The following is a 288,358-nucleotide window of genomic DNA, read 5'->3' on the forward strand; positions in this document are numbered from 1 at the left end:
TAAAACGTAACAGTGGCGGCATGTCTCAAAAGCTGCGAGGCAGGGATGGACGGTTTTATGTATGATCACTGTGTAAAAATATAAGTAAAATGTTATTTACGGTCAAACAAAATTGAACGACAGAAATCTCTTCGCAGAAAAGATATTTTCTACTATACAGACTCTTGTTTAACTGGATTTGATGGGATCACTTGTTTCTCGGTTAAAAGAAAATTTGGTTAACCCGGAATAAAATCTTTTATGACATAAAGTACTGTATATTTGATATATTTTCAGTGTAAACAGACGTTGTTGGCAAGAAAATGAAATGAAATCTTTGAGTTTTACGTTACACGCTTAAGCCGGTTAGGCTAAAGGAGACGGTGATGGTGAATAATGAATGAAATGGTGGAATGAAGAAAGTGGGAGAACCCCGAGAAAACCCACGCACGCGGTGTTTGTCCACCACAAAGTTCACTTGGCGGGAGCTGGGATCGAACCCGGACCCCAAGCACCAGAGGTGAATGCTCTACCACTGAGCCACCGCGGCCCAGTTTTTGGGAAGATACTGTATAATGCCTTTAACGCACAAACGCCCCTTGTGCCACCAGTGACCCACTTTATTTTTCACTACGTTACATGGGCTTTATCATTCCTTTAGCCAAATCCCCGTTGTTCCACTTCAGGCACACTACCCGTTCTCTTGTTGTACGAATTTCGTTTAGTTTTCTTCTCAAGTTTTCGATGTAACACGGTATTGTTCAATGCAGTTGCTAACGAATAAAACTGGTCTTGGGCGTTTGTGGGTTAAAACTGAACATTTGAACTGAACATTGCTAATCTAAAACCATATAACTAAAACAGTAAAGTTTAATTCAGCTTGTGAAAAAAAAGAAAGAAAGAAACTATATTTTCTTGCATTTTTTAGTAAAGACTGTTTCTTTAGCGATTTGGTTAATCCGGAAATTCTTTTAATTGGGATTCGCTTAATCGGGATTGTAGTGTACTATCTGTTTGAATATGATTAGATTTCTGGACTATGCTATGTATTAGTATTGAAAATCTTGTAGGGGGGATAATGGCTCAGCAGTAGAGCCATTACCTCTAGTGCGTGGGAACCCTGGTCCAATTCCAGTCCAAGTAAGTTTGTGGTGGACAATATCGTGCCCGTGGGTTTTCTCCAAGTACTCCAGTTTCCTCTTATTTTCTCATTCTACCAATTTTTCCATCATCATTCACTTGCTTTAATCATAGTCTCTCTTAGCCTAACGGGAATAATTGTGGGACATTAAACGCAAAGATTTCATTTCAGAGCAAAAACGATAAAATATAACGAGAAAGGGTCTTTTGATATGGATTCTGTGGTTCAAGAATAGGTCTTGTCTCCAGCAGTATGTCTGTAGTAAACTCGAAAGTAGTTGAGTTCACTACCATTTCCGGTTCCGATACTTATCTCCAAGGAGCAAATACGTTAAGACATAGCGAGATATAGATAGGAATGCGCACGAGACAAGATTTGTGGCTGTATCGTCTCGAAAATGTGCTATTAAAGTGGTGCCTCGACTCGAAAAATGTATATATCTCTATTGGAAGAGCCGTGTCTCGACTCGAATTTTGTCAGCAAAATCCTTCTCGACTCGTCTCGTGCGCATCCGCGTATAGATACACGGTCTGAAGAATAAATGTAATCGTAACCTTTATATCTCTCTATTCAAACCGGAAGTAGTGGAAATACATGATTTCCGCTTTTCAATGTCGATCGCCATAGAGAAAAGAGGTAAAATTCATTCTTAAAAATCCAGGTGGTTTCGCAGGTAAATCACCGTAAAGTTTACAGATCTTTGACCAGAACTGATATTTTCAGGTGAAATTTCAGTCCTTTTGAAAAGTGATTCCAGTATTGAGTGAACAATTTTTATTTCAGACATTTAAAATTTTTAACACGTTTCTAATAACTGAATGCGTATAAACTTATACCAAAGAAAATAATCTTTAAAAATATTGTTTTCATTATTTCTTCCGGATTAATCGTGAAACAATTTGATGACTTATTAAATATTTTTAGTCTTACATATAGCGGTTACAGACTCTGTCCAAAGATACTGTTGTAAGACAGAACGGATGAGGCCCGTTTCCTTTGCTGCCGCCTCTGCGCATCTCTTCCTGAATCGCGTGCGCCAGTTACTCAATTGGACAGTGTCTGTTTTTATACAAAGAAATTATTTTACATTTTCCGACTACGGGCCGCAATGGCTTAGTGATTGAGCGTTCACCTCTGGGGCGTAGGATCCCTGGTTCGATCTCAACTCGCGCCAAATGGGCTTTGTGGTGGACAAACACCGTATGCGTGGGTTTTCTCGAAATTCTCCCACTTTCTTCAATCCACTATTTAATTCATTTCTCATCATCACCGTCTCCTTTAGCCCATACGGCATGAACGTGGGACGTGAAACTCAAAAATGTCATTTCATTTTGTCCAATTGAGATATTTCACAGGAAACACTCCGGTATTTTTCAAAGTTCCATCTCAGCTTTTTGTATAGACTATTTCAATTAAAACCGGAAGTAAATAGGAGACGATAAAAGTGTTTTTTCAATGTGAATTTAAAATCTCAAGAATAGATTCTTTCTCAACTTCTTGTCCTCTCTTAAAACCGGAAGTAGTAAAAGTTAGTTAAACCGGGAAGTAGTAAAAGTTAGTAAAACCGGAAGTAGTGAAAATTAGTAAAAATTAGTAATTACTAATTAGTAAAAGGTAGTAAAGTTTAGCAGTAAAAAGCAATTAATATTTAGTAATTAATCAAAAATTAATTAGTAGTAAAAATTAACAATAGTAATTAGTAAAAATTAATAGTAGTAATTAGTAATTTATAATTAGCAATTGGTAGTGAAATAATTAGCAGTAATTAGTAATTAATAATTAAAAATTATTAATTAGTAAAAAGTATGGGTAGTATAAATTAGTAAAACCAAAAATAATGAAAGTTAGTAATTAGTAATTAGCAAAAGGTAGTAAAAATGAGTAATTAATAATTAGTAATGAGTAGTGAAACTTTATCAGCAGTAAAAGTTAGTAATTACTTAAAAGTACTAAAAATTATTAAAACCGGAAGTAATAAAAAGTAATAAAATTGTAAGAGATACTGAGAAATCGTTTTTGGTATGGATTTAGCTTACGAAGAACAGGTTTAATCTCTATTCCTCTATTGTATCCAAAAGTAATTTTATTACTTCCGGTTCTAATATTTAAATCTCGTACTTTGGAAGTCTACATAGTGTTACAATATGAAATGGAACTTACTTGCTATTGGGTGTATCATCATATCCTGCCAGCACTGTCAGGTCACTTGCCCAAATGAAAAAGTTGCACCACAGTCATCAGGTGGTTTCTTGGCTTTGATATATTCTAGTTCTTATGCTTTTTAGTACCTTCCCTCCTAATTGTACCGTCACTTTGAAAGAATCATACTGTTGGTATCAAGCAGAGTAGAAAGAAACAAATCATGACTTTGGTAGCATTACCAGTGAGCATACGAAGTGTAAACGAAGAATCAAAATTATGAATATGATTGGGAAAAGAAGGTGTTCAATTTCTTTAGGAGCAAGATTGCTCAGTGGCAGAGTCCTCACCTCTGGTGCTACGAGTCCTTGGTTCGACTGCAGGCCATGTGAGGTTGCGATGGAGAATTGTGTCCGTGGGGCTTTTGAAGTTGTCCCGTTTCCTCCCAAGTTCTCATTCCACTAATTCTTTCTAAATCACATAATCATTCATTTTTATCAATCATCTGTCTCCTCCTAATTGTGGAACATGAAATTTAAAATTTAACTTCCTTTTCTTTTGTTTTTCTTCTTTCTTGAAGTGGGACTGTTTTTTTTTTTTTTTTTTTTTTTTTTATGAAACATAAGAAGATGAATCATTTCATGTACTATTGAGCAAAAGTTGGAGGCAAAAATTAGAAAATAACTCAGAGAACCTAAATTTGAATTTAGGTAACTGTTAATTTTAAGTGAAACGATCAAACTTTTTCCCCTTGCCCGCCCCTATGTCTATCTATCTATATATCTATCTATCTATCTGGTAGTAAAGTCTCTTGAGAGAAGTCCATCGGTAAATACTTGTTTGCTACAAGTTAAGAGGGAAATAGCTTAACTATCGTACTTGTTGTGTATACCTCTCTGAAGCTATATATGAAACTTTCTTCCCGTATACAGGGTGTTTCAAAAGAACACCGAGAACGTTTGGGAGTTGATTCCGGACACCAAGATAAGACAAAAAGTATAGATCAATTTGGGTGCACAAATGCTTCCTTAGCCTGCCGAAAACATGAAAAAATAAACTTTAAAGGTTCATTGCTCCAACACTATGAGACCTACCGACTACTTCACTTAGGACACTATGACTAGTTCACTTAGGAACTAATATGTGCGCTATCCAAAAATACATGTTTCAGAATCCGAAGATACTCACGCAACAATTTTTATAGAACGGGTGTACAATTTGAAGTACTCAACAGCTACTTCTATAAAAATAGCTGCGAAAGCACCGCAGCGTTCTGGAACATGGATGTGGATGGGGAACATATTAGTTCCTACATAAAGTCTTGACCCGACTACGGTAGGTCCCATAGTATTTCAACTACGGACCTTTAAAATACATTTTTTCATTTTTTCGGCAGCCTATAACTCCGAAAGCCTGACAGAGACTCAGGTTGATCTGTATTTTTTGTCATATCTTGGTGTCAGGAAGCACGTCCCAAACGCTCTCGGTGTTGTTTTGAAACACCCTAGGTCTTCCTAATGGTCGTTTTCCGATTGGTCTTCCAGTCAAGACTTTGAGAGCGTTTCTACTTTCTTCCATTCTAGCTACATGACCCGCCCACCTAAGCCTCCTAGACTTGACGACCCTAACAATGTTGGGTAGACCATATAAATTATGTAGTTCCTCGTTATGAAGTTTCCGCCATTCCCCATTCCCGTTCCTCTTGGGTCCGAATATTCACAAACATAGTCATATTATCGATGTGACTCTTCAAGAGACGTCGCTGCTTTCAGGATATTTCACAAAGGCGACAATGCAACTCTTTTCCCTGTTTTGACTCCTCTGCTATTTAAGATAAATGCATTTCTAAATTATCCATAAGGTAATGACAGAGAGCGTGAACACATGCTAATTTACTATCTTCAATTTATGGAATTCTTATTCTTCAGAAGTAAATGAACTTTGCCACGTGTCCACCACCACTCTACGTAGGACGTAATGGATTCTTTTCAAGGTTTTCGTACCGAAAACATGTCAAGGAACGTTGTCTTTTATGCTTTTTTAAATTTAGTTCTTTTTTTCTTTCTAAAATTTTGCGATGTCATAAAGAGAGAGATGGTGGACACGGATGTTCTCCCATCGTCGCCATCGCTTTGTGAAGTCATCCAAAGAGTTGAGAAGACCCGTCTGCATTTTTCCTTGGCCAACCAAGCAACGCTTTCTATATACTCTCTGCCAGCGCAGTCCGTTCTGGGATGCTGGGGATTGGATATATCTTCGACTCAGCCGAGACAACGTTTTCTTCTTCTTTCCTTAATCTCACACCTTTTTCTTTCTCTTCATTATATGTGTCTTTTGGTAGCAAACAGAATAGTATAGGCATAATTAACTTAGATGGAATTAAGGTGAAACATTGCTAAATTTGCTTTATAATAATAATAATAATAATAATAATAATAATAATAATAATAATAATAATAATAATAATAATAATAATAATAATAATAATAATAATAATAATAATAATAATAATAATAATTGTAGTAGTAGTAGTAGTAGTAGTGGCGTATTTAGGGGGCTATCGGGCTCAAGCCCCCGCGAAATAAATTTGTTAGTTTTTCGCAATCCACGTACAACAATAATCCGTCTTATCCTTTCTGAAAATTTTATTGGCTTTCTAATTTCTTATGCTTTTTGTTCCGAAATAATAATGTATTTGTCAAATTTCAATCCATGTAAGAACTGCATTATTTTTTTTCGTCCATTCTACTCTTCTGTTTCTTTTTCTTAGTTGTTACTTTCTTTTCTTTCTCCTATCATACTTTCGACCGTTGTTAGTTGTGATTCAAGTCGGCCGTCATCAGTAACACCAAAACTAAGAGGAGTTGATAAGCGTAACTGGGATTCCACACCAACTTGCACGGATATCAACATAACGGGACTTAAGTTATTATAGCAAAGAAATATTTACATTGTTTAATCATAAAGAAAGGTAAATGTATTTAATTTTAAACGACAGGGTACTTATTTTTCTAAAATAAGCCGCCACTGAATTTCATATCTCCGTCCCGGGCATTTCCTGTTTAATAATTTAGGTATTATCTTATCTTTCATTTATGTCTGCCCCCTCCTCACTCTCATTCAATGTTTTTCATTCCTCATGCTTGGAAGTGTCATTATACAAATATTAAAGGAAGGAAAATGAACTTCATTAAAATTTGTCGCCACCAAAAGGAAATATATAAGTGCTTTTTCACGTGTTGTTCATAGCCCCGAAACAAAATCCTACATACGCTACTTATTATTATTATTATTATTATTATTATTATTATTATTATTATTATTATTATTATTATTATTATTATTATTATTATTATTATTATTATTATTACAAATTGTCCGATTTAGACAAGCAGCCGTCAGAATTTCAATAAGTATAATTGTGGATTCATCTCTTTTCTCTCAGAATCTTCAAAATAATAGTAAATAACCAATTTTTTTTTTTTTTTTTTTAACAAAGAAAATCTTTAATTTAACAACTTATGGTTTTGTCCTTTATGGGGCGCTCTGATCTTTAAGTGCGAGAGTTCCCTGGGTAGATCTTAAGTTTGTGATAGACAACATTGTGTCCAGATTTCTTTTTCTAAAAAAATGTCGTTGCTGAGGGCAAAATCTAAATGTGAGGGAACTGCACTGGGATGCTTTTACGGTAAAGGACATACCCTGCACAAAAGTGGCATATACTTTATATATGCTCTGGGAAGGTGTCGTCCTAGATGCGACAGTCTTATGTGCGACAGGAACTGCTAACTATCCTATGAGCGACCGATTGGATCTGTTAACTGGCCTATGAGTCACCGATTCGTTCATATTAAAAATGGTGTTGATTAGGAATAGCTAATCAGATGTAATGTATCTCAAAAGCTTTGTTATATTATTGAAATGTATTTCTCATTTTATTCATTGGGTCTTAGGAAGTCTAAAAAGCAGATAGTTTGCGAAACTCTTACACGTTTAACTTTTCCAAAGTGAAATATATTGCTTTGCTTAGTGAGTAATTAGATTTGAATTAAATTAGGTACATAAAGCAGAGCTTTCGAGGAAAGGGGATATTACAATTGGATTTTAATATTTAATTACATAGGAATGCACTTTTCATGGAAGTAACTCTGTTGTCTTGCTAAGTTATTTAATATGTTTTATGTCAAATCTAACTCAAAATTAAGTTAAGTTTTATTTGCACTCACAGTTGAGGGTAAATATATTTGGCGAACAGTATCACTGACACGTACATTTTTTTTTTATAGAAAGGTTGTTCGGACGCTAATAACTCCAGAGGCAAACATATTTTACAAGAGGAATCTTATCATTTTCCATAATCTCATTGTAATGAATCGGTCGCTCATAGGACAGATAACAGTTCCTGTCGCTAATAGGACTGTCGCTTTTAGGACTAATTCTCTGGGAGACAGTTGACCAATTTCAGGAAGAAAACACGCGGAAGGTATCCTTGGAAGAAACAGTGATCGGGTTCGTGGGTATACTCGAAGTTCTTTCGTTTACTCCCACATTCTAATTCCCCAAATTTCTTCATGATAATTCACTTTCAGTAAACATTCGTCCCCTTTAGTCTAAAGTTCATAATCGTGGAATGCTAAATCAAAATGATAAAGGTAAAATGTTATGTTCTTTAGGTTATTAGATGACATTCCAGGATAAGTGTGGGAAAAATTTGGATAAAGATTTATACTATGTATGTCACATGAATATAAGATTTTGTCTGCATGTCTGTAGCCGAAACAACGTCCTCTGTTGCTGGATTTCAGCTATTACTAATCAATTGTGAACCTCCTCTCTTTAACCATTAAATACACACACACACACACACACACACACACACACACACACACACACACACACACACACACACACACACACACACACACACACACAGAGAACGTTTTGAGTGTTCTTTCATATAACAACATTAGTGAAAATAATATAGCTTTGCTTTGCGTTTCGTACACAATTTCTGTTGGTTCCGATTCGATAGCGTTTATTGCGGTAACAAGCCTACAACATGCTTAAGTTTTACGTAGCGGAAAGGCACCTGAGTCTGTCCTATAAAATAGTCTAAAATAAACGGATTATTGAAGTGAAAATGGAAGAAGTGTCTGTACATTAATAAATCATTTAATAATATTTCTTTCCCGGCGTGAATTTCAAATTCTCACGTTCCATGATTCGTTATTCTATTCTGAATTGTTATATGGTTTAAGATCGTTCTTTGTTTAGGATCCTGATATCTGTATCTTTATCCTTGTTTTTTTTTTTTTTTTAAAGCATTTTCATGACAAAGAAAAAAAAAGAAAAGAAAACAAATGAGTTTCTTTCTAAAGTGTGAAATTATTAGGAATTAGTATTTAGGAATTAGTATTTAGAATTAGTATTTAGATTTAGCCCTTGACGATTTGAGGGATGACGTCCCTCGACGAGCACACAATCCGGGGAAAGGGAAGGAAGCGGCCTGGGACCTATAAGTTAGGTACTTTACCACTCCGGCATCTGCCTGGTGTGAAGGAGGAAAACCCAGGAAAACCTCATTCAGGGTGGCTGGCCTAAAAAAGCGTGTTACACTTTTCCGACCGAGTGACCCCCTCCCGGTAATCGAACCCGGGACCGCTTGCACGGAAGGCGAGAGCGTCAACGACTACGCTACGCGGGGCCACAAGTATGAAATTATGGTTGAGAATCAAACTATAGGGGCCCGATACAGGGGCGCACCCACGGGGAAGTCCACTGGGTCCGGACCCCCAAAAATTCGTAACTAAACATACATTTGTACGCTTTCTTAATAAAACTATACTTGTTTAGCAGAGAAATGCTTGATGTAGACGAAAGATCTGACTTTATGCATCATGTATTCTATTACCTTTCTGATAAAAACGATCTAATTTTATCACTTTTCATAAGAATATACGTGTCAGTATTTAAAAATTACTTTCGGCTCTAGAATAACACTCGTTCATACTATATAAACATGCTATCTTTTATTATTGGATCCCCTAAATCTTGAACCCCTCCGCTCCAAAAAATCTGGGTGCGGGCCTGTTCCGATATCAAAACCAGAAGCAGAGGTGCCAACAGTCGGGATTTAGAGTGCAAGCAGAAGCCCAATCTAGGTAGTGATGTCAACCGACTCGGCTCGGTTTAACTGAGCGAACTACTCGAGCCAGCTCGGTGACACGCCATCGACCAGGCTCAATTGAGCCGTTTCGGTTGGGATGAGCCACCGACTTGGTTCATGTGAGCCATCGGCTTGAGCCAGCTGCTCTGTTCAAACGAATCCATCGACACGATTCGACTCAGCTCAACTGAGCCTATGGTTCGAACTGGCTCGGTTGGAGTGAGCAATCAGCTCGGTTCGGTTTGGCTCGGGTGAACCATCGGTTCGAGCCAGCTCGGTTGGGTGAGCTGTTGGCTCGATTCACTTCTCTGTTCGGTTCGATAGTGAATGAGATGTGAGCCGAGCCGCTTGAGCTGTTGACAATCCTAAACCAGGGCCGAACAGTTTTGAACATGTTTGGCTGGCGCACTATAGCTTTTAACAGATTTTGGCTCGAGCCCAAATACTTGCTCCTCCGAAACTCAAACCCAGAACCTCGTGACCGATGTCGTGTCTCCTAAAGACTTCTCGACGACAGTAAACTAGTTTTTAGTATTCAGATAAAAACCGCCCACCTTTCATGGGTATACACGGTGTTGTTATAATAATAATAATAATAATAATAATAATAATAATAATAATAATAATAATAATAATAATAATAATAATAATAATAATAATAATAATAATAATAATAATAATAATAAGTTGTAGTAGTACTACTATCATTGATAATTATATTGTCTATGTAGGATACTTGAAGAAAGTACTTGAAACTACACAAAGGGTTAAGCTCGAATTGGCTCGTTTTGGCTCGACTCGACTCGAAACTCGATTTGAATTCGAGTCGAATTGCAGGAAATTTTTCGAGTCGAGCTCAAGGATGTCTGTTTCGAATCGAGTCGATTTTCAAAGAAAACTCGCTCGAAGTCACTTGTGTCCATCCCTATTTAAAATTGGGGGCTTTAGGACTAAGCACTTGAGGCGATTGAGAGTTACCTCCTGTTTCGCAGAATGTCTTAAATTCGTCCAACGTTGCCAAGTTTGTCCATTCCTGTTTCGCAGAATCGCATGAAAATTTTTGGTAGCACCTCAATATTAGAAGTATTCGGTGAAATGAACAAAATACCAACGCAAATCCAAAGAGATGCGGCTCGCAATAGAGCCTTGTCACACAAGTGCAATCGTGATTTACTACAACAAAAACAAATTACAAACACATAGTCACATAAATGAAAAAAAAAATTCAATGAATGATGATGGTATGATCCTTAACAAATTTAATATACAGGTACGACTCTTAAACTCACCTTGTTTTCATTGGATTGTAATTTCAATTATCCAAATGAATGCAATGAGATACTGCATTAAAGTACGGAATAAGAACAACCTCGCCACACTAAACCTACTCTTAAGAGTCTGAGTACGACTGTCTAAATGTCTCCATAATCTTCTCCGCAATGTTAAATTGCCTGCTTCCAGTAGCCGCATTCTCGGACTACTCTTGCTTCAAAAGTAAAAAGAATCTGTATATAGGGGGATGATTTATGTTTAATTTCTATTATACTTGAAATGATATACCTCGGTATTATTCGTACTTTTTTGCTGTTGTTATCAAATCGGTTTCTTATTGCCATGAAACATTAATAAAAATATAATTAATAAAACGTAAGGAATCAATAACAAACCAATAAAAAAGTAAAATTTCAAATATTACTGTATTAACGGGTGAAAGGTTGCATTCAGTTCGTCAACATAGGCATCCGCCAAGAAGTCTAGGACAGTGGTTCTCAACCTTCTTCCTATCACGACCCTCATTTTATCACATCTTCTTGCCAGCGATCCTCTTATAATTTCTGATTTGTAATAAGCTTGTGGGGTATTTTTAATATACCTATTGCAGATATGATATCCATCTATTTCTATAATAGTAGAATCCATTTCTTGTATTAGTGGATAAAGTAACACTAATATATGTCCTATGATGAAAGTGCTTGGTCAAGATGGATATTAAACCCATTCATTGAAGAGGCCATCAAAGTAACTGATCTAAACCCACAACTTCTTGACCAACTAATCGAATTATGGTGCAATAAGTCGTTGCAATTGATTTTCTGTAACGAAGACTTGGACAAGTTCTGGCTGAAGTGGAGAGAAGAATATCCTTGTCTGGTATCTGCTGCTTTAAAAGTAATAATTCCATTTGCTACATCGTACCTGTGAGAAAGTGGTATTTCTTCTATGTCAAGTATTAAAACAAAGACAAGAAATCGATTATCAGTTGAAAATGACTTGATAATATGCATCACGAAGATTGAACCCGACATTGCCAAATTAGTGAAATCACACCATGCTCAGGTATCTCATTAGCTTTTAATTTTAATTGTATTTCAATATGTAGGTGTTGTTGCATTTGTATTTTTCTGGTATTTCAATATGGAGTCCTCAGTAGTTTCATATCGTACCTCTTTCATTTAAATTGATTTTTAAACAAATCTGCATATGTTGGAAATGTTTAGTAGACCTATTTATTGAGTTGAGTTAATTTTGAGTTTAACGTCCCGTTCAGCAGCGACCTACTGATTAACGTGGAATCCGAACCATATGAGCTCCCGCCGGGAATCGAACCCGGGTTTCAAACGCCAAAGGCGCGTACGCTAACCACTTAGCCACGGAGGAGCTCGACCTATTTTTTGTTGCTCTTAACAGTATGTATAAAAATAAAAATATGCCTATCAGAATAAAATTCAAGATAATATTTAAAAATATTTTCTGGTATTAGATTTTAATTATATTTATCTCTTCTACTTATCTTCGCGACTCCCATGAAACGCTCTTGCGAACCCCATGTTGAGAAACCCTGGTGTAAGAAAACCAGTGCCTCCCGGATGTCAGGTGTATGGCCATGTATACCTGGTATATGGAAATGCATCAGGAATGTCTTCAAAAAGAACAAATAGAAGTGCATCTGCTCTCCTAACCTACTTCCTCATATCATTATCAGTCTTGTAAAGTGGAGTCAGCCCTAAATTTTGTATACCTTTCTCCATATAGATTGGGTAAAATGAAACAAACAAATGCGTAATGTCACTTGCTGGAATGTTTCTCTTGTAGCGTCTGGAATGTTTGCGGCTTGTTCAAAGTCAGTCATAAATTCTTGCACACGAAACTGGAAGAAACAATCTTCAGCGTTTTTCTTGATCTGCTGAAGTATGAGTGTGTACAATGACAGAAGAGGAACTTTTTGCTTTTGAACTTTTTGAGTTTTACGTCCCACGGTTATGCCGGTTAAGCTAAAGGAGACGGTGATGACGAGAGATGAATGAAATGGTGGAATGAAGAAAGTGGGAGGAAACGGGAGAACCCCGAGAAAGCCCACGCACACGGTGTTTGTCCACCACAAAGTTCACTTGGCGGAAGCAGGGTTTGAACCCGAGACCCCAAACACCAAAGGTGAACGCTCTACCACTGAGCCACGGCGACTCAATGAAAGAAGAGGAGTGGAAAAAATGTCCGAAATACTTCCCGTGTAATGTATATATCTATGGAAATAGACGTGGACAAATTTTAAATCTTCTATCAATCACTATCTTTCCGTTCCCTTTACTTTACAGAAATTCCCTTTCATTTTACGGTGTGCTGATATAGAAGACATCTTGACTTTCTCAATAATTTATGAAATTATTTTTTTGTTACAATTTGTGTATATGATTACAATATTACGATGGAATTAATTTCTTAACTTATAATACAAATATCGGCATACTTCTGCTGCAGTAATATGCTTTCCACAATCTTATGTAATAAATAAAATAGGCTATCTCATTCTGCGAAACAGGAACACGCGCATTGCATTATTTTTCTGTTTTTCGAAACATGGCAACGCTGAGCATGAAAAATCAGTTTGAACCCCTTCCTGCGAAACAGGAACACACAGCGATTGGGATCTCTGACCAGATGTAACAAATTTATCAGTTTCAATTTCAGTAAACGGAAAGGGGGGGTGTGTGGAACTAGGTACCATAATGCATTCTACCTTTTCAAATTTATTAGACAGAAAAATGAAATGAAATCTTTAAGTTTTACGTCCCACGGTTATGCCGGTGGGCTAAAGGAGACGGTGATTATGAGAGATGAGTGAAATGGTGGAATGAAGAAAGTGGGAGGAAACGGGAGAAGCCCGAGAAAACCCACGAGCACGGTGTTTGTCCACCACAAAGTTCACTTGGCGGGGGCTGGGATCGAACCCGGGACCCCAAGCACCAGAGGTGAACGCTCTACTACTGAGCCACCGCGCCCCCCATTTATTAGACAGAATACCATCTACGGTACCTTCGCGGTGGCCGTTTCTGACGGCTTTCTGCACTCACAAAAACCCACTCCACTTCACACATGCTGTCGCCTGTTTTGTCGTTTTAATTTTCAATACTTTGTTTGCTACGTAGTCTGCGAGGATAAAACAATAAGAAATATTAGCTAATAGTAGCTACAAGCTATACATGTTCTTGAGTTTGTAGATTTTTAAAAATAAGTCTCGCTTTACCGTTTTTACGCTAATATGAAAATTCAATATAAAAGCACCGATTTCTCAACTTCTGCCTTCAATACAGACATTCAAGCCCAGATTACTACAACTATCCTTGGGAGAGTAAAATCTTCGAAAAAAGAGTGCTACGCTATCGATTGTCATTTTTCTCTGTTGGAAATGGGATCAATATTGAAACCGGAAATGGCATACATTTTTACTATTTCAATTTTCAATAGAGGCATTAGAAATTAGATTGAATCTATTCCTATGACCCTAAATTCATTTATTAAAAAATGCCATTTATGATCGCTTTTGCTCTGTGAGAATCAACATTGAAACCGGAATATGTAATGGATTTCAACCACTTCCGGTTGTATTAGGTAGAATACCAACTACTGCCTACGCGGTGGTGTTTGACGGTTTTCTGCACTCACAAAAACCCACTCCACTTCACACTTGCTGTCGCATATTTTGTCGGTTTCAGTTTTGTTTGCTACATAGTCTGCGAGGGTAAAACAATAATCAATATTAGCTAATAGTAGCTACGCGCTACACATGTTATTTCCTACACTCTCTGTTATTAATATAAACTCTAAAAGTTTAGACTATTGCAATTATATTTGAAACCGGCAATAGTGGCTTTCTACCACTTCCGGTTGGAAGGGGGTAAGAATATATAACATCTTCTTGGAATACTGTATCCATACCAGGAAATCGCTTCTCGTTATTTTTTAATTTATTATTATTATTATTATTATTATTATTATTATTATTATTATTATTATTATTATTATTATTATTATTATTATTATTATTATTATTATTTGCTCTGATACGTATAGACAGACAGACAGACGTACTAGTACTAAAGTCTTCCAATTCTTATCAATAGCATAGTTTGGAAGTCTAAGAAACTGAACTTCCAGACACAAAGCCTGAATTATTTAAACTGAACAACGTCGATTTGAAATTGGTGAATGTACGCTCAGCACCAGGGTTAAGTAATTACACGTAAAAAGTAAACAAATAAATAAATAAATGTAGAACATATGCAAAGTACGTAAGAGAATATAAACAAATCTCCTGATTAAAGTGAAACCTTTTTTGCACTTGTTTCTGTTTGGTTAGGCACAAAGAAAGGAGCTTTAAAAGGACCACTCAAATTTCCATTGGCTCTCATTGGATTCTCCAAGCTCATAAAACTGTCAAATTGGCTTCATAAAGCAGCCTTGCCTGTATATATATACATAACACTAATAAAATTTTTTTAAAAAAAATTACGATTTGAGAGCGTGATTCTGTTTATAAAACATTTAATAATGTTTTACGTCTCAAATCCTCCATGGTCGACAAAATTTTTAAGCCAGAGGAGCCATGGTGAAATAAGGAATAATTGAACAATCCAACAACAAAGCTCGCTTTTGATATCATGCCTTCGCAGTGGCCATGTCTGACGGCTTTCTGCACTCACAAAAACCCACTCCACTTCACACTTGCAGTCAGCTGTTTCGTCGGTTTCAGTTTTCAATGTTTTTTCCGCTCCTGAATCTGCAACGAGCGTAGTACAATAAGAAACATTAATTAGACATGTTTTCCCACAGTCTCTTTTATTAACATAAACTCAAAGTTTAGACTTTGCTCCAGTTGGTGCAATTATCAAATTTGAAGAAATTGTATTTTGTGTTCTGCCTTTGACTGTGTTCTGCTTTTGAATGATTTTAGTTTTTTTTTTTTTAAGAAAAAGATATTTTTTACATCTGCGTAAAAAAAACTGGTCTTCTACATGATGTAAATTACGTAAAAAATATAACGAGTAAATTACCTTGCCAACTCTGATTAACACAACTACATTGCTGCTTTTCTTAAGTAGATTCCGTTACTCAACTGTCCTCATGACGATGGATAAATGCCGCACTGACACCGTCATCTCGATTTCTCAAATAGCCAACAATCCACGTACCGGCCAGACCTAGCACTGATTGACTTCGGTTATCTTACAGGAATCAGTAGACCAGTTCTGGTAGTTTTTTTTTTTTTTTTGTACTGACGACTTGTTTAGTTGATTTGATTAGAGTACAGCGTACCTTTCAGCATCAAGGCAATATGACACGTGGACCTGCACCTTAATATGGGATTCGAACCCTATGAGCTTCCATCGGGAATTTAACCCAGATCTCCATTGCTGAAGGCGCGTACGATAATCATATGGCGAAGAGAAAAGTTTTGACTGTCTAATATACTAAAATATAGCTAAAGAAATAAAATGAAAATTGCGTATGCAGTATCCTTCTAAGAAGTCCCTAGTTCAATTCTTTAGCAAAATCCTTCCAAATTGCTAATCAACTTTTTACAATTTGTTTTCGGATTATATCTGTAATCAAAGTAGTAAGTTGCGTATACTGTACGAACCCTTCGTGTGCTGTAAGATTTTTCACTCAGATTTTTAACGATTTTCTGGCAAATGGACTTCCACCCACGACGTTATAAAACTGCACGCAAGCGTAAACGAGGAATGCCGTTGATTCAAGCATAAACAATGATTGATAAATGTCTTAATATTAATCATTTTTGTTGTAATATCAAGCTAGCCGAGTTATTTTTTTGGTAGGTATTAGGCTGATGTGTGATTTAACAATAATCACAATGTCATGGCAATATATACATATAGTTATCAAAATAATGGAAACACACATGGAGTGCAATACACAATCTTTGTGAAGTAGCCCTAGTAATACTGAAATTGCGTCAGTGGTCTGTTGAGTGGTGGTTGTTGGAATTTTATGTCAGTAAACGAGACGTTGTTAGTGAAAAATAAGAGACCACTCTGACTTTTCCAAAATGGACAGAGCATGGTTAGTTACAACAAGTCTAACCTGAATTATCAGTTTCAAAGTGCAGCTGCACTACGCAAAAAATTGTCCACTTTCTCTTTAAACAATCTACGTGTTACATGCCTCGATTTAACTATGAATACAAGTTGTCCTAGGGGCTAAATATAATGTTACGCCATATTAATAAGATAAATTTCACCTTTGTTAAGGTGTTCCCATTATTTTGATAACTACCGGTGTATGACAAAGATTTTTTTGTTATTATAATTGCTCATGAACCCCGTGCTTACTTTTTCCCCCACTGTATTCAAGATATTGCAAACTTTCAAAGGTTCTCTGGATAATTTTGTTGCAAATACAAAATATTATTCTGTAAATTTGTCAGTATTTGTGATACGATGTTCGTTCTTACTAGCTCTTACCCAGTTTATAGCCCAACCTCATGATGTCATAGCTGATTAACAATATGAACTATTTCACTACAAAGTGACTCCTAATGAGCGGCCAATCATCTAACGATGTGGTTTCTGTGCGAATTGGCCTGTGGTTGATTCCCGAAGAAGGTACTGTATTTGTCTCTCATGTGAATCTGATTTTAAACAGCGAGTTGTGTCTCATATAACTAAGGTGAAGAGAGGCAGGGGCGGATCCAGGGGAGGGCGATCGGGGCGATCGCCCCCCCCCCAGGAGAGGAGACTTTCTTGTTTTATATATATAAATAAAATCCATCCCAGAGTTTGGAGCCCTTAAAAGTATCATTATAATAACCCACCGCCCCCCCAGAAATCAGTCCTGGATCCGCCTCTGAAGAGAGGAAACATTGAACTTCCCTCAATTTAATCCAGTTTCACCCAAAATGTACTTTGAAATATATATACTAAAACCAACCACTGCCATAACAGCCTTTTGTGGGCCTAAGCCGCTTCAACGCCATCTGTTAGTGACCAGCTGAACTACGTCCAGCCTCGCTAGGAATACGTGACATTGTGTCGTTCTATCTCTAACAGACGTATCAAGAGCTTTCCATACCTAGTGGTCGTCACGACTTTCATCCACGTGACTCCCAAGTTGGCCTCACGACACTGGTTGGACGCCGAAAATTGGGAAGCACCAGCCGAGAGTCGAACCCGGGACCATGTAGACATCTAACCACTAGACTACGAAGTCCCCTTGCAAATCTGTAGCAATAAACAAAATTATCTTTGTCTGTGTATTTATCATCAGATTTTCGCATATAAAAAGTAATCTAGACACACCAATTTTGTGTACACATACACTAATTCATCAGATTAATTTCCTTACGGCGATGTTTTTCTTTCTTCCCTTTTCTTTCTTTTTTTTCGATTTTGGACTTGAGAGAGGATTCGGAAAGGGGGATAAAACTTTAGCACATGTAGTGAGAACTACATTGTCTGTGATGTAGATAACACACACTACTCGACAGTATTGCGGATTGCATGGCCCATTAATAGATATATAATTGCTCGTCTTTATATATACACATTTCACGCATTAATGAGTTGAGTTGATTTTGAGTTTAATGTCCCCCCCAGTAGCGAGGCTATATGATACGGGACTCACTGATTAACGTGGAATCCAAACCACATGAGCTCCTGAAGGGAATTGAACCCGGGTCTCCCACGCCAAAGGCGCGTACGCTAACCGCTTAGCCACAAAGCAGCTCTTCTTTACTTTCAGATATTATGTATAAATATTATTTTTCCGTGCGAACAATGGGCACTTCTGCTAGTTCGAAATAATTATGTAGAGAAATTTTAACATTTGTTTTTGATTAGCGCAGTTTGTGAACATTTAGGCGAAATTGTTGGCGGGAGCAATAAACGAAAGAATAATAAATGTAAGGCCACGCATCTCTTTATAATCATACTAAAAATGCGTAAACGTAATTCGACATGAATTTTATGCTACCTTATTGATTAATTATTTTACATTCGTGTTCAGCACCGAGGGAATGTGAAAATAGACCTACTGCTTTTAAAGTGAATTCCAAGACAGGAACTACCACCGGGGCAAGGGTCACCGAACTCATTAGGATGGCGCTCATGAGTTCGGATCTCACGTTCACTCGACCTCATCCTCGTGAAGTGATCGTGAGGTTGAGTGAACACGAGTTCCAAATCATGATGTAAGTATGAGGTCGAGTGAGAGTGATATCAGAATGATATCGTGAGTGTGAGGTCGAGTGAGTTGTGAGCGTGAAGTTGAATGAGCGTGATGTCGAAAAGACGTTGTGAGTGTGAGGTCAAGTGAGCGTGGTGTCAAAAAGATGTGAGAGTGAGGTCAAATGAATGTGATGTCGAAAGGATGTTGTGAGTGTGATGCAGAGTGAACGAGATATCAAAAAGATGTGAGAGTGAGGTCAAGTGAACGTGACGTCGAACATATGTTGTCATCGTTAGGTTGAGTGACCATGATGTCCGAAGGATGTTGTGAGTGTGAGGCCGATTGAGCGTGATGTCCAAAGGATGTTGTGAATGTGAGGCCGAGTGAGCGTGATGTCCAAAGAATGTTGAGAGCGTCAGGCCGAGTGAATATGATATCGAAAAGATGTTGTGAGTATGGGGCCGAGTGAGCGTGATGTTCAAAGGATATTGTGAGTGTGAGGGCGAGTGAGCGTGATGTCCAAAGGATGTTGTGAGTGCGATCTCGAAAAGATGTTGTGATTGTTAGGTCGAGTGACCGTGATGTCCAAAGGATGTTGTGAGCGTGAGGCCGAGTGAGCATGATGTCCAAAGGATGTTGTGAGCATGTGATTAACTGAACATGATGTCGAAAAGATATTGTGAGTATGGGGTCGAGTGAGCTTAACGTCCAAAGGATGTTGTGAGCGTGAGGCCGAGTGAGCGTGATGTCAAAAAGATGTGACCGTTAGATCGAGTGACAGTGATGTCCAAAGGATGTTCTGAGTGTGATGTCCAAAGGATGTTGTGAGCATGTGATTAACTGAACGTGATGTCGAAAAGATGTTGTGAGTATGGGGTCGAGTGAGCTTGATGTCCAAAGGATATTGTGAGTCTGAGGTCTAGTGAGCGTGAGTCCGAATGTGCGTGATGTTGAAATGATGTTGTGAGCGTGAGATTAGGTGAACGTGATGTCGAAAAGATGTTGCGAGCATGTGATTAACTGAACGTGATGTCGAAAAGATGTTGTGAGTATGGGGTCGAGTGAGCTTGATGTCCAAAGGATATTGTGAGTCTGAGGTCTAGTGAGCGTGAGTCCGAATGTGCGTGATGTTGAAATGATGTTGTGAGCGTGAGATTAGGTGAACGTGATGTCGAAAAGATGTAGTGAGTGTGACGTTAACTGAGCGTGATGTCGAAAAGATGTTGTGAGTATGGGATCGAATGAGCATGATGTCGAAAAGACGTGTGTGAGGTCGAGTGAGCGTGATGTCGAAAAGATGTCACAGTGAGGACGAGTGAGTATGATGTCGAAAAGATATGAGCGCGAGGTCAAATTGATGTCTTGAGCGTTTCAGTGAGCACTTTTGCACCAGGGATCGCACGAGAGGAAAAGCACAGGCTTTAGTTACTTCGCCATGAAAAAGCAGCGCAACCTCGTGACCTTCAATGTTAAGCAACTATCAACCTAACTTAACAACTTTCACATTATCTGATCGTTCCTTAACCTCAGACAATGGCTATGAATAGGAGACAGAGCTTGAGATTTATACACCTGCCTAAAAGAATAGATTTTTCTACTAGTTTGACAAAAATTCCCTTTTCCACTCTTCTTTTAACAATATTTCTTTTTATAATATCCCTTCGCCGTGGGAAATTTTTCTCAAACAATCATCACAAGAGATGAAAAGCAAAGAGATGAAGAATAAAGAAAGAAAGAAAGAAGAAGAGAGAGGAGAGCAAAAGAGAGAAAGAATCGAAGAAAAGAACGGTTTCGCATCACTTCCGAAGAATTCCAACACGTGGAGAAGAGGGGGGGAGGGAAACAGAGGTTGAACTCAATTTGTCACAGCATCTCTAACACAAAGGATTGACACAATAAAAGAAGGAGGGGCATAGAAAGGAAATATTCACCACACACACACACACACACACACACATATATATATATATATATATATATATATATATATATATATATATATATATATATATATATATATATATATGTACTATACATCGAACAGAAACGCATGATCATGATTGTATGAAAAATATTGCGGGTAATCCCAAAGATCTAATGAGATGATAATTTGAAGATAATCAACTGTTGTTTATACCTTTTTAACCTTAATAATGAAGTGGATCTAAATTAGATTTTTTTAATCTCTACTAAAAAATATATCATCATTCACATCATCATTATCATCATCATAAGTCGTCGTCTTCTTCTTTTAAGCCTTTTTCCCAGTTAGCTAGTGTCGGCTTCTCAGATTGATGTCTTTCACCTGTTTCTTCGAATTTGAGTTTTACATCCCACGATTATGTCGGCTAGGCTAAAGGAGACGGTGATGATAAGTAATGAAATGATGGAATGTGAGAGGAAACGGGAGAACCCCGAGAAAACCCACGCACCCGGTGTTTGTCCACCACAAAGTTCAACTTGGCGCGAACTGGGTTCGAACCAGGGACCTCATGCACCAGGGGTGAACGCTCTACTACTGAGCCACCGCGGCCCTTCACGTGTTTCTATCTTGTGTCCTATCCACGGTGACAACACACTGCATCATATCGTTTTTAACACAGTCTCCCCACTTCTTTGGCCAGCCTCGGGCTCGTTTCCTACTCATTTCTATTGCATCTACTCAGTAGCCTACGTATTCCAATGCTCTTCTTCTTACATGCCCGAACCACCTCAGTCTCTTTTCTAGCTGTTTTTTTACTACTGGTTTCACCTTTACTGTTCCAAGGATAATTTCATTCTTAATTTTGTCCTTCCGCGTTACTCCACACATCCACCGCAGCATCTTCATATCCGCAACATGCAACTTGTGTTCCATTTTCTTCGTTGTCTACAACACTCCGCTCCGTCTACAATGTATAATAAGTAATCACACTATTTTGTAAACTTTTTCTTTAAGGCATATTGGTATCCTACGATCACACAACACACCTGCCGCTTCTTTCCTCTTCGTCCAACTCTTGCTAATTCTGCTGTTTAGATATCATCAGATTACTTGTTTAACTGGAAAACCAAAGTAAAATACTGGAAGCTCTGTCATACACTATGATCCTCACCAATCTTTTACTTCTAACATAATAATTATCTTTAATGTTATCTCTGTTAATTTCCGGTTTTGATATCGCTATAAGTCTCACAGGAATACACTTAGTTCTCTTATATCTATTAGTAATATCTATTCTGTGAAGGTTCTTGTTAGTTACTTTCTTTAAAAATGTATTGAATAATATTGAGAAAGGCAACACTCCTGACGAACTCTTCTTCCAATTATCATATTTATCTCATACTCTATTTGTAACCCGTCTATTTATTTATTAGGTGTTTGAATTTATTCACGCTATAGACTAATAGAGACCAGTAATTGTGTTAATTTAATATAATGGAAAAAGACACTAAACATTTATAGAAGTACTATGTAGAAGTAAAATGGAAACTTTCAGCTTTACGTCCGACGATTATGCTGGATAGGCTAAAGGAAACGCGAAATCCAAGGGAACCCACGCACACAGTGTTTTTCCACTACAAGGTTTACTTGGCGCGAACTGGGATCGAACCAGGGACCCCATGCACCAGAGGTGAAAGCTCTACCACTGAGCCACCACGGCCTCTATCTACCTATAAGTTTGAATATCAACGTGTATCCTTAGACTTGAGTTGAGTTTAACGTCCCGCTCAGTAGCGAGGTTATATGAGAAGTGGACCTTCAGTTGAAGTGGAAACTGAACCATAAGAGCTACCTACTGGGAATCGAACCCGAGTCTTCAATGTCAAAGGCGCGTATAGTAACTCCTTAACTACGGAGGACCTCTGTGTATCTTTACATTGGAATAAAAAGAACATAATTAAATATTGCCTTGAAAATATCGGGTTTTGTACCAAAAAACGAAATATCTGCGAGACTGCTTTCATCTCAAAAAGTCTGCTGCTGAAAGTCATTATTTGCTAGTGGAAGCGTATTACATGCTCTATTTTGAAATAACTTGTAGGGAGTAGTTTAGACGATGCAAAGACAATGATTTTGACGTGTCAATACCGATCAACATAAGATATTTGCCTGGGATCAAACTAAAGTTCATTGGGATCAGAGCTTTCTACAACTATGTCTCCTATAGAGATGTTCTATATCGTAGTCTAAGTGAATTCATGTTTGTTACAATATAAATTTAATCATTCCGTTCACTAAACTAAAGTAACTGGAAAACAAAAGTCAATACGAAAGTAGGACAAGATATGAACCCAAGCCTTTCATGTACCATGATCGTGCTTGCATCCGCTGAAACCAAACAACACTCTAAAAATATTTTTTCTATAACGCAATCACGGTTATTGATTTCACCTGCAGCTTCTTTCTTTATTCTTCTGCAGTAGGAACGCTACTGCTGAGACTTATTTGCTTCTATCTTGTCATTATAGGAAATGCTTCGAAAGTTGTTCTACAAATAATTGCTTAGTCCCTTTATGACAAGCACTGATCATATTACTTGCTATTTTAATAATTAGTTCCGCTAATTTAACGACTAGAATGCACGTCTATGGTGTACAGTGTTCTGGGTTCGATTCCAGGTAAGCAGGCTCACATTTACACACTGTCCACAGGTGCTCGGGGCTAGGGTGACAAATTTCTAGGAGCGGCATATTAACAAACTGAGATTGAAGTATGATGTGAAAAAGGATTCTAAGTATGAGAAATTTAATAAGGTGTCCACAAAGTTCTCGAACCGTCAGAATGAAACAGTTCGTAAACTATAGCAGATAAAGACATGCGGTTTTTTGCAACGTGCTCTACAACTCTCCAAGTTTTATTCACAATTACAACACTTCCTCTCGCGTCCTATTAGTTGCCCTCAGGACGTCGAGACGATATTCAATCTCCATCCATACACTCCGCAGTGTATCAGCATCGATCTGTTGGATAACGTTGGTAATTCGAGTACGAAGTGTGGCAATATCTGGAACAGGGGTTTCGTAAACACGATCCTTGACGTACCCCCAAAGGAAAAATGCAAGGGGTGATATCAGGGAAGCGTGGTGGCCAGGAGATTGGTCTGTCGTGGCCAATCCATCTCCCAGGAAAATGTCAATCCCAAAGGTCCCTCACATCTAGAGACCAATTAGGAGGCGCTCCATCGTGCTGGAAGATTATGTGTGGCTGCAGATCCAACACTGAGGGAGTAAGTACTCATGAATCATGTCGTAGTAGATATTGCCTCTAACCGTGTCCACAGCAAAGAAAAATGGACCAATTATCCGATCATGCATTAGAGAACACCAAACGTTTAGTTTTGAGCTAGATCGAACATGTTCACGAATTATGTGAGGAAGTTCAGAACTCCATATTTGAATGTTGTGCCGGTTAACATATCCAGACACGTGGAACGTGGCTTCGTCTGAGAATATGGCCAGTTGCAGATACTGATTGTTTTCGTTGATTAAGGCAAGAATGCGGGCAGCAAAGTCAGCCCGCTCAGGAAGATCAGTTGGCTCCAACGTTTGCGTAATTTGCTCTTTGTAGGGATGCAGCTGTAACCGCTTGTGGAGGACGTTATGAATTGTTGATCTCGGGACATGCAATTCGCGTGAAGCACGACGGACCGATTTCTGAGAGATGCGCTGAAATGCCGCTTGCAAGTTTTCTATCACTTCTTGAGGCACACCTATTCGTCCACTCCGCGTCAAGTCCATTACGCTACTTGTCTCTAAAAACTTTGCAGCCCATCTAATTATGGATTGTTCTGATAGCGGATCTCGTACATACTTCCGGTGGAATTGTCGCTGCACAGTTGCTGGTGATTTACCAGACACAGCATACCACCATACACAGTGGACCTTCTCCTGTGTTGTCATCATTGTCACTCACAGCATAATCTGCAATTATACAAAAAAACATGCCAACCATTAATTTTATTACAATGATCAAAATAATAAGAATACTACTCAACTATCACGACTTAATACAACTTGGAGAGTTGTAGAACACGTTGCAAAATACCGCATGTCTTTATCTGGTATACTTTACGAGCTATCTTTCATTCTAATGGTTCGAGGACTTAGTGCACACGATGTATACTGAACCATAGCATGATAGGGGAAGAAGATTGGAAGTCATATTTAAAGCATTTCGTGCTTCGTAGTGCAAGAAGGATTGTCTTCTTCATTCCACCACAGAAGGAAAGGTGGAAGGAAAGCGAGGAATAGGAAGAAGAACAAAACTGATGGATGATTTGAAAAATAGAAGAAGATATTGGAAGTTAAAAGGTGAAGTTAAAGATCGAGAAACGTGGAAGAAATATTTCAAGGCCAAAATCAAAAATAAATAAATAAAAGCACATCATTAGTCCCAGGACCCGCCAAAAAGCAGAGTATTTACTACTACTACTTCTACTACTACTACTACTACTAACTACTATTACTACTACTATTACTACTACTATTACTACTACTATTACTACTACTAGGGCTACATTGGCTCAGTGGTAGAGCGTTCACTTCTGGTGCATGGAGCCTTCACTTCGATCCCAGCTTGCGCCAAGTGAATTTTGTGGTTGACAAACACCGTGTGCGTGGGTTTTCTCGGAGTTTTCCTGTTTCCTCCTAATTTCTTCATTCCACCATTTCATTCATTTCTCATTGTCACCGTCTCCTTTAGCCTAGACGACATAACCATGGGACGTAAAACTTAAAAGATTTCATTTCATTTTTTTACTACTACTACTATTGCTTCTGCTACTACTACTACTACTACTACTACTACTACTACTACTACTACTACTACTACTACTACTACTACTACTAATAATAATAATAATAATAATAATAATAATAATAATAATAATAATAATAATAATAATACCCATGATCAAATTCTATGAATAAATTAAAGATTTAGTTACCTGAAAGTGTTAATACCAAGAAATATCGTTTGCACTCGTTAAAATATGCAGTTTGAAGAAATTGATGATTTTCAACTCAGGATAAATAGACATCGTAGAAAATAAAATAAGAAACACTGCGCGAAGATTGAACAGTAAATGATCCCATGGTTATAAACTAACATTTATTCAATTCATATAATAAACATGAATTGACCTAGGCTATGATGTGTTATTTAAAGATGCTGAGTACACCTTTAAATTGCTTATCCTTTCCAGTTATAATCCTTAGTTAAATAATAAGATATCACGTCCCAGTGACCACTTCCCAAAAGAATTTCATCCTTACTATCCACTAAGGAATGCAATGAATCTTATAAAGCGCTTACCAATAGCTATATACATGTACTTTGAATAAATAGATAATCTAGTTTTAATTGAGAGTGGTGATTATTCACTCTCTTCCAATTGACCCAATGGTTCAACAGTGACAGTGTTTGTAGTTAGAGGGAAATGTCCTAATCTAGGGAAATTTCGTAGGTAAATTTAACAGAAAGGGGAAAAGAGCTTTTTTTTCGATATGACGTAAAAATCCAGGGAAATTCTGGCGCTAAAAATAACGGAAGCAGTAAGGAAATTAACAAAACAAATATAGTTTGCATTTCCTTTAATATAGCTAAATTAATCTTATTACATAACTTCTGTATAGTAATTGGACTATGGAAAAAATGGGAAACAAACTAGGGAAAATTTGATAAGAAAAGGTAGAATTTTGTGTTTGTTGAGGGAAATTTTCTTACGGAAATCTAAGAACACTGAACAGCTCTTTCCTGTCTTACAGCAAAGTCGCTTCAAATCAATCTCAAAGTTTCTCGTGGTTAGCTATTGTTACATGAAAGAGAAGTGAAATAAATTTCTTTTATTTAAGTCATAGCCATATTCCGGAAATTTTTGAGAGGGCGAAGCCAGTATCGTCCACAGAATATTTTCGAAGAAAGCATATCTGAACTTCATCCACTAACTTAGAGAAAACTAAATGTATTCGGATATGAATATCCATGTTCTGTTACTTTGGTTGCATTTCCGAGCTATGTAACTGTTTTCTTTTTTTTTCTTTTTTTTCATTTTTTAAAATGATTGAGTAAGAGCCATGATCCCGTTATGTCCTTTTAGGTACGAAACTGATATTAACGATAGAAAAGTTGTTTTTGAAGAAGAAATAAATAGCATTCGCGTTTTCAATTGCCTGGGATCAAACTAAAGTTTCTTGGCATCAGAGCTAAAGATTCTATCACTGTGTCTCGTATAGAAACTTTCCGTATCATAGCCTAGGTCAATTCATGTTTATTATATGAATTGAATAATTCCGTTCTCTAAACTAAAGTAATTGCAAATCAAAAGTCAACAGGAAAGGAGGGGTCTTGGTGGCTCAAGGGTAGAGCGTTCATCTGTGGTGCGTGGGTTCCTGGTTCGATTCCAGCTCGCGCCAAGTAGACTTAGTAGTGGAGAAACACTGTGTGCGTGGATTTCCTCGGGCTCTCCCATTTCCCCCATTTTATTCTATCCACCGTTGCATCCATTCCTCATCATCACTATCTCTTTTAGCCTAGCCGGCATAATCATGGGACGTAAAACTGAAACATTTCATTTCATTTTTAAATAGGAAAGTAGGATAACACATGAACTCAAGCCACCATGTTAAAGATGGTGAAACACAAAATATAGGTAGCTTTAGTAGTAGAGATAATTAGGGGGAGGGAAGAGGTCTGCACGGGCTCGGACCTACAAAGTATTTATCACTTCGGGCCCGAGCTGGGCTTGGGCAGTAAATTTTTTAATATACATCCATATTTTTCGGGTCTTTTCGGGCCTAACTTTCTAAATATACTGTACAACGATACATCACCGTTCTTTCTGGACTGCTCTTTCTGGACAGAACTTTTAAAGCACAACTACAAATTAAGCTACTATGTGCTGTAAATAAAAATACAATTTTGCGTTAGTTATTAAGTTTCTCTAATTCGGGCATATTCAGGCTCATTTGATTATCACACAAGCTTAGGCTGGGCTCGGGTTTAAATGCTAAAACATATTTCGGTTCTGGGGTCGGGCCTCACATTATAAACTCACGGGTTGGGCCGGGCCCGGGCTAAAAATTCCGGCCCGTGCAGATCTCTAGGGGAGGGGAGGAAAACAATTTTCCCTGATCATCAAGAAACAAGAAATGTCCTAAAATTCACTTTTTTTATAATAAAAAATTACATCTGGAGAAGAATGATGCTCATCAACCCTAAAAACATTCAACTTTCCCATAAAACTGACAATTTTAAGGATTTTTTAAATACAAATGCAAATGGGTTTGCTTTGTCTTTCACTACCATAATAAATTTTTATTATTAAGAAATTTTTATTAAGAAAAAAACAGAAACAATGAGATTGTATTTGTAGTGTTCAAGTCTTTCTGAGTGCGAGTGTTCTTTCCTTCCTTTCGTTGTTCATAATGGGGTAGTATACTGTACTTAAAATCGCAGCTTTTAAGATTTGTTCTTTCTGGAGAAAGGGGACGGCAAATGATACCATTGCACAGGGCGGAAAATTGCCTAGGGCCGGCGCTGGATTCACCTTAAGCTGTAGGGATACGTCTCATATAATCTTGGTGCTGAAAAGAGATGCTAAATTCCAACCAATTGACCCAACGTTAAGTCTACTATTGTGATATTACCAGTGGCGTATTTAGGGGGGCTTCCGGGCTTAAGCCCCCCCCCCCCCGAAATCTTATTTACTAGAGTAAAGTATATGAAATATCTTGCAGAATTTTCACATTTTCAGGCAAAGCCCCCCCGAAAGTTAGCAAAGCCCCCCCCGAAACAAAATCGTAAATACGCCACTGGATATTACTAACATCATAGGTACTCGACCATTATTGGCAGTTCACTTGCTACAAATGAGAAGCTTATATGCTCCACCGTCTTCAGCTAACCTCTTCGTCCTCACGTACGATTTTTCTGATATATTATAAAATATTATAGAGTTCTTTGAACGAAATCTTTCACAAGAATCAAGTCATTGTAATGAAGTAAGAATTAAGGAGAGGACGAAGATGATGCACATCAGGAAGCAATTATTTTCAATTTATTGTTGGCCAATTCTCACGTCAACAATGCAAGAACCGTTGTTTCTTTGTAAACACCAACGGCCGCTTTTCTAAGAATTTCAGTGTTGATTTCACAGCGTGTGCAACACAGCATACGAATGATGTCGCGGTCCTTAGTTCAAATCCTTTTCAGTGAAGCGGAAGAGACAAAGACGGGTTTCCCGCCTTTTTTTGTATTATTTTTTTAACGCCTTTACCCAAACCCCTGAACTGATTTATTTAACGCTTTCTTTTGTTTTCGCATCATCGCTCCCTTAGTTCAAAGTTGGTTGTTTTTTGTAAGATCATTTTGTGTGATTCAACTGGCTCTTCTATTCATGTAATTATTAAACATTTGAATAGCAAGTCATCTTAGATAATCGCATTGAAAATAAAATTTAGTAATTTGTTTTAACGTGTAATAATATTTAAATATATTAAAGTTAAAAGAAAACTAATTTTATTTATTATGCTTTTTAATATACATAAACTTTTAATGCTATCTATAAGACAATGTTTTATTAAATATTTGAAGTTTGTCCAGTCAAAGTTGCCAACTTTCCCCAAACCTGCTCACCCGTACATTCACAGCTTGACTCCTCCAAATTCAGTTTCCTTAAATTAGAACCTTATTTCAGTTAAACACCTCCATGTATGTTTTTTTTTTTTTTTTTTTTTTTCAATCTATGTTTAGCAGTATTTGTTAGAGAAACAAAATAAGGTTGATTTGAAACTGAAATTAACATTTATTTCTGAACAGACTTATACTTGTTTTCATTTTTAGCACTTTTAAATACAGCAGGTTTTTTTTTTTTTTTTTTTTTTTTTTTTTTTTTTTTTTTTTTTTTTTACATAATTGCTGGCTGCACGGGCCCTGAATAATTACTATTGGATTTATACAAAGCTACCACTCTGTTCGTATCTTAGTTTGTGATTCTGATCCTAGTAGTGTAGGCAAATAAGATTATATTTTTATTTTATTTATTTATTATCCTAAATGATGATTGAATTGGTGCTTTTAACCAATAAAAGAAAAACCAGAAAAAAACAGTGTCAAAATTATTAGTTCACCTGTACATTTTGAATAGGAACCTGCATACTCTATCTGAGTTGTTAAACCCGTACAATACGCGTGAAACCCGTAAAGTTGGCAGCCATGTTGTCCATCGCTGTTCCAAACAGTACCGTTTACCTAAGTTATCTGTGTGTCTTTACCCCCAGACACACTATAAGGTATTGCATTTGAAAATGAAATATTTTACTTTAACATCCCACTATTATACCCTTTACGAAAATCGAAAGCCTATTAGTGACTCAATTTTGCCCCTTTTCTTCTTTCTTCTAGATCAAACATCTAAATACACCGAAACACATGTCTAATTTTTCTTAAAATGAAAAGTCCAAATACTAAACTTAATTTCTCTAACTTTAAAACATTCTGGGATGTAAGCATTATTATAATAATTATAATTTCCTCTAGTGTTTCTTTCAACCTCATTTTCTTCCCTTCTAGGTCAATATAACAAATTTCATATTTTTAATCTTAGGAGATTTCTAGGTATAAACATATGCAAACATGTACAATTTCTTCCCTTTTATGTAAAATGAAAAAAAGAAAAGAAAAGAAAAACGGTGAAACACTTATCTAATTATTATAAATAAGCTCATATACTTCTCTAACCTTTAGAGATTCCGAGATATTGATATTTTAAGTTAATAATTGTCTCCCCTGTTCCCCCTTTCAGAATCGAATTTCCAAAAATTCTTCCTTAGTGGGACCTTACATGTCAGAACCTATGGCCTGTACAAATTTCAAGGTGCTTTGGCCTGGGCGTTGATCAATCAGTAAGCCTCCCAGTCACCAAAAATTTACTTTCTCATTACTTCTTCTTTTATACATACAGGTACACTCATGTCCAAAATGATTGTCGCATATCTATAACTGTCTTCTTGTAAGAATATAATTTGATAATGATTTTGTAGGATACTTTTTATACTGATATTATGTGTATTATACGGAAATGTATATTTGTGGTAAATTTCATAGAAAAATAATTATAAATACGAAAATTAGAATTAGTAAAACAAAATACTGCTAAATGGACAAGAAACTTTTATTTTCGTTTTATTGTTCTTATTTACTGCTCATTTGACATGAAATTCGCCACATTCAAGTCTCTGCCGATTATACACATACTAACATTATAAGAAATACCAGGCGAATTCGTTATCAAATTATATTCCTACAACAACATATTTATAGGCATGCGACAATAATTTTGGACATGAGTGTACATAAGTGTTACAGATACAGTATACAAATAAATAATACAGATACCTAAATGTATTCCATTTAATATAAATACAATACTAATTGTTTTCCCTGAGTCTTCAGCCCGGTGTGCACTATAAGTTAAAACTGTGTTTAATAAAATCTCTAATTTTTTATATAAATTCATTTATTTAGATCTGAGTTTGGGCACCAATCACTCACATTTATGCAATTTTTCAAGGACTGACATAAGGCAAATGATAACAAACAGGGTGGCCCAAAAGTAGGTATACACCTATGCATTGATCAAGTATAACATTCTACCTTATCGGTTTATTTGCTTCGGCTGTTCCGGGCTTAAGGTACAAGTAAAAAAGACATTAAGAACAAATAATAAAGAAGCTAGGTCTACCTGTTTGATAACAATAAGAAATAATATGAAATACAGTGAGCTGATCAGTACGTGACAGTATACCTACTTTTGGGCCACACTGTATTTATTACAGTCAGGCAGAGAAGCGATATCGCACTTAGCAAGATAGTGTGACTCATATACTGAGACGTTTGGAGTTTATTATTATTAGAATTAAATAATATACTATGTGAGTGAGTAAATCTAATTATGTTTTAACATTTGTTAAGAACAACTGAACGTCCTTCGAAAATTTAGGGACGAACAATTGCCCTCGCCTATTACCCATCATGCGGATGGCTATGCCTACACTCGCGCTCACTAAGTCCATTTGGGACTCAAGCTTGCTTGGATTTTGGGCTCTGGCCTGTTCGTATTGTTTATGTTCACACGCAGGGTCACACTCACGGGGATCCACCGGGTCCAGACCCCCCCCCCAAAAAAAAACTTTCTAGCTCAACATACATTTTAATAATTTCTGAATAAAACTATACTTGCTTAATAGGGAAATGATTGATATAGCATGAAAATTTGATCTTACACTTCATCTGTACTCTTTCTCTTATAAAAACAATCTAGTTCTACCATTTTTTCCCCTGAAAATATAAGTAGAAGTATCTTACAAGTATCGCCTTTCCGGGCGCAGAATAATATCGTTTCAATATTACAAAGACGTAGTGGCGTGTATTATTGGAACCCATTGCCAAAGTTTGGACCACTTCCAAGAAAAAAAAATTCTGGGTGCGCGCCTGTTTACATGGATCTGCGCTCTATTATTGAGTAATTATAAACGAGTACACAGAGATTGAAAGGTTTCGAAATGTGGATGTGGAGAAGAATGGAGAGAATTAGGTAGTTCAAGAAAAAAACAAATGAGAGTGTGTTAGAAATGGTGAGGGAGAAAAGAATAATTTTAGATATTACTAAGAAGAGGAAGAGAAACTGCTAAGAGAGAACTGTATAATGAGCGACGTGCTAGATGGTATGCTGTCAGGAAAGAGAGGGAGGGAGCGAAAGAGACTACAATTAATGGACGATATAAAAACAGAAAAATTGTATATGAAAACAAAGAGGTTAGCGGAAGACCGTGGAGTTGAAAGCTTCTCAGTTGCGGCAATAATGGCAAAATACCTATGATAATGATGACAACCCTAGTAGCAAGAAAGCTTTCGGCCAGTTGGCGCGTGGTTGGCTTTTCGCTTTTTACGCTTGCACTTGAAACGCGCGCTTTCATACAATCTGCCTTTTGTTGTACTTGCAAGTGATGCTTTAAACCGTTCGCAGAACATCATAGCATCACTGGCCGTTCATTGGCTATTGACTTGACTTGACTTGTAAAACGCTTGCGTCAAACTTGAATGGGACACTGAATGAAAGGTTGACTCCACGTAACTTCGTTACTGGAATCCAGTTGGCGGCATGCTTACACGTTTTCCAATCAAGCTGGATCAAGGTGACCAGATGTCCCGTTTTAGCCGGGACAGTCCCTTATTTTCAACCGTTGTCCCGTTTTTTCCTGATTCTCAAACGGGACGCCTAAATGTCCCGTTTTTAAGCAAACATGACCCAGGTGTTCCGTAATTATTATTCAAAATATAAATGGTCAATGTTAATTCTACACTCTTCCGTACCAACACTCATTGCGAAGGTTCAGCCGTGCCTAGAACTTCTGAATATTCAAATGAGAATTGAGTATTCTATGGTTCAAGTGGGAATTGAGTGGGAATTGAGTGGGAATTCTGAGTGTTGAAGTAGTTAAAAGTATTGTTCGGTAGTACTTAAGTTAGAAACGCTGTGTTATCATTCTTACTTGCGTATTTTGTAAATTGAAAACACTGCTGAGTTCCGAAATGCAATGTGGAAGTCCCCTTCCTCCCCGTCGCCGATTCGTATGCGACCCGTTTTTGAAACTAAAAGTTCTGGTCACCTTTAGCTAGATGCAAGCCTGGCCAATTTACAATTTAAGCTTATAGTAATTGATTTACAAGTTATATCTCTGCTATTAGGGATATTTTCTAACTTTATTTATCCAAACGAACGGGGCGCGGTAATTTTGGCACCGGAAATTTTGACACCAGTAGTTTTGACACGGTAATTTTGACACCGGTAATTTTGGCGCCAAGAAACGAAGCAAACGGAAATTTTGGCACCATTTATAATTGAAGTACAGAAAATGTGAGAAAATACTCTGAATGTAATAGATATTTAAATTCACACGTTATTAACTAGGACTGTTTCAGTGCGACGAATCAAACCAGTGACGAATGTACAGTCAGCGACAAAATTTCTTTCTCTTTTGTAAAATTTATTTGCCTATTACTTTGGAATTGATGGACTGATTTTAGAAGTTTTCTGTAATTTATGGAAAACTGTATCTTCTTTGAGTTGCTGAAGACTGCACAATGTTCACTGTAGGGACGGTATCGAGACGAGACGAGGCGAGACTTTGTACAGTCTCGGTCTCGTCTCGGTTGATAAATAACGGTCTCGGTCTCGGTCTCGGTCTCGTCTCGAGTAAAAAATCGCCGTCTCGGTCTCGGTCTCGTCTCGGTCAACAGATGCTTGTCTCGATCTCGGTCTCGGTCTCGAGTACCAAATCTCGGTCTCGTCTCGAAAGTCTCGAAAGTCTCGAAATAAAATAGTGTGAAATTAAAACAGTGAAAGTATTATTCTCGTACAGTCTGTTGTTTCCGGTTATTTTTTCCTTTCATTTTGACTTAGAATTATGGTATGGTGTACCTCTTCATAGCTAATTTGCTAGTGCTAATGCTTTCCATGCGCGTATTTCAGGTTCAATGATCAGTGGGTATATCACCCTAAAACCCTAATAGAACCCATATTTCACTTTCAGCAATAGACTTTGTCTCATATAGCCTCAGAACTGCCTATACAATTAAACTCTATTAAATTAACTCCTGTACTATACCGTAGTTTATTTCCTTCCTTTGAATCAGAATTGTTCAATACCTCCTAACGGATAACGCAACACATAGCAGCACGAATGTATTTAATTGTACCAAAATTGAAACTTTACAATTTCTCATTATTCAATACATTCTGCTTTGACTGTAATTTTAAAAACAGAATATAACGTTCATTATCTTAACAAATAGGGTAAATTATTACTACAATATACGTATTTTGTTTGAAATTGATGAAATGCTTTATTAGCATTTCACATCTCCGTGTTTAATTGACACTTTATAACACGGACGTCCTGAACCTTGTGGTGGGAGCTACTACACTCATCTTTGCTATGTGAGGTCTCGAGTTGGATCACAAAACAAGTTAGATTCAAAGTCCAATGTTTCGCATAGTTCGCGTCTCATTTTAAGTGCATTCTGTTATAAAAGTTCATAAGATCGTAATGCATTACGTAAGCACATATCCAGTGCCGTAACATAGATTAATCTTATTCTTGAGCTCTCAACGGTGCATGCAATCTTTATTCGAGAAAATTAATCTTGCGTTTATTACGTTGAAATTTTATATTGATTGAAAATTAGTTGCGAAACATGGACATACATATTATATAAGTATATAGGTAATTCGAGTTATCTGTATCTATTTTTTCTCACTCGCCAAAACAAGTGATTCTTAACTTTCTAGTTTTCTTTTGTATTACTCTTCGTAGTTTTGCTGCAACATGATGGATTGAATAGTCAAAAACATTTTTTTCGCTCTATGATTTTCATTAAATTTTGGATCCATTTTTACCCTACCTTACCAAGTAAAAGTTATATATTTAGTCTTAGTTGAGGAACCGGTTTTTCGCTTCTGTAAAATTACGAAATTATGACTTGGTTTAGTTTACCTCCGAGGTCCAGATATAATAAAATCATCACCATCATCATAATCAACCATTATCAATCCATTGCTGGATGAAGGTCTTTCCAATTCTTCTCCACAACTATCTAACTTGGGCAATTCTTTTCCAGGTTACACCTCAGTGGCTCTTGATTTCGTCACACCTTCTTGTATGCGGAGGTTTCCTAGGCTGTTTTTGTCTCGTGGTATCCAGTCTAGAATTGTTTTCGTCCGTCGATCATAATTTCTTCTTGCAATACGTCCAGCACACTTTCCAGCTCATATTAAATTATTTCATTAGCACCATTAGTATTCATTTATATATATTTGGGCTACACATAGTTCGAATTCGCTACTTTCGGAGTACAGACCCGCTACTTTTTAATCATCGGATCTGACAACACTGACTGAATGATTTAAATCAACACAATGTGAGGATCCCCATTTGGTCTAGCGGCTAGAACTCTTGATTTCGATTCGCGTGGTCCCGAGTTCGATTTCCGGTAGGGATAAAGTTGAACGACCGAAGTGGTTCGGATTCCACTATAATCATTAGCTGCACGTCTCCTTTAGCCGCCCTAGCATATCTGTGGGACGTTAAACTAAAACAAAACAAAACAAAAGTGAACACTGTGTATTACTAACTGTAAGTCCTTGAATAATTGCATATAGCTATATGGTATGGATCGAGTTTGAGGTGGTCGGTGGTCAAACTAAAGCAAGTGAAATGTAATTAGGGTGCAATTAGAACTTTTAATTAAGCACGTCTTAATCTAAAGTGTACACCGGGCCTAAGGCTTCGGGGGAACAACTAGTGTTACTGAAAATGTATCAGTTACATTTAATTTCAGTTACAATTTGCATTTACATGTATTTTGGAGCAAAGATTTAAACGTTAACATTATAAGTAGCCCAAACACTATGAAAAACATCGTCTCTTGAAAGCATTCTTGCACCATAAAACAAATTAAGAGTAATTTTAAAATATTTTGCAGTTTATCTACGTTATTTGCACATATTTAGAATAATATTTAGCTATCTATTTAAGTGGCAACACTGCTTAAAATAATGTCTGCGACTTGTTGTAATTAAAACCACCAAAAACTGTTAATGCGTCATTTTAAGCAGTACAACAATCACTACCAATGTGTTTGGTATCTCTGACGGCGTTATAAGCATTTAAGTCTTTTAAAAGCATCTGCATGATGAGACGTGATATGTCAGCGCGTTTTCGAAGTAAAGTCTTTAGAAACATTTAAATTTTCCGTTTCTTGTAACTTTGTTTATATTGCTATATACTAATGCAATGCAATGCTTAATTTATCAGAGTATCAAGAAGAATTTCCCAACTTAGTACAAAATTTCAGCATTTTTAATATATATATATATCGCAGATCCTAGGAGAGGGCTATAGGGACTATAGCCCCCCTTAACGCTCAGGTATGCACTGGATAAAATGGGCTTCAATGCTACTTTCTTTACACTGGATAAAGCGGCAAACCATGGTAAGCCCCTCCCTTGATCATATGCTGTGTCCGCGGCTATATATATATATATATATATATATATATATATATATATATATATATATACAGGATGGTCCATTTTAATCTTTCCACGGAGATATCTGGAAAACGGTTGAACATAATGAACCGAACAAAAACACAAATAGGAAATGCCACGGGGCACACCGAATGGTGTTGTCGCGGCGCCTCCCGGGGCCGCCTTTCATGGGGTACCAGGGCCAAACTTTAAAATTTTAAATTGAAACATGGGGCGAGTCATACCTAGTTCCATAGATCTTTTAAAAGTAAAAAATGTTGTGGCAAAAGATTTTTCACATTAGTCAACGTTTTCAAAATGGCCGCCAAGACATAGTGCCTGTATCAGATAAAACGTCCAGTACCACTAGACCCCTAATATGAAAATAGTTGGAGATAAATGAACAGAATAAAACTCGTATAGGAAAGCACAGAGGGTATTTATCATTCCATGGCTCGAATATAATGCAACGGAAAAAAAAGATTATTAAAGTATAATTGACATGATGCAAAAGAGGAAGTGATATTAAATGATCTTTCTGATAGGTGAAGCGGGAATGAATGGTAAAATCTCAAATGAGAACCTCACTTTTTATTTGCAATAGATATGGTTTATCTGATACACTTGTGTGTACAAATGACTGGTACTATAATGAATAAAAATAAAGTGAAATAAGGTGAATAAAAATAATGTGAAATTAAAGTTTAACAATATTTTACCCGCCCCTTCGCCTCTGATACTTTAACGCATTGCGTGCAAGATTTTTGGGACATATCTGCATCAGTATGTATGATCTGTCAGGAAAGTAAATGTACACCTATTTTTCGAGTCTGGCATTCCTGCGCTCCATCCGTGGAGAGTATGAGAATTAAATCAATCAAAAGTTTACTGAGGGGCAAAAAGAAAAGCTTAATCTGAATAAGACATTGCAGAGGGGCACAAGCTGTGAATACGAATAGTGCATTGTGTAAATAAAGGACGACACCGAAAGAGAAAGCCAGAAACAGCTGTTAAACTTACAAAAAAAGAGTAAAAATTGTCGAAGTGGGAACATAAAACACAAATACAACAAATACGCCGACAACTAAATGATCACCATGCCATGATCTTGGTGTAGTGGTTAAGGTGCTGGCTTACAAATGCAAAGGACGCAAATTCGAATCCTCGACAAGGACATTTTAAAAATTTTTGTTAGTAATACATACAACTCATGAGAGATGGTAAAAGAGGTCGTATTTAGTTTTTCGTAGCAATTATTATTGGTAATGTTTAGTACTGATAATACTTTTTGTCTTTGCGTATTGCTTTTATTCTTTTCTTCATTTCCAAAGAGAAGAATATCCGAACAAATGCCACAAAAATTCTTCATATTTTGAATGTAAACGCCATTTGCAATTAGTGAAGAATAAAAATTGAACGTTCCGATGTAGCTGCAAAAAGTAAAAAGTAAAACATGGAAGTGGACCATACTCATGGTTATTAAAAATACAATTTCTACATGCCTTACACCTCCCGACCACGTTTCTACGTTAGCAAGTAAGAGGTTTGTGTTTAGGTTAGGTTGGTCAATACGCTTTGCAAAGGGGCCCGGTTTAGCTCTGACGCACCACAGGTGCGAGAAGGGAGAAAAACACTTTTTCTCTCTCCCTCTGTGTGTCTACTTATGAATCTATTTGTATATATATAACGCTATTTGTGAATGCCATAACCACCCTAATTTTCAGCGGATTGAGACGAAACTTGGCACAAACATTAATTGTTGAAATATCTTGATGAGTTCGTTAACCAGAATAATCAGATGAAAATGTTCAAAATGGTGGCTCTTCAAACTATTAAAAAGTTCCAAGGGAACCAAATTTCGCCCATAAATAGGTATTCAGAAAGTTTGAATAAATTTTCCTCTTTTACTGAAATATTTGTGTGCAGAAACTTATTGAAATATTGGACCCGATTAATCGCCTAAAGAAGGTTCACGCCCTTTCGCTACGGTCAGTTTTTTTTTTTTTTTTTTTTTTTGCAGGAGGAGGTTATTTTCCTATCGGAACAAGGTGATTGTTAGTGATGATATGAAATTACACATTGAAAGTGAAGTAACTTGTGTAACGTGTTATTTGAAAGAATAATATAATAAATGTGCATTCCTCTAACACAGAGAACTGTAAATCATGTATTTCGAGTTCGGGAGCCTGAATGGCGAGGAGTGTTATTTGATTTGCTTTTTAGTAACACATTGCATTGCAAATAAAGGTAAGCAACATTAGTGGTAAGTAAAATAATAATAATAATAATAATAATAATAATAATAATAATAATAATAATAATAATAATAATAATAATAGGTGTTGTTTGTGGCAAGGTAATATCTTAATCAATTCTTCTTCAAACGTAATGATTATAACGCCATATTTCCCTTACAAACAAAATATTAGCAATTTATATCGAGAGAACGAGAAACTGTAGAGCGATGGGAGCAACGTTGGACAGTATGCACTCATAGTACTCAGAAAAGTAAGCGATTTCAATGCAAAAGGAACGAAGAGTCATTGTCATGGGTACTCATGGGGCCACGGCAGAGCCCTCTTTAGGCAAAGTGTCAATAACTTATATCGAGAGGTGATACTGGGATGGGACCAACTTTGGACACCGTGGATCCATAAAGCGCATCGAAAAAAATAGGGGGGGCGCCAGCCAGCCTTACTTATTTCCACATAATAATATAAAATTATATTGTCGAAATACACACACGAGTTAGCTACTAATATTTCATATTATTATTATTATTATTATCGACAGCGTCTTTTCATTACGTGTGCGTGTTTGACATGAAGCCAAAGAGAATATCCATCATTCGTAGAAAGAATAATAGTCAGTTACTTTAACTGTGAACGACAGCGAAAAATACGAAAAGAGTGGACTACCTGTAGCGTAAAGAAGCAATATTTTCTCTCAAATGGATAAAAAATCAAGCCGAGATTAATTCCAACTCGCATGGACGGCGCGAAAAGCCAGTGCTGTGTCCACTTTTTTTTTTAACTGACTCACTGAACGTGTTTCAGTAACTTACTTATTCCTAATTTTACTTGCTTCACTTGTTTAACTTTCTTTTTCTAATAACTTATAACGACAGAGACACGAACACAGAAACATCGAGAACAGTTAAAAATCATAGATGCTCTCCCGCCGGGAATCGAACCCGGAACTCCATACACCAAAGGCGCACGTGCTAGCGACTAGACCAGCGGGAAGGACACCACTCTCTCCCTGTGTCGCTAGGGATTACGACCACTGTCTTGCCAGCTATCACTTCTGTGGGTTGTATACTATGATCACATGTTTCTTCTCTGCTGGAAGAGTAAAACCTACATTATATGTAATACATGAGGTATTTAGACCTACATGCTCTTCATATAATGTAATAAAAGGGTCATGCTGGGAATAAGAAAAAGAACATTCCTTGGACAAAACGGAAACTATTGGCATCAGAAATATTTATCTACGAGGCATGCGCAGTAGTATATTTCAGAATAGTTACTGTTTTGTTCAGTAAACGAAGAAAGGGGTATAAAAAAGCAAATATGTCGCGTCAACGAGATCGACTAGATTTGACAGGGGCGGAAGCAGATGTATAGTAATACAACAACTTCGCTCAGTTGATACGAGCCGAGCCGATTGATATCACTACCCGAGTTGGTCTTCTGCTTGGGCTCAAGAATTCGACCGTGCAGGTCTCAGCCTTAATTTTAAGAACTACAGTATAATTTTAAGTACTACAAGAAAAATACCTTTGACTCGACTCGGATTGAACTCGAGTCGAGTCGAATTTTGGCTCGACTCCTGCTCATCCCTATTCGTATTTTTATTTTGTTTCCACTTCAACAATTTCTACTCTTTTTTTTCTTCGTTTACCTATTGTTTCTGGATTTCTCTGTGGGTGTCGTCCTTTATTATCACCATGCACTATTCTTATTCCCAGCTTGTGACCCGCTTCAATGTCTTATTCATTTTAAACTTTTCTCCTTACATTGACTTGACATGTGATTGATTTAATTCTCACTTTCCGCGCACTACCGATGAAAATGTTTTATTATTATTATTATTATTATTATTATTATTATTATTATTATTATTATTATTATTATTATTATTATTATTATTATTATTATTATTATTATTATTATTATTATTATTATACTATTGAACTTGCACGGCGAAATTACTGTATAATACGATATCATTTCAGTAATTTTATTCCATTGTATGTTATTTAATTTATTAATGGGCACTAAATTGTCTCCAGATCAACGAATAAATTAACTACGGCATGCACTTTGGTGGAAATATAATTACATGAACATGTTTGGAACGAACCAATAATCTTATTGCAATGATATTTCCACCAAAGTGCATGCCGTAGTTAATTTATTCGTCGATCTGGAGACAATTTAGTGCCCATTAATAAACTAAATAACATACAATGGAGTAAAATTACAGAAATGATATCGTATTATACAGTAATTTTGCCGTGCAAGTTCAATAGTATAATAATAATAATAATAATAATAATAATAATAATAATAATAATAATAATAATAATAATAATAATAATAATAATAATAATAATAATAATAATAATAATAATAAAACATTTTCATCGGTCGTGCGCGGAAAGTGAGAATTAAATCAATCATATGTGAAGTCAAATAATAATAATAAAACATTTTCATCGGTCGTGCGCGGAAAGTGAGAATTAAATCAATCATATGTGAAGTCAATGTAAGAAGAAAAGCCTAAACTGAATAAGACATTGAAGCGGGTCACAAGCTGGGAATAAGAATAGTGCACGGTGTAAATAAAGGACGACACCGAAAGAGAAATCCAGAAACAGCAGGTAAAAGGAGAAAAAAGAGTAGACATTGTTGAAGTGGAAACATAAAATACAAACACGAATAGGGATGAGCACAAGTCGAGCCAAAATTCAATTCAACTCGAGTACAATTTGAGTCGAGTCAAAGGTAATTTTCTTGAATTGAGTTCCGAGCCAAGTCGCTGTTTTCGAGGTCTAGTTTCGAGTTGAGTTGAGTTTGATAATGGCTCTCTCGCTCGTTCAGCTCGTTTTAACTCGTTTTGAAATATTGGCCTGATCAGACTGGAAAGCAAAAGCCATGAGAAATGTAAGCAGTAATGTGGAATACTTTTAGTGTTGATCACGACAGAGGTGCGTCTCATCTCGTAATTTTAGTGCATCTCGTGGGGCAATTTTAGTGTATCTCGTCTCGTCTAGATAACGAGAAGACAAGTATTTATTATTATTATTATTATTATTATTATTATTATTATTACGAGACAGCCTCAAATGTCGTAATCATCAATATAAGTATATACTGTAGTTCTTAAAATCAAGGCTGAGATCTGCACGGTCGAATTCTTGAGCCCAAGCAGAAGACCAACTCGGGTAGTGATATCAACCGGCTCGGCTCGTATCAACTGAGCGAACAGCTCGAGTCGGCTCGGTTGGGATGAGCCGATGACCCGAGCCGGCTTAGTTGGAACAAGCCATCGACTCAGCTCAATTGAGCCGATGGCTCGAGCTTTCTCGGTTGGGATGGGTCACCTACTCGGCTCATGTGAACCGGTTCGAGCCAGCTAAGTTGAAACTAGTTCATCAGCACGTTTCGACTCAGGTCAACTAAGCCGATGGCTCAAATCGGCTTGGTGTGGTGAGCTGTTGGCTCGGCTCACTTCTCGATTCGGTTCGATATTGAATGAGCTGTAAGCCGAGCCGCTCGAGCCGTTGAGAAGCCCAAACCCGGTCCCAGCTGTTTTGAATATGTTTGGATGAAGCCTATAACTTTTAACAATTTTTTGCTCGAGCCCGAATACTTGCCCCTTCGGAACTCAAACCCAGAACGTGACCGATGTCCTTGCCTCCTGAAGACTTCCAGACGACCGAGATCGACAGTCAATTAGCTTTTACTATTCAGATACAAACCGTATATCTTTTAAAGATTATACATGGAGTTGATATAATAATAATAATAATAATAATAATAATAATAATAATAATAATAATAATAATAATAATAATAATAATAGTAGTAGTAGTAGTAGTAGTAGTAGTTTTAAACTTGCCCTGAAATTTGGCAAAACTTACTTAAAAGTAGAGATTTCGGGGAAAGGGTTCCGTACCTTCAAGACACACCTCTGCAACTACCAACATTTTAAACTAGAACCTTTTATTGAAGTTTCATGTAGAAAGTATGTTTTGAGGAAAATAACCGTAATAAATATAACTGAATATCACGCGACAGTAAGGCATATAATAAACTAATTTTTAGAATATGCAGAGGTAAATATAAAAGCTTTGCTACAAAAATACCTACACAGAGCATAATTCAATGAGCTCTGAAATACAATGTAACGAAATAGCCTATAAGATTCAGTCTACAGAGCAATTGTTACTTAAAGAATGGACATACACTATTTCGAGAATCGAGACAAGACGGGAAATGTTTACGATACTTTTCGTCTCGTCTCGATTCTCATCTCCAAAGAGAGACGAAAATTTTGATTTAGCCCTGACCCGTCTCGAATGTAAAATGTTAATTCTCATGTTATTTTATTTGTTTTAGAAACGAGATGAGAAACTCCTCTTCTCGTGAGCAACATTAAACCAAACCGAAATATTCTTTCCAAATGTCACGTTTCTCCTTGTAATGGTATGACCTGAGCGATAATTTAGCTTCTAGCTTTTAATCTTCTACGAGATAATAATAATTATTATTATTACTATTATTATTCCTGAAGATTTGATAGTTCAAGTATTGAAACATCCGAGTATTCAAATATCTGAATATAATAAAACGTATGTTATCGCTGATCAATCGCCATCAAAAATTCTAAAGTAAGAAAAAAAAGTTGCAACGTGCATTCGCAGAAGCACCTTGACCACTGAACCGCGATCGCTACGCGGTAAACGATCCGTCTTTAGTCTGGTTACGTTAGGTTTCTTTGTCTCCGCTTGCAAACTTGTATGTTATATTTTTCGATTCAAAATGTCTTTCGTATTTCTTTTATGAAGTCGGCAAAGTTTATATTAATAACTTGAGTTTTTCTTAAACCACTGGTTCACAAGTTCGTTCTTTCTCCACACGAAACTACAAATATGACAGATTGAATTCTCATACTCCCCATTTCTTTCAAAGCAGTCGCCATTACCTGGTCAAAGACTTATTTCCGCCACGATTCATATTAACCAAAATAAATTCATTTTTCGGAAGCGGAACTTTCACTTTCCGGATTTCGCAAAATTATGGAATTCAGTTATAGTCCGGAATTCAGAAGAATTTCGGAACTCGGAAAGAATTGAGAAAAACTCCGACTTTCGAAAAAATCCGGATTTTCCGAATTCCGGAATGTTAACGAAATCAGAAATTTCTAAATTCCGGATTTTTCCGAATTCCGAAATTATTACAAAATTGGAATTTTCCGAATACCGGAATTTGTCCGGCTTTACTTTCGGGAGTCCGAAAACTAATAATTCCGGAACGGGCTATCCCTAGTTTATACACAACCTTTCAGAACACTAAGCTAGTAGCTGTCTACAAACAAACAAGTAATGCAAAGCATGTTGTATACTGCAATACGTCATGTATTAAAATCCGACACCATGACCCTTTTATTACATTATATGAAGAGCATGTAGGTCTAAATACCTCATGTATTACATATAATGTAGGTTTTACTCTTCCAGCAAAGAAGAAACATGTGATCATAGTATACAACCCACAGAAGTGATAGCTGGCAATACAGTGGTCGTAATCCCTAACGACACAGGAAGTGAGCGTTGCCATCGCCGCTGGTCTAGAGGCTAGCACGTGAGCCTTGGGTATATGGAGTCTCGGGTTCGATTCTCGGCGGGAGAGCATCTATCATTTTTAACTGTTCTCGATGTTTCTGTGTTCGTGTCCCTGTCGTTATAAGTTATTAGAAAAAGCAAGTTAAACGAGTGAAGCAAGTAAAATTAGCAATAAGTAAGTTACTGAAACGCGTTCGGTGAGTTAGTTAAAAAAATAGTGGACAAAGCACTGGCTTTTCGCACCGTCCATGCGAGTTCGAATCAATCTCGGCTTGATATTTTATCCATTTGAGAGAAAGTATTGTCTCTTTTCGCTACAGGATGGATTTTCTCTTTGGTTTCATGTCAAACATGCTCACGTAATGAAAAGACGCTGTAGATGATGATAATAATAATAATAATAATAATAATAATAATAATAATAATAATAATAATAATAATAATAATAATAATAATAATAATAATAATAATATGAATAGCTAACTCGTGTGTGTATTTCGACAATATAATTTTATATTATTATGTGGAAATAAGTAAGGATGGCTGGCGCCCGCCTCCCTAATTTTTTCGATGCGCCTTATGGGTCCACGGTGTCCAACGTTGGTCCCATCCCAGTATCACCTCCTGTTTTCTCGATATAAGCTATCGACATTTTGCCTAAAGAGGGCTCTGCCGTGGCCCCATGAGTACCCATGACAATGACTCTTCGTTCATTTTGCATTGAAATCGCTTACTTTTCTGAGTACTATGAGTGCATACTGTCCAACGTTGGTCCCATCGCTCTACAGTTTCCCGTTCTCTTGATATAAATTGCTAATATTTTGTTTGTAAGGGAAATATGGCGTTATATTCATTACGTTTGAAGAAGAATTGAGAAAGATATTGCCTTGCCACAAACAACACCTATTATTATTATTATTATTATTATTATTATTATTATTATTATTATTATTATTATTATTATTATTATTATTATTATTATTGTTTTACTTACCACTAATGTTGCCTACCTTTATTTGCAATGCAATGTGTTACTAAGAAGCAAATCAAATAACACTCCTCGCCATTCAGGGTCCCGAACTCGAAATACATGAGTTACAGTTCTCTGTGTTAGAGGAATGCACATTTATTATATTATTCTTTCAAATAACACGTTACACAAGTTACTTCACTTTCAATGTGTAATTTCATATCATCACTAACAATCATCTTGTTCCAATAGGAAGATAACACCCTCCTGCAAAAAAAAAAAAAAAAAAAAAAAAAAAAAAAAAACTGACTGTAGCGAAAGGGCGTGAACCTTCTTTAGGCGATTAATCGGGTCCAATATTTCAATAAGTTTCTGCACACAAATATTTCAGTAAAAGAGGAAAATTTATTCAAACTTTCTGAATACCTATTTATGGGCGAAATTTGGTTCCCTTGGAACTTTTTAATAGTTTGAAGAGCCACCATTTTGAACATTTTCATCTGATTATTCTGGTTAACGAACTCATCAAGATATTTCAACAATTAATGTTTGTGCCAAGTTTCGTCTCAATCCGCTGAAAATTAGGGTGGTTATGGCATTCACAAATAGCGTTATATATATACAAATAGATTCATAAGTAGACACACAGAGGGAGAGAGAAAAAGTGTTTTTCTCCCTTCTCGCACCTGTGGTGCGTCAGAGCTAAACCGGGCCCCTTTGCAAAACGTATTGACGAGCCTAACCTAAACACAAGCCTCTTACTTGCTAACGTAGAAACGTGGTCGGGAGGTGTAAGGCATGTAGAAATTGTATTTTTAGTAACCATGAGTATGGTCGACTTCCATGTTTTTCCTTTTACTTTTTGCAGCTACTTCGGAACGTTCAATTTTTATTCTTTACTAATTGCAAATGGCGTTTACATTCAAAATATGAAGAATTTTTGTGGCATTTGTTCGGATATTCTTCTCTTTGGAAATGAAGAAAAGAATAAAAGCAATACGCAAAGACAAAAAGTATTATCAGTACTAAACATTACCAATAATAATTGCTACGAAAAACTAAATACGACCTCTTTTACCATCTCTCATGAGTTGTATGTATTACTAACAAAAATTTTTAAAATGTCCTTGTCGAGGATTCGAATTTGCGTCCTTTGCATTTGTAAGCCAGCACCTTAACCACTACACCAAGATCATGGCATGGTGATCATTTAGTTGTCGGCGTATTTGTTGTATTTGTGTTTTATGTTCCCACTTCGACAATTTTTACTCTTTTTTTGTAAGTTTAACAGCTGTTTCTGGCTTTCTCTTTCGGTGTCGTCCTTTATTTACACAATGCACTATTCGTATTCACAGCTTGTGCCCCTCTGCAATGTCTTATTCAGATTAAGCTTTTCTTTTTGCCCCTCAGTAAACATTTGATTGATTTAATTCTCATACTCTCCACGGATGGAGCGCAGGAATGCCAGACTCGAAAAATAGGTGTACATTTACTTTCCTGACAGATCATACCGTTTCGTTACTAAGGATCACAACTGAAATTACCGTTGAAAGTTATTCGGAATGTAACTGTGGACACCTCAGTGAAACGCATATTCTATCACATGCAAGAAGACATAGAAGGAAAAGAAGCGAACCAATATCATGCAGACGACTGCTGAACAAAACCAACGTTTGTAAACGTTGTTCTAAAATTGCATTGTTCTACAAATTTATTTCGCATTTCAGCTGATTCATTTTTGCATCAAACCATTGCCTGCAATCAAAATGGAAGATACCATTTAACAAGAATTTTGCATACTTTATCCCATTACAGCGACATTTATCTCTTATAAAAACACATTTCAAATTACTGTTTCGTAGATATAATTTGCAAAAACTAAGGCTCTCATTTGCAATTTCACCGATCCTTCGCGCTTAACTCACTTACGGAGTGAGGTTGGAGCGATAATTTTCTAGGAGTTAGATTTCTTTCTTTCCATTATGACACTTTCACTCTAATCATCTTTTCGACTGTTGCAACATTCCCGAGTTATAGAATGATAAATACCCTCTGTGGTTTCCTATTCGAATATTTGTTCTGGTGTTTCCATATTAGTGATACTGGACGTTTTACCTGATGCAGGAACCATGTCTTGGTGCTCATTTTGAAAACGGTGGCCCATATGAACAATCTTTTGCAACAGCACTCTTTAGTTTTTAAAGATATGTCGAACGAGGTATCATTCACCCCATGTTTCCATTTACAATTTTGAAGTTGCGCCCTGGGCCCTGGGAGTCTCCGTGACAATATCAATCGATGTGCCACATGACATTTTCTATTTGAGTTTTTGTTCGGTTCATTTATGTTCAACCGTTTTCATATTAGTGGTACTGCACGTTTTACTGTATCTGATAGAGGCAACATATCTTGGCGGCCATTTTGAATACGGTGCCCGATATGAAAGATCTTTTGCCACAACGCTTTTTAGTTTTTCAAGATCTATCGAACGAGGTAGCACTCACCCCTTGCTTCCATTTAAAATTAAAGTTGGGCCCCGGGAACCCATGCAGGGCGGACCTGGGTGGCACCGCGACCACACACACACACACGCATATATATATATATATATATATATATATATATATATATATATATATAGCGAGAGAGAGAGAGAGAGAGAGAGAGGGAGGGAGAGAATTCTATTTGCATCAGCAGTGGATTTTGTTTCGGGAGAGGCTTGAGGAACGAGTAAGAAACATTTGCGTTATACGTGCAATGCAAAAAATTATCACAAATTTATTTCGGGAGGGGTTTGAGCTCGATAACCACCCCCTAAATACGCCACTGTACATCAGTCAACCGTTCTCATATTATCTAACACAGCAACGAAACAAATTTTGAGTGAAGGTAATTTTATCAATATCAATATTCGAGACGAGACCGAGACTTTCGAGACTGACCTAAGTCTCGTCTCGGTCTCGTCTCGATTTATAGAGGTCTGTTTCGGTCTCGGTCTCGTCTCGGTATTTAAAAGTCCGTCTCGGTCTCGGTGTCGTCTCGGTATATAAAAGTCCGTCTCGGTCTCGGTCTCGGTACCATCCCTAGTTCACTGCACTGGGTTTCAAGTGCAAACAGTAACACCTGATTCGAACCATGGAAATTGAAGTACAGAGAAAAAAAAATTAGAAAATACTGTGGATATAATAGATGTTAATGTACCAATTTATTTTGCAGAGGAGATTACACCGAGATTCTTTCCATCGAAACTTCCGGCTCCCCTCTTACGCATATCCCACAGCCTCATTAAAAGTTTAAGATTGAAATTGAAACAAATCCCTAAACGTGATTGGCTTGTCACACGGCGGTGCTGAAATCCGATTGGCCGGTCAACGGAAAGAATTTCGGTGTAATCTCCTCTGCAAAATAAATTGGTACATTAACATCTATTATATCCAGAGTATTTTCTAATTTTCTTTCTCTGTACTTCAATTTCCATAGTTCCAATTAGCTTTTACTGTTTGCACTTGAAAGTAAAATACTAACCCATTAGAGGGGAATTTTAATTTGCTTTGAATATATAATGAAACTGCCAATAGTATATTTACCGGTGTCTGTGCTGTCAGTAACAAAAGTTCTTTTCCTATGTTAAAATTTCTTCCTTGAATATCTCTCGAATGGACGGACAGATTTGAGTGCAATATTCAGCAACTTAAAGCAGATATAGTTTTCGGTAAATTTCAGAAAACTACTCAAATCAGTCCATCAATTCAAAAGTTATAAGCAAAATAAATTTTACAGAAGAGAAAGAAATTTTGTCGCTGACTGTACATTCGTCACTGGTTTGATTCGTCGCGCTGGAGCAGTTCTAGTTAATAACATGTAAATTTAAGTATCTATTACATTGAGAGTATTTTCTCACATTTTCTGTACTTCTATTATAAATGGTGCCAAAATTTCCGTTTGCTTCGTTTCTTGGTGCCAAAATTACCGGTGCCAAAATTACCGGTGCCAAAATTACCGGTGCCAAAATTACCGTGTCAAAACTACTGGTGCCAAAATTTCCGCCTTTCCCAAACGAACATCGAGCACAAAATTGAATTCAAGAAATAGAAATACTCTTAAGACATAAAAGCAATAACACTGTATTTGTAAAAACAGGCATTTGTATTTGTATGTGGGGGAGAGGTATGTTCCTGGTGCGTTTTATGCAGCTGACTACACACATTCGTATTTTTTCTTAAATTTTATTTCCAACGGTGCTGCAAAATGATATTGCAGGTGTGCTTGTCATAATTGTAATACATTGTTATAAGTTTTAAACTTTTTTTTCGTATTATAATAGTTTACGAATACGCACGCAATGCATAGACACATTTCGTCTAGACTTGAAAAAAAAACGCATCTTTTTACACCTACTTACAGCTGCTTCTTACCATAAGATCGTTTCCACAAGTAAAGCAAGTGATAAGGATGAAACAATCTCTTCTTTCTGCGTCTCGATTTTTTTTCTATTGTGTAATCCCCTCTCCCTCCGTTCTCAGTTCTGGCTGCAATTTTTTTTTTCTCTCTCCCTGCGTCTGAAGTCTGAACGTGAGAGCCTAAAGGCCCCGGGATTCCCCAACCGACTGAGACTCACGCTCCAGCAAATGCGTGGTCATGGACGCTGTACTTCATTACGTCACGTAGAATACAAATGCACAGGCAGTGCAAGAAATAAATGGAGCATTCAACGAGGAAAATAAAAAAAAAAAGGAAAGAAAAATAAGATTTTATTCGCTTCATATGGCCTTCACTTGTTTTGCTTTAAAAAAAAAACTAATAACTGCGTGGCAATTTTTTCAATCCACGTGCGTTGTTATTCTTTTGTCTCTTGGTGCGTGCGTAGGTGCAAGACAACATTGCTAAGTGAAGATTACGTAACTGCGTTATTAAAGTCGTTATAGGAAGGCTAAAGCACAAGATTGGCTTGTTGTATGCATGTCGTAACTGGCAAATTGCAATCTACAATTGAAAGTTAAAAGCAAAATGTTTTAAACAAATTACCCACGTTTTACCTACGTACGTACGTAGAGTAATGGCGGAAACATGCTCTCCTTAACCTAAGATGACTAGAAAGAATATATTGTCGTGAAGCAACAGGAAATGGAAATACTAATATCTTTATAAATTAGAGAGCTTTGATAATTTCAGATTTTCCCCCCGGGATCTTTAAATTCACAGAGGGTGGAAGCATTACAGCCAAAATACTAGTAATCTACGTTGAGCTCGATTACATGTATTTCCTGGGGGAAAATTACACTCCGGGTCACTGTCTAAAATAATAGGGTTGCCAACCGTCCGGTATTTTACCGGACAGTACGGGTTTTGACCTCCCTTGTCCATTATCCGGTACGACTTCAAAAGCGGACTTTAAATGTCCGGTAACTTTTCCTCTTACTAGTAATATTCTCTGTTCTATTCTCATTATTTCAGAGCGACGAAAGAAATCTTTTGTCGATGAACTCAGTTAAGCAGAGTTTAAATTCGCTTTGATATCGACAGTGGCGTATTTAGAGGGGGCGGGCTTCCGGGCTTAAGCCCCCTCGAAATCTTACATACTATAGTAAAGTATATAAAATATCTTGCAGAATTTTCACATTTTCAGGCAAAGCGCTCCCCCCCGAAAGTTAGCAAAGCCCCCCTGGAAACAAAATCGTATATACGCCACTGGATATCGACCTGTCGTGCGCGGAATTTGCTGAAAAGTTGAAAGCAGGAAAATATACTGTCCTGATGAAAACTGCTAAAGGCAGGGGTGCCCACCCCCCCAAAGATGATGGCGCACTCCCCCCCCCAAAACTAATAATCTCTTCCCTCCTCAAAACTCAAGTCCTCTAAATACAATTGCCCAGTGTAGCAGTAGTTTTTATAGTACTAGTAATTGTTATTTTTGTTGTAGTTTTTATTTCCTGTAGTAGTATTATAGAATGCTTGTAGTAGTAGTAGGGGCAGTAGTAATTATAAAAATGGCATTACTTTTATTAGTAGTCTTGGTAGTGTACAATACTAAATATGTTCTATAAGAATATTGAAGGGTATAAAAACTTCTACACACTGTGTATGGCACAGGTATTCTTTTTTTTTTTTTACAATTAGTAGTATTATTTTTTCTTTACAAAATATTGATATAATTCCCTTGTACATGAAAAGTAAGACGCAAGTTACAAGTTATTGAGTTTGATACCAAAAGAAATAGTTATCCTCGAAATTAGCCTACAAAAAGAAGTGATATCCAACAAAAAACATTCCTGTAAAAGAGCCAAGTACGAGTGGCCTTAAAAAGAATTGAAATCACAAAAATAGGCGCCAAGTTCTGGTGGACAACAGTTACAAACTCTCACTGGCTCACTTCAAATTTAGATTTGAAACTTGGCTGTTGTCTGTATGGTTACCACTAGCTCACAATTATGTCAAACTACTTTATAATTTTCAACAGACAACATAGGCAAGTTTAAATTCTAAATTTGAAAGTGATTTCTTGAGTGTTTGTAACTGTTGTTCACCAGAACTTGACGCTCATTTTTGTGATTTCACTTCTTTTTAAGGCCGCTCATACTTTTTTTTTTTTTTTTTTTTTTTTTTTACAGGAATGATTTTGTTGGATTAAATTATTACTGGTCGTGGTGGTGACATTAACCTACCTTTGATGTCCTTTATAGAGTAATATTTTTTTCTTTGCTCACTCGACAAAGTAAATTTGCCTATAATATCGCTGTTGGGAATGCATTCTAAAATGTCTTTTTCGGAAGAAAGGACAAGCATGTCGGAGAGCCATACATCTCCCATGCTGCTTCTTAGTCTATTTTTTTACAATCTTTACTTCACTCATAATCCTCTCTGCTGAGCAACTCATTGCTGGTAATGACAGAAGTATCTGGTATAATATTGTTAGGTATGGAAAACCAGACATATTCAACAAACACCTGTAAGGCCTAATGAATCCTTTCTTCACCCACTGATCCAGACTGATCCAGATATATCCACAAAGCGATAAACCGACCAGACCATCCTTTCATATAGCAACTTGCGCGGTACTTCATTCATAGAGTTTCTAAGCAGGGGGTAGGGGGATTCATTCTCGAGATTAAAAAAAAAAAAATCGCACCGTGTTCCAATGTTATTCTGACGACAGCAAAATTACTTATTCGACATTAGAGTAAAATTCTTCCCCAATTTTTTTATTCCCCCCAATTTCTTTCTATGTGGCACAACTTGCGCCATTCATCCCTCCTGTGGGCGGCCCTTCTCTCTTAAAATGAACCAACCTTTCCTTTCATACGGCTACTTGCTTCATTCATCGAGCATCGAAGCATGGGATACGGGGATTCACACCGGAAAATTTTTGAAAATTAGCTTCTCAAAATCGTGTTTTAATGCTATTCCGACAGTAAAATTGCTAGTTCGAAAGTAGAGTAAAATCCCCCCCCCCAAATTTTTTCTCAATGGCGCAACTTGCGCCATACATCCCCCCTGTGGGCGGCCCTGGCTAAAGGTAGGGTTACCATAATTTTTTGATCCAAAATACGGACAATCCTTAAAATGACGACCCATCAAAGATACTGTGCCCAAACCCAGAACAAATGTTTTAAAATTTCTTACCTAAAAATATCTCTAAATTACATTTTTAGGTTATCACACAATTGTTTACTGTAATACTTAAAACATAGCTGGAAACTAGCATGTTTTATATTTTTTTTTTCATTAACACAAATATAATAAATCATGTCATTAAATTACATATATTAAATATGACCAAAAAAACAACAACACTGGAATGGAAAAATGAGATATGTTTTAAAAACAACCTATTTTATTAATGATAACTAAAATAAGTTATATGATAAAAAAACAATTCTTTTTACTCGAGATTTTAGCGATTCTCGACTCGGAAATTTTTGGGCAACTCCAGAAACTGTCAAATACGGACATTTTTCTATTTCATACTTTGTACGACACGGACACGGACCCCAAAATACAAACAATCCGTACAAAATACGGACATATAGCAAACCTAGCTAAAGGTCAACAAAAGTACATTTTCAAGAGCGCAAGCTAGCTAGCACTGCTTCATTATCACCTACATCCTCCAATTAAATAATGCATCTTCAGTGAAAGAATGTAGGCATTATGAGGCATTATCATCCCCAGTGGACTTATTTTTCAAGTATATTTTGTGCATGCCACAATTATATTCACTGGCGGCGTTTGGACGTTAAAAGGGGGGGAAAGACATTATTTGAATATTTGTATATCAATCTTAGTTTCCCTGATTGTTTCTAACACTTTGTTTGACGAAACGTTGTATAACTAATAGGATACTATATTTTTCAGTTAAAATACCATATATCGTGTTTCATATTTTATTAAGTAAATTGACAAGACCAACGCAAGCAGGTACTAGACCTTTGAACTCTTAAACAACCAAGGTATAAGAAGAGATTTGATTCCTTGCTCAAGAACATCTTAAAATTCTGTCTGGAAAATTGTGTGATCAGATTATTTAATAGAAAGGATACTATTGATTATAATAATGAATAATGAGGCTTGTTTTGTTGAAGTTATATTAAAACTGGAATTACTGAACAACTTATAGTTTTAATTCCACATATACCATTAAATGTATGTTATTACTTTTCGAAAATGAAAGACAGTAAATACCACAAGCATATACTACGACATTTAAAAATAATACTCAACTGCAATATTAATTGCTTTGAATTGCAATTAAAACACAATTCCTGTAGCTTTCTTAACTCCACGGGAAAATAACCAATACGTAAACACGCAACGGCACATATTATATGGCACCATTTTTTCTATGAACCAGTAATACACACAAAAACTTTACATTTCCAAATGAAACTATAGTATATACAGTAAGGGGTCACTACAAAAAAGTGGGGTGGCAACTGCCTCCTCTTGTCCCCCCTAATCGCCGCCCCTGATTATATTGTAAATTACATTTTCTTTTCTGTTTTAAATACGATGTATTATTGATGGTAAACTACAAAAATTGCATGTGTCGACTCAACGAAAACTGGAATAAGTTAGTTTAATAAATGCTTCAAAAGTAACTAAAGTTATTAAGTTCGAACTCCGAATCGCATTTTTTTATGTGAAGTAACCACTTTTAGATTGTTCACATTCTTGACGAATGATGATGTCACAATCTTCCTACTTTAGGAGGGTGTGTGATATTTCTATTTTCAGAAGTTGGTAACCCTATAAAATAACTCCTTTGAGACCTTGTTAAATCAAAGAGAAAAAAACGTTCGAATTTACTACAGACTATGGATAGCCGCATTTTTTCGAAAAATGTCTTTTTCGAAAACGAAAAACGAAAATTTTTTCGAAAAACGAGAAACGAAGAAACGAAAACTGAAATTTCCGAAAATCGAAAAACAGATTTTTCGAAAAAGGCCATCCCTACTACAGACATGTTCAAATTATTAGACTCAACATTCAGTTTCTAAATATTTTACTGTTCTTACAACATTAGGTGAGAAAATAAGTTCGAACTTGGTCCAAATTACTACTTTGTAACTCTGTCCTAATTTTTAGTGGGTGTGGCAAATGCTTTTCAATATCAATAAAACAAATAAGTACGTAAGATTCAAATATAATTACTATAAAGTGGTATATCCAAATTGGAAACAAAACATGAAATGGAATACTTACAAGAAAATTATCTCTTTCACAAAGATTAATATTTCTTATGAAATCCCTTATTCTTTATTAAGTCTTTTATCCTTTGTGGCATCCTATGTACGAGTTTAGCACATTTTGCCTTCAAGTCAGCATCGTGATACCACAAATTGTTGATCTCCTTGATCAATTGAAGTTTGGTTCTAATGTGCTCCTTCTCTAGTTTTTCTTTCATGAAGCTCCAAAAGTTTTCAATCAGGTTCATATCAGGACTAGTGCCTGGCCACGGGAGTACACTAATTTCGTTGTCCTCGAAGAATTTTGTCAGCTTTGGCCCGGTGGCATGAGGATCCATCTTGCCTAAAGATGAACTGTACGTCATCAAACCATACTGTAGTCTGGGAAAGCAGTTCTTCTTGAAGAATTTGTTGGTATTGGTCGTGCTTCATTGTCCTCTTTACTATATACAGTCTTCCAGGCCCGAAGGCAGAGGTCATACCCCAGACATGACTGAAGTAGGATGCTTCAAGGTTTATTAGAGACATTCCAATTTCAGTTCCTCCCAGGTCAACGTCGCACATATTGTGAACATTCATCAGACACAAAGATACATGATTCGTCACTGAAACACACTATTCTCCAATCGTCAGCAGCCCAATATTCTAGGTCTCGTGCCCATTCGAGGCGATTCTTTGCCATGATTGGAGTAGACTAATTTTTGTTTTCTTTCTTGACCGTGTGCTTTAATTCCTTCGGCAGAAAGAATCCTTCGAACACTTTCAGACCAAATGTCTGCACCATACTCAGCCATTTTTATGCTTAAGTCTATTACAAGTTGCACTTTTGTTTCCCATAGCCAATCTTTTCAGTTTTCTGATACCTCTTAACGTTAGCTTTGGTTTTCGCCAACATTTTCCAATCCTATTTTGACTCTTGTTCATTTCAACAGAGATTCTACTCACAGATTTTTGCTCTATCTCAACTCTACTAGCAATGTATTGCCGTGTATATCTTATTTCCAGGTCCTTCCATTTTACGCGGAGAAAGGTCTTTTGCTTTTCCCATTATGCTGCAATTACAGGACTACACAGAATAAAAGACTGATACATGAAACACGTCACGATCATTTTAAACTAGCCCATTCGAACAGTTGAACGCTTTGAATGTCGTTAACTTCTTACGACAGTAACCACAAACTTCAGACTGTAACTTGTTGATAAGAACCATAATAGCTGTCTACAACTGAAACACTACTTTCAGAATCCCCCTCCATCACTAATACCATCTGCTGTTCAACGGTGATATAGTAACTTCAACTATACAGTAAACAAATGAAGGATCCTATATTGGTGGTTTAACCATTAAATTAAATGTTCTAGAACACTGAAATTAGGACTCCTACATCAATTTGGCATTTTTCGAGTGTGAGTCTAATAATTTGAACACGTCTGTACTACCTTATGTGAGTGCAGAGGCAAAAATGAAGTGTTTAAGCCACTGTTTCTATTAGGAGGCTTAATTTAGTCTTATCGCAAAATGTGATTAATAAGAACTTTTTTTTTTTTTTTTTTTTTTTTTTAGTTTTGTAGATTTTATGTCAAATCATCTTGATGTAACACACACGCAAAGAGCGTAAAGCAATAATTTTCACAGCAGAAAAGAATATGAAGTATTTGAATCTCCAAAAGAGCATAATACTCTTAAAAAGAGTATGTGTGGTCACCCTACCATAATCCCCTCCGCCGAGGATGGAACAACATAAAAGGGTTTTGGCTAGATCTCTTGAAGAGTTGAATATTGGATTAATAGACTGTATGATCCGTCCGTAAAGTTCGAGTAGGAAAATTCCTGTCCGCGAGCTTTTACGTCGAGAATGGCCATTATAAACAAGGAGATGTGTTGTTGCCAATATTATTCAACTTTGTTCTGGAGTACGCTATAAGGAAAATTAAAGACAACAACCAGGCCCTAAAGTTGAATGGTATTCATCATATTATGGCGTAATCTGATGATGTAAATTTAATAGGAGATGATAGGAGAACAAAAGAAAAAATGTAGAAGTCTTATTAAACGCTTGGAGGGGCAGAGTTTGGAAGTAAATGCAGAGAAAACTAAATACATGGAAGTTGGGCAGGATCGTAATACAGCAAATTATGGATGCGTTACAATACAGCAATTTGATAAAATGGATACTTTCAAATATCTAGGATCAATGTTAACAGACCAAAACCACGAAGAAATAAATGTTAACTGAAAGCAGGAAATTCGTGTTAGTATTCAGTTCAAAATCTTTTGTAGTCGAAAAATTCTGTTAAGAATTTTGAAGCGTAAAATATATAAAACGATAATCATGTCTGTTGTGCTGTATGGTTGCGAAACATGATCGCATACTCTGAGGGAAGAACGCAGACTAAAAGTAATTCATAACAAAAACCTGAGATCAATATTAGGACCCAAATGATCTACCAGTGAGCCAGCTTATGTCGTAAATAAATATTTCATTAAGAATCCTATAATATGACAAGCCATTTTTCAGGAAAAAAATCTACAACGTGAAATTTACTCTCGGAGTGGGGCCATGAGTACTTTCCAAACAATTTTCAAAAACCATTCAGTTAATTCTGTTATTATTTCGTAAATACATATTTCTTTAACAACCCTAGAATATATCATGGACAATTTACCTTGAAAAAGTCCAGATCGGGTAGCTTGTAGTGGGGAATGAATTTTCTTCGATGCAAAGTTTTCAGAAAACGCATATAATAATTTTATTTATATATCGTAAAGAAATGCTTCCATAGCTGCAGCATGATATGATTCAATTTCAGAAATGAGAGACAGAAAATTTAGTACGGTGGCCCGTACCTTTTGTTACATCTTTAAAAAAACCTCTCTGAATATATTCTCAAGCTCCATATATTTGCAGCTATAACCTAGAAAAACACCATGTGTGTAGGCTTCCTCGCAATTCTCCTATTTTCTCCCACTTTCTTTATTCTACTATTTTATTCAACCTCTCCTTTAGCCTACAGGGCATAAATGTGAAACGGGAACTAAAAGATTTCATTTTTTCACTAGCAGTTATACAACCCAACAACCACAACGTGTTGGTTTGGTTGCATATGTTTCAAATATTCTTTCCTGAGAGTGTTTGCTCATTTGTTTCGAGTTAAGCCTCCTGTTCTTAGAGAATGTATGAGATATGCATCTACTAGTACTGAGTGAAAATCACATGAAATATGCTATTACAAGGAACCTGGATCTCCCGTATTAAAAGTGTGAGCGCTACCGAAAAGTAAGACCATTATTGTTAGCAAAAATTAAGTGCTTTTGTTCGCACGTCGTCCTTCATTTGTTTTTCCTGAAAAATCATGGACAGCATATATCCGTGCGAGTTCAACCTAACTAATCCGATCGGAATCAAACTCGGCATAGTGGAAGACCTTGATCTCCTATACAAGCATGTAAAATATTATGGTATGCACCAGTAGCGTATATAGAATTTTATCAAGAAGGGGATTCAAGCACCCAAGTGCATTTACCGCAGATCCTGTATTGAAGATTATCGACAGGATAACAAGGGACCTCAAGTTTCACACAACGTTCTAGACTTTGAACCGATTGATGTTTCAGTGTTTTCTCGCTCAGCGCGCCCACCTGATCTCTCATTGATTAAACATGTCTCGTTCATAATTGCCCAACCACTCTCCCTATGAGCTTTTGCTATCGTGTCAGAGACACATGGCTAGCCATATTCCCAAGAAGATATACCAATTCTCATTCTTTTTATACCTAAGACTTTCTGGACTGCCACTATCTATCTATGAGCTAATCACTGTTAACTCCTCACTAGGCTTTTACGGTACTATCACAAATCTCACAAAGCGTTAAGGTTACGCACAATCAATTCCCACTCATATCTTCAGCTATGTGTATGTCACACTTGCGGCTGGTATATTTTCTTCTTTTTATTATTGCATTTTAAATGTCAGTGTATTTTGCTCGCATTTGGTGTCATGTTCAACAGTGACGTAACGAGTCAAGGGTCACCGAATCTCTTGGATGTGGGTCATTGTCATCCAGGTCTGGGTCTCACTTTTCACACCTGCTCTGATCGAGTAACCCGAATAGACCCAGCGATCCCGAAAGCAGCCAAAATATAACATTTGCAGGATTACTGCAGAATTCGATATTTGATTAATTATATCCACCTCGTGCTTGAGCAATCGTTTGTTTGGATTCCAATGTGATATTTCTTAATCAAGATAACATGTCCTGAATATTTCAAATATAATTTCGTGTTTATTTCGTTCAAATACCATTTTCCAATACTGAAAAATAATACTGAGGTTTATGAACATATACTATAAAAAAAAAGTTTCAACGAAACCCTGTTTGGGCTCTGCGGCATCTTTTATATTCTAGACGACAACTTTTCAGGTTCACTCGATTAAACTTTGATGATATCTCATAAGAAAACATGTAATTTATTTTCCTGTCATTCTCAAGCGTTTATAGTCTGAAAGACCATGTAGTTACCTTTTAGTGCAATGTTTTGACACACAGACGCAAACAAAAAGCAAGCAAGAAATTAATAGATTTAATGAAAAGACAGAGAAAGAAGCGAAGTATGTTTGTTAGAATTAACTTCACAGTCTCACACATACTCCCTATGTGTAAGACCAGTGGCGGATCCAGAATATGATCAAGGGGGGCACTAAACCATTGTTTGCCGCTTTATCCAGTGTAAAGCAGGATTGAAGCCCATTTTATCCAGTGTATACCTGAGGGACAAGGGGGGAAGCTATAGCCCCTATAGCCCCTTGGATCCGCACCTGTGTAAGACGATGTTTCGTCTCCGAGTCACCGGACTTGGTGGTTCATGGGTCTGAGTGTCTCTGGGTCGTCTGGGTGAAGGGTGACAAACTTCGTGACGCGTTGCATCACTGATGTTCACAAGTGAAATACGCATACTCATAAAAAAAAAATCATTTCATTTACATTCTTTCCTCGACTGACCTATAATTGCTATTTAAGCAGTATGTATTATATGTTTATTATGCTCAATGAATTGACATAGTAGTTGCACGTAACTTAGTTACAAGAAGTATGCACACCAATGGTGTACGTAAGAAGGAATTCCGAGTTTTAATCTTCTCTTAAGGAAGATAATATGCAAAAATAAACATTTACCTCATATCCCTGGGGTTCCAGGTTTGATTCCCCGAGGGTGCATCCCAATTCTTGATAGAAGTTCTTGATACGCATGCTACAAATAGAGTGACGCAACGCACTGACTATTGTTCGTTGCTAGACTGGACGTATTTCAGTCGATCGCTGCTTGATGACGATGGAGCGGACCAAACTAAAACGGGCTGTCACGCCAGTGGTTATATATATATAGCTGGTTCTAAAACTTCATGTATATGCCCTAGGCTCCTCGGAAAACTTTAATGCGTATTAAACGGCGTGAAAAAACATCTTGGCATTTGAAGGCGGCGCTCCAAGTTCCCTTTAAATGCTGCTAACAAATGAGAAGCCAGCAGTATTGCCACATTTATTTTGTACACAACCACGTCTATACCTTGTAACCTGATCGCGCTGTAGTTTGTCTGCTTAGCCATAGCCACACCCCTTTACCACTTGGCAATATTGCGCCAGTGCTTGCATTTTATTCGTTTAGCTGAAATGCCAAGATGTTTGTCACAGGCTTTAGATACGAGCGGGCTCAAATTCAATAACGCTCGGTCCCAGGGCGACTATCTAGCTGTGCGGTAATTGGATAGCCTAAGTCAGCGATTTTACTGGGGACACACTTAGGTTAAGTTGTATCAAATATATCGAACTCAAGGGTCCCAAAATTGATTTCATGGTAAAATAAAATGTATAATTTTAAACCGATTAAAACTACTCGCTAAGCAAAACAATACGATTTTTTGTAAAAAAATAATAACGTGTAACAGTTTCTCCAACTATCCACTTGCCTTCATCAGACACTATAAATACATAGGTAATGACAGATGATTGGCTGAAGTAGCTTGTGGTAGCCAATCAGCATTCAGGAATTGTCTCGTTCTTATATGTATAAACTAGCATTACACATGTATTTATAGTGTCTGATGAAGGCAAGGGAATAGTTGGAGAAACTGTTACACGCTACTCATTTTTACAATAAACTATTGTTTTGCTCAGCAAGTAGTTTTAATCCAATTTAAGTATACTAAAACAAAGCTTGTACAATATAAAATATTCCAAAATGTATTGCTTAAAGCCCAGACTTCAAGGCCTCCGGTACGGCTTAAAATTTAGTTTTGAATTCTAATATTTCATTTCACATTCTACGGAGCTTCCCGACGCGATATATCTATTGGGAACCACTGGTCTAAGACATGCGGCGAAACAGGTATGAACTATACAGAAGATAAACGTATATAGTGAAAAATAGTAATGAATTCAAATGTCATTAGGTGGGAGGGTGTATCGCTATAGAAAGATAAAGACAGAAGGGAATGTTCTGAAAAGGTTCGATTGATCGTATATGTATGAGTAATGTTTGTGATAATATTGAGTAATATACCTATGTAAAGTGGCCCCAAATCGAAAAGGATCTGATGTAAAATCATACATACAGATCTTTTATCGAGTTAGGAGCTTTGGTGCAGTGCGCGAAACAGAAGTTAAGTCATTCTAGACTCTAAAATTTCGTAATAAGATTGTGAAGCAGTTATTTATACGGCAAAGGGACACTACACTTCAACAAAGAAACAATTATATATAAGATGAAGTTAGGATATCCTCAACTGAATCTTGCTGTGTGTCTTTGAGGATAGAAAACCTATGTCTAGCTTTTAGATGAATTAGTGTTTAAACGCAATAATCAACTCACTTGACGAACGGTAGTTTGTACTACATGGAACGGATTATTATTATTATTATTATTATTATTATTATTATTATTATTATTATTAATTTAACAAACATAGGCCTATCTCCTTTGTACATTCGCTGTTTCGTGAGCTATCTAGCAAACAGAACATTTAAAGTAAAAATTGGTCAAATAACCTCTAGTAATGGAAGTACAAAGAATGGCATACCTCAGGGATCTCCTCTGGAACCCCTTCTTTTTTCCCATATTTATTAATGATCTGCCTGAAAAAATTATGTATTCAAATATTTTGTTGTATGCCGATGATTTAAAATTATTTAGAATAGTAAATAGTGAGTATGATAACTACTTACTACAGAAAGATCTAGCTACTGCAAGTACATGGTATAAAAATAATTTATTGAAAATAAATTGTGAGAAAACTAAATATATATCATATACTAACAATACCCTATACTGCGTGATCAAATATGTAGTTAATGAAGTAACATTGCATAAAGCCGAGCAGATTAAAGATTTGGGTATAGTGTTTGACAGAGAAATGAAACTTACATATCATATTAATGTTGTAATCCAAGGGACGAAAATAATAATAAGGTTTATTTTCAGACAATGGTCTGATTTTAACGATGCCAGTTCATATGTATGTTTATACAAGATACTTGCAAGATCAAGATTAAAGTTTGGTGTAGTTATTTGGAATAGCATAGGTATAACATTGGCAAACAAAATTGAGTCAGTACAAAAAGGTTTTATTAGGCTACTATGCCATAAAATGAATAGAGATTACTACTCACGTAGTTATGAATACTGGAGTCAATTTTGGGGATTACAGGCATTGAGCGACAGGAGAAAACTTATTGAAAGAGATTTTATTAAGAAAATACTAGACACTAGATATCACAGTGAATGTTCCTTGCATAATATAAATATAAGGGTACCAATGTATAATATGAGAAATGTATCAACATTAGTTCCCTTGAATCCAAAATCTGTAATTTTTAGATGATTGATCAATTCTTTTAATTTAGTTTAATTTATTTTTATCAGTACAGAACATGAATTTTCGAGTTTGACAAATATTATTTTTAATATTTTTGACGAAGTATCTTTTTTGAGAATAAAAAAAAATTGGCATTAATTTGACAAGGAATTATTAATCCAGTACTATTTTATTTTATCATATGTTTTATTGTTTCAGTAGGTAGGTTACATTATATGCAATATGTGTTTATTTTTGTCTAATGAAGTGCTGTATTTTTGCCGTTAGGCTGTTCATAGCACAGAAATAAACATTATTATTATTTTTATTATTATTATTATTATTATTATTATTATTATTATTATTATTATTATTATTATTATTATTATTATTATTATTAATATTATGTCTAAACGGAATGCAATAGTGCGTAACAGCAAATTCAACATGAAGATCAACAAGAGAAAACGGAAAGTTATGAGATGCATAAGAAGAGAGAGAGAGAAAAGATCAACATAGATCATCTGATGGTTGAGGTACAGGAATTTCTGTTACTTGAGGGAGTAAAATTAAAAGTAACGAGCGAAAATAATGTCAGATACATTCACCGACAAAAGTTCTTTCTGTTGGATGGAATTACTTTTGTACTTTAAAATGGAAGGACAATTTGAGTACCGTTTTCAGTAACTTAGAAAGAATGCAATTTTCTGTACGTTTCAGCCATATTACTGTTATCCCAAAAATAAATTTTATCAAACGGGAAGAACTGTCGCTGACTGTACAAATTAGAACAACTCAGGCGAAAAAGGCATTCGACGAAAAAACAAGCAAAAAAAAAGTCTTCTAACCTGCAACATCGACATAAAACTCAAGAAGAAGCTGATGGAAACATATGTAGAGCAGGGACGCAGATTCTGTGGATTCTCCAGTGCTCGAGTACCCTCCAGAATTGTTGTGGGTTTGCTCAGTAGCCGCACAAAAAGAGAAAAAATTAAAAAAAAAACAGAAAAAACAAAACAAAAAACAAGAAGAAAATTAAAGAAAAAAGGGAAATTTACTCTTTTGATGCATTTCTTAAATCAGTGTTTCTCAACCTTTATCCACCCGTGACATCATACATTATTCATGATTCAGCACCGCATCCAAACGTTATTTCTTTCAAAGCGTAATATATGACACTATTGATATAAACGATTATTGTAATCACCTAATTATTATTATTATTATTATTATTATTATTATTATTATTATTATTATTATTATTATTATTATTATTATTATTATTATTATTATTATTATTATTAATGTTTAAATGTTTATTCGGCAGCAAACAGAATACAGCCACTAGTACGCCAAAAGAAAGAAAAAGAAAAAAAAAACACATGCAATACTAATTACATCAAGAAGTTATACATAGGATTATACATTGTAATATAAGGATACAAATGAAGCACAAATATAAAAAATCGAATAAAGAACAACAATATATAAATAAGAAAGCAGATAATTACTGAATATGAAGTTAGAAGTGAAAAAAATAAAAAAAAGACAAATGATTGTTCCATAACACTCATAAAAAACAAAACTCACATAGTAATACTTTATAAAAATGACCTTCAAAAATACTAAAAAGTAAGAAACAAATTTGTGTATCTGTTCAGAATTAAAAAGGGTTCATACAATTGATGAAAACAATATAATATATAAATAAATTCATAAATTACTTAATAAAAATACAAAACAAACAAACCTAAGACAATCAATTCCAAACATCAAAATACTGAGAAATTTCATACTTTATTTAAAAAATAATAATAATAATTAACGCACCTTCTTGAAACTCTTATGAAACACATCAAGATCAGGTAAAAGTTATTAGCTGTTTCTTTACTTCTATATATTGAAGACCTAATTAAGTATTTACTCATAAACGGAACAAAATTCCTAATATTTCTGTGAGGAATTTTTATAGAGAAAATGTTCTCCAGAACAAAATCTCCATGTGTAATTTACATGGAAAATATTCAAGTCAAAGAGCCGACGCCTGTCAGAGAGGAGGGTAAGATTAAGATCCGCCCTTATGTCTGACAAGCTCGCTCCTCCTATTTCTTTAAACTTCCACTTTAACCAGGCTAGGAATGAATTTTGAATTGATTCAATCGAAGAACTAAAATATTTTGCTTCACTATTCCATATTACCGTACAATATTCAAGATCAAACCTAACATTGCACATATAGAGAATTTTGCAGGTGTTAATATTAGTAAAGTTTCGACATAACCATTTCAGCATTGTTAAATCCTTTCTATCTTTAGAGATTGCAACGTGAAGATTTTTCTGAAAAAGCAATTTTTCACCTAATATTACCCTAAATCTCTAACGTGCTTGACGAAGTGAATATATTGACTTCCTATCCTGTATTTGTACATTAAAGGATTAACTTTCCTCGAAAATGTTATTCCTTGAGTTTTATTAAAGTTCAAGGGTAGGGAATACTCTTCGGACCATTTCACTATGATAACCAAAATTTTTTGCAAAGTATCTTGATTTTGTTTGGGCTTAATTTGACTGAAAATTTTAATATCATCAGGATATAAGAGATACTTACAAGTTAAATCAACACAAATGTCATTAATATATAGAAAAACAATAGAGGACTAAGATTAGAGCCCTAGGATACCCCAGTTAGGCAAGTTATATCTTTTCAATTTGTTTATCAATAAGTGATGTGGTAATTTATCAAATGCTTTAGCAAAGTCCAAGTAAATAGCGTCAACTTGACCACCAGCCCAAATAACTGGAAACATATAATACATAAGACTTGCTAAATTAGTTATTACAGATTTACTAGCCATAAATCCATGTTGATTTATATTAATTTCATCCTTTACTTTATTATAAACATATTCGGAATTACATTCACTACAGAGATTGGTCTAAATTAATAAATAGACTTTCCATTAGTTTTAGATATGGGTGTTATAGAAACAGTTTTCCATACATCAGGATAATTACAAGTGGATAAACTCCAATTAAACAAAGACAATATTGGTGCAATTATTTCACCTATTCCCTTAATAATGAAAGCTGGAATACCATCTATCCCACTTGACGATTTAATCCTTAAAGTTCTGATAGTATCCAATAAATTTTTCAGTAGTAACTTCTGGGGGTTTAACTTGACCAAATTTTACAGATAAAAATTAATTTTTAGTAGCATTAAACGAAAAGGTTTGAAAGACTGATGAAAAATAGTTAGCAAACTTTTCAGCCAACATACTGCCATCCGTCAACAAAACATCGTTGTCAATAACTCCGGATATTACCTTATTGTTTGAACTTACATATTTCCAAAATTTTTCAGGGGCAGTAGTAAGATCATTTTCTATGTTACTAAAATAAATTTGCCTATCCACATTTAATTGAATTTTGAAAGCTCTTCTACAATTAGAAAAGACTATATAATCATTTTCAATTGAGAAGTTTTGTATTTCTTAAGAGCCTGATTTTTTACTTCCCATAAAGAAATCAATTTTTTTTAAATACCATAATAATAAGGGAAATTTATATATTTTAGGCCTAGATTTAGGAATATTGCACTCCATCACAGGTTTAATAACTTCTAGTTTGCAAGCTACTAAATTGAGATCATTATCTAACAATATATTACACCAGTCAGCATTAGCAATTTGAAAATACAATGATAAATAGTCACCTTTAGGATATAAAAATCTATCAGTGGACTCATATACTTTACAAACACTGTATGAAAATACTTTAGTTACAATCAGGGCCGTGCCGTGGAAAATCAACGCCTGGGGTGAGAGTATGCAACGGCGCCCCCATATATATATTTCAAGCGATTTTTTCCTTTCTTCTCCCGAATTTTTCGCCCCACTTACTCCGATACTGCAATTTCAACAAGATTCGTGTTATACAAAAAAAAAAAAAAGTTCACAATAATTGAAACCTGACTTTAGAGTAATAGTGTATTTCTGCTAAGGGCTCTTTATTTAACCAATCTATTTTAGGTATATTAAAATCTTCGAAGATTAATACATCATTTTTTAACAGGTTAAGTTTACTGGAGATACAATTTAGATAGGAAATGTTAGATGAAAATAAAGACAAGAAATCAGAAGATTTTTTAGTTGATTTACACTTAAGTTCAATCCAGACACATTCATTTACACTTTCCATATCATATCTTCGAAACACCTGAAAGTTGTTTCTGACAGCTATTAAAGAACAACCACCTCTATTACCAGTTTCTTCATTATAACACCTCTCCGTTCTGAAGTAGGTATATATGTATATATTTGGGAAATAATCCCGATCATTATGAATTTCAGATAACCAAGTTTCGGTTACAACCACAATATCATAATCGCAACTAGAGATTGAGGAAAATAACTTGTTACTTTTAGTACACAATCCACGAACATTCTAGTACAAAATTTTAAGACTCTTCATGCTTAGCATGAGAATCAATATTCCTAAGAACTTCATCTTGATTCCATAATTTTCCAAAGAAAGGATCAATTAAAGGACATCTAGGACACACTTCACGATCACGTATAATAGAAAAGTCTTGTTCGTTTACCTCAACATGGAAGGAAGAGTAAGAATCATACTTTGTTTCCAATTTGATACAAGTCACTTCAATTACATTAAGTTGTTTACAATACTCTCAACGTCTTTTACCTTAACAGAGGGATTGAACCTAGTTACAAATAATTCTTTTTTTCTTAGATTAGAAACCAAATTGGAATTATTTGGTCCACTGCCATTTTTTTTAGTTTTCTCTGTTCCTTTCTTAAGTTGGATTTATCTTGTACAGTTTTACTTGATTCACTTTGTATACGTTTTTCATTTCTTACAATTACCTGAGTCCAAGTTTGAGAGGACTGAGGGAGATCTTCGTCCTTGTTACCTTCATTACTTATTGCTAAAGCAGAGAATTGATTTTTATAATCTACATCTAATACAGATTCATCATTCGTTTTAGATAATAAAGTTGTTTGGCTTTCAACTTGTTACTTTACTAGGAATTTCCTTAATTCAAAGTTCTCTTTTTCAACAGATCATGCTCCTCCTTTATTATGCCAAATTCATTTTGTAATTCTCGTCTTATTCTGTTTATACCCTGTTCAAACAACTTAGATATTGATTCAAGATCAGTAAATGATCCTTGACATCTAGAACACAAATAATTTTCTTTCGCTTGCACATTTACTGAATCATCAGTTGATTTACCCAGAGTTGAATCTTCGGCCACCCCAGGAGAACGATCTTGGCCAGCTTTCAATTTCAGAACACAAAGTAAGTATATATTGCAAGTAAATAAGTATACATGCAATAATTTATATGAACATTGTTTCCATCATTATATTTTTAAAAACAAGATAATGACTTTTGGTTGAACGTAAAGTACATTTTACTATCTTCTGCCTACCATACACAGCTAAATCACATAATGGACACAGTGTGACCACTAAGCCAAACCTATGCAGAAAAAAATACTAGATCTGGGGGGAAGTACTAAGTGTTTTTCTGCTTCCCTTTCAACCTATTTATGACATTTTACGATACTAATATCTTATTAGAAGGTTTCCGGCAGCTCCCCTCCCCTGTAGGTGGAAAGAGATCCTCATATTCTTGAAAGAACCCCCAACTTTAAATTTTTACAGTCAAAATTCGATACAAACTGTGCAAACCATTTACACCGTCCCAATTTTGTCTTTATACTTCAAAAACTAAAATCCTGACGGAATCCCTGCTTAATCTTTGTATAAGAACTCACTGTAAAACCACTAAAACAACACAACTGTGACATCTGTGAAGTTGTCCCGCCCACCTAACGAATTTTTCTTTTTTTATCTACATCGTTAGTTTATCGTCAGTTTACGTTAGTTTTGCTAAAACTATCGTTAGTTTTGCAAAAATAACGATTTTATTCGAGAAATAAATGGGCAGGCCAACTTCACGGTTCCCCGCCCACAAACGAATTTCAAAAGTTTTTCATATCACATCGTTAGTTTACGTTAGTTTTGATAAAACTATCGTTAGTTTCGCAAAAATAACGATTTTATTCGAGAAATAAAGTTTCCCACCAACTGTGAATTAGCCCGCCCATATTGAATTATCATAAAATTAAAACTCATATCGTTAGTTTACGTTAGTTTTGCTAAAACTATCGTTAGTTTCGCAAAAATAACGATTTTATTCGAGAAATAAAGTTTCCTGTCAAATGTAAATTAGCCCACCCATATTGAATTCTCATAAAATTCCAACTCACATCGTTAGTTTATCGTTAGTTTACGTTAATTTTACTAAAACTATCGTTAGTTTTGCAAAAATAACGATTTTATTCGAAAAATAAATGGGCAGGCCTATTTCACGGTTCCCCACCCACAAACGAATTTCAAAACTTTTTTCTATCACATCGTTAGTTTATCGTTAGTTTACGTTAGTTTTGCTAAAACTATCGTTAGTTTCGCAAAACTAATGATTTTATTCGAGAAATAAAGTTTCCCGTCAACTGTGAATTAGCCAATCCATATTGAATTCCCTTAAACTTAATAACCATATCGTTAGTTTAACGTTAGTTTTGCTAAAATTAACGTTTGTTTTGGAAAAATAACGATTTTATTCGACAAATAAAAGTTCCCGCCAAATGTAAACCCTAACAGCACATTTACATAACAGGCATACGTAAGAAGTATATAAAGCACATACTGGACACATTCTCATGTACTGTACCTGAGGGAACATGATAGATGTATGCCTGCTATGTAATTGTGTTTACATTTGGTGGGAACTTTTTTCTCGAATAAAATCGTTATTTTTGCAAAACAAATGTTAATTTTAGCAAAACTAACGTAAACTAACGATAAACTAACGATATGAATAGGAAGTTTATGAGAATTCAATATGGACGGGCTAATTCACAGTTGGCGGGAAACTATTTCTCGAATAAAATCATTAGTTTTGCGAAATTAACGATAGTTTTAGCAAAACTAACGTAAACTAACGATAAACTAACGATGTGATAGAAAAAAGTTTTGAAATTAATTTGCGGGTGGGAAGCCGTGAAGATGGCCTGCCCAATTATTTTTCGAATAAAATCGTTATTTTTGCCAAACTAACGATAATTTTAGCAAAACTAACGTAAACTAACGATAAACTAACGATGTAGATAAAAAAAAAGAAAAATTCGTTAGGTGGGCGGGACAACTTCACAGACGTACAACAGTGACAAATATAGAGGATGTCGGGAGAAAACAAGAAGTATCATAAAATAAACTAATTGAGAAACTTGAGTTTTAATTCTCTAATAGCCTACTGTTTAAACGGATCACCAAAATGTAATTAATATTGTTTACTGTGTTCTTTATTACGTGGAGGGACGACCGGACGGCACGTATGTTCACTTCTGCTCTTGTAAATACTACTGTTGAAAAAAAAAAAAAACTGAGAAAACTTACCAGGAACAGTGAAATTTTCGTACATGGCCGAATTTTCATGAGATTCGTTTTTCTCTCTCAAATGTATTTATGAGAAAAAAAGAGGAGGAGAAAAATACTAGGTTTGTTGGTGAAAGTACTGAAACACAAAAATATTATAAAATGTACTAGATCTAGTACGAAAGTGCTAGCGGTGGTCACACTGAATGGACAATTATCCGGAGAAGGTGCCATCAAACAAAAACATAAATACTAAAAAAAAAAAAAAGAAAGAAAACGAAAGCAAAGAAAAAATGCACACTCCCTGGCCACAGTGGAGTCAAATTGATGAATTCAAGAAACGCTTCTTGACCTGGCAGAGGATCTAAAAGAAATGAAGACCTCACACCCTTCAATTGTAAGCTGGAGTTGGAAAAGAAAGGAAAGATGTAAAGTTCCCTTTTTAGCCACCGAGAGCCAAGGGCGCAGATTTCTCTGTAACTTTGGGGGAGGGGGCACTCAAATGTGTACTTGGTTCCAGTCAAGGATCTAAGAAGGCATATATGAAGATTCAAATTATGCCAAATATGCATATTCATAAAAAATACAAAACACCGTGTGCGTGGGTTTTCTCGGGGTTCTCCCGTTCCCTCCCACTTTCTTCATTCCATCATTTCATTCATTACTCATCATCACCGTGTCCTTTAGCCTAACCGGCATAACCGTGGGACGTAAAACTCAAAGATTTCATTTCATTTCATTTTCATAAAAAATACATATAACGATACGTACGTACATATAACAATAAAATACGCATAAAATACGTATTCATAAAAATACATGAGTTTTTGGGGGGCCTTGCCGAGAGCCGTACTGCAGCACACAAACACTGTAGCACAACCAAACGACGTAATCACTGTGAATGGCTGACTAACTGCTCACAATAATACACATTTGCTTTTTTCGGTTTATTTTTTTTTCGGAAATAAAAGTGTTTTAAAAGCAACGATTTTTGCTTTTGGATGGCATTTAGAATTTCCTCCGACTCATTTCATGGCTCCAGAACCGAGTACTTCGTTTTTTTGATAAATCGTGATAAAGGTAGAAAACAACGAGACTTGCGCGGTTTCTAACACGATTCGCTCGCTCACCTATATTTTGTGAATTAAGTGACACTAGAGATTCTATACGTACAAGATGGAGGAGAAACTAAAAGCTATCTTTTTTTTTAAGGAATTAGTTTTTTCTTTTGTCCAATCTAATTGTTCTAATTAAGAAACTGCATTATCGTATAACCCGCCTTCATCCCCCTGACTCATTCTTCACATATGTATTGTGTAGGTTTCGAGACACGATGTTTTACAAGCCTTCTTGCACTGTTGGGAGTAAGGGAGGACGGCAAAAAGTTAAAAAAAAAAAAAAAAAAAGTCACTCACATGGAGGTGTAATGTGAGGCTTCTGGTTTTTAAAGAAAGGCTCTGTGTTTAGTACTTTTTAAGCATTCCAGCATTCGCCTGGTGGACTAAGGAAATTCCCTGTAAAACTCTGAGTTAGAATGACCTTGCCGGACCAAATCCGGAAGTGTTTTTTTAATGGACCCCTTTAATTTTTATTGCCCCCCCCCCTTGTACAGACGTCTGAATTCAGCACCGATGGAAGCCTTCGCATTGTGATGGTATAGAAGGATTTGTAAAATGAGATGGGTGGATAAAGTATATGAAAGAGCATTAAAAATGGTATGAGAGAAGAGTAGTTTATTGAAGAAAGAGAGTACGTGGAATAATTGGACACATTATGAGACATAGCCTAAACGAAAGTCGCAATTGAATTATACAGACCAAATAACACAAGTTGTAGGGGAGAAAAAGGATATGAAAATGAAACATTTGGCTCAGGTTATGAAGAGTGAAAAGTTGCGTTAAATCAATCGAAAGGTTGCTGACCTGAGAAAGAATAATTTCACGCTGTTCATAGTTGTATCAGTTTTGTACTCAATTTTGTTCCTTGTCTTGAAAAAAAAAAAAAAAAAAATGAAAAAGTAAAGATTTATCTTTTTCGTACCGCATAAGAAGTGCATCAAATCATGCAACACACTAACACCCTCTATGAGCCTCAACCCAAACTACGCATTGTCACGACATTATTAACTGACCTTGCTCTTTTTTGTTACTTTTTCCACGCTTCAAAATTTGCTGCGTGCATTCCACAGATATTGTGGTTAGATCCGGTCAGGACTCCAGACGGATTTTTTCTTTTTCTTGTTAATATAAAGATTCTCGTTGTAAAATACCTAATGGAGAAACATGCGTAAGACGATGTAATATCTTTATAGTTCCTATGTTGTTAGAAGGCTGTCTTTTTTTTTTTAAGTTAAGCGTTTTTTTGTTTTTTGTTTTTTTTTTTTTTCAGGACAGAGGCTATACGTATAAGACGTGGATTCGAAGGTTTAAAGTGGAATCCGAGTCTCCGTAATGCGTTCAGTAAAATACGTTCAGATAGGAAATATATGGAATCAGTTTTGCCACACTACAAACTGATTAAAGTAAAAACCTGAAATTAGACAGTACATAAAATTTCTGACATAAGCTAGCACTTAGGAAAGATTTGATTTTTTTTTTTTTTTTTTTTTTTTACTTGAAAGGGGAAGAATGGGGATGGTAATTATTATAACAAGATGTTCATATCACGGAATCCCTTACAGTTAAAAAAAAAAAAAAAAGAAAGAAAGAAAAAAAATGGTATTTAGACTTTTCATTTAAACTATGACTGGCCGTTTCTCACTGTTACACAACGTTGTGCTGGCTTCTGCTGCATGCAGTACGCTTTAGAACCGATTTAAACAAATCATCTATGGTTCCCTCTCCTTATACTTTGATCTTCAGTGTCTCGGCAACCACACATCAACAAGTGATGAGACCAACTTTAAAACACTTCTTAGGTTCTACTGATTTGATTGACACCTTAATTGTCTCTGTCAGACAATTTCCGACAAAACCCGCCTGCTATCCATATTTCCCTTTTCTCCCCCCCACCTTTTTCTTTTTCTTTTTTTTTTTTTTTTTTTTTTTTTAGAAATAGTATGAGATTAAGCGAGCTTACATGTCACCATAACAAAAAGACAAAAACAATAGACACAATTTGTTAATGTTAACGCTGTAATTTGCTACATTAATGCATAAATAACAATTTGTTCTAGCAACTGTTAATTTGGCAACGAACGACATATAGTTTAGCGGCATCAAACTTCGTTTTGTTCGATTTTTTTAAAGAAAATTAAGCGAGTGAGTTTACTCATAAGCACACCAATTTGTTCAGTTTGATGTCATATATCTACTGACAAATGCGTTATCTTTGGAGAATATTTTAGTAAAACAGAAATTGAAATTTAAGAGTAATTATACTTTTAGGCAATAGCGTCATTTCGTTTTTTTTTTTTTTTTTTCGAGAAGCACGGTGGCGTTTACCTCTGATGCATGGATTCCTACGAACCCCGCGACATAAGTTTGTGGTGTACAACATCGTGTAAATGGGTTTTCTCGGGTACTCTTCTTTCCTCCCATATCCTCATTCCACCAATTCCTCCATGATAAATCACTTGCCTTAATTATCCGTCTCCTTTAGCCGAAAGGGTATACACGCGGGATGTTAAACTGTAAGATTTCATTTCATTTTCCTATCAAGTTTTTGCCAGAGTGGGGGTGCGTTATGAGGCAAGATTGTCCACTAACAGAAGAGTTTCACGTCTTTTATTAGCCTGATATTTTAACTATTCTATCAGGCATTGTTTCCATTTTGTACTAATACGCAATAACACACTGAGCAAGGCTGTGATAATATGTAAAAAAAAAAAAAAAAAAAAAAAAACTGTATCACGTAACAGTTTCAACACAATAACTGTGTCTTCATCAGACTTCCACTCCTTCTCTGATGAAGACACAGTTATTGTGTTGAAACTGTTACGTGATACTGTTTTTATTATTATTATTATTTTTTTTACATATTATCACATAGCCTTGCTCAGTGTGTTATTGCGTATTAGTACCTAATATTTTAGTATAAAATTTACTAAACAAGCATGCGTTTCTCAAACACAGCGGGGGGCAATTGATCTTCCTGCCCTCTCCAATGACGCCCCTGCTTTTAGGCTATATCTCATTAACAGTATTACACATTCTCGTCTACTAATGTCATAATGAATAGTTTAATGAAGGTGAATTTTTAGTATCAATTTCACCTCAATAAATGGCATAATTTTCGTGCAGCATCAATTTTTAAGTTTACAAAGAGATTCATTTTATTCCTTTTTTCTCGAAAACTACGCATGAGGTCAATAAGTTCTCCCGATTAGTATGTCTCGTCTTTGATCAATTGTTTTCTGTTGAACTCTAATATTATTTTGTAGAATGTCTCTTTTGAACTTAAACTAAATTTGGTTGAAATTATTCCGGTTTAAATTAGATTGATTTTTATTTCACACTAGTAGCAAATATCCCCCACACGTAACAGCGGGCAATAATTTCTCAGACTTTTATATAGAATTTGTCTCAGCTAGAAGTCTTGCATGAAATTCGAATATCTTGTATCGGAATTTTAGGAAACCATCTCCATGCAGTGACGCCGTTTTCTGTTTTAGTATTTGGGGAAAGCATTTAGATATTGTATGTTTCGTTGTCAGACAATAGCGTGATTTTAGATTTTAGTTACAGGGTGGTTGGGGAGAGTCAGGTACACACAGACGAAAGGGGGTCCACCGACTACGAACCCCCCCCCCCAAAAAAAACTTCCTAATTGATCATAGATTTGTACGCTTTCTCAATACAACTACAACAGGGAAATGATTGATGTATCATGAAAATCTTATCTTACACTTCATTTGTACTCTTTCTCTTGTAAAAACAATCTAGTTCTATATTTTTTCCCCTAAAATATACGCGGAAGGAAGTGTTACAATTGCTTATCGTATTTACGGGTGCAGAATAATACCCATTCATTGTTACATAGACATAGTAGTTTGTAGTATAGGACTGTAGTATAGGACCCTCAGAACAAAAATTTCTGGGTTTGGGCTATGGGTTTGCATGGACTTGACCCGAGCCCGCGGACTGGACTCGGACCTACAAAACATACACCATTTGGGGCCCGGGCCGGGATCGGGCCGTAAATTTTTAAATATACATCCATATTTATCGGGCTTTTTCGTGCCTAATATCGTAAATATACAGTACAACGATACTTATAGGACCGTTCTTTCTGGAGAACTTTTAAAGCACAACTGCAAAATTAAACCTCTAATTGCTGTAAATAAAAATACAATTTTGCGTTAATTATTAAATTTCTGTAATTCGGGTTTATTTCGGGCTCACTTGATATCACACGAGCTCAGGCCGGGCTCGGGTCTAAATGCTAAAACACATTTCAGACTCGGGTCGGGATTAACATTATAAATTCACGGGCCGGGCCCAGGCTAAAAGTTCCGGCCCGTGCAGACTTCTAGTGTGCGCCTCGCAAGATTCTTCGATTTAAGCATAATTTTATGATTTTTATTGGTATATTATTATATCATTGATTAAAATGTACACATATCTGCAATTCAGAGAAGCAATCCCCCCCTTGAAAGTCAAAATGACGCCACTGTTTCAAATTTCCAAGTAAAGCTTCAAGTAAGGATAACCTGGGCGCTGATAAGGAATCCAAGCTATTTTGAGTGTGTGGGGGGAACTTGTTGGCCCCTCAAGATCGGAGACCATGCCTCAGCCTTTTTATCTTCCATTCTAGTCAAATCACACAAAAAAAGAAAACAGTTGAAACATGTGTTTAATTATTTTAAAATTAAATGAGAAGTCCAAGTTCCAAGTTTCATGATTCTTCTAATCTTGCGGGATTGAATGAAAATATGAACATCTTTGTCTAATAATTGCAATCCCCATTCTCTCTTCCATGTTGAAATTGCAAAAAGCCTTTCTTAACTCTACGTTACGTCATAAAAAGAGCAGTTCGCGGTGCTTCATCAGTGACAGAGCGCTTACCTCTAGTGCGCGGGGTCCCTGGTTCGATCGCCGGCCAAGTAATTTTGTGGCGGACAATACCATGTTTTCTCGGGGTACTCCCGTTTCCTCCCAGTTTCTCATTCCACTAATTCTTCCATCATCATTCGTTTTCTTCAATCATCGTCTCCCTTAGCTTAAAGGTCATAATAGTTTAACGTTAAACTGAAAGATTTTAATTACGTCATAAATAGTATACACTGTCTAAAGTCCAAGTTCCTGACTTACTGACTTGGTTTAGGTTGAATTCTTTAATTGTTTGATATTTTTATGAGTATTTTTATGTATACCATTCCATATAAACCATTGATGATGGTGGTATGATCCTTTGAACTAGAAGCAAACTATTTGAAGGTCCAAAACAACCTTAAGAGTCTTCATCCCGGCGAAATTAAAATACCCCTAATTTTACAGTAATTATGTGATATCTTCAAATAGATAAAAGACAATCGAAATGTGGAACAAAAGCGCCCTAAACATTATTATTTTACATAAGATACCGTTATCACGACTCACTTATCTGCTTTCGATTCGAGCCATTTTGAAAATCGGCATTTATTTTTGCGTTTCTAAACAGCTGAAAACGGAAAGCCACTAGGTGACTTGTGATAACGGTATCTCACGCAAAATAATATTGTCTAGGGCGCTTTTGTTCCATATTTCAATTATATTTTATCAATTTGAAGATATCACATAATTACTGCAAAATTAGCGGTATTTTAATTTCGCCGGGATGAAGACTCTTAAACAGTTTAGCCTGGGTGTTGATAAACGTCAGTCAGAACTTTCCTTTTATACAAGAGATAAGTCACATATTTTCCCTATTTTGCAAACCTAGCCTAATTTGGTCATACATTATTCCCTATTAATCATATCTATGAATTCAGCTTTAAATTTCTAATTTTTTTTTCTTTTCAGTAAATCAGATTTTTGGAATTCGTTTCTAAGTTAAAACAACTTTTTTCTTCTTTCTTGAATGGTAGTTTTAGTTGTGTTATCACAATTCTACGTAGCAAGAGGCACAGTATTTCTATGGTTGATTGCTTACCTCTGACACGAGGAGTCCCTTGTTCCATTCAAGCTATGTGCGTTTATAATGACCAGCATAGTTTCTATGAGTTTTCTCAGAGTTCTTACTTTTATCCCACATTCTCATGCCACCAATTATATCATAATTAATCCTTTTATAAATCATTTATCTCATTTAACAAAAGGATGGAATCATGGGACGTTAAAGATTTCATTTCATTTCATTTTTTTTTTTTTTTTTTAATTACAGTGGCCAGTTTACATATTTTACCTCTTCATAGTGCTGTTTCTGTTACTTTGAGCTCGATCGTTTGGTTATACAAGACTGGATATCTGTTTTGGCTGATGTTATGAACCCTTCGCAACAAACGCAAGTATGCAAACTACTTGAATATCAAAGTTGTTTTCATAGTTTAGTAACTTCCATGGCCAAACTTCGATGATAAGAAGCACTTAGTATAATATTACTGTTATATTTTGTATTTTCTAAGTAGATCGGTACTCGCCACATTTTAATTACGATTATGACGCGTTGTTGACTTTACACCAAATTACTGTAACCTAACGTTTCTCGAACTGTGGTCTGCGGACCACAAGTGCTCCTCGAAGTCTGTCCTTTTGGTCTTCTCAGACTGAACATTAGAAAAAAAAAATCGAACACTAGGCACGTACGTAGCAACATATTTCGGAAGGGTCCAAATTAATATGAGAATAATTTATACTAAAATTTGTAAAATTAGAATAAATTTGCAGAAAATTCGGGGGTCTCCCTCGTTGCTAAGCGAATAGGCTACGCGTCTTTGGAGTGGAAAACCCAGGTTCAATTCCCTGCGGGAGCACATGTGGTTCGGATCCCACGTTAAGCTTTAGACCCATATCTCATGTAGCCTCGCTGCTTAAAGGAATATTGAACTGAAAATCAAATCAAATTAAACAGAAAAGTCGAGATTTTTTTTTGGGGGGGGGGGCGGGTACGTCCGGATTCCAACTTGAAAAAAAGCTTGATTTAGGATTTAGATTTCTGGGCTTTCGGCACCTATGGCTATGTTAATCCGTCACATATGAGGGATGACGTCCTCGGCGATCACACTATCCGAAGAAAAGGGAAGGAAACGACCTGGGACATATATGTTCGGTATTATCCCGACATTTGCCTGGTGTGAATGAAGAAAACTCAAGAAAATCTCACTCAGGATGGTAACCTAAAAATGCTTTTACACTTTTTCGACCGAGTGACCCCACCGGGAATCGAATTCGGGACCGCTCACTCCAAAGACGAGAGTGTTAGCGACTACGCTACGTGGGGCCACGAAGAAGAGTCGGACAGAGTACCACGCTCAATAAACACAAGAATTCTAATCTTTGTTTACAGCAGCTGCTCTAGAGCTCTAAGATACTTTTTTTAATTTTTTTTTCTGTTCCTAACACCTAATTACTTCCTTTTTCGATCGATATCATCTCGTTAAGTTTGCGTGAACCATTTAGTACACACACGAAACCTCCTTTCCATCAACAAAACGACTCATAAAAGAAGAGATAAACTATTTTCCCTAATGCGAAATCCAGACCAAACACAGAGTTTCTATGCGTAAGTCTAGGAAAAGCTAGGTAATCTTGCTAGCTGAACGGGTCAACCACAGGGGATGAGAGGTCGGAACTTGGAGTTTTCTATTTGGACGCGAGCGCTGTCTAGACATAGTTCGTCTGGAAATCTAGTCGGAATATAATCTGCGCATGCTTCCTGCGAATCCGCTGCTTGTTTCTCCAGACACTAATTATTGATGTCGGTTGTAACAGTTGTTGTCTACTTTTCGTCGTGTTTTACTAATATTCTTTTTTCGCATATGTGTGTATGTATGTGTGTGTGTGTGTGTGTTATACTGTACTAGGATGGGTGTGTGCGCCCGCGCACGTTCATATTTCTACGTGGGAGCGGTTTCAATCGACCCGACTGATCGCACCTAGACATAACAGACAAACGCACCACCTACGCACCCAAAACTATCTGCACGTTTAGTCTACTAGATATTTCAATACTTTCGACGCTTCTGATGCGACTTTTTAACTGATAATTCTGTATGGTAACTTTACGCCTACTTCCTTAAATCTATATCGCTTACCTTAAAAATAAATAAATGAATGAAAATTATATATATATATATATATATATAAGGAGGGTCAAAAAACATATAGGAGAGCTGTAGACCAGGACCTCCAGGTGGGAGGGGGTTCCACTCTGATTATAATCTCAACTGGCTGTCTAAAAAGAAAAATACAAAATACAATTATCATCACAAGATAAAAATATGACCAAAAATATTAAATAAATTTCCTGATTCATATTTTTCTCGTCGAATAGAAGTTCTGTAGTCTCATCTAATATAAATAAAATAAAGAGTTTGTTTGTCTGGCTGTCTGTCTGTGTGCGGCCTAGGGACCAGATGAATTAAGCGAGAGTTACCAAATTTTGGTCACGAGTACTTTGGTTCGGGCCCCAGCCCAAGACGAATCATCATGTAAAAGAAATAGAAAATGACCGATAATTCTATCGGATTCATAATTTTCGCGGTCGCTGAGATCAATGATGAAACTTCGATCGCATTAACTTCCAAATTCATCCCCATTCGGCTGCGGACCGGGGGTCACCGGGGAGAGGAATACCGAGACATGTAAAAATAATCCAAAATGACCGATATCGGTGTCAAAGCCATCGTTTACGCAGTAGCTGAGATGAATGGTGATACCTCCACAGGCGCTGACTTCCAAATGCAGCCCCCACCGGCTGGGGGCCAGAGGCATTTTCTGAGCCATGCGAAGAATGGGGTATTTTAGCTAGTGTAATTATAAAATATCCAGTCCAATTCGGCAGAAAAATTAAGTTACTGTGTTAGATTATGTTCTTTTTAGGTCAACAAGTTCCGTCTGTTTATAAACTCTGTATGCATGGAGTCGGATAGCTGTTTGGACCACAATAATCAGCGGTTTACTTCGAACATATTTGTGCGGTGACTAGTTCTCTTCACTTCCAAAATGTGATAGAGAACTTCGCTAGGACAAAAGCCAAGAAAAGAAATTTTTGAGGTACTCATTTTTTTATTTATTACATTTATATGTGCTTTTATGCATTTGGAAAGTTCCATTAACATCTAATGAATGGCATGGTTAATGTTGTAAAACTACGCGTTTTCCCTTAGATTTCCTACTGTACTTTTACAGAAACGTATTAGGCAAGTCAGCAGGAATCACATATTCTTTCTAGCTCCGGGCCTCCAGATCGGTTATACATACGGTGTGTCTCAAAAGTCTCCCAACACAGGGTAACTGTTATTATCAAAGTTACAACAAAATGTAAGAGGGAAACGTCTACAAATATGATGTTTTCAATCTAAAGTGAAGGAATTTTTTAAATCGGAAGAGCCGTTTGCGCCTAATGTTAAATGAAAATGCAACGTTGCCATTTACCTGGACCCACAACGTAAATAAATGAATTTACTGCTTGAAATGGGGGTAGGCCATCGACACGTTAGAGTAAAAGACAGTAATTTCATTCACTTATGCTGTAGGTCCAGGCAACGTTGCATTGGCAAATGGCAACGTTGCATTTCATTTAACATTGGGCGCATAAAGAGTATACAGCCCAAACGACTCGTCCGATTTAAAAAAAAAATCCTTCACTTTAGATTGAAAACATCATATTTGGAGACGGTTTTCCGTCTTACATTTTATTGTAACTCTGATAATAACAGAAATACTATATGTAAGGGGACTTTTGAGACACTCTGTATATATATATATATATATATATATATATATATATATATATATATATATATATATATATATATATATATATATATACATACCTATATAATTGAATCAGTTTAACGCCCCACGTTATGCGGTTTAGGTTAATGAAGCCGATGATTATGGCAAGTGAGTGATGATGGAAGAATTGACATAATGAAAATCTGGGAAGAAATGGGAGTACCCCAAGAGAAAACCCAAAGACACGATGCTGTCCACCACAATCTTACTTTACCGCATCGATCGAACCAAGTATTATACAGGGCGTTTCAAAACAACACCGACAATGTTTGGGAGATTATTCGTGACAACAAGATAAGACAAAAAGTATAGATCAACCTAGGTGCATAAATGCTTCCTTTCGGAGTTATATGCTGTCGAAAACATGAAAAAAAGGGCCTTAAAGGTCCATAGATCCAAAAGTATGGAACCTACCATAGTCGGGTCAAGACTTCACATAGGAACCAAATCTAAAAATATGTGTTTTGGAATCCTAAGGTACTCACGCAAGGATTTTTATAGAGGGAGTTTGGCTATGAGTAATTTGAAATACTCACCAACTACCTCTGTAAAAGTAGTTGCGGGTGTACCGCAGGACTCTGAAACATGTATATTTGGATAGTGCAGATATTAGTTGCTAAATGAAGTCTTGACCCGACTACGGTAGGTCCCATAGTATTGGACCTTTAAATTTCATTTTCACATGTTTTCGGAAGCCTATAACTCCGAAAGGAAGCATTTGTGCACCCAGGTTGGTGTATACTTTTTGTCTTATCTTAGGGTCAAAAATCACCTCCCAAACGTTGTCAGTGTTGTTTTAAAACACCCTGTATATACGCATTGAATTGAAAGAAGCGTGTTTAGTTGTAAGCGGTTACTTCAATTTTTATTTTTAAATAAAGAGAATAAAGTGGAGAAAATTAGTCTAACTTATGTAGGGATAATATCAGTGAAGAATATGGATGCAAATGAGACAACAGTTGAGACTTGTCTCGTCTCGAAAATATGTTCATCATCGCTCAGGCCACACTACTATAGGTATTAGTGTGAAATTTGAAGAGAATATTCCTTTGTCACGAAAGTAAGGGATAAAGATTTTTTCGAAATATCTATTCTAAGGGGGGCTCAAAGTTTCCCCCCAAGAATCTCATGAATCCCTCGCTTTAGAGATCAAACTTGACACATGATTTTTTTTTTATTAAAAATAAGGAAATATATGTTTCAGCGCTTTCGAAGATCCCATTTCAAAAGAGGAAAAAGGGGTACATTTATAAAATACTTAAATTACCCTTTATTTAATCAGAAAGTGCCGAATAAGAGTTTTCGTTTAAGTTGGAGATCTGAAATTCGGTATAGACCCTGTATAGACTTTTAAGTAAATAATAAGAAAACATGCATTTCAGCGTCTCTGAAAATTTCCCTCCTAAGGGGTCAAAGAGGGCAATTTCAACCATATTGAAATTTCCCTGTATTTATTCATAAAGTGCCGAATGTCGGGATTCGCTTAAATTGGAGATGAGAAATTCGGTATATTAACTTTTATATCGATATACGAGGGTCAGGCTGAAAGTTTTTAGATATTCCTTGAAAAATCCATTTATTTGCATAAAATCTTTTGCAATTCCTTAAAAAGGTCTCCACAAACATTAATACACTTTTGCATTCTTAAAAAGCCACAAGTCATTTTTTTTAAATTCATTTTTTGGAATACCAGAAATTTCATTATTATACGCTGCAATAGCCTCTTCACTTATTTGAAAACGGCGTCCACGTCCTCGAAGCTTTTTCTTGAGTTTTGGGAAAAGGGAAAGTCATACAGAGCTAAATCTGAAGAATAAACCGAGAGCAGTAGAACATGGACTCCACTTTCCTGTAGAAACTCCAAAGTTTTCGCTGCTGTGTGTGGCCGTGCATTATCGTGATGAAGAACAAACTGAGACAGTGGAGACTTTCGGTGGGCAGGTCTCCAAGCTTCAAGGACACTCGAAAGCAGTCGTTCTTTCAGAAAAAGTGTTCCGGGGGGCACACTAAGTATTTCGGGGGCAGTGCTGGTACTATTCTATTTATTAATATATTGTAGACGTATTATTTTGGTCTCCTCCGGCGGGGCACTCTCAGAGCTCCGGGGGCAGTGCCTCCACAAGAACAGGTCTGGAAGAAATACTACTCGGAAGGTAATAATTAATAACGTACCACTCTGTTGTCACTGTACATCGATCATCTAACAGTATAGTTGCTACATGACCGGTCTTAGAGAAAAAAATATACCATTATGACTTTACCCAACCTCCGTGCTTATTTAACTTTCGTAAGTACACATGGAGCCCCTGGTTCGATCCCAGCTCGCGCCAAGTGAACTTTGTAGCGGACAAACACCGTGTGCGTGGGTTTCCTTGGGGTTCTCCCGTTTTCTCTCACTTTCTTCATTCCACCATATCATTCATTTCTCATCATCACTGTCTCCTTTAACCTAGCCGGCATAACCGTGGGAAGTAAAATTCAAAGATTTCATTTCATTTTTTCCGTAACTAGAGTTTCATTTTGAAAACACTATACTTTCGAATTCTACTTTTTTTCGGGACCATAGTTGTAAATCCATGTTTCGTTACCTATATTATGAAGTCTTTACTTTGCCCCTACAAAAATATTTTATGCATTTAGTGGCGTCAGTCCACACGGTCATCTTATTTCCCAGGCTTAAGCACATATGGGGCCCAGCGACTGCAACGCTTAGGGAGGCCAAGATAATCTTTTCTAATGGGCTGGTCTGCAGTTGATCCAATCTTCAAGGTTCACCGAATTTCCTCGTATGTAAATGGCGATTCTCTGTCACGAGATTATTTACTGGTGCGATATATTCATCCGTAATTGCGGTGCTAGGGCGCCAAGAGCGAGGCAGCGTTTAAATTCGTAAACCAATTAAAAACATTTGCGTGAGAAGGGGCAGAGCAGTGTTCGTAGTTTAAGGGAAATTTCGTAGTCAAATTGAGCAAAAAGGGGAAAAGGGAATTTTTTGATAAAACGTGAAAATCCAGGGAAATTCTCGCGCTGACTGATTGACCAACATAAATGCTTCAATCTTTCTTTGTTTTTCAGAATTAGACCAATACAGTAGCAATAGTTTATGTGTGTGTTCAAAGTAGCATTGTTGCCTGGGTGTATTTGTTTTATAAAACAATATGAAGGAAAAAAATAGAAGAAAATAGAAGCAAAAAGCAAATGAACAAAACACACGTGGTTGGAACTTCTTTTAATATAACTAAATTAATTTTATCACAGAACTTCTGTCATATGAATTGGATGCTCGAGAAACTAGGGAAGATTTGATACGAAAAGGGAAAATTTTGAGTAATTTGAGGGAAATTTTCTGACTTAAACCTATGAACACTGGAACAGAGTCCCCGAAACACTTTTCTAAATGTCACTGCTTTTGCGTTAAACTGTACTTAAAATCGTAAAAGATCATTCCACGAAAATCACGTCGCTCGACGTCTATTTTAGTGATGAGCGCAAGAGTCTTGGTCTTGCAGTTTTTAAAAGAGTCTTGCATGCAAGACCAAGACCAAGACCAAGACCAAGACCAAGACCTGGAATCCCGATGCAAGGCCAAGAACAAGACCAAGACTCTTGCGCAAGAGTCTTGCACAAGTGCCGCTACTACTTAATTTTTAAATGTAATATAATGTAAAAAGGGGGAAAATCATGATACCTTTCACTTGAATTTCCTGGCTTCAGTAAAAATGTCGCTGGAGTGAACATGTTCCCAGTATTTTATGCAATTCGCGTGAATGCCCCTGTAGCATACAGCTACAGGGGCATAGCCACTCACGTGGATTGCATACAGATACATGTTTTCTGAATCGGTTATTTGCGTTTTCTGTAGTTATTACTCGTTTTCAAGGCACACAGGTGTCATTCTAATCAGAACATGTTGCATTCAAAGAAATGTGTCACTGGTGCTCGGTCACTATGCATTTGTGCGTTTTTAAACAATGCGGGAAATCAAACACTATTCTACAGGTGCGTGTGTTATCTGGAGTAAATTTAAACCTTTGCCCTTCGAGCTGGTAAAGTTTGTCGGCGCATACTGGGATAAACATAGCAAAAGAGGAATTTGTTTTTCACTCTTCGGTTGCTGTAAGCGTGGTGGGTCAGTGGTAGAGCGTTCACCTTTGGTGCATGAGGTTCCTGGTTCGATCCCAGCTTGCAGCATGTGAGCTTTTCGTGGACAAACACCGTGTGCGTGTTTTTTCTCGGGGTTTTCCCATTTCCTCCTACTTTCTTCATTCTACCATTTCATTAATTTCTCATCACCATCTCCCTTAGCCGCAGTGTATAATCATATGACGTTAAACTAGATATTTCATTTCATTTCAAAAAATATTAGTGGTGTTGTTCTTCCAAAACTACAGAGAAATGTAGTACTGAACATGGGTGATTCCGTGCACCATAGATGCCGATTACATGGGTATGGCCTTGGCTCCGAGGCTCGAGCACCCGTTTTAAATGTTTAATGTATGCTCATAAAATTTATATCGAAATAACATTTTCATGTCATTGAGAGAAACTTAGTGCATGTGACCGCAAATTTGATTTCGTGGGCAGATGCTTGTACGTTGAAAAATTGTTTATCAATATAACTTTTAGCCTCCTTAGGTATACAGCACATCGAGGTTTGAGCGATGTAAATTATACAATAAATGATCCATATTCACAAGAGATGATATATGATAAATTATACAATAAATGATCCATATTTCCAATAACTTGGAGTTTGATGCCATTATTTTGTATTTCTTATATGGGTCAAAAGTATTTATGGAAATAGAGTTTACACAAAAGACATACGTCCAGTCATTTTCAATTTTCACTCAAATTATTCTAAAATATTAAGAGGTTTGCTTATAATCACTATTATTTTAATTTTCTCTCTCTCTCTCTCTCTCTTTTTTTTTTTTTTTGCAAACATTGCTAAACATATAATCATCATAGCTATTCTGCCCTCAGGTCACTTGCTGCTACTAAGATGCTTCGATGTACACTTGCCCTCAGCTAGTCTCTTCGTCTTGACGTCGCAATTTTCTGTTTTAATACCTTCCTTCAACTACAGTCTCCTTCGTCCCCATCTTCTCTTTCCTTCCACCATAGTCTCTAGCTCGTCTCTCATAATACAGTTACTCCTCAGCCAATATCCCCACCAATTCCTCTTCCTCCTCTTAATTACATCTATAAATATTATTTTCTTCCCTACTGCTACCATTTTTAACGCCTAATTTGTTTTCCGTTTAACCGAGCTAATGTTCTCCCTTTTCCCTCCATGCCCACGTTTCGAAAACCTCCATTTTTTTTTCACCGCTTTTGCGTAATGCCCATGTTTCTGTCCCATAGAGTGCATATTAGAATCAGTAAAACAAAATCTCAATATTTAATTGAAAATTTGTTCAATGCAAAGATTAGGTAATGGTGGTTGAAAAGAAAAAGTAATCTGACGCTTTTAATTTTAGAGTGTAAAAGTAATTTTGAAATTTATAATATTTCAGTAATCTGTGCCGTCTTGATTTCCTTTCATGCGTCTCAGGGGTAGCCTCCCTAGTTTGTGTATTGATCTGTTAAATATATATATATATTACGAAACGTTATGATTTATCTTATAAGTAGTGAAGCGTGGGCACAAAGGTGGCCTATGTTGTACATTATCATACTTACTAGAAACATACGTTATATTTCCGTTAGTATTGGCCAATGTAGACTTTATTATCCCTTATATCCAGAGTAAAATTTACCTGTGGAAAGCATAAGATTTCTTAAAAGCAAGACTTGCAAGACTCTTGCAGGCAAGACCAAGACCAAGACCAAGACTGGATGTGCAAGACCAAGACCAAGACCAAGACCACCCGGGTCTTGGTCTTGGTCTTGCATTTGGTCATCACTATCTATTGTTGCCGACTGACAGACTCAAACTAACCTTAATTTTCAGTTTAATTTTCCTCTAATTTTCAAACAAACAAACTTGCAGTCTTGCAGTTATACTTTTCTCCACTAGAGGTTATGTTTCAGAACGGCAACGCTGGAGCGCTTAACGACAGAACAGCGAGTCATAGTGAAAACTTATTACAAATTTGGTGAATGTGAATTCCTACAAGTAGAGAAAACGAATGTGGAATGTGATGATCATCGGCACACCATGATTACTAACCACAAAGACAACACATGAAAATCGTGTAACGTTCAGTGTTACCAACTTGCTAGAAAAGAAATGACGGTCATTTCAAAAGTTGCATTCTTTATGGAACACCCTGTAGCTACTGCACGCTGACCATTTTAGACTGAAATGTGAAGGCAAGAAATAATATAATATAAAAAATATATATATATATAAAAAACACATCATTAACAAACGTTTACACAGCAATATTTACAACTTAATTTTAAACAACTCGAATCGGAACGGAGCAAAAGATACGTACGGTAGATGAAAGTCTGTTGAATTCAGTAATAAGCCTATCAGTGTTGCCACAGTGCTAGCTCTAGAGTGGGCTGAAAAATAGTACCAAATTGAAACAAAAAGGGCTGAATTCATTTTTTTATACCAGTGTAATACATGTCTTTATAACATTAAACTAAAACAGGTAAAGTTCTCGAAAATTAGCTCCTCCCCCCCTCGTCCAAGAGTCCAAATTAAGAAAGTGCTCTATTTAAAAATTATTTTTTAAAAGCATCCAAATAGGAGGACCCCGAACAACCGTGAAAGTAGATGAAACTCTTCTCGCACGTAGGAAATAAATTATAACAGAGGCTGCAAATTAAAAGGGAAAACAGTTATCATCTTCGATACGTATTGTAAGAAAACCAAACGCCCTTCCATTTCAAAATAATCAATAAACCAAAATGGTATTATGGCCATATATGAAAAAATATATATAAAACGAAGAACAAATCAATTATCTCCGAGTTCGTGGGTAAACGGTATGTTATAATAAAATTTTAAAATACAAATTATTGCACCTTATTCTTGCTTATTTCACGACCGAACGAGGATAATAGGCTGCAATGTTTGTTAAATAGTGCTGAATTGGGTAGAATTGTACCAACTTTTTCACAAAAGGGGCTGAAAATGGTACCAACGGGCCCAGCGTGGTACCAACGGGCCGATGAATGACAAGAAGGGCTGAATTTGGTACGATTGTACCAAGTGTGGCAACACTGAAGCCTATACATGAGAACAGTCATACCAACCTCAAACTTTACAAAATCCCATCTAGAAAGGTAGAAATTTCCATTTTCCTCTCGATTTTCCCATATTACAAAATTTATAAAATGTGAGAAGTGAAACTAATGTATGTCATTCACTTTCTTCAATATATAAGTAGACAGATTTTTTACGTTAATCAAATAATTTATAAATAAGTAATTATAAGAAATAATTGGAAATGGTGACGAAAACAAAATACAGTTTGTTGTTAGAACACTCGTTTCTTCCTATTTTTTTTTTTCAACAGCAAAGTTGTTAATAAGTTCTTTGGTGCTTGTTTATGAGATTTTCAAGTCACCGCTTAAATCATTTCCTTGATAACATGCATTTTACAGTTAAAAAAAAAAATCTGATAATTAGCATTGATTTCACATTTAGTAAAGACTCAGTAATCTACTTCCCATCCAGAGAGAATTTCGTTAGCGTTGATGAAGTAACTGTATGAAAAATTCCGTATATACTAACATTTCTACAAAAATTTCCTTTATTCCTATACGAGAAATTGTTAAAAGAAAAAAAACAGGGATTTTGCCAAGAGTTGGCATCACTGCATGAGCGACTTTTGAATTGTTGCATATCTAGCTTTAGTAACATAGTTTTATTCCGAAAGTATGTCGTAGTTGACCCACCTATTGACATCACAAGCATAAGAACTGAGCGTTCTACCACTGAGCCACACACAAGCAGCCTTTCGTCACCTTGTTGCATGGGTGATATTGGCACATAAAAAGAGCTTATTGGAAACAGTGAAGCCATATCTAGCATCTTGGTGCTAGATCTAGCATAATCCACAAGCATTTAGCATCTAGCATCTTGACTTTAGCATCCTGGCCAAATCTAGCATAATTTCATTTTACCCTTTGTTAAAAAGAAAAAACGAAAATTTAGATGGTTTAAAGACCGTCGGGAATTATTCTTTTTAGTTGAAGCGATGGTTGGAGCAATGAAACCAGTCAGTATTTCTGCGGTTGTAATTTTTTGTTGAATTCAGAGCAAACGCAAATGATCAAAAATAGCAAACGTGACTCTGCAAAACATATTTACTTAGCCATAGTTTTATTACTGTAAACTGAAACCTGAATATGTGGTTATCTGGGATGTTTCTGTCCCTTTCAATGTACAACTTGAGAGGGAAGCGATATGAGCATCAGGGCTGTCGGAAGCGGCATGTTGTGTATATATTTCTTAAAAAATGTTATCCATTCATAAAATATAAATTCGACCATCCTCCCCTATAACGTGCCATTTACCATAATTCCTGACAGCGTCATGTTAGCTGTACATGAATACAGTTAATACACTTCATTAAAATAATGAAGATAAATAGGGGCGGGTCTTTAAAATTAGTTAGGAAAGATAATTTGAAAATCTGGCATAATTTACAAAAATCTAGCATAATTCAGACCCGTGTTGGGCATCATCACGAGTCTCGAGTGTGGCAACCCTGATTGGAAATCGAATTGAGAAAGCTCGAGGAAGTGAGGAAAATAAAAACAAAGAAACCGTTAACGACAAATTCATGTAAATGATAGTACAAGAAAGAAGTGTCATCAGCTACTCTTGTTACATACAATATGGGATTATTCTTTGTTTATTGGGAGTTTAATGCACTGGGTAGTCTTTATCAAACGTTAATATATAATTCACCGTGGATTTAAACTTAAGATTCTATTACTGGGGATCAAATTCAGGCTTACTTGCACAGAAATCACGTGGGTTAGAAATTTCGTTGATTGTTTTCTCTTTAGAACAGTGGTCCTCAACCTATTTTGACTGACGTCATACTATACTGACCTTCTAAGACATCTCGATAATTATTTAGTACTTTTATTATAAATAATAATAATAATAATAATAATAATAATAATAATAATAATAATAATAATAATAATAATAATATGTATTATAATAGTGAAAACCAATTAGTTTTTATAATGACTCTATATAGTACTGAGGATTATTGTTACCGCTAGAGGTGTTTCGTGGTACAGTCTGTCTTGATTTTAACTAATTATTATTAAATTCTTCATATTTTTAAGTTCTAAAATTTCGTGACACACCAGCAGTGGCGTAACTACAATGGAGCGGTAGAATAGTTGCTCCAGGGCGCACAGCAAAAGGCGCAAGAGCGTAAAAAAAATTTTTAAAAAATACGGAAAACTGTTCCTTATGCAAAGAACATTTGAAAACATTTCAAAAGATACGTCATGACTATTAGCCGTTAATTGATAACAGCCAATAACGGGAGCGGATCCAGGAATATTTGAGAGGGGGCGCACGCCTGAAAAATAAACTTGAGACATTTTTTGATATTTGATTCGCTAACTAAAAATGTCGAGACCCGGGTTCGATTCCCTACGGGAACTAATGTGGTTCGGATTCCACGTTCATCAGTAGGTCGCGTCTCATATAGCCTCGCTGCTGGGAGGGACGTTAAACTCAAAATCAACTCAACGACTAAAAATGTGGACTGCAGTGCTTCATAATACATATTTATCTCCGCCCTTCTTTAGGCGGCATTGAGGAAAACAATGTTCAACATGAGAGAATCCAGGATTATCATGAACTGGAAACGCATACCTGCAACGAGTGGAGAAAGCACTCAGAATCATTCTTTGGAGAGAAATTTTATTATTATTATTATTTTTTTCTTTTGCACAGCCTTTGCACAAGCACTTCATTAGGGATTAATTTATATATTTTACTTCTTATGGAGGAAGCGCAAGCCTCCCGCCCCCTTTCTAGATCCCCACTTGGCGATACCGTTTTAAAAAAGAAAGACATAGGTATATATAACGCAGCCGCTGAAATGCTTGGGGCAGGGGCGGGTATGAGTAAATCGATGATCGATCGATTCAGGACGCAGTAAAACTAGTTGCGCCACGGAACACCATTGTGTCGCGACACATCGGTGGAGAACCACTGGTTTAACATATAACATCCGGTCTGAGAACTGAAGTTACATGAGATTGGTGTTACCCACGAGATGAGACGAGACGATAAAGGAGGATGTCTTGTCTCGTCTCCTAACATTTTAAGAAGTCCAATCTCGTCTTTATTCTCGAAGATTTTTTTCTCCTCTAATTTTGTGAATTTATATACTTTACTTTTGGAACCAGTCTTGGTAAAATAATACTAATTAAAAAGGAAAACACACATCACCCAAGGTCCTAACTAAAGTTAAATGATTCATTTGTATTTATGTATTCGTTTAAATGATTCATTTTTATTCTTATGTTGGCAGCAAAACTATGCGTTCAATGCTCTCCCACAGGAAATTGAATCCGGGACTACATCTAAAGCTGTAATGCTAAGTCACTTTATTTATTCTAAACAGGACTCTTGTCTCCATGGCCCTCTACGTCCAATCCAATGCCCCAGAAACTGTGCTTCCAACCAGTCCCTAACACATAATGCATAATAAGGAGGTGCTCCATCTTGTTGGAAAAAAGGCAGAGAAGTCAGCATTTAGCTTCAGCAGTGACTGGAACACCTGTTCCTGCAGCATGTCAAGATATCTCTTCCCATTTAGGTTTCCATGGATGAAGAATGGCCCGATGATACGAGTGTTCCATATCCCACACCATATCATCACCTATACGCACCAATTACCCTCGAAGCATCTGTCCATGCTGGGTTTGTGTCTGACCATAACGGTAATTGTTTATTGATCTCACCGTTCACATGGAACTGAGCCTCATCACTAAACAACACACTAAGAGGAAACATGGAATCGTCGTTACACTTAATCACAGTCCATTCTCCAGATTGCAACCTCCTATCTGGATTATTCTTCGTTAGGTATTGCTGCAGTTGGAGTTTCTATAGATGCCACTTGTTTGTGTGCAACACACGGAGTATCGATCTCTGAAACTGCATCTAACGTCTTGTACTGCGTTTCGGGCTTCACCAAAGATACTATAACTGCTGTTGCTATTACCTCATCCGTTGCAGTCCTCGGGGATGCATTGCGTTGTTTGTCGCGATACAGATCCAGAAACTTGAAACTTCTGCAAAATACGCGACACCCTGGTATGTGCAATGTTATTCCTCTTTGGATGCCAGGCATTGAAGTCATCAGCGATGGCTCTGACATTGCCTTCCCCGCTGATGAGAAAAACTTCAATCCTTTCTTTGCGAGTGAGCCAGGTTTCATCACCTGAAAAGACAAATTAAAACCCATTACATGATGTAATATGTAATGTTTACTTCACAAATTTTCATTATTGATTACAGTTAGGCGAAAAATAACTTCAGATTCGTATTTCTGGTGAAATTTTAGCCTAAAATCATGGCCCCTTCACATTTGAAATATTGGACTAGAATGACAAGTGGCAACTTCTAGTGCGCTCCCGTTCCAATTACCCACATTTGTTTGTGTGTTCGTCCAGGGAACAAAAATCTCAAGATCCACCGGAAGTGGTAGAAAACAACAATTTCCGCTTTTCCCATTAATCACTGAACAGCGAAAATGCTAGTATATCGCGAGAAACAGTTTCCTGCAATCTATTTAACTTCCCAATAACACACTTCGTATCCATCTTTAACTTGCTAATAAAACCGGAAGTGATAGTAATTCACTATAACTTCCGGTTTCAATGTTGATCTAAATAGAGAAAAAACAATAACAGATAGAGAGAAGTGCTTTTGGGATCGATTTAGAATAGGTACCATCCCTCTTAAACCTCTATTCAAACCAGAAGTGGCAAAAATAAACCACTTCCGGTTTTAACTTTGATTGCTATAGAATAAAAACGGTAATACATAACGACTGCAATCAATTTAGCGTCCCAAGAATACACTCTAATCTCTCTACTAAATTAGAAGTGGTAGAAATCTATTACTACTTCCGGTTTCAGTATTAATAGAGAAAATATCGCGTCATACAAACCAAACTTCTTTAAGTGGTGTACACGTGACACTATAACTTGATTTGTAGTATAGTTTTTTCTACAAGATTAGTACTTTTCTTTACCAAAATGCTCATTGTAACTTCCTTATCACACTTTATCACCTGGGAACGTAAGATGAAATTTCACTTAATAAATTTTGTCGAAACAAAATACTGTTATTTTCCCCTGGACTTAGGTGGTAAAAAACTGTTATGCGTTGTAAGTGTTATATTTGTACGTATTCAAGCTAGATGTATCGGGTGGTGAACTCGATTTTTTGTTTCTTTTTTTATCAGGTCAACGCAGGTTAAAGCTCGACTAAGCGACCTTGCGTGCGAGAACTTCTTATTTTACCACCGACAGGAATGGAACGCACGGGATGTTGGCGAATTGAGATCACGCGCTGCACGTAAAAAACTAACAAGATAAAAGAAACAGAACAGACGTCCTATCCTCGACCTAGGCGATTTTTTTTTTTAATTCTAGCCACGCACCCATGTATGCAGCTTCCATCTTAACGGTTTAATATTTCACATGAATAGATAACTACGTAAGCCTAATTGCAAACTAGTTATTTCAACTATTATTTTTCAAAATAATTGTGTTGTACTAGAAGTGTTCACGCGTTACCGTGTGGTTAGGTTGCGTACCTTTAATGCGCGTGATTGCGGATTCGATTCCCGTGAGGTGGCCCCGCGTAGCGTAGTCGCTAACTCTCTCCGGTGCGAGCGGTTCCGGGTTCGATTTCCGGCGGGGGCATTCTGCCGAAAAAGTTAAAAGCTTTTTCAGGCCAGCCATCCGGAATGAGGTTTTCCTGGGTTTTCCTCATTCCTATCAGGCAAATGCCGGGATGGTACCTAACATATAAGTCCCAGGCCGCTTCCTTCCTTCCTTTTCCCAGGATAGTGTGATCGCCGAGGGACGTTATCCCTGAAACGTGACGATCTAACATGGCCGTAGATGCCGAAAACCCAGAAATCAAACAATCCTAATCGATTTCCGTGGGTCCCCAGATTTTCTAGTACTGATCCAGTTATTGCAGTTATATAAATCTTGAAAAAAAAAAAAAAAATAGAGCCAAGTTCTCGTACATTAATTACTTCGTTCGGGCAGAAGAACAATTAGGTTCTGAAACGATGCCATTTTATATTGAAATTCGAAAATCGGAATTGAAATTTGCAACTTCATTACTGAGAACAACTTGTCAGGGAAAAGCCTCTGGAGGCGATACTTTTCCCTCCAGAGAGAACAAAAATTGCAAATTCCATTTTCCAAGTTTAGAGTTTCAATAACACTATCCGATCTGAAACTGGAAAATCTGAAAAGATGTCAAGTTTCATTAAAATGGACATGCTCATATTGACTACGACCTAAAAATTCTATATCTCATCTCAATATTGAGAATTTGTGTAATTATTCATAGTTGTAATCTAATGACAGCGGAAATGAACTCTATTTTAATTGTCTTAAATCTTCAATGGCTCCTTAAGTATAATTTACTTTTTTCTATTGTTTTGTTTAATATTTATTATTCACTACATAATTCCATTGCCATATTTGCATTAAAGTGTTACAGATTCAACTGTTTAGTGTTAATGTTATAAACTAATTTTGAAGTTTGCTGTCACGACAATAGCGGTAAATTGGGGTTAAGTTCCAAAGTTGGGCGTCTGTTTCCAGCAAAATTTTAAAAATTTACAGGAAAGATATGAATAATTTGATCGTTTGTGTGCTTGATAATATATAAGAGTCTCGAAAAATCTGTTTATTTGTTATATATAAGCGGTTATAAACACGGGACTATACGGCGAGCGGAGGGAACTACTTGGCGCAAGGTAACCAAACAGTTGCATTGTGGAAAAATAACGAGCATTTATGTTATTAACATGGCGAATGTACAAGGGCAATGAACTAACAGTTTTAACATTTATGAAGCAATCAGGGGCGTCATTTAGGGGGGCAGGGAGGGGCATTTGCCCCCCCTGAGTTTGAGATGTATATAGATTTTATCAATAGAATAGTAGTAAATCAGTGAAAAACGCGAAATTTTACTTATATCAAGGGTCTTGCCCCCCCCCAAACAAAATTTGAAATGGCGCTCCTGAAAGCAATACGTTGATAACAAGCAACATCTTTTAAAAGTTTGTGATGAGTACGGATTAATGAACCTAACAACAAATTGCAGAAAATGTGGAAAGAAGATGACAGCGAAAAAACGTGGCGAAAGCGGACGCCCAACTTCCGAATAAATGCCGTAAATTGTTTTGAATAATTAGTTAACAAGTTACCTAATCAGTTAATAAGTTATGGATAGTTTTACAACTGGGGGGCCAATACAAAGTTAACCTAACCTAATTGAAGGCATTTATTCCGAAGTTGGGCGTCCGCTTTCGTCAAGTTTTTTCGCTGTTATCTCCTTTCCACACTTTCTGCAATTTGTTATTAGGTTTATTAATCCGTGCTCTTCACAAACTTTTAAAAGATTTTGCTCGTTATCAACGTATTGCTTCACAAATGTTAAAATTGCTAGTTCATTGTCCTTGTACATTCGCCATGTTGATAACATAAATGCTCGTTTCTTTCCCACAATGCAACTGTTCGGTTACCTTGCGCCAAGTAGTTCCCTCCGCTCGCCGTATAGTCCCATGTTTACAACCGCTTATATATAACAAATAAACAGATTTTTCGAGACTCTTATATATTATCAAGCACACAAACGATCAAATTATCCATATCTTTCCTGTAAATTTTAAAAATTTCACTGGAAACGGACGCCCAACTTTGGAATTTAACCCGAAATAATTGTTGATATTAAACATGACTACTTCGCTTTTCACTTCTATTTTGTTTACAAAGTTGCCAGATCGTAATTAACTCTTGGTGTTTCCTATGTTTTCTCATACCACTGTTTTCTTACCCTATTAATTACATACGAAATACTTGTTTATTAAATACGAATTATTATAATTACTTCACAAACTTTTGCCAATAGCGTCAACTTTTTTCACTCTCAGTAACTTATTAATGGGGAAATTTTATTTCTTAACATCAATTGAAGGGAAACTCCTCCTCAGCCCCCAGAATTTCGTACTCTTGTCACTGAATCTCAATTCATGTCATATGTTGGCAATCACAGCTATCGAGAGAAATCACACCAATAAAGACTTACATTTTCTTGCTGCAAGCTAAGGAAAGAAATTCAACTAATTTTCTAATGTTTATATACTGCTTTCCGAAGCTTGTTCACTCAGCTTGTAGCAATAACATTTATTATTGTATTGTTATTATCGTTATTATTTACCATTGTGACTTCGCACAAGGGCCTCTATAGTCTTGTTGATTCCTTAATTTCATGCGACATAAAATTCATGCCATCGACGGTTCTTCAACCTCAAATTGACGTACGGTTCGGACTAAGGGTTGAGATTGATGACTGACAAACAAAGTTCTGGATATATAGCCTATGCCATTCATATACATAAATGTGGACCAACAATTTTAGGTAATAGTAGTCATTTTGATTTTGCGTATCACATTCGTACGAAAAATCGTGACTTAGTTTCGTAGTTAACGATAGTTTACGTTAGATGGCAATAAAAGCACCGTATGATTCTGCCATCTATTGTTTATCTTTAAAACTACTTCACTTGATAATTTATGTGCTGTAAGTAAAGTTTTGGAGAAAATTGTCTGTTCATGTTCATTTTGTAATTGATTGGAGAAATGTGACTTAGGCTAGTTTTAGACGGAAAGCATTAATCATAGCATTTCTCGTAGCAGATGCGCTGCCAAAAATCTCGTATAATATTTTATGGTATCGAAAGTATATGGTGCTTTTACACGGTAGCATTTTGATAAGCATCTTGTCTTCGCAAACAAATCACTGGAGAAGAGCGCAATTATGGCTCCGAAACTAAAGCATGAAGTACCGGTAGCTAAAGCTATAGTGGTTGTAGCAACATTCTCCCCGGTTATATTAAAAAAAAAAAAAAAAAAAAACGAAAACCACAAAGAAGTTTGTGGGCAAAGATTTGGTTGTTGCGGACGGATGATAATATTTCAGTTCTTTCTATGGTACAGAAAGAACTGAAGTCTAAGGATCCTATTGCATGCAAGAACTTCCTGCGCAGGGGCGTCATTTAGGGAGGGCTGGGGGAAATTGCCCCCTCCCCGAGTTTGAGATCTATAAAGATTTTATCATTAGAATAGTAGAAAGTCAGTGAAAAACGCGAAATTTTGCTTATATGAAGGGGTTTTGCTCCCCAAACAAAATCTGAAATGACGTTCCTGTTCCTGCGTATGGATAATGAAGCCTTCGAAAAGTTCTTTGTACGTACAAACAAGGATGCTCCTTATATTTTTAAATCAGCATAATAATAGCATTCCAACTTCAACTAAGTTTTCTTTAATACAAAACAATTTCCTACACAAAGCAAGAGCATGGATATTTAGCACAAAATCTTTCGCTTCCTTTTAACACATCACGGCGCTGCAATCGGACCAGAAATGCTGGGGAAAATGCTACGAAATAGAGCAGGTTTTATCGACAAGAAATGCTATAGGATATGCCATGGCATGTGAAATGCTATAGCATTTGCTACTTTACACGGTAGGATATCGATTATACGATTTTTGCTAGGAGAAATGATACGATAATCCTTCCATTTAAAACTAGCCTTACATTTGTATTCAGGGACGCTTGCAGATTTTTTTCCTAAGGGAGAAGACCAACACACAAGCACGATCATGAATATACAGTGGCGTAAATATAAGGTCCCCGCAGATCCCGCATTGCGGGAGGCCCCAAACCATCACGGGCCCCCCAATCGTGATGTAGGACGTAGAGAAGGGGCCCCATTCCACGTCTGCGGGGTGGTCCCCAAGCCCTTAGTTACGCCACTATGAATACACACACATTTTGGTACAAGCGTGTATATAATACATTGTATAAAACAAAATAAAAAACAGTTACCCACATATCCTGATTAACTGCAGTAAATAAATTATTATTATTATTATTATTATTATTATTATTATTATTATTATTATTATTATTATTATTATTATTATTATTATTATTATTATTATTCCAGGTTCTGGGCCTGGAAATGTTTCTGTTGTTTTTTTCAGACCTGGAAATGTTTCTTACACGTTTCTCGATCTTCAGCTTCCTCTTTTAACTTCCAATATTTTCTCTTACTTTTCAAATCATCAATCAGTTGTATTCCTATTCCTCGCTCTCGTTCCATCTTTGTATCTATTGCGATATGGAGAAGACCATTTCTTAGCAAGATTTGTCCAATCCAACTGGCCTTTCTACTGGATACTGGCTAAAAGCGTCTTCTTCTCTCTTACCAGTTTTAAAACATCTTTGTTTGTTATTCTCTCTTCCATTTTATCTTCCTCCAACACCATATTTCGAAGCTTTGTGTGTATTTCTTCTCGAATTTCCGTAATGGAATGAAATCTTTGAGTTTTACGTCCCACAGTTACGCCGACTAGGCTAGAGGAGAGGGTGATGAAGAGAAATGAATGTAATGGTGGAATGAAGAAATTGGGAGGAAACGGGAGAACCCCGAGGAAACCCACGCACACGGTATTGCTGATATTTGAAATGTTTCATTCTCTTCAAGTTCTTTCTGTTCTACTCTGACCCGTAAGAGCGCGTTCCCGCGGGAATATTCTCATGACTTTCGATTTTCCATGTTGATTTCCATTTCCATGTTGTTTCCTAAAGTCAACTTTCCTGTTCATAATCTCCTGTGGTCCTTCTTCGGTTCCAGCTATAATAACCATGTCATCTACATACCTGATCTTGTTAATGATCAGTAGCGGATCTAGAAGGTAAAAACTCAGGGGAGGGGCAGGCAGAACCCATACAATCGTACGTATAACATAAGTGTACTACAAACTTTGAAATATATATATACACACAGTGGCGGATCCATGATATGATCAAGGGAGGGGCTAAACCATAGTTTTCCGCTTTATCCAGTGTAAAGGAGGAGTGAACCCATTTTATCTAGTGTATACGTCCAGCGTTCAGGGGTCTATAGCCCCTATAGCCCCCCGTTGGATCCGCGCCTGTATATATATATATATATATATATATATATATATATATATATATATATATATATATATATATATATATATATATATATATATATATATATATATATATATTAAATTACTTTTGTCAATCAAAAAACTGAGGGGGCCTAGGCGGCTAGATCCGCCACTGTTAATGATCTTCCCTCTAATCTTGAAATCTCCAATTTCCATTAATGCTTCTTTCATTAAACATTCACTGTAAATGCTGAATAATTGCGGTGACATATTACATCCCTGTCTGACTCCTCTTCCAATCTTCACAGTATTGGTTTCTCCTTGATTCAAGCGCAACTTCACTCATAGAAGATAAACACTGTTTCTACTCGTATCTTATTAGTTTACTTTTGCATAATATCTTGTAAAGAAGGGAATTGAAAGCCGATAATCAACGTTTGCGTACTCCACTGCAACTAGTCTTGCCCACGAAACGAACAATAAGGTTTCTCACACATTTGGACATACACACGTTGTCTCGTTTTTCTCTTAATTTCATCTGAGATTCATCAGAATCCTTCTGAGTCACGAGATATTTATGAAGAGTGTGATATAACAACATTTAAATAACTATTTGTTAGTTGAGACCAGTGTGTAATGATTCCTGCATCTTTAAATGTTGATAAATACTTTTCAGTGCACTAGAATAATCACTTTATAAATTTATAGTTTTATACCATGAATCAGAGACGTGCACAGGGGTGAGTTCTGGAAATTCAGATCCCCGAAATCCCGAATTTTCTGTAAATTTAGTCTAATTTTTAGGATGACTACAGGATCCCTCCAAAAGTTTTGAACCCTTCTCTAAATAATTTCTTGTGTGCGTGCCTGCCGTGAATCATGTAACACCATAAAACAGTGTTTTGAGAGCTAAGATTTGAGTGAGTTAGTGTTGCCTACAAGTCTCGTGATTTTTCTCGTCTCGTTTCGTTTCGATTCTCGTCTCGAATTAAAAAAAAGTGTTTTTCTAATCATTTGGGCACTACTAAGTCTACAGCATACACAATGTGGCTTTCCGAAGTAGCGGTCACCAATCAATCAACAGAAGTATAATTTAGAAACCAAATATCAAAATTAAACGTATTTTGTATTCATTTTCCTATGTACCGGCAAATGTAAGTTACATGTTCACTATATGATTAGGTTCATCGTTTCAGAAACAAATGTAGGTCATAGAACCTATAACTTATCCACTTATAATTCATCACTTATTATGTTTTTCTTTCCTTGTATAACACCAGTAACCCGGTTTTGTACATAATATATCTTTCTGAGATATCTTGTAGATAACATTATTATTATTATTATTATTATTATTATTATTATTATTATTATTATTATTATTATTATTATTATTATTATTATTTAGTTTAACGCCCCAAGATTGGCGATCATAGTGAGATGTATGATAATGATAGCTGAAGAAAGCCATACATGCCAGTGAAGATAGTCGGAGGTATCTCGAGAAAACTCACTCAAACGGTGTTTGCTCACCGTAAAACCCATTTGACGGTAGCTGGAATCGAACCAGAGACCCCATGCATCAGAGGTAAGCGCTCTACCACTGAGACCCCTGGAGGCATCAGGTGTGGCGAAGAATAAGAAAGATTTTTTGTGAAAGTAGTTATATACTTGTAACAGAACGCCAAATAGTGTATAGGTCTAATAAAATAACTCGTCATGTCAAGTAGCTGGTTAAACGATTACTATTTTAACACTTTACTGTTGAAATAAAAAAAAATGAAATGAAATCTTTGAGATTTACATCCCACAATTATGCTGGCTAGGCTATGGGGCGTTTACACTTAGTCGATTTGCGTTCGATTCAGTTGAATTGACGCCACTTTCAACTTAATCGACCGTGTAAACGGGACTTCAACTTAATCGCTTGTTGATCGAAGGCGACTGGCAACTGAATTGAAAGACGTTCTATTGGTCGATTCGATCATATTGCCTAGCGAATATGACTAGATTGCCTAATGTAAACACCTGATTCCAAAACATTTTCAGGGGAAAGGAAAAGTGTCCGGCATGCGGTTATGCTTATTTTACATTAAATTACTTTTATAATTATATGAGAAAAATGAATGCTTATGGAATACAAAAAAAAAAAAAAAAAAAAAAATACTCTTTACAGAAATATTGCTACTAGAGGAACAGCACTAGATTTATTCATCAAATGAATTTAAAAATCACAACTGCTGATCTACGTAATAAAATTAAAAATATTAAAATGCTTCGAAAAGGTCAAGTGTGGAAGATATACCCCAACAAAAGCTGACCGGTTCATGAAGCTGACCGCTTTTTATGCTAGATTATATAAGCTCCATTAGAACGTACAGGTCTACTTTTGCCGCACCACTAGAAAGAATTGTTGAAAAATTATAAATCTTTCACTAGTATCCTTCTTATTAAAACCTAAAAAGTTTCCACTGGGCACCATGAAAATACCTCACTTGGCATAGATAAAATCCAAAGGGGCTACAAGAAGTAATTGCTGAAAAATTAGAATTCTTTTACGATTTGCGTATAAATACGATTTCCGGGTACGTAGAATAAAAACCTAGTTAAGAAACGCAAACCAACCTTTGCTAGGTGGCCATTGAAAGAAAAATACTATTTAACGGAGTCAGACAGGACGAAGCTAGTGGGTCCGCGTAGTAGCGCGAGAGGGGTAAGTCCGAAGAGATCAGGAGCGCCAGCAATGGTAGGTGTACGCGCAATCGAAGGTAGTGGAAAAAACTTGATTTTGGCAATGATACGAGCTTCAATAGCACTTGTTATGGTTTCATACTAGTAAGGCTGCACTTGTAAATATAAAATAAAGGTCCTGTACACTGTGCAAAAATATGCCACAGGTGGAAAATAGCATCTAATAGAACCATCTTTCATACGCACTCACTTATTTTATCCATCGTAAAGCACTTGTAATTATTTTACCCTAGTAACCTTACACTTGTAAACCCAAAATATAGGTGTATTACTTTGTATTTAATTCTGATGCCTGCAGAAATTTGCTCCTTATAAACATGTTATATATATATATATATATATATATATATATATATATATATATATATATATATATATATATATATATATATATATATATATATATATATATATATATACACAAAGTATTGAATTTTGTCTGTAAATCTTCCAAAATAGAATGCACCAAAACAAAACCTGCACCGGTTAGTAACGTGGTAAGTGTTATGATTTAACCTGTTAAAAATAATCTATTATTTTGTGCTAAGTAAAGGTTTTGCTGCTCCTAATCTGTGCGCTATAAATACCATTCTTGCTTTACCTTCAGTGTGAGCGGTCCCGGGTTCGATTCCCGGTGGGAGCACTCGATCGAAAAACTATAAAAAGCTTTTTAATGCGAACTATCCTGAATGAGGTTTCCTTATTCACACTAGGCAAACGCCAGGGTGGTACCTAACATAAATCCTAGGCCTCTTCCTTCCTTCCTCAATTCTTTCTTTCTACCCTTTCAGTGTGCTCGCCGAGGGACGTCATCCCTCAAAAACGTGACGGGCTAACATGCCCTTTGATGCCGAAAGCTCAGAAATCTAAATCCTAAATCTAAATTCTCGCTTTTAGTAGCTATCTAACGGAAGTTGGTTAGTGCTTTTTGTAGTTATTTACTGTTAGCTTTTATGGCACTTCTCTATACTTGTACCGATAACAGCTAAGCCTTTTGAAAGTAAATCCTCATCCAGTAATGCAAGTCCGCCCTTCTGCAAGAGTAAAACTGCCGTTGAAAGACATGGATACATTACTAATAAGACTCCAACTGACCAGAACAGTATATATATTTTAAAATTATATGTTTGTGTTATAGTTTCGGCTATGTAACATACCTTCCTCATTATAATGTATACTTTGATAATATAGGTAATGGTTACATTATGATTCTAAGTATTTGTACCTAAACTGGGACTGCACGGTTTCCACTTACTAATGACTATCCAGCTAAAGAACTTGTCAATTTTACGAGATGATGTTAATTAAAAAATCATATATTTTTTTCATTATTTAATGATTTTTTAATACATTGTATAGTGCAAGTTTATAATAGACCGTCATAAAAATGGCAATTTTATGGTAAAAAAGAGTTGGCTATAGATGAAAGTATATTAATATGATATTGATTCCCACTGGTGGAACATTTTTTGCAAAATGAAAGTAATGGGGCGTTTACACTTAGTCGCTTTAGTCGCACGACTAAATCGACTCGCTGCATTTGCCACTAAATCGAAGCAACTAGGCCGAATCAGATTGATGAATGTGTTCAATTATTTCAACCACAGAAAATAGAACGTCTTTTAATTCAGTTGCCAGTCGATTAGTCGCCTTCGATCAACAAGCGATTAAGTTGAAGTCCCGTTTACACGGTCGATTAAGTTGAAAGTGACGTCAATTCAACTGAATCGAACGCAAATCGACTAAAAGTAAACGCCCCATAAGGAGTATTTTATGTTAACAAGTGCGGTTATGATGAGTGACTCCATATGAAAGACGACTGTGTAATATATTAATTTCACCAGCAGAGCCTTTCTCCATAATATAGGAAAGTAAATTTATGTTTACAAGTTTAGAGTTATTACTGTGAAACCATGACAAGTGCTTAAACCTACAGAAAGATTCTCTACTGAAAATTCTTTCATCAAAGTACACGTATACTATGCTTCTAAATACTGTTTTCTTAATATAAATTCCCTTATCCAACACCATTTTCTTTTCTTTTTCCTTGTCACTGCTATTTAATTTCGTCCCTTAATTCTTCTGCTATAACACCACAAATTGTACCAATTACTTTTTGCTTGGACATCTTTAAAATTGCCAGTCGATTTCGAATCGACCAGAGGAGAACAAGTCGACAAGCAACATTCAATTTCGGTTGAAACAATTGAACACATCCATCAAGCTGATTCGGCCTAGTTGCTTCAATTTAGTCGCAAATGCAGCGAGTCGATTTAGCCGTGCGACTAAATCGACCAAGTGTAAATGCCCCAACGGTTTACTGTTGAAGAAGCATCATCAGATATGCGTCGAAATTTAACATAACTTACGTAACACAGACACATTGTATTGAATTGACACAGATTTACTATGTACAGTCATATTATAGATAGAATTACTATATCCTGTCCTGAAAAGGAAATTTTGCTAATATAATTTGTCCTCTTTTGAAAAATTAATTTAGATAATCTAAGTACAAGTTCAGTTATATCTAAGTATATTGATATATTTCGAAACTTGAAAGAGATTTACAGTTAGTAATAAGAATAAAACAGTTTATTAAAAAGGGAAAATTCTTTCTCAGGCTGAGAAGCAGAATTAGATGTAAAGACAAAGGAAAGAAATATCTGGAAAAATGAAAATTACCTATCTCTTTCCTAATAATTAAATTTCATATCTTGTTTGGAGAATTAATTCTAAAGTTGTTTCGTTCGGGATCATCATGCTATTGCGCACAACAATATTCGACAGATTTATATTTATTTGAAAGCATTTTTCATAAAAATTAAATATGTGACAAAGGTGGAAGAAACTATAGAGAAGGGACGCGAAGGAGGGGTAAAGGGCATAAGGTAACCGGAAGTAGTTAAAATCGGAATTGATTGATTTGTTTTGTCAAGATGACTCGATGGATATATAGATTTTCTCCGCCTTATGCAGAGTTGTTTTCAGGTATGATTAGCGTCACACTAAAGGCCTGACTAATGTAGGAAATATTATATTAGTCGAACTCTTTAGTATTTTATCTAATCACGCGTCAGAAAGACTTTGCATAAGGCCCTCTATGTTTTCTATCTGATTATACCCCAACCCCGATAATTAAATTGGGCTCTGTAAACCAGAAGTAGTAAAAATCAGTATCGATCAACTTAATTTGTCAAGCTGAATTGTTCATATATAAATTGTATGGGCCTTATGCAGAGTCGTTTTGACGCGTGATTAGAGTCATACTAAATAGTTTGACTAACACTTGTTTCAGTGCAGTAGACAGCTTGTAGTATGTCGCTAATCATACGCCAAAACGATTCTGCATAAGGCGGTATATAGATTTCGTTGCTGATTATACCCTACTCCCGGTAACTAAGTTACGCTTCGTAGAGTGGCATTGGTTAATCAGAAGTAGTTAAGATCGGCATTGATCGATTTGTTTTATAAAGCTGAATCGATTGATGTATAAATTGTGGGTCTTACGCAGAGTCATTTTGAAGTGTGATTAGAGTCATACTAAAGGCCAGACTATTGCAGGAAACATATTTTGGTCAAATTCTTTAGTAGGACACTAAACAGGTGTCCGAATGTCTCTGCATAAGGCTCTCTAAGTTTTGTTACTCCACTCCCGAAAACTAAATTATTCCCTGATAATTGATTGTAGTAATTATGTAGTATCATTTTAGAGCATTTCCTTCACTTTGGGAAATGTTTAAGCCCTCTTAGGATACGCATTTTAATAAAAATGTATAAAATCTCATAAGATACTCAATTTTTTGGCTTAAATTTTGAACTCTCCTACACCAGTTTGGATATGCCAATTGATCAAAGTGGCAATAATAAAAAATATAAAAAAGAGGTAGACATTGCTACAAAATTCATATCAAACGAGTAAGCAGTAGCCATTTTCGTTCCTCTCCATATTCAAAGTTACACTTTCACTTACTACAATGAATTAAAATGTACGAGATATTTTCCCATTATATTTCATTATCTTCGCTTACTGCCTTACTGGACACAGTCTAAGAAAGTTCATGATTCCAAAAAATCTGTAGAAGTAAGTATACCAAGAAACAAGAATAGAAAATACGAAATAAATGTGATAATCACATAGCGCTACGTAGCGAAGAAATTATAAATTTAAAACTGCTGCATCTCACAGAAGGTACGCCGAGCGTTATTCACTTTTTCGTTATGCCAGCTCAATGAATAGAGGAAGATAATGGAAGTGGATCTTTGTTTATGCGAATTTGTTTTACCAAGGAAATGCATTTAATCACAGGTGAGTTGCCAAAGTAGAATAATTTAATACTGTTTTTACACTGATCAAACAAATTTTTATGTACTCATTATATCAGTGTTTGAGATTTTTACATCGTAGTTGTATACCTAGATCCCTTTCTCGTTGTTTGTATTCGTTGTACCAAGAGGAGTTTCAAAATAAAACACAAGGAAGAGTAGTGAGAAAGGATTCGAAGGCACTATTGCAGATTGGAAGAGTAGTGAGAAAGGATTCGAAGGCACTATTGCAGATTAACGAATAATTCTTTTAATCTATGGAACTATTGGCATACTGTTGAAATATTCTCATTATAGCAGAATAAAACGTTTATGATATTAATTGTACTGTGTTGCAATTCTATTTGTTTTAATTTACTATGGGCAAGTTTACATTAGGTTTACTGAGGGTAATGGATATGAGTGGAGTTTCTTGGAATGAAGAGTCAGTGCTATCCTATTTTATGAGAGCACATTTTTGTAAAATTTATGGTAGGACATGAATTTTGATTTTGAAAGATGGGGGATGGTTTTGGAATTGGGGGCCCAAAATCAGGTTAAAAAAAAGAAACATTTACAGGAGATATGAGTTGATGTTATACAAGGGTAAATAGGCAAGGCTCTAAAACACAGGTCTCTTCCTATTTACCTGTAATAAAGACCGAAAACAATGTGCCCTGGGGGGCTCTAACCCGCCTTGACTCGCTCACGCTTGCTCGGCAATACTATATGAATTAAATATATTTTGATATAGAAAGGAACCAACCTAGCTACTAACCTGTGTTCTAGAACCTTCTCGGTAATTACTAAGTACTATCACAGGCATCTCTGGCAGGTTTAAATTGGGGTTGACGGTGTCCAATAGAATGCTACGAGACTAACTGAATTTACGTCATATTAATAGTAAGTGGTAATTTTCTTGAATTATGAGATAACTGCATCCTTATACTACCTTTACCAATGTAGTATAAATCGATCGGTTAAATTTGACGTATTTCTGCCAGTATTTGTTCATTTCTTTCCGATGAGTTCCAAAGTCCTGAGCTGCATATGGAACTTACAATGATTACATTTTACATTGACATATAAATATTATAATGAAAATTCCTTTTTTTTCTTTTCTTTATTTTTTTTAAGTTTCTGAAAGGGAACTTTGAAGTCGAAATAGATCAAAGATAAGTAAGGGAAGGAAACTTATTTTCATGAAAATAAAGTGGAACATCCACCAGCCTATGTTTTCTGTACATAACCAGATGTATTGTTTGGAACCGAATACGAGTTTTAGATCCTTTCACTTAGGTTTAGTGCAGCAGTGATGTAGTTACTTAACTCACCTATTCCAATCAGCCCAACTAATATTTAACAACCATATAAATTCATTTGTTGTGCCTCTCTGTACTTCTATATAAATCAGCATTGGTCAGTCTTATCTCCTCAGCAAAACATTGTAGTGGGATACGTCCCCCCGCCAGAGATGCCCGTGATTACTAGCATAATAGCATAACCTAACTTAATCGGGTTAACTGCCGCAGATGGCGGCCCCGAAATACAAAATTTACAGAGAAATGAACAGGATTAGACTGAATGCGATAATGAGAGTAACAAACATTAAAAAAGTCATCACTGTAGGATGATTAATAAGGGAGATTGTGGACTGTATGTAGTATGATTAATAAGAGAGATTGCGGATTGATACGATATGAGGTGAGGTGGCAGTAGATCATAATCTGACAGTGTTTCAAACCCACTGTGTTATTAACTAACTTAGGATATGTATGCTTGGAACAAAACGAATCCTGTGGGGCTTCTAACCCCCTTCGCTCGCTCAGCTATGTTTCGTAACATAAGTAAATCACTTTTTTTTTTTTTTAAATCAATAAAGTTGTGTGTGCAAAGTGGACTAAATACCACGTGACATTACATCACGCTCGGGTGATACAACTTAAATTGAATTTAACCTTGCCCTTTGGGAAGACATTTAATCGACCACATTGTTTTAGTCATTAATGAGTAGAGTGTAGTTTGCAACACTTGACAGTTATAAGGTCATACCATACTGAGGTAAGGTAAGGTAATACCATACTGAGGTGTACGGGTGTAGGGAAGAGCAAAAGAAGCATAAAAATAAGAAATATTTGTGATTAATAGTGAATAGTGAAAGCCAGAAATGAAACAGTGGTACTTAATTGTAGGTGAGATATATGAAAGTCAGAACAGGTAAGATGTAGTATAGCATTGAAAACAGATTCATGTGGGTTTTATTCGGGGTCGCCATCTATGACAGTTTAGCCACCGAAAGTATACTAACCTAGCATAAACCATCAACAAAACAGAAAATATAGGAAGAATACTAATGTGAAGTAAAGAATTTTGCCCTCCCCGTCCCCAAATCCAATAATCGTAATCTAATCTAAACCATCAAAAAGTACAGAAAATATAGCAAGAAAGCACGAAATTTAAGCAAAATATTCTGGCCCACCAATCCAAAAATATGCCGAAAGGGGAACATATATGAAATCGGGATATATGTGGATCTTGGTGGCCGTATAACGCGAGAATATCTAATACAAAGTCTGCGCGTATAAGAACATACTGTTAAATATGGAAACGTTAATAGTGCAGTAAGTCGTGATTCTTAAAGATGGAGGGGGCCGCGGTGGCTCAGTGGTAGAGCGTTCACCTCTGGTGCTTGGGGTCTCGGGTTCGATCCGAGCCCCCGCCAAGTGAACTGTGGTGGACAAACACCGTGTGCGTGGGTTTTCTCGGTGTTCTCCCGTTTCCTCCCACTTTCTTCATTCCACCATTTCATTCATTACTCATCATCACCGTCTCCTTTAGCCTAACCGGCATAACCGTGGGACGTAAAACTCAAAAGATTTCATTTTCTTAAAGATGGAATCCGGTGGGGGCACTCGGTCAAAAAGGTGTAAAACGCTTTTTCAGGCCAGCCACCCTGAATGAGGTTTTCCTGGGTTTTCCTCATTCACACCAGGAAAATGCCGGGGTGGTATCTAACATATAGGTCCCAGGCCGCTTCCTTCCTTCCCCAATCCTTTCTTCCTTCCCTTTCCCGGATAGTGTGCTCGCCGAGGGACGTCATCCCTCAAAACGTGACAGGCTAAATGGCCTTAGATGCCGGGAGCCCGGAAACCTAAATCCGAAACCCTAAATCTTAAAGATGGAAGTATCCAAAACCAAAGTTGGCAAATACCGTGGTTTTTATTGGAAAAAAAGTTTTTTTTTTTAAGTTTAAACGAATTTTTTTGGGTTTAAACTAGTTTTTTTTTTTTTTTTTTTTTTTTGTTTGTTTAAATAGTTTGCTCTATGTATTTATATCACATATGGACAGAAATAAGTTTGTTTCGCCTTGGTGTTATTATGCAACAACCGGTTATGCTGGAAGGGGTCACATAAGCTTGAAGCGGAATCCAGACCGCTTCTCGGAGAGAAATTGTACTCCACTTGAACTCAAAACCGGCACTAATTGGCCACAAATGCGATACATCTGCCGACCCACTCACGAAGGACTCCTGATAAAAATACGTTGTACTGATCTTTACAAACTTGTTAATGTAATTGTTAAGAGTCATTTCAGTAGGACAAAAAGATAAACAGTTGCACAAGTGAAACCATTATACAGACTTACATATGGACAATTTCAAAATACTGCAGAGTACAGAAAATCCAAGTTAAAGAAATACAACGACTTAATTTGCATAAACTCGCGGCCACCGATAACCGACCTTTACCCATATCCTTCCTAAGAAACAACCCCTTCCACATACATGACCACAAGTGACCACAAAAGTGTTTTCTGCACGTGCTGAGGGACAGCACAAATTGATTCGTGTTCTATACTCGGCCCTCCCAAAATGAATGTGCACCAAATAATAGAACATCTTCCTTCAGGAACATTATCTAAAGACAGTACGAGTTCATTTCCTGCTTAGAGAGGTTTATATTTCAAGAATATAATTATGACTTCATAAAATATGCTAGCATTGAATCTACTCAATAAACGTAATAACTCAAAAATATAAAAATCAATTATATAGTCGTTTTTATGGACTCTTTGTACGGATTGCAATATGATTGCACAATGTTAATGGCTAGATTTTTTTTGTCTTCAAAGTACAACGCAGTTGTGTATACAGAATTTCACCGAGAAGATTGTAGCACCCAATATCATATCTTTTGAGAATGCTCGCGATTTTTCCATAACACTACTGCAACGACCATTACCATTGGGATGCAGATAAAGTACATATTTCGGAACAGGATAATAATGGCTAGTACAAATATGCTTGCCAACGAAAACATTATGAATACCGCAGTTTTTGAATGAAGCGTTGTTCTGACGTAAGAGGGAGGGGAACAGCAAAACCGCTCGCAAGACGGTGATAGGGATCTCACTCGATTAGTCAGTGTGTTGCTTGTGCTTAGAATGGAAAAGGCCGTAGGTATATGAGAGTGTAAATGCACTCCCACGCGGCGCCCCTGCTGCGATGCGCTCCTGCCCTGACATGATTTATATAATTCTGCCTTTCAGTAGGCACCTAGCACAAGTTGGTTCTTGTTCTTTGGACAGTCGTTTTAATTATCTCTGAACAAGCGTTTATACATATAACTAGTAATCCCTCTGAAGGTAAATCTGCACCCAGTAATACAGTTCTTCCCTTAACAAGCATTTTTTAAGGCACTATGAGTGAATTTCCTGATCAAAGATGCGAGTATATAATCAATTTTAAGTATGCAAACCTAATACAGGACAGCACCTTTTTTTTATTGCTCTAAGCAAACTGCATGTGCGGAACATGTATATCAATACGTAATCAGAGCATCATACTCAGTTCAGGTGTATATACGAGTATGTATTTGCGTATGTTCGAATGTTATAGCATAACTGGAACGTCTGGAGCAAACTTGATACACACATTACCTAGAGTTTGGAGAAGAGTACTGTCGGGGAAAAGGGGAGATTGAAGGGGGTGACATAAAAATGATCAGAAACGACCGATATGTGTGTCGAATCTGTAGTTTTCAAGGTCGCTGAGATTAATAGTGACACTTCTGATGCCGTTTAAATCCAATCCATATTCAGCTCATCTTAGTACTCCTGAGGAGGGGGACGGTGACATGTAAATATAATTTAAAATGACGGATATTAATGTTGAACTCAAAATTTTCGGGATCCCTTCCAAGGTCATCTCACAGTTGGGCTTAAAAAAAAAAAACTATCACTCTAGAGAAAGGGGACACATAAAATGATAGAAAACGACTGTTATTAGTGTCGAACCCGAATTTTCACGATTCCTCAGATAAACAATGACACTTCTGACCGTTTAAATCCGATTTAAGCCCTCATTAGCTCTGGGGGGCGGGTGAAATAGTGATATGTAAAAATTGTCGGCGTCGCCTAGTGCCGTGTGAGTTAAAGTTCAGCCTCCAGTGGGGGCAAGACCCCCTAAGCACTCTTAGGGGGAGTGGAAGGGGCAGACAAAAATAATAGTAAACGGCTGATATTAATGTCGAATGCATGGGTTTTCGGGGTCGCTTAGATAAAGAATGACACTTCAGATGTCATTTAAGGTCAAGTTCAGCTCTCATTAGTACCCTGACGGGGGTGAAATTGTAACATGTAAATATAATTTAAAATGACTGATATCAGACTCGAATCCATAGTTTTCGTAGTAGGGTGGAAGAGGTGAAAAATAAAATGTTAAAAATAAATTGAAATTTGTGTCGAATTCATAGTTTTCCAGGTCGAGAAAACATCTGATCGGTTTCCAGTAACTTTTAGAATATAGATAATACCTACTTCAATCGCATCAAATTGACTCTTTTAATCACATCAATTTGGTTAAAAACTTATTCTTTGGGGGTAGGGCGGGTAGCACTCCAGTGTGTATTGCAGGCCTAAATTCTTTCCTTATCATTATTAAATGTAGAATTGTCTTTCTACTTAGAATTTATATATTTCTATGAAAAAGAACGAAGGAGGGTCTACCAAAAAAAAAAAAAAAAAAAAAAGTAAAGGAAAAATGGTAATGATTTTTGGAATCTGATCTTGGTGCGCTATTGACATAAATTGGTTGGCCTTCAACTTAACTTTGGCTTGCTTACTCGTGATGATCACAACACATAACTAACCAGCATAACGAGTTCCAGTAACTAATAACCATTCTCAGACTAAGTCTCCACTCCCTTTTATTCCGCAAATAATAATAGTATCTTGAGGATGCAGTGACTCAGTGGTAGAATGCTCACTTTTGATGCGTGAAGCCCTTGGTTCGATCCCAGCTCGCGTCGAGTGGGCTTTTTTGTGGACGAATACCATGTATAAGGGATTTCTGGGATTCGTCCGGTTTCTTCTACTTTTTCGTTCCATTACATTCATGACCATCATCTCCATATCCCTAGCCTCGGAGCATAATCGTGGGACGTTAAACTAAAAGAAAAACTCCCACAGAGGCCTCATCTAGCTATACATTCTACTTATAGTGTCGCCATAGTATCTTGTTTCAGAGTTGGTCAAATGCCTTATGATTTCGAAAACATCCATAATGGTGGACCGAGCTTGGTCCAATTGGCCTGTGTCCAAATTCAAACCTAGATTCTTAGTATGAATAAAAACTCATTTCGTAACCAACCTCTCTGTATTATTATTGGATATGTGTACAACTTTTGTATCGTTAATACCATGTGAATTATTATTTTAAATGTAATAATCCAGAAGTCGAATCTTCCTTTGAATTTCTTATATATTCTTTGAATCTAAGTAATATATTTCATTTTCGTGATCCCTATGTACGTTTTCTCACAGAAGCACGAAATGGATAAACAAAACTAGTTTGCAAACTGCCCGTAAAATAACTTTTTTATTACGTTAAATGTTTCTGTAAAATCTTGCCTGGTCTTTTATATCTCCATATCGTACTTAATTTCGTCACATCGCCTTGTGTGAGGATGTTTCCTGGGTCATTTCTTTTCTCTTGGTATCCAGTCAAGGCTTGCTTTTGTTCATCATTTCTTCTTGTACTAAATCCAGCCCTCTGCCACTTCAGTGCCTTTGTAAGAAGAAGAAGAAGAAGAAGAAGAAGAAGAACAAAGTGTGTTGCGATGTCGTGGGCTTCCGGTAACGTATGTCGTCAGTCAAAAAAAGATTGGGAACTGCTGAGTTAATTTATAAGGAAACAGATCTGCGTTCGACAAAATATCGACACTGTTATTGGATAACTTTATTATTAACTAGGTCGGTGCAAATAATCTTTGAGCGACTGTGTAAAATCTTGCTCGTTCAATTTCCTTGCAATTACTGTCCGGTGACTTGAAAAACATGGAGAAGATTTTGGTTATGAGTACATGTCTAAAACTAGGTGCATTATTGCTAATCCTAACAATAGCGTAATATTAATAAAGATTAAGTGTAGTTCAGCAAGTAGCATTATTTGCAACAAATAAGTAACAACATGAGGAGTTAGTGCCAGTAGGAAGCTTAGAGAAGACCTCGGTAGTGGTGGATAAAAAATAACTTCCCTCGCCACCGTTTTTACTCGTCCACAGAAAAAGAAATTATTTCCCACCAAAATATCGGTCCTCTAGCATGACTGGGGATATTTTAGCACATACTGAACGAATAGTAACTAAATAGGTTCGCAACACTGACAAAGAAATGTTTTTTTGGTCAGTTCTTGATAACACAGTATTCAATCAATCTGGAGAACTCCTGTGGAAGTCTACGAATGACTGCCACAAAAGTTCTTCAAAGCAACTTGAAACAAAAATTAGTGTAAAACTGTTATTTGCGACCTCGAGAAGAAGGCGTTCATACAGTGTTTGCAAATACTTGTGTGCAGTTGTAGTCTCCGTGTAGCCGAACGATTAATGTGCGTGATGTTGAATTCAATTCGTAATGGACGCACTGAATTTTTAATGCCGATCCAGCGGTAGGTGCTACTTGAGATAAGTCAGATTTTGGGAGGAAGTTCGACAGTGTGTGTGTGTGTGTGTGTATGTGTGTTCAGAACAGTTATTTCTCTTATGCCAAAAAGAAACAAAGGCAGAACCTTTTTGTTTTTCCAACAGATGGCTTCAGTCGTTTTATTGTACTTAAAACGAAACTTCTCCCATCGGTGACTCTACGACCGGTTTCGTTACATTTCTCACCTCTTCTTCAGCGTATGTAGAAGACACGATGTACAAAATTCTCTTCTTGTCCTCCATTTGTAGTAGAATAACAGTGGCGGAATAAGTATATTTTAAGTACTTTTCCATTATTTCACTTGAATTTCTGATTCCTTGAAACTCCTTACAATTCAGGCTTTCGACTCTCCAGTGGAGCCTTGTTCACGGAGGAAAAAAAAGTAATAGAAATATCGGAGAAACCAAAAGGAAGAGACTTAATGAAAATTTCACTTGAATTTCTGATTCCTTGAAACTCCTTACAATTCAGGCTTTCGACTCTCCAGTGGAGCCTTGTTCACGGAGGAAAAAAAGTAATAGAAATATCGGAGAAATCAAAAGGAAGAGACTTAATGAAATAAAGCGGTGCCACAAACACTGTTGATTGCTGGTGGTCAACATCAAATAGTACCGAAACTAGTTCAGCACTCTGTGAAATAATGGGCTCAAGTTCTGTGTTCCTTTTTGGGGCAGGAAAGTTTGCTAGCTCATGTTAATGCATTTCTTGTGTCAGTACTGGATGTATTTTTCAATTACTGGCTTCCATTTCTTGCTTAACCTATCATTATCTGTGTCAAGTTTTGGATTTTTCGAAGAAGTAAGTAAAGAACTAATCCTCATGCCATGGTAAAAAAGAACCCACGCTTTAATAAATTTCTAATGGCAGTTTTTATACTAATTTGTGCATACTAACTGCAATGGTAATGTGCTACTCAATATTTTTAAACATTATCTTCTGTAAGATCCTGAGAAAAATGATCTTATAGTTAGGGCATTTTAACTACCAGCTACACTAACAGTAACAGTGCTTACGTGCATACATATGTAATAGCGTTTTTTATACTAATTTGAGGATGTTAAATCCACCGAAACTATTTTTAAAAATATCTGTCCATGAGATCATAACATACCATTGAGGAATAATCACCGAAAAACTGGATGCCCATAGACTTAACATTGGAAAAGCATTTGGCGTGCAAATTCTCATTGTAAACAATGGAATATAGAATTTTCAGCATTAGAAATGGGGCGAAGCCCTTTTCGAATTGTTTTGCGAACACAATTTTTCAGTTTTTTTTTTTTTTTTTTTTTTTTTAAAGTTCTGACCACTGTTGTTTGGTATTTTTTGATGGTACCAAAAAGATTCTAAAATACGAAATCTATATTTTTTGGTAGAACGATCGTATCTCACAATTGGTCAAACTTGACGGTAGAACACACAAAAAAGAAACTAATATTGTTCGATTCTATTTTTGTTCCAACACATGCCAAATTCAACTATTTGCATCTCATATTCGTTCACGAAAATAATTTATGTACTAAAAAATTCTATTAATAATCAATAAATGTTGATCGCTTCGCTCCAAATTCGCAATTATTTCATACGTAGTATTTATTTATATTCCAACTTTGAGGTCATTTTTCTCATGAATAGATAAGTTAAAAAAAAATAATTAGATCCAGCATTCTCAAACAAATTCGAATGCAAAGCGCAGTTACAAATTTATCCAAGTGTGGACACTTTTTTGTCAGTGACATAAGCGTTAATTCTTTTCAAAAACAAGTCTCTCTCTTATTCTTGGCATTTATTTGGTTTCATTTATTTGCTGCACTACTATTTACTGTGTGACAGGCTCCACTCGACAGTGGTTTTTATTTTTCTCTATCCCGGTAAGTCGATTCGTGTAAATTTTCTTCATGTTTTTATTATCCTTCGTGAACAAGGCTTCAAGGGAGAGACGAAAGCTTCAAAATGTAAAATATTCTCAGGAATCAGAATTTCAAGTAAATAAAGCGATCCTTAAGATTCTTGAGCGCGTTATCATAATGTTTATTATTTTTTCGTTTGTACGTTAAGTGCAGCACTCAATTAAGAGCCCGATATACTAAAAACTAATATAAAATTTTCCATTTTTCTTTTGCTTATAAGTGAAAGGAGATAATGAAATGTAACTTGTTACAATCATAGATAATTTTATTGTACAGTCCGCAGCAAAAATCCTGCAACATGAGCATATAAGTTTATTGTGATACTACGCCTAACAGCGTAGGGAATCAACATGTTTCACAGTAAACTTACATGCTCATGTTGCAGGCTTTTTGCTGCGGAATGTACAACAGAAAATATGAACGTGAAGAATTTTCAGTGTTGCCATCCATAGAAATTACAGTGTTGCCAGAATAGCATTTCCCCAAAATCTAAGTTAAGGCAGCGACTAGAGAAAGGAACTCAACTGCATTTGATTACGTATTATGCTGTCTTGGAATCCTGTGAACTTGTTCCTAAATAATAGTTGTATTTAGTTTGTAAGAAAATTTTATTTAAAAAGTAGTTCACAGGATTCCAAAACAACATGATACGTAATCAAATGCAGTTGAATTCGTTCTTCTAGTCTCTGCCTTAACTTAGATGTTGGGAAAAATGCTATTCTGGCTACACTGTAATTTCTATGGATAACAACACTGAAAATTCTTCAGGTTCATATTTTCTGTTGTAAAGTAACATTATCTCTGTGAGTGAGTGAGTGAGTAGGGGGTTAATGGGGACGTCATATCTCTGATTGTAGTAAGTTGCATTTCATTATGTCCTTTCACTTATGAAAAACAAGCAAAAGAAAAATTTTGTATTTTTTTAGTATGTCATACTCTTAAGAGGTGATCTTGAAAGCCAAGAATAATTTAGTGGGTAATGCGTTGGTCAATATCACATAGTTAAAAACACCATCTGAACGATTGTAACCCGTTGTAGGTTATACGTCCAGGGTTTTTTTTTTCTTTTTAAAGTAGCCTAGTTATTTTAACAATGTACTTTTTAGTGGATGAGTTCTGGTTGTCTTTTAATAAAATACATTCATATGGTTGATAAGCGAAGTTAATATAAGCTGTGCGTGTTGTGTGCTGACCGAGGAAATAGACGTATTAAAAAAGTAAAACAACTTCAGCATTAGATATGTACTAATTATTTATTGATCTTATTTTTATGTACAAAAATATTCATTTCTTGACAAATATTCGATGACAAATATCAACCAATCGGTTTTGAAATAAGTTACATAGTTTGAAACAATACATATACAGGAAACAAATAACATGACTAGACTTTTCCTTCTAGTCAAATATTTTTAATAATGCGTGATCAGCTTTTAGATTTTGTAGTAGATTCATCTATTTTCCCCCTCAAATAACTGTCAATTTGAAACTATTACAGTTACGCGATTGTTTCGAATAAAGAGGAACGTCATTATAATTTACAAAATACTATGTCCTACACGTTCTAATCGAATAGCGTGCTGAGGATGCTAAATGGAAATCCTTAACCGTGATATACTGTAAGGAATTCGTTTTATATGTACTGAATGTCTTTGTTCTCTTATTCTTTTTTGAAATGTCAGGAATTGTATCCCCTCCCCCTGCTTAAAAAAATTCTTTCGTAATTAATATGAAACTAATTCCTCAAATAAAGAACATCAAAGTAAGAATTTTTTAAAGCGTCTTATTACTTAATGTGGGTAACTTAAAATATCGTACTTTCGCTGCTTTCCACCACGAGTCAATATATTTTGGACATCATGTTCATGTTCATTATCATGTTCACTTTCTACTGAACAAGATAATCATAGTTAGGTTGCAGCCTTTTAAGAGGCCTCATCACAGCGAAATTAAAATACCGCTAATTTTATAGTAATTATGTGATATCTTCAAATAGATAAAAGATAATCGAAAAGTGGAACAAGAGCTCCCTAGACAACATTATTTTACGAGATACCGTTATCACGACTCACTTATCTGCTTTCGATTTCCAGCCATTTAGGAAATCGGCATTTATTTTCGCGTTATAAATGACTGCAAACGGAAAGTTACTAGGTGACTCGTGATAACGGTACCTCATGCAAAATAATATTATCTAGCGCGCTGTTGTTCCACATTTCGATTATCTTTTATTTATTTGAAGATATCACATAATTACTGTAAAATTAGCGGTATTTTAATTTCAAAGTGATTAGGCCTCTTAAGAGTCTTCATCCCGGCGAAATTAAAATACTGCTAATTTTACAGTAATTATGTGATATCTTCAAATAGATAAAAGATAATTAAAACAAGAGCTCCCTAGACAATATCATTTTGCGTGAGGTATCGTTATCACAAGTCACCTAGTAGCTTTCCGTTTTCAGCTGTTTAGAAACGCGAAAATAAATGGCGATTTTCAAAATGGCTAGAAATCGAAAGCAGATAAGTGAGTCGTGATAACGGTTTCTCATGTAAAATGATATTGTCTAGGGCGCTCTTGTTCCACATTTCGATTATATTTTATCTATTTGAAGATATCACATAATTACTGTAAGATTAGCGGTATTTTAATTTCAAAGTGATTAGGCCTCTTAAGTGTGGATACTTATTATTTCGAACTTTCGATCAAACTTTTTGTCATTCTGCTTAATACATCTTAATGTAATTTTTACCTTTGTTTATTAAACTTTTTTTTTTTTCTTGCCTAGGTTGTAAAGATGAACATAAAGTGTTACTCTAAATCTATTAGTTAGTAGTTTTTATTTGTTCTTGGAAAGCAGTCCAAGGACGGTTTATTTCTGATTGATTTATAATTGACTTTTCGTACGCTTGACAAGTAATTATGAAAATAATCAGTTTAGATATGGCCAAAAAGTCTTACTATAGTCTACTATAATACTAGTATACCTTATTATTATTATTATCGAATTGTCAACCTGCACTGATGCATTATCTTTGGTATGTTAAGTATAGTAAGTTTTTTTTGTTTGTTTGTTTAAGTGCAAGTGATCAGATATGCTGATGAATACTTATTGTATCTTCTTTTCTTTTAAATGCTCTGTAGTATCTTTGTTGCTATGCAGTATTCGTGAGAGAGATGTTTGGTACTGATGTCTTATACATGTGGAGCTTATAATGTTAGTAAAAGCTTCATAAATAGATTGCGTTGTTGACCTCTCGTTGCTAATGATACTGAGCAGGATCTGAAATAAATAAAAATAAAAAAAAAAAATAAAATAAAATAAAATCATATTGATAACTTGTTGAAAATGTGTGAATAGAATGGCTACCTAAAGACAAGGACTTTTCTGTAGTATTTATTATTTCTACTCTTCGTAAAGAGACTTCTGTCTCATTTCGTTGGACTTCGACATTCTTCTTCGAAGGAAGGGTAGGTTAAGGAAAATTATTGTTAAAAACGGATATGTAAGTCAGTATAGGGTTTTCCATAAAGGTGTCGTGTAAAATTCAAATATATTGGTGCATCTACTATTTGCAGACATACCATATTGGCCTGACCATGGTACGGCCTCGAATGTACAGTAACACCACTCCATATTTTGTACACATTATGCAGAGTCCAGGAGAGAAACATGACTGTTTTCAAATTGAAATTGTGACCAGACTGATTAGTATGACATACAGGAGATGGACAAAAAAATCTAAAACGTTTGCAAAAGTGTGAAAGTCATAACCTAGTATGGTGTGGGGCCTTCTTTTGCATCCAAAACAGCTTGGATCCGACGTGGAATGGAGGTATATAGCTCCTGAATCGTGGTGTGTGGAATTTTGTACCATTGTTCCTCCAAAACATGCTCCAGTTCCTTAAGGGATGCTGTTGGAGGGTAATGAGACCGAACACACCTTTCTAACTCAGACCACAATGGCTCAATGATGTTCAGATCTGGTAATTGTGGAACCCAGGAGAGGTGCGATAGCTCCTGGCATGCTCCTCAAACCATGATTTCACCATTTTTGCAGCGTGACAGGGTGCCAAATCATCTTGGTAGATGCCATCACCATCAGGGAACAATATTTGGGCCATGGGTAGAACCTTGTCCCCCAAAATGGCCTCATACGCCTTAGCATTCATCATTCCATGCAGGACTATGATGAGACCTGCAGAAAACCACGATATCACTGTCCGTACTTTAACAGAACCACCCCCCTATTTTACAGTTGGGAACAGACAGTCTGTGTCATAGGTCTGCGACGGTGTTCTCCATATATAAACACGACCGGTTGTTGGAAACAAGGTGAAGGTCGATTCATCGGACCACATTACGTGTTTCCATTGCTCATGAGTCCTCGCCTTGTGGTCTCTGCACCACTAGATACGCCTTTTCGCATTTACTGTTGTGACCAGGGGTTTGGCGATAGCGGCCCTGCTATGAATTTTCATTTTATGAAGTTCCTGTCGCACTGTTTTCGATGAAACCGGGTTCTGTAGGCCGGAATTGAGTTCAGACGTAATTTTCATTGCAGTGGTCTTCTTTTTAGCTGCTACAATCCGTTTTAATGCCCTCCGGTCCCTATCTGACAGGATTGTCTTTCGACCACTGTTGTGCTTTGCAGATGTCGTTTGCCCATGAATTGTGTATGCCCTCGTGACATTGGACACAGTGCCTTTCGATCCCCCCCACAATGTTCGCCACTGTTGCCACTGAAGTTGAAACCAGATGGGCACCAACGATCATGCCTCTTTGGAAGTCTGTCAGGTCGCCCATTTTACTGCACCACTTTCACACCACGACACTTACAGGTGAACTGTTACTGCTGACGAAAGAGGAAGGTCCACATGACACATTTGAAAACAAAAAACGATCGGCAACCGCAACACGTGTTGTACAGTGGAGGGCCAAACTTACATGTCCTGTATGAAGTGTTTTTAGTTTCTTTTGTCCACCCCTGTATAGTCTTATTTCCGAACTGAACTATAACTCAAAACATTTTGCTCACAATAAATAATTATGAAATATACCGCATCTATTTTTAGAAAAGCATATTTTTTTACATTTTTTCCGATATATTTCCATCTCTGAAAGCCGTTATTCAGACCGGCGTAATTAAAAGTTTTATTTATTTATTTATTTATTTATTTATTTATTACTTTCTTAGATCAATACACAGACGTAATAGTTAAGGTTGACAGTGACATTGTAGCCTGCTCAAATCGTTTCAGTCGCCATGGAGCGTTGGTCTGCAGACATTCATCTTAAAGACTTTAAGAAAAGTCAGTGATTTTTTCGTCAGCGTACCATTACTTCAGGAATTTAACATTCGTCGAAATCTCAGTTCTAAGGTGCAATACAGTCTTGTTGTGTGTTTGGAATTTTCAGAAACAGCCTGTGCCATAAAGAAGATACCTGTAGAAAAAGCGCGTATCGTTCAACAATCGGGAAGTATGTGTTGACAATGGAGGAAATCATTTGTAAAATGTAATTTTTAAAAAAGTGTGAGGTGTATGACTCATACCTAGTGTTTGTAGGCAAAACAGCTTTGAGTTATATAATTCAATTCGGAAATAAAATGTCATTTGTAAAATAATTAATCTGGCCACCAGTTTGAATGCAAACTGTCAAGTTTTTTCTACCAGACACTGTATAAGTGGGAAGCTTACAAATTTAAGATGTAAATACCAGTCTTTATTGCGCTTTCTTCTTTTGATGGTTATCAGTCTGTATTTAGTACTCTGGTGATATATCCAAATCGATTTGAATACCCAGTAAAAGTGTAGTGTACATTAATAGCAAATGTCAGGTGTCAGCCAAATCGAACCATAACGTGACGCATTACCATACCTATTTCCTATGACGCATTTACGTTTTCCAACGAGTCACACAACAGTATGGCACGGTTGCGGAGGAATAATACAGATGATATAGCCCTGTGTGATATGAAGCAAACTGTTTTTTCATAGGTGTTAAAGAGCTAGGCTGCTATTATAATATGTAACGTTTACGAAACAATTTTTATACTAAAAATATCGTACTATATTCGCACCAATACGGTATCCTTTTAGAAAGCAATAGAGAGGTACTTTCGTTGGCTCTGTGACTATTTTATTCCTAACATGATGTTTAGTATTTATTTTCTATACAATGATGCTACTTCATATTTCATCATTATTAATTCAGTTTCTTATTTGGATTTTTTAAACCACCAAACAGGCTTAAGATTTTTCAGAAATGAAACAATGTGAAAAAACGGGGAAAGTCCCAAAAAATCTGCGGGCATGATGTTGTCTACAAGAAGCTTAATAACTTGGAATTCGAACTAAAGTCCCTTGGCATCAGTGAGGAGCTTTCTTTCACAGACTTTCGATGCTTGATCGAAGTAAACCAACAACCGCTTCCTAGTGATAGAAAAATCTTCAGATACAGTGTATGTTTCAATTCGACATAATGAAAATAATTGTATGTATGAAACTATCTTGGCTGTAAAAAAATATACATGACACAAATATTTATCAGTTATCAGACTGTAGCTATAATAGTCTTTACTAAGTTAACGCAAGTGGGGCTCTACTTGCTTTCACTATCTTCACTATCGCAGTGGCGTGTGCAAATGGGTTTCGAGTACGAAGCCATCACAAGATCATTTTCGAACGTCTCATGGAGTTACCTTTGCAACAAAAGCTATTTCCTACATTTCACTGGTCGCTGATTTCCGAATACAACAACATAGAAAAGTGTACCCCTATTTTATTTTATTGTTGTAGCAGACAGACAAGCAGCATACTTTTACATTAGCACTAGAATAATGTAACACTTATGTATTGTTCTATTTAGAGCAGGGATGCAAATAACCACTCGCCCTTTCGCCCATGGCGAGTGGTTCATAGGTGCGGGCGAGTTTTCAATATCACTGCTAAAATACCGAAGGTAATTAATGATTTCTATGTGGGATGTGGACTAGTAGCTTTTTTTCTGGGCTACTAAAATTTTGTTGCTTACGTGCATCCCTTATTTAGAGTAATGAACTACCAAACGAGACATTCATATATTTTCCCAATCTTCATAAAATATGAGTTCATGGAATAAATACAAGTACTATTGCGTTTTTATAAATACAAGTATCGGCTATCTCTTAAATCCGTAGATAAATTGGTGTTTGACGTCCCTTTTCAGCGCGTTAAATACTTTTTAAATCATTATCGAATATACATCGTATTAATTCAAGTAGCAAGTTGTATCGTAGATAAGGATAAAATAACTGCTAGTAAATTGCAGTCAGCGTGCTCAGTGTTCACAGAATGAGAACTCTTCCCAAAGCTCATGCTTCCTCGTGTAAAAAGATGAGAAATTAATATATTTTTGCGTTAAGTCTGTATGCAATATAAGCTTATATTGCCGAAATACTAGTGCTTCCGATTTACAAACTTTCTCTATGAGACAGAACACTGTAATACATCAGAAATGATGGAGAGTTTAATCTAAAATAAATAAATAAATAAATGTTGTCATACTTACAACTGGAATGACCTGAATAGTGAGGAGTAGGAATGACAAAGCCAGGAGGGAGCCCGTAAATGTAACTGTAACCAATGGGAGGAGCCACAACCACGCGGTGTCCAATGGTAGAGGCAGCAGTGTGACCATAATTAACGCTGGGAGCAGCAGGCAAAGCATGAGGGGCGGCAAAAGCAGGAAGGGTTGCAGGATGAGCGTTGGTGGCCACAGGAGAATTGGCCACCACTGGAGGAGTTGCAGGGAGAGGAGGGTGGGCAATGACAGGAGAAGGAGGCCCAGCGGCTGCCACAGGAACATAGCGGTATTGAGAACGAGGTGGATGCAGGATTTGATTCTGGAAAAGAAAAATACATAATAGAACATTAGTTAACAATGCTATTACAAATTTCATTATCGATATTTATGTTCATGGTATGACGGGCATTCCGATAAAAGGATTAATAATTACTCGTATCGGAATCTTTATATGTGAGAGTGAAATCTTGAATAAAATGATTAGTTGGGGCAGAATTTGAGCTTTCTGATCCAGTAGCTTTTGTTGTAACAGACAGACTTTAGTATATCTTTGATTATTGTTCTGTGATTATGCCGATACTTCCACTTTATTCAGGGTTCACACTGATCTTGAAAGTCAGGAAAATGCTTCAAAATATGCCAAACGTGGGGAAATCTGCTATGTTTTACAAAAGAGACAGGGGTTATTTTTTTTATCTGCCAGTCTGCTTATGGAAAGTATAAATACCTCCAAGAATCAATAGAAAGAAGACAGGAAAAGGGCTGAAAAAAGAAAATAATCTTTATTAGTAAAGAACACTAAAGCCTGAAGAGCGCCGTGTTAAAAATTCATGCTCTGAAAGAAGAAAAAATAAATTAGGTTTATTGGTTCTGGATAGTCAGAGAGATAGGTCAAACTGTGATGTTTAACAAAAAATTGGTTACTTACCAGTATATATCCTTCCGTGGGAAAACTGAATGTTCTCCAAACGTGTCGAAACAACAAGGTTGTTCCGTCTTCAGTGGTAAGGTAAGGTAAGGTAAGGTAAAGTTAAAAAAAAAAAAAAAAAAAAAAAAAAAAAAAAAAAAAAAAAAAAAAAAAGGCATGGAATAAGGAATACATACCACCCAATAAATATAACGTGAGAAATAGGTACTAAAGCAACGAGCAGAGCACAGTGAGTGAAAGAAAGGGTTAACATGAAGAAAGAGCTATTTCTTATGTCGCTGTTGCGAGATCTAAATATACATTAAAGATAGGTAAGCAGATTTTATCAATGTTGCCAAAATTCAGATTTAAAGCGGAATGATTCTTTAATCTTGCAGGTTTTTTTTTTTTTTTTTTTTTAAACCGTATCACATTAACCTGCCTTATATTGTATGTAGTTTTACTTGAATTGACAATCCCGACATGTCCTCCTCTTGTGACTTTTATCATTTTCTAGTTAATATTAGGGTGTTAGGCTGTTAATATTGCGTGTGGTTTGACCTACAGATGGTGATCAGAAAAATGGAAACACCTGAACGAAGCAACAACTTACCAGATTAATATGGTGTCGGGCCACCTTTCGCCTTCAGAACAACCTTGATGCGACGTGGGATGGAGACATAGAAGTCGTGAATGGTAGCAAGTGGAATTTTACACCATTCCTCGTGCAGGGCATCGGCCAGTTCTGTGAGAGAGGATGGAGGTGGAAATCGTCGCCGGAGTCATGTTTCCAAGACGGACCACAGATGTTCAATTATGTTGAGATCTGGGGATTGGGCGGGCCAGGGGAGGTGTTAAACTTCATCCCGATGTTCCTCAAACCACGCTGCAACAACGCCAGCTGTGTGAATGGGTGCATTACCATCCTGGAAGATGGCGTCATTGTCCGGGAACAACATCCGGACCATAGGATGCAAGTGGTCTCCTAAAATTGCGACATATTCGTTGGCAGTGATTCGTCCGCTAAGTGTGACCACAGGACCCAATGAAAACCATGATATGGCGGCCCACAGCATCACCGAGCCGCCGCCGTGTTTCACAGTTGGGCGGAGACACTGCAGATCATAAGCTTCTTTGGGCGTTTTCCACACAAAAACACGGCCCGTGGTTGGGAATAGGGTGAAGGATGACTCATCCGACCATATCACACGTTTCCAGTCCTCAACGGTCCAAGTGGCATGGTCGCGGCACCATTTGCGGCGTGCGAAAGCGTTATGGTCCCTGATGAGCGGTTTGGCCTGTGCAACACGACCCCGTAAGTTCATGTCATGTAATTCGCGGCGGACTGTGATTGTCGAAACAGGGTGGGGGAGGTGCTGATTGAGTTCCTCCGTCACTTGCTCCGCAGTGGCACGACGGTTCTGCGTTACAATGCGCTTTAATACCCGGCGTGACCTGTTACTCATGATTTTCTTCCGCCCACTGTTCCGCTACCCCGATGTGGTTTTCCTGTGTGTTGTGTAGGCCGTCATCACCTTCGACACTGTCCCACGCGACACACCTAACACAGTAGCCACTGCCGTCACACTCACTCCACATAACCGCGCACCAACAATTTGCCCTCTTTGAAAATCTGAGAGGTCTCCCATTTTACACTACCTCCGTCTGCTGCAGCCACTGGACACTGCTGTTCCACTGCGCCTGACGTAGTATGGAGACCGACCTAACACACAACCACCAGTGGTCCGTCGCTGCGGGCGCCACGACACCACTGCCAACCCATACATCTGATGTGTTGCCAACTACAGGTGTTTCCATTTCTCTGATGATCATCAGCTGTATATATAGAGTTACATTCACATTGAGCAGGATAAATACCTGACCTACGTATTTAGTGCATCAACAAAATAACTTTTAAAATCGGTAAGATGGTTACTAAACTTTGCAAGGAAATATTGGACGCAGATATGTTACAGTTTGCAAGAATACGTTGAATTTTTCTCAATAATTGTGGAAAGTAAGGAATTCCTATCCAAGTTTTCACTTCTTTGGGAGTAAGTGTTTTAGGGACTTGCACCAATCTACGTGTTTGATTAAACCATTTTTGTAATATACGCAACTTATAAACTTTTTTTTGGGGGTCTTATTTGATATAAAAAACTGTATTTCATTATTGAGATCATTTAAACGATCAGAAATTAATAATGCTCTATGAAAGAAATTCTTCCTAATATTGGCCTTGTACAGTCGTGGATGGGCTGACTGTAGATGTATGTAAGTATTGCCTACAGTGGATTTTCGCTATACTTTCGTTATAATTTTATTGTGTGATCGGGTAATTAGTAAATCTAGAAAAGGAAGACAGTTATCAGATTCACACTCGAGGGCGAACTTCAGCCAAGGATGCTGATTGTGGACTTGTTCAAATATTTGTAAAAGAGAATTTTCATCACGTACAAGTAGTAAAATGTTATCGGGATAACGGTAATATCTAATATACTTAAATATATCTTGTTTTAAAGTAGAGGTATCTGTCTGATTTAGAACAGTATAACACAGTATCAGAGATAGTGTATTCCGCAATGCTAGGCCATCATTTTGAAAAAAGTAGTTATTTTCAAATTGAAATACATTGGTTATTAAATAGATCTCAAGCAGTTACAGTAGAAAATGAGTTTCATAGGCAGATGGACCATCTTGTAACTTCACCTAAAACAACATACACACAAATTCATAAATATAAATATGGATATCTTTAATATAAATATCTTTATTCATAAATAAAAACGAGCTTTAAATCTGGATTTTGGCAACATTGATGAAATCTTACTACGTACCTTTGATGTATATTTTGGATCTGGCAATAGTGACATAGCATAGACACTACGCTTCTCTCAACTCAGCTTGTTCTTTCTTTCGCCTACTGTGCTTTGCTCATTGTTTTTAGTATTCATAACACTGAAGACGGGAACTAGCTTGTTGTTTCAATACGTTTGGAGAATATTTAGTTTTTCCACGGGAGGTAGGTATTGATAAGTAACCAATTTTTTGTTAGTTAGAGAGATAGGTCAAAGTATGATGTTTATGTTTGTGAATGTGTTAAGAATGCCGCGAAATAATATACAAATCATTAGTGTATCATTATTTTGGTACTGGTGTTGTATTGCATTGTATTGCAAATACAGGAAGTCTAACTCACAATATAGTGAGTTAATAAGCTTAAATGAGAAACAATGAGTTACAGTGAAAAAATAAGCTTAAACTGTATTACAAAAACAAAATGTAGAGCGTTGGGGATGTGGAGCCCAATTAAAAGATTAAATATATATTCTAAATCTAATCATATCTGTCAGGGAAAATTTACATATTCAATCATGTAAATTCAGAGAAATCAACATCAGAATTTCAGCGTGAACTCTGTTATTGTACAAGGAAGTTTTTTTTTTTCTTCTCTTTTTATAGGGTCTGACGCACTACACCATATTGCATTTTGTTTTAAGCAAAACTAAACAGGAAAATAATATTGAATATTAAACTGCTTCATGTACTATTAACGTACGAACCGCTTTCAGAAGTAATAAGTTATTAAATACATTGGTTGTATAAGTTGTTTGACACATGATGATGTCCCGAGTTTGCTTACTAGTGAGTGCACATAGTTTTAGTGTTGACACTGCATCGTGAAACAATTAGGATTTTTTTTTTTTTTTTTGATTAAGAGGTTCAGGGTTCGATTGGCTCGAGTCTGGAAAACTAAATTGGAAACCAGTGCATTGATCATACATTGCAGGGAATTTTAGATAATATATTGCTTCTAGTTTCATGCATTTTGCTTTCTTGGGCTGCATTGCTTAGGAATTTAGTTTTATATCTGTTATTCCGAGTATTCTCCTATACGTTTCGTGTTAAATCTGATGTACAGGAGAGAGAGAGTCTGGCGTGGAAAAACAAAAAATGTGATTTCTCTCTCTCTCTCTTTTTTTTTTTTTTTTTAATGAAGTCTGGCACACTATACCACACATTGTGTATTAAACAAAACTAAATTTAAAATTAGTTAATTTAAATAAATACCAAGCATTTTTTAATATTTTGGTTTAAATCTAAATTTTTGCACATCTGCTATGTTTTCTTCATTTCTGTTGCCACTTTGCCAGACGCACAGTTGTACACATTTGTTGTATTAATACAAAACAAACTAGTTACAAACTACTACTCGGCAAAAATATTAACAAGTATCATACATAAAAGTCTAATAAATCGGCATTGATAGCCATTACTTAGATGTAGTATGTAGCGCTTTATTGAAGAAGTTCTAGGTAAAGTGAATTGCAAAATCAGTAGATCGTACTTTAATAAGTCAGGTATTATAACAGTCTAGAGAATCAGAGAAACAAGTTGTCAATCATAGGAGTTTGCCAAGTAGTTAAACTTAGTAATATATTTCATATTTCAAATATGTACTGGGAACAACTAGATTGCTTCCCCTCTTAAGTTTCATGCATGAGAATATTCAATTCATGATTTGATATTGATAATTGTTTAATAACTAGAACGAAGCGGCAGGATTGTGTGACCGTAGGGTATCAATATGCCTTAAAGAAAAAAAATTACAAATCTGTAATTTTGTAATTTTTACGGTCACACAAAAATTACAAAAGAAATCCGTACTGAGATCTACTGTATTATGCGGAGCGGAATGTTGGATGGCAAAGAACAGAGAGAAACAGAAGTTGCATATTACGGGAATGTAGATGCTGTGGTGGATGTGTGGAGTGACGCGGAAGGACAAAATTAGGAATGAACTAATCCGAGAAGCAGTAAAGAAGACTAATGGTAGAAAAACTGCAAGGAAGTAGACTAAAATGATTTGTGCATGTAAGAAGAAGACGTTTGAAATCATGTATCTCTGAGTATGAGTGGATGCTATAGAATTGAATAGAAAATGAGCGTGAGGTCAACCAAAAAAGAAAAGAACGATATGGTACAGGTGGCGTGGCAGTGGATATGACAGAAGATAGAAGGAGGTGGAGGACAGCAAGCCGGAAAGCCGACCCCAGTTAACTTGGAAAAAGAATTACAAGAATTGTTTAATAAATGCGCTGTTGATTCATCTCTCTTTTTCAAAGATAATATTCTTGCTATCGTAATTAAATGAGGGGGGAACTTGAAATAAAGTTCTCGGATTGTTTGGAAAACAGCCCAATCAATAAAGTACAACTTCTGGATTTTTTCAAAAAAAAGTTACTTATGGTTCTTAATAAAAGTTTCACATATGCAAAACCAACAAAATTGTTAGTTTCGTTTTCGAAAAAATAGTCATTTTCGAGTTTCACTTTCCAGTAGGGTGAAAATTTGAACAAAACGAAGAGGAGAGAGAGAGAGAGAACCTCATAAATATCGTAAGTTTAAAATCTTGTCTCGATACATTGAACAGAGTGACGTCTAGGCCTGTGTATTTACATCTATTTCTCGGCACGTAAAGGCCTTCATACATGTAAATAAGTTAAAAGAAATGATTCGAATTTTTTCACTGTCGTTAGAATTCCTTCATTCCTATTTCGCTCGATAGTAAAAAGTAACTTAATTATTCCAAGTTTTACTTAAGTTATTCAGTTTTACTGACAAATTAAAAAAAAAAAAGTTATGTATGAAGTGTCATTCATGTTTCTACATGATGAAGCATCTTAGAATAGGAACATAGAAACGAAACTATTGTAGAACACATTACCTGGAAAGTGACTGCTTGTACTGGTGATGGATTTCTAGCCTTGACACTAGAATTCGTTTCTTCTCCTTGCTCAGTAAGAGGAGTGGCAATATAAGTGGTTATTATTGTTTTGCTAACAGCTGGATGGTGGTGCGGCGGAAGGACTCCCAAAGGTGCAGAGGTTGTTTTTGTACTTGTTTTACTGGCAGGTGCTGACGGTAGTTGTGCTGAAAGATAAAACAGCACGAAGTTAGGGTATAACTGAGTAGAGTACAATTAATAACACTGAAGATGCTGTACCAGGTGCTATATAAAATAGTCTGGTGTTTTTTAATACAGATGTGCTTACAGGGGATTGACGATAGAAAATTCACCTTTGGTGCGAAAGGGTTTTAATTCTATATGTGGCCATGTGAATGTATTCCACACCATCATTATGTCCGTGGATTTTTTGGAATTTTCCCGTTTCTTGTTATTCATCTTCATCATCAATTCTGTCATAATTCACTTTCGTATTTTATCCTTCCCCAAAGACAGCGGTTCGCAGTTGAGTACGTGACGGGTCATTCATGAATATGTGGAAATGATTAGTAATAGGGGATAAGGCATAGTTGCTATAATTACCCTTTAATTTATAATAGGAAACAAGGTAGTTCAACGCAATTAGAATTGCAACAGTTCACAACTGGAATTTGTTCCGTCCTGACAATCTTCATAAGAGTTCCATACGCCAAACCTTAGTAAAACTTTTCTTTCTTTCTTTCTTTTCTTTTTTCTTTTTTTTTTTTTTAATTATTATTACATATATTGGTAATTGTCAAATCAAAAAGTTTTGCTGAAATTGAGGGTAAATATGTGTAAAAGGTGTAATATTATCTATCCTTAGCCTTAGTAGAACAAGTATTTGAGTATAAAATCCTGGGACGAATATTCAGACCCAAGAGGAACAGGAATGGGGAGTGGCGGAAACTTCATAAGGAGGAATTGGACAATTATACCGTTTATCAAACATTGTCAGGGTCATCAAGTCAAGGAGGCTCAGATGGGCAGCTTTCAATGAGAAAAAGTACAAACGCTTTCAAAGTTTTGACTGGAAATTCAATCGGAAAATGACCATTAGGAAGATCTAGGCGCAGATGGGAGGACAATATTAAGATTGATCTCGCAGAAATAGGAATACAGAGTAGAAACTGGATCCAGTTGGCTAAGGACAGAAGTCAGTGTAGAGCTTTTGTGAATGCAGCATTGGATCTCGTGGTTTCATAGGCCATAGAGTGAGTGATTGAGTTAGCATTACGAGAACTCGGCGTAATTTATTATTGTAAACGGATCAAGCCCGAGTGTAGAGCGGTAATATTATAGCAAATTCACTGAATACTACCAATGAATGTTATTTTCATTTTAAAATAGAATGTTTTAAGATTTATTTGTTGTGTATTACGCATGTCGGTCTTTTTTCTGCTACTTGATGCATACCTTTTAAAAATGCACGAAATCTGACAGGAAGCTAAAATTTACTCTCCCTACGTCCAGGAGCGCAAATACTAAACAAGAAATGCAAAAGATAGAAAAAAGGGGAAACCACTGTGCGCTTCATTGGTGATTGGAACGTTTTTGATATTGTAATGCTTATGTGATAGAGACAATAACAATCCGGGATTCTAGCCCTTCACCTAATTTATTTTATAAAAATATTACAAAATAGTTTTTGCATCTACAAAGCGAATATCTTAAAATCTTCCATATGACCAAAGAGGTGTAGCTTATAGCGGCCTCCAGGGCGTGTTGCAGCGACTTCAGGATACAGTACTTTTTGATAACTTGCTTAGCTCATGGCAGCTTCCAGGGATTTAGGCAAGGTAGTACTCCTTTGTCCAGGGTGACCTCAGGAGCAGGTGTAGGTTAAGTGATCAGTGGTCAAGTGATACTTCTGTCTTCTTTGGGTCCATTTTTACAGGCCATTTCTGGGTGGCTCGTTCCTCTTCGGCTCCCGTCGTGCTGTCTTCGTGTCTTCCTGGTTTATGTCTATCGTCTGCTGTTCTGATACTTGTAAACAATAGCACGTGTTGCATGAATAACATGTGCTTACACTGAAAAGTAAGGATCTTTACAATATTCATCTTACAGGAAATAATGTCAAAAGTTGAAGTGCACTTTTCCTTAGTTTTCTCCACTACAATATTTCAGTAATTCAGTTAGGATTAAGAGATGGATGTTGAAATGTTGCCCAAAAGCAAGTTGAATCAACAACCAGAAAATAATCCATGCATATATATATATATATATATATATATATATATATATATATATATAATCAGGATAATTTATAAACTTTTTAATTAATTTGTTTCCTTTATTGTTGAGAGCATTATATTAAACGCCATAGGAGTAAGCAAACAAAACCTGATGTGTACATGTTATTCTTCTAGTATTCATTAAATTTGTCGTGGAGTATTTACAATGTGCATTTCATGAGAATTTGACCGAATTATATGAATGTCGTCATTTCGTGAAAATTGACATTTGGAAGTCAGAAGAATCCTCTACCATCTGTTGGCCAAAAAAGCACTTTTTACATATACCTTAATGATTTTATTTCATGTTTTCAGTTTAAGGCATTAGGATAGTCAGCACTTCGACGATAGGCAATGACTTCTTCAGTGTCCTCTAGCGATGGTTTATATTGAAAATATCAGTTAGTGCGATGTAGTTTGTAGTAAAATAAAGAACAAGTAATGTTTTGTTTATTTTATGCAGTATATTTTGTAACTAAATTATTCAATTGAAGCATTTGTATTTAATACCAATAGGTATGAAACAATGTTCTGATACATGGATTTGAGCCCAGTATATATTAATCAAATATTGATCTCTGAAAAACGGATCATCATCAAATGTTATTCAGTGAGGGATGTGGGAGATATCCGGGGTATGGTATACCTCCATCTCAGGAGGATTATGATCAGCGTACCTCTACCTTTAATTGTTTTTTTTTTCTTTTTCGCATTTCCCATTACATGATAAATTTTCTGTGACAAGGAGGTATACTTACTCTGAATTGTACTGAAACACACTACGTCCTCAGATCTTGCACTTCAAATACTTATATCACTGGTTTTCTACTTAGAAATGACATTGTCATTTTATTAAACTTGGAAATGAACATTTATGATTAATAATTGTTTAGTTTTTTACTGTCATCGGACTAGTCATCATTTCTACTGCAATTCTATCTTCATGTATACTCGGAACTTCTTGACTGTTGAAAGAATCGGATTTTTCTTGGCGACGTGATTATAGTAAGTGTTCTCGGTCTATCATTCAGGTGAAGATATTAATATTCGATGTTTCAAATGCAGACATTGCATTTATCTTCAGGGATTGTGATGAAGAAACCGGAGATATAAACACCCTGGCCAAATGACTTGTCTCGTATGTTAATACTTAGTACTTCCACCCTTAGCATGGAATACAGCTTTCACACGTCGTGGAAGTGATTCAATGAGGGCATGACATTTGTCGAGGGAGATATTGCTCCATGCTTGATGAAGTGCTGCTTCCAGTTCCGTCAAAATCTTGGGCACCCGGTCAAGAAGGCGTAGCTGGGTTTCCAACTCGTTCCACAAGTTTTCAATCGGGCTTATGTTCGGGCTTTTTGCAGGCCAATCCAGATGTCCAAGCCGCCCACTATTGTCCGTGAACTACTGTTGAACAGCCTTATACCGATGTGGTGTCGCGTTGTTGTCCTGGTAGATCCCATCGCCATCCGGAAACCAGTCTTCCATTAAGGGCTTGACAGCACTCTCCAGATGTTCCAAATACTCCTCGCTAGTTCTGTGCCGTTTTAGAGTAATTAACGGACCCACACCATTCCATCCAAACGCTCCCCAGATAAGCACACCGCCGCCACCAGCTTGCACAGGAAAGATGCAATCTCGATGAAGAGCATCGTGCTGTTTCCGTCGCACTCGTCGTCTCCCATCAGTTGTAAAGAGGGTAAACTGGCTCTCATCACTCCACGCTACTTGTTTCCACATTTCTACGTCCCATTGACGGTAGTTTTTAGCCCAAACATGCCGACGCTCTTTGTTTGTCGTGGTCAAATACGGTTTGTGCGTGGGGCGGCGACTTGCAAGCCCCATAGCTTTTAGTTCCCGTCGCACTGTACGTTCGGAAATTGCTGTATCTCGATTCTCATTAAATGCCTTCGTGATTTGGAACGTTATGATGCGTCTGGTTTCACGATTTGCCTTCACTAGTCTCTTTAGATGACGACGATCACAATCCGACAGGGCTTTGGGTTGATGTGATGTTGAAGCACGTTTTTGTCCCTCAATCAGGTAGGCTTTGTGGCAGTCTTGATACATTTCTCGATGGTATTTTAAACTCACGACTGTCCGACACTTTCTTTCCACATTGTTTCATAGTTACAATCTGGCCCCTGGTGAATTCGTCTATTGCTTTCGTGGACGCCATTCTACCACGGCTCAAACTAGTTTAATTCTACACAACACACAGCGTATGAGCCGAGTAGTACCACAGCACACTACTACTAGCGCCAACTATCGCTACGCAAACAACTGGCCGAATTACTTGCCTTCACACGTTCATTGCAACCGTGCGCTTTGAGACGTCATTTGGCCAGGGAGTTTATATATATATATAGGGTGTTAATAAACTATACCGACAAACTGTAAGAGGTGATTCCCCACATCAAAATAAGAGGAAAAGTTATGGACCTATGGCGAAAGGTGCATAGTTTCAGAGCTAGGACTGTTCAAAATCGCGGAAAAATAAATTTCAATAGGCCCTATTTTGAATTCTAGAAACTGCGGATGGTGCTTCTTATCAGCGTAAAGGAAGCCACGCATACAGAATCCAAAAGTGCATATTTCGTCAATTGTCAATAGGTGTAGAGGGTATTCCCTACAGAGTGTAATTCCCAGATATGTTTTCGATAGAGTTTTCAGATATACTCTGATTTCAAGAATGGCCCAAAGGAGGCAGGAGGTAAACCTTGACAACAATGGACACCCAATGCTTCGGAGGGAAGGCGGAAGTGTCAGGAACCGGCAGTTCCATGTTTCTTTGTGTTCGGAATAATGTGTGACAATATGTACAGTGAAACCTCTGAATAACGGACACCAATGGGACATGCATTTTTGTCCGTTACTGAAAAGTGTCCGTTACAGAGAGGTTACAGGAATTTAATTTCTCACAACGGTAATTGTATGTAGTAATATACAGTAAATACATTATGTATGAGCGTAAATACGTAAAATTCAATATGAAAATACTCTATTTAGTACGTATTTAAATTACTGGGAGAGATGAAGGAGAAATTCATTTCTGTTAAATAATACTAGCTACTGCTTAGGGATGTGTTAATATATTTGTATACTGCAAAAGACAATACATGTATGGTAATTTTCTTAAGCACATATCATTACCCTGTAAAAATATCCATTTATTCACTTGTTATCTATGAAATTGCCGAAAAGATGCAAGACCCAGAGGAAAAAGGGTTAACTTTGTTAGGGCAGAGAAGAACTTTCGCATACAAGTCTTGGCCATACGACTGACCTTGCATGAGTGTTATTGCTTATTGAAGGTTTTCTAGGATTTCCACCAGAAAGCAGTCTATTGTGGGCAGAAAAAAAAGAGGAATTTTAAGTTCAGCTTGAAACTATTCTGTTTGATGGTTCACCAGACTCATGATAGATACACTTGCAGCGAAAACACTTTTTGTCTATTGTAATATATCACTAACTAACTAACTAACTCTATGGCCTATGGAACCCGGAGGTTCAGTGCCGCGTTCACAAAAGCTCTCCACTGACTTCTATTCTTAGCTAATTGGATCCAGTTTCTACTTTGTATTCCTATCTCTGCGAGATCCATCTTAATATTATCCTCCCATCTGCGCCTAGGTCTTCCTAATGGTCGTTTTCCTATGGGTCTACCAGTCAAGACTTTGAAAGCGTTTCTACTTTCTTCCATTCTAGCTACATGACCTGCCCACCTAAGCCTCCTAGACTTGACGACCCTAACAATGTTGGGTAAACCGTATAAACTATGTAGTTCCTCGTTATGGAGCTTCCGCCATTCCCCATTCTCGTTCCTCTTGGGTCCGAATATTCTTCTCAGGATCCTGTTCTCAAATACTTTCAGTCTATGTTCTTCCCTCAGAGTAAGCGACCATGTTTCGCAACCATACAGAACAACAGGCATGATTATCGTTTTATATATTTTAAGCTTCAAATTCCTCGACAGAATTCGCGACAAGAGATTTTGAACCGAATAGTAACACGAATTCCCTGCTTTTAGTCGACATTTAATTTCTTCGTGAATATGATTTTCGTCTGTTAATATTGATCCTAAATATTTGAAAGTACAAGGTCTGTATGATAAGTAATGAGACTCGCCGCGCCGCGGCGCGCGTGTCGCTGGAGCGGGTTTGTCGGTGATGGAGGATGTAGGGGGGGGGGTCCGAGCAAAGCAACGCACCGCGCGTCAGTTGGCTCCGAGCCTTAGTGGAGCGCGGACAAGCCTTGGACAAAGCCCTTGTGAACATTCTTGTCACGGCGGAAAATCAACAAACATGGAGGGTTCCATCGAACAGCGTTATGCGATCAAATTTTGCGTTCGCCTGGGGAAAACGGCTACTCAGACGCTTTCTCTCATCACGGAGGCCTACAAAGAGGAAGCCCTATCCAAAGCCCAGGTGTTTCGTTGGCACAGTGCGTTCCGGAACGGCCGGGAAAGCGTTGAGGATCTGGAGAGGGCTGGACGCCCGACAACAGTGACTACGGACGAAACTGTGGCAAAAGTGAGGGATCTCCTGAACTCAGACCGTCGATTATCGTTGAGATTGATTGCTGATGAACTCGATATGAACCACACAACAGTGCACAAGATTGTGACGGAACAATTGGGAATGAGAAAAATCTGTGCGAAACTGGTGCCGCGAGTGTTGACTGACGAACAAAAGCAACGACGTGTTGATTGTTGTCAGGAACTGTTGAACCTCATGAACAGTGACCCTAACTTTGAAGATGACGTCATAACAGGTGACGAGTCGTGGGTGTTCCAGTACGACCCTGAAACGAAACGTCAAAGCGCGGAGTGGCACACTCCTGCGTCCCCGCGCCCCAAGAAGGCCAGAATGTCGAAGTCAAAGGTGAAAACAATGTTGATTGTTTTTTTTGACAATGTGGGGGTGGTCCACAAGGAGTTTGTATCCCAAGGACAAGCCGTCAACGCCGCCTTCTACAAACAAGTCCTTGAGAGACTGCACAGGAGCGTCAAGCGGAAAAGACCGGCGATCGCTAGCCGGTGGAAGTTGCATCACGACAATGCCCCTGCCCACACCGCCTTCTTAGTGACCTCCTTTTTGACCCGGATTGGGGTGGAAGTCCTTCCACAACCACCCTACAGCCCAGATGTGAGCCCGGCCGACTTCTTCCTCTTCCCGAAGCTGAAGCCACGCTTGAAAGGAACCCGTTTTGCAGACGTCACAGCCATCCAAGCAGCCGTGACCACATTTCTAAAGGACATGCCGGCTGCTGACTTCCAGGGGGCGTTTGCAGCGTGGAAACATCGATTGCAGAAGTGCATCGACGCAAGAGGAGAGTACTTCGAAAGCTTTTAAGTCCCTGTACAGATCAGATCAATAAAACAATGTTTCCAGACCTGGTCTCATTACTTATCATACAAACCCTGTATCCACTTTATCAAAAGTATTATTTAATATTTTAACGCCTCCACAATTTGCCGTATTACGGTCCCGACACACTTCCATGTATTTAGTTTTCTCTGCATTTACTTCTAAACCCATGTCCCTGCAAGCGTTTAATAATATCTCTGCATTTATTTCTACTGTTCTCCTATCATCCCCTATTAAATTTACATCATCAGCATATGCCATAACCTGGTGAATGCCGTTCAACTCTAGGCCCTGGTTGCTATCTTTGATTTTCCTTATGGCGTATTCCAGCACAAAGTTAAATAATAATGGCGACAACGCATCTCCTTGTTTCAGGCCATTTTCCACGTGGAAGCTCGTGGACAAAAATTTTCCTACCCGGACTTTACTTTGGGATTCACTTAAACATATCTTAATTAATCTAATTAGCTTTCTCGGTATTCCAAGCTCTGTAAGAACGTTGTATAATGTTTCTCTCCTAACCGAGTCGTAAGCCTTTCTAAAATCAATAAATAGTTGATGTACCGGGGTATTGTATTCCCACTTCTTTTCGAGTATTTGGCGAATGGTAAATATTTGGTCGATAGTCGATCGATTTCGTCTAAATCCGCACTGATAATCTCCAATAATTTCATCTGCGTATGGGGTCAATCTTGCTAACAGAATATTTGAAAGGATTTTATAGGATGTTGACAGAAGAGAAATGCCTCGATAATTATTACAGTCAGTTTTGTCGCCTTTCTTGTGAATTGGAACAATGATTGACTCTTTCCACTCTTGTGGCAATTCTTCCTTGTTCCAGATAAGGAGAATGAGTTTGTGTATTTTGTTCCACAATTTTTCGCCTCCAGCTAAAATTAACTCAGCCGGAATTTCATCTACACCCGGAGATTTGTGTTTCTTTAATTTCTTTATAGCGGTTTCTACTTCTATTCGATTGGGTTCTGGAATATACGGTTCTGCGGTGTGTATCTCCTTTTCTCCACGCACATTAGTTTTTGGCTGCGTGTTCAACAAATCGTCAAAGAAATCTTTCCATCTATTTAAGAGGCTATCCGTATCAGTGAGAACTGTTCCGTCAGATTTCTTTAATATATAAGCACGAGGTTGATAGCCTTTCTTAAATTCGCTGATCCCCTTATACATGTCCGGAATATTTTTATTTTTACTATTATCTTCAAGTTCCTTAATTTTAGCTTTCAAAAAATCCCGTTTCTTTGTTCTAAAAGTTTTGGAAGTTTCCCGCCTGATATCTGCGAAATTTTGTGTAGTTATTTCATTTGGATTTTGTAGCCACCGTAATTTTGCCTGTTTTCTCTTCTCTACTAGTTTAATGCATTCTTGGTCGAACCATGGTTTGTTCCTACGTATTTCCGCGTGTCCCAATTTTTCTATTGCTGAACTTTTAATGCTATCTCTAATTTCAATCCAAGTATCCTCAACACTAGTGCACTCCGAGTCTTCTAAAACCGAGAATCTATTCGAAACTTCAATCTGGTATTCCTCTCTTACCTGGCTCTCTTCTAATTTCTTTAAGTTAAATCTCTCCGTTTTCGGACATTGAGTATTACATTTATTCAACGATAATCTCTCCCGTATTATCGCTGTTACCAGGTAGTGATCAGTGTCACAATCAGCCCCTCTAAACGACCGGACGTCAATTATGCTAGATTGTCTTCTTCTATCTACTAAAACGTGATCAATTTGATTATGTGTTTTTCCATCTGGTGATGTCCAAGTGTATTTATGAACGTCGCGATGTGGGAATTTTGTACTCTTCACGATTAGGTTTTTGGATGTTGCAAAGTTCACGAGTCTAACACCGTTGTCATTACTTTCCTTATGCAAACTTTCGTTCCCTATAATCGGTTTGAAAATATCCTCTCGTCCTACCTTCGCATTGAAATCCCCTAATAGAATCTTCATATGGTATCGCGGGAGTTGGTCAAATATCCGTTCCACTTCTTCGTAAAAACTATCTTTTATATCGTCACCCTTATCTTCAGTTGGAGCATGTACATTTAAAACAATAATATCACACCACCGTCCCTTAAGAGTAATAAAAGAAAGTCTGTCAGTAACAAATTCAACCCGTTTAATTGCTGGTAATATTCGTTTGTGAACGAAAAACCCTGTTCCTAACTGGTGATTTTTATTTCCTTCCCCGTAAAAGAACGTAAAATTTCCGGAATTCTCAGATCCATTTCCTTCCCACCTAACTTCCTGAACTCCTACTAAGTCCATCCTGTATTTCTCTAACTCACCCGTTACAGATTTGAACGCGCCTGCCCTATAAAGACTTCTAATATTCCATGTTTCAAATCTCATGTCCATTTTCTTTTGCTGATGTCGTGCCAAATTATCAGTCCTTGTCCGAGGCTTTTGTGAATGTTTCTGAACAAGTACCTTTTTTAACAGGATGAGGGTGTTAGCCTTACCCAAACCCCCAAGCTGGAGGACCACTCCTAGTCGTCTGTCCGCGACTGCTTATTCAGTATATTCGCAGCTAACCTCTATATCTAGAGGCCTTCTCCTCGATCCGCAACCTGAGGACGCGCCATGCCGTGGTGACAGGAACCCACGTTACACGGATTGTAATATATCACAGAAGCGAGAATTCCTGTCCGTTATGAAGAGGTTATTGAAACGTTTGGTGGGAAAATGGACTTTCCGCGTCCGTATCTGAGAGTGTCCGTAAAAGGAAGGGTTTTGTTCCGTAAGAAAACATTTATTTTTGCCAGGACAAAAAAATCTGTCCGTATTATAGAGGTGTTCGTTAAGGGAGGTTTCACTGTATTTCGTCGCGGTATATTTCACGATTTCATCACTTATAAGCGTGAAAGAAAACATCGCACCATGCTTTTTCCCGAGTACGAGAAACCGTGCTGCTGACGATCCTTAACACTTCCGACATCGCGCCATTCCCTACCGATCTTGATATGTTTTCAACATAAATGAGGTTCGGGCCTGAGATTGCTTTATCATTTCACTTTGACTGTGCACGTTAGGGGAGGGGGAGGAGGATGGGATATATAAAAATTATCGAAAATGACCGATATTAGCGTAGAATCCATAGTTTCGGAGCTGCTGAGATCAACACTGACGCTTCCGATATCGTTTAAATCCAAATTCACCCCTTTATGTCCAAAGTGAAACGTATTCTCCCCGTGCGAAGAACGATATTCTGCTAGTACTGTATATTTGGCAGTGCAAATAAACTTTCGGGCAAACTGGTCAACCGGTAATCAAATCTGTAGTAGTTCTGCACCAAAACAAATGTTTTTGCCTGAATTATTAGACAAGTTTTTTCTTAGTGATGATAATGAAACAACTTTCCTAAACATGGCTGAAATTAACGATTTTAATCGTGTAGAAGAGATGTCATATTACTATTTAATGCTACTGTACCTGAATTATTTTCCTTGGTTGGTGATTTATGAACTCCTTTTCCCCTGCTTACTCCAGCATCTTTAGCAGCTGCACTCACAGAAGCTGTTAAAAAAGAACAGACAAATTCATGAAGAAAATGATCGCAGATTACACAATGCTTTCGATCCTCATCGTTACATTAATGTGTAAAATAATTAGTTTGGTTGTGAGGCATATTCCAACAAATTTGTCGATATTTTAATCACATTACCTGTAGGACAGTAATTTACCATATGTTCTGTTATTAATTAAGTATACGAAGATGATTAAAAAAGTTATAAACGAATGCTGAAAGAAGCTTTTAGGAAAGAGAAAAGTATTTTGAGTTCTTTTTTTTTTTTTTTTTTTTTTTTAATAAAATCCAATTCACGTGAAATTGTAGTACAGAACAATATGTATTTAAATGTGAATTTTGAGAACACTGGATAAAATTAACTTGGCGAAACAGGAAAACCTGAAGTACTTGTGTTAGTAGAAGTTTAGTGTCCTCTTCTAGTACTGAGACTATAAGGGACGGTTTAATGTGGAATCCAAACCATCGTAAGACGTTGAAATTTACTGGTATCCGCGGAAGTCGAACTCGGGACAACGTGTTAATAAGGCTCACGCACTAGCCAGTAGACCAGCAAGAAGAAAATGAAATGAAATCTTTCAGTTTAATGTCCTCCGATTGTGCCCTTTGGGCCGAGAGACGATGATTAAAGCAAGTGAATAATGATGGAATGAAAAGTGGGAGGAAACAGAAATACCCCGAGAAAACCCACGGGCACGATGTTGCCCACCATAAGCGTACTTGGGCAAGGATCGACCCAAAGACCCCACTCTACTACTGATCCACCGTGCCCCCACCAGCAAGAAAGGTTTTACATGGAGTACTTTTTAAAAAGTTGAAGAGAAAAGAATTCTAATGAGATAGTTTTACTTCTATAACGTCATAGTTTTACTTCTATAACGTCATGATTTTGGTGCATGGCGTCCCGGTGAGAAGAAACGTCTGCTGGGAGGGCATAGAAACTTGAATGCTTACGTTGGTTTGGGTTCCACCTTAAACTGTACGTCCACGCCTTAGGTAGTCTCGGTGCTGAAAGAGACGCTAAACTCCATTTCAACGTACCAGTCAATATCCCGATTTACTTCCATTTTTTTAAAAATAATTTTCACAAAGTTAAAAACTTTGATATAGTAAAACACACAATTCTTTATATGTTTCGATATTATAACAGCTCCTTCCTCGCTCTGTTCTTTTTGAAGGGAGCAGTTTGAGGAACACACTGCTACGGTACCGACACATAAAAAGAATTGCACACTGTATTTTTTTTAAAATGCATTGTCACCGTTCACCCAGTAGAAAGAACTTGGACACAAAAAGAGAAAATACTAGGATATTGTTCAAGAATTTAATGACCTCCAAACTTTAGCAGTTATTTGCGAAAAATGAAGATTTTCAGCACCGTCTTCTGTAGACCACTTCCACACGAGCTACGCAGTGAAATAATGAATGAAAATTGTTGCTAAAATTATTGGAATAATTATTCTGATGCAGGACTTCTATTTTCAGTATGGTTTATGTGCTTGGTTTGGATCTCATATTACCTGTAAGCTGTAAATTCACTTCTCACGTAACCTAGCATTGGTTTCGAAGAGGAATATTATTCTCCAAACAATTTGCAGTATCGCAGTGTCCATCACGTAAGGGAGTTTGGTTTAAAGTTTGGTAAACAAAACTGCTTAAGAAGTTAAGTTTTATCGAACTTAGGCTTAAGTATATCCATTTATCTGTTTAAACAAAGTATATTGATTAAAACTTGTATCAAAAGAAGATCGCAGCCTAAGGCGGCTCTAGAGTTATAGAACAGAGAAGTCACATCGGCAACGGCGGTGAAGCTGGGTTTGTATCCTTTCCCTGTTGCAAAATCGTCCTCTGGCTTTGGAGTCTCCAGTGATGTTCTAATTTGAAAATATTCTTTAAATTCTGATATTGGCTACGAATATTGAAATCTTTCAGTTTTACGTTCCACGGTTATGCTAGCTAGGTTACAGAAGACAGCGATGGTGATAAATGAAGGAAATGATGGAATGAATAAAATGGGAGGAAATGGGATAACTTCGAGAAAACCCACACACACGGTGTTTGTCCACACAAAGTCCATTTGGCGCGAGCTGGAAACGAACCAGGAACCCGAGGCATCAGAGGTGAACGCTCTACCACTGAGCTACCGCGGCTTCGGGTACAAATATTGCAAGAAAAAATTGCTACTATATAATCATACGATGGTTGTTGAATAAGTCCTTAGAAAATCCGGAAGATGACACTCGTAGTATCGAAAAAGGTTTGGTTTTAGTAAGCGTAATTCCTCACTAGAGTGACTAGATTGTTGTTAAAGTTTCAGCCATACCATCACGTTGTTTCATTCTCATAGTCGCTGGAGGAAACGAACTTGTATTTATTTAGAAAAGTAGAAAAAATTTGTTTCGTGCGGTTATTAAACACTTCTATTTAAAAGGTTTAACACCGAAAGAGACCAAAGCCTAGTTGGATGAAGTTCATGGCAGATCTGCTCCTTTGTTTGGGACTGTTTACAATTTCGTAAACGAGTTTAAACGTGGCCGTATATCCAGGAATGATAACGTCGTTCGGGATGTCCAGTGGAAGTGACTTCTTCTGAAATGATTGACAAAATCCATGATATAGGTTTGAGTAATCGACGAATCAAAGTGCGCAAGGTAGTTAACGCTATAGGCATATTACAAGCTACGGCATTTTCAATTCTGCACGAAAACTTGGGTTTGATAAAAACTCTCGGCAAGATGAATGCTGCGTTTGCTCTCAGTGGAGAATAAACGCAATCATGTGATCGATTCGGAGATTGGTTTGACGTTTTTCGTCGCAATCCCGACGAGTTTTTGCGTCGATACGTAACGAACGTCGAATGGACGAGACATGGATACACTGCTACGCTTCAGAAACAAAGGAACAGTCGAAACACTGGGTTTTCAAAGGCGATCAGCTCCGAAGTAGGCGAAGACGTTGAAATTGGCCGACAAGGTGATGGCTGCAGTCTTTTGGGATGCACGGGGAATGATCTACATCAATTACTTGAAAAAAAAAAAAAAAAAAAGCCGAAACGATAAATGAAGAGTATTATGTGTCGTTATTTCACCGGTTGAGAGAAGAAACCAAGGAAAGACATCCTTATTGGCAAGGGAAAAAATCTCTTCCATCAAGACAAGTTTCCATGGCGAAAATTATGGAATTAAAATTCGAATTATTATAATATCCATCGTATTCACCAGATTTGATCCCCCAGTAACTTGCTTTTTTTTTAAATTTCCAAACTTGAAAAAATGGTCAGCGGAAATCGATTCACGTCGAACGAGGAGGTGATCGTCCAAGCATGTGCCTATTTTGAGAATCTTCCGAAATCCTTTTTGGACGGCTTAAAAAAAATGGAGAAACGCTGGGAAAAATGTGTCATTATTCCAAAAGAAAATTATGTTGGAAAATAAAAATAAAAAAACTATCCAAATTGATTTATCTTTCTCTAAGGACCCATCTAATGACCCTCGTATATCCAATATACAGGGTGTTTCAAAACAACATCGACAACGTTTGGGAGGTGATTCCTGGCACCAAGATAAGACGAAAAGTATAGACCAACCTGGTTGCACAAGTGCTTCCTTTCGGAGTTATAGGCTGCGGAAAAAAAAAGAAAGAAAGAAATTTAAAGGTCCATAGCTCCAAAACTATGGGATCTACCGCAGTCGTGTCAAGATTTCACTTATTAACTAGTATGTGCCCTATCCAAATATCCATGTTTCAGAATCCTGCGGTACTTCCGCAACAATTTTTATAGAGATAGTTTGGCTTCGCGCATATAATTTAAAGTATTCTAAAACTACCTCTATAAAAATTGTTGCGTGAGTACCTTAGGATTCTGAAATATGTATTTTTGAATAGTGCACATATCAGTTCCTAAGTGAAGTCTTAACCCGACTACAATAGGTCCGATATTTTTGGAGCTATGGACCTTTAAACTTAATTCTTTCATGTTTTCGGCAGCTTATAACTCCGAAAAGAAGCATTTGTGCGTTCAGGTTGGTCTATATATTACGTCTTATCTTAGTGTCAGGAATCATCTCCCAAACGTTGTCGGTGTTGTTTTGAATCACCCTGTATATGTCTCATACAGAATTACTTAACTTACTTTACAAACTTGGTTCAGCACAAAGAATTCAAGTTATAAAGATAACCAAGAAAGTTATGTCGCTTTTTGTATTCTATTGGCCCTCACACCGTGAGTTTAATGCGAATGAAGATAAAGCGAAGGTCGTTGTTGGTGTGGGTATATCCAATATACTGCCTGCTTGTGGCAGTTCAGTTACACCGTGAACTTGCGTAAGGACAGAGTGAACACAGAGCATCATAAGGGCATGTATACTGTACTGGGGTCAAACGCCGCTGTAGCGGGGTGGAAGATACGACATGTCTTTGGTGAGGACGCGAACGCTGCAGCTTTGGAATAAGGACGATGACGAAACACTTGAAGACGTACCACGTGCGGGAACACCAACACATGTACAAAATGAAGATCAGACAACAATTGAAGCAAACAATGGCCAGACATGTGAGGAACTGGGACTACAATTCAATTTGAGTGGAGAAACCATTCGACAGCACCTCCATTAACTTGGTAAGCACTACAAGTTGGGTCGATGGGTCCCACATGATTTGACTCCGGGCCAGAAGGCAACGCGAGCAGACACCTGTGTTTCTTTGCTGTCTCGTCTGAGGAAGGAGCCTTTTCTGAACAGTGTTGACATGTGATGAGAAATGGGTCCTGTACAAAGCTCCGCGTCGCCGTCATCATTGGTTAGTATCCCATGAACCGTTTCCAAAACAGCCGAAACCAGCACTGCACCAGAAGAAGATCCTCCTATGTGTTTGGTGGACTGCTCGCGGCATTGTGCATCGGAAACTGCTACCAGCTGGTCAGAGCATCAATTCAACTGTGTACTGTTAGCAGTTGAGTCGTGTTCAAGGGAAGTTCAAAACTCAGGAGCCAGTACTTCTGAATCTCAAAGGGATCCTCGTATTACAGGACAACGTCAAACCCCACGTGGCTAGGATGATCCGGAACACCATTCTGCGCCTTGAATGGGAAACACTTGCATCCATCATACTCCCCAATTGCATCATCCGATTATCACTTGTTCCATTCCTTGGACAATCACCTTAGAGGACACCCGTTCAAATCCTAGTAGAAGGGCAAAATTCAGTTGATACCTTCTTTGCTTCACGACCCACCAAGTTCTAGCGTGATGGAATCCATGGCCTTCCAGAACGTTAGCAGTAGGGCGTCGATGTTGTTGGGGTCTATTTTTGATCTTTCAGGTACGTCTTAGGTGACATATTAGTGTTCGAAGGCGATGGGCGAAAAAGCGTCAGAACTTTCTTGGTTACTTTTATATTTAGAAAGTGAAACATAATTGATGTTGCCAACAAAACTCAACCTATTTCTTCAACTGAATTTTCCCATTCGAGTCTGTAAAAGGGAATGAAATTTCTAGTGTTATGTGCTACATCACTGAGGACAAGAGTCGTAAACATAATTAGATTTGAGCATTAAAAAGTTAACAGTTAGAAAATTCAGTTAAGCACGATTTTAATTTATGGTACACAACAAACCGAAGTCTGGCTTGAGCAACTAGTAAGCAAGAAAGAAGAGAAAATCCTATGGCTTAACGTGGCGTTCCAGTGGCGTAGGCTCAGCTTCCCCGTGCCTATGTAACATGGTGTCGTTCGTTATGTAAAAACTAAACTTTGGTTAATGTAAAGGAAGTTCAGATATTTTCCTTCCCCACCAAGGTTAGGTGCTTGCTATTAGCTGCTTAACAGTAGACTATCGGTTATGGTACTCTAGTTGTTTGTCATTGTGTTTTATGTCCTTATGATGGATCAATAGGGGAAGTAAATGCTTATAGTTAAGACAAGCACTTTAACTTTTTTTGTTACAGTATAGTGGATTCTGATAGCACTGCATTTCGTTTTACACTGAATGAATTATTTGAGCTGCCAAACGAAACGGGTTATCATTCCTCTAGACAAGGGAGGACCAGAGGTGACCACTTTGACCTAACCTCACGCTCACAAACTCATTTGGACCTCAGCTCACAAACTCACTTCGACCTCACGCTCACACAACCTCACGCTCACATCACCAGTCTGACCTCACGCTCAAATAACCAGCCTAACCTCGCTCACTCAACCTCACGCTCACATCACCAGTCTGACCTCACGCTCACATCGCCAGCCTGATCTCACGCTCACTTCGTGAGGTTGAGGTCGAGTGAGCGTAAGTTTCGAACTCGTGAGCGCCGACCTCATGACTTTGGACACCTTTGTTGAGCACCACTAGAACGCATCGTTCTTTCCCGAAAGCTCTGCAATTCAGCAATACCTGTGTTGCTAAGTAATTTCAATTTTACCAGCGAAAAGATTAAGCATTAATAATAATAATAATAATAATAATAATAATAATAATAATAATAATAATAATAATAATAATAATAATAGGGGATCTAATAATAATAAAATATCAGCTTCTCATGTATCTCTAAAGAAACAAGAGAATATGTCTGAGGGGGTGGAGGCACCCAGTCGAAAAAGTATAAAATCTTGTTCAAGTCAGCCATTCTGAGTGAGGTTTTACTGGGATTTCCTTATTCACACCAAACAAATGCCGGGATGGTACCTAACATACAGGTCCCAGGCCTCATCCTTCCTTCCTTCCTTCCCTCTCCACGGATAGGGGGATCACCGAGAGACGTCACCCCTCATACGTGACGAGCTAACGTGGCCATAGATGCCAAAAGACCAGAAATCTAAATCCTAATCATAATCTACACGAGGGAAAGGATATGGTGACTCGGAGTTAGAGCGTTCACTTCCAGTTAAAAAAAAGGGGGCACTATGGCTGAGTTGTAGAGCGCTTAGCTCTAGTGTGTGGAGTTCCTAGTTTGATTCCCGGTGGACAACATCGTGTCCGTGAGTTTTCTCAGGATACTCCCGTTTATTCCACATTCTCATTCCAGAAATTCTTCCATTATCATTCACTTGCCTTAATCATGATATCCTTAGCCTCAAGGACATAATCGTGGGACGTTAAAGTGAAATATTTCATTTTTCCAGTTAAAAGGGTGGTGGTTCGATCCTTTGTCATGGAAGTTTATGCCTGGTTGGACTGCGTTATATCAGTGTTTTTTTTTTTAAGATTCTCCCCTTTTCTCTTCTCTTCATCTCATCTACGTTCTTTTGCAAGGATCCTCCTCCTCTTTTAGCCTCAAGATGCATAATCGTGAGCCGTTAAGAGTTTTGAATACCTGCGCCATTTTTTTATTATTTTTTTTTAAATCTATAATTAGCAACACTGTATGGACGGCATTTGCGACTGACAAGACAACGTTGAGAAAACTTTGGTCATTTATTAATAATGAAGCATTGAAATTGTGCGGAGCGTGTGTTCGTTGTGAAAGCATTTGATAAGAACGGTGACATCGTATGGCCTCCGACATTCCCTGAACTCAGTGTGTACTAGGTCTAATTGCCTCTGTGGAGAATCTATCATCTCGAAAGCAAAGAGTATGGTACAGGTCCTGTAAATATCGTTGAACTGAAATTGAGGGTTAATGAGGGACTCACGAATTTCCAAAACATATTATCATAATGTGCACGCCGAGAGGAACACATCTTTCCGATGTCGTCTTCACGGAATAAAATGATATGTAAGTGCCATAACCAATGTAATTTTTTTATCATGTATATTTTCTATGTGCATCTGAATTACTAAATGTATTCTTTCATGTGTTGATTAGTGCATTTTACGTTAATTAATTTTTTCCTGTTTTCCTGCGCCACTCTATATATTGAGATAACCCTTACTTTATGAAAATTACATTTTGTTATGAATATATGGTAATAATAAATAACACACTTCTTAGTATGCGCGTCACGCTAATCCTAATAATAAACAATCACGTTGATAGATATCGCTCCGTACGCTATTGCCTGCCTAACGCTACTAAATCTTGCTATCTGCGTGATCCTCATATAAATTAATGGTCACAAAAACAAATATGGAGTAGGCAGACGTATTCAACTCCGCTAAAGATTTCATTTTGTTTTCCAACCCAACAACAACCTGCTTTCTACCAGTTTCGGTCAGACTCACTTGATCACCACTCACTGAAGCTCAGATTTGTGGTAGCTGTTGGTCGTTCAAATTTCTTAACAGTAATTTATGCGATTTATATTTTGTCCTCAGCCTCAAACTCACTGCGACTTGAGCTGAGGTCAGATCTTATCAGGGTTGCGATCGACTTAGTAAGATAATAATAGCACTAATACATACCAATGAGTAAAAAATACACAAAGATTTTCATTTTTTGAAACGCTCACAATCACAGATTAACGCTCAAACTGTTTTGTAGAAAGGGCGGTTCGTGCTTTATATACAAAGGAAGCTAGTGGACCACTTTCAATGGACAGAGACTGAAAGAAAGGAAGATAGATGCAGCGTGTGGAATGTTTGTAGTCCACTTCACCCAGAATTAGATTGGCGAATTCTCTGCTCACTTTCTTCTCATATCTAGAGGGCTCGCAGGTTCAATGTCGTAATATTTTAAAACTTTCCCTGCTTCAGAAATTGTTTGAGATGTCATTTTATTTGCATTTACATGCATTTGCAATCTGCACTCACACCTTGTCACGGTGTATGTGTATCTTACTGCTATTTTATTTTCGCGCCCTTGATTTATTTAATGTTTTCTTTCTTTGTTCTTTTTTGTCTTGTAGTCGGGTACCTGAAAAAGAAAACATTGCTCGGAACGTTTCGAAATCACACACATACACATAAAGCAATGAAATGAAATGAAATCTTTGAGTTTTACGTGCCACGTTATGCCTTCTAGGCTAAAGGAGACGGTGATTATGAGAAATGGATGAAATGGTGGAATGAAGAAAGTGAGAGGAAACGGAAGAACTCCAAGGAAATCCACGCACACGGTGTTTGTCCACCACAAAGTTTACAGAAAGCAATAATAACGCATAAACGAATGTCATCGTAGTTTAGTGCCCAAAGTAATTTACTGTTGTTAGGACCTTTGGCAGGCTTGCAGTATTAATTAAGATTTCCCGTATTTGCCCTAATTGTACTAAGTCACTACTAAAATTATGCGTTTTAATACATCTCTTAGCCGATTGATGCAACTCTGTTTTTGAAAGAATTCTACCGGAATATCTTATAAATAAGCTATTTTACGTTATTTCTTTTCGTTGTGTGCGTTTTTAAATTTATGTGGAGACGTATTCTTTTTCTGATGTAACAATGTAAGATTTAGTCTGATATATTACCGATATGGTGCCATGCACGTCTTTTAAAGCTAAAGGAGACGGACGTAATGAAAGTATAATCTCTACACGTATAGGCTACGGGGTATACTACTTTCTGCCACAAACTCCTGAGATTACTTCAACTATATTTATATACAGGGTGACCCAAAAGTAGGTATACAGTACCGTACTGCATTTTATATCATTTCTTATTATTATCCATCAGGTAGACTTAGTTTCTTTATTATTTGTTCTTAATATGTTTTTTACTTACATCTTAAGCTCAGAAGAGCCGAAGCAAATAAACTCATAAAGTAGAATGTTATACTTCATCAATGCATGGGTGTATACCTACTTTTGGGCCACCCTGTAGATTCATTCTTATTAATGGGGAGCCACGGTGGCTCAGTGGTAGAGCTCTTACCTCTGGTAGCCTGCGTGGGTTCTCTGGGTCGATCCCCAGCCAAGTAAATTTGTGGGGTACATCATGATGTCAATGGGCCTTCTCGGGGTACTCCCGTTTCCTTCCACATTTTCATTCCACCAATTCTTCCATCATCATTCACTTGCCTTAATCATCCGTCTCCCTTAGCCTAAAGGGTATAATCGTGGGACGTTAAACTGAAAGATTTAATTTCATTTGATTCTTATTAATTCTTGAGAATCAATAGTTTTGATTTTATTTCTACTAATCAGACGTTCAAACTGTAACTAAACTCCGTGTCGCTACGGCTCACAAAAGAGACTACCGTATGGTCAGCTTGGCGGGTTTTTGTTGGGTGATAACTGATATGCGATTAACACATTGGCGCTCATCGCACTTGGATCGGAATTTGTTTAGGATTAGGGATTAGATTTCTGGGTTTTCAGCGTCTATGGGCATATTACACATCCCTGGGTAATCACGCTGCCCGGAGAATTGGAGAAGAAAGGAATGGGAAAGGAAGGAAGCGACCTGGGAGCATTATGTTAGGTACCATCCTGGTGTTTGCCTGGTGCGAATGAGGAAAACCCAGAAAAAATTTCTGAAAAATACTGTTACTTTTTCGACCGAGAGTCCCCATCGGAATTTGCTTACTTTTAATTTAAGGTTAGTTTAAAGGGACAAGTTTTGCCGATAGATGACACTAGAGTCCTCGTATCTCTCATTTATTTTTTACCTCTCACGAAAATTTACAATTTCTCTTACACATTTCAACCTAGAGACTAAAAATTTTTGGAGAAGGAACTTCATAACCAATGGAAGGCAATAATCTGTGCCATTTTTATTTAGAATTTTCTTCGTTGTTGAAACAATTCCATTGTTAAAGATTTGGATATCCATTTCAACAATTAAGCCATTTCAACAATGAAGATAATTCTAAATAAAAAAAATCGGCACGGACTGTTCCCTTTAATAGGTTATGAAGTTCCTCCTCTAAAAATTTGAAGTCTCTAGGTTGAAATTTATAAGAGAAATTGTAAATTTTCGTGAGAGGTAAAAAATACATGAGAGAGATACGAAGACTGTAGTGTCGTCTGTCGTCAAAACTTCTCCGTTTACACCAACCTTAAGGAGTTTCGTGCTTCGCCGCACATTGCTGCTAGTTCAACATCGAAAATGAGTTGTCACACCGGGAATCGAAACCAGGATTAAAAATACGCACGATACATTCACTGGGCCACTTACTGTAGTCGATAGATAGATCGAGCTGTAGAAAGTTATGTGAGTGAGTATATAAATCCTCGTGCTTAGTTTTCGAGAAAATAAAATAACTTTTTCGTAAATGCAAAAATTGATACGGCACGATAACTACGACACCTATTATTATGAAAGAGAAAGTATTGCGGTTATGCTATGAATTATCTTTAAATAGGAACATATACGAAAGGTATTGTAGTCATAGCTAAGGTTGCCAGCTTTTTGAAAATGGAAATAGCGGACACACTCCTGCAGTACATATAACTCTTTAAGATTGTGACATCATCGCTTGTCAAGAATGTGAACAATCTAAAAGTGGTTACTTTACATAAAATTGAACGATTCGGAGTTCGAATTTAATAACTTTAGTTACTTTTGAAGCATTTATTAAACTAACTTAATCTAGTTTTGGCTGAGTCGGCACATGTAGGGTCTAATTTTTGTAGCCTACCTTCGTATTTAAAACAGAAGAACAAATATAATTGGCAATATAATTATGGCATACATACCAGCTTCGATCGAGCTAATGATGTCTCATAATGCCAAGATATCTTTTATTGGATCTGGATGCATTATTTAATTGGAAAATGTAGCTGAGAATGAAGCAGTGGTAGCTGCGATCTTGAAAATGTACTTTTATTGACATTTAGCAGTTTATGTGAGTTCAGTAAATTTTCCTGCCTTCAACTCTTCAGCAAATTCTGCGCACGACAGGTTGATATCAAAGCGAATTAGAAGCTCTGCTTGAACCCTCGACATCGACAAACGATTCCTTTCATCATTCCAGAATAATACGAATAGACCAGAAAATAGGACTAGTAAGAGGAAAAATTACCGGACATTTAACTCCCGGTTTTGAGATCGTACCGGACACCGGACAAGGTCAAAAATCGAACTGACCGTATTATGAGTAGGCCGTACCAGACAATCAAGTATCATAGTTGCCTTATTTTATGTTATAAAATTACAGATGGTCTCGTAGTATGAGTTCCGTTGATGATACACTTTAATGTTAATAAACTATAACTTTAATGATTACTTCGGATCCAAGTTGGATAGGTCTCTTTTTTCCTACTACAGTCTAAAGTTGCATTACCACAACCTAGACTTTTTAAAACTAATGCTGAGGTCAGATATTTACTGTACTTGTGGTGGTGAAATAGTAGATACGTGTACCTACAGGAATATACTTGTATAATAGAGACCTGCACGGGCCGAATTTTTCGGCCCGAGCCCGATCCAGTCCGTATGTACCTAGGCCCGGCCCAGCCCGGGCCCGAAAAGTTTTGGAGATTTTCGGCCCGAGCCCGGCCCGGCCCGATAAGTTTTTTTAAAATTCTTGGCCCAAGCCCGGCCCGGGCCCGATAAATTTTAAGTTTCATTTTGTAGCATTTTTTCACGGGCACACTTCTTCAACGTTTGCCTTTATTCTAATTATCGTTTAACGAAAGTCAATAATTATTAAAGAATTGCAGTTAATCGGTCCCAGCCCGGCCCGATCTGAAGAGAAGTCAGTGTTGGCCCACCCAAGCCCGGCCCGCGGGCCGGGCCGGGCCTCGGGCCTAGCCCTGTCCATGCAGGTCTCTATATAATTACATTTTTCAACGCATGAACTTACACGGACACGATGATATTGTGTAAGGATAGTTGACAATTCGGTACGTGAAAACAGATTTAAAGACAGAAATAGAGCGCATTTTTTTTTTTTTTTTTTTTTTTTTTACAGATAAAGAATGTTCATATTAATCATGAATGAATTTTGTGATATTTAATTTTTTTCAAACAATTTTCTGCAAGACATTTTGAAGAGTAATGAACTAAAAGTATAGGGTGTCCCAAAAAGAACGCAACTTTTGAAATTCCCGCAATTTCTATTGTAGTAAGTTCGCAGCATTGAACGTTACACGATATTCATCTCGGGTCTTTTTTGGTTGGTAGTTACGGAGCTCCGAGTAGCGCATAATCATAATCTGTTTTCTGTAGGGATAGGAACAGCGTATTGTTGTAGTGAAAAATTATTACAAATGTGGTGAATATTCGTGCAGAAACTGTTCGCAAACTCCGTGGAATGTTTGATCAACGTAATGAACTGAATAAGTCGACTGTGATCAGTGTTCGCAGACAAAATTTCCCTCAAGCTAACTCAAAAATTTCCCTTTTCTTATCAAATTTTTTCTAGTTTGTTGAGTATCCAATTCCTATGACAGAAATTATGTAATAAAGTTAATTAAGCTATATTAAAGGAAGTACAAACCATGTTTATTTTATTCATTTCGTTTATGCTTAGTTGTTCTCACTTTTCCTCCACTTTTTTTTTTAAACAAAAAATCCACACAAATACTTTCAACTATCCACACAAATACTTTTCAACTATCAATGTGTGCAAATTGTGCTGCTTTGAACAAACAAACAAACACACACACACACACACGCAAACCTATTGCTATTGTATTGGTTTATTTCTCAAGAACAAAGAGATATTTAAGCATTTATATTGCTCAATCAATCAGCGCGAGAATTTCCTGGATTTTGATGGTTTTATCGGAAAATTCCCTCTTTCCCTTTTTGCTAAATTTAACTCCAAAATTTCCCTAGATCAGGGAAATTTCCCTCAAACTACGAACACTGACTGTAATGAAACTTGATTGTTAAATTTGAGAAAACCGGTTTGGTTGCGGACATTAAACCCTCGGGGCATTCTCGTGGTAGTTGTTCTGCGGGAAGCATCGCCATTGTGAGTGATAATGTTCCTCCGTACAGAAAAAAGATGACGATCATTCGCTATTCGGCGAGGAGTAGCTCAGGAGAGTAATGCTCCCGGAAGTAGGAACGAAAAACACAGTTCTGATTGGTTGGCGTTATATATGTCTTGCCACGTTGCACTTAAATAGCAGAATTCAGACAATTGTTGCTGTCGGTCCTCGTGGGTTAGCGCTATATGCTAGTAACGAAAATCTCTTTTGGCGTGAGTTCAAACCCGGCCCGAGGAGTTTTTTACAATTTTTTTTTACATTTTTATAATACTTTTTAAATTAAAATAATACGAAAATAATACTCAAAAATGTGATTTACTTACTTTTGTGCAGATAAGTAGTAGTAGTAGTAGGAACGGGTTAGAAGCCCCGCAGGGCTCGTTTTGTTGCCCTTGTACTCCATGATATAAGGCTGGTTTTGTTCCCCTTGTACTAAATGATATAGATTTTGTGACCAACTTAAAACAACTGACTAGGATAGCGCGTAAAACAGCTGGCTACAGTAGCGCGCGGAAAAACGTACTTCCGGGAGTATTACTCTCCCGAGCGGGTCGTATTCGGCGCTCTGTGACTACTAACCACAAAGACAATGAAAATCGTGTAACATTCAGTGCTGCCAACTTATTAGAACAGAAATGGCGGGCATTTCAAAAGTGGATTTCTTTATGGGACATCCTATATAATTACGAACAAAAGTTCGACGTAGTCCAAAAAGTATTATCCTCACGGAACCTTTTCATTGTGACACTAGCAACATTGCAGCACATAGCATGGTTAACCCAAATTAGCATTAACTCTTGTACTTTAATTCTTTTTAAAAACTATAATAATTATAACCGAAAGATAAGACAGGGGCGCGGTCACTCAATGGTAGAGCGTTCACCTCTGGTGCTTGCGGTCCCTGGTTCGATCCCAGCTCACGCCAAATGAACCTTGTGGTGGACAAACACCGCGTGCGTGCTTTCCTCGGGGTTCTGCCGTTTCCTCGCACTTTCTTCATTCTACAAATTTCATTCATTTCTCATTATCACCGCCTCCTTTAGCCTAACCGGCATAAGTGTGAGACGTAAAACTCAAGGATTTTATTTTTTCAAGTCCTCGCGTTTTCAAAAGGAATTTGACTTACATACAGTCTTCGACAAGTAATGGTGGGGTTTCGTGGGACTGCAGTACAGAAGTAATGACACTTGGGTAGTTGAATTGGATACTGTTTTGTTTAGCAGTTCAAATAGGTTCAAGTACTGCTAGAATCCAATTTTACTGTGATTTAAAAAAATGTTAAAAATGCATTTGCATGCTGATATGTTCCTGTATGTGCATCATTAACAACATGCCACACGTGTAGGCGATAAATTTCACATCAGAACCTGCCGATTATGTCTATCGTAACAGTATTAATTGCATCGTTGAGCGGGGGCTGCGGCACAGCGTTCACCTCTGGTGCTTGGGATCGCGGGTTCGATTCCAGCCCCCGCCTTGTGGTGGACAAACACCGTGTGTGTGGGTTTCCTCGGGGTTTTCCAGCTTCCTCCACCAACATTTTCTTCATTCCACTATTTCATTCATTACTCATCATCACCGTCCTAGCCTAACCGGCGTAACCGTGAGATGCAAAACTCAAAGATTTCATTTCATTTTTGGGGGGGGGAGGGGGGGCTCGATGAGTATTGCTTTCAGGTAGTACACATTATCAATTTTCACACGGGAACACAATGCCTTAGATAAAACACTTCAGCAAAGATACTGACATTCAAAACCACTTAACATTTCCTTTTCGTAGTAGATTCTGGGTTAAGTTCCCAAATAAGATGACGTTTCATTCAATCATCTGTCATCACTCCACACGAGCACCACGAAACTCCACAACTAAAATTTTTAGCTTTTTCCCAAGAAAGAACAACTCTAAATAAATCGATAGGTTCAACCATTAAGAATACTCTGAAATCAATTGGTGATGCCTTTGTATTTGTAACTGATGATTAAAGACTACATATTATCGTGTCTTTTAACTAAGGATTACAAAATACATTATTTTAAATATCGCTTTTGTGTGTGTGTGTACTGTACATTATCTTAACATACGTCAGAATCTTGGTCCAGTTAAACTGTTTTCTCTGTACAACAAAGAACTTTTTCTTCTTCTGAATATTACGATAAAAGGTATGTCAGTGATTATATTTGGGAGAAAAACTTTTACTTTTATTGTTATTCTTAGTGGGTCTCGTTAACTGTGAAGAAGGGAGCAAAAACCAAAGCAGAGAGCAAAAAAATTGACTTTCAAATTAGACGAATTGACGAGGATTTAAATAGATTTACGATGTACGTCGATGAACCGTGCTATTGTTTGAAGAACCGTTTCTACATAAAATTTGGTTTGGAAAGATCAAAAGCGAATGAAGAGGATGTGACAGTCACTTACAAATGGTGAAAGTAATTTGTGAGCTCCAATTATATTTAGAAAAAAAAAAATGTATAACAAATTAAAACAGTGTATCGGAAGAGGACTTTTTTCTCTCTCTCTCTTAACGTTAAGAAAAAAAAAATAGTCCCTCATGAAAGCTAAGAAAAGGACTTACCATGGACAGAGGAAGCCAATGACCTTCTGTTGTTGTGGAGAAGCAACTGAAAAAGCTATCTTTTACAGACTGAAGTTCAGTGTCCCACTTGGACTGTTTGTTGTCACAGTAACCTAAAAGGAGAGACTTAGCTCAATAGCCTCAAGGAGTAAAACTGGTCTAAAGTAGATGGTGAGCTTAAAACGATAGTCATGGTTTATAAAAACTGAAAGTACTATTCCTTGGAAATATTTATTATTTATTCATCTCTAATTTTCTCTTTCGATATTTGTAATAACACTTCAAAAATGTCCGTATTATTTCTGTTTAGACAGTAATTATGTTCTTCTATTATGTATTCTCTTTTAGTTCTCGGATGATTGCATTTTAAGATACGTATAAGAAACGTTATGTAGTCCATTTGCAATCGAAGATTTTTTTTTAAACAATAAAACTACAAATGCCTTTTTCTCTTTAATTTTTTTGATTGTAAAATGCAGGGTGTTTCAAAATAAATATCAACAGTTTGCTTTCTAGTATTTATTACAATTAACTTACAATTATAATTAATTCATCAAATGAAAGAGCAGGTCAAACAGTTTTAGCTACAATGGGAGCATCATTCGTCACACGTCATACATCGAGTCGATAGGTGAGTTCGTCTCAAATCTTGATCAATGTGTTCGGAGTAATTGTTGCAACAACTGCTTCAATCCTCTTCCTTAAATTCCTCAATCTCCTTAAAATTCTCCACATAGATGCCACTGGAACTGCTAATTCACGACCAGCCTTCCGAATTGATTTCTTGGGGCTATATATGAAATACTCTATCACGCATTCAACACGTTCTTCAGTAATTCATGGTCATCCCGTATTTTTCCCTTTGCACTTACAGTCGGTGTTTTCAAGCTAGGGATGATATCGAGACGAGACGAGACGAGACTTTGTACAGTCTCGGTCTCGTCTCGGTTTAAAAATAGCTGTCTCGGTCTCGTCTCGAGTCAAAAATCGCCGTCTCGGTCTCGTCTCGGTCAACAAATGCTTGTCTCGATCTCGGTCTCGGTCTCGAGGGCCAAATCTCGGTCTCGTCACGAAAGTCTCGAAATAAATAGGTGAAATTAAAATTGTAAAAGTATTATTATTGTAAAGTCTGTCGTTTCTGCTTCTTATTTTTGGCCTTATTCTTGACTTAGAATTATAGTATGGTGTACTTCTTCAGAGCTAATTTGCTAGCGCTGATGCCTTCCATGCGTGTGTTCCAGTTTCAATCATCAGTGGGTATATCATATCTGGGATAAAATTCTAATAGTAACCCATATTTCACTTTCAGCAAAAGACTTTCTCATATGGCCTATACAATTAAACTCTATTTCAGTACTATACAGTAGTTTATTTCCTTCCTTAGAATAAGAATTGTTCAATACATTCTAACTTATAACGCAACACATAGCACCATGAATGTATTTAATCGTACCGAAATTGAAATTTTACAATTTCTCATTTATTATCCAATACATTCTGTTTTGACTGTCATTTTAAAAGCATAATATAACGTACATTATCTGAACAAATAGGGTAAATTATTACTACAATATATTTTGTTTAAAATTGATCAAATGCTTTATTACCGTATCACATCTACGTGTTTAATTGACACCTTATAACACGAAATTCCTGAACTTTGTGATGGGAGCTACGGCACTCATCTTTGCTATGTGTGGCCTACGGTTGCATCACGAAACAAGTTAGATTCAAAGTCAGATGTTTCGCATAGTTCGCGTCTAAATTTAAGTACATTCTGTTTCTTATACAAGTTCCTAAAGTTGTAATGCATTACATACGCATACGTATATCCACTGCCGTAACATAGATTAAGCTTATTCCTGAGCTCTTAGCGGTGCATGTGATCTTTATTCGAGAAAACCAATTGTGCGTTCATTACGTTGAAATTTTATATTGATTGAAAATTACTTGCGAAACATGAACATACATATTATATAAGTATATAGGTAATTCGAGCTAGCTGTATTTATTTTCTCTCTCTCTCGCCAAAACAAGTGATTTTAACTTTCTAGTTTTCTTTTGTATTCATTTTCGTAGTTTTGCAGCAACATGAAGTATTAAATAGTCAAAAATATATTTTTTCGCTGTATGACTTTCGTTTACTTTTGGATCCAATTTTATCCCACCTTACCTAGTAAATTTATACAGTATATATATATATATATATATATATATATATATATATATATATATATATATATATATATATATATATATATATATACAGTGAAACCTCCCTTAACGGACACCTCTATAATACGGACAGATTTTTTTGTCCCAGGAAAAATATATGTTCTCTTACGGAATAAAACCCTCCCCTTTACGGACACTCTTTGATACGGACGCGGACAGTTCTTTTCTCCCCCAAACATTCCAATAACCTCTTCATAACGGACAGGAATTATTCTAGGTTCTGCTATATATTACAGTAGACAGGAATTTTTTCCCCACAAGTGTATATATCATGAGTCTAGACATGGGAACCATCAAACAGAGCAGCTTCAAGCTGAACTTGAATTTTTTTTTCTGCAAGCAATAAACTGGTCTCTGAAAATCCTAGAAAACCTTCAATAACACTCATGCAGGGACAGTTGGGTGGTCAAGAATTCTATGCGAAAAATCTTCCCTTTTCTAACAAATTTAGTTCTTTTTCCTCTGGTCCTTCCACCTTTTCCCGGTAATTTCATAGATAACAAGTAAATTAATGAATTTTTGCAGGGTGAGGACATGTGCGTAAAGAAATTACCATACACACATTATCTTTTGCAGTATATGAATATATTAACACATCTCTGAGTAATAATGTTATTTAATAGAAATGAATTTCTCCTTTATCCCTCCCAGTATTTCAAATACGTATTAAATAGTATTTCCATATTGAATTTTACGTATTTACGCTCATACATATGTATTTACTGTATATTACTACATACAATTACCGTTATGAGAAATTAAATTTCTGTAACCTCTCTGTAACGGACACCTCTCAATAACGGACAAAAATTCATGTCCAATTGGTGTCTGTTATTCAGAGGTTTTACTATATATATATATATATATTAGTGGTAGACTATGTTAAGTCAGTTTTTGGTCAAATTGAGTTAGAATACTTTTTTAATAGACTATGTTCTTTCTAGTGGTGTAATAATGTAAGTCTAAAGTCATCTTACTACTTTGTAACTACTTAGTATAGTTTGAAAAACAGTATTATAGGTCTTAGTTAAGGAACCGGTTTTTCGCTTCTCCTGTAAAATTACGAAATTATGATTTGGTTTAGTTTATCTCTGAGGTCTTGATATAAAATCATCACCATCATCATAATTAAGCATTATCAATCCCCTGCTGGATGAAGTCTTCCCAAATTTTCTCTACAACTATCTATCTTGGGTAATTCTTTTCCATGTTACTCCCCAGTAGTTCCTGATTTTGTCACAATTTCTTGTATGCGGACATTTCCTAGGCTGTTTTTGTCACGTGGTATACAATCTAAAATTGTTTTCGTCTATCGATCATAATTTCGTATTGCAATATGTCCACAACATTTTCCGATCTATTTTAAACATTATTTCATTAGTACCAGTCATTAGTTGCCAAATAATTCATTTCTATATATTTGGGCTACAAATAGTTCATATCCTCTACTTTTGGGAGCACAGACACGCTACTTTTTGATCTTCGGATCTGGCAACACTGACTCAATTATTTAAATCAACACAATGTAAGAATCCCCATTTGCTGTAATGGCTAGTACGCTTGATTTTGGTTCGCATGGTCCCGAGTTCGATTCCCGGTGGCGGTAATGTTCAACGACCGAAGTTTTTCGGATTCCACTATGATCAATAACTCCACGTCTCCTTTAGCCGCCCTAGCATAATCGTGAGACGTTAAACTAAAACAAAACAAACCTAAAATCAACACAATGTGTATTACTAACTGTAAGTCTTTGAATAATTGCATATAAATATATGATATGCATCGAGTTTGAGGTGGTCGGTGGTCAAACTATAACAAATGAAATGCAGTTAGGGTGTAATTAAAATTTTAATAAAGCAGTGTTTTAATCTAAAAAATACACCAGGCCTAAGGCTTAGGGAGAACAACTAGTGCTACTGAAAAGTTGTCAGTTACGCTTAATTTCAGTTACAATTTGCTTTTACATGTATTGCTGGAACGAAAACTTTGACATTAACATTATAAGTAGCCCAAAGACTATGAAAAACATCGTGTTTTGAAAACATTTTTGCACCATAAAACAAATTACGAGTAATTTTAAAATATTTTGCACTTTAGCTACGTTATTTGCACTATATTTATAATAATATTTAGCAATTTATTTAAGTTCGCAACACTGCTTAAAATAATGTAACTGCGACTTGTTGTAATTAAAACTACTGAACATTAATGTGGGGCCGCGGTGGCTCAGTGGTAGAGCGTTCACCTCTGGTGCTTGGGGTCCCGGGTTCGATCCCAGCCCCCGCCAAGTGAACTTTGTGGTGGACAAACACCGTGTGCGTGGGTTTTCTCGGGGTTCTCCCGTTTCCTCCCACTTTCTTCATTCCACCATTTCATTCATTACTCATCATCACCGTCTCCTTTAGCCTAACCGGCATAACCGTGGGACGTAAAACTTAAAGATTTGAACATTAATGTTAGAATGTTCCTGCCATTTGAGTTATTAGAGATCTCCAAAATGTTGATGTTAGTGATATGTATTGTCCTTTGTTACACTGAATAAGATATGTGCTTTTGTGGTTTAATTTAATATCTAAATTAGAAATATGTAGAGCTCTTTCGTGGCTAAGCAGTTAGCCTATAGCGTGAGAGACCAGGGTTAGATTCCCGGCGGGAGCTCATGTGGTTTAGATTCAACATTAATCAATAGGTTCAGTCTCATACAACCTCGCTGCTGAAAGAGGCGTTAAACTCAATTAAAAAATGAAATAAAATTTTTGAGTTTTACGTCCCACGATTATTCCGGTTAGGCTAAAGGAGACTGTGATGACGAGAGATGAATGAAATGGTGGAATGAAGAAAGTGGGAGGGAACGGGAGAACCCCGAAAAAACTCACGCACTAAACTAAATTAACTGAACAGAAATATGTAATATCAAACGTAGTGCAATTTGAGAAATTACAACTTTATGTTGCGTTGGCAACATTGCTTGTTTATCAAGTGGTATTGCAGAGTATCTGGAAGAATTTCCTCTTCCATATTTCACACAGCATGTTAAAAAAATTCAGCATTTTTAATATATATAACTAGATGAAATAACCATTTTTCGCATGGGACCAGTATTTGCAAGTCAAGGCCTGTGGGAGTATCACTATCTCAGCAACCGCGAAAACTACTGTGTGTATTTGACACTAATATCGGTCATTTTGTATTATTTTTACATGTCTGGGTACCCCCTCCCCAGCAGGTGAACCCCTTCCCGCATGCGCTGGTAGCTGAATTTGAAAGTCATCGCTAATGGAAGTATCACTTTCTACCCTTCTGATTTAAAAAAAAAAAAAAAAAAAAGCTTCTTGGTCTGAGGCCTGGGACATGATACTTGTCACCCAAATTGCGCAACTCTTGGACTCTCGTCTGGTCCCCAGCCGCACACAGGCAATCAGAAAGACAGACACGCAGACATACAGACAAACAAACTCTTCCTTTTACTTATATTAGATATGATATACAGGCGAGGATCCAAGGGGAGTGTTAAAGGGGTTATACCTCCCCTTGACGCTCAGCTGTACACTGTATAAAGTGGGCTTCAATCCTACTTCTTTCTTTACACTGGATAAAATGTCAAACTATGGTTTAGCCCCTCCCTCGATCGTATCCTGGATCCGGTAGTATTATATATATATATATATATATATATATATATATATATATATATATATATATATAATGTGTGTGTGTGTGTGTGTTGAGAGAGGGAGAGAGAAACAGAGATGACTATACACATCAGCAGTGGATTTTGTTTCGGGAGAGGCTTGAGAACGAGTAAGAAATATTTGAGTTGTACGTGCAATGCGAAAAAATGATCACAAATCTATTTCGAGAGGGGCTTTAGTCCGACAGCCATCCCCTAAATACGCCACTGAAAATTAGTCAACCGTTCCCATATTACCTAATACAGCAACGAAAGAAATTTTGAGTAAAGGTCAATCTTAATAGTTGTCTATATCAATATTCGAGACGAGACCGAGACTTTCGAGACTGACCTAAGTCTCGTCTCGGTCTCGTCTCGATTTATAGAGGTCCGTCTCGGTCTCGGTCTCGTCTCGGTAGATAAAAGACCGTCTCGGTCTCGGTCTCGTCTCGGTATATAAAAGGCCGTCTCGGTCTCGGTACCATCCCTATTTTAAGCTGATGATGTCATCTACGGATGTTGTTATCACTTGGTGGATTGCACTTGAACTTAATACGGAATACACTTAATACGAAACCATCAATTCGGACCTGTACTGTGCACAACTCGACCGATTGAACGAAGCAATCCAGAAAGAGCGACCAGAATTTGCCAACAGAAAGGGAGTTGTGTTCCATCATAACAATGCGCGGCCACACACATCTTTGGTGACTCGGAATAAATTGACGGAACTTAGTTGGGGAGTTTTGATGCATCCACCGTATAGCCCGGACCGGACCTTGCACCGTCTTATTACCATTTGTTTCAGTCTCTGCAAAACTCTCTTGATGGTTGGGGCCGCGGTGGCTCAGTGCTAGAGCGTTCATCTCTGGTGTTAGGGGTCCCGGGTTCGATCCCAGCCTCCGCCAAGTGAACTTTGTGGTGGACAAACACCGTGTGCGTGGGTTTTCTCGGGGTTCTCCCGTTTCCTCCCACTTTCTTCATTTCACCATTTCATTCATTACTCACCATCACCGTCTCCTCTAGCCTAACCGGCATAACCGTGGGACGTAAAACTCAAAGATTTCATTTCATTTTTTTCTCTTGATGGTTAAAAAAAATGGCCGACCAAAGCTCCGCTGAAAATCACTTGGCCAAGTTTTTCGACGATAAACCACAGAAGTTCTACACCGATGGAATTATGAAGGTACCCGAAAAATGGCAAAAGGTCATAGATAATAATGATCAATATGTATTTGATTAAAATTGATTTTCAATAAATAAATTTTTTGTTTAAAAATGTACCAAAAACCGCGTAGACTTTTTATACAACCCTTTAGTTTAGATTGATCAAGCCCCTTGTGTGATAAGCACAATATTTCATGTTACGCCCCACCCCCAATTACGAAATCCTAGCTAAATGAACCAATATATGTTGCCATAAAATATTAGTTTAAAATTATCGAGCCTCTGTTGTGATAACTACAATATTTCATGTCACGGACCCCTCATTACGAAATCCTGGCTACGTGACTGTGCAGTGTGAAGAGAATGCTGAGAAAACCACCCGAACATAGTACTGTTTTCTACACACACAAAGGTTGAGATACAGTAGAGTTTCGTTAATTCGAACTTGGATAATTCGAAATATTGGATAATTCGAACCGAAGTCCATTCCCCTTGAAAACTGTATTGAAAACAATAGTAAAATATCGTGGATAAATCGAACTTTGAACCTATGTTTTGGATAATTCGAAGTAAATACAGTTGAAAATTTTTAATGTTGGACAGATGTAAAAAGAGAAATACAGTTTTAACGTGTTTTCAGTTATCCAGATGCAGCCATAGGGAAGTGTAATAAAAAGATAAATAGAAAAACTATGTAATGATAAAGATGAAGGTGATTTGGGGAAGAAGTAAAGATAGAGAACGTGTACCAATCTCATCTTGTTTCAGAATTGGTTGAAAATTTAAGATGAATTATTGATAAAGTCAACCAAATGTTATTAATATCGTATTCCACGCAATACATGAAATTCAAAGATTTATTGACCGTACAAAAACAATCAAATTTAAGCAAATGAAGTGAGAACAGAATATTCAAATTGTTACTGGTGTTTAATTGTTTGGGCTATTTAATGTATGTTGTAGTGTTGTACGTAAATATATTTTCCATTGTACACGTAGTTTGAATTATGTGGAGTGAATGTCGTTTGTTAGTTTGCGGTATTCGATCACGGAAATAATAAGCTGCTTTAAAGGTAAAGTCTACACCATATTAATATGCTTTTGATGCACAGCACTTTGGTTTGTTTGTTGTTATATGTGTGGAAATGAATGTTGTTGGTGTAATATACCATTACAGTCTAATGTGAAGATGTTTTTAATAGGAGGGTGCCCGAAATTTTTTGCACCGACTGTACTTGACGTTTAACAAAAAATTTCTGGCTGTTCATATAATTCGTAATTTTGTTTGTTATTCTATTTCAAATTAACATGGAAAACTGTAAAACTTCATTAGGAATTATAGTTTTGGGAATCGATATCTTTATTTATATATTACATTAGTTATAAGTCTTGTATATGGAGATGTAAATGGATTATTACAAGTCTTACGGTGTCAGTGCTATCTGAAAATATAGGTCCACCATTGGACGGAAATTTTCGACTAAATAACCAATCTAAAATTCGGCAGAATTTTCTGGACCCCCCTTCACCTCTCTTTTAGATATCTATGTCCTTCTGATATCTAGTTCAATCCAGATTTTACCAAAATTTATTCGTTTCAAAGCCCCACCGCCAAAAATGCTTTGTTTTGATTGGAGGATTCACCCACGCTATGATGTTAGAGCGCGATTATTCCCATTCCCTGCCTAGAACCTTGCCGAAGACAGCAGACCTAAATCTTCCCAGCTCAGAAAAAGGTAGAAATTACCTAGAAAAACTGCATTAATAAGGTAAATCTAGTCTAATAGTTGAATAAATACCATCCAGGAAGCCATGGAGCCATAATTTACTAAATTTCATAGTAAAAAAAAAACCGGACTGAAGAACTGAAATAGAAAGTGTAATTTAGTGACGCCATGTTTTGCTGATATAATTAGTGATGGACAGGTTCTACCAAGTGAAGTGCATCAGTTTGTTAGGTGTTCTTAAAGATCCATAAACAGTTTCGGAAGAGTAGTGTTTTCTTCCTTAAAATATTTTTATCCTGATAATTATTCCTTTTAGAGTTACGTAAGGCCTGCCCCACTGCCGTTTGTGTTCGTGTATGTAGTGAATGTGATTTCTTTTTTGTACTTATCTAGTAGTAACATGGCGGTATTTAATTTCGTTGTAGTTAGGATAGTGATCATAATGCACGTGTAAAGTTTCAAGAGGGCTCCTGTCTACTCCCAACTTGGGGGTACAGCTTCCAGCAGGGATGGGTTGAACGTATAGTTATCATAAGGTTCTTTTCCCTTCAGGAAAGGAGCCTATATTTTTTCCAATAAATAGTTTGGGTATGAACTAAACAGGTTGAATTAAGAGTGTGATTTAGTGAATACAAGGGCCAATTGGCCCTGTTCCTTTCTTTCCCTTTCCTTGCGTAAACCGATAGAGCCGATTTTAAAGAAAATGGTAAAATCTGAATGTTGTTTATGTGAGTAAATAGTAATGATTAATATGTATTATAACATGTATTAATGTAGTTTGTAGTTATGGATGTGGCATGTATGTGTTTGTAATGTAGTATCAGTAGTAGCAATTGTAGTTAAGTGATGAAAGAGTGTGTGAAATAACGAAGTATGGATAGTGTATCATTCGTATTCGATCAATAGCTAAACGCAAGATATCAATCTATAGTAATATCAGAAAATGAGAGTGTCGTAGTATCAAAATTCCGTGTACAAGGTCACATTCAGTGGTTCAAGGGTTGATCATATCGTCGCTAGCCCCTAGTGTCAAAATTCAGTACTAACCGTCATCCTTATGTCGATGTTCTTAGTGATTTAGTTTCCATGAAATTGACCTTTCTTTTCGAAATAAAACCTAGTAAATATAATTCCCAGCCCAAATGCATATACAGTTAGGTTAAGTGATCCAAAATTAATATTTTCTGAAAATTACAACATTCTACTTAGTCTAGAAATCGAAATATTTAAGTAAATAAACAATACGTAAATTCTTAACAGAAGTCGGGCGATATGATGCTAGTTTTTCGCTTTGAAATTATATTAAATGTTCATTTTTTTCTCTGTGGCTGCAGAATAATTTCATTGTTGTCAGAATTTTATGAAATTGAATAATATCGCGAAGAACTCTACTTTCTGTGAACATACATACATTTTTTTCATGAAGCTACGAAGTATAACATAGTATTGATTGCGTGGTAAGGGAGTCTTGAGTTCGAGGGATGTTTTGTGTGGTGGCCGGAACATGAAACGTTGGCAATGATTTATAGATTTAGAAGTATATGACGAAGTGTGCATATAGTCTGGGTGTAGTTAAAGAAATAGGGTGGTTATGAAATACGACGTCGTAATAAACGAATAAAATGATAGTATGAATATATTGTGAAACGAAATGAATGAGAGGACACCCATATATATATATATATATATATATATATATATATATATATAAGCCCAGTTTATGATTAGTCACGTTTCGGTAAAAGAATATATATATATATATTTAAGGATTATGTATAGCTAGCAACATCTCGGGTTCTGGCCCCTACACCGGAGCATCCTGCGAACATGTGGGTGAGATATTGCAGGACTATGTTAGTGCTGAATAGCTTAATTTGTTATTGCAGTCGTATTCGTTCATAATAATCTCGTTTAATAATATTTGTAGCATCATATAATCGCTAACTGGACATATTTAATAATCAATTATGGAAAGACAATCGTTGTTACACAACAGGGCTGTAATGAATTATATTTTTTATTTTTCTTTTTTCTTTGGGGTCGGTCTTAAAATAGAATATCCTGCTCCGTGAGATTTTTTTTTTCCACGTTACCTACTCGGGCTAGCTTACAATGTTCATGGAGGCGACAGCTCTGATTGGGTTACAGAATTAAAACAATTAGTTATTGAAATTTATTTTCGCGTACCCGGATGTCGACCCCTAGTCCCCTTAAGTATTTTCATTTCTTTTCTTTAGCTTAATTAGATGAGGGAAATTAACGACATCCCAGACTGGCATGTCTGCGCAGGGTAGCTATCGGTGATGTTTTGGTAATTGAAATCACCGATCCAAAATTCAGTTTATTTATTTTTTTTTATTATTTCGGCAAATCATTAGTCAGGGATGTCTTAGCTATTACTCTTACTCTAGTTTCATTACTGTTCTTGAACCTTCTTAGTTGTTCTGAGGGGTCGAATATTTTTCCTTAGAGATTTCAAAATTGGGGACGCAGTTACCTGGTCCCTTCCCCCTCTCCTTTTATCCTGCTGGTTTGGGCCGGATACGGGGCTCGGATTTCAATCTTACAAGCAAACTCTTGTGGGATTGGGATCTGATGGACACAGAACTTGCATCCTTGGCAGCAGGACCTCCCTCCTAGTTTACGTATTTAAGTAAACCACCCTCTTTCGGCATATGCGAATATTTTTGGCTATGAGTTGTTATATATTTAAATTCGATCACTCTTCTGTGTAGTGAATAGCACTTTAATCTTTCTCCTTTCGTTGGCGCCGCTTTCTCTTTCTTGTCTCTTCGTTCTTACTTCGAGATTTTTTTTTAAATTTTCAACCTCCCCCCCCGATTTTGAACTTGTCGCTTACAATTTATTTAACGTACAACTCTGATCTGAAATTACCAGCTGAGATGTTGCAAGACACAATTCATGGATAGAGTAGATAGTGATTGGGTCCTCCATCACATTTTGACCTATTGCCAAAATGAATAACGACTTTATATTTGACGACACTTCAATTACGTTCTTTCACCGTCGTCCCGCTAAGTTTTTTTAATCCATCGGTCACTTTCCTTCCGTTTGGTTTTCGTTTATCTTGTAGTTAACCTGGGCCCAGAAATTGTATTTTGGTTTATCTATTTATATCTTTAGGAATGTTCTGTGTTACGTGCCTGCCTCACAAAGTTTTTTTTTACGATTCATGCACGAATTGACTATATGAAAGTTGAAATTTATAGATGCGCGGTATCAGGTAAAAAAATCAATTCTTTTTTCATATGTAATGTCGGAAGTCATTTGTTTTTCTTGTACAATGTTTGCAACCTTTTCTGAAATTATTGTTGGGGTTATGTAATTAAATGTGTGCGCATTTATTAAATATAAATATATATATAGAGAGATAAATGAATACGTCGAAATGTACATGTGCTTAGTATGTGAATATGATGTTAAAGTAAAAGTATATTAAATGTATTATATGGATATATGTAAGAGCGCTCGTGTCTGTCCCCCCAAACGTGTATTGGTTGCTATAGTTTACAAGTAAGTTTCCGACGAATATAATAATATAGATTTTGTCAAGAATACCGCCGTGCACTCAAATAATTTTCCTTTCTCCTGAATAGATGTAAATCATAACCTATGTAATCATTATTTAATGGCATGTATTAAGAAGTAACGGCGGGTCTAAATGTAACCCACATCATAATGAATATTATTCCTGAGCTACCAACCTAAAACCATTGTGGAAAGTGTACCTTTAATCCCTCTCACCTGCATATGTATCCTATGACTTGACCAGTGTTTTTCCTTAATTTAAATCATTATACTCCTTACACCTGTGGAAGATCATCTCAAATCCGAACTATATATATATACATACACAAAAGTGATCCTGAATAAATGAAAGGTCTCATGACGTGTCCCAGTGATGAACAAGTAACTTAAAATTATCTGATTAAGAAATTTGTAAATGGACTGACTAAGAGGAGAAGCATCCTCTGGCGGAAAGTGATTTTCAAAATCCCTAGATGGGTATAAACGTCGCAGTATGCGAGTGCAGATATAAACTGCTAATAGTCACAAACTAAATATAGTTGATGAATGGTTTTTATAAACCAATAGTTATTTATATATATATATATATATATATATATATATATATATATATAAACACAAACTAAGTTAAATGGAGCGAAATATTTTGGACGCTATGAGTAGTGCGCGATTTGTGATTTGAACGCTAGGAATTATTAATATTTTATTGCTCAATGTGAAGTAGAGACATAAGTTCTATTACACCCAAAAGTTTTTTTCTTTTCTTTTTCTTTATCCATTTTTTTAAAGTAAAATAAGTGTCTTCTTTGCGTATGTCGCAAATCATAATTTCGCTTTAGCATGCCTAAGATATATGTAATTATTTTTTTCTTTCCATTTGTCAATATGATCAAATGTATAAAGACTTACTAAAGTAGAACCCTATGTATTCTATTGATATATAACCAAGAACTTGTGCTTTTAATTTTTTTATAATTAATTTTTTTCTTTTCACTATGAATGTAATAAACTATTTGTACCTTTGTAGTTAGTTGGTTTCCTTTAAACATATATACACTGTCCTGAGTGAGTGAGCGAGTGAATGCATGATAGATTTAATTTAAGTAATTTTAGTAATATCATTTGTCATATTAACGTCTATAATATACGTGTCATGTTGTAATATATGTGTTAAGGTAAATAACCTAGGTCATGAAGGACCGCTACTAACGGTTTAAATCGGATCTAGGAGTGAGACGAAAATAGCAGGATGAGCCTAAATACGACATCTTTCTTCCAGGAAGTTGAAACCCTTATTGATGCGATACATAAATTTATATTGAGTTTATAACTTTGATTTTTTTTGTGGCTAATTCATATGTGTGGTCGATCCTAGAGATACTGGATGGTTATCAATCATCGTTCGGATTAACTTTACGAAGAATAATTTCGATTTTCTCCTTTCCGGGTCTAGGTCTGGGCAACCCCACGAACATGGTGCCTGGAGCTAGGTCGGGGTGGTATGGAGGAACATGTGTTTATTCCGAAGCATTCTAAAATTGATTAGTCATTAATAACGTTTAAAATGATTCATCTTTCAACGCCTTTCCCGACTTCTTACTATATTCCCGGAATTATCCAGTAATCTATTTCTTATTAAAATATTCTATTTGTTTTCTTTCTTTTTCCTCCCTTCTACCTCCTTCTTTTACCCTTCTACTTCTTTCTTTTCTTTGCTATTTCTGAATGAAAGAAAACGGAGTCATGACTGAGAGTAGTCGCTATTGGCACGGTCAATAAGTTGTTTCGATGAGTTTCTTCGGAAGTCCGATATGGGATAATTAACCATGAGATGAGTATGCATTCAGGGACAAACAATAACAAGAAAGCTTATTGAATTTTACTTTATTGGAAAATAATCATGATTTCGATTAGTAGGTGATGTTTCGTAATCGCCCTCGTACAAGTTAATTTTAGCGACTCCTCTACACTACATGCAGTTCTTCTTCGTTAATTACTACTACAGTTTGTATTGTTTGTTTTTTTTCTTTTTTTCCGTTTTCTTTCAATTGGCGACCGTGACAGGACATATATATATATATATATATATATTTATTCTTTTACCGAAACGTGACTAATAAACTGGGCTTATATATATATCTATATATATATATATATATATATATATATGTATATGGGTGTCCTCTCATTCATTTCGTTTCACAATATATACATACTATCACTTTATTCGTTTATTACGACGTCGTATTTCATAACCACCCTATTTCTTTAACTACACCCAGACTATATGCACACTTCGTCATATACTTCTAAATCTATAAATCATTGCCAACGTTTCATGTTCCGGCCACCACACAAAACATCCCTCGAACTCAAGACTCCCTTACCACGCAACCAATACTATGTTATACTTCGTAGCTTCATGAAAAAAATGTATGTATGTTCACAGAAAGTAGAGTTCTTCGCGATATTATTCAATTTCATAAAATTCTGACAACAATGAAATTATTCTGCAGCCACAGAGAAAAAAATGAACATTTAATATAATTTCAAAGCGAAAAACTGGCATCATATCGCCCGACTTCTGTTAAGAATTTACGTATTGTTTATTTACTTAAATATTTCGATTTCTAGACTAAGTAGAATGTTGTAATTTTCAGAAAATATTAATTTTGGATCACTTAACCTAACTGTATATGCATTTGGGCTGGGAATTATATTTACTAGGTTTTATTTCGAAAAGAAAGGTCAATTTCATGAAAACTAAATCACTAAGAACATCGACATAAGGATGACGGTTAGTACTGAATTTTGACACTAGGGGCTAGCGACGATATGATCAACCCTTGAACCACTGAATGTGACCTTGTACACGGAATTTTGATACTACGACACTCTCATTTTCTGATATTACTATAGATTGATATCTTGCGTTTAGCTATTGATCGAATACGAATGATACACTATCCATACTTCATTATTTCACACACTGTTTCATCACTTAACTACAATTGCTACTACTGATACTACATTACAAACACATACATGCCACATCCATAACTACAAACTACATTAATACATGTTATAATACATATTAATCATTACCATTTACTCACATAAACAACATTCAGATTTTACCATTTTCTTTAAAATCGGCTCTATCGGTTTACGCAAGGAAAGGGAAAGAAAGGAACAGGGCCAATTGGCCCTTGTATTCACTAAATCACACTCTTAATTCAACCTGTTTAGTTCATACCCAAACTATTTATTGGAAAAAATATAGGCCCCTTTCCTGAAGGGAAAAGAACCTTATGATAACTATACGTTCAACCCATCCCTGCTGGAAGCTGTACCCCCAAGTTGGGAGTAGACAGGAGCCCTCTTGAAACTTTACACGTGCATTATGATCACTATCCTAACTACAACGAAATTAAATACCGCCATGTTACTACTAGATAAGTATAAAAAAGAAATCACATTCACTACATACACGAACACAAACGGCAGTGGGGCAGGCCTTACGTAACTCTAAAAGGAATAATTATCAGGATAAAAATATTTTAAGGAAGAAAACACTACTCTTCCGAAACTGTTTATGGATCTTTAAGAACACCTAACAAACTGATGCACTTCACTTGGTAGAACCTGTCCATCACTAATTATATCAGCAAAACATGGCGTCACTAAATTACACTTTCTATTTCAGTTCTTCAGTCCGGTTTTTTTTTTTACTATGAAATTTAGTAAATTATGGCTCCATGGCTTCCTGGATGGTATTTATTCAACTATTAGACTAGATTTACCTTATTAATGCAGTTTTTCTAGGTAATTTCTACCTTTTTCTGAGCTGGGAAGATTTAGGTCTGCTGTCTTCGGCAAGATTCTAGGCAGGGAATGGGAATAATCGCGCTCTAACATCATAGCGTGGGTGAATCCTCCAATCAAAACAAAGCATTTTTGGCGGTGGGGCTTTGAAACGAATAAATTTTGGTAAAATCTGGATTGAACTAGATATCAGAAGGACATAGATATCTAAAAGAGAGGTGAAGGGGGGTCCAGAAAATTCTGCCGAATTTTAGATTGGTTATTTAGTCGAAAATTTCCGTCCAATGGTGGACCTATATTTTCAGATAGCACTGACACCGTAAGACTTGTAATAATCCATTTACATCTCCATATGCAAGACTTATAACTAATGTAATATATAAATAAAGATATCGATTCCCAAAACTATAATTCCTAATGAAGTTTTACAGTTTTCCATGTTAATTTGAAATAGAATAACAAACAAAATTACGAATTATATGAACAGCCAGAAATTTTTTGTTAAACGTCAAGTACAGTCGGTGCAAAAAATTTCGGGCACCCTCCTATTAAAAACATCATCACATTAGACTGTAATGGTATATTACATTGGATAATTCGAATTTTTTTCGTGTCCCCTTGGACTTCGAATTAAAACGAGTTCACTGTAATACCAGCAGTGGCAGATCTGAGGGAATAAATTTAAAATTTTATGACAAGCTAAACCTAAACCTTACTTGATATTCTACTGCTCGTATAAATTGTATACAAGAATTAGAACATAGTTTTTTCTTCCTATGTGTTTGTAGCGATACTTTTTTTTTTTTTTTTTTTTTACCAATTGATTTCCCTCAAGACGCTCCACTGAGTACCAGAAATCGTTCGCAACACAAGTAAGAGCTGATATTTTCGTGTGTGTATGACACCGGCAATAAAATTATTGTTATAATAAACTTCGAATTATCAAGTTGACTAAAATCCAGAGATGGAATAGGTCGTGGGTCAACAGGCCGTAATCCACTGCGATCCACCAGACCCACTCTTTTTCTTGCATTGTAGACGGTATCTTCTGAATACTGATGAATTTGTCTACGTTTTACTTTCAAGGCCTCAATTTGTCTCCCTTTTTCATTTGTTTCTATTTACTTACCTGAGATAAGTATATCTAAGTGAAAAAAGGACTTCAGGCATTTTTCGATATTGATATTTGTAATTGTAATAATAGCACTTACTACCTGGCTTTCGAAACAATTGAATTTTTAATATTTTTTTCCCCTTTATCTTGGTCTACTTTACCTTGGGCCAAGAGGATGAAACTTTCATATTTCCTGTTTTTCAGTGAAAAGTATATGTAATTCAATAAGGAAATAATTATATATGATGATTAAATTGAAATTCATCGTGATTTGGCCCATGACAAATACAGGTACTTTACCATTTTATATCGTAAAGATCAGATCCACCGACATTGTAACAGAGCGGTGTTAGAGCGACTGACCGTAGAAATTCAAAGTGATAATTTCACAGCCTTCTTTATTACAATGTAAACTCTTTAGTCAGTGGAGAGGGGTGTGTGTATCATGGGTTAGAGTTGGTGACAATTGGTTTTGGTGGGTGGTAGGTCAGAGTGGGTCATGGTGGGTCAGTGGGTTATAGGTCATGTTTTCATGGATCCACGCTCTCTCTCCAAGAATCCCAACGGCCTGATTGGTAGTGTGAAAAGCAAAATCGAAACTGATTCGTCGTTGTTGTTGAATTGCTCTTTTTACCATCAACGCCGTGAGGATCATGGACCAACATTTTAACGTAGAACCCAAACTTCATGTTTCTTTAGGGGATTCGAATCCGGGGCTTTTGCATTAAAGTCGTACATGACAACCATTAAGCTACGATGGAACTAAATGAAAACCGGTAGTCTCATAGTGTGTGGGAGAGAATTGTGCATATCATATATACAAACAATTCGCATTGAAAGTTTAAATGGCTCTTGCGTTATTGTACTTGCTATATTATAAATAAAAATAACTTTCTCCGTACACTCATGCACAACATCTGTCGTTTGTTCATTGTATAGTTGCATTTTCTTCAATGTACTGCTGAACCTCTGCACTGCATCGGAATAAATCTTTTCTTAGCGACAAAATGTGGCACATTTCCTCGGATAGAAAGTAACCCTTCTCGATTGTTAGTGTCCCAAGGAAAGAATGGGACATTTGATTTACTCGATCCTATCATATGTGTTAGGTTTCTCTTTTCTCTTAACAGCCATCTTGAAAGAAGGCCTACCAGTAGTTGTCATTTCGTCAATCTTAGGTGATCTTTATGTCTGTAACAATGCTTCATATTGAGCGACGCAATCCTCTGGTGGGAAAGATTCATGGATCAATCTCAGGCAATGTGAATTTTTCTGACAAGCACGGCTTTTCCAAGTATCACAGTCCGATTTGCTTAAGTCCTTGAGAGAATAAAGGAATCAAAGTAGAACATATGTGTGTGTGTTTATATCAACCAATGTGGGGGATGAAAGGGTAAACACCCCTCTAAACTGTGAACATAGAGCTATATGACACCTTTTAGCAAGGCGCTAGCGAATCGACAGAGTGTGTTTTGCTCGTTATGGTCTTCCGACAAGGTGTCATGTTGCCCAATGTTTGCAGTTAGGGGTGTGTTTACCTCAGGGATGCAAATAAGGAACAAAATTTTACTAGCCCCCCCCAAAAAAAATGTCACCAGCCCACATCTGTGACATCCCACAATAGAAATCATTTACTTACCTTCGGAATGATATGAAATACTCGCCCGCACCGATGAACCACTCGACCCGGGCGAGCGGGCGAGTGGTTATTTACATCCCTGGTTTACCTCCTCCATCCCCCACGTTGGCCGATATAAAAAGACATGTATGATGTATGTCCTGCTTTTGATTCATCACTGCAGGAATTTCAAGCAAATCCACATTGTGTGTTGCTAGTTATGGCGTTGCTAAAAGGGTTGTATTGCCCTATATTCGTAGTTTAGGCGGATGTTTACCCCCTTCATCCCCCACGTTGACCAATATCAAGTAAACACGTATGTCGTACTTTTGATTCCTTTATTCACTCCAGGAGTTTCAAGCAAATCGGAGTGTGACATGTGGAAAACCTTGCTTGTGAGTATCATACCGTATTTCATTTGTATTTACAGTCACCATATTTAATCTGTAAGGTATAAGCACGGGGCATTAAACTTAAGGTTTAATTTCTAATGTTAGGGTTAGCTAGTGTAGAGATGATTTCAGATTTTCCCTAGGGTCACTTTCAATACACGGGGGTGAAGGTAGTACTGTGAAAATACTAGTAACCCACGTTGATCACGATTGGAAATTTCGTAGCTGCTGGAGGGAGTTCTACCGCCAGGCTGCTCCCTAAAATCATAGTGATCAACGAGATCATCTGAAACAAGGAATATCGACAGAAACAGAGTTGGCTGGTTTAAACCAGCTGTTTTTTTTTTTTTTTAAAGAAAAACAACTGGTTTAAACCAGAAAGTAAAAAATAACGAAAAATGCTTTAAATCGTGTGAACTTCATGGTGACGTTTCCACATATCAAACCATCTGCATTAGTTTTATCTCCTTTTCACCTTTTAACCAAGGTGTCCTACGTTGAATTCTCGGTCGAACCACAATCCTTCTTTTATGTATAAACCAAGTAGCGGTTTGGATGTCACTTTAAAGCGAAAGTCTTCTTTACAACCTCGGTATTACAGAAAGACGTTAGGCCTAAACATACGAAACGAAGCCAAATTGTATGTTTTTGCTTGCCTGAATACTTGTTGTTTTATAAAGAAGCAAAAGTTGCCTAAATGTATTGATAGACATTGGCAAAATTTATCGACTGCCTGCGTAGCTTCCAACATTAGCTTGGATTGGACTTCGTTTTAATTTTATTGAATGATATCTACATACTAAATTTGGAATTTAATACCTCAGTTTCAGCGTACTGATTATGATACGTTGACCTTAGATTTTACATGCAAAGCAATAACAGGATTTGCTTTGCATTTAAAGTAATAACAGGATTTTCCCAATGGCTAACACAGGAGTTTCCCGATTTATATGTAATTCTGTATAATGGTTTCACTTGTGCAACTATTTATCTTTTTGTCCTGATATGACTTTTGACAATTATATTAACAAGTATGTAAAGATCAGTACAGCGTATTTTTATCAGGAGTCCTTCGTGAGTGAGTCGCAGACTCATTGCATTTGTGGCCAATTAGTCCCGGTTTTGAGTCCAAATGGAGGACAATTTCTCTTGGAAATAAGCCGGGAAGCTGTTTGGATCCCGCTTTAAGCTTATGAAACCCCTTCCAGTATAACCCTGTTGTTGCATAATAACAGCAAGGCGAAACAAACTTATTTCTGTCCATATGTAATATAAATACATGGAGCAAATTATTTAAACCAGAAAAACCTGGTTTAAACCCCCCCCCCAAGAAACAGGTTTAAACAAACAAACAAAAAAAAAACGGTCTTTTTGGTTTTTTAATAAAAACCATGGTTTTTGCCAACCCTGGACAGAAGTATGTTGTTATTTTTAATTTTGATTAGTATATTCTACAGTTGTACCGATCATAGTGCAATTATTATCCAGCGAGAACACTCAAAATTGAGGTCACGTGTGGCGTAATTGTATATCTGGTTCTAAGTTTCACTCTCAATGGCAGCAACACTTTTAGGCTCTCTCGTCGTGAGAAATTTCAGAAGCACTGAATTAAGAATTTAGAGGTAGCTTATTCTGTTCAATCTTATATAGAATCGGCTAAGCCCTGACCATGGACTTGTGTGAAACCTCATAGTTCTGTCTTTGCCACGAAGGCGCCATGAGTGGTAGCACAATCCTGCCATCTGTACGTCTGTATGCTAACTAGTCGCGAAATGGCATGTCGTTCAGATCGCCGTATGATTCTGCTGCAATCGATTGAAGTATAAACGAAAAACGAAGTTATTTATGATTTTATAGTTATTAGTATTATAATGCAATACAATAAAGTTCATTGTTTCTATTTAAATAATTGGTTGAGTTGGAAAAATATTAACAGTATTGGTGAATTATTTTTAAACACATTTTATTCAGAAGCTGAGAATTGGTTGTTGGTTTGCATTCATTCAGGTTTTGGATTCTTTAGAGCAGTGGTTCTCAACCTTTTTTGACTGACGACACATTTTACTGAATATCTAGGAAATGCGCGACACATTTGTTTGACATTTTTATTATAAATAACAATAATAATAATAATATCTATTATAATAGTGAAACAAATAGTATTTTTAATGACTCTATATAACACTGAGCATTATGGCTACCGCTGGAGGTGTTGACTGGTAGTGTTGCCACGAGACGAGACGAGACGAGACTTCAGGCTGTCTCGTCTCGTCTCGTGTAAAGCGTGTCTCGTCTCGTGTCTCGTCTCGAAAAAATGCGCTCGTCCCGTCTCGTGTCTCGTCTCGAGAGGTTCTGTCCCGTCTCGTCTCGTCTCGTCTCGTTTGTCTCGTTTTGTCTCGTCTTGTCTCGTAAAAAATATGGCAGCATACCATGGGAACGAAAGTTAAATGTAGCAGGCTGCCCCATGCTAATCAAGATACAACTAAGTTACAAGTATTAACCAGAACACAAAGACAAGAAATGTCACGGTAACTACACCGTGAAGCCTTCACCTCTGGTGTATGTGGTAGTCGGTTCGATCTCGGTTAGTGCCATGTAAGCTTTGTGGTGGACAAACATCGAATGTGTGTGGGGGCCGCGGTAGCTCAGTGGTAGAGCGTTCACCTCTGGCGCTTGGGGTCTCGGGTTCGATCCCAGCCCCTGCCAAGTGAACTTTGTGGTGGACAAACACCGTGTGCGTGGGTTTTCTCGGGGTTCTCCCGTTTCATCCCACTTTCTTCATTCCACTATTTCATTCATTACTCATCAACACCGTTTCCTTTAGCCTAACCGGCATTACCGTGGGACCTAAAACTCAAATATTTCATTTCATTTCATTTCATTTTTCGAATGTGTGTGTTTTCTCGAAGTTGTCTAGTATCCTACCACTTTCTTCATTCCACTAATTTTCCCATCATCATCCATTCGGGGTGGGCCAAAGTTGCCTAAAGGTCTTAAAAATAAATTCAAATAAGCTCACAAGGCAAGGACAAATAGTTTACAAGATAATATATCTCTGCTGTTAGTTGTCTGAGGCTTCTCGACCCTGGCTTTTTTTTTTTTTTTTTTTTTTTTTTTACATTCTGAAACATTGAAAATTGTTTCACCAGTTTCAATACATGAATATACAGTAAATTGCTCATAGGTACGTTGAAGATGAAGACACTAATGTCAAATAATGTTTACACGACAAGCAAAGTTCGATGTAAAGGTGTCACCATCCCCGACACTATCGTGTACTATCAGCCCACTTGCTTTATAGTGTCTGTATACACACACACACACACACACACACACACACATATATATATATATATATATATATATATATATATATATATATATATATATATATATATATATATATATATATATATATATATATTAACTAACTAACTAACTAACTAACTCTATGGCCTATGGAACCCGGAGGTTCAGTGCCGCGTTCACAAAAGCTCTCCACTGACTTCTATCCTTAGCTAATTGGATCCAGTTTCTACTTTGTATTCCTATATATATATATATATATATATATAGAGAGAGAGAGAGAGAGAGAGAGAGAGAGAGAGAGAGAGAGAGGGAGAGAGAGACAGAGACAGACAGACAGACAGACAGACAGACAGAGAGATGGAAAGATATATAGATAAATAGAGAGATAGAGAGATAGATATGTGTGTACACTTTGATTTCATATATTCCAGCCTTTAGGTTTCCATACCAATCCAAAAACTACTTTTCATTTTAGCATGTTTAGATTTGTTGCAATTATTTTTTTTTTTTTAAAAAAAAGCTCGAAACCAAATAATTTTATTGAGTAATGGAAAGTATTTGATTGAAATTTTATATGTTACTGCACAGTAAGCTCTACTTAAAGTGCCATAGTAATGGGAGCTGAACGACACATCGGACCAAAGAATGCTTGGGGCCAGTCTTCACCTCCATGGTACAAATCTGTTCCCATAACCGCAGGGTGTGTGCCACTATATGGTGGTTGCCCCGTTTGTGTAACAAACTCATGACAGTACACCCAGATTAGCTAGTGGTCTAAAAAAAAGTTGATTTTTGGGTGGCCATTTTGGATTAAAGTTTCTTATATTGTCGTGATCTATTCGCAATCATACAACGTCGAAATGTTGACACATTGGGTACGGGGATTCGAACTTGTAACCGCAGATGATTGTATAATTTATCAATGAGGCATGTTGTGTTAATGCACGAATGATATCTTAATCAATCCATCTTAGTTTTTTCTTGCCATTCATTAGCATATTTACTTGGCCCTGTATAAAACTTTTTCGTAATATATCCACCACCGGTTATTAACCACTTTACTGAAACGATCACAATATTATATTTTAGAACTGGCCTTTGAAATTAATTCTTTATTATATTTGCTTTCCAATTCTTTTAACTTCGTTTATAAACATATTATTTTGGCTTTGTACATACTGTTAGACTTCAGTTTTTCGTTCTCTTTACGCAAAAACGAGAGCTCTGCCTTTGGTTTATGCCCCTCACTCTCCACAAAACAAACGAAAAATAACAAACAAAGAGTTATTTTTTATTTCAGTCACAATAGTTATTTCATCTGGCTGCACCCCAATGTCTGATTTTGTTTTTTCTTTAAACACCTAACTTCCGTACATTTAATTCTTTCATTATTTACATCAACACGGTTCCGTATAGTAAAGGTAAGTTTAGTGAAGGCACGTCTTGTTTAAACTTTTTCTTGGGTAGAATATTTAGAAGCTCACATTTTAAATTATGTCCATAAGCTTCGGGAATAAAATGATCGGAATAGACGCTGGCGTTTTCAACTTTAAAGATATCTTTCCGACAGCATTTCTTTCGCCAAACTTTCCGCAAAGGAACCGAGGAAAATATATGATAAATAACTTTGGAACCCGTAGTATTTCTATTATAATTGCGACAAATACTTAGTGTAGAATTCGACATGCTTATAGGCTAACACGAGCACTATAGTAATTAATGTTTTCTTAATACAGGAAAGCAAGAATCACTTACTTTCCTGCAAAAATCAAAGAAACAAACAAGGGTGAATGACAAGGACCTTGGGCGAAAGCTGTTTCTGCTCCCGCCGTGACGTCACAATTTTACTGCATCTTCGGTTTTCAAAGAAGGGTAGTTATGACGCGACCTTAAAAGAGGAAAGGAACAGTAGGGTCGGCGAACCTTGGAAGCAGAGGGCAATTTCGCACACTGGTCAGATCAAACATTTCCGTGTAACAAAACGAAGGTCCCCCTGTAAAACCTCTTCATTTAAAGTGTTATTGTTAGTATCATAAATTTGCTGAAAGCAAACAATTTGAAGGGTTCGTCGATAATATCTGCTTTTTTTGTCCTGCGCCCGCCTTCCAAACGAAGAGGTGAATTTTACAACATGACTGCTGTATAATAAGAGATCGATTGGTAAAATGGTAAAAGTGTATTTTTATGTGTATGTGTGTGTGTGTGAGAGAGAGAGAGAGAGAGAGAGAACGAGAGAGAAGACAAAATATTAGTTGCAAGATGACATACTTCAATTGCCGTTTTCGGTTAATTTCGGTTCATATAGCAAAAAGAATACCGCCACCAGAGAATCCGCCATCTCAACCAGAACTTTCAACTACAGCCTGTAATGAGTGTAGACCTTATCCAGTTTTCAAATTGAATAGATGGGGTGGTAGTTCGGTTTCTTGACCTTGTAAAAATCTTCCCTGCCTTTGATTTTGTTTGTCATCATTCCAGCCAGAAATGAAAAAAAAATTGAGAATTCCTCAGTTTACAGCAAGGGGAATTGGGGACAAGACATTAAGGATGATATTCCTGGAAGCTCATGTATCACGATTGATTCATTCAATAGACAGAGGACACTTTTCTATGAAGGCTTTTCAACATGTTTTCTCACAAAGGGGATTTTCCTTTTGCAATCTATATGATCAGTGGCAATTTCAATCTTGGCCATTCCCGCCAGCGTTTGCATTTTCGAGACACGAGACGGGACGAGACATTTCACGAGACGTCCCGTCTCGTGTCGTGTCTCGTCTCGTTTTCGAGACGGGACAAGTCCGTCCGGTCTCGTGTCTCGTCTCGTTTACGAGACGAGATGAGACGGGACACGAGAAATGTCTCGTCTCGTGGCAACACTATTGACTGGTACAGTCTGTCTCGATTTTAACTAATTATTATTAAATTCTTCATGATTTCTAAATTCTAAAATTTCACGACACACCTTAGGGGACTGCGTGACACACCAGCGTGTCGCGACATATCAGTTGAGAACCACTGTTGTGGAGAATCGGTTGTTAATATAACGCGTCGATAACCCAGATATTGTGCACCGTGTAACCGCAGGGATTTGCCTCGGCTAACACTAGAAGTAGTGGTACTGGAACTAATCTGATGACTACACATTACACAGTAACATCTGGCTGGCTGGCTATATCTCCGTAGGTAGTAACATCAGGGCGTTATATATATTGAAGCTTACCTGAAGAAGGAAAAACAAGAGGAAAGAAAAAAAGATTGTTTGATTAGACAGATTTCGTCTTTCCCTCCAGTAGATAGAATAGAAAATTAAAGTAATTGTTCGTCTGTTGGGAGCCTAAGGGGTGGGATGGAACGTTCAAATAAGGCTCCACGCTCCGTCCGCCAAGTTGTCATTTTAGAGAGACCGGGTGAATTTCTGAGTCAAGGGTAGAACGATGAAACAAAGTTCTTCCATCCACCTGGGATCGAAACCGGGCCGTCTACTTGATAGGCTAACGTCTTACGGACTTCACGACCCCGACCAGAATAGAAGAGGGAAGGAATATCTTGGAGAGATTATTGCAAATGGACTATCAGTATTTTTGTGGAACTTCCGTATCTGAAAATTATCGAAGAGTTAATTTAAGTGGAGGTTGTGCAAGCAGTTTTAAGAGTTTGGTGTTCCTCTCTATTATAATACAGTATGAGACGTAATGCATGTCTTCTATTAGTAGCTATTAGATTCGAAAATCATAATTAAATTGCAGCTGATCCTATTTATTAATTACGACGATATTTCCGATGGTAAACTACTCCATTCCCCCAATCTCTGCCGTACGCGAAAGAGATTAGAACTCTATCACTGAACTACTGTGCCTTTTCCCCCATTTTCTTGGGTTACGACAGGGAAAATTATATCAAATAATTAAAATTCATGCATCACTACGTAAAACAAATCGCACTATTTTTGATTTTGCTAAGAGGGAATCTGCACTTGCTTCGCCCCTCGCCGCGTCTCCAAAATAAGGATACTCGAAAATGTTACTCGTGTTTTAAAGTACTGTGAGGGGGGGGGGTCACGGTGGCTCAGTGGTAGAGCGCTTGCTTATCTCTGGTGCGCGTAGGGCCCATGGTTCGATCCCGGTCAAGTAAGTTTGTAGTAGACAACATCGTATCCATGGGTTTTGTTGAGGGCACTTCCATTTCCTTCCACATTCTTATTCCACTAATTCATTCATCATCATTTCACTTGCCTAAATTATCGTCTCCCTTAGCCTCAAGAGCATAATTGTTGGACGGTGAATTGGAAGATTTCATTGTGTCATTCCAAAGACTCTGAAAATGATTTAAAAAAAAAATAACGTTGCACGGACGTGCTCTTTAGCAAATGTCCGAGGTTCCGGTTCTTTAAGAGAAACCAGAAAAACGTCTCTTTTAAGTTTTTCTTATTCAATTACCTTTTTTTTTTTTTTTTGTTAAGTTTGAAATTCCCGACAGCGAGAAAATAATAACCTTTCTATACATTGAGTAAAGTAAAATAATATGTGAAAATACTTTCTAAATACACTTTGGTGACAAGAATAAAGTTTAATCCATTGATAATACATGAATTAACGACTTCTGAACAATTACTTTTTTTTTTTTGATAAACGCGGAGTTAAGAATACTGCTGACGACCGTTTGGGAGAAAGGGACTCACAGAAGTTTGAAGGGCCCTTGAAAATTGACTGGGAGCCCATGAAATCTATGAGCGGCCTTGCTTCTTAGCTTAAAGGAAAGGAATTAATGGAAGTGAATGATTATGAAATAATTGGTGGAATGAGAGTGTGAGGAGAAATGGGAGAACCAGAGAAACATGTCGCCCGCTACAAGATCACGTGCGTTGAGATCGCACCAGAGGTAAACACACTACTTGGTTTAGCGTACTGTGCTGAGAAGTATTATAAGTCACTAGCCTATGAAATAGCCATGACATGAAATGGAAACCTATTGACCTCACCTATTCAGTAATACTGATTGCGTAACTAAACAGTTACAGAAGATGGAGAGCGTTTGTTAGTTAATTGAAGAGGAAATATGAACATTATTTATACCTGTAAGCCAACCGGCTGTGCTCAGGCATTGACTGCCATCTCGAACAGTTCAATCCCACTATCTTAGAAGATTCACTAATATGAGCATCATTTGTGGAGTTAATTTGGAGATGTTGAAGTGGAATGTGATTAGCTTGTACATTTTAATAGTTGTTTGCTATTCTAAACGGTGAAATTTATGGCATTTCATATTCATCTACTAGTACACGATCTTTCATGATTAGACTTCGGATCGATATGCAGTAAAAAACGGCAAAAATATGCATGCAAATATGCGCTAAAAATCACGAAAATATGCACTGAAAATATGCAAATATGCACTAAAAATTATAATATGCACCAATCAGAAGCTAAAGTTAAATGAGGAATTTTATTACTTTAGGGAAAAAAGTTGTATTACTAGAACTACATATACTTGGTATATAACTATGATGCATTCATGCTACAATACACAACTGTGTAATTTTCACTGTTTTCTGGCAAAAACCGGCATTTATCAATCAAAACATTACTGTACATTGAAAATATTCCTTCCGTGTCACGGGTCGTTAAGAGACAGTATTTCAAAGAAGCAATGTTACTTGCCGATAAATCTGAAATTCGTGCGTCGTTGTTCCCAGGAACACTTTATTTAGACTAGATAAGAATTTTGTGCCAGGATTTTTCGCGTCTATTGATTGGGCGTTTCGAAGAAATGCTTGTCCGATTGGTCTTGGTGGTGTCTGTTTCGTTATTGAATCAAACAGTTCAAATGCACTACAAAGTTCTAATCATCGCTCTTCTAATCTCGTTATGATCTTTGTAATTGAACTGAAATTGATAAATGCAAGGTCGGTTTTAATGTTTTTAGCTCCGCAAGCGTCCAAAGCTTCTTAAATACATTTGGTTTCTTTGAGTTCAAACAGCTCACAGTCAGTATGTGAAAATCAAAATACATCCAGTTAATGTACATAAAGTATATATATGAATTTACAAATAAAAAAGAATACGCCAAGTATCTGTGAATAAAGAATAAATATACTCAGAGAAGCAAATAAACATTTCTGGTATAAGCACATAATAAAACCTGCCTAGTGAAATTGAACAGGACTCGCAAAAATTTCTGTTAAAGGTTTTTAAGTTAAGGAAGATAGATCTATGAGAAAAATAAATAAGATACATACATGTAATGGACGTAGTGAGAAAATAAAATCTTGTACATAGGCCTACCGTATTCAATTACAGTATTTATTTATACTACGAATTAATACACATAAAACTTACAGTGAACAAAAAAAAAAAAAAAAAAAAAAAAAAACCTACATACGGCTTCAAAAGTCAAGACAAAAAGTAGATGATATGCTCTTTTCAGCGCTCCTCCCTCAACTTTAGTCTCCCTTTTGATCTATTGTGTATATTATGCTTCTTGTTCCATGTATCTAGACCATCAATTGCACTACGTTCAAAAACTTGCACGGTATTAAGGGCATTATATGGTGGTAGACTATAGGTTAAATGTGTAGGGTAACAAGTAAACGAAGACCTTTACAGACAACGTAGTCCATATACCTAACTTCTCACAGAAATGTCTAAAATTTTTCTAAACGCTGCATTAGAGAAATTGAAAATTTATGTTAAAAAGTATATTTTAACATCGGTTGTTCGCAACACAGGTTCCATCTAATCAAGATAATATAGCCATTATTTTTTTACCTTTAAATTCATGGGAGCATGAAATATTTCCATTTAAATAAATTTCCATTTAATACGGGGCCTCTTGAAGGCAGTTTTTACTGTATTAAAAGCATGTATTCGAAAACCTTGTTATTGTTTAAAGGAAAATAAATCACTTGAAATTACTTTTTGTAGCCAATTATGTGTAAATCCAATATTGCATCCAATATTTTCTTCTAGCGTAACATTATCCGTTTCAAACAGCAATAATTTACAATGTATAATATTGATACTTTAAATGGAATAAAGTGATTTGAGCGAGGCATGGAACATAAATGTGAAGAAGCTAAAGTTATTGATACGTTTCGAGAGACCGAGGTGTATCAAAGCAACACAAGCTTTTATTTTAATAGTCTCCTAAACTCCTTAAAGGAAAACTTGAGAACTTAGAAAGTAACTGCTGTAACAAGTTTTAGATTTTATAAAGCAAATATTTTAATTAATTGTAGAGCTCATTTTCAAAAGGGTTGTTCATTTCTTCCCAAAATACATTCTTGAACGGTTTGTTTGGAATGAACTCTGCCGAGTATCAAAAAAGCCAAATCTGGGTTGTTTCATAGTTGTATAGACTCCTTATCAGACTTGAAACTGCTATGAGAATATAAGGCGGCCAAAAAATTAAGCGCTTCTGAAGTTTGAGCTTCTGCTGTTGTGAGAAATAGAAATGTCCTTTTCTTTAAACAAGCTTACTTACTTTGAAAATATTACTTGTTAGCATACACTTTGTAAAATACATTTTCTTCTTGAATTGTTAATGTCTCTCAACTTCAATCCATTGTTTCTGAAGATAACTTCTAGAAGATTTTTCGGGCCCATTTAGTTGTAGTGTGACATGTTTGTCCAATTTTTGTCCACCCAAGAAAAAAATATGTACCATTCAAATTAACAAAAGGAGCCACGGTGGCTCAGTGGTAGAGTGTTCACCTCTGGTGCATGGGGTCTCTGGTTTGATCCCAACTCGCGCCAAGTGAGCTTTGTCGCTTCGATCACCTGTAGTGCAACATCTTCAAATTTGAATTTTAACTACAGTAGGTCAGAATTTTGTCCAATTTTTGTCCACCCAAAAAGCTCTGTACCATTCAAATAAACGAGGGAGGACCATTTCAAAATATGCCACCTCGATCATCTGAAGTGTGACGTCTTCAAATCCGAATTTTAACTAGCTCAGCATTTTGTCAATTTTTTGTCCATTTTTGTCCACCCAAGAAAACATTTTGTACCATTCAAATAAACTAGGAAGTGCCATTTTAAAATTTGGCCACCTCGATCACCTGTAGGGCGACATCTTCAAATTCAAATTTTAACTGGCTCAGCATTTTGTCTAATTTTGTCCATTGTTGTTCAGCCAAAAAAAAATGTACCATTCAAATAAACGAGGGAGAGCCATTTCAAAATTTTGGCCACTTCGATCACCTGCTGTGCAACATCTTCAAATTCTAATTTTAACTAGCTCAGAATTTTGTCCATCTTTGTCCAACCAAAAGCAGCTTTTGTGCTATTCAAATAAACGAGGGAGGACCATTTCAAAATTTGGCCAGATCGATCACCTGCAGTGCGACGTCTCTAAATTCGAATTTTAACAAGTTTACAATTTCGTTCAATTTCTGTGCATTAAAGTACTAGCAACAAACATTTTGTACCATTAAAATAAATGAGGGAGAATCATTTCAAAAATTAGCCACTTCGATTACCTGTAATGCGACATCTTCGAATTCGAATTTTAATTAGCTCAGAATTTTGGATTAGAATTGGAATTTTGTCTAATTTCCATACACATTTGTACCATCAAAAAAAATCTGCCATTCAAATCAACAAAGGAGGGTTGTTTCAAAATGTTGGCCTCTTCGATCACCTGTAGTGCGATGATGTAGTGCGACATCTTCATTCGAATTTTAACTTGCTCAAAATTTTGTCCAATTTTTGTCCACCCAAGAAAAAATTTGTACCATTCAAGTAAACGAGGGAGGACCATTTCAAAATTTCGGCTACTTCGATCATCTGTACGGCTCATCTTCAAATTTGAACTTTAATTAGCTCAGAATTGTGACGAATTTTTGAACATTTTTGTACCATCAAGAATAAATTCTGTGGAGGATGAATCACTCACCCTTTTCTTATTTTTCTTTCACGGATTTTGGAAGCTATTCTAAACCGACAACAATGAACCACTTAAAGAACTTGAGTCTATATTAGAAACTTGAAATTCCATTTTTAAGGAAAGTTGTTGGTCGTTAAAAATTATCAATTTGGTCGTTCCTTTAAATATGCATTTATATGCAGGAACGACATAAACATGCACTAACCTCCGAAATATGCAAATATATGCACTATAAAACTCTGCTATTTTACCCCAAAACAGCCCAAATGAATTTCTGTTTAAATATCACATCAGGAATAAAACATGCAAATATGCAAAAATCCGAAGTCTATTCATGATGTATGACGTTTTAGGCCGCGCCTTCATTGCATCCGAATGCGACTGCGAACGCGAATGCGAATGCGAACTGCGAATTCATGTGCCTCTACTACATCCGAAATTTTGTGAATGCGAATCAAGTTGCAATATCTCTTTCAAACCTTCAATGTGAAATATTTTTACTTGAAAATTCATATCTTAAAGTTTTCAGAGCAATAATAATAATAATAATAATAATAATAATAATAATAATAATAATAATAATAATAATAAATTTCCTTTGTGTGCAAAATAGAGTGAATATTGCTCCTGTTATTATTATGCTGCTGTGGTAACCGCTATTTTCACTTTAAAATAAATTAATTAAATAAAATTTGAGATTACAAAATCAACCAACTTTCTAAGAAAATTTTCTTCAGGAGTAAAAAACCCATTTTTGATGTTTCACACATAGTGAATAATTACATGTATTCGTAAAATCATTATTTGAGGAACGAAGAGGAAATATAAATTGAATAAAAAGTTGCGGTTCGTGTATTCATTAAATCTTCATATTTTAAAGAGAAAACAAAGGAAAGTATATATATATATATACCTTCCAAACCAAGTTCTTTACTTACATCTGCCCATAATTTGTTCACGATTTGTCGTTTGTGGTAATCTGGATGAGCTTGGTTCACAATGGAACTTTATCAAATACACAATTTATTAAAGCATCAATATCTATTTCCATTTTTATTTTTATCTCCGCACCTCGCAACGTCGTCTGCTTTCACGCAAAACAAACTTCCTTCTCTCACGTAGCGCTCAATTTCCCTCCAGACGACCCTCCGTTCGCACGAGTTCGGACGAACAATCCCAGCATGTTCGGTTCGTTCGCATTCGCATCTTTTCGTCGGTTTTCGCAATTCGCAGGTCGGAACTAGTCGAGGCACCAGGGGCGGATCCAGGACCGACTTCTGGGGGGAGGGGGGGCGGTGGGTTGTCATACTGCTACTTTTAAAGGCTCCAAACTTTGGGATGGGTTTTATTTATATATAAAAAATAAGAAAGTTTCCTCTTCTGGGGGGGGGGCGATCGCCTCCTCCCCTGGATCCGCCCCTGCGAGGCACTCTTATTTATTTATTTACACGTGCCGGGAAATTCGCATTCGCAATCGCATTCGGAAGCAATGGAGGCCGGCCTTACGTCCATACGTAAAGCTTTTGAGTTGCAGAGACAGACCGACGCAGCGCACTGACCACGTGTTTGTCCTTAAACTGGACGTAGTTCAGCCCGTCGCTAACAGATGGCGTTGGAGCGGTTCAGGCTTAGTAAAAAAAAAAAAGGGCTGTTAGACCAAGTGGTTTTTATTTCACGAATAAAGGTTTCAGTAAGAACTGTGCATAACATGATTTAGTTTAAGAAGTTGAAACGAGAAAGTTTAGTGCCGTGGCCGTATTTTTTTTTTTTTTTATTTAACTACTGTATTGTGCAAAGATAAGATTCGATTCGAGAGATGACATCAATCTCACCAAAATAACATATTAGACGGTGACATTCTCATGAGTAATTTTCGAGAAAATCGGGGAAACTATTTTCTTATGACGATAAATGAGTGTTCTTCGTTACCATTAATGTATTATTGATTATAGTTGGTAGCTTTGACTCTGCTGAAAGAAAACGTTCATTTATTTGTGAACTGTATATATAATGTAGTAACTACCAGTCTTGTATCTGTCTTTGTCTTCTTCTAGCAATGAAGCACACACTACATGTAAAAAAACAAAATTATGTGGATCGAGTCTGGAAGTCCCATTAACTATCTTTAATCTTTATAAAGAAGAGTTTTTGGATTAGGAAACCTTTCAAACATGGAGCGATTTACACACATTTCGATGGGTTTACATAATTTCAAAGTTATTTCTAATCTAGTATTACAGCTCGTAGATAACTGAAAGGACAGAGGAAACAGAAACCATTTGGCTCTGTATTTTATTCTAATATTTAAAAAAAATCCATCATACGTTTTTTCATGAGGGTCTAAGGGTTAAAATAAAATGAAATGAAGTCTTTCAGTTTAACATCTCGCTGTGGGGTTAAGGGAGATGGATGATTTAAGACAAGTGAATGATTATGGAATGAAAATGCGGGAGGAAACGGAAGTCCCGAAAAAGCCCACGGACATGATATCCACCACAAACTTAACTCGGCTGGGGATTGAACCAGGGATCCGTCGAACCAGAGGTAAGTGCTCTACCACTGAGCTACCGCGCTCAAAGGGTTAAAAGCTTCTTTCTACATGCTTAATGTGAATGGTTCATTTTTTTCTTTTTCCTGAAGTTACAGCGTGGAAGTTCGATCTATGTAATATGTAAATATTAATTATGATTATGTTATGTCAACAAATATAGCGTCTGTTTTAACATTGACCTTTCATGATGATTAAGACATTAAAATTAAATTATTATTGTTACTTTTCAGCTATGCAGTGTACCGCCACGTGATTAGCACTGTTCGGAATTACAAATCAAAGGACTATGACTGAGGATGGATGCAGTGCAAGTGGCAAACGTGGAGCTGGAAACTCCAAATCTTCAGCCAATCATATTGGACCCAGTGCAGTTAGCAACAGTAACAGTACAGGCATCACTTGATTTGCAATCCGATATTGTAGTGAAATTTTTCTTCATCCATTGGGAAAACCACTTCCAACATCTAATCAACAAACTCAAAGAATTTTTGCAACGAAATATCTTAACAGACGTAACATTTTTGGGTGAAAATCAGTGCATATCTGTACATAGAAGTATATTTTCGAGTTTCAGCCAATATTTGAATCAGGTCTTCAAGCAGGAAAGTGGTAAAGCGTGTTATATTCTAATCAAAGATGTAAGCCAATCAATTCTGCAAGCAATGATCGATTATATTTATGGTGGGGAAATGTCTATTCCAAGAAATGATATTCAAACAGTGTATAGAACAGCAGAATTTTTGCAAGGGAAGATCTTTCACCAGTCAAAATGTAGGGAGATTGGGGAACAGTCGTATTTTACGTGGGTTCATCACCAAACTGAAATCCTTAACCATCTTTGGTTATCACGAAATGATCCATCACAGTGTGATGTTACTTTTATCACAAGTAATTATTTACTTGTTTACGCACATTCGTGTGTTCTTGGTGCTTGTAGTGAATATTTTCTGAATATTTTCCTCGAAAGTAATGTAAAAACAAGGCCCTTTGTGTTCGCGTTGCAAAATGTGAATAGTCAAGAATTGGAAATGGTTATGGAATTTTGCTATAAAGGAAATGTTTCTGTGTCCAAGGAAGGCTTAAAATCATTTTATGACGCTGCGTTGTTAATGGGTATTACAGAATTATGTGATAGGTTGCTCTGTGTTGATAATTCTATGAAAGAAAATGTTAGTAGCACTAACAGCACCGAGAATTGTGTTACTAGAATCCGAACAATATGTAATGTTGAGCAAACCAAGTTAACAAGTGTGTTCTCTAATTTGCTAGAAGTGGAGAGCTTAGTTGATGTGTTCATTCTAAAAGACAGTCAGTGTTTCAAAGTTCATAGTGCAATTTTATGTGCCTTTAGTCCATACTTCAGGAATTACTGTAAAATTCAGTGCTTTAGAAATGCCTTCTTTATGGTTAAAGACAAAAATGTACAAAATGTTCAAGCTTTTTTGAACTATGTTTACAAAGGAGAAACTGATTTTATGGGGAACACAAAAGATTTTTGTAATATTATGTCAGACTGGATAGATTTTAGTTTACTTCCTATAGCGCATGAAGAATGTACTTCTGTTAATCTTCAGCCAATAAGTGAAACGCCCAGAGAAGAGCATGATTCTAGTAGGACAGTGTTTCCTGCAAGTGAAGTTCTTGGATATACTGATGAACCTACACAAGATAATCGTTTCCTCGTAGCAGACGTGCCTTCAAACCAAGAGCGACCTCAAGATCAAATTCCAGAACCAGTAGCGGAGCAAAGTACTGTGCATAAGATGGATAATAATAATAAGGTAATATATATCTATTTTACTAACTAATAGGCCTATAAACTTAGTTTAAACGGATTTTACTTTTATAATATATGCGCTTGCAAGGATGTGTTTGAAACTTTAGAATTACTTCAGTGTATCTTTGAAATGTCTGGACGTATCCGCAAACCTTTTGTTGGAACAGAAATAATATTGAGAAATCAAGTAATGTGCAGGACTAAATTTATTAATTTTTCTGACTAAAGATGCTATAGATCGCAGCTTGCTTACTACTTCAGTAATATCATAACTGGAACTGGAGTTGTATAACTGGAAATGTTATGTTATTGCTGTTGAGGATACTAACTACTGCACCTTCCATAGGTTTTAACTCTAAGATTGAAACTATTATAAAATATATTATCTTTAAAAACTTCCGCAATATGTCTTGCCCCTTTAACATCGGTTCCTTTGAATACAATCAAATTTGGTATCTGTTTGTCTTGCAATTTCTTAAAATTGTTCCAAAAGTTCAATTTGTTATTATAAATTTATTATAAATTTTATTTTCCAAATGTGCAATGACTTCTCTTTAGTTCATTGTACATCCTTTCCTTATTTTTTCTTAAAGTAGAGAATTTTTCATACTTATGAATAATAATAATAATAATAATAATAATAATAATAATAATAATAATAATAATAATAATATAATGAACTTTATTTTTACGTGCTGAGAACAGCTAAAATAGAGCACTTTGTCTTATTCCATATTATTTTAGCACTATAATATAACACAGATGATAAATTATGGTTACCTCTTGAACATAAATTATTAATAATAAAAACACTGACAGTGTAGTGTATGGTAATTACTTAAAAAATATCAAAAATTAAAAGTAAAAATAAAAACTACTGAGTTAAGGTAAAAGTTCTAAAATAAAGTCATATTTTAGGATATGCATTCATTATAGCTTGTTAAAATCCTAGATTAAAATATATTTTCTATTATGTGGTTCCAGTAAAATTTTTACCCTTGTACCATATGTTGGAAGTTTAAAATCTACAATTTTTAAAATGTAGTCCGAGGTACATTGGTTGTCAGGTATCTTTTTTACAAATACAAAGTCAATCAATTTTCTCCTGTCAGCCAGTCATTCCAATTTAAAGTATGTTATCCAATATTCATACGTGCTAGAGTAATAGTCAATTCCTAACTTAAAACAAAGTATTCTAATAAAACACTTTTGAAGTTAGTGTCTGATGAAGACAACGTTACGTTGTTGAAACTGTTACACTGGAATTTAGTTTTTAATAAACAAGTGTATATACTCTGGTCAGAAGTGTTTATTATTACTTTTGGATCATTTCAAGTTTGTTCACGTGAGTATTTGTTAGGCTGTTCCCAGTTACCGATGCATGTTCTAGTTTCGACCTTACCAGTAATTTTTATAAGAGTACATATGTATCTGTCTGACATATAATAATAATAATAATAATAATAATAATAATAATAATAATAATAATAATAATAATAATAATAATAATAAAAATAAATTCTTAACTCCAATCGTTTATTTCATTTTGTTGATTGTGAGCGGATGTAAATTACTTGAACCTCTAATGAAGACTTAATTTTTAGAATCTTCTGAAAAAAATGTAATGAAGTTTTGTTTGTTTCAGGTGTCGAGTCCACCGCACTGTCCTGAAAGTTCAACAACTGATCAAGTTGTACACGAAACTGAAACAACTGTTACAGTTACAGAGGATACGGATCCATCAACAATAAAGCTAGAGGTAACTGAATTGGTTTTTACATTTTTCACTTCGTATTTGGTTAGTGTATAATGAATTCTATTTCCTCTTCAGTTTCTTTTTACTTCTATTTCTTTTCTTTACGTTGTTATCAGTGGCTGCTAATGTTAGTGTTGCAGCGTTGCGCAACGACCAAAGTATTTCAAGAAAAAATATTATTAGCAATAGTAGTAAAGAACAGAAAAAGATACTTTTTAATACTTGCATATATACACTTTAAATGACATATTTTTTACTTCTGTAACTGTCCGTTCCGTTAATCCGTTTTAAAAAGCGAAAAATAATCCGTCACAGAGTCTCTAATTTACATTGTGTTGCAGCGAGCATACAACGACCAGATTCCTTCAGCGCGGCAATTGGAGCAAATGTTAAGTCTCCTTTTCCCTATTTCGGAAGTTAAAGGGACTGGTCGTTGCAGTGCTTCTGCAACACAGCACGGTTTCCAGTGAACGAGAAGGTTTTTTACGCTAAATAAGATTTCTGAATTTTCTTTCACTAGCAATTAACAAATGGAATTTGTTTTTATGCATTCATATTTTTAAATTACGGGACCATACTGAAGCAAATCAATATAATGACAATTAAGAAAAGTGATTGCAAAATTACAAAATAAGAAAGAAAATATCTAGTAGAGAAGAAAACAAATGAAAGTAGACCTGCATTTACAAGTTAATTCTTAGCTTATATTGATAATGAAGGCTTCTTCTACAGTAATTTGTGAATCAAATATTAATAAGTCTGTATGTAGAATCGCTCCCCTCCCCCCTCTGTGGATAGTATTTTAGTATAGACATATTTCTTTTATAAAATAAGTATGTTTTATACTCTTGATAATTTCCACATAAAACTGTATGATGGGGAACGCCACATTGAATTTGGGACTAGTTAGCAATGCTCAGGGGCGTAGCCACGAGGGGGTCCACCGGGTCTCGACCTCCCAAAAATTTCGAAACTTGACCCACATTTGTAGACTTTCTTAATAAACTATACTTTTTTAACACAGAAACGATTGATGTGTGCTAAATATTTTATTTTACGCCTCATCATGTACTCTTCTTTTCTTATAAAAATAATCGTTCTATCATTTTTTTCTAAAAGTATAGGTGACAGTAAGTAAGAACTACTTATCGTCTTTTCGGGTGCAGTATAAGACAGGTTCCATATTACGTAGACGTATTGGACCTCCCTCAAATACTTTGGACCCCTCCCAGTTAACATTTCTGGGTGTAGAACTGGCAGTGCTGTTTCTTTTGATGTTCTTTGATTTTTTTGGCTTCTGTTCCATGCTGATCCTTCATCTGGCGGGTTACGAGGTTTCCTTTCCAGACCATATCATATTGGTAAGCATTGTTTCGCTTCATGTGGAAGTACGTATATTGTGTTCATCGTGCATTGCGTAACAAGCAAGACAGATGATTTGGAATGTAGTTTTTTCTTTTACGCACATATGTGTGTGTTGATGTATGAATATGTGACATTCGGAATTCATACACCAGTACCTGTTTTGTATCAGCTGGTTTGGTTTTAAATTATTAGGTTTAATTTTATTGTGTGTGCTTTAATTCTGTAAATAACCTATAAATTCTGAATGAATTATATACCATGACTTCTGTAAATAATTTACAAAAAACATTGACCAGCTTTCAACTGAGGAAAAAATTGCAATTAAGGCTTAGACAAAATAAGCAAAGGGCAATTCAGGAGAGTGTTCGAAAAAAAAATCCAATTTAAATTTACAGGATATCTTATGCAGTAGTGTTGTCTGCACCAGATACATTTCCTCAATTTATTTTAAATTTTCCTGGATAAACTGTGAATAAAGTGTGTTCAATGGACCATTTTTTATAACACTAATCTCTGCTACGAACTCCCTTCAGTCAACACTGAAGAGGAATTCGGATCACTGTCAAGGACTGAGTTTGCTAGAATGAATCGTTCGCAATAATCTAGAAAAAATATTTAGTAAATATTTAGTAAGCTTTGAAATTAATATTAACAGTACCTATGGCGTCAGCAAAAGACGAAAAGTTTTTTTTCCACATGAGAAAGAATTGACACCTTCAAGGAATTGAATGTCCCAAGAAAGGTTATCACCATTGGTTATGCTTTCCATCGAAAAAGACCTGACAATAAGAATACCAGAGTTCAACCAGCATGTATTAGACAGATTTGCTCCAATCAAAGAGAGGAGAATGAACTTACTAATTAATTAAGGTGATTAATCGGATAAAATGTTCTGCATTTTTTATTTTTTAAAAACAGAATTTTATTTAATTTAACATGTCACATAGCATTTGCATCCAAAGTTATGCTGATTAGTCAATGAGTCCACTTTATATCTTCTGTCTCTTATCGTTTGTACTGCAACACCCGAAACCACAATCCACCGGCCGCCACTGGTTGTTATTATTACCAACTTCAGCTTGCTAGTGTTATTTTAATTTTGTGAGATTTAAACAGCCAATTTGAACGTTATGAAAGAAGGTAATGAGATGCAATCAATACTCTTAAGACTGTTATTTATAGACACTATATCTCACCGTTCCAAAAGTCAGAAATTAGAAAATCATGCTAGTGGTATGTCAAAACAACGAACAAATAAGATGGTCGATTTTCCATAACATGACGTAAAATTTTCTCTTTGTTCCAGCATAATGACTTAAAAATCTTGTTGTTGAATATGATTCTTATTTTCTTTAATATCTTATATATGTGTATATAGAGGGTGTCCCAAAAGTAATGTCGAAAAATGAAACAACAGATTCCTGGCACCAAAACAAGTAAAAAAAGTTTATATGACATATAGTCCGTAAGTGGATAGGGGTGGAGCTAGACAGCTTCGAAAGTGGGGGAAAGGTACTTTACACTTGCCTACCGGGATAATGATAGGAGCTAGGAAGGCAGGTCAGAAGTACATAATAATCATATTGGCTTGATCTGTTAAACATATGTTCAAATATTTGACATAAATGTGCAATGGATTCCCTATACATCGTCGTTTATTCATGATGGAGTACCAAATCACTTTACTGTACCTGTAAGACGGTATCGTACGCGTCGCTACGACCAACGATGATAGTCCGCAATGGCCCTGTGGCTTGGCCTCCCAAATCACCGGATTTGAATCCTATTAATTTTTGTGTCTGGGGACACTTCAAAACGTTATTTACAGTTCTCCTATTGACACACTGGTCGGCTTACAAAACTACATTGAAGATGCGTGCGAACAGTTATGGAACATACTGGGAGTGATGAAACGCATTCGAAACCCACTGCAGCGACGATTAGCACGTTGCAGGGATGTGGGAGGACAGCACTTCGAACACCTTTTGTAAATACGTTTATTGTTAGTACGTATTACCCAGTAGTTTGTAGTGCTACTCTGAGTTAAATACCACGTTACAAGTACCCTACGTTGTTGTGTATTCTGCCTGTTATTTCATTACATTACGCGACTGGTTACACTTGTTCTTATTTCTGCCCTTTCTCTGCAAGTTTCTATCTGGTATACCACTTTCCATTGCCACCCCTGAGATTATGCAACCATGATCACTTGTTTTTGCTTTGACTCCCATTGTACATGTATGTGCAATCGTGCCATAGATGACAATTTCTTCCTGTATGGTTTCAAACTCACTGTACCGTTTCTTTACCCCTGCCGTGCAGACATTCGGTGAATTCCTACATCACGTATGGAGAATCTCTGGTGCAGTTATGTAATATGCGTTTAACAGATTAAGCCAATATGATTTTTATGTATTTCTGAACTCCTTCCTAACTCCTACCATTATTCCGGTAGGCAAGTGTGAAATTGCTGCTTTCAAAGCTTTATAGCTCCGCCTCTGTCTACTTCCGGGCTATATGCCATATAAACTGTTTTACTTGCTTTGGTGGCAGAAATCTGTGGTTTAATTTTTCGCCATTACTTTAGGGACAACTTGTATATAAACTGCTTTTCACGTTTAGTTAATAAAAGCACTTCGTTACTTATTCCGTGTGTCCTACGTACTCGCAATTATTTTACGGACTTTAGAGACAAACGTTGTCACTCAACAGTACCCAATGTATGTTTATTATCCATATTATGCTGCCTCAAAATAAGGACAACCTGGCTGACGGGCACAGCATGTAAGCGTTGGAATAATAACAATTAAACTTATGTAGACCATTATATATATTAGCCTTTGGCTAGCTGGGGGCTCCGCCTCCAGACCCCCGCGTTTGCTTGGCCCACGGCCTTGCACCTCTTGAACCCACAATTCTGCTGAGTTTCAAGTTTCTTTTCCTATTTCAACTATCTAAAAGATAAGATTTTTGTATCCCAAGAAAAATTCCATTTAAATAACATGGGAATTTCTTCTTCCCCCTTTACATACCTTAAAAACTAAAAATATTCACTTTTGGCAATTTTTCTGTGGATTAGTCCCGGAAGGCTACAATCGTGCCAAATTTCATCATTCTATTCCTGCCGGAAGTGCCTAAACCTTTTGGGGTGTAGAAGATGTCCCATATAAATAACATGGGAAAGATTTTTCATTTTCACATAAAACCACTCTAAAATTGGAATTTTTTATTTTTGGTAATTTGCTTAGGTAACACTAACGAAAATGTACAAGCGCACCGAATTTCAAGTTTTTACTCCAATTCCAAGTATATAAAACATGAGATTATATGTCCAAAAAATGACCATTTAAACAACATGTGGAATTTCTTCATCCCCCTTTAGACTCCCTTAAACTTAAAAATATTCACTTTTGGCAATTTTCTTATGGATTAGTCTTGATAAACGACAATCATGCCAAATTTCAACTTTCCGTATCTGCTCGCGTTGCCTTCTGGTCCGGACTCAAATCATGTGGGACCAATCGACCCAACCTGTTGTGCTTACCAAGTTGATGGAGGTGCTGCCGAATGGTTTCTCCATTCACCCTGAATTGTAGTTCCAGTTCTTACATATCTGGTCACTATTCGCCTCCATTGCTACCTGAAGATCTTCGTTTTTACATGTGTTGATCTTCCAGTACGTGATGCATCTTCGAGTGTTTCGTCACCGTCCTTAAGCTTGTTAAACCACCGCTGCACTGTCCGTGTAGTCACGACACCCTCACTAAAGCCTGGTATATGTTCCGCCCCACTGAAACGGCGTTTGACCCCAGTTTGAACTTGTACAGCATGTACGCCCTTACGACTTTCTTTGGAGATCCCATGTTCACTCTGTCCTTACGCAAGTTCACAGTGTATAACTGAACTGCCACAACCAGGTAGTATGTTGGATATACCAACACCAACAACTGACCTTTGCCTTATCTCCATTCGCATTCAACTCACGGTGTGAGAGCCAATGGAACACAGATCTCCACAAAAAGCAACAGAACTTTCTTGGTTACCTTTGTAGTTGCATAACCAGCTTGAAAATGTAAATTGAACTGCTGGGAAGCTGGAGGAGTAAAGGATAACAACACCTTAATATGCGATATTTTATATTAGCTTTAAAAATTAAAAGGACGTAATGATAAACCAGTCCGTCTTCTAAGGCTTTTACACCCTTTTTCAATAAACAACCCTTGTATGTTATTTCTAGACTTACGTTACAGGCACCTTTCACGTTGTAATTGCACGAATTTTCGGACATTTACTAAGTCTGTTATCAGGATGTTGGATATTGAAAGATAGATTGAAAATTATGTATCTAGAGATCAACGAGTGGGAAAAATAAATGAATCAGCCCAAAGAACTAAATATAAATTTAAAAGTATTTAGACGTTGTTTATGTTGCAAAAGAAAATGGATGTGAATAATTTCTGTTTCATAATTTAGTGGCCTTAAATTTATTAAGAGCTAGAAATAATATGAGAAAATTAATTTTATGTGAAAACCAAATTTTGGTCCAGTATAATGTGAGTGGAACTTGCGAATTATGTTTAGAAATAGTATTGTTAATGTCCGTACAACACGTTTTTCCCTCTCTCTCTCTCTTCTGTCTAAGTACGTATTGTAAAGACTTTGTATTAATGTGAGAACATTCCCCATAATTCTTTTATTTATTTATGAATTAGGTATTGATGTAAAGAGAGGGATCGGTTCCTCCCTCCCCAAGAAGCGACAAATTAATATGATTCTTTAGGATAATTTAACGTTCACTACTCTTCCCTCCCTTCAATAAGATCTTGTAGAGGATATAACTTGTATACAGGGTGTTAAAAAAATGTGTCACATTATTTTGGAAACAGATTCCTAACATCAAAATAAGAAAAAAAGTTCATATGCACCTGTGCTCAAAAGCGGATAGTTTCGGAGTTACAGGGTGCCCAAAACGTGAAATAAGTAAACTTTAAAAATTCATAGCTCCACTACTATGGGACCTATCGTAGTCGGGTCAAGATATCACTGAGGAAGTGGTATGTGAACTATCTAAATATTAATGTTTAAGAATGCTTCAGTACTTGCACACCAATTTTTAGAGAGGTAGGTAGAGAGCGATCCAGTACTCCCAAACAGCCTCCCTAAAAATGATTGTGCAAGTACCGAAGGTTCTGAAAAATGAATATTTGGATAGGACACATACTAGTTCCTCAGTGATGTCTTCAAACACTGTGTGCGTGGGTTTCCTCGGGGTTCTCCCGTTTCCTCCCACTTTCTTTATTCCACCATTTCATTCGTTTCTCATAATCACGTCTCCTTTAGCCTGGCCGGCTTAATCGTGGGACGTAAAACTCAAAGATTTCATTTTATTTTAGTGATGTCTTGACCCGACTACGAACGGTCGTATAGTAGTGGAACTATGGACCTTTGAAGTTCACGTTCTCGGCATCGACTACGAAACTACGCACTTGCAACCAGAGGTCAATATAAACTTATTATTTTTTAAAAAATTTTGATGTGAAAAATCTATTTCCAAAATATTCTGACAAATTTTTGTAACACCTTGTATATTAATAGGAAAATGTGTAAGCCTCATTGCTTGAGTTATATTATCCGTAATCTGTTAGGCAAATCTAGTGTGAATATCTTAAAAAGACATAATGTAGTTTTTTTTCTTTATAAAATAATAACATCCGTTAATTACAAATGAGTCAACAAAACTGTAATAATAGTAATACATTTACTGACTTCGTTGTTTCCAGGTCTCCAATCCAAATCATCCTAAAACTGTTGCTGCTTTGAAAGAAACTTCAACTACTACTCCAGAAGATAATAAATTATCTTTGAAATTAGAGGTACGTATATTATGCTACATTTATTGTTATTATGTTCTTCCTCTTCGTAGACTGATATACAGTTACTACTTAATTTGGTTGCATTGAAAGAAAAACGATATCTTTAATCTAACGCCTCACGATTAATTATATCCGTAAGGCTGAAGAAGATAGATGACTAACCCATATTTTACCGAATTATTTTTTGTTACGAATTTCGTTGATTTTATACGGAGTACCCAGTGAAGAAGTATAATCACAAAATTGTTGAAAGAAATGAGCTGCATCCTACGTGTACACTTTTAGGAGGGTGGGTCGAAAATAACCCATCATAATATCGTGGCTATTCGTAGGGGGTCGTTTTCGACCCATTGGGAACATGAGGTAAAGTTTGTCAATAGGCTGTCTTTCCGAATACATCTGTAAGTCAGTACAAACTGGAATAAATTATTTACACATAATTCAAATTTATTTATTTTACGAGTTATTTTGTTTCGGTAGATCTACAATATTTAAACAGTAATAGAACAAAGTTTGAACAGTTTATGGAATATCGTTAACCTTGTTCTAAATGTTAAAGTCTAATGTTCTCTAGGGAGCCGCGATGGTTCAGTGGTAGAGCGTTCAGCTCTGGTGCTTGGGGTCCCGGGTTTAATCCCAGCTGCCGCCAAGTGAACCTTGTGGTGGACAAACACCGTGTGCGTGGGTTTTCTCGGGTTTCTCCCGTTTCCTCCCACTTTCTTCATTCCACCATTTCATTCATTTCTCATCATCAGGTTAGCCTAGTCGGCATAACCGTTGGACGTAAGACTCATAAAGATTTCATTTTTCTAATGTTCTCTAATTTCTGATCCGAAAGATTTGGACAATAACTATGATTTATATGTCCTTGGTATTACATTGTACAACACTTTGTACCTACATTAGCGCACCGATGATGCATATTTACGCCTGAGTATGAAACGCATCGAAACGTTTGTCTTGCAGAAATATTTTGCATTTAACAAAGTACCTGTTTGTTTTGTTTTTGCATAAACTACATCTGCGTAAACTTGAAACCTTTACTTCGTGACCTATGTTATCGTACTGACAATGGCGAAGATCTTGAAATAGCAACAGAAAGAATGGGTCTTCCTGATCCAGGCTTTAAATTCCCATATTTTCTTAAAAGCACCTTGCAAATGCTTCTGCGGTTTTTAGGTGACCACTATAACCAGCCTTTTTTGCAAGTATCCAGTTGTTTACGGTAACAACCTCTAGCATCAAGACTGTGTGCGGGAAATACCATTTCTTTCCACAAATGGAAGAGCGATAGAGGTGCAGATTTTGATTCAGTCTCTCCACTCCACCCATGTTTGCATTGTTGTTGGAAACCACTGCTGGTATTTGTACCTGGATCCTCTTATCAACCGAAGCAGAACGCCTCGATGTTGTCTTCAGTGGTTGTACACCGCTAGCTGTCGGCAAAAGTGTTACAACGCTGTTATCATTTACTCGCAGTGTTATAATCCCCGTACTTTTCTTTCTCCGATAGTAGCTACAACTTGGTAGTTTGTGCATATTCTTCACGTCTTAGAGTGGACGGTTTCCGTCTATGCTAGTCCCACCGTCCCTGAAGCTCCAATATCTTTCTCTTGAAGTTCTTTCGGTAATTTCAGTGAAGTGAGGGAATTGTCAAAATAGAAAGAAAACGGATAATCGGGAAATTTTTCTTTCAAAATATCAGACAGTTTCAGCACAATTAATCCAGCAATTGCAAATACTTTAACATAACTATGCTGATCCCTCTCTTTACCTTGATAGACATCAAATTGTATGACATAACCAATGCTAGTAGCCATTACCCAAGTTTTGTATCCCCCATCTTATGGGTTTATGGTAAACATGCGTAACCGCTCAATAGAATACAAGACATACTCTCATTAACTCACCTGACATAGTAAAACTATGATCTTACTTTGTCAGTTCGGTATCTTACTCTTTCCTTCACCATATGATTGATAACTTCATCATAAAACTGTTCGAAGTATTGAAACGGTTGCCATAATTTTGATATATTTTGAGCAGGGATTGTTTTAGGTTCAACATAGCGATTTTCCCAAATGTAATCGCAAGTCAACGCTGATGTTCCCCTTTTCCCGCATCCCATGTTTCTCTTTTTTGGTTTCTCCGTAATATCTTTATCGTCATTCTTCTCAAGTTCAGCCAGTACCATGCCATGCTGGTAGTGGTGGGGTGACGGTCCTGGGCGCCGAAGTAAGGGGGCGCAAAATTCAGGAGATAAAAGAAAAAGAGAGGAAAAATTACTTGGAATATATGTATGGGGGTGCCGTCGTATACTCTCGCCCCGGGTGCTGATTTTCCACGGCACGGCACTACATCTGTTCAATCTTTATATCAGCCTTCAAATATAATTAGAAGTATTCAGACACTACCTGCTTTGTTTTCGTAGCTCTGTAATCGGAATTTCTACTTCCTTTGACTTAATAAATTAAATTAATTCGTTTCTTAAAAGATGAAATCTCTGCTTTTATCACACGAACTTCCTCGTGACAGCGTCTTTGGCACGGAAGACCCAAGTTTCCCGGCGGGACCTCATATGGTTCGGATCCCACATTAAGCTGTAGGTCCACGTGCTATATAGCTTTGATGTTGAATGGAACAATAAACTAAAATTTAATCAAGTAAATTGAAGTATTATGCGAGGGCAATTCGGGAAAAGCCGCCCGTTGGTTATCAATGGCATACACTCGCAGATGCAAAATTTTTATTATACACATTAGAAAAGTATAACATTATATTACTTTTCAACATATTCACCATTCAAATTGAGACAATTTTCATAACGTTTTACAAGGTTTCAAATTCCTTCTGAAAGAAAGAAAGAAAGAAAAAAAGAAGCCTATCAATGAAGCCACCTGTTAACAGCATCGTAAAATGCATTATCATTGTTGAAGGAGGCCCCGATGGTTGTTCTGGATGGCTCGTCTGAGTTGTTGTAACGTTACATAGTAGACTTCTGATTTGATGGTATACCGCACGCACTTCACATTTTGTGGGTTTTTCTATTGGTGCATTCATTTTCAGTTATTATATCGGGCAAGTGAACTGCAACGCAACCTTCTCCCTCCACTGCTTACTGCCTACTGAACTACTGCACACAGCGCCACTCGCCACAGGACAGACATCGCTCTTACCGGCCATTTCTCGTACATGCGCAAACGTTTGTTTTCTTCTTTCTTCCTTTCTTGAATTGTCATGTACGAATATTGAAAATAATAAATTATGCTGCCGAAAATAGTCGAGTCACCTATTTCGCATCGTTTAATGTACAAATTTCGTGATACAGAGTGGCAATCAGGTGATACAGATAGATTAGCGTTTTGAGTATCACAAAATATTATCATATTGAAATACACACAAAATATATTATTATCATATAAACCAGACAGCCGTTTTAGCCGGGACAGTCCTTTTTTTCAACCGTTTTCCCGATTTTTTTATTCTCGAACGGGACGCGTAAATGTCCCATTTTAAGCAAAAATGAACAAACTGTCCCTTTATTGTTATTCAAAATATAAATTATTAGAATAAATTCTACACACTTTCGTTAAAATGACTACCTATAGAACTATTTTCTGTACCAGCACTCATTGGGAACTTTTAGGACGTGCCTAGAACTTTTCAATGACTTTGAGTGCTTGGAATTTTTGAATACTCTTAAATGCCTTATCAGTTCTGTTTGTGTATTTTGTAACTTGAAAACACTGTTACTCAAAATGTAAAATGAGAATCAGGAGCATACACCTCTCCCACCAGATTCATATTCGCCCCGTTTGTACAAGTTAAAATTCTGGATACTTTATATTAATAGTAAGTACTAACAAATAACATACTAGAACAAATAAAATAATAGTTTAATGGAACTGGCAAGTAGCGGAGTATTATATGTTATTAATTTGCTTTTCATATTCTGCAATAGTGTTGTCGTTTTGAAAGGGTAGGGAGTCAATAGTCCCCCATCCTGAGTTTTATATATATTAGTATATTAGTATACATTAGTATATTATTATAGTATAGTATAGTATAGTATAGTATAGTATTAGTATATTATATATATATATGGTATACTAATATACTAATAAGAGACTTCAAATGCTTGATAGTAGAAAGTCTTGATCCCCTACTAAAGCAAAATGATGATGCTGTTCTGAGATTATCGCTAATTTCTCTGCAAACTTTATGCACCTAATCTCTTTACCAACTGTCGGAATATCCTATTCATTATGCAAACCTATAGTTATAACGTTGGTGAGAGGCGATGTCGCTGTTGAACTCCTCTTCCGGTTGCACTCTCCTCTGTTATTTCATGTGATACTCTAATACCTTTACACTTGTTGGTATTTAATAAAATCAGAATTTATTGTTCTTCAGATCTTTTAAAAAAGGAATTTTCTCATGAGTGTATGTAGAGGCACGAGTTTTTCGCAATGCGCGATAAAACGAAATGCGTCAGAATAAAGTAATTTTCAGTTTCTAGACGTTTTATGATATTCTGTGTATTTTCAATGTGTATTTTCATTGGTTTTCGTTGCGCGATAAAACGCGAAATTGGCAGTATTGCGCGAAATTTCTAACAATACGCCAAATAACGCGAAATTTTAAAAATATGTTGTCATTAATTTAAAAACGCCAGTTTTTTTGCTGACGGTACGGTAATATGGCATGAACGGTGCATTTCGTGTGATTCGGACGTGGGTATAAAGAGCATGTTGCGTATTACCTATCATCATCTCAGCAGGAGCCTTTTTAATTAGCTAGCCAATGGCATTATAGAAGACACCTTCTGTCTCCTGCTACTAAAGATCAAGGGCATAAAACAGAAAACAGCAAAACTTTCGTACTCGTAGTAAGTTTAGTTTCTGATTTTCCTTCAGTTTGATTTTTAAAAAAACTACATAATTTTCTGTAAGTGAAATTTACAATGTCAAGTGAAATACTCAGTGTATTTTGTTTTTAGGTAATTAATGTTTATTTCTGTAGCAATGTATGAATAAAAGGAACAATTGTAAAAATGTTAGGGAATATCTTTTTTCCACAAGAGCTACAAAATGCAAAACTTAACTTGGAAAATGCGTCAAAACGCGAAATATTAAAAAGAAAACGCGAAATTTTCAAATTCTTAGTGCGAAAAACTCGTGCCCTTAGGTATATGGTTTGTACGCTACTTTGCCACGCAAGATCCAGATTCGGATCCTGGTGATGGTTCTAATCCTCTACGTTCATATCTAATATATCCTTGGTGCTGAAAAGGGCGTTAAATTACTATATGCACACACAATGCACCTCTTTGGGTCTTGGGTTATTTGATTTTAAAATCAAAAGTAATCTATATTTAACCTTTTAAGATATATTTGCATTAAAATGTTAAATCTAGGGAATTTAGTGGTCCTAGAGGACACCTGTGTAAAACTAGGAAGAGTCATTGTGAAATATTTGCATCCCTGAATTTGAAAGTTGAATGTTCTTCAGCGATTTACGAATTATTTGAGAAATTTGGTGATCCTAGAAGCTGAGTATAATAAATAAAACCACTGTATTTGGGTCTCTTGCGCTAACTGAATATGTCTGTTTAAGTGTTCCCAAGTCAGTAATTTTACAAATGGAATTTATTTGAACAATGCATATATAGTATAAACGTATCATTAATTCATTGGAATAACATCAAAACTAATAATTACATACGATTATTTGCATTAAACTAAAATTAAACAAAGATTTAAAACAACAATGAAGGCAAGAATGTTTCTATGAAAATATAGCTTATTATCTTGCATAGACATTTTGTAAGCGCAAGAGCCTGTACCTTTAAACAGCACAACAGGCGATTAAAAATGATAAAACCTTTTGCCAGGAGATACAGAAAGATCTACCATCGCCTTTAGCACAACCTCCATGTAACTTTGCCAATCTTGTCACTGAGCCGAGCGAAATTATTCTCATGAAGACGCCACATCATGAAATGGTTGACACGAAACTGAACCAAAAGATGAGACTCTGAATAATAAGGCGTGTTTGAAAATCAAAAATCATGTGTGAAGGCGTTTTAATGTCACTCGCTCTTCTCGTGATCCAAAGGACACTTAATCCTCTGCACTGAATTGAGAAGGCATCGTTCTATTAAAGTAAAGATGGTTCGAAAGCAAGTAAATGAATCTGCGGACCACAGTTGCAATAGTGTAGAAAAAATGACGACAATGGAAGAATTTATTGGAAATCAACTTTTTTTTCTTAGGTAATGCCTCACCACTTACGGATTAGCTCTCAAATGATTTCCTCTCAGAAACTCTCTACTACCAAAGGATTAGCTCTCAAATGTTCTCTCAGCTAGACAATATTCCACCGTTGGAATGATCCTTTATAGATGCTCAGCTATGATGACAAAACAATCGTTTACATCTACAACAAAATACGACTCTTTTACAGTGCTTTCAGAAGATTGCCCTCCAACGTTGAAACTACTTTAAAAGTAAACCTGTATGGAAATTCTGGTAAGTTGTTTCTGACTTTCACCTTCTTCGTAAAAAACTACCAGACTTGTAAACATCGTCAACTGTAAATAGAATGTATCACCTCTCCTCAACCTTTTGCCATGCTTTATAACACAATTGGATTGTGTTGGGTTCGGTTCCTGTTCAGGGCAGTTATTCTTATAACCGGAAGAGTTTGATTCTTACCTGATCCCATTCGGGATAACCAAGTTTTATAACTCCGCTGGAAACAACTTCTGTTCAATACGGCTTACCTGTGGTGGATTTTAGTAATTGGCGTGAAGAAGACATTCGCAATACAAATAATAATACTACAATAGAGAGTGCGCAAACCTCCAAATTGGATCTCGAACCACAATACTATTTCGTTGAGGTTGCGACTGCGAGTGCCCACCATCCTTACCACGCCTGCTGGTATCAGCGGCATAAGTGCAAGTCATTAGACATAACATCCAGCCACTCTGTAGTGATTGTGCAGAAATGCTGTAAAGGTAATTGCACATAAAGAAATAGATAGTGTGTAAATTTTATTCGCTTAACACAGGTTTATAATACTTACGTTTACAACATTACAACATTTTATTAGTGATTTATTTAACATGTACGAACACACCATAAGCCCAAAACTTTATTAATGTGTAATTTATGCGAAGAAATTATTATATATTTTTATTTTATTCTTTCTTTCTTTAAGGAAGATAACGCACTACGAATGCCGGCTAAATTTTATATTACGCGATGCACTAGTATTAAACACACGCCATTTCGGTATTACACTTAACCACACTATAAATTGATGGATTTTGGGGGGGGGGGGATCATGTAATCATTCTTACGAAGAAGATTTCTCCATGCTTCTTGTTGCTCGTTGATCAGTCATTATTTAGCTTCCATGGAGGTAATTACTTTTCAATTCCAAGTGGAATTCACCCCTTTATTTGTACAAGTTCTTTGCTCATGCCTCGTTACTTACGTGATTTCACATATTAAACGTTGTCTTGGTATACGAACATATTTTTTGTGTTAAATTTATATTTATATACCTGCGCAGATTTAGCTTACTCTTTTTATTATCACACTTATTAAATCTTCAATGATTGCGAGGCAAAACTTTGATATTTTTCTCGGGCGTCACTATAGTAGAACCAATTTAGACCACCATAACCACTTAGAGTACCTTTCGCGGCTTTTTTTGCCTCAGCGTCAATATCTTTACGCTGAGCACACCAGAAAAATTTTATAAATATTCATAATAAATATCCTTCATCAGAAATACAAATATCAAAGGCCGTCAAATAAGTTTGCAATTAATACAAAACAATTAAAGTGTTAAAAACAGTGAAGGTATTTTACGATGGCATTTGAATTCAAGGAACTATTTTTTTGATTGTCATAACCACTTTACACCTCCTTTATTCGGTGGACAGGAAGCACGAGTCATCACTCACAGAATTGCCAACTCACACAAAGATAAAACCAAAACATAGTTTGCGTCGACGAACAGTACATGAAGCCTCATTCCAATTCAGCCAACAGTAACTGGGAAATTTAAAATGGAATGGGAGTGAGGGGGGGCTACACACTCACAAATGGCGTGCGATATGGACGATGATCTTCTTTGAAGATTATCAGAACCCTGGGATCTTGCGTTTCCTCTTCTTAAATTTATTTTTATTTTTTTTTTTTTTGGTTATTATTCCTCTTGTTTTTTCCATTATTAACATTTGATTCATTATGATTCACTAACACTTTCCACAAACGTAGATGGGCTTTTATTTTATGGGCTTTCTTTCTTTTTTTTTGTGTGTGTATATGCGAAAATATAAAATTACATTTGTTTTTATAAAACAAGATTTCAATATAAGTTGAATAATATTGATTATCTATTATATTCTCATTTTATATTATATATTATTCATATTCTACTTACTAACATCAAACTAATATATTTCTTACACCATTACTTAAATTGTAAAATTTCAATCTTTTTTTTTTTTTTGTAAGTATCTGACTCGTATTACTACACCTCACACTAAATATTCTTATCATACTAAACACATAAAATTTTCAATATTTTGAGAAAAATAACACACGAAATGCAAAAATAACCTTTTCATCAATATATGCTTCCTTATAACTAATTCTCAAAATAACTCCTAATAATGTAATATTTCCATTCTTCAACCTTTAAAATACAACATTTAAACAGCACTATTAATTAGTTAGTTAACTTCAAACACAATGCAATAATACAATAACACGGATATATGAAATGAAATCTTTCATTCGTAAACAAATTTTTAAAACATATTACATATTAAAAACTTTGTTTCACACAATATTAAGTAATATACGTTTTAGTCGAGATTTAATAAAATTTATCGGCGCCTTAAAGATTCACAGCTAAATTTTTACAACGTAATAATTCAGTTATGAGTCTCTCTGATCACTCGACAAGATCTGCCTGGCTAAATTTCGAAGAAACCTACCCACAATAAATTATTTGTCTTACCACCCCGAGATGAGGCCGAATTAAAGAATACAAGGTTAAAAACTTAAAAGTAATAAAGAATGGGATTTACCAAAATAGCTTACTCCGAGCATTAAAAACATGTTACATTACCCAATACACATAAGGGGGGGGGGGAACCTCATCTCCATGACTTGGCATATTTCTTTGCTGGTTTTTCCATTACTTTGGAAAAGAAATATCAACGGCCATCTGGAAGTCGCATAGCGGGTCACAGATGCCTGCATAAATCATTTGAAACAATTTTTTTTTTTTTTTTTTTTTTTTTTTTTTTTTTTTTTTACATTCCTTGTACTTGCTCATTTAGTGCCACATAAGGATTCTGTAGATTTACTAACGCAAATTCCAATACATCAGATGAGCATAAATTTTTACAGTACAGAAAATTCAAATACTTATCAATATCTAGCAATTTCTCTAAAATTTTATGTATTCGTTGGTTATTGCTTCTCGATTGAACACTTTGAGACAAACATACTGGTGTTGTAGTTAATGCATTGCAAAGAACGGTTTCAACACTACTTTTTAGATCTGAATTTTTAAATTCGCTTGAAATTACATCATGATATTTCTTAGAACTATGTTTTACTGCTAAATCTAACCAGATTTTACGAGTTTGTTTCGTAGGTTTCCACACCTTAAGTCTATCCACTGAATGTGAACCAATAGATTTACCAGTTAAAGGATCTAACAATTTGCCAAACTTCTCAATTTTTAATTTTTATACGGTTTAAAAGAAATATTTAATTTTACAATCATCATTTTTTTTTTTTTTTTTGTAATATTCAAGAATATTAAACATTGCTGCGATCAAATTTTCTAAATGTACACAATCCGGTTTTCTCACAAACATATTTCTATCCAATTCCTACTCTTGGTTTCTCGAGTACAACAAGAATTTTGAATTTTATTCCAAAACGTTTAATAAACGAGTCTTCGTAATCGCCTGTGTGGTTTCTGCGACAAATATTTACTTTGATGAACACTGGCTTTCCATACGCGTATGATTTTTCACTGTCAGTAGCTACAATAAATCGTATATTGGCAGAAATTTTGACTTTCGGCTTACCACATTGCTTCACTAACATGCAATTTCCACATATTTCGTCATTATGTATACTGCATTTATTTTCTTTCAAAATTTTGTTACGGGAAATTCTCTGCCCAATTTTGTATGAAACATTGAATTTGCTTTTATGATCAACCCGGTTTTTCATTTTCCCTGTGTGCTTACGCGTAGATGCTGTTACTAAATGCTCGTGCCACCTAGCACAAGTTCGTTGGACTAACCTAACTTTTGCCTTTTTCTCGCGTTTGTTTTGAATTTTCGACGCTTGGCTACGACACGGTTTTCTCACCTGATTTCCACATTTTTCACGGACACCAACATGATTTTTAACGACTAATTCCTGCATATCGTTTCCTTTTACATTGACTTTTGACCTTTTGAACAACTTACAACGCTTACTAGGTTTCAACTTTTCATTTCGCTTTTCACTTACATTTTCTGATTGTGCTTTTTCTGGAGTGACTACATTGCTTTTTTCATTACTACTTACCACCATACAATTGCCTTTGTGCTTACATTGGGTTTTCTTAAAATTCCTACGGACAAACTTTGACATTCTTTCAAAAAATCGCAATATTTTGTGCATGCCTTTTATTTTTCGTTTCAATTTACACAACTTTCGTTTCTTATCGGACGTGTGCTTATTACGCTGTAACCAATATTTATACTTGCTGACGGATTTACTCAAAATGTACTGCAACTTACTAAAATTATTTCGACAACTTTCAACTTGTTTGTGCCATGACATTCCACTAACATTATTCTCTTTGACGCTACTAGTGCCTGAACTGATTTCATCATTCATTACACATATTTGGGTGCATAGAAAACAATAAAACCTTATGCGCTTGAAATTTACAACATACATATTTATTACCACCAAGTGAGAACTGTTACCACTGTTTTCCTTTTTGTCAATCTGAACCCTAACTATGTTCACGAAGTACGAACATATGTCATTACTTGGAATACATGCTAACTTATCTGTTTGTAACGTGCTTTGGACGCATCCTAGCTCCATTAAATTTAACATATGACTAATGAGTAAAGAGCGCATTCTCTTGCCTCCATTCATTAATATTACTACATTAGTACAATTACACGTACAAAACCTATCAGTGCACTTTCCTCCGTAACATGACAAATATTTTATGTTCAACGCATCTACTTTCTGTTTAAACTTCGAACGAACACTAGGCCTACTTAACGTAACAGTTTGGCTAACTAAACCTTTACATTTGTATGATACTGGCTGACTACTTTTTTCTTTACCATTGCAAGCGCTAACAAAAACTAACTCATTTACACCCTTTTGGCACCCTTGTTCTACATCTGCACAACTAGCCTTTTCATTTGGAGCTTCAATTGATTCAATTTTTTCAAGTGCTTGGACCCCCTTTTCTTCACTTTTACCCCAAATTTCTTTCTTTGCAACTTCTATTTGTGCCTGGAGTTTATCGTCGATCTGTTGTTTTGTTGCCTCTGAAATTTCTAACATCTTGTTTTCTAAGGAATCATTGATCTCAACAATTTTGCTTTCTAAAGACTCACGTACACTATTAGTTTGCTCGCTAACCCTTTCAATTTTGTGTTCTAAAGATATATTACTCTTTTCTATTTTATTTTCTAACGATTCACGTAAATTTTGGATTTCTTTATTAGTTTGTTCAATAAGTTCCTCTTTATTTGCTTTCAGTGCGTCCAGCACTAACTTAACATTACTTTCATCCATTTTTCACAATTGCAGAAAATTTCTAAGTACGAGTCAGATACTTTATACCTTTACGTTTCTACACATAAATCACTACTTTTTACATGTACGGTGAAGGAGTTCTGTTCCTGTTTCGGAGCGCCATTTTTATAACACAATTGGATTGTGTTGGGTTCGGTTCCTGTTCAGGGCAGTTATTCTTATAACCGGAAGAGTTTGATTCTTACCTGATCCCATTCGGGATAACCAAGTTTTATAACTCCGCTGGAAACAACTTCTGTTCAATACGGCTTACCTGTGGTGGATTTTAGTAATTAGCGTGAAGAAGACATTCGCAATACAAATAATAATACTACAATAGAGAGTGCGCAAACCTCCAAATTGGATCTCGAACCACAATACTATTTCATTGAGGTTGCGACTGCGAGTGCCCACCATCCTTACCACGCCTGCTGGTATCAGCGGCATAAGTGCAAGTCATTAGACATAACATCCAGCCACTCTGTAGTGATTGTGCAGAAATGCTGTAAAGGTAATTGCACATAAAGAAATAGATAGTGTGTAAATTTTATTCGCTTAACACAGGTTTATAATACTTACGTTTACAACATTACAACATTTTATTAGTGATTTATTTAACATGTACGAACACACCATAAGCCCAAAACTTTATTAATGTGTAATTTATGCGAAGAAATTATTATATATTTTTATTTTATTCTTTCTTTCTTTAAGGAAGATAACGCACTACGAATGCCGGCTAAATTTTATATTACGCGATGCACTAGTATTAAACACACGCCATTTCGGTATTACACTTAACCACACTATAAATTGATGGATTTTGGGGGGGGGGATCATGTAATCATTCTTACGAAGAAGATTTCTCCATGCTTCTTGTTGCTCGTTGATCAGTCATTATTTAGCTTCCATGGAGGTAATTACTTTTCAATTCCAAGTGGAATTCACCCCTTTATTTGTACAAGTTCTTTGCTCATGCCTCGTTACTTACGTGATTTCACATATTAAACGTTGTCTTGGTATACGAACATATTTTTTGTGTTAAATTTATATTTATATACCTGCGCAGATTTAGCTTACTCTTTTTATTATCACACTTATTAAATCTTCAATGATTGCGAGGCAAAACTTTGATATTTTTCTCGGGCGTCACTATAGTAGAACCAATTTAGACCACCATAACCACTTAGAGTACCTTTCGCGGCTTTTTTTTGCCTCAGCGTCAATATCTTTACGCTGAGCACACCAGAAAAATTTTATAAATATTCATAATAAATATCCTTCATCAGAAATACAAATATCAAAGGCCGTCAAATAAGTTTGCAATTAATACAAAACAATTAAAGTGTTAAAAACAGTGAAGGTATTTTACGATGGCATTTGAATTCAAGGAACTATTTTTTTGATTGTCATAACCACTTTACACCTCCTTTATTCGGTGGACAGGAAGCACGAGTCATCACTCACAGAATTGCCAACTCACACAAAGATAAAACCAAAACATAGTTTGCGTCGACGAACAGTACATGAAGCCTCATTCCAATTCAGCCAACAGTAACTGGGAAATTTAAAATGGAATGGGAGTGAGGGGGGGCTACACACTCACAGCTTTCAGGTTCCCAAATAAGTTCAATGGCAGCTGCTCTGTTAGCGAAAGACGTAGCACTATATCAAATATTCATTATTTGGGACCCTCCAATGAGGAATTTTATTAAGACGAAACAGCCTGTGTTGTACTGGAGAACGTTGCTTCCTGAAGACATCTCATCACCAACAATGACTCGTTTGATATCGATAAAAGCCGTGTTTGTTAGTTGTCGTTAAAGTTTTCATATATTGGCAACACTTATTCCTCCTTTGCAGTGACTTTTCCCCATGGATAACAGCAGTATGAGGTCGCCTACATTTGCTGGTCAATTCTTCTGCAGAAACATCTCTCCATTTCTATCTTTAAAGAGGAAATGCTGTAAATCTGTAGAGAATACTCGAAGATTATGTTCTATCAAATGTCACAACAAGAGGAGTAGTGGAATGCCAGGCAAACTATATATAATTGAGAGTACTTGGTGCTCGAGCTCTTATAAGAATTCAGCAGACAAAAGACAAATCATGAACTAACAGTTACTAGCCTTAGTTTCTACGGAGTAAGGTTATGTCCAAATGAGTACGATCATTTTTACAGAGCTCTAAGAAGAGAATGCTTGTGGTAGTGCATTTACATCAGCAGCTAAGTTGCATATACAGTACTAACTGTTGGCTTTTGCTTGATTAGTGCACATGTTTGGAAGTTGCCTTAGTATTGGCGTTATGTTTACTTCATCCCATAAATGATAACGTGAATTTTTTGCTTTTCGTGCAAAGTATGGAACCAGCAACAGCACATCTACTCACACTGAAGAGCAGTTGGAGATAAACTATGTAGCAGTATCTCAGTGTTGTTCCAGCCCAACACTTTAGAATCTTAAGACAGATACAGATAAGATCTACCGTAAAGTTCAGAGGAGGAACCCTAAGGCTTTTGGCAATCATCATCATCATATCATGTCTGACGCACGGAGAAAGATGGTCGTCGAAATTTGAGTCATTATTTTGAGAACTGTATCAAGAAGCTTCTTAAAAAGGAAGGGCAGAAATATATCATAAATAGCTATTGCAAAGTTGACAAAATTATTTAAATATATATATATATATATATATGGAGTCAGAGTGAACGCATGGCTTCTAGAAAGGGGTTTAATGGTTGACATCAAACTTTCCAATTCTTCAGTTAAAAGTTACTAAAAGAGGAGACTGTTGAATATACTGAAACCAAATATAAAAGAAATAAATGATTTTGCTATGAAATTAATTCAAATTGAGAAGAATTATGATAATGGTATTTGAGAGAAGATGAGAACAAATCTTGGCCATTTAAAATGAAGCTTCTGAAGATTCATCCGTTGTTGAGGAGTGGTTTTCTGTTTTTCATAATTTTGCGATCACTTCTGATGTTGAATGGGGATTTATTAAGCTTGCACAGATGTACATATGTCAACGTGTATTGAATACTTCGTAAATAAGTGTAAACATGTATATATTTTAAAATTGTATACAAACATCACAAAATATTTCAAAAATATGTAAAATTAAAAAAGTTAAAAATTTAAACATTCAAAAAATAATACAATCAAACTAAAAAATGTAAATAGTATGAATGTATAAATAGCTATCCTAATTAATTAAGTATAATCTATTTTGTAAATAATATTTGTGAATAATTGTAAAAATGTACATAGTCTGTTGTAAATAATTGTAAAAATGTACATAGTCTATTGTAAATAATTACAAAATGTACATAGTCTAGTGTAAATAATTGTAAAAATGTACATAGTGTATTGAATTGTATAAAATAATCGTGAAAAGCTCACATTAATATAGCATATTTGTAAATATAAGAATAGTGCACACGAGATTTTAAGATGTACTTATTGTCAATATACTGCATGTAATATAATATAATGTATTAATAAATGTGAAAATATTTCGAATATGAGGATTTTTATTAATTATACCTATTTGCAAATGCAAAAATTTGTAAACCTAATATCTAGAGCAATATTCTCTCACTTCTTGAATGTGAACAAGACTAAGGTAGTTGTACTTAATAAAAAGGAGTACAAACTGGCGAAAGGCGACAGATGGTCATGTCAGGGGCAGGATTTAGAAACAGTTAAAAATCTTCTTAAAGTGAACATATCATATAATTGTAGTTGGGTCGACCACCAGAGAAGGGTGGCAGCTATCACAGAAAAAAAGAAATCACTATACTCAAAACTATGAACAGGCAACAATATTCTGCTGAAATTGGCCATGCATACATTTAATACATTATTACTCCCCATACTTCTGTACATGTTTGAAATCTGGAACAGAAACTGTACTAATAACGTCATTAATAAAGAGGAAACGCAGTTTACAAATTAAATACCAGAGGTACCACAATTGGCATAATAGCGAGGTCCTACGCGAAACAGAGAGATATCCCATGAGTTCAGTCTTGAAAATACGGGCACTAAAGTATTGACCAAACCTGTACAAAATAGAAAACGGGAGGGAAATTCAGAAACAATGCGTTGATTATCAAATGAAACAGAGAGAAGTAGTAATTCTTGGATAATGGAAGTATGGACACTGTTGCGAGAGGTAAATATGATCGACTTCCTGGAAGAAACAAGAAGTCAAGAGATATATACGAGGTGTGGCAATTAAATAACGAGACTGCCCACCTCTTGTCGCGCAGGATCGTGGTGGGGAGGTAGCTAATGATGTGCTGTTGATCTTGAACCTTCATGAGCACCAACTGTTTGTTTCATGATTCTGAAAGGTTCTTTTTTCTTTTCAGGTTTGCATGAAGAGGTGTTCTGTAGTAGTGCTGGAATCATGGTGAACAGTAAAGTTGAGCAGCGCATTAACATCAAATTTCTGAACATAAAATTTCTGGTGAAATTAAACAAAACACCGACGTATGTTGTGCAATGTTAAAAGATGTTTATGGTGATAATGCTATGTCACATGCGCGAGCTTTCGAAGAGCACAAACGATTTTCAGAAGGTAGGGAGGAGGTTGAAGATGATGAACGACCCGGCTGCCCTCTGAGTTTAAGAACGGACGAGAATGTTCAAAAACTTAATGAACTTATCCGGAAAGATGGACGTCTGAGCATTCGGATGATCGCAGACATGACGAACATTAACAAAGAGACAGTAAGACAAATTTTGCATGACAATTTAAACATGACAGAAGTTTGTGCAAAAATTATCCCGAGAAACCTCTCTCAGGAAAAAAAAAAAAAACATTCGAAAGACCATTTGCTGTGACGTCATGGAACAACACAAAGCAGAACCAGACTTGCTAACACGTGTCATCACATGTGATAAAACATGGATTTTCCAGTATGACCCCGAGACTAAGCGTCAATCCATGCACTGGAAGACCCCCACATCTCCAAGAATGAAAAAAGCACGAATGAGCAAGTCCAAAGTGAAGGCAATTCTCATCTTTTTTTTTCGATATCAGGGGTATTATCATGACTGAATGGGTGCCTCAGCGTCAAACGGTGAATCAGACCTACTACAAAGAAGTCCTAATCAAGCTGAGGGAAAGAATAAGGAAGAAGAGACCGGATTTGTGGAAGAACGATGCATGGATCCTCCACCAAGACAATGTGCCTGCCCATAATGCCCTTTCTGTGAAGCAGTTTTTAGCAGCCAAGCGCATTCCTGTGCTCGACCATCCTCAGTATTCCCCACACCTGGCTCTCTGTGACTTTTATCTATTCCCAAAAGTGAAAAGTGCATTGAAGAGAACACATTTTCAGTGTGTGGAAGAGGTGAAACGAAAAACGACAGAGTTGTTGAACAGGGTGACATCTGATGACCTACAGCATTGCTTTGAACAATGGAAGGCACGTATGCAGTGGTGTATAAATAGGGGAGGGGAGTATATTGAAGGGGATAACAGTCAACTGTAACTTTCTTTGCAATACATCACATTTATGATACGTCTCGTTATTTAATTGCCACACCTCGTATAAAGCAACTAAGAGCACTTTCATAGTGCATACTGTCTGTTGTTTGTAATATTTTGAACGAATCGTTACGTGTGTGAAGTCAATGAAAATTTCTATTGAAAAGTTTTATCATCATTATAAACATTTAAATTCTGGTCTTTTGCATCTTCTTATCAGTCCGTATTCAGTACTCACATTGAGTTGAACATCTCGTGCAAGCGCACTGAAAACACACAAATATGTTGTACGTGCCGATCAAATCAAACCTTAATATACCATATATTTTTTTATATTATTATTCAAGTCAGAATGCGTAGTGTGAAATAAGCTTTTTTTTTTTTTAATTTATTTTAACGTAAAAGACTAGGTTGGGGTTATAATACGAATATGAATTTTATTAAACTGTCTCTTTACTAAAAATATCATACTACGAAGCACATGTCAACAAAAGGGCCGATATTAAAAAAAAAAAATAATAATAATAATAATAATAATAAGAGAAGAAATTTAATGTGATTAATATACAAATACACACCTTGGCTATTTTTCGACGTAGTCAAGCTTCTGTATCTCCACGGGAGAGTGCAGCCAGTCCAGAACTGATGTCTTGAGCACTTCACTATCTCTGAAACGCTTCGATACAAACCACTTTATCAGGTGGAGGAAAAGAAAGAAATTGATGGGGGCAAGATTGGGGTGATAAGGGAAATGATTGAATAGTTCCCATCGAAATAATTGAATTGTCTCAACAGTATGAGTAGCTGTGTATGTGCAAGCGTTGTCATGGATCAGAAGAATTCCAGAGCGTAACATTTCTCTGGGCCGATTTTGAATGGCACGTCGTAGATTATTCAGTATTTGGCAATACACATCTGCTGTGATTGTTCATCCTGGTTTCAAGAATTCCACAAGAATCACAATTTTGTGAACTGATGGTATTTGTATGAATTTCTTTGCTTTAGAAGAACCAGAGTGCCACCATTGCATTGACTTCTATTTCGACTCTTCAGTGGTATACAATATCCAGGTTTCATCCCTGTCGTTATGTGAGAAAAGAGGTCATCTCCATTCTCCCCCCAACAAGACATAGACGCTTCTGGAAACTGGCGAATTCAGATATTCTGGACCAGCGATTGGATCGCACTTCTCGTTAAAGCGTTCTACCAGATCGTCTCTCTGAACACTAGACCTTTCGATACGCTCATCGTCATGACATTTAATCGCCCCTCCTAAAACTCTCTGCACAATTGCCTGAACTTCCCTTTACTCATTAGTGTCTGTCCGTAAATGATACATAATTTCCGATGGATGTCAGCTGTATTCTGTTCTCTGATGTTCAGAATCGTAGACAGATCTCACTTCACATTTGGCGGGATTTTGTATTACAGCAGCCATTTCACTTTACTTCTACTCGCATGTACATAACTTCACTTGGACGATTCTATCTCTCGTGGGCATGCTTAACTTCATCAGTATTGCTAACCCCGCATAAAAATATCCTTTTTTTTTTTTTTTTTTTTTTTTTTTTGACATGCACCTCTATATTCGGGCCAATACAGTAAACGCAAGTTCTATTGCTTTTCTGGTCTTTCTTACTTACATTTAGTTGACTCAGAATACCAATATTTCTGAACTATCATTCTGCTCATTCTTTAACCGACTTTATTCACTCTACATATTTTTAGTTGCAAAAGTATTGGCTTCGTCTTTTCAACCAAAACTGGACCATTTTCTTTTTCCGCCTTCACTTGTATTAAAATACATAATGGTACATGTGATGATATTTGCACTTGATGTAAAATCTTGCTTTAATTTGTAATGAGTGTTGCAAAATGAATTAATTTTTAAATAAATTCAGAACTTGGATTTTCTAAATCTAGTTTCATATGAGTTCAACAAATTATACCAAACGTGGAATTTTCTCTGATAACTGTCAGCATTGTCAAGAGATAGAAAGGAAGGATAGTGATGATAAGATACGTGGAAATTAATTACAAGATAGTAACTAAAATCATTAACATATACGCATATCCTCAAAATGCTTGTGTTTAGTGTCATATATACATATGTTAATGTTTTTAGTTGTTACCTATGTAATTAATTTCCATTCATCATATACTCACTAAACATTTTTCTGATCTATAAGGCTCGACAGTAAAGCTCCAGGACTGAAAAATCTGTTCCCTTCTGAACATCAGTCATCGAAGACACTGATTCTCAGTGTCGTGGATTGTTAGAGCATCTGTACCCTGGTCATCAAAGACACCCTGTGCCTCTGTCATCAAAGACGCCTTGGTACCGTGTTCTCCTATCGTGGAACAATGAGAACTAGTCTATCTTCAACGACCGACATTTAAAGGGGCACAGACACCCCTCTTTACCGAATCTTCACCTGTCTTAACTAACTAACTCGGTCAATGGCCTATGGAGCCCGGAGGTTCAATGCCGCGTTCACAAAAGCTCTCCATTGACTTTTGTCTTTAGCCAACTGGATCTAGTTTCTATTTGTATTCCTATTTCTGCGAGATCCATCTTAATATTGTTCTTCCATGTGCGCATAGGTCTTCCTAATGGTCGTTTTCCGATTGGATTTCCAGTTACAACTGCTAAAGTGTACCTACTCGAAAGTGTTCCTACTTTCTTTTATTCTGGTTACATGACCTGCCCACCTGAGCCTCCTAGACTTGATGACCTTAACAATGTTCGGTAAATTGTACAAATTATGCAGCTCCTCGTTATGAAGTTTCCGCCATTCCCATTTCTCTTGGGTTCGAATGCTCCTCTCAAGATTTTATTCTCAAATAATTCCAGTTTACGTTCTTCCCTCAGTATAAGCGGCCATGTTTCACAACCATACAACATAACAGGTTCTGTAAAAGAAAAAAATATTATAATATTAATCTCATATGATGAACAATTTTGTCATTAGCAAAAACCAGGTATCAGCATTATTCTTGGAACTTTATTGTCAAATCTTGTATGTCTTGATATTGCTGACAACTGTAAGTAAAAATTCGTTTTTTTTTTTTAATACTAATCTGGAAATGAAAATAGAAGAGCATGGTCAAATACTTTTATTTACATGTCTACTTTTCTTACAGGCTTTCATGACAATAATCTCTTGTTCTAAGTTCAGTTTTATTTTCTCTCTCAAACAGTGTGAAGAGACAGCAGACGATTTTGTGGATACTAACGACGAAGATGAGGAAGTCGGCAATAATATTCCCACTGTCAAAAAAAACAACTCAGATGCTTTGTGTACGTGTTATACGTGTGGTGAGAAATTTGAGACAAGACGAGCGTTTAAAGACCACATGATAATTCATCCGAATGCCAAGATCATAAGATGCAAATATTGCGGCAAAGGATTCAGTAAGCCAAGTCAAATGAAAATGCACATCAGGACACACACAGGCGCTCGTCCGTATTCTTGTAAAGAGTGTGGGAAGAATTTTTCTGTGAAAAGTGCCCTTAGAAAGCACGAAGATATTCACGTGAAGGATAAGCAGTTTATATGTGATGTGTGTCATCGATCGTTTTCCAGGAAAGAATACATGGAAGAACACATAAGAACGCACACGGGTAATAAACCATTCAAATGTGACATATGTGGCAAGGATTTCGTTGGACGAACGGGATTAAATCATCATCGACAGACGCACTTCAAAAATAACAAGAACGCTGTCTGTGAAGTATGTGGTAAGTCATTCACTCGCCATGCTCTATGGACACATATGAAAACTCACGAAAAATTGTACAAATGCGAGACATGCTCCAAACGATTCTCCACGGCCAATTTACTACAAATGCACATTGACGGAACGCATTTAGGACAAAAGAAAAATCAGTGTGAAGTGTGTGGTAAAGGATTTGTTCAGAAGAACCATTTACAGAGACATATGCAAATACATAGTGAAACACGCCCGTTTAAGTGTGAGAAATGTCAACATCGCTCTTTTGCCACGGAATCGAAGTTACTTTCTCACATGCGAATGAGTCATTCGGATGCGGGTGATAAATTATTCCCATGTGATATTTGTCACAAGAAATTTGCTGGACGGAGCACCGTAATTTATCATCGACGGCAACACACGGGTGAGAAACCACATTTATGTACTCTTTGTAATAAACAATTTGCGCGTCCGGATGCTCTCAGGCAACACTTCCGCTCGCACACTGGAGAAAGGCCATTTGAGTGCACAATATGTAAAAGAAAGTGTACCAGTAAAAGTACTTTAAATAAACACTTGAGAACACACGGAAGTGACAAGGCAGTAGGTGGACAGTTTGTGTGTCTAACTTGTGGTAAAAGTTTTCCCTCGTCCACTCACTTAAATATTCACTCAAGAGTTCATACTGGTGAGAAACCATACAAGTGCGATATGTGCAACAAAACTTTCAGGTATCAAGATAGTCTTAAGAAACATGCTACGTTTCACACGCCCGTAGCTCCAATCACTTCCTCTTCGTACGCCTGCCAAGTATGTGGAGAAACGTTTAGCGAATCCACTCTTTTGCACCAACACTTGACGCAACACACTGATACCAACAAAGAAATGTTAAGATGTAACTTATGTTGTAAAGAATTTCACAACCGAGATGATTTCCATTTCCACCTTGAGGAGCATATCGTAGGGGACCCCGGCCCTGGGAAGAAAACTGTAAGCGTAATGATGCCTGCGGAAGCCATTGTCACTGCCGTTGCGCTTACATCAGCTGATAGTACAACTCATGGTCCGTCCATTACAAATTCACAAGTATCACATACACAGGAACATTCGGAACTTACACTTCACCAATTGCAGCCTCCAACTACCTCTTCTGCCATTTTCTCACCTCATTCTTCAGGTGGACATCAACATGTTGAGATTCTTCAACACATTATCCCTAGTGCAACAATGGAAGTCCGAATACCAAATACAATCTCTCTTCCCGCTGGTAATAATGTTCTTTCTCCATCCAATGACTTAACATCTCTGCAGCCTCTACAGATGGAACACCAATACATCCAGGTTCAAGTACCTAGAACTACTTTAGAATCCACAGAAGTGCTATTAAATGTGAGAGCACCTGGTATTGAAGCCACATCCTCGCAAGCTTCTCAGGTGCAACCACAAGTTCATCAAGCTTGGAATGTTACTTATTTAGGATAAAGAAACTGAAAGAGAAAAGAGGTACAGTGAACACACAGGGCTTTCGTTTTTACAACTCTTGCCTGTATCTTTAGCTTAAGATTCCAGTAACATGTGATGTATGCTCCTTTTCATACAAAAATTGACGGTAGATTACTGGCGGTGTTCTTTGTAACTATCATTGTCTCAGGTCATAGTTATGTTCGAATCCTTTTAGCTGCTGGTAACGGGAAAATAGTTTGTAATGTGAGGATCCTAGTTTCTTTAACATTTGGGTGCAGTAAAAGATACCTGTTTAGTAAATTATGAATACGCTCTTTTGTTGTTTTTCAGCCAATTGAAACTTCAATATGACCGTTTTTCTGTTGTTTATCACTCCAACATTATAGTATGGAACATTATTCTTCTTTGGAGCAAAGTTTGAACTCTAAGCTTGATTATGGTTAAGTGGAATTCATCGAGTTACTCTTGCTTCACTACAGTTTCATCGCCCCTCTAAATAATTTCAATATAATTCATTTTCACTTATTAGTGTGACCTTCATACTATCTGCAGATCGTTAGTCTCAAGATTTCAGATTTAGTAACCGAATTCACGTAAATTTCCGTTTCGCTTCTAGTAAACTGAATGCAGTTCGATACTCCGCTGTAATACATTAAACTACAAAGAAATATATTGAAAATCCAATATCAGTAACATAGTTACAAAATGTAGTTACTTGTGGTGTTTGTATATTGGTTTCCTTTGCCATAGCTTGCATCCCCTCTCAGACATATGGGATGCTTTCGATATCATTAGCAGACTGTTACTATTGATAAGAAAATCTTGCGCAGGAAGAGTTCTAGTTTTGGGTACAAGTGGAGGCGCACGGTTGTACCAGCGCGCTTACCTCTGGTGCGAGGGGGTCTCTCATTCGAGCACCGGTCACGCAAGTTTGTGCTGGGCATCATATCTGTGTGTTTTCTCAACATTTGCCGTTCCCTTTCACGTTTTTCTTCCTTCAATTATTTCAGTCTCACATTCATTAATCATCTCTCTCCTTTAGCATAAAGGGCATTATTGTGGGACGTTAAATTAAATATTTAATTTCGGGCACAAGTTAAAAATCTCTGGAACCTGGTGAACAGAAATTATTTCCCGATAGTTACGCCACAGAAGGAATATTCCTACTACCTTAGATGCAATCCTTGTTATTTTGGCATTAACCTCAAGCCGACTTTGATTCTATCCCAGTGTACGGGTTGGACTTTGTTTCCATTCCAGTGTACAGGTTACATACTAGGAAAGACTGGAACGACTTAATATTATGTTAGGTGCCTAAATAAGGTAGGGGAACCAAAATTCGTCTTCTAGTTACGTTTTCTTAACCTGGAGACTAGATGAGATAAGTGAACTAAGCCAAATGCTACCTATTCCTTCACCTGGAAACCAAATGGAATTGCCTGTGTCATCACTTGTTTTTATGTTAGAAATGGAATTTCAAGACTGTCAGTTGTTCAGAAAAGAATGTTCTAATTCCGTCCTCCATGAAAATCAAAACATAAATGAAACGTGTAATGGTTGTTCCTCAGTCGAGGAGCTCCCTTGTGGCTAAGCGGTTAGCGTACGCGTCTTTGGTGTGGGAAATCCGGGTTCAGTCCCGGTGGGAATTCATGTGGTTGGAATCCCACGTTAAGCTGTAGGTCCACGTCTCATATAGCCTCGCTGCTTAAAGCAACACTAAACTGAAAATCAAATCAAACTACGTTTCTTGGACAACAGTTTTATTTGTATTAGTGTAAGAAAAGTAAGCATATATAGTTGACTCTGGTGATGTAATTCCACTTTTAGGCGTAATAAAGAAAATGAAAATGTACAAAATAAAGGAAGTGAAAATAAAAAAGATAAGAAAAACATGAAACTTTTTGCTAATGGGAACTTAACCATCTATAAATGTAGCATATCTCTCATGACCGCAGAATCATGTAAAACATTGCGAACAGCATATCTGTGTTTCGCCTATCTTTAGAACATTTTTCCTTATAAATTGGACATTCATCATCATCGTTTCCACTAACGCTAACACTCCAGTCATCATATGGAATGTCAGTATTGGAACCACTGTGGTCTTGCGTGTAAGATTGGTTCACGTACTTTTGGCATTCATCGGTAGCACACATTTTTTCACATGTCTTGAATTCCTTTTTGCTATAGCTTCTTTTGTCTTTTGATGAGGAGAATTGTTGAGAACAGTTGCTCTACTTCTTTGCGTGGACGTTGATGGCTGAATCACTAGAACTTGCCTGAGAGACACGGTGGCTCAGTGGTAGAGCGTTCACCTCGTCCCTGGTTCGATTTCAGCTAGCGCCAAGTGGACTTGGTGATGGATAAACTCGTGTTCGTGGGTTTTCTCGTTTCCTCCCACTTTATTCATTCCACCATTTTCATTCATTTCTCATCGTCAGCGTCTCCTTTAGCTTAGCTGGCATAACGTAAAACTGAAAGATTTCATTTCATTTAGAACTTGCCTGATGTTTTCAGGATTAACTATAGTCCGCTGGTTCTAGAGCTTCTTGTTTATGGACGATTGTTCAGTAGGGGAAGTCATTATCGGGATTATTTGTTTCTTCCTGATGTTCAGTGTGACCATGTACGGCCCACAAATTCAGCCATCTAGCGGAAGAATTGAACCTTTCTCGCGTACCGCCAAGACCTTACATTTGTTATTTGTAGTTCTTACAATCAGTGACGATATTCAATTGAATCCTGGTTCTCCCCATAAGAATATCAGATTTTCTGTGTATTATCAAAATGTGAGGAACAGAAATAAATTAAGGATGGTGTAATACAAAAGGCTGTTCCATCCTTGTGGTAGCAATTTGCAGTCGCCACCAGAGGCGCTAGTTTCGCGTCAGCAACGTGACGCACGCAGTACGGAGTAGCCCACTTGTGTACAAGCCGTGCAGAGGAGAGGCGTGTGTGAGCAGAATGCCGCCACAAGCACTTTCTGATATAGGCTACAGCTATAGCCGAATAAGAACACAGTGCAAGAAGAGAGGTTTCACAGTGTCTGATAAGGGAATTAATGCAGCCATCCATCGCAATGCAAACCCAGAGCAAACAATTGCCATGCGTCGTCAAAAGGAGCAAAAGAAGCAACCGGCTCCACAACGCAGTCAAGACGTCATTGCCAAGGTCCGCCGGTTTGTGACCCAGGAGAATCCACCTACCCAACGTGACATAGCGAGGCGTGTTGGACGGTCAACTGCAACTGTACACCGATTCATGGGCGACAATTTGGGGCTCAGAAGTGTACACAAGCGGCGGGTCCATGTTCTGAAGCCAATGCACATCGCAGAACGGCGGGTAGCATGCAAAAGGCTGTATGAAGATTACCTGGCAGGTGATAAATGGCGTTATGTGGTCACCTTAGATGATGCATGGGTCTATTTGACAGGATCCCAGCAGATTCGTGCAATTTACTACTGCCGCAGTGATGGAACCGATCATGCAAAGTGGGTTCGCTCCTGCAAGGAGAGTTTTCCAAAGGGTTTTATGGTAGTGACGGGTTTCTGTGCAAAAGGAAAGCTTCCGATACACCGGGTGTCATCAAATGTCAAGGTGAATGCAGCGTATTATATCGAGCATGTACTGGAACTCATCTATCGCCAACATGCCCCGGCTTTGTATGGCAATGACACTGACAGTGTTCATCCACCAGGACAAGGCCAGCAGCCATACTGCCAAACGAACGGTGGCCTACATGACACGTATGGAACAGAAGACAGGTGTAAAGGCATCCCATTTCGAGACATCTCCTTCAAGTCACCAGATGCATCCCCTATGGACTTTTGTGCTTTCGGCCTCGTCAAACGGAACATCAATAAGCGTCGTCCGACCACATTTGGTGACCTTTGGAAAGTGTGCAAGGAGGAGTGGGCGAAATTGGATCAGGCAGTGCTCAATAGAGATCTCCTTCAGTGGAAACTACGATGTCGTGCAATCGTTCACCAACGCGGCTCTCACATCGAACATGATCGCTGGTGGAATCGGGGATTAACGCCCTAGGGCACGGGTCTGTACTTCACTACCATAAGGCTGAAACAGCCTTCTGTACACAAAGCTTAATTAATTCAGTATGACTGTTGAGTGTTTACTGAAAAATGGCTGAATGATCTTGTTCAGTTTAAGGAATTCAAGTTTCGTCTCATTTTAATATATACAAAAAAGATGGCGTAACTCCTCTAGGTGGCGGTGTTATGGTGTATGTGAATGATACATAATGATTCGACAAGAAATTGTGAAATTAGTTGGATGGAATTAGTGTTATTAAAGGTAAGAAAATGTTCCTTGGATGTAAGCTACACAAAAGTTCTGCTATTACCATTTTGGAAATATGCAGAGATTTAAAATTAGCAACTCGTGTCTTAGGCGATGTGGTTTTAATTTGACTTTAATTTGTCCATTGATTGGATACCACCTAATACGGGAGTTGGAAAGTTTGTTAGTGTTAACTGTTCTTAGAAACATTTATTCATGGCTTCAACTTGAATGAACACAACATTGTTCACGTGGAGACAGTAACTTCGATTGCGTTGTCTCCTCGTTAAATGAAGTTGATAAAACCCCAAACATGAATTTAGCTTAGTTACTTTAGCTTCTTGTTTGTGCATGCTTACATTGTTTATGCAATTCCCTTCAAGTGTTGTGTAACTTTTCTATTTTCGAAATACAGTGTTGTTCATCTCGAATACAAGTGCGGCCCTTTTGCCAGAAGACCGGTGTTTCTTTGCTAACTTATTTTCACTTTCACGGAAGTTCAATTTCACACATTTTAAGTTGGAAAACAAGGAAAACAATACACTTATAACTTTTCTGTTAGAAGTCAGCTTACTTCCAACCACTGATTTCACATATCCGACCAAATATATTTTATCTTGTGAACGAAATTTAACACTTGTTGATGAAGATGACACCCCCATTTAAACACACATGCAACAGACACAACATATTAAAGTTTTTATTTAAAAAGCAACCACAATGCAATTAACTAGGACACATTCCGTAAACTGAGCGAGATCACGTAACTACAGACATTTTAGAAATGGCTTTAGTTTTGCCAACAATTTCAATTACAATGATCCAAAATCTACCATGAGAAGCTGATAATGTCATATAATAAATTGGCATAATAATGCATAGTTTTTAAATATATATAAAATTGCAATAGATGGTTGATTAAAATTATATTTTTAGTGTACGCATTTTCGTACACGGAAGGTGAGAACTAGTAAATAGAAAGCGACAAAAATATATGGCTAAGGTTAGTTGTGTGAATGCGAAAACAGATTTTCCCATCGAAAGCAACAATATAACAGCCACTTAACCTCTACGTAAGCTTCTCGGCTCGTTGCTTTTACCAAACATAAACACATTTGGTGACGTGATATAGAAAACGAACGCACAGACTTCCCAAAAGATGAAAAAAGTAGCAGCATTAAAAATACTTATTGAAAAACAATTTTTAAGGATTTTTCTGCATGATACGTCAGTAGGTTGAATTATATAAAAAGCACGGGAAAGAGGAATGAGTCACAATTCACTATTCGCTTCTCCGTCGAATTATACGTTCTGAGTCAATCAATTGTAAAATCTTCAGTGACTGCCATGGAGTTTGGGACGCTTTCTTTGTAAGTACCTTTTCTTTTTTCCATGATTTCCCTTCTCTACTTTGGAGAGGAGTTTCAGTAAAACTGTCATCTGGCGTGTATGAGTAGAATGTCATTCATCATTGTGGGTACAGTCCTGGTTACATGCAACCCACTGTACAAATTCAGTCATAATAAATTATATATTTAAATGGGATCTCTAATTCTCATTTCAAGCCACTGATACTAACCATATTCAGAATTTACAGCATAGCCTGACTTTCAAGAATTCGGTTTGCCTATTAAACTTATCTATTCGACTACCTATCTACTTATTTATAATGTAATACTTTTGCATTTTTTAATATTTTAATAAAGATCTTAGTAATGGAAGGAACGATAGTTTGATCGCTGCTGCACACCAAGAAACACAAATCTTATTCTGACAACAAAGGCGCCCATCAAGGGGGGCAAGGTGGGGCGATTGCCTCCCTCTAGAGGAAATTGTACTTCGGAAGATTGAAAACCTAATAAATTTTTTAGAATAGTTGCCGCAAAATTTAAAACTATATTTAAAATGTTGCTTATACTTGCACCCTCTGGAAACCACAACATGGGCGCCCTTGTCTGACAATGATAAATTATAATGTTTTTCACGTTACCAGTCTTGTGGAATAGTTTGTTTTACAGACAATAATAATAATTGGTTGGCAATTTGTTCGCACAAGTTCATCCTGGCTGTTCGCAGCAGACATTTTGCGCGACATTACAGCATTATTGTAATATTTGTCCTAAAGTATTCCAAGGTATTTGAAACTTAGCCCGGTTAGGATATCATTAAATATTATCCTATTGAGATTTTTTTTTCACAGAACCTTTCTGAATACATTAGAGGATGGGTCGAAAAAAAAAATGCCCCATGCAAGTAAGGACCATTCTAATAAATGTTGTACGTCAATTCTTATAACACCAAAACAAAGTCACATGTTTAGGTAGTTAAAAGTTGTTTTCATATACAGTAATTATGTTTGAAAATGTTGATAATGTTTTACTGCTATTGCGTCAAAATGGAAATTAAAATTTGCGAGATGCTAAGTTTTACCATACCATATCTATCCTTTAAGCTAGATTGCTTAATAATGTTGTGTTTCAAGAGACAGCATTTTTTCTATATATTTAGAGTTTATATTTTTATTTAAATTTCTGTTATGCACTGCCACAATATATCGATAAAATCAAATAATTTTGGATAATGAAAATAAATATTACAATGAACATGAAAGGATTGTTTTCTTTTTGTTTAACTTAATGTGCTTCAATGTAGAGTGAAAACCTCTGTTTTAACCTGCATATTTTCTTGGTCAAGAAGTGTGGTTAATTTCTTATGGATTTGAACCAACTATAAACAGGTTACTTGGCATTATCTGAGTAAAGTGATTCAATACATTACCTTGGGCATATATGATAATACGATTTTAACCTACAGTTTGTTTTGTAATTGCATCCAGCACCTAATTGTAACATAGATGGAATCCGGTAATACTGCATTCAAGGCACATTAAACTAATTTCAGTTTCCACGTTTGGATACCAGAAGTAGGTTGTGGTTTATAGATGAAAGGCTTGAAGCAACAGCGCCTCCATTTCTAGTAATTTTCAGATTTTCTTGTTTTCAAAAATCTGCTTTCTTGCATAACACAAAGAGATAAGGGATCCTAGTATTAGTTTCGTTTTCGCAATAGCTGTCTTAGAAGGTAAGCAACAACGTTCCTTAAGGAGACTTGAAGCAGTATGTTGTTTTGCTTAATGTAAATTCAGGAAGTTCACGCGCATGTTTTTCTATGTATGGAATAAATCGGGGTTTAGTGTATTCCTGGATGTAACTTTGAAAAGAGGCGTCCTTAAGAGTGAAACCACAGTTTGCAATCATGTATATATGTTAAATGTAATTTGTTGATGTAATTCGTAAGTTACTAATTCTGTAAATACATAAAAGAGTTCGTAATAAATTTATTTTCACATTCTATTGCAATTAGATCTATGGTTATTGTTGTTACAAGAATTGACCCCAGTAAAGAATAAATTGTCTTCCCCACTAAACGAAAAATACGTTCGGCGATAACTGTCGTAAATAAATAGATTTTTAGGCAATATTTTTAATAATAATAAAATATCCCTAATAATAATAAAATATCTCTCTCTCATCATATTTCCGCATAGCAAATTTATGTACAAATAGCTCTTAAATTTAATTTCATACGAAGACCTTTTCAATATTCGGTTTGGAGGATAGGCCGAGTGTCAAAATGTACCAGTATGCATAAAAGGAGAGGATAAATATCCGGAACGGCAGATATTAGTTCAAATTCACAGTTTTCGGAGTTGCTCAGATAACTAGTGTCATTCTCGACATAGTTCAAATTTAGCCCCTATCATCATGAAGTGTCTGTGTGTGTGTGAAAAATAAGACGTCCAAAATAACCACATATTAGTGTTGCATTCATATTAACAGGGGCAACGCCAAAGACGTCTAATCTTCCTTATTTATTTATTTAATGTACTCAGCTCTTTAGTTTCAAATATATATTGCATAAACTTTATCCTCCTTCTGGGAAAAACAGGTATTTAAGCTACTATCATATATTAATTCAAATAATACTTTCGACAAAGTAGATACTTTCAAATATATACGCAGGATCGATGTTACCAGACCAAAACTATATCCGAGAAGAAATTAACCGTCGACTAAAAGCAGGAAATTCGTATTATTATTCACTTCAAAATCTTTTGTTGTCGCGAATTCTGTCGAGGAAATTTGACGCGTAAAAATATATAAAACGATAATCATACTTGTGCTACATGGTTACGAAACATGATCGCTTACTTTCAGGGAAGAACGCACACTGAAAGTACTTGAGAATAAAATTCTGATACGAATATTCGGACCCAAGAGGAATGGAAATGGGAATGGGGAATGGCGGAAACTTAGTAACGAGGAACTACATAATTTATACGGTTTACCAAACATTGTTAGGATCATTAAGTGTAGGAAGCTCAGGTGGGCAGGTCATGTAACTAGAATGGAAGAAAGTAGGATTGCTTAGCAAGTTTTTAAACTGGAAAATCCAATCAGAAAACTATCATTAGGGAGACCTAGGCGCAGATGGGAGGACAATATTAACATGGATCTCGCAGAAATAGGAATCCAAAGAGTAGGAATTGGACCCAGTTGGTTAAGAGCCTGCCTTACTAAATATAATGCAAAATTTACCATTTTTCTTTTGCTTGTTTATTCATAAGTGAAAGGAGATTATGATATGCAACTTACCACAATCATAGATAATGTTGTTCTACAACAGCAAATATGAACCTGAAGCATTTTCAGTGTTGCCATCCATAGAAATTACAGTGTTGCCAATTAACAATTTCCCTAAAATCTAAGTTAAGGCAGCAACTAGAGGAACGATCTCAACTGCACTTGGTCACGTATTGTGTTGTTTTGGTTTGCTGTGAACTACTTTATAAATAACATTATTATTTAGTTTTAATAACCGTTGTTAAAACTATTTAGTTTATTACAAACTAAATACTATTATTATTTAAAAAGTAGTTGACAGGAAACCAAAACAGCATGATACGTAGTCAAATGCAGTTGAGTTCGTACCTCCAGTGGCTCCCTTAACTTAGATTTTAGGGAAATTGTTATTCTGGCAACACTATAATTTCTGTGGATGGCAACATTGAAAATTCTTCAGATTCATATTTTCTGTTGTAGAACAACATTATCTATGATTGTGGTAAATTGCATTTTATTATGTCCTTTCACTTATGAAAAACAAGCAAAAGAAAATTGTAAATTTTCTGTTATTTTTAGTAAGGCAGGCTCTTAAGGACAGAAGTCAATGGACACCTTTTGTGAATGCGGCATTGAAACTCCGGATTCTATAGGTCATAGTTTTACTTACTTAATTTTCATACATTACTTAAGTCTGAAGATTCACAATCACCACCTTTGTTTGGGTTGCATACCAGTCAAGAGTAAGAAAGTCCATAATTTATTCCCGTTCTTTAATTAAAAATTAAGTTACATGCAGCGGCAGATCTTGAGGGAAATTACATCGATAAACATTTAAATTTTACCGCTACAAGCTAAGAAAAGAAAGTTTCATATACGTTCAGAGGGCTGACCCTAGGCAATTTGCCGCCCCGTGCAATGGCTTCATTTTCCGCCCTCCTCCCTTTCTCCAGAAAGATAAAATGTTAAAAGCCACGATTTTAAGTACGTTATCCCATTATGAACAAGGAAAGAAAGGAGAAAGCACCCGCACTCAAAAAGGCCTAAATACTACAAATTCAATCTCGTGTCTCTTTTTTTCTTTAAATAATAATCTATTATGTTAGTGAAAGATAAAGCATACACACCTGCAGAGTAAAGATAGTGCCGGTAATCCATTTTATGAATTCAGTATCGAGGTTCAATCTCAATATATCAGTTTACAATACCAATGCAACTAGCTCTTTTATCTTGATTTCTTGATTTTCCTTCTACATCAGTTGATTAAAAATAAAATCCACCTTCAATGATAAGGAACCTATTTGTGACAAAGACAGGACTAGTTTTCATGTCTAAAATGTGGTAACTAACCAAATGGAACAGGGGTTTGCTACTAACTCGAGAAGCTGAGATCTTGTATTTGACAACAATCAAGTAATTCATGCTGGGATTTGTTTGACCATTTGCTTTAGTGCTGTCCATGTAGTACACAAACAGAAGGCGAGTTTAATAAATTTAACTACAAACATCATGAAATCTGTGTCCAACAAGAAATATTTATTTTAAATAATATAATTATTACAGATTTTGACGCCTGTGCAAATGCATGTGTTGCATGTATGGTAGAGCCGATCCTGCTTTAGAAAGCTATATACAAGAATTAATACGTTAGACAAGCTTTCTTTCTTTAGGTTTTAGCAATAAAATTAAAAATTTTACCGAAGCGACTTCCGTCAATAGCCGCCACTGGTTACACGATAAGTGTCGTAAAAATTATTTGGTTTTGATAAATTTTGTGTGTGTGTGTTTTCCATAATCCCTGTACTTCAGGTCGAAATCAATCAAGAATGAGAGTAAAATCAACTTTCTCATAAAAAAAGTAAAATGGCGTTCGAAAAGAAAGAAAAGAAAAGAAAATGATAGATAGATAGAAAGACAATCGATTCTAGTGGCATATAACGTACTACTACTAATAATAATTTCTATATAGGCGTCGCAAACCAAACAATCTTTCGAAAATCTTCTGCGGAGTTCTCTCGCCATTGAAACTGTATGAGTGAGTCTGTTTCCCACAACTAACAGAAAAAATCCTTTCAAATTTGTGGTGTGCATTGTGAGTAATAATTACGGAGGTATAGTCTCCACCCTACTTCCTGCTTTCCCAGCCGCCGACAAGGAGATAGAAAACGATACTTTTCTCAAATGAAATTAAATGAAATCTTTCAATTTAACATCCCATGATTAGGCCCTTTAGACTAAGTTAGACGATGATTAAGCCAAGTGAATGATGATGAAAGAATTGGGTGGAATTAGAAAGTTAGAGGAAACGGGAGTATCCCGAGAAAACCCAAAGACACGATGTTGTTCACCAAAAACTTACTTGGTCCGGGATCGAATCAGGGACCATAAGCATCTGAGGTAAGCCCTCTACCACTGAGCCACGGTGCTCCCCTGAAATTTTTTAAGTCACGGTTAGAGTGTCATTAGTGACTACGTAAAAGGCATTTAAAGTGCTGTTCTGTCATGGCAGATAGGCGTTGGAAAAAGCCAAAACAGAACACTTGAACAGAGGGTAACATTAAGCATCATGACTTAAACCATGTTGCCAAATCTCTCATGTACATTAACCAGGGTTTAGACTTCATATTAAAAAAAAAAAAAAAACTAAAATCTGAGGAATAAATATCCGTAATCGTTTTGCTAATATTTTCTTCTCATTAATAGGAAAGGTGCGTGATTGTATGACTATATTATAGAGCCGCTCTTACCGGATATAAATGGACACTTTCGAAATCTACTAACTGAATAAAGGGAAAATATATACTCCTTCTATCCCAAGCGCGCATTCTGTATGTGTTGTTCGTGTTTAAGAGATAGAGAGAAACGATTTTGGATTCTGCGTCCAAAAGATAGATTCGTTGTGAACACGATTAGTTTGTTGTTTTGTAGTGTTGTCAAGGGAACCCGTGTTGTGGTTTCCAAGGGGGGACAAGTATAAACGACGTTTCAAAATAGTTTCAAATTTTGCTGTAACTAATGTAAAAAATCTATTTGATTTTCGATATTCTGAAGTACAATTTCCTCTAGGAGGGAAGGGGCGAGCGCCCCACCTTGCCCCCTCCCCGGATAGGCGCTCTTGCTCGTTGTCGATTATAATATTGAATTCTCATATTTCGAAAGTCTACTGCGGTTTCATAATATTATGACAAAACACGGTTCTTTTTAACATTCTTTTATCTTTCAGTTTCCGCACGCAAAATTCACCATCAAAAAAAAAAAAAAAAAAAAAAAAAAAAAGGTACATTATTTTTCTTATCTGTAATCAAATCTGGAACAACAAACACGAAGATTCAGAATCGATTGGATATTATTTTTCAATTTAGTAATTATTTGAATCAATATCATGTACTCGAAAACATGGAAAATAAGCGTGACACCTATCACGAAATCCACGAAACGTACTCGTATTGGAAGAGACCAATAGCCAATGGAAACTCAAGAAATAATTGTCTTCGCTAGAATACAATTAAAAATAATAATAATAATAGATATTACAAAGGCAGAAGCTTCTTTCCGGATCTCAATCTTAGGTAATTATATCTGCAGTTTCCTCGCGTAATTACAAAGGAAATGTACTACCATAACCATTTCCTGTTTGTATAATTTACCACTCATTACTTATAATGTATGTCACCTCACACACACAATTTTTAACTTCGAAGGAGTAAGAACCATCTGTTTGGATTAATCTCTTCAGTACTAGACTATCATCCGGTTAAAATTTAGTTGGGATTCTCGTATGTATAAGTTACTTCATAGCCATAATATTAATTTTAAATATTCAAATTAAAAGAAAATGAAACAATGTGTTTTAACCCTAAATTTTGCACATCAATTAGGAACTGTACATTAATATATCCTTATTTATGATATGTTGCAATTTAGTAGCTACTGCAAGAATCTTGTGGCTGTCATTTTAAAAAAATCTTGCAACCCCATCTTTCTATTTACTGTATACACTGTACAACTTTTTGAAAACAAGAAAGTTATCTCCACCCATGCAGCACTGCACTCAAGTGGACAAACAGTGAACTTTCTTATTAGAAACTGTATTTTGGCGCGCTTTACCCCCCACCCCCCGTCCAAAAGATTCCGTCGTTTTAGAAGCGGAGAAACTGCTTTCTGCTTTATGTCAGTGGGAGGGCGATAGAAGGTACCGAGCAGCTGAGCAAGATGACCCAGAAAGTTGCACATGATTTGACTCCTTGCAAGATGAAAAAGTTGTTGCATGTCCCTTTCAAGACTATGTTTACATGGGGAAATATTGTAGGATTGCAAGATTTTTTTCATGACAGCTACAAGATTCTTGCAGTATGGCAACATACATATTAGCTTCTTTATGTTAAGAGTCTTCATCCCGGCGAAATTAAAATACCGCTAATTTTACAGTAATTATGTGATATCTTCAAATAGATAAAAGATAATGGAAATGTGGAACAAGAGCGCCCTAGACAATATCATTTTACATGAGAAATCTTATCACGACTCACTTATCTACTTTCGATTTCGAGCCATTTTGAAAATCGGCATTTATTTTCGCGTTTCTAAACAGTTGAAAAAATAAAGCCACTAGGTGACTTGTGATAACGGTACCTCACGCAAAATAATAGTGTCTAGGGCGCTCTTGTTCCATATTTCAATTATCTTTTATCTATTTGAAGATATCACATGATTACTGTAAAATTAGCGGCATTTTTATTTCGCCGGGATGAAGACTCTTAAATGGTTTAATTTTATTTTATGCGAATGTCTTACAAGTAAACCTTGAGAGATCGAAATCGACTTTGTTTACCAAATTTAGTAGCAAAGTGGGAAATATCAAGAAATGAGTGTAAGCAAAATTTAAAGTGGTTCCATCCATAAAAACGGGCATAGTGCCCAAAAACCTGATTTTTATAGCTGCGCAGTCAGTGAACTTAGTGCCAAAATCTTGATTGTTCATAGCTAATGGCGGTTGATCTATCGAGATTTTCGTTCTTACGTTCTTTAGACGAAAGATTGGAATTATGCTAGATTTGGTGAATAGTTAAAGTCATGTGCGTGTAAATTATGTGAGGCTTTGCACCAAGATGCTAGATTTAGCCGAGATGCTAGATTTTGCCGGTAACTAAAACACATTATATGGTAAGTGCGTGTAAATTACGTGAGATTTAATTCCAAGATGCTAGATTTGGCTAATACGCTAAAACCATGATAATGATAAGTGTTAGTAAATTACTATAGGAAGTTTGTAAAATAAGTTCTGTTTGTGACAAACATCTTGGCATTTCAGCTAAACGAATAAAACGCAAGCTCTGACGCGACATTGCTGAGTGCTAAGGGGTGTGGCTATGACTAAGCAAACATACTATAGCGCGATCAGGTGATAGGGGATAGACGTGGATGTGTACAAAATACACGTGGCAATACCGCTGGCCTCTCATTTGCTAGCAGCATTTAGAGGGAACTTGGAGCGCCGCCTTTAAATACCAAGATGTTTATCACGCCGTTTAGTTACTTTGATCCAAGCAGAACGAAATGACGCCATTTTGAGATCGCTCTGTGTTGTGTGTCGTTCGTAGTGATTGTTATAATGGCAGCGTTGATCAAAAATCGTGCCGTTTGTGAAATTAGATCTGTGATTCGTTTTCTGAATGCGAAGAACGTAAAACCAAGTGATATTCATCAACTTATCTGTGAGGTTTACAGAGAAAATGCAATGAGTGATTCAACGGGGAGAAGATGGGTCCGACAATTTAAGGAAGAGCGTGATCAAGTTCATGACGAAGAATGATGTAGGCGTCCATCTGTGGTTTCTAATGAACTAGTGAGTGTAGTCGAAGAAAGGATTAAGAACAACCGTAGGTTTACGATTAATACTCTTAGTCTTCAGTTTCCACAAATTTCATGAACAGTACTTTATGAGATTGTTACTGAAAAACTGGGTTTTCGTAAACTTTGCGCACGTTGGGTGCCTAAGCTTCTTATTGAAGAACACATGATGATGGCGAGAACTTTTTATCGTAGATAGTCAAGGGGTATGAAATTTGGGTTGCTTATGATAGCCCTGAAATGAAACGGCAATGCACTGAATGGAGGCACACTTCGTCCCCAACAAAGATTAAACCGAAACAATTGTTGACACCCCGAAAAGTCATGTGCACAGTCTTGAGACAGACAAGGCATTTTACTGATTGAATTTTGCCTACGAGGTGCAAAAATCAATAAAAATGTTTATTGCGAGATGCTTTGCGCCATGCAATACAGAACAAGCGCAGAGGAATGCTCTCAAAAAGGTGTGGTTTTCATTCACGACAACACCCGGTCACATACTGCAAATGTGACCAAACAACTCCTTGAAAGCTTTCTCTGGACATTTTATGCAATCCTGCATTCAGTTCTGACCTTGCTCCTAGCGACTTCCATCTCTTCCTGCGTCTGAGGTCTTTCCTTGGTGGTAAGCGCTTCAACAGCGATGAAGAGTTAAAAGAACATGTTACCACATGGTTGACAACACAGACAGCAACATTCTGTGACGCAGGAGTACATAAACTTATACCACGCTATGAAAAATGCCTGGAAAATTACGGGAGCTATGTGGAAAAGTAGTGTAAGTGTTATTGATTCTTGCGCAATACATTGCTTTCTTTATCTGTACTCGATTTCTTTTTCATTACCAAACGGAACTTACCTTCCGAACGAACTTCGTATATAAGATTTAGCAGAAGGATGTTAGATTTGGCCGAGACGGTAAACCAATGATACGGTTGCTAATTTAGTTTAAATTATATGAAATTTAGCACAAAGATGCTAGATTTAGCCAGGTAAAGCTATGATATGTATATTATTTCAGAAAGTAACGCCTCCATGGGGATACCTTTATTTGTGTTTGACAGATAGCACCGATAAAGGTATCAGTGGAAAGCTTATAATGTCAGCTACAAGTGGTGGCATAATTTTTCAACCTAGTCCTCATTACGGGCAACACACTTGCTCTAACGCGAAACAAGGTTTTTCATGCCGTCGGAAAAGGATTGTGGTGTCTGTTGGCGACACTATTGCCGAACTTCTCCTTCCACCTCCGCATCACAACTGTAGCGCTGGCCCTTAAAGTGATCTTTAGGTTTTTGAAAGAGCTAAAAGTCACAGGGCGCAAGATCCGGACTATAGGCAGGATGAGGCAGATGGGCAACTTTGATATTTTTTGGCGGAGAGGAGGACGTGTGGTGGTACTTCATCGACTTACGCTTCGTTTCCGGGTTGTAATGGTATATATATATATATATATATATATATATATATATATATATATATATATATATATATATATATATAAGTGGCGCATCCAAGGGGGGCTATAGGAGCTATAGCCCTCCCTTGACGCTCAGGTATACCCTGTATAAAATGGGCTTCAATCCTGCTTTACAATGGATAAAACGGCAAACTAGGGCCCCTCCCTTGATCATATCCTGGATCCGTCACTGTATATATATATATATGATATATGCTGAGTGCGTGCAAATTAAAAAAAAAATTCATGAAGATGCTAGATTTAGCCAAGATGCTAAAACCATTAACCATATTGTAAATGCGTGAAAATTATATGAGATTTCGCCAAGGTGTTAGATTTGGACGAGACAGTAAAGGCACGACGCCAGATGGTATTGGTAAGTGCATGAAAATTATTTGAGATTTCACGAAGGTGCTAGATTTGGCTAAAGGCACGATGCCAGATGCTAATTGAGTGTAAATTATGTGAGATGTAGCATCAAGATGCTAGATTTGGCTAAGACGCGAAAACCATATTATTGAAGCTAAGTGACTATAAATTCTGTGAGATTTAACACAATATGCTAGATTTGGTCAAGATACTAAAGCCATGAATGACACGCTAAGTGTGTGAAAATATATGAGATTTCATTAAGATCCTAGATTTAGCCTGGACGCTAAAGCCAAGATGCCAGATGTTAAGCACATATAGGATGGCTACAAAGTCCCGTTACCGCTTTATAAATCGATAATGAAAGGTTTTCCATTGTTTCAGTTTATGTGAATATCTCACGGAAGTCTTTTTTAGGCGTTGGATTGGTCGTGGTAGTCCGGATCTGCCCGCGTCACTTGCCTGGTCACCATGCAGCTCAGACCTCACCACTTGTGATAATGCACTATGGGGGTTCATAAAGGGCATCTTTGCACAAAACCATTACGATACCACTGTCGAACTGACATAAACTGTGGAACAAGCTCTCACTCAAGTTACACCTGCAATGCTCCGCAAACTGTCACGCAGAACCTGGCGGCGTATCATCCTTTGTCATGAGAATGACGGCCGACAGACTGATCCTTTGGACACTTAGGGCCTTATGCAGAGTCGTTTTGAAGCGCGATTAGTGCCATACTAAAGAGTTCGACTAACATAAGTCTCCTGCAGTAGTCAGTGTTTTAGTATGATGTTAATCACACGCCGAAACAACTCTGCATAAGGCGGTTAATGTTTCCTATCTCAATAAAACTCCTCGAAAGCACTGTTGTTCTTGTAATTCATTTCTTTCCGTGTAGTTATATACGTACGTTTATTGGTTTATATTACCTATTTTCGGTGGTAACGGTACTTCGTGTGTACGAAATTTCACCAAGGGTAGGTTTTAAGTTCCCGAATTTATGTCCTTTCGGGATTTTTGTATAAACATCTTCATATGTAAATTCTTATTTCTTTATGTCTTATTCAAGAGGGATTACAATCCGGATACATTCTTTTGCATACACCACTAGTTTAAACTGCAGTTTATTCCGCTTAGATCATTTAGCCAGTATTCCTGTAGTAATATTTTGTGTTTAACCTATTACATTTCAGCTTTGCTTAGCAGATTTTTTTTTTTTTTTTTTAAATATTGAACCTTATTTCTCTTTCTTTCTCTCCTAAGAGATCACTACAAATACCCATAAGGTATTAATTAGCCAGATAATCAATGTTATCATTCTGTCATTTATGACAAACTTTATTATAGTGTACCTAGTAATTCTTTTACTGTTTCTCCTATTTATATAAACACTTTTGATACTCCATAACCTTTACATCATTACTTTTATTTAACTATTCCGTCACTAATCTGCTTGAAGTTCATTAGTTCCCTTTCTGTACATCAATCGTTGTCTAATTGATATGTCACTAATTGTTTGCATTATTTCTCATTAAATAATCCATCTATGCCAAAGGCTACATGATAGATACCTAATTTAACCTCAATATCTAAATCATTAGAATCAACTGATTCAATACAGTGCACAGAATCCTGCACAATTAGAATGCCTTTGGTACATTCATACATATTTGGCAAGTTCGTTTTATATAAAATAGATAAGTATCTACAGAATAACCAAACTGACAATATTTTTCTTCGGATAAATCGTGTTGACAAGTTGTGGTTTCGGCATAAGGTTAAATTGGATTCACTTCATTTCAATCTTCTTGTGAGGTAAGTCACTCACAGTGAAGACAATGGATTGGATTGGATTGCAGCTTAGCGTCTCTCATCAGCACCGACACTATATGAGGCATGGGCCTACAGCTTAAGGTGAAATCCAAACTACTGTAAGGGCAGAGTTTCATGCAAGTGTCCGTTATGTTCCTTTGTTGCGATTTCTATGTGTAGCCAACAGAAAGTTGTGTTACACGTAGAACCGTGCTTAAACTACTTTCTCAATTGGCTATTTAGCCACATCGCAAGGAAATAACGCAATGGACGCTTGCATGAAAATCCACCTTAATGCGTTCCAATTTCAAGATTATCTCATCGAGAATCGAACCTGGGATATCGTGCCCCGAAAGCGAGTTAACCACTGGCCCAATGAAGAGGGCTTGTTTCGAAGAAGAAGACATTTCTTGATTAGGTGGGTTCTGAATTTACTGAATCTGAATCTTTGGAGTGCAAGCATACTAAAAGGGGTTTAAAACCGAACTTACCTTGGTTATTAATTGGAGACTCCCTGTAGAAAACAATGCACAATAAGCAAAGGCGCCGATCCTGGGGGGCCCGGGCCCCCTCAAAGCTCATGTGGCCCCCTATTGTATTTATGAATATACAATATTTGGCATAATTTGAATGCAATTTGTCTTAAAATCCTCATATACTGGTATATACCTTCTGCAACTGAATTCCCCCCCCCAATTTACAGAGAAATCGGCGCCCTTGACAGTAAGTGCCAAAAGTAATAGTTACTATAATAATAGAGACAAAAGATAGTTGCTTAGAAAGACAACCTAACATATAACTAAGTGAAGCTATGTATGAAAATCTAATTAAAGCATAAATGTATTTTTTAAAAAAGTAAAACAATTTCAAGGTGGCAGTTACGTTGTTTTCTACAGCGAGTCTTCAATTTTGAAAGACCTTTCAAAGATGTGAGGAGTCGATTGGTGCAGGTTCCGATTTCTTAAGACGTGATCGAGGTCAACTAGTTAAAAGATCTCAATTAAAATTTCGTGTTTGTATCCTCGTCGCCAAAAGTGCCTTTACTTCGCCGTGACGGTTATGTTATCGCGCAGTACTTTAAGGTAGGGATGGTTGCATAAGAAATTCTGATTAATTTTGAAGAGTTTTTATTTTAACTGGGAAAATAACGTAGGTATAGGGAGTAAAGGTCTAGATTTGAAGCATCACCGCACTGTCATCTCTGAAAAGATTCGTATTCTCAGTTTTTAAATTTATTGTCTTATATGTTAAGTTAATAACTGCTAACAACTGCTACTAGCGCTTTTCACTCTTAAGGAATTTACTACATGTTCGCAGAACAATTTTCAAAGTCCTAAATGTGTGCGTGAATTATTTTATTCGCCTCACTGTAATTATTTCAGAATGGAAACTGATTACGCTGAACGTGAATATGTTTCGCTGTCGTAAAGCAAAGGCCGTAATAAATGTAAATAAGGTTCTTATATTATTATATAAAACACAGAAGTAGTTATTCCGTGTATAGAACAATATAATACAGTAACTAAGCAACATCATAATTACTAACGCCTGCAGGATTTTTTCTAACGGGGGCAAAAGACCGATATAGAGTTTTTCGTTTTATTGTCCTATATATATTAAGTTAAAAGTCAACATTTGTCATTGATAGCGTATATCGTCTTTCGCCGCTCTAGCCTGTTAGTCAGAACATTCATCTCCAGACATGATGACGAGAGAATAGAAAGAAAGAGATATGAACAGTGGTGTAATTAATTTTACTGAGCCCTGGATCGATCGATCATCGATTTACTCATACTCCCCCAAGCCCCCTGCCCCAGGTATTTCAGCTGCTGTGTTATATATATGGTTACATGTCTGAAGGGTCAAACAAAAGGGCAAACACGGAAAGGCCCAAGTCAAAACAATTCCGGTCAAAAGGGCTCTACATCAAACTGACCCGGGCCGAAAGAGGCTCCGCTACAAAAAGGCCCGACTCAAAACGGCCCCACGTCAAAAAGTCTCCGCAACAAAAAGGCCTGAGTCAAAAGGGCCCGAATCAAAACGCCTCTTATAAAAAAGGCCCGGGCCAACAGGTCCCACAACAAAGTAACCCGAGTTAAAAGGCTCTGTGTCAAACGGGCTCGAGTCAAAAAGGGTACCCGCTACAAAAGCGCCCGAGCCGGTCCTGCATCAAAGGGATCGGGTTAAAAGGTTTTCGCAACAAAAGGACCCGAGTCGAAAGGGGCCAAATCAAAACGACCCTCATAAAAAGAGTCCGGGTCAGAAGGTTCCCGCGACAAAAAGGCCTTGCGTCAAACGGGCCCTGGTCAAAATTGCCCCGCTATGAAAGGCCTGAGTGAAAACGACCCAACGTCAAAAGGCCCGGTTAAAAAGGTATCCGCAACAAAAGGGCAGCAGTCAAAAGTAACCCCGCTACAAAGAGCACGAGTCAAAACAAGTCCGCGACAAAAGGGCTGGAGTCAAACGTTCCCGCAACAAAAGGGCAGGAGTCAAAAGGGCCCGAATGAAAACGACCCTCATCAAAGGGGCCAGGGTCAAAAGGATCCCACGACAAACGAGCCCGAGTCAAAAGGAACCTACCTCAAACGAGCCCGAGTGAAAAGGGGCCCGCTACAAAGGGTCCAGATTCAAAACGGCCCCGCGTCAAAAGGACCCGGGTCAAAAGATCTCCGCAAGAAAAGGACCTGAGTCAAAAGGGTCCGATTCAAAACACCCCTTATAAAAAGGGGCCGGGTCAAAAGGGTCCCACGATTGAAGGACCCGAGTCAACAAGCCTTGCGTCAAACGGGCCTTGTCAAAAAGGGCCCCGCTACAAAAGGGCTCGAGTAAAACGTCCCTGCATCAAATGAGCCGGATTAAAAGATCTTCGCAACAAAAGGGCCGGAGTCAAAAGGCTCGAATCAAAACGCCCCTCATCAAAAGGGCGCGGGTCAAAAGGGTCCCACGACAAAAGGGCTCGAATTGCAAGGTCTCTGCGTCAAACGGACCCGGGTGAAAAGGGACCCCACTACAAAAGGGCCCGAGTCAAACGGCCCGTGTCAAAAGGGACTGGATCAAAAGTCTACGCAACAAAAAGGCCCGGGTCAAAAGGGTTCCACGACAAGAGGTCCGACTCAAAAGGCCCTGCGTCAAATGGGCCAGTGTCAAAAAGGGCCGCTCCACAAAAGGGCCCGAGTCAAACGGCCCTGCGTCAAATGAGCCGGATTAAAAGTCTTTGCTATAGGCTATAGCTAATGATTTTACCAAAACAGATAGAGTAAACAAATACGTGCAATCATTTCCGGAATTCCTGTACGTGCTTTTTCTTATTCATGTCTTCCTTCACCAACCCTTTATCAGGGCAGTGTTCTGGCCTTTGACCTCCAAGAACAAATCGTGGGAATCTATGCTTCTTTGCCTCCAGTTACAAATACAGAACATCTGCCTCGCATATGGGAATACGAAAGATATAAGAAAAATAACAAAATGGTACTTTGCGTGGCCAAGATAGGCAGGTAAATTTATCATTATCGTAATAGGGTAAGCATATATATACAGGGGACCCATTATAATCTTTCCACGGAAATATCTCAAGAACGGTTGAACATAAATGAACTGAACAAAAACTCAGATAGGAAATAGCATGCGGCAAATCGAACGATGATATCACTGTGCCTCAGGGGCGCTCTTCAAGGATGCCCGGGGCCAACTTTAAAATTTTAAATAGAAACGTGAGGCGAGTGACACTTCATTTGATAGATCTTTAAAAACTAAAAAGTGATGTGGCAAAAGTTTTTTCATATCGGTCACCGTATTCAAAATGGCCGCCAAAATATGTTACCTGTATCAGATAAACATCCAGTAGCACTAATATGAAAACGGTTGAACGTAAATGAACCAAACCAATACTCAAATAGGAAAGCCATGGGGCAAATCGAATAATGTTGTCGCGATGCCCCCAGGGTCATTTTCATGCGGGCCCAGGCCCACCTTTCATGGGGGCCCAGGACCAACACAGAATTTTTTAAACGAAAATAAGGGTCACGTGATACCTTGTTCGGTAGATCATACACTAAACAGCATTGTGGCAAAAGATTGTTCATATGGGTTACCGTTTTCAAAATGGCCGCCAAGACATGTTGCCTGTATCAGATAAAACGCCCAGTACCACTAATATAAAAACGGTTGAAGATAATAGCGGATGAACAGAATAAAACTCCTATAAGAAATCACAAAGGATATTTATCATTCCACGCCTCGAGAATAATCCAATGGAGAAAAAGATTATTAAAGAACAAGTGATAATGCTAAAAAAAGAAATCTAATTCTTAGAAAATTATCTTTCCGATCTCCCTCCGTAAGTGGTGAATCGGGAATATATGGTAAAATTTCAAATCAGAACCTTCACATTTACTTGCAATAGGTATGGTTTGTCTGAAACACTTAGGTGTACAAGTGACTGGTACTGTAATGAACCAATATTCTGCAGACTACTTTTGAAAAACCAACGTTTGTACACATTGTTTTAACATTGCATTGTTCGACAAATTGGTTTCGCATTTCAGTTGATTCATTTTTGCACAAATTATTGCCTGCAATCAAAATGGAAGGTACTATTTAACAAGAATTTTACCTACTTTTTTCCATTACAGACATACATATTTCATAAAAAAACACATTCAGATAATTTTGTTGTGTAGATACAATTTGGAACAACTAAGGTTCACGTTTGCAATTTCAGCGTTCCTTTACGTCCCCCTTCACCCACTTATCGTTGGACCGATGATTTTCTAGGAATTAGATTTCCTCCTTTGGCACATTTACTCTATGACACATTTACTCTAATCATCTCTGTTGCAACATTTTCGAGGCGTCGAATGATAAATACCATCTGTGATTTCCTGTAGGAGTTTTACTCTGTTCATTCGTTATTCAACCGTTTTCATATTAGTGGTACTGGACGTTTTATCTGATACAGCCAAGACGTATTGGTGGCCGTTTTGAAAACTGTAACTCATATGAACAATCTTTTGTTACAACGGTTTAGTGTATGAAGGTATATCGAGCGAGGTATCACGTGACCAATATTTTCATTTAAAATTTCTAAGTTGGGCCTGGGTCCCCATGAAAGGCGGCCCTGGGGGCACCGCGACAACATTATTCGATTTGCCCCATGGCTTTCCTGTTTGAGTTTTAGTTTGGTTCATTTATGTTCAACCGTTTTCATATTAGTGCTATTGGACGTTTATCTGATACAGGTAACATATTTTGGCGGCCATTTTGAATACGGTGACCGATATGAAAAATCTTTTGCGACATCGCTTTTTAGTTGTTAAAGATCTATCGAATGAAGTGTTACTTCCCACATTTTTCCATTTAAAATTTTAAAGTTGGCCTAGGGACCCCTTGAAGAGCGGCCCTGGGGGCACTGCGACATCACCATCCGATTTGCCGCATGCTATTTCCGATTTGAGGGTTTGTTCAGTTTATTTAAGCTCAATCGTTTTCGAGATATTTCCGTAGAAGGTTTAAAAAGGGCCACCCTGTATATATATAATATTTTTGTGTCTAACCCGTTTTTACAACACGCTTCGCCACTGGTTTAACGTCCCGTTCAGCAGCGAAGCTATATGGAAAGAGGTATGTGTCACAAATTGATGCTAGAATCTTTCTACAAACTACATTCATTGTTCGTTTCAAAAGCATCGTAGTCTACATTATTTATTATTTCCGTAATTTCACCGGGCGAAAATACGCTACTACCATAAAAACCACGACTTGTCGGGTGACATTCATAGCCAAAATCTCAACTAAAAAGAGGAAGTGAATCCTAAGCAAACTACAAGAAAGATGTTGAAACAACCATACACACTTCCACTGGCTAATAGAAAAAGGGAAAAGAAAAATATCTACATGTTTTTGCCTTTTGAGTACTCGTATCTTTTTGGGAATATATACTTGACACAGCATGTCATTTAAATCTGCGCAATAAGTGACCTGTACGCATAAAGGTGAAAAATATTTGTGAAAAGTAAACAGAAGAGACTAGTTGTATGTTGCTGTTGTATTCTAACAGTCAACTCCATGCTCAACTACCGGAACTGACCTTGATATTACGCCTTTGACTGAACACTTTGTAACAAGAGAGCTACTATAGTTACCCATGGGTCTCTTGCAGCTATACAGCGAGCTGTTTGCGTTCCGTGTCACTCCCTTTGAGGCCATTAATGTTTTCCACTGTAAATGAAATTCCACATTTGCGCGGTTAACTTTTCGTGGATTGCATTCGTAAAATGTTAATTTCTACCAATGTAACTTCCCTCAAAAGTCGCCTCTGTTACTGACGTTGGTTGTCATTCCGTGCCAGTCTTCGCAAATGTCTGAGTATAGTAACGTAACGCAAAAATGCAGACAGTCATTATAATTGTTATGTTTATTATCGCTACCTAAATCCCAAAGATTTGCGATGTATTAACAAACGATTCTCGGGTTCTTTTGTTGCTGAGACCTTTTGACCCAGGCCCTTTTGAACCGGGCCCGTTTGACACAGGGCCTTTTGACTCGGATCATTTTGTCGTGGAACCCTTTTGACCCGGGCTGTTTTTATGAGGAGCGTTTCGATTCTGTCCCTTTTGACTCGGGCCGTTTTAACAAGGACCCTTTTGACACAGCCGTTTGACTTGGGCCCTTTTGTAGCGGGCCCCTTTTTGACCGGGCCCTTTTGACGAGAGGCCGTTTGACTCGGGCCCTTTTGTAGCGGTCCTTTTTCACCCGGGCCCGTTTGACGCAGGGTCTTTTGATTTGGGTCATTTTGTCGTGGGACCCTTCTGAATCCGGCTCTTTTTATGAGGGGCGTTTTGATTCCGTCCCTTTTGACTCGGCCCTATTGACACAGGGCCGTTTGACACGGGCCCTTTTGTAGCGGAGCCCATTTTTGACCAGGGCCCGTTTGACGCAGAGCCTTTTGACTCGGGTCCATTTGTCGTGGGAACCTTTTGACCCGGACCCGTTTTATGAAGGGCGTTTTCATTCGGGCCCTCTTGACCCAAGCCCTTTTCTCGCGGGGCAGTTTTGACTCGGGTTCTTTTGTAGCTTGGGCCCTTTTTATGAGGGGCGTTTTGATTTGGCCCCTTTCGACTCAGGCCCTTTTGTTGCGGAGACCTTTTGACGTGGGGCCGTTTTGTCTCGGGCCCTTTTGTAGCGGGACCCCTTTCGGCCCGGGTCAGTTTGACGTAGGGCCCTTTTGACTCGGGCTCTTATGACCGGGGTCGTTTTGACTTGGGCCTTTCTGTGTTTGCCCTTTTGCTTGACCCTTCAGACATGTAACCATATATATAACGCAGCAGCTGAAATACCTGGGGCAGGGGGCTTGGAGGAGTATGAGTAAATCGATGATCGATCGATCCAGGGCGCAGTAAAATTAATTACACCACTGTTCATATCTCTTTCTTTCTATTCTCTCGTCATCATGTCTGGAGATGAATGTTCTGACTAATAGGCTAGAGGGGCGAAAGACGATATACACTATCAATGACAAATGTTCTGACTTTTAACTTAATATATATAGGACAATAAAACGAAAAACTCTATATCGGTCTTTTGCCCCCGTTAGAAAAAATCCTGCGGGCGTTAGTAATTATGATGTTGCTTAGTTACTGTATTATATTGTTCTATACACGGAATAAATACTTCTGTTTTATATAATAATAAGAACCCTATTTACATTTATTACGGCCTTTGCTTTACGACAGCTTAACATATTCACGTTCAGCGTAATCAGTTTTCATTCTGAAATAATTACAGTGAGGCGAATGAAATCCATAACGTGGGTTCCTGTCACCACGGCATGGCGCGTCCTCAGGTTGCGGATCGAGGAGAAGGCCTCTAGATATAGAGGTTAGCTGCGAATATACTGAATAAGCAGTCGCGGACAGACGACTAGGAGTGGTCCTCCAGCTTGGGGGTTTGGGTAAGGCTAACACCCTCATCCTGTAAAAAAAGGTACTTGTTCAGAAACATTCACAAAAGCCTCGGACAAGGACTGATAACTTGGCACGACATCAGCAAAAGAAAATGGACATGAGATTTGGAACATGGAATATTAGAAGTCTTTATAGGGCAGGCGCGTTAAAATCTGTAACGAATGAGTTAGAGAAATACAGGATGGACTTAGTAGGAGTTCAGGAAGTTAGGTGGGAAGGAAATGGATCTGAGAATTCCGGAAATTTTACGTTCTTTTACGGGGAAGGAAATAAAAATCACCAGTTAGGAACAGGGTTTTTCGTTCACAAACGAATATTATCAGCAATTAAACGGGTTGAATTTGTTACTGACAGACTTTCTTTTATTACTCTTAAGGGACGGTGGTGTGATATTATTGTTTTAAATGTACATGCTCCAACTGAAGATAAGGGTGACGATATAAAAGATAGTTTTTACGAAGAAGTGGAACGGATATTTGACCAACTCCCGCGATACCATATGAAGATTCTATTAGGGGATTTCAATGCGAAGGTAGGACGAGAGGATATTTTCAAACCGATTATAGGGAACGAAAGTTTGCATAAGGAAAGTAATGACAACGGTGTTAGACTCGTGAACTTTGCAACATCCAAAAACCTAATCGTGAAGAGTACAAAATTCCCACATCGCGACGTTCATAAATACACTTGGACATCACCAGACGGGAAAACACATAATCAAATTGATCACGTTTTAGTAGATAGAAGAAGACAATCTAGCATAATTGACGTCCGGTCGTTTAGAGGGGCTGATTGTGACACTGATCACTACCTGGTAGTAGCGATAATACGGGAGAGATTATCGTTGAATAAAGGTAATATTCAATGTCCGAAAACGGAGAGATTTAATTTAAAGAAATTAGAAGAGAGCCAGGTAAGAGAGGAATACCAGATTGAAGTTTCGAATAGATTCGCGGTTTTAGAAGACTCGGAATGCACTAGTGTTGAGGATACTTGGATTGAAATTAGAGATAGTATTAAAAATTCAGCAATAGAAAAATTGGGACACGCGGAAATACGTACGAACAAACCATGGTTCGACCAAGAATGTATTAAACTAGCAGAGAAGAGAAAACAGGCAAAATTACGGTGGCTACAAAATCCGAATGAAACAACTACACAAAATTTCGCAGATATCAGGCGGGAAACTTCCAAAACTTTTAGAACAAAGAAACGGGATTTTTTGAAAGCTAAAATTAAGGAACTTGAAGATAATAGTAAAAATAAAAATATTCGGGACATGTATAAGGGGATCAGCGAATTTAAGAAAGGCTATCAACCTCGTGCTTATATATTAAAGAAATCTGACGGAACAGTTCTCACCGATACGGATAGCCTCTTAAATAGATGGAAAGATTTCTTTGACGATTTGCTGAACAAGCAGCCAAAAACTAATGTGCGTGGAGAAAAGGAGATACACACCGCAGAACCGTATATTCCAGAACCCAATCGAATAGAAGTGGAAGCCGCTATAAAGAAATTGAAGAAACACAAATCTCCGGGTGTAGATGAAATTCCGACTGAGTTAATTTTAGCTGGAGGCGAAAAATTGTGGAACAAGATACACAAACTCATTCTCCCTATCTGGAACAAGGAAGAATTGCCACAAGAGTGGAAAGAATCAATCATTGTTCCAATTCACAAGAAAGGCGACAAAACTGACTGTAATAATTATCGAGGCATTTCTCTTCTGTCAACATCCTATAAAATCCTTTCAAATATTCTGTTAGCAAGATTGACCCCATACGCAGATGAAATTATTGGAGATTATCAGTGCGGATTTAGACGAAATCGATCAACTATCGACCAAATATTTACCATTCGCCAAATACTCGAAAAGAAGTGGGAATACAATACCCCGGTACATCAACTATTTATTGATTTTAGAAAGGCTTACGACTCGGTTAGGAGAGAAACATTATACAACGTTCTTACAGAACTTGGAATACCGAGAAAGCTAATTAGATTAATTAAGATATGTTTAAGTGAATCCCAAAGTAAAGTCCGGGTAGGAAAATTTTTGTCCACGAGCTTCCACGTCGAAAATGGCCTGAAACAAGGAGATGCGTTGTCGCCATTATTATTTAACTTTGTGCTGGAATACGCCATAAGGAAAATCAAAGATAGCAACCAGGGCCTAGAGTTGAACGGCATTCACCAGGTTATGGCATATGCTGATGATGTAAATTTAATAGGGGATGATAGGAGAACAGTAGAAATAAATGCAGAGATCTTATTAAACGCTTGCAGGGACATGGGTTTAGAAGTAAATGCAGAGAAAACTAAATACATGGAAGTGCGTCGGGACCGTAATACGGCAAATTGTGGAGGCGTTAAAATATTAAATAATGCTTTTGATAAAGTAGATACTTTCAAATATTTAGGATCAATATTAACAGACGAAAATCATATTCACGAAGAAATTAAATGTCGACTAAAAGCAGGGAATTCGTGTTACTATTCGGTTCAAAATCTCTTGTCGTCGCGAATTCTGTCGAGGAATTTGAAGCTTAAAATATATAAAACGATAATCATGCCTGTTGTTCTGTATGGTTGTGAAACATGGTCGCTTACTCTGAGGGAAGAACATAGACTGAAAGTATTTGAGAACAGGATCCTGAGAAGAATATTCGGACCCAAGAGGAACGAGAATGGGGAATGGCGGAAGCTTCATAACGAGGAACTACATAGTTTATACGGTTTACCCAACATTGTTAGGGTTGTCAAGTCTAGGAGGCTTAGGTGGGCAGGTCATGTAGCTAGAATGGAAGAAAGTAGAAACGCTTTCAAAGTCTTGACTGGTAGACCCATAGGAAAACGACCATTAGGAAGACCTAGGCGCAGATGGGAGGACAATATTAAGATGGATCTCGCAGAGATAGGAATACAAAGTAGAAACTGGATGCAATTAGCTAAGGATAGAAGTCAGTGGAGAGCTTTTGTGAACGCGGCACTGAACTTCCGGGTTCCATAGGCCATAGAGTTAGTTAGTTGAGGCGAATGAAATAATTCATGCACAGATTTAGGACTTTGAAAATTGTCCTGCGAATATGTCGTAGTACATTCCTGAAGAGTGAAAAGCGCTAGTAGCAGTAATTAGTTCAGTCGGTCCCTATAGTCCCTTAGTGAATTACATAAATCTTTTAGATGTTGTATCTGTTTCTTTCTCTTCTCTCTATATCATTTCTGGAGATTAATATTTCGAGAAATAAGCTACAGAGGCAATTTTAAAAAGTGAGCTGATCTACGCTATCAGTGAAGATGTTGTGGTGTTTAACTTAACATATAAGGATAAATTGAAAAACAAAGAATACGAATCTTTTCAGAGATGACAGTGCACTGATGCTTCAAATCCTTGCCTTTACTCCCTATACCTACATTATTTCCCTAGTCAAAATAAAAACTCTTGAAAATTAATTACAAATTCTTATGCAACCATCCCTTCCTCAGAGTACTCCGCGGTTACATACCCGTCACGGCGAAGTAAAGGCACTTTTGGCGACGAGGATACATAAACTCTGTTATCCGTGCGCTCTCCACTCGTGTTTCAAGCAACGATCCAGTGACAGGCACGTCACTCTCACAATTAATTTATTTAAGTTAAAGTTGAGTTGGTTCACTTTGAGTTGTTAAAATATTAAATATGCAGAATAAATTGATGCTCTCCAGATAGCGTTGTTGACTAGAGAACAAATTTTATAATAAAAAAAGACTAAAAACTATTATAAAACTCCAGTTGGTATCTTTACTCAGACGAGAACATTGGCACTACTTTCAATCCAGAGAACAAAGAAAGAACAAACATCATGCTCACTTTCGGTAACACTTGCTTCATCAGACACGAAAAATTCGCTTTATCGCGTGCGTTCTCATGTTTCGCCCTTCCCATCTGCCAGAGAAGACAGAATACTTATATTCTTACAAGAACACAGTTTTAGATATGCGACAATAATTTTGGACATGAGTGTACTTGTACATCGGAAACTTTCTATCGTGTATGAACCAAGTGTGAACAAACATTTATGACGAAGAGAGGAGTGGCAGGCCATTAGTAATCAATGATGAAGTCGTTCAGAAAATTGCTGATAAAAGTTCGTGAAAATCGACGTCTCATAATCTGGGAACTTTCCGATGAATTTCCACCAATTTCCAGGACTGTGTTATATGACGTAGTGACACAGGTAAGACTACAGGAAGTACTCTGCGCGGTGATGATGATGAGGTGAAAAATGCAGTCACAGGTTGGCTCAAGGCACAGGCGGAAGATTTTTTATGCTGATGGAATTTCGAAGCTAGTGATAAGTGATAGAATGTTTATGGAAACTATGTTGAGACATAGAGCAAAGAAATAGTTTTCAGAATTCTTGTTATTTACTTTGGTGTTTCTTTTTTAACCAATTGGACGTTACTTTCTGAATGGCTCTCGTATATATATATATATATATATATATATATATATATATATATATATATATATATATATATATATATATATATATATTATAAAACACATTTTTCTGACCAGAACAAGATGAATTATTTAATAACTATACGATTTTTGTTACAGTTTCAAGGACCTAACGTCCTCTTCATCAGACATTGAGAAAAGGACTCAAAGAATGGATGAAAATTATCTTCATTCATTCTTTTCTCAATGTCTGATGAAGAGGACGTTAGGTCCTTGAAACTGTAACAAAAATCGTATAGTTATTAAATAATTCATCTTGTTCTGGTCAGAAAAATGTGTTTTATAATGTTATTGTGATTATCCAGAACCATGGAGTATATATATATATATATATATATATATATATATATATATATATATATATATATATATATATATATATATATATATATATATATATATATAAGAGAGAGCAGTTTGTTGAGATTATTACTAATTTCTCAATGTAAATAATCAATAGATCTAATTCTGAGTACGTGCGATCAATATTCACGAACGTTGGGTACATTCCCACTTACAACTACTATTATTTATTTTTCACGTAGACTATTGTTTACTTCTCACGTCCATACAAAGTACAATAACATTTACACATTTTCTAAATGAATATTTTTAACAGCTTACTATTCCCAACGGAGATATAATAATATAGAGGGAAGGGGATAATAATAAGCCAGGAGTTATTCAAACATTATTATGTTTACATTGCGTGTTAACGATTGAAATTAATGATAATGATATGCGTAGTCCAACATACGATTGAAGCAAAACAAAGAACAAATAAGTTTATACATTTCAAAATAACAAATACTAACGTTTTTTATCTGAGACCGTATTCTTGTTAAACTGTTAAATACTGTGTATCAAGTACGTCTATTGAAGTGGAGCATTTTTATAATTTAGTAAATGGTATAGTTTATTTCTAAAGTTTAATGTTATAATTTTAGTTTCTAGTTCAACTATTGCAACTGTTTTTAGCATAATGTTTATACAAATATCCCGCTCGACACTGCTCTAACTTTTTTTTTTGGTTTTTAACCCCATGCGTTCCAGGTATAATTTCCCTATCTGCATGCTGTAATACCAATCTTTCATTTACTGCTAAAAGACTGTCTAGACCCTTATATAGGGCTTAGTTATTGTGCGCGCGTGAGAAGAGCATTCACATTACTGATAAAAACAATTATTTGCATTGTGGAACATTTAGACTAAGAAAGGGAAATCTGAAGGGATTTTATGATACTTCAGATTGGCAACACTGACCAGGGATCAAAGACAAAGGCTTTTCTTTTTCGATCTCGAAATAGATCTCAAAGTTGCTAGTTGTATATCATCAGAACAAACATAAGTATGTTGTCATTGAATGTTCCCTTAGGCGTGCCATATAGTGAGACACTTTTTTTTGTCTTTTCTGTCAGTAAGGTGCTGTCACCTAAGGAGAAACAGTAGAACGAAATCTTGCCATCCATCTACTTACAAATTTCATCATCCCCAGGATTAATACGAGACTTAATAAAGAATACGTTTTCATGAATCCACATGGATATCACGGGTACACAAGGGGTTAATAGATGAAAACGATCAATTTCTGCACTGATTTGTTCAAATCCTCTTTCTGCTCAAAAATTACTATGTTAATCTTCGTTCTTCATTTGTTTTTCTTTCTTTTAAAAAATCAATCACAAGTGTAATATATATCATACGCGACTGGAGGGGGATTTATCCAGCTGTAAACAAAAATTGAAATGGTGATAAAACTTCACGAGCTAGAACTAATCCGACCTTGATCAAAATGGAAATTATGATGGAACTTCATAAGCTGGGACTCATTCCATCTTGACCAAAATTGAAATGGTGATAAAACTTCACAAGCTACAACTAATTTGATCTTGATCAAAATGGAAATTATGACGGAACTTCATAAGCTGGGACTCATTCCATCTTGACCAAAATTGAAATAGTGATACAACTTCTCAAGCTGGAGCTCATCCGATCTTGACCAAAGTCGGAATGATGATAAAACATTACGAGCTTAGTACACATATGAAATTTTATGGTGTGCGTAGCTTTGGTTCGTGAGTTATTGGCCATCGAACTTACTGAATGGTCATTGTAGATGGCAAGCACTCGACAATACTAACCCAATCTTACTGTATCTTAAGTTTCATTATTGTTTCGTTAAATTATTATTGAAGCGTGGAAAACAAGATTAAATATACTCATGTGTACCGGTATGTTTCTTTATGAAATGAGAAAAGGAATTGTCCATCCTATAGACATGTTTGATGACAAAATTGAACTTTAGTACAGATAGACATAGCGATGTAGAAATTAACATTATTAGCATCGGAAATATATTTATAATAGTCTTGAATTATGAGACAGGGAACCATTCAGGTATGAAGCAGGCGGAAGTCACAAAATTAAACTTTAGTATAGGTAGTAACTAACGTTATTAGCATCGAAAAATATATTTATAATAGTTTTTAATTATGATGTAGGGATCATTAAACTAGGAAGCACTCGGAAGGAAGCGTATGTGCTGCTTACACAATGTGGTATACAGAGTAGATATAAATTTATATTGGAATAAGGTGATTATTGCTTTTGCTAACTGTTATACAGAGTGTACCTATCAATAAATAAAATATCAAAGATGTAAAGGAAGTGTCCTCACCACATAGGGTATATCATTTTATTTTCCACTAAATAATTTTCCTATTTCTTACAGATTTTCTTTGTAACGAATGGAAAGAAAAAAATAAGTTGAAATGAAATTGTTAATAATGTGCCTAATAGCAGGAAGCTATTAGAAATGACATAGAATATTTGAATCGAATCGAAAAAGTACGACGAAAACGTTATTGTTAATATTGACAGAATGGAGTAGAAATTATACGAAATGGATATTACTAGGAGAGGAATAACACTTAAATTGAGAGTTAGCGTGCGGTTAATTAGTAAGCTATTATTGTTAATGAGAAATTGCTGAAGTACCTGTAATATGAACGGATTGATGTTTGATAATACATTGTTAATGATGTATATAATTCCAGTAGTGTTGACATGACTGGTGTCTATACATTGGCAGTATTAATAAACAACTGATATTTTGTCGTAAAAGCTTAAATATCTTCGAAAAGCTTAAATATCTGACACATTTCCATTGCTTTTTCTACACAACTGATAACATCATTTGGAAGTGTGATTGGCAGCATTCATAGTAACATCGCAGAAAAGCACAGTAAGCCACCTCTAGTGGTGTGTTATAAATATCCAACTAATTTAGCTATATGGGACTAGTATTTCTTTAAGTTAAATATATAATTAGAGAATCTAAATCACAATATACTGATAGGAATATTTAGGCTAACGTGTAGCTATTATGAATAATGTCCCTGTATTTGAATATAAAAAAAATATTTCCAACATTTCAGGAATAACTAGGAAAATTGTTTTCATAGAGAGATACATAAATGCATGTTTATGATGTACTATAACTGATTTATAGGTAATCATATGTGTAATTTAATATTAGAATAGTAATTATCCCACCTTGATAATTATAGAATTGTATTGGGAATATTTTAAGATTTTTGCAGAAATTGTACGATTGTAAGAAAATCTTATATATGGGTATTGATCAAAGATGACCGTTTATACTTCAGGAATAAACTCACTAGGTTTATTATTGCTTATGATCTATTCTACAGGATGGAAATCGAATGGAATTTAGAACAGTTCAAAGTTTGCAGGCTCTTTTCAGCATTATGAATATGAAGGACATCGCCTACTATTAACGAAAGCTACGAACCAAGTTAGATGTGAAGACTGTACAATTGAAGGGTGCAATGATAAAGTGTCATAAGGGGCTGTACTTCCCAGTATAGGCCATTTCCCACATTTGCATGAGGTTAGTACACTGTTTAGAGGCAAAGTTATTTGAGATAAGAAGCAAGGTGTTATACACATACAGTAATTGAAACATAATGTTAACAACAATGACAAAAATTATTTACGGAAAAATTATTTAGAAAAAAAGTAAGAGAACATGGAAAATCTTTTTGCTGTATACAAAAATTGTCCATTATAAATTTGCACGACTAGAATGAAATACCAGTAGTATTATACCATTAACCAATATTCTATCGTTTCAATACACGTGTACTTGTCCACCTCCAATATACTATACTATTTTATAGGACTGTTTCATCCTTTATTCCCTTTTTTATGTACTTCTTAATATTTTCTGCCTAATAATTCTTTGTAGATATTATATGAATTAATATTAATATGTCAAATATATCTGCTATAGATATATTATACTATATCCTCGTATGTTTTAGCTGCTTTATATTACGCTTAGAGTTTCTGTTGTAAGAATGATAAGGGGGATCTATACTGAATCATCTTATTAGACTATTGATTATACATTAATAAAATTGCACCATCCACGATTTGTACGAGTAAGGTGTATAGACAGCGTTCTTTTTGTGTTTGTTGTGTTATACAGAACCGGAATAAATTGATTAATTGGTGCATATATTGTAATTGTTGTAGATGAGTTAGTTAGATTGGATAGCGGAAGGCTTAGTAACACATACTGTGGTTGTATGTTTGTGAAAGCATACGTAGACTTACTATTATTTTGTTAAACAGTTACTTTTCTTGTTTGATTTGATGTCTAGTTGTAAGTGTCCTCTCACGGATAAAAATGTTGAATCATGTTATGATGTTGAATAGAGCTTATGTTATAGCTGCCTATCTTAGATTTTATACACGCACTATATTAAGCTTGGGCAATTCTGTGTCTTGTATTGCTTAGCAGAGGTGTCGTTTCCTCTTGAAGTGGAATATATATTTTACTTTTGTCTTCATTAACAAAAGTACTGTTCACGTTTTCGATAACCTATCTCATTATTTAGGAATTCTATAAGTTTCTTGTGGAATTTGCATCGTTGCATGTCATGTTTTGATTTTCGAAGAATTGTAGACTCGTCTCTATTCTCTAAAATATATAGATTTGTTACGTTCCGCGAAAATTGTAAGTACACACAAATATATTTATATTGTTTCTAATACATACATAGATATATCCAATACTTCTAATAATATCAAACATAATTATTAACACTATAATGGCTAACACTTATTAAAATAAATCATGTATTACAAGATGATTTCATAAGGTTGTTGAATTTGATTCAATAGTCTTTAAAATGCTGGCGCGGTGGCTCAGTGGTAGAGCGTTCACCTTTGGTGCTTGGGGACCCGGGTTCGATCCCAGCCCCCGCCAAGTGAACTTTGTGGTGGACAAACAAAGCACTCGTGGGTTTTCTCGGGGTTCTCCCGTTTCCTCCCACTTTCTTAATTCCACCATTTCACTCATCTCTCATCATCACCGTCTCCTTTAGCCTACTCGGCATAACCGTGGGACGTAAAACTTAAAGATTTCATTTCATTTCTTTAAAATGCTTTAAATGTCTTCAAAACAGAATTTTCGGAACCATGATTACAATTTGTATTTCATCATAACACATTTACTTACCCTATTTGTACACTTCTATTGCAACCAAGTAATATTTTGCTAAAGTAGACTTCGTGAACATTGTTCTTAACATAATATTTCGCAAGTCTGAAAATAAACGAATTCACATAGATTTCTCATGGTATATACCACAGAAGAGTATGAAACATTTTGTTTCAGACAGAGCATTTGACACAAGTTGAGCTTTGTGATGAACAGACGTCATGTGTAAAGGATTTATTAAAGTTTTCCCATATCCTACCACTTTTTACATTTTACCATTTAACTAATTTTCATCAATATCTTTGCATTTAAATTACAAGACATAATCAAGAGAGGTAAAATTGGAAGATCTAATTTCACTTCACATATGTTTTGGGCCATAATTACATATTAATATGATGGTATTTAAAATATTGAATCTATCCATTTAATAATCCAATACATTGAAATAACCTAGCAGTAAAGTATCTCCATCACAATGACATACTCATGCTATTGATTAATATCAATTAATTTCAAATTTCAGATTTATATGATCAAAGAGCATTTCAAGCACAATGCAAGATTGTTCTATTATGTGAGTTAATAAAGTTTTTAGACCGAACTCGATGGGATTTAATTTAAAAAGTAACAAATAATTGCTGAATATGTCATTCAATATTTCATTTATTTCACTCAGTTCGATCTTCATCATTCAAGGTGTTTGAAAATTATTTACTTTTTATTGTTAACACTAAGCTGCGATCCAAAGTAAATATTATTCGGATTGAATCAGAAGGATATTTATATTAAATATACATAAACAAAAGTATTCTCTATACATTAAGGATGATTAGAAGACTCATAACACAATATGAAGCTCTATAACTGTACACTATATATAGCAGGTGTACTTGATAAACTGTAGTCCTACAAATTCAATAGAATTCTCATCAACTTCATATTTGTTGTTCTTTTTCTCAGAAAATCATGCAACATGGAGAAGGAACAACATTGATAAAGACACTGATGACAAGAAAACACGAAGTTCGATATTTTGATTTACAGTCATGCAAGTAATAAATTCATGATTATATCAACGTTCCCCCCAACATCCATAAGTCAACCTATTCTGACCTTCATGCAAACAAGTACCCTGCAAACTCAAATTTCGTTAATGTATAATCAATCAATAGAAATTAAGCTTCTCTACAGTATTCGATTACAGTATAGATCCAATTACTATGTATGTAATTTCATATCTCTTCTTAACCATACAATGTTTCTTCTAAGCACTTAATAACGAAATCTTAATATTAAAGAAAAACATCTATTCAAATCCAATACACAATGCAGGTCAAACAATTGCATACTCATAAGATTAGTTACCAAATAAATGTTTTAAGAATGTTTACATGTTAGTATAAATCATAATGACAAGATCATTGTAAAAATATAAAATATCCAAAGAAATTCTGTAATCTTTATGTTCATATGTTAAATATGACAACTTGTAGCTCCTTAACCTCAATCAATGAGCAAAGTGATATTGTCCACACGACGTGATATAAAATTTCTCGTCCCGAAACAAAATTAAATGATACAACCAGATAATACTGTAGTAAATTAAGTTCCCCGTAACATGTTCACTTTCAACTCTCATATGATTCAAGTGCAAGATATAATCTGTAAAAAAACCCACCGTATTTACATTCTTCTGACAGTTAGAAAACAACTATGTAAAATACTATACAAATAAAATGACAAATCTGTTCGGAAGCCAAGACAGGTACAAATATAAAAGACAGTCTATTATACAAACATAAATATAAACACTGTATCTTAAAATTTTCAACGCAATTGATATAAAACTATGTCGTTTTTAGTCTCTAAATTTCTCTCTGTCAAATCAACACGAGCACAAATCAACAAGGATCGTATCTACGAAATTCCTGTTCCAATTATGGCCCCACTTCGTACATGGATTTTTGCGGTTCTCGAAAACGTTGTTGCTGCTATGCTGCAGCGATATGAATGGAGATCTAATATCACCTCGACATTCTGAGGAGAGCTAGAGGGGCACATGTAGAAGTGTTGCAATTGGATATAAAAATTGAGAGATGTAGAGCACGTGGCAAGAAACGTATGTCTCTATCTAATATAATTTGCGAGCTATGTTTCATTGTAACGGAAACAGACTTTGTTGACAACCTATTAGATGCAAATGTGAGGTTTACAGTATTAAAGGTGCTCTCTCTTTGCTAATCGTGGGTGTTTTGTTTATAAAATAAAATGTAATAAAACTCTAGTGGGTATTATTGAAATGATTTAAAACACTACACTAACTTTGACAATTTACGTAATTGTTTTATAACAGTAATGCATTTCTTTTCATTTCAGATACATCTGAAGTGTGAAACATGCAAAAATTTCACCTTTATTGTCTTGTTGCAGTGCAATTATTACTGAAAACTATCAAAAACGAAAGTTATGTACTTATTCCAGAAAGACCACAAGAAGGCATTAACGTAAAATGTTTCAGTAGTTTTGTATCAAGATACTTTGTTCAACAAGATCTGCTACTACTGTTTTCAGCTCAAACTCCTATACAATTAAAATACATGTTTGTAAACAATCTTATGAAAACAATACTACCAGTAACACTTGTTCAAAGCGTGTACTTACGAATCAAAACATACCGCGTGCAATCTATTTTTGTCGTGTGTTCCATTCAAGATTGCAACATGACTCTTAACGGGATTATTAATTCGAACTTGAATTTATCACACACTAAAATAGTTTTTATTTTGTCTTACGTAGACAGTTTGAAATTTCAAGCAGTTTCAATTTTCACATCTTTGTTGAAAGCAAAAGTGTTTCGAGTTGTTATTTTGCAGTTTACACAAAGTGATATGTATTTGTTTTCATATTCAGTTGGTAGATGTGGAAATATTAAGTCAAATTACATTCTAGATAAATGCAATGAGGAAATCTCTTGGAAAATAAGGAACATTTTCCCAGAGAAATTTGTAAATTTAATGCAATGTTCCTTGCGAGCTAGTTTATTCAACATACCTCCAAATATAATATTTAATGGCGAAGGGGATAACAGGAGATATGATGGTGTGGAGTTCAGATTATTGACACAGTTGGCAGAAACAATTAATTTTACTTTTAACGTTATTTCACCACAAGACGGGATTACTTGGGGTTATAAACTTCCAAATGGAACTTGCGTTGGCTCTTTCGGAAATGTGGTATATAAAAGAGCCGATATAGCATTAGGATCATTTGTTTCAACAATAGACAGATACACATCTCTGGACATAGTTCTTGAAGGAGAGACTCAACAGCTTGTTTGGGCTGTTCCAAAAGCAATGCGTCTACCTCCGTGGAAAAGCATAATTTTACCGTTTGGTCCATATTTGTGGGCTGCAGTCTTACTAGCACAAACATGCGTTACTGTAACCGTTATAATTATAAAACGATTTACGAAAGAAAAACATACAGCCATTTTAAGAAAGCCTGTTATAAACTTGCTAGGAATTGGGCTCCGTATATCTATACAAGAGCAACCCCAGTCCATGGTCACAAGAATTCTTTTCATTAACTGGGCTATATTTTCAGTTATTATAGGGACATGTTATGATTGTTCTCTTGTTAGTTTCTTAACATCGCCTGTTTTTGATACAGATATACATACAGAGGAACAAATATTAGGAAACGGACTTCAAGTAGGTGGACCATCAATTATTAGGAAACTTTATAGTCAGTATAATGACTCTATTTCTAGAACTATCTCCAATAATTATGTGCCTGTCTCTAACCTTTTAGGGCAGTTAGACAGAGTGGCAACCAAAAGAGATTTTGCACTGATAATCAATATTCTCAACCTTCAATATGTAATACACAAAAAATATACCGATGATGATGGAATACCATTAGTTCATATTCTCGAAGAGGCAGTACTGACGTTCTATAGAACAATACTTTTGCAGAAGTCTTCTATCCTATATTCTAGAGTTCAGACCTTGGTGCGAAGAATATCCGAATCAGGGTTACCAGGGAAATGGGAAAAGGATATCCTGGTAACTACGATTGTGAATAAACACACAACAGACAACAAAAGGCTTACTAAACAACATTTAGTGGGTCCGTTTATGCTTTTAGGCGTTGGTTATATATTGAGTTTTCACCTCCTTATAATGGAAATAATTTATTTCATGTTTAAAACTCGGAAAATACAGGATCTGATTACAAAGTGTAAATCACACTTCAATAAGAGAAAAGAGGGATAATATAAGTGTCATTTTATAAAAGTGGCAAAGTTTGTGTTTCGTGAGTACTTTGATAATCCTTATATTCCAAAGTAAACTAAACAGAACAGCAATTAAACTTTGTTTAATAAGCTCATGTTAACTCAGGTCATTCAGGTTATTATGTAAGTATAACTTGTAATTAAATCGTTCATGGATAAGGACTGCTTAAATAATAGTGTAATATGACCAAAATTATTTGATAAGGGTAAAAGATATTTTGTTAACTAATGATCTCAATACTTTGTAAATTTTTCATATTTTAAATGGAAATAAAATTCAATTCCATTTTAGTGCTGTTCGATCATTAACATTTTTAGAGTAATCAAGAAAGTTTCGTATCAACTTAAAAACTTTGTTCAAATAAAAACATTCCTTTTAATAGGAAATACCTATAAGTTATGTAGCAATGTGTCACCTCAATAACAAACACTTCTCACTTCGAGTCATGGGGAAATTCTTGTAATATAAAGGTAAGCGGAAGCGAATGTTGTCACCAAAAACTAGGAAAAGATGGTAGGTGGACAAAAGGAACAGTGAACTCGAGAGTATTCGAGCGACCCAAACAGAGAGAAGTTCGACCTAATCATCTTCTCCGATCAATCTTGGTGAGTACAAGCTGGTTATGAATTGCTAAACAAATTGCTAATATTCTATTTAAATTGCATATCTTTACTTCCATCAGAAGTCCTACTTCTGTAATCATTGTCAGAATAGCTATAAGGCCACAGCACCAGTTTTGGGTAATTATCTAAATCTGATGTTTCAAGTTGTATTTGATAAATTAAATCATTTCCAACAAGGTCAATTGCCTGTACTTATCTAAATTAAATGATTGAAGTTGCTGTAAGTATAGATCTTAGCTCCCATACTAATTATGTTTTTTTACTATTTTGAGATACTTGTGGATAAACACATGTACGTTAGCGTTCGGATTTCGATCCAATTGGCATACATTAATAGGTTACAAGTTCCTGAAGCCACACCGTGGACAGTTTAATGACAACCACTGAACACGCACTGTAAAAGATGCTTGGGAAAGCATTTCTTATCGGGTATACCGAGAACATCCTTTCTTAGAAACGAGTGTTTTAATTTCATATTCATGAAAAATGAAGGAAAATAGAGGTTGTATATAGTTTAGCTCAAACCTACGTACCGTTCTTTTTCTTATAAATGAGAAGTGTTAAGTCTCGTTTCTAAGAAAAGATCTCGGTGCACAGATAAGAAATGGTTTCTCAAATTTAGGAAAGTATTTTTAACAGTGTGTGTGTGTCAATGACAACATGCAGGAATGTAATCGTGTTCCTAATGTAACTTACTCAGGATTCAACAGACCCGATAAAGGGTGATGTTATAGTGGAATAGAAAGTAAATCGACTTTTCTTATCAGTGGTGAAGTTGTTAAAAGGGCATCAGCAACTTCGCATAGACTGTCAACAAGTCTGATTGCCTCAGGCATAATTAGGGTGGCCAATAGGCAATGATTAAAAAGCAGTACACATTGACTTTGAAAGCCGGACTTTGTGAATTGGTAAACCTTTTGCCCACATTTGACAACTCAATTCATTAACTGAATTTAAGCATCTTTGGCTCAAGCAAGCTGGGAAAGCTACATTTACATGTTAAAATTCTTACTTCATTAACATTTCTGTGTTCCTCGAGCGACTTTCAATAGACTCTTGTTCTGCAAGAATTCTTTAAATATGTCACTGCATGTTGCATTCTTACTTTTTTCCTTTAAACTTGAAACAAACTTGAAGTTCGTACTTAACTGTGGAGATATTAAGTCGATTGCGTTCTTTTGCCCAAGAAGGATTCATTAATAATACTACCCGTTTGCAGTAAGCATTACTACTTTGTATGGAAAGAATATATGAACCGACTTTCATTATATTCTCAAAATCTTTTTCGCTTGGTGTTTTCGCACGTTCGAAAAGTTTTAAATATCTTTCTTCAACACTTGTACAGTTGTTGAACATAACTAAGGCTGCTACTTCTTGAAACACCTTGAATTCTTCGTAAAGTCCATCTATGTCAATGGATTTAATATTACACGCCTCAACAGAACTAACAAACTCTTCAATATAACAGTCAGGATTTCCAAGCGAAAGCAACGAGGGCCTGTTATGTAGACTTGTTTCACTGAAATCATACAGCTCGTGAATGTATTGAGCCCGTATATAAAATTCCAAAAAATCAGATTCGCACTTTGTTTTATTACAAGGAAATGATAGTTTCATCTTAGAGTTAACAACATATCCAAAGACTTTGTCTGTTATTCTGTCTGTAAGCTTTCTGAATAAAATGTTGTAACAGTACAAATATTACTTTCGAGAGTTTCGATGACAGGAGAAAATAATTTGACTACATAACTTAAGAAAAAGTAATAAATTTAAGCTATTTCAGTTTTGTTACCTTCGTCCTACCCCAGAAAGTCCCATAACACTGCGAAAAGTTAAACATTTATAATGAGACAACTGAAAAGCAGGACAAATGGGCATCGGCTTGACTACTAAGCCTGATACGGGACAGGAGCTCTAAAAGCCGGACTGTCCGGCCAAAAGCTGGACATTTGGCCACCCTAGGTATAATGAGTTTGTCAGTTTGTGTTGTCACCAAGAAAAACTACAACAGAAAATAACTGTTTTTTTTTTCCTTGAGTAGCGTTGCAGTTTTAGATCATATGCAAACTATACTTCTGTTGGTGTTCATGAATCACTATGAACTGTTCATTGAACTTGTGAAGACGCTCTAGCGTAGATATGAGATGTTAAACCAGGTTGCATTTGTCTCAGAGGAAACAACTTATCTTCTGCTCCGATTTGGACACTAAACATTACAGTATTCAACCTATAGTTCAGACAGGTTACCCTTTTATTTTCGTTGCTTGCTCAATTACTCAGGGATCAGCTTTTGAATCAGCCACTGTATTGTTGATCTGCATACGATGGGTTATTGCTTCTAACAGTTAGTATCTTCTTTCAGCATGATACACACTTACTGCCGCATTAATGGTGTTACTGTCTCCAGATCACAACACGTATTTACTTCTGTAACGCGTATGTGAAAGTGAAAGATTTTCAGGTGAGGGGTCATCTGTATAAATATTATCAGCGCCACTTATATAACTATACTCCAAAACAACCATATTGACAAATTGTCTTTCCTTGCTCCTTTTATAACAATTTTTATACTTAAGATAACCTATATTATAAAATTGAAAGTGACTATGTTTGTGACTCTTAATCTCTTGAACCATGTAATCGATCTCGATCAAATTTTCAACATAAATGATGTTCGGGCCTATGATGATTTTTATTATATCACTTTGACGGTGCAACTTAGGGGAGAGGATGTGGTGAGACATTTAAAAATGATCGAAAATGACCGATATTAGTTTCGAATCTATTGTTTTTGAGGTCGGTGAAATGAAGAGTGACACTTCAGATGTTGCTGTTAAGGATGGGCAAAACAGGTTTTTGTAAAAACCGGAAACCGATTTCTAGAAAAACCGAAATCCGAAAACCGACATTTCAGTTTCTCGAAAACCGGTTCGGTTTTTCGCCGAAACCGTTTTCGGTTTTCTCGAAAACCAGTTCGGTTTCTTCACCGAAAGTTTTCGGTTTTCCAAAAAACGGTTCGGTTTTTACCGAAACTTTGGTTTTCTCCAAAACCCGGTTCTGTTTCTCACCAGAGTAGTGTTTGTGCAAAAACCAGATCCGTTTACAACAGAAGCAAATTTGTTTTTAAACATATTGGATTCGGTTTGCACTTCCTTTCTATGAGAATTTACACGTTTTTGAGATTCTTTCATATGTGTTCTCGACGCATGTTACAATGCCGTAAAAGCAGTATATCTGAGCATAAGTGTGTAAGTGACAAATCCTTGTTTTCCAGAAAACGAAACTCTATTCTAGTGAGAAATAGAACCAGTTTTGGAAAAACTGAAACAGGTTTCGATGAAAAACCGAACCGGTTTTGGAGAAAACCGAAACCGGTTTCGATGAAAACCAGTTTCGACGAAAGACCAGGGTTTTGAAAATTTTCAAAAACTATTTTCGGTTTTCCTGAAAACCGGAAACCGAAAAACCGGTTTTTGTACCTAACACTAGTTTAAATCCAAATTCAGACCCGCAACTTGGGGTGGGGGAGAGGGAAATATATGAATATGGGGTCCTGTCTCAAGTAGCTTCGCTGCTGCAAGGGACGTTAAACTCAAAATCAACTCAACAGTTATCTAATATATTAGTTTCTGGGAATAGGGTTTTCCAGCGATTACACGCATGCTCTCTCTGCTCTCTCTCTCTCTCTCTCTCTCCCTCTATATATATATATATATATATATATATATATATATATATAAACTCATTTTGAAGAAAAATTACCGATTACCGATCGGTGCCAAAATCACCCACTTCCGGTTATCACTTTCGGCATACGCCATCTAACACAGTTTCCGGTTGTGAGGTGTTTCCAACGATTGCACACATATAACGTATGTATTAATCAACACGCCTAGACAAAAGAAAGCGATCGGTGCCGGTATTAGTCACTTCCGGTACACGGCATCTAATACAGTTTCCGGGAGTTAGATGTTTCGAGCGATTGTACAACATACGTCAATTAGTTTCTCTTGACAAGAGAAAGTGATCAGCACCAGAATTAATCACTTCCGGTATATGGTATTTAAAACAATTTCCGGGGTTCAGGTTGTTCCAGCGATTGATGCAACGTATGTATAAATCAACTCATTTTGAAGAAAGAAACCAGGTACCGGAGTTAGTCAGTTCCTGTAAATCACTTCCGGTATACGGTATTAAATACAGTTTCCTAGAGTAAGGCGTTTCCAATAATTGCACACATGCAACATTTATGTTAACCAACTCTTCTTGACGAATGAAAGCGATCGGTACCGGAATTAGTTACGTCTGGTCAATCACTTTCAGTACCCGTTACCTAATACAGTTTCCGGAACAGGGTGTTAAACAAGTTCATTAATATAATTATTACATTTGTGCTTCCAATCGCTGGAAACACTCCACCGGCGAAAACTGTAGTATATAATGGAAGTAGTTGGCCGAAAGTGACAGATTTTGGTACAGACAGTTTTTCTTCGTCAAGACGAGTTGATTGATATACATGTTGCATGCTTGGAATCTGCGGAAACACCCCACTCCCAGAAACTATATTATTAAAGGTAATTTAATTTCGCAGCTGAGATGCCTCGTGACTAAGCTGTTAGTGTATGCGCCTTTGTCATGGGAGACTCGGATACGATTCCCAGTGGAAGCTCATGTGGTTAGGATCGTACGTTAAGCACTAGATCATCTCTCGTTTAGCCTCGCTGTTAAAAGGGACTCTAAACTGAAATCAAATCAAACGAAACGAACTAAATTCGCAGTTGACAAAGTTTACTCTAATACTTGTAAGGTTCCCTACCACCCCATAAGCAATAGTTATAAATGACCTAGCCCTACCATTATTGAATATTGCTTATTGAAATTTGTCAATTGTTTATTGCTCCCAGTATGGAAGTCTTGACATCAATACTGAACATCGGCAAGCGAGTTTCATTTCACAGTACGAAACTGCGGTAAACTTCCAAACTTTGTTCTTGTTACTATCAGAGATCCATCGTCTCTTTGAAATGAAATGAATTTTTTGAGTTTTACGCCCCACGATTATGTTGGTTGGGCTAAAGGAGACGGTGATGATGAGTGATGAATGACATGGTGGAATGAAGAAAGTGAGAGGAAACGGGAGAACCCCGAGAAAACCCACACACATGGTGTTTCATCGTCTCTTTGATATGATATTTCAGTATTCAATATGTTGGCTTTAAAACAGATATGTGTGTCTGGGAAATAATCGTAGTTTTTATACACTTGGGACAACCAGGTTACCGTAATCGTATCATGTTCGTAGTCAGAAATAGACTGAGAAAATTACGTCTCTTAGTTTCTAGTCTACGAAAGGCCCAAGAATAATACCTGTAGACTACACTTTAGGAGGGTGCGGTGGCTCAGTGTAGAGCGTTCACCTCCGGTGCTTGGGGTCCTTGGTTCGATTCCAGCTCGCGCCGTGTGGACTTTGTGGTGGACAAACACCGTGCTCGTGGGTTTTCCCGGGGTTCTACTGTTTCCTCCTACTTTCTTCATTCCACCATTTCATTCATCTCTCATCATCACCGTTTCCTTTAGCCTAACTGGAATAAGCGTGGGACGTAAAACTTAAAGATTTCATTTTTTTTACACTTTAGGATCATTAATTCGGGAGAACTCTGGTTCATTCACCTTTACATGAAATGAAGAGTAAGAATTGTGCTTATGAAATAAAATGAAATCTTTCGGTTTAACGTCGCACGATTATGTCTGTTAAACTAAGGAAGACAGATGATTTAAGCAAGTGAATGATTATGAAAAATTGGTGGAATGAGAATGCGGGAATGCAACGAGAAGACCCAAGGACACGATCCTATTAATCAGAAACTTGCTTCATCGGAGATCGAAACAGGGACCCCACACACTAGAGGTAAAAGCTGTACCACTGAGTCATCCCGCCTCCAAGGGTTGTGCTTAGTTTTTAGTCTAGTGGAGACACTGTAGGTGTATTGAGGTATTAATAATTTCTTCACTAGTAAACCCTGTCACAAACAGTGATTTTGTATCTTGATTTAAATAAAATATTTGAATTTCTTGAGCCATAATCAACAGTGAGGTTCATAGTTTCTTTTGGAATTCGGCATATTATTCACTATCCGACTTGAAATGGCTTATCGTTTGTGATTATTACATGGTATCTAAATGAAGGTGTTAACTTAGAGAACAATCGTTCAACATCTTTAGTTTCACCATTATCAGTCAAATTTGGAAAATGACTTTGGTCATTGATATTTGGAGTCATTAAAACATCCAGTTACGAGTAATTGTTTTAAGTTAAAATTTTACGGGTATGGATCTGTTTACCAATAAATATTTCTCTTAACAAAGAATTTTCTTTCTTCAAATTTATAATTTCCTTTCTAAGTTCAAGGAATTCATGTGAAAGATCACATTTGAATTTATTTACACTGACTCAAGTAAATTTGCTATGATTTCAGTGTCAGAGATACCTAATTATCTATCACTGGCTACAAACAGAGAACTATCTAATTAGGGATGCACGCGAGACGAGACGAGACGAGAAATGGAAAAGTCTCGTCTCGTCTCGCAGCCTCAAATGTTGGTCTCGTCTCGCGTCTCGTCTCGTCTCGCAAATGTGAAGTCTCGTCTCGCGTCTCGCATAAAATTCTGAGTCTCGTCTCGCGTCTCGCGCGAGACTTTCTCGCATGGTCTCGCAATCTCGCATATATTCTGGTCAAAATTTTGCAATGTGTTATTCTATGGCTGTTAATGAATGATGATGTGATATTCTGTCCGAAGGCAGGTATTTGACCTAAAAGTCCCTTGGCAAGCTGAATCCTTGGTGGTTTGTCATTGCTTTCCATGGGATGAATGTTCATAACATTCTAAGGAGACGGAACCTAAAGTTCAACATGGTATCCGAACTTGTGTCCCCTCCGCTCCAAATTAAAAGAAAAGTTGTGCTGGAATTTGATTCCTGGACCATTAATTTTCGTCAAATTAACCCTTTCCGGTACCCGGCTTTTTGGGCTATTTTTTAGACTTTCAGTCAAGCAGCTACTGCATCGTCACTATTTATCCTAGGATCATGGTTCATACCTCTTTCTCTTCAGAATGAAGCTGGCTTTCAAATGGTACCCCTTGCATGATCATACCATATACCAGGAGCGGGAAAAATGATGTCAAAGGAACAATTACGGAGGGATTTTTTTTCTCGCACTTTGGGCCCCTCTGGAGCGGCCCTGTGTGAACGTACTCATCTAAAAAATCTGATAAATAGTACTTGGTATACTAAATGTGTGTCCAAATTTCAAGTTTCTATCTTGAATAGTAAGGGCGGAAGAAATTTTATCAGGAATTCCCACCATGCCCCAAATTACAGTAACACACCATGATCTCAGGTAAAAAATTTCCTGAGACATCCCTAATTACCCCTTGCATTAGAAAATAAAATTACTGACAGATATAGGGCCATTCCTACCATCTCGCATCAAACCTATAGGGCCATCCTACCAAACCAGTGTTTGAATTAAACTTCCAAACTAGAGGGGGATGTTTTTGATAAATATATAGAAAGAAAATACTTATTCCATGTAAAAAATATCATGTTATTTCTGCGAGACGGACCCGGGATAAACTTTGACGAGAGGGGATTTCCCCACCATCCCCCAACATAAATCGCTAGTAGTAATGTGAAAAAGACAGAAACAACAGAAATATCACATTTTGCAGCAATAAGGAGTCTTATTCGCTTTCCAGACCAAAAAACAGAAGTTCATGTATTCGTGCGCGCCCGCGTGTATGTGTTTGTGTCGCAAAATAAAGTCCTAAATCGATGTTGTAATAAATTTCCAATTTACAAAGCTTTTCTTTTTTAATGATGTTTAGAAACTAAAGAAGGCTTTAATTCTGAAAATCAACCTTGAATAATAATAAATCTCATAAAATGTCTATTGCCCCAATCACTTTTTTGTTCCTGGAGGCATTAACACTCAACTTAGAAAATTCAATAAATGTAAAATCACTATATATATAATTACATGTAATTCATAAATGTTGCGAGACTGCGAGAAGTCTCGCGAGACTTAACTGAGTCTCGTCTCGCGTCTCGTCTCGCATGGTTTAGTCTCGTCTCGCGTCTCGCATAAAATTCTCAGTCTCGTCTCGTGTCTCGTCTCGCAAATGCGAGACGAGACGAGACTTCTCGCGTGCATCCTTATATCTAATTATCACAAACAGAGAACTTATCTTTCATAACACAATCGCTACATTTAAACGCAATTAATTCATTATCATCGTTCTTACTTAGTTGTTGAATAAGTAGGGTAACAGTTTCTTTAACATATCGTTTATCCATAAATTATGTTTACAACTTTAGACTTTAATAACTTTAAAACTTACTAGATGATAACAAAAGTTTTCAACATGTGATAACATAGTTCATAAAGTTTGTTTTATTTTCTGGCTGATGCAGAATTGACGCAAAATGTGGACGCCACAGAAGAAATGTCAACATGTGGCCTGTTTCATGGTGGCGAAATTTGATATTCAAATAGAACGAAACTTTCAGACACAGTATGGAAAGGAACAACCGTCACGACCAACTGTTCGAGTTTGACATATGTTATTTATGGAAACAAGTAGTTTTCTTTTTTTTTTTTTTTTTTTTCATAAACAGACATCTGTTTCTGACGCCAAAGTGGATGAGATATAGCAGTCGTTTGCAAGGAGTCTGACAAAATTAGTGCATAAGCGACTCGAGAGTTGGAAATGCCACGATCAATAGTGCACAAAGTCTTGCATAAGAGGTTGCGTCTTTCTGCCTACAAGGTGCGGCTGCTTCAGGACAAACCTGAGCGTGAACAGTTTGCAGTGAATATGCTATCCAGGATTAACATAAACAATTACTTTTTGGAAAGGATTCATTTCTCCGATGAGTTAACTTTTCATGCATCCGTCAAACTGAATCGTCACAACACTTCTATATGGAGATCACGGCGTCCTCATGTTTCACTGAAATGGAAAGAGACAGTCCCAGGGTGAATGTGAGGTGCTAACTTATGCCCAGTTGCCTCATTTGTCCATTCTTTTTCAATGATTCTATCATTAACAGCGATGTTTACTTAGATATATTATTAGAATTTGCTGTGTCACAATTGTAGCGCCTGAAACATGACGTCATATTCCAGCAGGATGGGGCACCGCCTCACTGGTCCCTAAATATCAGTGAATTTCTGGATGAACATTTTCCGGATAGGTGGATTGGACGAAATGGTCCGATTCGGTGGCCGTCATGATCACCTGACCTGGCACACCTAGATTGTTTCCTTGTGGGGTTTTCAAAAGTGACAGCTGTAAGGAAACGGAGGCTCACAGGACTTGAAAACATGCATTCGCAATGCATTTGAGTATGTTGCCATCGCAGAGCTCCTGGGGTGTACATGGAGAGAAATCAAAAACCGACTGATCGTTGTCGATGCTACTAGGGATGCACACATTGATATGTATGAATATCGTCCATGAGGAAACAAAACTTTGTGAGTTATTTTGCCAAATATTGAAAACCATTTGTTATTATCTAGTATAGTTTTAAAGTTATTAAAGTCTAAATGTCGAAAGATAATTTATGAACACTCTGAGGTATATGAATTAAATATTATCTATACATCTGCAATTTTGAATTTTAAAAATTTTAAAAATATAGTTTCAGCTAATAAAATTACACGATTTATCTTACAATAATAGTTTGGAATTTAAAAATGTGAACATCTATTTTCAACTAATATTAACAATACAACAATGATTAATAGAAGTAACGTAGCTACCACACATGTTGATATTGTCAACATTAGTTGTGAAGAAAGCAGGACTTATTTGAATTTTCTCCAGAGAACATTTTAGGAGAGAACGCTTAGGAAGAAACCCAATCGATCATTTCTTCTGGAAAATATTTTAAAATCAGTATGGATAAAATATTTTTCGTGTTTGTTGCCTTTCTTTTAGTTGTTGAACCATATAAATCTTACGGAGAATTTAGGTGCCACATTTGCAAGACCGACATTTATGGTAGAGGGAAATGCTTGAATTTGGATGACCCTGGGAATAGAACAGTGACATGCCCTGAAGACAAAGGGTGCAAAATGGCCTTCCTTATCGCAAAAGACGAAACCACCAAAAAAGAGGTTACTTATTATGCACAGCGTGCATGCGGAAACAGTTCTTCAGACGTTGAAGCTACGTATAAGAAAAAAAAGGAAGTTTTGGAACGTGATTTATTCTTAAAATTTGTCAAGGGAGGCATATGTGAGTGCAAAAGTTCTAAATGCAATAAGAAAATTAACCCAGATAAGTGCTGTGGTGGTACCCTAGTAGCCAATCTCTGTTTCATAGTGTTTTGTGGAATCTTTGCATGGTTGCTCAACCTTTAGTCAATATAACTAATGAAATTCATATGCTTGAATACACACGGACTCACTGATCTCCTACACTTATATTTTTGAACAAAATCCTAAGAGTTTATATATTTTCGATGTTTGTTATCGTGATCTTTATGAATAAAAATGTGAAATCAGTATAATAATGAACTTAATCAGCAATTGATTATGGAAAAAATAATACAGAAGAAAATATACATCGCTATGGTTTCAAAATTATGTGCCATTTTAATGTGATTAATGCATTTGATATTTCGTTCTTTTTGTGACAAAACTAATACATACAATATGTGACAAATTTGGAATAATTTTATTAATCACAAGCATTGAACTTTGACATATTTGTTATTGATTCAGTATTTTATAATGCCAATAATTGCTCTATGTTTCCAAGTGATGGAAAATTCCTCAGGATGTAATAGCTGTCATTTTATAAATTAAAATGTTAAATGTTATGGGATTCGGGTCTGATTTTCAGCTAGTATCAGCATGATGCGACTATAACAATTGGGGCCATCTAAGTGCTTCAAGACGTTTAGTTTAGTTGTAGTCTATTTGGTTGAAAATTTGACGAGATAATTAACACTTCATAAACATTGTTTAACTTAAGGAGAAACAATGCTTTTCCAACCCTAATCAAAACTTGTATTTCTGTAGAATAACACTTTTTAAGTGCAACCAAAACATCTAGAACACCATTATTCCGTTTTAAGACTCAGTTTTATATCCCATGGTTACGTCTTTTAAACTAAAGATTTGTTTGTTTGTTGAAGTTGACCGCTCTTTTTCAGTACCAAAGGCCGAATGAGATGTATGAGGTGGAATCCGAACGATCGTTAGGGAATACGAGGATTTAATGGTAGAGCTCTTGGTGCATGGTGAGTCTGTTCGACCCCAGTTAGGTACAAGTAAACTTTGATCGAAGCAAACATGGTATGTGTGTAGGAAAGTTGTCCCGTTTTCTCTCACTTTCTTTATCCAATGATTTCATTCATTACTATCAATAGCGTCTTCCTTACCCTCAGAAAATAATTCATGGAACGTTAAGCTAGAAATTTCATTTCGTTTAGTTTCTCGAAACGACTGTAATTTTCTTCCACCGGAAATCGAACGCAGATACCGCGTCAACCAAGGGATACGTACCAGAAAGTAAACTAGTAGGGAGAAATTAAGGAATTCTATCTAAATCTAGAAGCCTGCAAACAGTAGACATTGCTATATGCAAAGTCATAACTCTTTCAACTTTCGCGTGAAGAACGATGAGGGGTCCATCTAAAAGTAGAATGGGCTTGTTTAAAGAAAGAGCTTAACTCTACATGCACTTGTAAAAAAAATTTCACGTAAATGGTTTATAATTAGGCTTCGTTATATAATGACAACGGTCTAGTACAAGGATAGATAGTAATTTACATTATTGTAAGTTGTAAGTAGATCAGGTTTACTTATTTGGGTAATAGTATACATGAGAACTCCCTGATCTGCGTTTCTTCTGTATTCTATTACTACTTCTACATGAAATATCATAAATTTTCTACGTAGTGCAATAGTAAGAAGTATCCATGTGCACAAGACATGCGATATGCGTTAAATTCCCTCCCCCCCACACACATAGTCATAGATAAAGTACAAGGGCACCACACATGCAGATATAAAGTACAGGCACGTTCTTTTTTATTTTCGTATCAGTCGATAACTAAATAAAAGTCGCTTTGTTACCCCCTTTGTAAGTTCGTACATATTCAATGAATAATCCCTAAAAGTATGAGCGTCCTGCTCCTTCGGGAACTGATGCAGCTTCATGTATACTATATCCTGGAATTAAAACAATAAAAAAAAATGGAGAATGTTTGTCGTGAATGTATGAGTTGTAAATGCCTATGTTTAGCAGAAGGGGTCCAGCTCTTTTCTCTAAAAAATGTTAAAATTTTGGTATTTTCTGTTCACATTCGGTTAGTTTAAGGTGGGTTAGGTTAGGTTATATTAGCGTAGGGGTCCCGCATAATTTTCCAAAAAATGATAGAATTTCGCTTATTTCTACTAATATTAGGTTAGTTTAGGTTAGTTCAGGTTAGCTTAGGTTAGTTTATGTTAGGTTAGATTTGATTACATTATATTACGTCTAAGTACTTGAATCATACATTTCTCCTGTAAATTTTGTGTTTTTTTATGTGCTTCTGGACCCCTTGTACTAAACATACTCCGTTGTAAAATTCAGTGCGAGTTGATAACCTTTTATGAAGTACAAAGTATACTATAATAAATTAATGTAACGTAAATGGACCTAATATGTACTGTACTCAAGTTGAACATTCTCTTTTATGATTATACTACATAATATTTCTTGTGAGACGCATGATACCCAAACCTTAAAGTGATAGACCATCCCATGCTGACTTAACCAAACATAAGAAACGGGAAGTATAAGAAAAGACCATTTGAGAAAGCTCAGTACACCATAGAATGTCATTGCCAGCACGCTCATTTTGTACTTCCAGCACATGTAGAGATCCCATATTTGTGTATTATGTGTATTGAACGTTCCTGGTTAAAAAAAAAAAAAAAAAAAAAAAGATACACAGTTCTATTCTAAGATTCCTATAGCCCTGTAGTTGACTTAAAGGAGTGAGAAATGTGGAAGAAGCACTTTTACCTAAGGAAACTACTGAAGTTGGTAGGAAGCTTATGACTGTGACGTTTCCCACGAAGTGTGGCTAGGTTTATTTTAGGTTAGGTTAGCTTAAGTTCATCCTACGACATATTCCACACATTTTCCATTGCGTCCTTGAAACTACGGCGAGGCAGAAAAGGAGTGGTCAAATGCCACAATTTTGTAACCAGTGACCTTCAACACAAATGATATTTCTACGTATGACGAAAAAATTAACAGAGCGTTCTGTACAAGTACACCAAGGCTACGTTTGTCTGGAAATTACATTTCACTATTGTTCTTTTAAACATTAGGATTATTTAGTAATGCACACTCATGTCCAAAATTATTTTCGCATGCCTATACATATGTTGTTGTAGGAATATAGTTCGATAACGAATTTGCCCAGTATTTCTTACAATGTTAGTATGTGTATAATCGGCAAAGACATGTATGTGGCAAATTTTATGTCAAAAGAGCAGTAAATAAGAACAATAATACGAAAATAAAACTTTCCTGTCCATTTAGCAACATTTTGTTTTACTCATTCTAATTTTCGTATTTATAATTCTTTTCCCATGAAATTTATCACAAATATACATATCTCGATTATACACATAGTATCAGTATTAAAAGTACCCTACAAAATCATTATCAAATTATATTCTTACAAGAAGATAGTTATAGATGTGCGGCAATCATTTTGGACATTAGAGTACATATTTAATTCCTGTTATTTCTACTTTGTGCAACTTGACGAAAAGACCAATAATTGGGAAGTGCAGAAATACGTGGCTAAATTACTTTAGATCAGTTAAGCACTCTGGGTAAAAGGCCTGAAGATATGGATTCTGAAAACAGGAAAAAGTATAATTCTAATAATACGAATTCTATGCTTTCTAAACCACTTCTTAAGCTTACATGGCCTCTCCAAATAATAATAATAATACTAATAACATTCAAGTCTCTCTCTCTCTCTCTCTCAGTGACAAATCAAAACTTATTTCATTGACGCATTATTACTAAATCGACTTTTAGATGAGATTTCAGTGTTCACTTATGAGTTAGTTACTATGTACGAGGCGTCTGCGAAAAGTAAGATTACAACTCGTGTAGGTGAAAAAGTAACATTCTTGTGGTTGAGTTAACTATACTAACTTTCAATATCAGCCATTCTACCTAAGCAATTCCTCATTGCTACATGGGCTCTATTACAGAAGACAAATGTGGACATTGGCTTCACTGATTGAGAATTCCACTAAATGTAAAATGTGTTTAGTGATACGTTTTCACTAAGCATAACTAAGCGCTCAGTAAATACTCACAGAGCACTTGTTCCCGTTTCTTTGAACATTGCGAGTCAATAATGTGTGATGTGTCGTGAATTTTGTAGTCACGAACTTGAAATGTGATTCCAGGAGCAAGAACTAGAATTCTATGACTGTGGTACATGAAAACTAGTACCTCAAATTTGAATAATACCGGAAATCTCAACAAAAAATAAAATTGCATCATTAAATTCATTGTAGTTGACATTTTGTCAAAGCCGTGGTAACCTAACTTTCCGGACACTCCTCCTAATACTTTCATATATATATATATATATAATGTGTTCATCGCACAAAACAAAAATAATATTCTAATAGCGACTTCCAGAGGTGATCATTAAGAATGTAATTAGAAAGTAGGGCATTAACTTGACCCTAGCTTTCTAGGAATGTTCTTCATACCTATTTCTGGGTTTCTAAAGTAACTTTAAAGTAATACATTCATGAATTATTTTTTTCTCTGTTTGTACATCAACTATCTTCCTCAAACTTTCTAGGAGTGTTGCAGATATGTTGTTACTTTCCTTCAAATTCTATGTTGTTTCTTGCTCTCACGGTTGCCAGCTTATAAGCGATCAAAATAGAGAAGAGCAAGGAAGCTATAAGATAGAGGATCTGCCCAGACAACAAAATCGTGAAGCCATACTCACAGTTTTGCCACACTACTCTGCCGCTCTGCGCCACTAAGATCGCAATGTTTTGAGCCAACAAACATGGCGGGAACGAGAGGAGCCAATCAGACGTGTCGGCTCAGACGATGATCAGTTTTTTTTTTTTGGCTTCACTGAGTTCATAGAATGAAGATACGTATGGGCAGATTCTCTATTTTATAACATCCTTGGATAAAAGCGAATTTTTTTTGTGGAAATTTCCGGGAATTCCCGACCGTAACTTCTCCCTCCTGCGCCAAATACCCGTATCATATACACCGTTTTAAAGTATGAATATTTGAAATTCGAACGAGGTATAACTCCTTTCTGTATTATAATTAGAACCTATGCCAGAGCTGTTTAATTAAAAACATACTAGTTTTCTCAAAACATCATTATCCCTGTTCAAAATCCAATATGGCGGACAGAACGAGTACTCACCGCATCACATGACCAACTTTTTTAAGATGTCCTAATTATCCATCAGTCAGTCAAATTTAGTGGACCTTTCAGTAACGCGAGACATTAGCTAGCCCCATGACTAGGATAGAAATCAAGCCTCCAACCAAAGGAACATTTATTTACGGAGAAGAAAACTTGCACTTTTCAGTTCACCACATTTGAAGAGGAGAACCAGTTATCAGTGTGAGGAATATGGAGTTCCAATTTGCGTCGAATACTCGAAGAAAATGTGAGTGAAACAAACACTTATCTAAACAACAGGATTTTTAACTTAAAGTAATGTACCTAAAACAAACTCCTCGTTTTGAATAGTACGACTTCGTTCTTCTCAGTAATATATAGGGTGGCCCAAAAGTATGAATACAGTCCTCTACTGATCAGCTCACTGCATATTATATAATTTCTTATTGTTATCCTAGTTTCTTTATTATTTCTTCTTAATTTTAATTATATTTTAAGCTCGGGACAGCCGAAGCAAATAAACCCATAAGCTAAGTATTATACTTGATCAATGCAAGAGTGTATACCTACTTTTGGGCCACCCTATATAAAGAAGTTCTCAATGTCAGAAAGATAGTGGAGCACAATTTCAGTATGTTAGGTTACATTAATTTTCATAACACTTTTATATCAGCTTTCGTTTATAAATATTTAAGTGTATAGAAAGAAATATGCTCTTCCTGTGAGTTCGTTATTTTGATAAACCTCGAGAATACATATATATATATGACGTGCAGGTTTACTTTTGGCACACGACTCGAAATAATATTATTGAAAAATTATAACCCTTTCGGTAATTTCCTTTTTATGTCCCCTAAATAATTTGCGCGGGGCGACACGAAAATATCTCATTTGGCATAGATAAAAATCAAGGGGGCTATCAGAAATAATTGTTGAAAAATTACAATTCTTTTATGATTTTCGTATAAATACCGCATCCGGATGTAGGGCATAAAACTAAGTGCAAAAAATACAAACCAACTTGTGATAGGTGGACAATAAAAAGCACGAATGGTATCGAATTGAGTCAGAGCAGGACGAAGCTGATGGCCTCGAGCGGCTGCGAGAATATGCATCCGAAAGAAGCAGGCGCGTCAGCGACGTTGGGTATACGTGTAAGCGACGATAGTGAAAACAAGTGGGTTTGAGTTTCAATAGGAGTTGTTATGGCTTCACACTAGTAACTCTGTACTTATAAATACAACTTCTGTACAGTCTACCGACAGAAATACACCGCCGGTGGAAAATAGTACTATCTAATACAGTCATCTTCCATATGCACTCACTCTATTTTATCCGTCATAAAGCACTTGTAATGATTTAAACTAGTAACACTACACATATAAACCTAAAATATAGTTGCGTTACTTTGTATTAATTCTATCGCCTGCAGAAATTTGTTCTTTATAAATATGTTTTGTTTTTTCATGCAAAGTATTGAATTTTGCCTGTAAATCTTCCATAACGTGGTGTGCCAAAAGTAAACCAACACCGTAATATATAACCCTTAATAGTTAAAGATTCTGAAAATTAACTAGAACATTTGTAATGCTTCTTGTGTATTTTCACTTCCAAGTAGTTTTAACAGTTTGTCAATACTTCACGTATCATTGGTCGAGACAATAACTCTGGGAACATACTAATCAAACAAATTAATTCATCATTCTGTTTATAAACTATATTTAATTCATTACATATTTTGTTTTTCTCGTTATTTATCGTAGATGTATAATTCATTCTTGTCTTATTTAATTACTCCACATTTTCTCCATGTATCTTTCATGTCGTTTGATCAATATTATCCCAGGCTTGTGTATAGCCCGCTCCCCCCAGTTCTTTGTCACTGGAACTGGAAGAGTCACTTCTACTACTACTGCTACTACTACTCTACTACTAGTACTAGTACTACTACTGCTACTACTACTACTACTACTACTGCTACTACTACTGGTACTATTACTACTACTTATATCGAGAGCAGAACCCAACCAACCTCTGCGGGGCTTCTAACCCGTTCCTACTTTTACTATTGCTACTAACTAGTACTACTACTACTGCTACCGCTACTACTACTACTAGGCCTACTACTACTACCGCTACTACTTATACTAAAGCTTTCTTACCACAAGATTTACATCTTAACACATTGAGCGCCGAAGGAAGATCTGCTGGTTCACCCTTTTGGGCCAAAATGTCTTTGGGACGGTTACACGATCAGGCCGTGTGTATCTGGATTGATACACATTGGTTTTCCTTCCGGGGCTTCGTGTATCATTTTTGATACACAGTGAAGACTTTTTTTCTGGCCCCTTGTATGTGAACACATACACACCTAGGTTTGTATAGCGAGTTGTTTCCAACTACTACACCCCGTGAGAGTCTGCCCGCACTCTTGGGTTCAGCCTATATGTTATATTTGTCAAATATATAAGTGATGAAAATCATTGTATTTATACTTTTACTTTTTTATATGTGTATTATTCAGAAAACCAAATATAATAGTTTACTTTTAGTGTCAGTTCTAAAAATCTACAATAACTATTTTTACAGTATATGATAAAATTACAATTTAAAATTTTTCAGATTGTGATGCATTCCATCGAATGTGATGGACTCGAATTCAAATCAGTTCGAGTTTCACTCTCTTCAAACATAAGCGTCAGCGGTAAAAGAACTTTATGAGTGTAAATATGAATATTGAAAATCTACTTTCTTTCATCATCATTTGTTCTGTTATTTTAACTTTCTCACATTGTCTTCATCTTAAATTGATAAACTTACACTTAACACAAAGATCTTGAGCACTTTAGGGTTCTTAGTGGCTAGAATTGAAACACTCCTTGCAAAAAAACAGATTATTCTCACAGGTATCACAAACTGTTAATACTTGGGTCGCATACTTTCTCTTGCCTTGCGTTGTCGATCCTTTTGTGTCATGTCTCTTATAACAAGAAACATAACTTCCTCTAACCTTTTTCGATGAGTTTCCTGCATCATATTTGTCAATCAGGTTATGCTGCCTTCTTGTGGAACGATGGGTGATAATCGATTCAGTCAAACCTTACATGCTCTCCAGAACTGACTCATGAAATTCTTTAATCGATTGATCTGTGTTTCTTGTGTTTTCATTGTACAAACAGTATGCTTTAACGAGACTTGTTCCCCAAATAATTTCTAATACAGCCTTCCTATATCATTTTGTGCAGCGCCTCAAAGCTGTTCCGTAAGTTGCCATCTGATCACTGACATCGATTGATGACTTCCGTTCGTTATAATCCACTACGCACTTTGGCTTCTGAATTTCTTTACCTCTAGAAGTTTTGGTCACGTGATAATTTGTGGAGTGTACTGTCGAACACATCAAAACATCTCTGTTGTGATTCCACTTCAACACTGTCACTCCATCTACAGTCTCTTTTCCAACTGTTTCTCCCTGTTTCAATTTCGCATCAAGGACTTGTTTCGGAATATGTTTTCTGTTCTACCTCAAAGTTCCAGTCAAATGAGCTTTAGATTGGAGAATACGATAGGCGAGTGGGATGGATGTAAGTCCTACGAATTTACGCATCTCCGTTATATATGTAGCTGTCCAATCGTGTATCCTTGCGATAGGAGAAACGTCGTCAATCTCTTGGATTTGTTACATTGCATACAAATTAGTTTGATCAACCATAATCTTCAATATTTCAGGATCGATTAACAACTCGTAGTAATCTATCGGATCAGCAAGAACCAAAATACCACTAATAGTAGGGTCAATACTACTTTTTCCAGTAAATGTAAAAACAGGGTGATTGTCACTTGGGTTACTCCACGAAATGTTTTCCAAAATTCTCTCCAACAGATTTGAATCAAGTACACTGTCTTCTTGTGAAGATGATGAATTATCAGGTACATTTAGTCCTTGCGACATTGACATAGTACTTTCATTAATCGGATCCGTATTGGTTTCAATTCCGTAACTAAACAGTATGTCGGAAATTGCCATACCCTCACCAGCCTAGTCAAAAGAACTGTTTGAACCATCAGCTGCTTCAGGAAGCCACTCCGGATCGAGATCAGAGTCCACTAACATATCAGAATTTTCATCTTTTGAACTATTCACATCTAGATCTTCAGCGTCAGAGCCCATCAAAATGGACTCAATTTCTCTGTCAAATATTGTTTTTCTAGACGTTTTGACTCGAGGACACTATACTGTAGGTCTATAGAAAGAAACAAATGACACGAGCGACAAAAATTTAATAAAAGTATATGTCAAAAAAAAATTTAGTTGTTTTGGGCCGCGTGTATAATTTCTGATACACGCTATAAAATTTGTCAACAATTGAAAACTATTAAGTATTGAAGGGGAAAAAATTGTCAGTGAGCATAACAATGCATGACCTTTCTCAAGGTCAACTTGGCCCGGGAGGGTATACCACGTGATTTTCCTGTGGCCAGACAGTGATTTCGACTGTGTATATAAACTGATACACATGGCCCAGGAAGGAAAACCGGTGTGTATAATTTTTGATACACACGGCGCTCAATGTGTTAAATCTTTATAACATGCGATTACGATTCATTATGAACTAATATGAATCGTTAGAATCACTATGATTCGTTAAAAATCACTTGGGGGCGCGGGCTATACTCAATCCTTATCCCATTTAGATAACATTCCTACATTATTTTTTATTGCCACATCATATCCATGTAATGGCTATATTATCCTCTTCAAATTTCTTCCATTAGATGAAACGTTAGATACACCAAATATACTCCGTATTACATGATTTAGATAGGCATGCAGTATGAATAACACACATTAAAATAAACTAAAATTTGGCATTGTAAGAAATATGCAGCGTTATGTAAATCTCAAATAAATTTAATTGAGTATTATTTTAAGTCGACATTAACGTTCTTGACATTTTCAAATATTATTCAAATTATGGAATAGAAATGGTTATTATTTTCTAGGTGTGTTTCTTTTTCTTCTTTTGGTGAGACAAATTATTCAGAACCGTGTTATTTTCAAGAGGATGACATGACACACAAAAGTAGAATGTAAGCAAAATTAATTAAAACAACAAACTGCAGATAACAACATGAAAACTGAGATGGTATTTAGGAGATTTTGATACAACTTGTTTTCATTACTGTATAACATTTTTCATACCTGATTTAGTAATTCATTATAGCAGTCATTTAAAAATGTGTTCTAGTAACGTGAGATATTTCTTAGCATGGATCAGTTGACTATGCAATATAAGGGGATAGGAATTCGGTCTTTATATTAGGAGGAAACCTATACCTTTTAAAATTAAATAAATTAACATACAAAGCAAGGGTGACATTAATGAAAATTTGAATTTTGAGAGAATAAAAATCTAATTTATCTGCTAAATTAAAATGAAACCAAATTTTGCCATTGCCGATGATAAATATTTTTTTTTAATAAAATGAAGTAAGATACGAAATATTCTTTTTCTTTAGGTGCAAGATCATATGACTATGTATTACATTCAAGATATACAGTCGGATCAGGTCTTTAACTCAACTAATATACTATTAAACAGCTATGCTTTCATAAAACCTATAACCAATGAGAAATTGAACTGAAATTGGCCAGTAGTATTTTGAGAAAACCTCTTCTG

At 36.5% G+C, this 288,358-nt stretch overlaps 3 protein-coding genes across 5 annotated transcripts; 2 read left to right on the top strand and 1 right to left on the bottom strand.

The window, feature by feature from the left end:
• Nucleotides 1–106,791: 106,791 nt before the first annotated feature.
• On the top strand, nucleotides 106,792–227,810 carry LOC145663132 (uncharacterized). 3 transcript variants are annotated; one of them, XM_081729427.1, is made up of 5 exons: nucleotides 106,792–106,915; nucleotides 192,784–194,334; nucleotides 195,976–196,089; nucleotides 203,232–203,324; nucleotides 223,892–227,809. In XM_081729427.1, exons 2-5 carry the CDS (start codon nucleotides 192,850–192,852, stop codon nucleotides 225,884–225,886), a joined length of 3,687 nt encoding a protein of 1,228 aa, XP_081585553.1. In that variant the 5' UTR covers nucleotides 106,792–106,915; nucleotides 192,784–192,849; the 3' UTR covers nucleotides 225,887–227,809. The 3 variants fall into 3 exon arrangements, with proteins under 3 accessions (XP_081585553.1, XP_081585555.1, XP_081585554.1); XM_081729429.1 differs by having other exon boundaries at nucleotides 192,784–194,329; nucleotides 195,974–196,089; XM_081729428.1 differs by lacking the exon at nucleotides 106,792–106,915 and adding an exon at nucleotides 158,663–158,684 and having other exon boundaries at nucleotides 223,892–227,810.
• Nucleotides 118,049–167,399, bottom strand: LOC145661879 (uncharacterized). The gene is made up of 6 exons (XM_081727221.1): nucleotides 167,385–167,399; nucleotides 158,514–158,568; nucleotides 142,095–142,178; nucleotides 131,003–131,208; nucleotides 124,353–124,686; nucleotides 118,049–120,083 (listed from the first exon to the last, which is right to left on the bottom strand). The coding sequence occupies exons 1-6, from the start codon at nucleotides 167,397–167,399 to the stop codon at nucleotides 120,064–120,066; spliced, it is 714 nt and encodes a 237-aa protein (XP_081583347.1). The 3' UTR covers nucleotides 118,049–120,063.
• A 36,848-nt stretch (nucleotides 227,811–264,658) lies between the features above and the next one.
• Nucleotides 264,659–266,805, top strand: LOC145663133 (glutamate receptor ionotropic, delta-1-like). Its single transcript, XM_081729431.1, has one exon. It carries the CDS (start codon nucleotides 264,675–264,677, stop codon nucleotides 266,550–266,552), a length of 1,878 nt encoding a protein of 625 aa, XP_081585557.1. The 5' UTR covers nucleotides 264,659–264,674; the 3' UTR covers nucleotides 266,553–266,805.
• Nucleotides 266,806–288,358: the final 21,553 nt, after the last annotated feature.

The sequence above is a fragment of the Thermobia domestica genome, chromosome 10 (assembly GCF_964235325.1).
Source record: "Thermobia domestica chromosome 10, izTheDome1.hap1.1, whole genome shotgun sequence".
Taxonomy (NCBI): domain Eukaryota; kingdom Metazoa; phylum Arthropoda; class Insecta; order Zygentoma; family Lepismatidae; genus Thermobia; species Thermobia domestica.

Bases quoted from the DNA above. Each gene is read 5' to 3' on its own strand.
- LOC145661879 (XM_081727221.1), bottom strand. The intron at 131,209-142,094 runs GTACAGTAGCAT...TTTATCTTTCAG, and splicing joins AACCAAGGAAAATAATTCAG to CACAACTACCGTCAGCACCT. The intron at 120,084-124,352 runs GTAAGTATGACA...TATTTATTTCAG, and splicing joins CTATTCAGGTCATTCCAGTT to ATCCTGCTCAGTATCATTAG.
- LOC145663132 (XM_081729427.1), top strand. From the start codon at position 192,850: ATGGATGCAGTGCAAGTGGCAAACGTGGAGCTGGAAACTCCAAATCTT. The intron at 194,335-195,975 runs GTAATATATATC...TGTTTGTTTCAG, and splicing joins AGATGGATAATAATAATAAG to GTGTCGAGTCCACCGCACTG. The intron at 203,325-223,891 runs GTACGTATATTA...TCTCTCAAACAG, and splicing joins AATTATCTTTGAAATTAGAG to TGTGAAGAGACAGCAGACGA.
- LOC145663133 (XM_081729431.1), top strand. From the start codon at position 264,675: ATGCAAAAATTTCACCTTTATTGTCTTGTTGCAGTGCAATTATTACTG.